Consider the following 288,358-nt stretch of genomic DNA (forward strand, 5'->3'; position numbering starts at 1 on the left):
CCTGACAAACTAACAGCGACTCACATTCCCCTGTAAAAAGCCTAAGTATTGGAATTGTGTGACACATACTTTATGGGGTCGGAAACGTATAACATTTCAGTTAAAATTTTCATTCTAGCATCAAAGCTGTAGGAGCCACAGTTTTGGGCGGCTTGTGGGCGTTAGAGTGGGCGTGGCACATTGCTGAAACAAACTTGCGCTGCGCAGGAATCTCAGGAATCTGCATGCCTAATTCCAGTATTGTAGCTCTTATAGTTTCCGAGATCTCAGCGTTCATACGGACAGACGGACAGACGGACATGGCTAGATCGACTCGGCTAGTGATCCTGATCAAGAATATACATACCTTATGGGGTCGGAAACACATAACATTTCAGTTAAAATTTGTTTTCTAGCATCAAAACTGTAGGAGCCACAGTTTTTGGCGGTTTGTGGGCGTTAGAGTGGGCGTGGCACATTGCTGAAACAAGCTTGCGCAGCGCAGGAATCTCAGGAATCTGCATGCCTAACCCCAGTATTGTAGCTCTTATAGTTTCCGAGATCTCAGCGTTCATACGGACAGACGGACAGACGCACATGGCTAGATCGACTCGGGTAGTGATCCTGATCAAGAATATACATACTTTATGGGGTCGGAAACGCATAACATTTCAGTTAAAATTTTTATTCTAGAATCAAAACTGTAGAAGCCACAGTTTTGGGCGGTTTGTGGGTGTTAAAGCAGGCGTGGCACGTTGCTGAAACAAACTTGCGCTGCGCAGGAATCTCAGGAATCTGCATGCCTAATCCCAGTGTTGTAGCTCTTGCAGTTTCCGAGATCTCAGCGTTCATACGGACAGATGGTATTTAGTATGGTACTAAAGATATTTTTGACTGAATGGCCGCGGTCACTCTAACATTCGAAGAAAAGTGAAAATGTACAAAAGTAAAACATTAACATATGTGGTTTATTATACCCGTTACTCGTAGAGTTCGTCGGAAAGTATGTAACAGGTATAAGGAAGCGTTTCCGACTCTATAAAGTATATATGTTCTTGAACAGGATCACTGGACGAGTTGATCTAGCCATGTCCGTCTGCTTATCTGTCCGTGTGTCTGTCCGTCCTGATGAACGCAAAGATCTCGGAAACTATTAGAGCTAGGCTATTGGGATGCAGATTCCTGAGCTTCTTAGGCAGCGCAAGTTTGTTTCAGCAGGGCGCCACGCCCACTCTAACGCCCACCAACCGCCCACAAACATAAAAAAATCGTCAGTATGAACGCAGATATCTCAGAAACTATCATGGATAGAGAATTGGGACGCATTACTTTTCAGCTAAAATTTTTATTCTAGAATCAAAACTCTAGGAGCCACAGTTTTGGGCGGTTTGTGGGTGTTAGAGCAGGCGTGGCACGTTGCTGAAACAAACTTGCGCTGCGCAGGAATCTGCATGCCTAATCCCAGTGTTGTAGCTCTTACAGTTTCCGAGATCTCAGCGTTCATACGGACATGGATCGGACATGGATAGATCGACTCGGCTAGTGATCCTGATCAAGAATATACATATGTCACGATCCAGTTCCGATGGGGAAGCATTGAACAGCAACTGCGTGGCAACTCCGAAGCCAGTTATAGAGTAATTGTGGATCGAGATCGACACTAGCAACGGCAGCTCCGCGAGAACGACTCATCGCAACGTACAAATTTCATAAGCCATATATATCTATTCATATTTTGTAATCCATTTGTTTATCATTAAATAAGCTATAATTAATAATACGAGTTAGTGAAATTATTCGCCGTAAGTCGAGCAACGCCTAAGTATTGGAATTGTGTGACATTCTCAGAAGTGGGATTGTGCGCAATAAGTGAAATCGAGCAAAATTTAATGGACACAACGTAAAGCGAAATTAATACACCGAAAGCCCACAACATAAGTGCAGAGAAGCGGGACTCTTGACATCGGGAAATAGCGAAGACATGCTTAAAAGATTAAACTCCCAAAACAGCGACGATGAATACATAAGTGCAGAAAACCAATCACTTCAAAAGAAGGTTGTGGAGCTAGAGAAAACGGTCCGAGAGTTTTAGGAGAGATCTTTTCACCCCTCCGTAATATCATCACCAATCGAAAAATTTGCAACAGTAAACGAAGTTCAGCCAGCCAACGGTAGCTATACAACGAGTCAGTGGCATGATAAAAAACGGCAACAACAAGAAATCGACCTACGATCCAGCGAGATGCATGTGCAAAAATTAACGAATGTCCCAAACGTAAACTTGGCAACGTCTGAATCACAGCAGAACGATAACTACCCAACGCAACCACACAACATGCTCTTTGCAACGTCACAGCGAAATGTTATCCACCCGACTCAGCCACACCGTGCACTTTTCTACGTCACAGAAATTTGCAGACTGTGCTACATCACAGCCAAACGTAAACATCGCGGTCACTTACTCAAACTTTGGAAATTTTTTAGCTTCGGGAAACGATTTTAATCAAAACAGTACTTTCCCAATACATCAACCGACATATGACGAGTATCCGTATGCTCGTGCTGGCTACTTGGATAACAGGATCCCTACTGGAAATGAAAACCTTAATCCCTCCTATGGAAACATCAGTGATATTGTCGCACTGCTTCGTAACGCTTATCGTTGGGGTGATCGTAAGGTAATATTTATAGTTCAACAAAAGATGCAGGGTGCTGCTCGTTATTGGGTAGACTCTACGGATCAAATATTTCAAATATGGCCCCGTTTACTGCAAGATTTTTAAATAACTTTCCATGTCTCAGCAATCGGCATACGTTCACCATAAGATGTCAAAAACGCATAGAGATTCCACCGAGTCACCGTCAGATTATTTCTACAAGATGCGATCTACGCGATATTCTTGCATACTCAGCACATAATATCAAAAAGCATAACGCCAGTCAAATGTCAAAGAAACGGGATCTTAACGTCAACATTCATAAGCCGAATTCATCCTTTGTTACAAAACGTCCTTGTAACGATAAAGTCGAAGTATCGGTTAAATGCTACAATTGTCAGAAGGTTAGACACTATTCTTCGAAATGTCCTGAGCCCCAGCGCAAGCCTCGTTGCACGCACTGCAATCGCACAACACACGATTCTGCCAGCTGCCCCGATAACACAAAAACAGGTCCAAAAATTAATCAAATTGACTCTGGTTCTGATTCGGAAATCTCCAAATTGATCTCGGTAAACGGCAATGAAACCGTCGCATTCGTAGATCCAGGCAGTACGCGAACGCTAATTCGTAAGTCATTCGCCGAAAACGTAGGTGTTTTACAACGATGTGCTGTTACTCTGAACGGATTTGGTGGTGGGAAATTCCTTTGCACACAGAAACTTTTCGTGAAAATTGTGATTGACGATTCTGATTACGAAGTTGAAGTTTTGGTCGTAGAAGATAAACTAATAACCGAAAATGTACTTTTGGGTAAGGATATCCTTTGTCGCGATGGAAACAATTTGATCATCTTCGGTAACGAGTGTTACGTAGAGAATATTCAAAAAAATCAAACAAGCCAGGAGCGTTCCTCAGTTGAGAACGAACTCTTAAACGGATTGATATTGGAAAACGCTTCTTGCTTTGCGGAGACAGCTAACGAGCTCGGCAAATGTTCTCTAAACAAAATGGAAATAACTTTAACATCAAACGTTCCGTGCTACACTAAGCCCTTCCGTACGCCTCGACAGTGATATCATTCGTCTTTCGGACTCTCCTTATTCATCTGGAATTTTCGTCGTTAAAAAAAAGAATGGTGCACATCGTTTTTGCGTCGACTACCGACGTCTTAACAGTATAACCGTCAAAATACCGTTTCCAATGCCAAATCTGGAGGAACAATTTGCCCAATTAGCCGGCAATGCCTAGTTTTCTCAGCTGGACTTGCGTATGGGATATTTCTGGTTCTGTATGACTTTGCAGCACATCATGAGGTACACACAGATGCTTGTGCGATCGGACTAGCAGGAGTCCTATTGCAATCTCAAGACAAAACGATTTGGCGACCTGTCTGCTATTTTAGTAGACACTGTACTGACGCTGAAAGTAGATACTATGAACTCTAGACGTTGGCCGTCGTAGAAACACTACAAAGGTTTAGGGTGTATATTCTAGGAAAACCCTTCCGATTTGTTACTGATTGTTCCGCCATCGCTAAGGTAAAACTCAATAAAGAATTAATGTCGCAAGTCGCACTTTGGTGGAATAAAATACTGGAGTACGACTGCGAATTTGTTCATCGTGATGTCAGTAAAATGGCCCATATGGATGCCATGAGCCGCGCTCCCGATTGGCCTCCTGGAAAATCCTTACAGGAAGCAGTGCGCACCATAATTACGGACGTCGATGACTTGTTGTTAATTATGCAGCTTCAGGCTGAGGCCCTTGTTCAAATATTTGCTGTATTGAAAGGACATCGTACCGGAAATCAGCTAAAGCAACTTCAAGCTGATTACGTAATCAAAAATCACCGTCTATATCGCAAGGTCGAAAAAGGAATAGCTTTCGTTGTACCAAAGAACGTGAGGTGGCGCATTGTTAAGATGTGTTATGATGATTTTGGACATTTCGGTCTTGACAAAATAATCGGACGAATTCAACAAAAATTCTGGTTCCCAAGAATGCGGAAATACGCGAAAGAACATATCTCAACATGCAATCAATGCTGCTACTACAAATCCAAAGGAGGCAAGCCCGAAAATTGCATGTATTATAATGACACCGATCCAGTACCATTTCGCAGGCTATACATTGATCATTTGGGACTGTTTGATCGATACTAACCATATCCGATCCCTTCAGAAAATATCTGATTGTAAAGGCAGTTAAAAACACAAAAACCCTTCCAGTGCTGAACATTTTAAATGAAGTTTCTAGCTACTTCGGTCTGCCAACGATAATAATATCCGATCGTGGAACAGCGTTTATCTCGAAACAATTTTAAGAGTACTGTAAGCACAACCAAATTCAACACATTAAAAACGCTGTGCGAACACCTCGTGCAAATGGTCAAGTCGAGCGAGCAAACCAAACTATTATCAACTATGTACGCGCCATGAACGACAACCCGAAGGATTGGGATCTTACTTTACACAATCTTCAGTGGAGTGTAAACTCTCAAAAGAACGAAACATCAGGATTCAGCACAATTGATTTGGTGCTTAACTTTAATCCTATTGACGTCGTCCAGAATCATCTCACGGCAGCTATGCACGCCGATTTGGGAAAAGATGAGAAGGAACCTGTCATCGACAACAAAAACCAAGCGCTTGTCAATATTGCAAGTGAGCGAGCTAAATGGATGCAACGGTAGTCGTTGAAAACGAACCAGCTGCTACAGGCGAGTCGCGAAAGCTCGAACCACGGTACCGAGGAACCCATATCGTCGTCAAGGTCCTTGGAAATGATCGTTATGTAATCGAAGACATCCCAGGTATTCAGATTACAGGATGTTAATACTGTTCTGTCTATTCCTCCGACAAAATCAAGCCGTGGTGCTCCAACATCCCTGAGATGGATGTTCCCGACGATGACGATGATCGAATCGAGGACGATCCGAATGCAGCATTGGTCGAGCTGTCACGATCCAGTTCCGAAGGGGAAGCATTGAACAGCAACTGTGTGGCAACTCCGAAGCCAGTTATCGAGTAATTGTGGAACGAGATCGACACTAGCAACGTCAGCTCCGCGTACAAATTTCTTTCCATTAGTTTACCATTAAAAAAACTATAATTAATAACACGAGCTAGAGTAATTATTCACCGTAAGTGACTCACATTCCCCTGTACAACGCCTAAGTATTGGAATTGTGTGACACATACTTTATGGGGTCGGAAACGTATAACATTTCAGTTAAAATTTTCATTCTAGCATCAAAGCTGTAGGAGCCACAGTTTTGGGCGGCTTGTGGGCGTTAGAGTGGGCATGGCACATTGCTGAAATAAACTTGCGCTGCACAGGAATCTCAGGAATCTGCATGCCTAATTCCAGTATTGTAGCTCTTATAGTTTCCGAGATCTCAGCGTTCATACGGACAGACGGACAGCCGGACATGGCTCGATCGACTCGGCTAGTGATCCTGATCAAGAATATACATACTTTATGGGGTCGGAAAATCATAACATTTCAGTTAAAATTTTTATTCTAGCATCAAAACTGTAGGAGCCACAGTTTTGGGCGGTTTGTGGGCGTTAGAGTGGGCGTGGCACTCTACTGAAACAAACTTGCGCTGCGTAAGAAGCTCAGGAATCTACATGCCAAATCCCAGTAGCCTAGCTCTTATAGTGTCCGAGATCTCAGCGTTCATACGGACAGATGGTATTTAGTATGGAACTAAAGATATTTTTGACTGAATGGCTGCGGTCACTCTAACATTCGAAGAAAAGTGAAAATGTACAAAAGTAAAACATTTACATATGTGGTCTATTATACCCGTTACTCGTGGAGTTCGTCGGAAAGTATGTAACAGGTAGAAAGTATATATGTTCTTCAACAGGATCACTGGACGAGTCGTTCTAGCCATGTCCGTCTGCCTATCTGTCCGTCTGTCTGTCGGTCCTGATGAACGCAAAGATCTCGGAAACTATAAGAGCTAGGCTATTGGGATTTGGCATGCAGATTCCTGAGTTTCTTATGCGGCGCAGTTCGTTTCAGCACAAACTTCAAAAAATCGTAAGTATGAACGCAAGTATCTCAGAAACTATCATGGATAGAGAATTGGGATTTCAGAATTAGATTTCGTAGCCTTGTACGCCCACAAGCCGCTAAAACCTATGGCATCCACAATTTTCATGCTAGATAACAACTCTTAACTGAAAATGTATTAGTCTCGTCTATACCTATCGATTGACCCAAAAAAATGTTTGATAGACCCACTCTAACGCCCTGTTCTTATACCCGATACTCGTGGAGTAAAAGAGTATACTAGATTCGTCGGAAAGTATGTATCAGGCAGAAAGAAGCGTTCCGACCCCATTAAGTATATATATTCTTGATCAGGATCACTAGCCCAGTCGATCTAGCCATGTCCGTCTGTCCGTCGGTCCGGATGAACGCTGAGATCTGGGAAACTAGGAGCTAGGCTATTGGGATTTGGAATGAAGGTTCCTGAGCTTGTGCAGCGTAAGCATGTTTCAGCAGAGTGACTCCTGTAGTTTTGATGCTAGAATAAAAATTTTAACTGAAATTTATTGTTCTCATCAATACCTATCGATTGACCAAAAAAAGTTTGCCACGCCCACTCTAACGGCCATAACGCTTAACCATTTATTGATATCGCGGGCAGGTGGCGCACTTTAATCTCGCTTTGCTGCCTGTATATCACCATTTTCCATTAGCTGAGTAACGGGTATCTGATAGTCGAGGCAACCGACTATAGCATTCTTTCTTGTTTAATATTATCTGATTAGAGCGACCAGTAACGGACGTCTTCATTTGTTGTGTTACTGTTTCAAACTGATTTCTTTACTAATATTCAACTCTTACGTATCCAACATGTGAATCTTATCTTACTCTTATCTTATGACCCTCGCAGACATACCTATTTATCTTTGGGTTTTTCAAATGCACATCTGCTTTCGCTTGTGAACCTAGGATATCTGACCCTTTGCAGGCCAACTCATTTTCGGGTCACAATTTATGACCTTATTGTAAAATACGAATATATCTATAAATCGTGTTCATGTTTGAACATTCTGCCAAGGGCCAGCAAGATTAGGTGTGTAGTTAATTTGACTTATAAATATACAAATTGATGATATGCTAGTATTTCTTTTATAAAGAATTATCCATTAATATTTTAAACATCTTGCGAACGGCCTCCAAACGTTTTGGCTTGCAGTTTCCTGCTTAAGTTACATCTTTGTGTTGCATATATTTTTAGGATTACAAAAATAAAGATACTTATAATCAAAGAGGTATGACCAGATATATGATGCACATTTAACCCTTATAATTCTATATGAATTCTTTTCAAATGTGCTTATTCCTTTGTTAGTCTATCAATTTCGGCACTATGGTTTTTAATATGATTTTCAAACGGACTCCAAACGATTTTTGGGACGTCCGTGATATCACCTATGTACATACAGAAGCTGATGATTATGTGTCTTGCCTCTCTGAATTTATAATATATTGCGCTACTAAAATCTTATCGTCAGTGCAAGCTGTACAATCCGACCTTAGTGTTAAAATTCCTTCTTCTGGCGAATTGACTAACTCCATCTTTGTATTTTGACTTTAAATTCTTACTTCCGCGTTAAAACGTATTTATAATAGCCAAGTGCTTGTTGCCTCTAATTCAACCCAATATGAACTAGAATCCAAGATCCGCTTATACACGCAATTAGCTGTTCTACCTGGTTTTAGTGGTCTTAACTCACATGCCAAATCGTTGGCATTACTCCATGGCCAGTGCCTGCCATTTTTGACACTTATTCAGAGTGGTCTCCGTCATTAAATGATATGAATCAACCTCAAAATTGTTCACATAATTCTCTGACCAGACTGGCACTGGTATTATTTTAAATAATTTTGATGGGTGTCTGCTAAATAACGGTATTTTAGCATTTATTATCAATTTTTTTCTACAAACAAACCCCTAGCTGTTAAAAGCGTATATATCTCTTTTAACTCTGTTCCAGTTCTTTTTCCTGGTAATACTAATGTCTCAGATAGATTTTCCTTGATTTTCGATATCCCGCCTTTCAGTTGGCTCGGCTTAAGAATATTAGTGTTCAGCCGTCCATGATTTATATCAATTAACAAACTAATTATACCTGCTTGTGTCTTCTCACAATCTTCAATTTAACTAGTCAACTGTTTTGTGACCAAAAATAAGTTTATAGACTCCTTATAAACGTTATAACTTTCTTGTAGTATCGCCATCATATTCTCTATACGCATATTCATGTATTTGAAATTATTATTAACTTCCTCATTTGTCTTTTTAAGGATTATAGCGGTCGAGTTCACGATAGACAGCTGCTTTTTGCCTAGATCATTTAGGCTGTGTTGGTTATCAAACAAGTTTTTCATATTTTGCTCCATTTGTACCCTATCATCAAATGTTTCGTTCTTTGGTTACTATGCGCCATTTCTTCTAAGTCAGTTAGTTGTTTTAAGGAATTGTCTAGAACAAGGTTACATTGATCTTCGAAACTATGAATTTTCTCACACACCCTTTTCATCTTGTTCACCAGAGCACTTCCTTTGCTTATCATTTCAAAATAAGCATCCATATTATAGAAAACAACCAAATTCCAAGAGGAAGGGAAAATTTATACTTCGACCATTGGATCCAAATATATAACTGACGTTTTACTTATTTTTTCAATTTTATACTTAGGCTTATATTTTTGACGGTGAGTGATGCATTTGATAGTTGACAAAACAACATTAGCATTAGCAGACTCATTATTAACCCCTGTTTGGATATCCTACATCTAACCCTAGTTATCTTTTTGGGCTGGGATTCTTCTTCACTATCTTCGACAGCCTTGATTCCTACAAGATGACAAACTTTTGTAATCGGTCGTGAAATGCATGCGTCGTGCATCTTGACTTTTAGTTCCCGAACTTTCTCGTCTTTACCCTTATGCACTTCTTGAATTTATCCTTACGGCCATCTTGATGAATGAAAATTTTCATCTTTTATTAGAACCATCTGTCTCTTTTCTATATTTGGGTTATTCCTTTTCCATTTATACCTTTGCTGTAGGGTATGTAAGTAGTCTTTTTTCCACTTTATCCAAAAATCTCTTTTAATTTTTGGATAAATATCCACCTATACATGTTCCCTATTTTTATACCCTTTACTCGTAGAGTAAAAGGGTATACTAGATTCGTCGGAAAGTATGTAACAGGCAGAAGGAAGCGTTTCCGACCCCATAAGGTATGTATATTCGTGATCAGGATCACTAGCCGAGTCGATCTAGCCTGTCCGTCTGTCCGGATGAACGCTGAGATCTCGGAAACTATAAGAGCTAGGCTATTGAGACTTGGCGTGCAGATTCCTGAGCTTCTTACGCAGCGCAAGTTTGTTTCAGCAATGTGCCGCACCCACTCTTACGCCCACAAACCGCCCAAAACTGTGGCTCCTACAGTTTTGATGCTAGAATACAAATTTTAACTGAAATGTATTGTTCTCATCAAAACCTATCAATTGACCTAAAAAGTTTGCCACGCCCACTCTAACGCCCACAAACCGCCCAAACCAGTGACGCCCACAGTTTTCATGCTAGATAAAAAATGTTAACTGAAATGTATTGGTCTCGTCAATACCTATCGATTGATCCAAAAAAAATTTGCCACGCCCACTATAACGCCCATAACGCTTAAATCTGTCTACCGCCGGTAGGTGGCGTATTTTAATCTCGCTTTGCTGCTTTCATATCTCCATTTTTTTTTGGTCCCTTTAGCTGAGTAACGGGTATCTGATAGTCAAGGTACTCGACTATATCGTTCTTCCTTGTTTTATTTTCATTGATAGGATCAATTACCTCCAATGGTGGTCGCCCTATGAGAAAGTGTCCAGGTGTAAGTACTTCATTTTCTTCTATATCATTATTTGTCGTGAGTTCAACACTCCTTTTATTTGGCATAACAGTGTTGACATCTCTTCGTATATCTAGCTTCCGTCACCAATAACCCGTTTTAGATGGTATTTCATAGATTTAACGCAGGCCTTCCAGATACCTCCAAAGTGAGGTCCTGCCGGGAGAATAAAGTGCCACTCAATCCATTCTTTTCCTAGTTGATTTGAAACCGCGGAATTTTCTTTAATTGCTTTCGCCAAAATTAATTAATTCAAGTCTGGTTACAAAAATATTGTTTCAAATTATAGGCCCATTGCAAAGATAAGTAATGTCTCAAAAATGTTTGAACGAATTGTAGCTAAGCACCTAACTTTTCTTGCTGGTCGGATCATCAGTCCTAACCAACATGGTTTTATGCCTGGACGGTCAACTACCACTAACTTCAGTTCAGTTCAGTCTTTTTTGCATCCACTCGTTTATCGGCCATCATCAAGTTGATGTGGTCTACACCGACTTCCCCCAAGCAGTTGATAAAGCAGTCTCCCATAATGCTTTATTGGCAAAACAGCAGAAATTGGGATTTCATTCATCAATACTTAATTGGATTAAATCTTAATTAGATGCCCGTATGTGGCAACTACTACCCTTCCTCAGGGAATTGCATTGGGCCCGTTTCTTCTTCATCTTCATTAATGATTTAAGCTATTGCATAAAAAATTGTGAGTTCCTGTTTGCGGACGATCTTAAAATATTAAGGTCTGTGAATTCAATCTCCGATAGTGAACTTCTTTAAAATGACCTAGTAAAAGTGGTGTTCTCGTAATAAGTTGCCTCTGAACTTGTCAAAATGTTAGGTACAGGAAACGATTAATTTATGTCCTCAGCTCGTATTCCATTAGTTCCCATATTCTATCCTTAAGAAATGAATCTTTGGACCTAGGAGTTATGTTTGATACCAAATTTACTTTCATTGATCACATAAATTACATAATTCCAAAGGAATACGCTATGTATGGGTTTGTAAAACGAAATTACACGCAATTTAAAGATCCGTACACGAAACTAAGCCTATTTTCTTCGTTCATTAGGTCCAGATTGGAATATGCTTCGTTTGTCTGGAGTGCGACTGGTATTGCACACATCAATAGTATTGAGCGTGCTCAAAAAAGAATCCTACCTTTTGCCCTTCTTTCTTTAAACTTTAATGACCCGGTCCCCTCTTACTCTGCGAAATGTCGTCTTGTGCACCTTTCTTCCCTACAAGATCGTAGAACAACTAGCGCACTAGTTTTTATTTGTGACCTGCTGTCCTCCAAAATAGACTGCCCTGCATTGCTGAGCAGCATAAGCTTTTCCGTGCCTGGTAGGTCTTTAACGTCATTCGAACCTTTTTTTATTCCGGCCTACAGAGCAAATTATACTTTTAATGAGCCTCTGTGTAGAGCCTTATTCTACTGGAACAAACTTCCATCTCACAGCTCTAGTTTCGGAATTGTTTTCTTATTTTTGATTGGATTTGCCCTACCTTTTGCTGGCTACTATTGTAATCAATCTTATTTCCAATCCAAAATTATTTCAAAAATTTATTTTTGGACTCTAGGCCCAACCCACATGATATCATTGAGGCTTTTGTTGTTACTCTTAATTTTGTAGTTAGACTTGATTCCCTAAGTACGGCTTGATGGGGTAAGTAGTATTTTCCTTCCCTTTTCGACTCAACCATATGCCCAAGATCAATATATTCTTTCATAAAAGTTTTATATGCATCTCTAAGTTTTTCATTTCGTTAACATTTTTTCTCCATGTTTATAAGTCGAGCCATTGCTTGTGGCATTGATTCCCCAAAAGATGCATCGTTAAATGGAATCCGAACAATATACCTACGGTTTGAAACAGTGGTAGTAATAATAAAATTGTTCTTCATTTTTATCTTCATTTTGTAATTCCCAAAAAAGTTATGTCTTGTACTTCGGTAGTAGTTGCCACTATCGTATAAGTACCATTTGACTTAGTGCACCCAGTGCACCAACAGAAATTATGCCTGAGTGGCAGTCACACAAGTATTGACTTTTTCACGTTTTTGAACATTATTTATTTATTTATTTACTTATCTCCAATGGATAAATCCTTATCTGGCTACATATGATTACCTTAAATCTATTATTGAAAATTAATTAAAAAATATTCCCTAAGGGTATGCCTTAGCATATCTTTCTTGGCCCCCAGCTGAATCTAATGCTAGAAGGCAATCCTAAAATTGATCCTCAAATGCGTTTATACAGTGATTGGTAAAGACAGCCAAGTTGGTCGTCGTAGATCGACCGGGCATAAAGCCATGTTGATTAGGTTCGATGTAAGACCTTATTAAGAAAGATAATTTTTTGAAAATTATTCTTTCGAATAATTTAGCTATGTTGCTAATTTGTACCAATTGGCCAATAGTTAGAAATATCAAATTTACTTCCTCCTTTATGGACCGGCGTGACTCTAGAAATTTTTCATATAATTGGGAATCTTTCTTGGGACAAGGAAGAAGAGAACATAATTTGCAGGGGTATGTAATAATACAATTCTTAAGGAAGAATGAAGAAATTCCATCAAAGTCTAGTCTTGGGGAATCATCAAAATAAATAATTGCTTCAGAAATGTCATCTTACGATATGTCCAGGCTTCCGAAGTTGCAAATTTCTGCAATTGAATTTAAGGTTTCCAGGTCAGACCAATCATCGGAAGGTTCGGATCGGAAGCAGCAACATCACCATACGACATTGTTGAAGGTATAGACAAATGTGATTTTTTTGAGTTAACAAAGCGCCAAAACGCCTTAGGGTTGGCCTTCAAACTATTCTCAACTTCACAAATGTATTGGTTATATAGAAATTTATTAAGAAACTCAAACTAATGCTTGTGCTGCCTATATCTTTCACCATTGGCCGGGTTATGTGTTTAATACATTTTTTTGTTGTATTTGTTCCTAAGGTTTTTAAATTTTTGCAGTCCCTTAGTATACCAAGGAAGCCTGTTGGAACCCCGTACCTTGGAACGGACTATGCTGTCAAGAGTATTTCTAATCGTGGAAAGAAAGGTCTTATAATTAGTTTCAATGCAAGGGTTCGATAGCAAGGCACCCCAATTTAAGGATAGCAGGCAATACTAGAGGGATCAAATATTTATCTAGGATTAGAATCATTGAATGGCAGAAAGCTGTAAAATTCGATGTTTAATTGATATCGTAAATTCAGCCAGAGTTACGTTAGATTGAACAATAGAATTAATAGAATTAAATCAAGAAGCTTATGCAAATCATTGAAAATATTATTAATTTGGGTGAGGCCCATACTAAAACAGTCATCAATGACAATTATTTCATGTGAATGATGAACATTTCCGGGCACCATAGCAGATGCTTGTGGGTCCCACGCCCAGAAAACAGAGCTGAGGTTTAAATCTCCTGCCACACATATGCCATCAGACTCCTCCAAGCTGGCATGGATGTTAGAGATGTTGTCTAAGTGAGCCTGGTAAAGCACAGAATCACTGCCAGGTGGAACATAGGAAGCCACAATCGATATCTTCCCGGATGAGCCAGACACCGTCACCGCCAATTGGTCCAGAAGGGAGCCATCATTAAGGAGTCTCTCGCACTGCATTCTGCGGAAGTCTCTATGTTTACGAAGAACTTGGAATAATTTATGATCGAAGAATTCATTCGAACTAAAGTTAGAATTTAGCAAAGTCTCAACCAGTATGATAATGTCATAGTCACTGTTGGAAGTATTCATAAAAACAGACTGCGTTTTAGTTCTCATGCCGAATATATTTTGAAAGTATATTTTCAGGCCATTATTTCCTGAATGATGGCTGTTTGAGTTTAATGCAGACAAGCCCCTAGCAGGTTTCCAGTCAGCGAATATTGTTAAAGAGGAATTCTCAATATCCAAATTAGATGTCGGCCTCGCCTGATCATAAGTACTATTAATTACCTTGCGCAACGTATCCGTACGTATGTTTATTGGCAGGTTGAGATCGTCGTTCCAAGGAATAATAGTGCAGTCGAATTGGGAATATATAAATGATTTTCTTATGGACGCATGCCTGTTCAGTGACGGCCATCCAAAGAGCGCAGAAGAAATTGCATCAATAGAAAGAGGCGGTGAAGAGCACAGTGGCGTCGAACGCTAGGGGTTTTTTTAATGGTTGACTTGATGTTGAAGTTTGTCCAGGCTCCGGTAAATGAGATAAGATTCCATCCGATACCACAATGGCCCGTTCTCTATGAATAAATCTTTTTACCTTAACTGAGTTCGGCCAGAAATCGTTTTTGAAGACTGAATCGTAAAGGTGATCGGGCATACCAAGCTTTAAATTTACGAATTTTAAGATTGTAACGTCAACATCTTTTTTTAAAAGTTTTACAACAGTGAGGGAACTAGCATCCACCTTAAGCTTGGAGGACACCAATTTTAAAACAGCATTCGGATCTGTATCAGTTGCAAACTTTCCGACATGCAAAAATTTCTTGTTAGGCAAAACATGAAGATCTTCGGCATAGGAGCCACTCCACAACATGTTTATTGGGCTTGTTGTTGTTCCTTCTCCTCTTATTTCGAACCTGTATGAAATTTCCTCTCTCAATATCCGGAGCATGATTAGAAGGGTCAACGACCGCGGAAGACGTAGCAGCAGCAGCCGCATATGACTGGGGAGCTGCAGCTACGTTGGTAGGCCTCGGTAGACGAGGTTTGGGATTTACATTTAAATTCTGAGTCAATGCATCATCTTTAGGGGGGAACGCCTTGAAGAAATTTTTATGAAGGCCCTGATATAAGCTCTTCAGGGCTTTCAATTTATCATCAAATTCGTCAATTTTAGAATTCGAACCATTCGCAACAACACAGCTATCACATTGCCACTGTATGTTTGGATTTAATAAAAGTTAGAGCTCATCGTCTTGTAGGGCTACGAAAGAAGTATGATAGGCGCGACGGCACAAAGAAGAACAGCGAACAGTATCCGAAGCACGATGCTGGGCCAATGTAACATCGGTATTGCACTCGGGACAGCGAGGAAGTAACATTGCGAGAATTTTAAGCACGTCTGAACGCAAAGAAAGCTAAATGACGACTGACGACTTATTGCTAAGCATCGTGTGATGCGATTTATTGCACAAGGAACATAAATATTCGCGTGAGCATTTTTGATTATTGGAATGTCTTAGGCATTTTGTGCATAGTTGCACTCCTTTAAGCGATTTCCATACGCTCTGCGGGATTCATCCCCCTAAATCTGCGGCATTGAGTTGCGAAATGCCCCATCATTTTGCAGATCGGACATTTTTCTGCCCAATTTGAATAACTTACTTGTTTAAAGTTAAAATGATTTGCCATATTTGACAGCAGCTTGACAGCCAATAACACATCAACTTCGTCGGTCAAATTTGTCTTCAGCTTAAGGATGTGTATTGCTTCATTTGTCGTGTCAATAAAATGTTTTATCTGCTTGAAAGAATCAATATTTAATATCGAGAAAATTTTCCGATGGTCTTCGTACCGCTTGGTTAAAAGCTCCCAAGCGGCATCACAATTTTCTGCGGAACCTAATAATAGGTGAGCGACAACTTTTCGTGCTTCACCTTTTGAAGTGGACTTCAAATAATTGATTTTTAAGGAGGTACTTAGACTTTCCCTTGTGTGTATCAATTCCACATACAATACCTGAAAGAGGTTTTAGTCTTTAGCATCACCGCTAAATGTGGGCACCTCAATTTTAGGTAGGCTCCACACAGCCTCCATTTTATTAAAATCTCTTTCTTTGATCTGCTCATTTATTTTAGCAGAAATATTTTGAACATCAAACTCCAATTCGCCAAGACTTAATTTTAGCTTTATACTACAACTATTAATTCCAGTTTTAAATCTGAGATAATTTGCCGAAGAAAATGCATCCTGCTCTTTCAAACATGTAACTTCTTCCGCTTCTCGTCCCGCATTTCTAATAAGTTTCAAGCCTCAAGCACGCCTTACCACACTTTTTTTTCGAGTATTTTCGAAATTTTTTTTAAATTAAACCAATAAAAACTTCTTTTGAATATTTATGGTTAAAATGTATTATTCTCTGTTCCTTACCGCGGGTGGGGGGTAACGAGAGATTTTTATTTCGCAACCTTAGATTTTTAAGGTGCTGGTTTATAACTCTTAGTCTCTTACCACTGGTGGGGGATGACCTTTAGAGCTCCTCGAAGGACCAAAATGATTAGGGCTACCAGAAATTAGGACGTCTTCATTTGTTGAGTTACTATTTCAAACTGATTTCTTTATTAATATTCATCTCTTACGTAGCTAAAATGAGAATCTTATTTTACTCTTATCTTATGACCCTCGCAGACATACCTGCTTATCTTTGGATTTTTCAAGTGCACATCCGCTATCGCTTGTGTATCTATGATATCTGACCCTTTTCAGGCGAACCCATGTTCGGGTTACAATTTATGACCTTATTGTAAAATACGACTATATCTATAAAACGTGTTAGTGTTTGTACATTATCTTTATGAAACGTACGACTTATGCTGTTTTTAATTAGGATTAACTGCCTGTTTTTATACCCGTTACTCGTAGAGTAAAAGGCTACACTAGATTCGTCGGAAAGTATGTAACAGGCAGAAGAAATCGTTTCCAACCCCATAAAGTATATATATTCTTGATCAGGATCACTACACCCAGAAAAACTGAGATCGAAAAAAACCGAGATCGGTTCTTCTCGGTTTTAGTATTGTGTCTTCTCACGTTTTTCTTCTCGGTTTCATGACGGAAGCGATGTCGATTTTAGTATTCCGAACTAAAATCAATCTCGGTTCTGTGGTTGTTGTCGTGAGGGGAAGACGTAGAAAAAATGAGAGTGACAGGAGAGGAGAGAGACCAAACTCCTCTCTTGAAGTTACCGTTGTCGAAGTTATTGAAGTAAGCGGCGCCTTTATGGCTGCAAATTCACTTCATTGTATTTTGTGAAACTGTGCGATTTAACAGTGTAATGAGTGACAACGAAGACGAGCAAAAATTGGAGGACCTGCTTCAAGAATTTAAACTAATAAAAGCCCTTCCGTACTTACAGCTTAAGTAAAATAATTTTATTACAATTTGTGTTAGTGTGTTAGTTTATCTCTGATATTTATTCGAACTCGGTTTTCTTACCAAAACGAAATCGGTAATGTGTTGTAATGTCTGTTTTGCATACATACATATATACACAAACATAAACGTAACGTAAACTAATAATTATTAGCTTATAAGCTAATGTGTGAAATAATGAAGTAAATTGGATGCTATTAACAAACACAGATTTCTATGAACATATTTTATTCGACTTATTGTAGTTACAAGTTTGCATGCACGCACAGACCCTGCAAGCAAAAGGGCGATATTTTTATCGCCTGTCGTCCAGGAGTCACTTCTTAGTAACTTCTGCGCGATAGAAAGATGATAGTACACATTTTACAAAAACAAAATATACGCGTAGAAGTAACTTTTAAGTCACTTCTGGACGATAGAAAGACGATAGTACACATTTTACAAAAACAAAAAGGGTCGCGATGGCGAAGAAGTAACTTCTGAGACACTTCTGCGCGATAAAACGGCAGTAGAACACATTTTACAAAAACAAAATATACATATAACGCGTAGAAGTAACTTCTAAGTCACTTCTGAACGATAGAAAGGCGATAGTACACATTTTACAAAAACAAAAAGGGTCGGGTTCGCGAAGAAGTAACTTCTGAGACACTTCTGCGCGATAGAAAGACGATAGTACACATTTTACAAAAACAAAATTAATGGAAAAAAACAAGCCATAAAAAGAGGTCGCGGTAATTTTCCGTTACCCCTTTTTTTCTGAAAATTTTTTGGTCTTCCTTTTGACCTACGCTGTTATTTTTCGCCTGAGCGTCATTTCGTTGCGCGATTTGTCTGTGTACAGTGCGGTTTTGTATACATTTTGTGCGTTTTAAAAATACTGCTTTGTTTTTTTCTAAATCTTATTAATTGCTTAACATATTTAAATATCCCCCTTAACAAAGGGTGCGAAATTAAGTGCTTATCGTGAGCTGTACGATTATTTAAAGGTATTTACGGACAAGCTAGCTGTGGACATTACTTGGCGTGTAACTGCGGATCCAACGATTCTCAACATAATTCATTGTAAAAGATAATGTCTTCTAGTTTATTTTTACTTTGACTGAACAAAAAAAAATTTTTGTTTCTGTTTCCTTTAGAAATGGTTATTAATAAATTTCTTATGTCGACGGAGCAGGACCTAAATAACATTGTTCCGTGTATACAAGCGGACAAAGCCCTTATACCAATAATAAATGCAAAATATTGAAAGTATAAAAAAATATGTTTTTATTCAAGTTTTTCCAATTGGGAAAGACTCTTCTAGATGTCTTCTACAAGCAAATGTAAAGTCACCTCGGAGAAACTTCCAGAAGTGACTACGGTGACACTTTTAGAAGTTAAGTCAATCGGATCGCGGAAGTGACTCCCGTCGGGAAGAAATGTGCCACTTCGGCGGCACTTCTATGAGTGACTTCGGCGACACTTCCAGAAGTTACTTCGGCGATATCGCATTCGGATCGCGGAAGTGACTCCCGTCGGGAAGAAATGTGCCACTTCGGCGGTACTTCTATGAGTGACTTCGGCGACACTTCCAGAAGTTACTTCGGCGATATCGCATTCGGATCGCGGAAGTGACTCCCGTCGGGAAGAAATGTGCCACTTCGGCGGCACTTCTCGGAGTCACTTCGGCGACACTTCCAGAAGTGACTTCGGCGACTCTTCCAGAAGTAACGCAGAAGTGACTTCGAGAAGTGTCGCCGAAGTGGCACATTTCTTCCCGACGGGAGTCACCTCCGCGATCCGAATGCGATATCGCGGACGATCGTTTTCATCTTCTCGAAGTCACTTAATAGTGCCTTCCGCGATAAAAAATGCTTGCAGGGTCGGCGATTGGTACAGTTGCGGCAACAAAAATAGCACCAAAGTGTGGGCAATTTTTATTTGTGTACAAAATGGTCATTTTTTGCAATATTTTTCTTCTGTGTGTAAGGGTAAGTAGGTTTACATATCGTTTAACTAAAGTAAAAATGGTTGTGGGCGTAATGCGAATGGTTTTTAAAACTTCGATAGATTTATGAAAAAAGTAGCATAATTATGCGGCAACAAAAATAGCACTATTAACGGTTTTTGGGTATAAAACTTCATTTGCTCAGATTTGTTGGCTGTTTTTCGTTTTGTTGTATTAAGAATAAGTACTACTAAGTGAATTGGTAAAATAATGCATAAAATAGTGTTCCCAATGGGTCATTTAGCGCGCTGTAATGATACAGATAGAAGGACATTTAAAAAGCTAATTTATAAAGGCAATGCAAAAGATAAGTTAAGTTGAATCGTTGAATTCTTTAAAATAATGATTAGTAGTTACCTAAAACAAGAACACAAAAGAATAGCACGCAGTACGAAAGCCGCAATGACCCCATAACTGTTAAAAAGTCATTTGCATGAATGCAAGTAGGTCCCGTTTTAGGCGCCTATCAAGTCGCTTTTTTTTTTTTAATATTTGTAAGTACATAAAAAGTTGGATATAATGTACATAAAAATCAATTATGCGCTTGACGTCCAAAAAAAAAATCTCCCTAGACTGCAGAGCATGGGTGAATTTGAAGGGCGAGTTTTAAATAAGGCCCACAATAAAAGGAACACTCTTATATGGTCTGGCGGCTGAAAATTGCTCATGTTTAGATGAAAAAGACTTTAAATTCACATCAGGTAACCTACATATCCAAAATTGAGTCCCCATTTCACATTTGCAAAGAATAATAATGGTGAAGCAAGTATAATGGTATGGGCATATTCTCGTACTATAATGTTGGTACCATATCATAATGTAAACCCATACAGGATCAACATGTTCACCTTGATAGCTCAGAAATTGTGATGCAATTTTATTCGTAATACAAAACTAATTTATTTCCGAAGCTTTACCACGGTTATAACCCAAAAAAAATCAGTCAGAAAGTCGTACAAAGTTTTAAAACCCTTAAGCTAAATGGTATAATGGGGACCTTACAAGCCCCAGAACTAAAACACATCGAAAATCTTTGCAGAAATGTTAAAAACTATGTTTTTAATGCAAAACCGAAGAAAAAAAACTGCCCTCGAGCTATTTTGAAAGAGCCAGACAACAATTTTGCCAAGGGAAGATTCTGGTGTCTAGTGACGTCAAGGTCGGTCGTTGTTGTTGTTGTTGTTGCAGCCCAAGCTTTAGAACAATATTTTTTTACCTTAAGGTGTATGAAATCATACATTTCAATCAAAAAAAATTTTCAAATCGCGTTATTTTTAAGTTTTTTAAGTTTTTTATTTAAGTGGTGCTATTTTTGTTGCCGCATAACTTTGCTACTTTTTTGATAAATGTATCGAAATTTTAAAAACCATCCGTATTGTGGGCGTAACCACTTTTATTTTAGTTAATAGATATGTAACCCTACTTACCCTTACAAACAGAATAAAAATATTGCAAAAAATTACCATTCTGTAGCACAAAGAAGAATTGCCTACACACTGGTGCTATTTTTGTTGCCGCAGCTGTATATCTCAGAGTATAAGGGATGCTTTTTTCTTCTGTCCTCTCTTGTGTCAACTTATGTCCTGCATTTTTGCAATATCATTGTTTCTCTCTGCTTGCCTTGCAAGGTAACGTTAGAACTGTTGCCTGTGCGGCGCTACAAAAAGTGTAGCACGACACACAGCTGCGTTGCAGGCTTCGTGGATTTTGTCATGTCCTTTTGAGAGGAACCGTTAAAGCGAGGCGTCAGCGTTGTGGCGCTGTCGTCGTGTGTGGTTCGCAGGAAGGAACAGGATAGGCAGTTACAAGAAACGCACTCTGCTCTAATGGAACCCGAACGTAATTCGACATGTACATATGTAATAAATGTTTATTGTTATTTGCATCTGTCTTCTAGTATAGTATTAATAAAAATCATTTCTTGTTTTAGGTGCCGGGGTTTCTTATGAGTGCCTTCAATTCATAAATGACGACGAAATTAAAGAAGCCATTCCACCGATTGGGCTCCGCGTGCTCTTCAGGGTCAGGTGGACGGAGTGGAAAAAAGCAAAGGTAAGATATATACAGTGTGCCACTAAATTCATGATACAGCAGACGATTTATACTTTAGTTAACAATAACTCCTTAATTAAAATATAAACAAAAACAAGGATGAACGATATAGTCGAGTACCTCGACTATCAGATACCCGTTACTCAGCTAAATGGACCAAAGCGAAATGGAGATATGCAAGCAGCAAAGCGAGCGCCACCTACCGGCGGTAGACAGATTTAAGCGTTATGTGGCGTTAGAGTGGGCGTGTCAAATTTTTTTTAGATCAATCGATAGGTATTGACGAGACCAATACATTTCAGTTAAAATTGTTTTTCTAGCATGAAAATTGTGGGCGTCACAGGTTTGGGCGGTTTGTGGGAGTTAAAGTGGGCATGGGAAACTTTTTTTGGGTCAATCGATAGGTATTGATGAGAACAATACATTTCAGTTGAAATTTTTATTCTAGCACCAAAACTGTAGGAGCCACAGTTTTGGGCGGTTTGTGGGCGTTAGAGTGGGCGTGGCACTCTACTGAAACAAACTTTCGCTGTGTAAGAAGCTCAGGAATCACGCCAAATGCACGCCAAATTTCAATAGCCTAGCTCTTATAGTTTCCGAGATCTCAGCGTTCATCCGGACGGACAGACAGACGGACATGGCTAGATCAACTCGGCTAGTGATCCTGATCAAGAATACATATACTTTATGGGGTCGGAAACGCTTCCTTCTGCCTGTTACATACTTTCCGACGAATCTAGTATACCCTTTTACTCTACGAGTAACGGGTATAAAAAGTAAGGATACCATGTTGTTTATTTCAGATATCTTAACAATATTACAAATTGATATAACAACTTTTTCTCTTGGTTGACCTAGAAATTAGAAAAAACTTAAAAACTTAATACATTTTGTTCCACAAAAGTGATGATACATTTAAGAGTAATCGCACTCGCATCTGTTCTGTTTTGACAATTTAGATATTTTAAGTCAAATTTTTGCCTTTAAGATAATCTTACAGTCTCAAGAGCCAAACGCAGTTCCAGTTAAGGAAAAAAAAAGTTTTTATATGAAGGCACCAATAATGTGCTGAAACAGGCAATATAATCTTACTAAATTAACTTTTTCCGAAAAGAAATTAAATAATATAAGCTAACAAAAAATTTCATATATTTCATAGAGCTTGCGTTCCTTACTGCAATCGTCAGAACTGGGCCGCGATTTACTTAACAATAAAGTGTTGACAGAAACGCAAAGGAATTTTTTAATAAATATAATCACTGAAGAGATTTTCCGCAACAACATTGTTGTTCAAACCGCAGATTTTTCAAAGTTGTTGGACGAGATTATAAGCATTTTTCCTCGCGAAGCGCAAAGCCGGGTAATACTTAAACCACAATCAAAAACCATTTTAATTTTATTTTTAAACATTCTGCTTCTATCTTAAGGACTATTATTTTATTCCTCGGGGAAAAAAACATAGTAACCTCAGTGGAAAATTATATTCTAAGTATAAGAACAGACGTCGAAAGGTTTTATCTAGCAAAGATGATGAAAATATTCCACACGATTTTGAAGACGACGACAAGGGACTATCACTGTCATTAAAATTGCTTTTAAAGAGAGACTCATCGGATTGGAGCGAAGTCTGTAGACTCTGGGAAAAACCTGTAAAATTCGCCAAGAAGATGTAAAGTCGCTAAGCAATTTAGAATTCATGCAAGAATGGCCAAAATTAGGTCATTCTAAAGTTTCTTCTTTGGTAATATTAAATACATGAGTTTATTTGATTGTCTGTGTAGTTAGGTTCCTTAGTGGTGATTGTCCCCTTGCATTCGTTTGTATTGTTGCTTTACTGTTTCTCTTTTTAAAATTATAAGAGTGATTTATGTATTGTATATTTTTCCATAGATCGAGATTGATTTTGATTTCCTTTACCGAGGAAAGACAAATCTCATGTTCGATAGGTGGAACAGCTTTAAGGACAAAATTCTGATATATTTCAAACGGCACATCCACAACGAAGACTGCAAGCGACAACTACTTGATGTAGAACGCGCCAACGTTGGTATGTTTTCTGCTTAAGCAAAAAATGTTTTCACAACTACATAATTATTATTTTTACAGATGCCCAGGATTACTTGACCCTTATTTTGCTTAATGCCGTCTTGCCGCCGACATCTCGGATCTTGAATCAAAACGGGAAAAGGAACCAAAAACCGACAATAGCGGATGCTCAACTTTCGATGGTACTATGGCTTTCAAGCTTGAATGACTATGAACGTCGTATCAACAATATAGTCAGGGAAAAGTATTTAGAGGGAACAACAATATAGCTATTTATAATTATTCACGCATCGTCTGAGCTGGAGTTCTTAGATTTCTTTGTTTACTTTGACAAGTCGCTGTTAAAGTGTGACTCCTTCCTGAAAAGCATAGATTTGTGTTTTAAGTGTTTTAATGTCTTACTCGCTGAGCTACCCGAAAGCCTCAAAGCAAGCTTGGTACGCAGTTCAAAAGATCATTTTCGAAATAGACACCGCTTATGACATAAGATCATCGAATTTACAAAATTTAGTCGATTTCATGAATAACAAGGAAGAACGCTATAGTCGAGTACCTCGACTATCAGATACCCGTTACTCAGCTAAATAGAGATATGCTAGTAGCAAAGCAAGATTAAAATGCGCCACCTACCGGCGGAATACAGATTTAAGCGTTATGGGCGTTAGAGTGGGCGTGGCAAATCGAGACCAATAAATTTCAGCAAAAATTTTTTATCTAGCATAAAATTTGTGGGCGTCACAGGTGTTCTCGGTTTGTGGGCGTTAGAGTGGGCGTGGCATATTCGCGTAACAAACTTGCGCTGCGTATAAGGCTACGGAATCTAAATCTGAAATCCCAATTCTCTATCTTTGATAGTTTCCGAGATATCCACGTTCATATTTACGATTTTTTGAAGTTTGTGGGCGGTTTATGGGCGTTAGGGTGGGCGTGGCAAACTTTTTTTTGGGTCAATCGATAGGTATTGATGATAACATTACATTTCAGTTAAAATTTTTATTCTAGCATCAAAACTGTAAGAGCCACAGTTTTGGGCGGTTTGTGGGCGTAAGAGTGGGCGTGGCACTTTACTGAAACAAACTTGCGCTGCGTTAGAAGCTCAGGAATCTGCACGCCAATAGCCTAGCTCCCATAGTTTCCGAGATCTCAGCGTTCATCCGGACAGACAGACGGACAGACGGACATGGCTAGATCGACTTGGCTAGTGATCCTGATCAAGAATATATATACTTTATGGGGTCGGAAAAGCTTCCTTCTGCCTGTTACATACTTTCCGACGAATCTAGTATACCCTTTTACTCTACGAGTAACGGGTATAAAAATTAATTTTTTCAACATGTATATCTGCTATCGCTGTCGAAAATTATTTCCAACGCCCAACAATTTAATATCCCATTTAAAGATTTAGCATCTGTTAGCAAGAACATCCTTGAGGCTGCCTTGTCAGCAGGATGGCTGCACACAAATTTGTACAAATTTCCTGAGTTTTCGGCGGCACTTAATTAGATTACATACGCAATCAATTCCAAGTCGAAGAAATTCATGTGAAGAATTGTTATTCTCTAAGTATAATCAAACCGTTGAAGAAGTTGAAGAAAAGGATGAGGAAGAACAAACAAGTTTATGTTTTGAAGCCCAAAGCATACAATCAATCATAGACGATTTAAAACAAAAATCGCCTGAATTTACTTAAGTTTATATGAACTAACTTTTATGCCGAGGAAATACGTATTGCAAATTCAAAACAATATTGTAATTTTACTTAGCTCTGTGTCTACAGCTATTGAAAAGCAAGTAAATCTGGAAACAGTGGATAGAATTAATCCGATTCTTGGTTTTTGCAAAGATCCATTTGAAGGTTGTAAGACAGAGCACACATTTTTAAAAAAATTAACCTATTCATATCTATATAGGCAGCCAAAAAAAATTTCCATTGATAATAAAACAACAGAATTAATATTGAAAGGAAATCCCACCTTGGGTCCGAAGTCAAATGACGATTTTATAATGCCTTTGGCTTTTACAGTAAAAATAATTTTCGAGATACCAAATATTTTGGAGCTAACATTAAGCAACATACAAAAAAATTTAAAAAGTAATGACTTAACAAATTTCTCATCTGGAGAAGTCTCTAAATCTATAGCAAAGCAATTTGATCCAGACATTGTTGTGCCATTTGTTTTATACTTAGATGACTTTCAAAATAACAATGCATTAGGAAGCCATACATTCTCCATATGTGGCTGCTACATTAATTTTCCTTTAATGCCAAAATATTTACTTTCTAAAGTTCAATACATATTTCATGCCGCATTGAAATGAAAATTCATTTTACCATTTAGTTGAAGAACTTAAAGTTCTTGAGAGTGGAATAATAATAAGAACTAAAAACGGCTTGCAAAAAGTGCGGTTTATATTGCCATTAATTGTTGGCGACAACTTAGCTGTTAACAGCATACTTGGTTATGTCCAATCATTTAATTCAAAGCGATATTGCCGCGTTTGTTCTAGAACGAAACACGAAATGGAAATTGATTCTTCCGAAAGTGTCGAAAGTTTACGAACTGAACAATCTTATTACGAAGACTTACAGTTGAATAATTTTCAAGAAAGTGGATTGAAGCAAAATTGCATATTCAACGAGTTATTGTCGTTTAAAGTTATAAATAATTTTTGTTTCGACATTATGCACGATATTTTCGAAGGCGTATGTAAATATGATATTTGCCACATTCTTATTTCATTAATAAATAAAATAATAATCACTTTAAATGAAATAAATAGCAGAAAATCGCTATTTCCGTACGGAGAAACAGAAGTTGGCAATTCGTCTGTAAAAAAAGAAATGAATCGACTAAAAACATGTAATTTAAAAACGTCTGCAAGCGAAACAGAATGTCTTACCCACTTCTTGCCCTCGATGATTGGAGATAGAGTTCCACACGGTAACGAAGAATGGGAATTGTTATTAACATTACTTGATATAATAGAGTTCTTATTTAAGTCAAATTATAAGAAAAAGAAATTAGAAACGCTACGAAGCTTAGTGCAAAAACATCACTCTATTTACGTTAAATTATTCGGCAAATTAAAGCCTAAACACCATTTTATGGTCTATTATGCGACAGCCATTGAAAAGTACGGATCTTTAAGATATTTGTGGTGCATGAGGTTTGAGGCGAAACACAAGGATTCCAAGATTTATTTTCACAATGTAAATTCAAGAACTAATCCTCCCCATACTTTAGCCATTAAATGTCAAATTAAGTTTGCAAAGTTTCTGACGGACCATGCCAAATCTATTGAGCCGTATTTAAGACTTACATCAAAAGAGCAAAGTATTTTAAATAATAATCTTACATTAGAAATAAACAAAAACCATGGGAGTGTAAATAGCATTAAATTTTTTTAACCAATTAGAATATAAGGGCACTACTTATAAAATTAATTATTATTTATGCTTAAATAAGAATAATTTTATGTTATTTAAAATTAAGCAATTTTTAATTCACAAAATAAATGTAAGTGAAGTTTATGTTTACTGTGAAAAAATTGAAGTAGAATACAATTGTCATTTAAGATCATACATTGTAAAAAATCCATTAGGAAACTACATTTTTAATTTAAGAGACTTTGTAACGCCTCCCCTTTATGTATATACCCTTAATAATGACTTTAAAGCCGTAAGGCTAAAATATATATAAATTTAAAAAATGTAGCATTTTTATTGGGAATGGGTTCGGAAGCGAGATCGATGCGATGTTGAAACCGAGAACGGTTCTTCTCGAAATCGAGATCGATGCGATGCTGAAACTGAGAACGATTCATACCGAAATCGAGATCTATTCGATGTTGAAACCGAGAACGGTTATTCTCGAAATCGAGATCTATTCGATGTTGAAGCCGAGAACTTTTATTCTCGAAATCGAGATCTTTTCGATGTTGAAACCGAGAACGGTTATTCTCGAAATCGAGTTCGATTCGATGTTGAAACCGAGAACGATTCATACTAAAATCAAGATCGACCATTCTCAAAGGCCCGTTCTCAAACCGAGAAGATTTCGATGACGATTTTAGTATTTTTAGTATGAGTCGTTCTTGGCTCACCTTTGAAATCGAAAATACTGAAATCGAGAACGCTGAGAACGGTTTTTTCCCTGAGTGTAGCCGAATCGATCTAACAGTCTCATAACCACTCTCTGCTGAATGCTGATTGTTTTGATCTGAGACCGATTCTATACTTTCCGCAAAATTATTTATTTTTATCCTCGACAAGGCATCTGCAACAGCATTTGTTGTTCCTGGCCTATAAATAATTTGGGTGAACACCTTTCAATGAAAGAATACCATCTCTTCAAAATTTGTGTTTTTTTTGGTTGCGTACGATTGTCCGGTTTTAGCTCGCTTGTAAAATAAAGATTGTTGGTTTTCCTTTCTGAGAAAGAACAGCACCAATAGCTAAATCAGACGCATCAGTTGTTAGAGTAAATTTGTATAGCCGTTACTCGTAGAGAAAAAGGGTATACTAGACTCGTCGGAAAGTATGTAACAGGCAGAAGGAAGCTTTTCCGACCCCATAAAGTATATATATTCTTGATCAGGATCACTAGCCGAGTAGATCTAGCCATGTCCGTCTGTCCGTCTGTCCGTCTGTCCGTCCGTCCGGATGAACGCTGAGAATTCGAAAGCTATAAGAGCTGGGTTATTGGGATTTGGCATGAAGATTCCTGAGCTTCTTGCGCAGCGCAAGTTTGTCTCAGCAGCGTGTCCCAATTTTCATGTTAGATAAAAAAATTGAACGGAAATGTATTAGTCTCATTAATACCTATCGATTGATAAAAAAAAAATTTGCAACGCCTACTCTAACGCCCATAACGCTTAAATCTGTCTATCGCCCACATAACCATATATTCAGATCGCGGGCAGGTGGCTCATTTCAGTCTCTCTTTGCTGCTTGCATATCTCCATTTCCCTTTTGTCTCTTTAGTTGAGTAACGGGTATCTGGTAGTCGAGGTACTCGACTATAGCGTACTTTCTTGTTTATTATAATCTGGTTGTACCAACTCTATTTGTTCGATTAAGTTATCATTCTTGTCTCGGTATATAACTGTTCCACTGATTTTGCTGGTTATTATTAAACCTGCCCTGATTCCAGGTGTTATTTTTGTTCTAATTAAAATTTCTATTATTATATTTGTTTTGATTATTATCTTGGTTAAACCTTAAATTAATATTATTTCTTTAGCTATAATAATTATGGTTTTGCAGTCTTGTTTTATTGTGTAAATATGTCTGACCATTTCCACTCGAATTCGGCTCGTTATATTTTCTCTGTGTAGTTGAGAAACTATGTGCAAAATGAGCCCTCATGTTGTTACTTTCTAGTTCTTAATTCATACAAAATATAGTTTCCGAAATTTGGCCGTTAAGGATATGAAAACTCTGAGGGCTGTTTCCTATGCTTTTCGTTCATTTTCGCTGTTATTGGTATATTCCTACCATAAGTCATAAGTATATAACAGGCAGAATGGAGCGTTTCCGACCCCATAAAGTCTATATATTCTTGATCAGGATCACTAGCCGAGTCAATCTAGCCATGTCCGTCTGTCCGAATGAATGCTGAAATCTCGGAAACTATAAGAGCTACGAGGGTGGTCCGATAAGTACTTAGCCTCCAAAAGAAACACGATAATTTTGGAAAAGTGGCGATTTATTTCTCAACATAATCTCCTTTTAGCTCGACTTCTAACTGACTGCTCTAACTTCTTTAACCCGTCTGAAAAATACGTTTTCTCGAGGTCCGCAAAATAGGCCTCTGTGGCGGCGACGAGCTCCTCATTCGACGCAAATTTCTGTCCAGAGAGTGACTTTTTCAAGTTTGGAAACAAAAAGAAGTCGCACGAGTGAAATCTGGAGAATATGGTGGATGGGGTAGCAGTTCGTAGCCCAATTCGGCCAATTTGGCCTTGGCGAGGGCGGCAGTGTGAGCCGGTGCGTTGTCATGATGGAAGAGCACTTTTTTTTTCGCCAAATGGGACCTTTTTTCTGCAATTCGGTGGCGAATCGGCGCAATAAATCGGCATAGTACAGCCCTTCTCCAGGTAGTCGATATAGATCACAACTTGTGAGTCCCGAAAAACGGTGCCCATCACCTTTCCGGCCGATGGGACAGTCATCGCCTTCTTCGGAGCAGGTTCGTCGGGTGAAATCCACTGTTTCGACTGTTCCTTGGTCTCTGGTGTGTACCAGTGGATCCATGTTTCGTCGACGGTCACGAAACGACGCAGAAACTCCTTCGCATTGCGGTTAAACAGCGTCAAACACTGCTCTGAAGTGGTCTCACGGTTGCGTTTGTTGTCCGGAGTGAGCAAACAGCTTTCTCAAGCCCAAAATTTCATGCAGGATATGACCCACGCGGTCCTTTGACATGCCTACTGTCTCAGCTATCTCGCGTATCTTCAATCGGCGGTATGCCAATACGAGATCGTGGATTTTGGTCACGTTATCCTCCGTGGTAGCCGTTTTCGGGGCACCTGGGCGTAGCTCATCAAAAACCGACGTGCGACCACGTTGAAACTCGTTAAACCAATTTTTGACAGTCGCCATCGAAGGATTTGATTTCGCTGCGCGATTTCCCTTCCAAAAACAAGAATCGAGTCTCAGACCCATATTGCTCTTCCTCCATTTTTCCGCGGACACGTCCGGTTCCACACGCAGTCAAAACAAAACTACGAGTCCGATTCGGCTGAAATTTCGACAGTAGCCGTCTACGAGAACGTACTACACGAAAGTAAATTTCTCTTGCGATAGTGGCGCCATCGGGCGGTGAGCCTAAGTTCTTATCGGACTGCCCTCGTACAATACTATGATTAGGCATGCAGATTCCTGAGATTCCTGCGCAGCGCAATGTGTGTTTCAGCAGTGTGCCACGCCCAATCTAACGCCCACAAGCCGCCCACAACGGTGGGTCCTACAGTTTTGATGCTAGATACAAAATTTTTACTAAAATGTATTGGTCTCGTCAATACCTATCGAGTAATCAAAAAACTAGTTTGCCACGCCCACTCTAACGCCCACAAACCGACCAAACCTGTGGCGCCCACAATTTTCATGCTAGATACAAAATTTTAACTGAAATGTATTGGTCTCTTCAATACCTCTCGATTGCATAACGCTCAAATCTGTCTACCGCCCACATAACCATATATTGAGATCACGGGTAGGTGGCGCATTTCTATCTCGCTTTGCTGCTTGCATATCTCCACTTCCCTTTGGTCCCATTAGCTAAGTAACGGGTATCTGACAGTCAAGGCACTCGACTATAGCGTTCTTCCGTGTTTTTTTGTAGTGGTCGGTACACCCTTAGATTTTTGCTGAATAAGATAGTCTAGGTGACTATAGCGTTCTTCCTTGTTTAATTTTTAATATTGGGGTCTTGCTTCAGCGGCGAGGGATTGCCCTTCAGCTTGAAGCAGTAAATTTTTAGCTACGAACGCTATTTTTGTAAATTGGGATTATTACATTTTATTTTTTTCCACCTTAATTTTTGATCAACACAAATCCTTTTTAATTTCATCGGTTGTACCAGATTTATGCCCGCACAAATTCCTTTTTCCATATTTCATTTTAAGGCCTTGTTTTAGAATTTTAATCACGCGGCACCATGTTAGGCGCCAATTTACTTTCTCCTTAGTAAATTTATTAAACAAATTAAATTTTTTTTTTGTTCGCTCGAACTTTTTGGCGCACTTCCCCACTGTCAGAACCAGTTCCAAGTATTCCTCAGACTGAAACGTTGGACGTGAGGTCAATTTGAATTTCTGACCCGTCCGCTGTTGTTACCTCCTCCATATGTGTTCTTGAGAGCCCGTCTGGGACTACATTCAGTGGCCCTTTTCTAAGCTCAATCTGTAACTCATAGGCTTGCACTTTTAGGCTCCACCTTGCTAGTCTTCCTGAAGCCTTAAAAGGCATAACTTTTACATATGGTCGGAATTTGTTAATGCTCAAAATAGTTATTTTGGTACTTTTTGATTCGATCCTTTTTCAGGCTCACGTGAAGTGGAGATGCAGTTTGATAGTTCTGAATACAACACCGGTACCATCCGGTTATTCTCAAAAATCTGCGCATTTGCCAATCGGAAATGGACTGGGAAAACTCTCGGATAGCCTGCACTTTTGACTGGTCGGTTTTTATGAAACCCCCGCCTACAATATACCCCAGGTACTTGGCTTGGGTGTAGCAGAATTTACTTTTTTTTTTATTGTCAGCTTTGCCCTCCTCAAACAATCACTGACCTGTCGTAACATATTTATATGTTCCTAACATATTTATATAAATCGTCCAGATACACAAATAAATACTCACGTAGCGCGGCGGGAATAACTTTGTCCATCGGCACATTCTTTGCGCTGCATTGCATAAGCCAAGCGGAACCACCTTGAACAGATACAACGGCCGACCTGGCACTGTGAAAGCTGTCCTTTCTCTGCTTCTTACTTCCAGTGGTATAAGTTAGAAAGCATCCTTTAAAGCGATTGCCGAAATATAGTATATCTCTTGTAGTCGACTTAACAAGCCCTCAATCTGAGGTAAAGGGTGTGCATATTTTATCGTCCGTAAATTTAGCTTGCGTGTGTCTAAACAAAGGCGGTTCTTCGTGCCTTTCTGCACCAAGGTGACTTCAGCTACTGTTACTTTCTTCGATCACTCCCAGACCTAAGATTTGGTCAAGTTCGGCAAAAACCAGCTGTTGTTTTGCTGGACAGATAATGCCTCTGCTTGACTGGTGCGTTCTCTTAAGTTACTTCTATGACATGCTCTTTTAAATCAATCTTCCCCATGCCCATGCCCATGTCCATACAGGATGGAAGGGTTGCCACTCGTTCTTTCAAAATGGTTTCCTGTTCAGAGGTGAGTTCATGCGGTTTGTATGTAGTCTCCTGCCCAAAACTCAAAATCAAATTAAAATGGTTGTTGGCACTATTAAAACTTCAGTTCTTTCGCTTTCCCTTCCCATTCTACTGGTAAAGTGATCATGCCTGGTTCTCTCGCAGTTTGACCGTTCTGACTGATTAGCTTTTGCACCTTTTGTTCTCGTCTTCGCAAAAATACCTCCCTTTCCAATGAAGTTGGCGCTTGCTCCTGTATCCAGGAGCGCTACTATCTCGTCACTGTTCACTTTTGTCTTGGCGAACAAGCTGTTGTAGTTTATTAGGCTGATTATGGAGGCCACTAATTTTCTAATTTCTAATTTTCTTCTGAATATCCGGGTGATATCCACTGCATAATGTAGGTATTGAAGCTTCTTGTCCTTCTGGTGTTGTTTCTCGTCGTCTTTGTTATCCTTTGTGTTAAAGAACCGCCTCATATTCGGTCTTCCGTTGCTGCCATGTTTTATGCGGAGAAATCGCGATTGAATGCTTTATTGTTTCCGGGATTCGTTTTTCTGACCGTGAGCCCCAGCTTCCAACTTTGGTTAGCTTCAGCACGGTGATTTGATGAAACCGCGTGAAAAATCGAATACAAGTCACAGGGGGACTGATCGCTCCTGGCCGAAACAACTGCATTGCGCAGGAATTTTTGATGGCTTCAGAGCAGGTATTTGGGAAAAAAAAAATTACAAAAAATGAAATAGATATGTAAATCTTAGGATGTGGCCCCTAGGACGGAAGTGTGTGGAAAACTTAAAAACAAATCACAGGGTCCGCCCTTGACTGGAATGACTGCATCGCGCAGGTATGGACGAAAATATAAATGTATTGCATATCAAGTGAAAAAAGAAAAAATCAAAGGCGAAAGTAAATAAATTATCAATTTTGACGCCACTGCATCGCGCAAGGGTGGTCAGAATAGAGATAGGAATAAAGTAGTAAGGATAGAGGACCAGTCAGCAACCGACGATCGATATGTTAGGAGGAATAAAGCTTTTGGCAGAGCGCACAGAAGCTTAACGAATTCATATTAAATAAGGAAGAGATTCTTTTGATGATGAGGGGAGCAGACCAGACTCCCACGGGGCTTCTAGTATTGAGGCAAATAAGAGTCAAGATTCAGGGAAAGACAGGTGATGTTTTAGTGAAATCTAACTCGCGTCTAAACTGGGACGAGATCAAACAGTTATTAATCACTCACATTGCGGACGAAAGATCAGAACAGAACTTATTGAGGGAGCTAAATTATTTAGAAAACAACAAGTTGTCGATAGAAGCATGCTACGACGACATTTCTGAAACGCACATTTTAATCAATGGAAAAGGGAAAGAAGCATTGAAACTATTTATTGACTCTGGGGCTATGAATTCGTATTTAAGCCCCGAGTTAATAAAATAAGATCGGAAAGCACAGCTTGAGAAGACCTTTATAATTAAAACACCTATAGATAGTCATGGTATAAACGAAAGCACCAAGGATGTTAATATGTTCAAGAATTTGATTATGAACCTTTTGATTTCTACTTATTAAATTTTCATTCTTATTTCGACGGACTATTGGATATGGATATACTTAGAAGAATAGGTGCTAAGTTAGATCTAGAAAATTTATTATTAGAGACAAAGAACAGAAGGATTCCAGTCCAGCTAAGACCGAATAGGGTCACAGAGGTAACCTTATTAGAATAGGCATCAAAAACAACTAATCGCTACCTGTTACAAGGGTATTTTTCTTAAACACAACGGTTATAGAAGAAAGAGTGCAGATTACTGGTGGGATCTACCAAGCCAAAATAGGACAGGCAGAACTGGAGGTGGCCAATTTTACGGACCAGAGAAAACAATACTTGGAGGCACCATTGGCAGTAGTACCATATAACAAGAACAACTTTGTAGAAATGGAAATTCTGACACCATTTGGGCATAAAAAGATATATTTCACTTAAAAAGGAAACAGTTGACGTTTACCATCGTGGTTTCTCCCTCAATTCCAACAACTGATGAAATTCCGATACATAAGAAACCCTATAGGTATGGATTTGAACAGAGAGATGAGATAAAAAACAGACACAGGAGCTATTATATGAGGAAGTTATCAGGCCCAGTCACTCACCATGGAGTGGACCATGTAAGGTTAGTACCAAAGAAGATGTATATGTCAGGAAAACAGATGTGGCGATTAGTAGAGGATTTGATGAAAGCTTAATGAGAAAACGTTGAAAGATAGATACCCCATGCCAGTAATCGGCGAAGTACTTGATTAACTAGGTAGGGCAACGTAATTTTCGGTTTTGGATTTAGCAAGTGGCTACCACCAGTTCGAAATGGAAAAGAGGGACAGCCCAAAGACGGCATTTACGACAGAAAATGGGCATTTCTAATACGTGAAAATGCCGTTTGGATTAACTAATGGCTAATGGCGAATGGCTACTTTTCAAAGGGTAATGAATAATATTCTGGGAGTTAGTTGGAAAATTCTGTTAAGTATACATGGACGATATAATAGTTTATTCACCATCATTACAGAGCAACTTGCAGGACTTGAAAACAGTATTTAAGAGACTAAATTAAGTAAGGTTCAAATTGAAAACAGACAAGTCGGAGTTTCTCAAGAAGGAGATAAAGTACCTGGGCCATGTAGTAACTCAGGAAGATTGAGGACATAAAACTTTTTCCATTACCAAAGACGGTAAAGAAATAAAACTATTCTTGGGATTGATTGGGTATTACAGAAAGTTCATAAGTGATTTTGCAAGAGTAACAAAACCCTTGGCAAAAAAAAAAAAAAAGGAAGCAACATTGTTGCCGATGACGAATATATTCGGAAGCTTGAACACTGCAAGACATTGTAATGTAATGACCCCCTCCTAAGATACCCAGATTTTAAAAAAACAATTTATATTGACGACGGATGCGAGCAATTTCGCCGTGGGTGCAGAGTTGTCCCAGGGGACAATGGGGAGTGACAGACCTATCGCATTTGGCAGCAGAACCTTGAACGACGCAGAAGTCAACTATTACACAGTGGAGAAGGAAATGTTAGCTAAAGTTTGGGGTATAAAACACTTCAGACCGTACTTGTTCGGTCACAAATTAACAATAGGCACAGACCACCATCTACTTACCTGGTTAATGGGCTTCAAGGAGACCAATTTCAAGTTGGTGGATGGAAACTGCCATTATTGGAATATGATTATGGGGTGGTTTATAAGAAGGGTTCGCAACATGTAGTATCAGACGCTCTCAGTAGAATAGAGCTACAAATTAACAATAGCGAGTTGGATTCTAATCAAGCTATGTGTGCAGATGCTAACCATACGGGTTTTGAATTTAAGTGATTCGAATGGTTTCAATATTTAATTAATAATAAATAGGACGGTATTATCACCCCTTAGGAAGAAGACTAGAAAAGTGGTAACTGAACCAAAATTCGAATGAGAACAAGTCGCAAAAATTATGAAAGAACTATTAATGCCACATAGAATGTGCGCATTTTACGCCCCTGGAATCTTTAAAGAAATAGAAAAATCTTTCGAAGCATATTTTAGGAAGAGTGGGTTATACAAAGTAGTGAGGTGCCTAACGTTCATGCAGAAAATATCGGACATTGATGAGCAGAGCAAAGAAATATAGAAGTGTCATATTTCAAGAAATCACAGACGAATAGATGAGACATTTTTGGAAATGAGACGTATAATCTATTTTCCTTAAATGAAAAATAGGATTACTCAAGTCATAAACAAATGTGAGACATGTCAGACATTAAAGTATGACAGGCACCCACCTAAAATAGTATTTCAAAAGACAGAGACCCCCATGAAACCATTGGACATCGTACATACTGACTTATATACAATTAATAATAGATTAGCAAAGCAAAGGAGAACAGATAATTTAAACAAAGAAAGAGAAGAACCACTGGATTTGCAGGAAGGAGATATCGTTTATAGGAAGAAAAATAGAAGAAATAAGATAATACCTAGGTTCACAACACATGAAATTGAGCAATACATGGGAGTTACTTGTAGGACAAAGAGGAAACAAAAAATATACAAGGAAAAGAATTCGGAAATAATAATTAGTGTTTTAATAAATTACAGGTACATTTCGACCAACGGACAGACTTTTCACATTTGAAGATTAAAAGAAGGAGAGACGATCGCAAAGTTGGATTTGGGAAGAGCGAAAGTCGTTGTAGGGTCAAAGGTATTTAACCGTGTCGTTAATCTTAAAGATTATCAGTTTAACATAGATCAGATGAAAAAGGCACTGACCGACGTAGAGAATGTACGGTTTTCCAAAAAAACAGTTCAAACAATAAAAGGAAAGTTAAGGCAAGTATGAGAAAGATTAGAAACACGTACACCAAGAAAAAGAATTAAGGGAGGTGTTCGTAACCAAGGTAACTCGGATCGATCTAGCATGGTTACGAACACGGGTCAAACGCACGCAATCTCCAACACGACGGAGTTGCAAGTGGTCAGCGAGCCGAACATATGACCAATGCAACTTATACGGAACAGCGACCAGGCGCACAGTGGCAGCACAATACAGTGCCGACGCTGCAAGTATGGGACAGCCGGTCACGACTCAGTGGGTCAGCAGTCACAAGCAGCATACCGCTGACACTGCAGCGTAGACGATAAAATGTAGGTGAACCCAATATGAGGCGTAACATGTCAGTTAATATAGGCACCCAAGTTCCGGGTCATGATAGTATTTAAGCTCTGATCGACAGCTCAATAAAGTCAGTTACAAATCTAAACACTCACAAGTCTTCTTACTTTATCACGTAAAGACTCTTGTCAACTGACCCTAACACAGCTCATCGATCGCCTGTGGTCCGGCGCCATACTACCCTAGCTATCTGTGTCGCGACGCGAATCGTCCTGTGCTCTCTAGTGTCCCCGTGCTAGCGACAGGTGTGCCATTATCCTCCTGATCCCGCGGCGTGACCTCAACACACTGTTGACCCCGGTTACACGAGTATCCGGCACCCCTACTCACACAGTCCATATCGCCTGTGGTCCGGCACCGTGATACCCATAGTCACCCGTGTCGCGACGCGATCCGACTGCAATAAACAGCGTCCCCGTGCCCGCGACGAAGTTCTATACCCCTCCTCGTCCCGCGGAGAGACCCGACCTTGTCCATCTGACTTGGGCAAGAACAAGAGCTACATACTGACGCAAGTTGTATTGGGTATGGAGCGATCCTGTTACATAAAATTGACAATAAACCTCATGTGGTAGAGTATTACAGGCCAGCCGCACAAAACTAGATTTGACACCGAGGGTGCATAGATGGTGGGCGTTTTTACAGGCGTTTGATTTCGAAATAGAGTATAGAAAAGGGGACCGGATGGCGCATGTTCATTTTCTCTCTCGAAATCAAGTGCTTGAACAACATAAATGCTCGAGTAAGGTACCTGAGTTACGAATCAATTTGACTGAGGTATCTGATAACTGGTTGGTTTCGGAACAACAGCGAGATTCCGAGATTCAAGAAATAATTTTAAAGTTAAAAAGTAATGAGTTACCAAAAAATTTAGACAAAAAATATGAATTGCGAAAGGGAATACTACATAGAAAAATACAACGAAATAGTAAGACCAAATGTTTGGCGGTAATACCAAGAGCTTTTCGATGGGCCGTCATAAATCACGTCCATGAAGCTATTATGCATCTGGGATGGGAAAAGACGCTGGACAAAGTCTATAGTTATTACTGGTTTGAAAATATGTCTAAATATGTGCGTAGGTTTGTAGAAAATTGTATCACATGTAAAGTGTCTAAGCCACCTGTGGGAAAAGTGCAGGCTGAGCTGCGTCCTATTCCTAAAATAGAAATACCGTGGCATACGATACATATTGACATCACAGGCAAATTGAGTGGTAAAAATGATTTGAAGGAATACGTCATCGTCCTTATAGATGCCCTCACCAAGTTTGATTACTTTTATCACACACTAAATATAGATTCCGAAAGCTGCATTAAGGCTGTTAAATCAGCCGTGTCCCTATTTGGCTTACCTACTCGAATTATAGCAGATCAAGGACGTAGTTTCGCAAGTAAAAGTTTTCGCGAATTTTGCTCCTCTCAAAAAATTAATCTACATTTAATTGCTACTGGTTCGAGTAGAGCAAACGGTCAGGTAGAACGGGTCAGGAGTACCCTAAAAGGTATGCTGACTGATGTCGAGGCTAGGCAAAGATCTTAGCAGATTGCATTGGCCGAAGTGCAGCTAGCAATGAATTGCACGATTAACCGTGTGACTAAGATTAGCCCATTAGAATTATTGATTGGTAAGGAAGCTCGACCTTTTGGCTTGTTACCGCTAAACGAAGATTGCAATGATGAAGTAGACAAAGAAAATTTGAGAAAAGAGGCTAAAAAGAATATGGAAACTCAAGCAAAATACAACAAAAGTAGGTTTGCTAAAAATAAAGCAAAAATAGTAAATTTCAAGGTAGGTGATCACGTATTGTTTAAAAACGAAGAACGTCATCAAACTAAACTTGATCCTAAATTTAAAGGGAAATTTGACATTATTGAAGTATTGGATGGAGATAGATATACACTAAAATCTTTAACATGTAATCGAAAGTATAAGTATTCTCATGAATGTTTAAAAGCAATACCAAATGAATAAATAATCTGTTGCCCAATAGGGAAACTGAAGACCGCACCATAGCAGAAGAGACTTGTTATGGCGGGGGTCGTATGTGTAAAAGAAACTACACAAATGATAAATTAAGTAAGTGTAAAAGGAACACAAATTTGTTTGGTTTTAAAAGATTAAAAAAAAAAAATGTGTTAAAGGAATTACACGAATGTTATGATTTATTAAATTTAGACTATGTTACGGAAATTGAATTGATCTAATTATGTTAAGAATGAAGTTGAAACTGATTTGAATTATGTAATAAATTGAATGAAAATAATTCTTTGAAATATCTAGAGAGTCTTTGAATCCTGAAGTATTGTCGCTTATGTGGTTGAGTTAAGACATCACACGAGGACGTGTATTTTGTCAGGAAGGCCGTGTCGCATAATGAACCTATTTTGACTACTGTACGTGTCTGTCACATTATGAACATAGTTTGACCACTGTGCTTGCAAGAAGTTGCTGCGCAATGAGATCCTTCCTAGAACATGTCTACGACGTAGAATTTGACTACGGCGTAAAATATGACTGGCGCCTACAAGTCGTACGAGTGAGGCGGCGGCGTTGTCGCGCTGTCGCCGAGTGTAGTCCAGCTTGCGTGTGTAAAGAAGCATAGATCGATGCGTGGGCAGAAAATGCCAGTTAGTTGCATTAAGACGATTGCGCACGCCGGTTGGAACTCGCTTCACTCGGAAAGTTTGTGTGTCAACATGGAAGACCAGCCACAAGAAAATAACAACTCTGCGACATCAGAAGTGGGATCTGCTTTGCCTACAAATATCACCGATGCATACTTGGCAGCTTACAAGTGCAAAACAACAACCTTTTGGAGATCATCAAAAATATGCAGACACCAAGGGCATCGGCAACTGACGAAAAGGGGAAACATATAACTCTGCCAAAATTTTATCCTGAGGGAGCTGGTGCAGATGCCTCAGCTTGGTGTACAACAGTGGATCTCATTTTTGCTGATGAAATGCCCGAAAGTAGCAGCCTTATGATAACTTTAAGTAAGGCGCTAGAGGGAAGTGCATCACAATGGCTGTCCCAAATATGCTTTGCTGGCATCACATGGCCACAATTTAAAGAACTCTTCATTCAACGCTTTGTTGGCATCGAAACGTCTGCTGCCACACTGATGAAAATTTTGAACGGGCGACCAAAGTCTGGAGAAAGTTACACCGAATATGGGAGCCGAATCGTCACCTTACTAATGTCAAAATTTAAATCTAATGATCTGGAGGGAATTGCGGTTTCACTAGCTCTGGCCCACATGGCACAAATTGATGACAACTTGTCGCGCTGGGTTTTTACAAACAACATTAAAACTCGGAATGAAATGCAACAACAACTACAAGCGCACACTTTTAAAAAACGGAACCTAGATGACGACGCATCTACAACAGGCCCGGAGCGTAAAAAGTCTATGTATCTCTCTCAAGTGGAATGCAACTATTGTGGAAAGTCTGGACATAAATATGCCGAATGTCGTGCTCGGCAGAGGATTTCAAGGAATTCAAGGAAAGAGCCACCACGGAAGTTCAAGGCAAGGATCAAAGGAGCGGTCAACTGTCAAATGTTTCAAATGCGACGAGCTTGGGCACTTCGCATCCGCTTGTCCAAAAGGACGATCGAGAGGAAACGACCGAGTAATCGAGAAACGTGTAGACATCTGTACTGTAGCTCCACCATCAGGAACAATAAGTAGTTCAACCGGTGAGTCCGTTCCATTTTGTTTCGACTCTGGCGCTGAATCTTCCTTAATTAAGGAAAGCGCCGCCGATAAATTAAGTGGTAAAAGAATTAATAACATTGTTAAATTAAACGGCATAAGTAATGATTCAATATGTAGCACTCAACAACTATTGTGTAATATAAATATTGATCAATGTTATTTTGAGATTTTGTTACATGTTAGTATGGACAAGTATTTGAAATATGGCGTACTAATTGGTCGTGAAATTTTTAGCCAGGGCTTTGGCATAACCATGGACGCTGACAAATTTCAAATTTACACAACCAAAAGAGTAGAATCGATAGTAATTACCAATTATGAAGATGTCATAGAATCAAATAGTGAATTTAATGATCTTGATAAGGCAGCCTTAATAAACATTTTAAAATGTTATTCAGATTGGTTTTTTTGATGGAATACCAAAGACTAGGGTTACCACAGGGCAGTTGGAAATTAGATTAATAGATCAGCAAAAGACCGTACAACGGCGGCCATATAGGCCTAGTGAAGAAGAGAAAAACAAAGTGCGGGGTAAAGTTGACGAATTACTAAAAGCCAAAATTATTCCGGCAACTTGTTCACCTTTCGCTAGTCCCATGATGCATGCTAGTTAAAAAAAAAATGGCACCGATCGACTGTGTGTGGACTATCGCATGCTTAACGAAAACACAGTGGCTGACAAGTACCCATTGCCCCTCATCTCAGACCAAATTGCTAGACTACGTGGTGCTAAATATTTTTCGTGCATAGATATGGCAAGCGACTTTTACCAAATTCCAGTTCATGAGGACTCAATCGAACGAACTGCATTTGTAACGCCAGAGGGTCAATACGAGTTCTTGACAATGCCGTTTGGTTTAAAGAACGCACCATCTGTGTTCCAGCGGGCTATAATGAAGGCCTTAGGAGCTTTAGCTTACACTTACGCAATTGTGTATATAGATGATGTTCTCATAATAGCAGAAAGCAAAGAAGATGCGCTAGTTAGATTGCAGATAGTATTGGAGACATTAAGTAAGGCTGGATTTTCATTTATTGTCATTAAGTGTTCCTTTCTCACCACAAGAATAGAGTATCTTGGATTTGAAGTAAGCAACGGTGAAGTCAGGCCAAATTCACGAAAAATTCAAGCCTTAAAAGAATTACCACCACCCCAAAATGTCTCGCAGCTAAGACAATTCATTGGTTTAGCAACATATTTTCGGCAATTTGTGTTAAATTTCTCCCAAACACTTAAACCCCTGTATCTTCTCACCTCTAAGAAAAACACTAACTTTGTTTGGTTACCAGTGCATAAACAGATACGAATAAAAATAATAACTATATTGACTCATACGCCAGTTTTAATCATATTCGATCCGCAATACCTAATAGAGCTGTTCGTAACCAAGGTAACTCGGATCGATCTAGCATGGTTACGAACACGGGTCAAACGCACGCAATCTCCAACACGACGGAGTTGCAAGTGGTCAGCGAGCCGAACATATGACCAATGCAACTTATACGGAACAGCGACCAGGCGCACAGTGGCAGCACAATACAGTGCCGACGCTGCAAGTATGGGACAGCCGGTCACGACTCAGTGGGTCAGCAGTCACAAGCAGCATACCGCTGACACTGCAGCGTAGACGATAAAATGTAGGTGAACCCAATATGAGGCGTAACATGTCAGTTAATATAGGCACCCAAGTTCCGGGTCATGATAGTATTTAAGCTCTGATCGACAGCTCAATAAAGTCAGTTACAAATCTAAACACTCACAAGTCTTCTTACTTTATCACGTAAAGACTCTTGTCAACTCACCCTAACACAGCTCATCAATCGCCTGTGGTCCAGCACCATACTACCCTAGCTATCTGTGTCGCGACGCGAATCGTCCTGTGCTCTCTAGTGTCCCCGTGCTAGCGACAGGTGTGCCATTATCCTCCTGATCCCGCGGCGTGACCTCAACACACTGTTGACCCCGGTTACACGAGTATCCGGCACCCCTACTCACACAGTCCATATCGCCTGTGGTCCGGCACCGTGATACCCATAGTCACCCGTGTCGCGACGCGATCCGACTGCAATAAACAGCGTCCCCGTGCCCGCGACGAAGTTCTATACCCCTCCTCGTCCCGCGGAGAGACCCGACCTTGTCCATCTGACTTGGGCAAGAACATTGGTGACCCCGACGTGATCCTTTACCAACAAAGGATCACACTTCAGCATCCGCCTTCCACATAGGCAACACACACGCCGGTTTGCACAGGTAAGACGTTCTTACACAAACACCTGTCAAGCCTAGCTTAAGAACCGCAGTCAGCAAAAACTTACTGAATACCTGCACTATGTCGACCTCATTCATTGAGCAGACAAACCAAACCAGAATCGATTTACACAATCGATTGTTAGACGACCAAAACGAGCTGCAAGGAAAAATACAACAGCTCTGGCAACAATTTTGTGATCTGGATGAAGAGGTCCAGAAAGCGGCACTACCCACGGGAAGTGAATACTCCTCACGACTAACAGCACTTAAGGAGCTGGTTGAAAAATATCAAAGGGTCTTCCTGGACAACATACCGACTGGAAGCGATCCACCAAAGGCCCCCAGACGAACCTCAGCGAACATCAAGATCACAACAGGAGAGCAAGTAAAGGGAAGCTCCACAATTCACACGGTAATTCGACAGTTGCAGAGAAGATGCAACGAATTGGAATCATCACTAACATTAGCCTCAAACGCTCCAACCGTCACCCCAGCCCTACAAAGGCACCTGGATCTCCATTGGGCATTACTGAGGCAAGCCCACGATGAATTGGATAGCACACCTGGGGCCGCAGCTCGGGCAGAAGCAGAGCTAGCCCAATTCCACACGTTATATGAAGAATACGAGATGAACCTGCTTCGAGAAAACGATGCGCCAATGAGCCTAAACTTGGCATTGCCGCCAATTAGCATTCCAGAATTCAATGGCGAGTATCTAGACTGGCCACGGTTCCATGACCTTTTTGTAGAGTTAGTACACAATAAACCATATTCGGCCAGCCAAAAACTACATATTCTACAAAGCTCGCTTCGTGGTGAAGCGAGGAACGTCTTGACAGACACAGCCTTCTCACAGGGTGGGTATGACGACACTTGGTTGCGCTTAAAGGCCAGGTACCAGAACGGAAAGATACTAGTATTCGCCGCCATAGCAAAAATCGTTGATTATAAACCTATAGATGGCTCTTCACGCCAGCTCAGGGCTTTACATGACACGATCAAGAATTCAATGAGTACTCTAAAAAACCTGGAAAGCTGCACAAAGAGCTGGGATCCAACTATAGGGTTCTTAGTGCGGCGGAAACTAGATCAGTATACGTTAGCCGCTCTCGAAGACTCAGCCAACTCACCGACAGAAGTCCCGTTGCTGGAAAGTGTTTTAGCCTCAACCCAAAACATTGGTATCACGAGATAACATTTGTAAAATTTACAACATAGCCACACACCGGCCCTTATCCTGCAACATGTTTCGAAGAATGAGTCCGGAAGAACGTCGGCAGGCAATGACGAAGATTGCAGGCTGTGCCAATTGTCTGTCAAACTACCATAAGACAAACAGCTGCCCGTCGCCAATGACCTGTCGCTTTTGCCGACAACGGCATCATTCCATGTTGCACAAACATCCAGAATCCACGGCGCCGGTTGTTGCCATTGCTACCATAGATCAACCATTGCAAGCGATGGATGCTTCAGATCCAAATCTGCAGACCCCAATGATCAACAAGGTGTCTGCGTTGACCCTCAGCCAACCGCCAAACCCGTACGTGTTACTCCCCACAGCCATTGTGGCAATACAAGGACAAACCGCAAGGCGAGAAAATTGTCGCGCAGTCATCGACCTTGGCTCTCAGCTTAATCTCATGTCCAGAAGGATGGCGGACCAACTTGCTCTCCCCACCTTCAGCACATCACAAGGTATCTCAGGAATTGGAGAAACGGCGCAAGGATCTTCGTCATGGGCACGCGTGCGGCTGTCATCGATAAGGTCGAACTTTCAGAAGGAGATTGTTGTGTTTATCCTACCACGACTGACGAAGAACCAACCGTCGGAATCCATAGACGAAGGACTTAGTATTCCGAGCACGGTAGTGTAAGCGGACCCCGAATTCGGCCAACCCGGAAGCATAGATTTGCTTCTGGGAGCCGAGGTGTATTCTCGATCGATAAGACCCGGACTTATCGGTTTGGGGGATGATAAGCCAACTCTACAAGAAACCACTCTTGGGTGGATTGTGTTCGGCGCAGTGAGGCGACGAGTGCCAGCAGCCATGGCAGGAAATGTCATGACAATAACACGGGAGGATCCATTACCAGCTCTGGAAAAATTTTGGAAGCTAGATACGTTTAACACGGAGGTACCAGCAATGACAGTCCAAGAGAGGCTTTGTGAAGAACATTTTCTATCAAACGTTCAAATCTGCCCGGATCAACGACTAATGGTAAGATTGCCGTTCGCAGAAAATCCAAGGGAGCTAGGAAAAACATTAGCGTTGGCTCAACGGAGATTTTCCAGCCTAGAACGTCGGTTAGAACGGGATCCAGCAATGCTAGAAGGATACGTGAGTTTTATGGATGAGTATGAACGTTTAAACCACATGACGGAGGTACAGCTTTCCAGTATACCAAGGAATCATTATTTTATTCCCCACCATTGTGTCCTAAAGCCAGACAGCTCCACCACAAAATTAAGAGTGGTCTTTGACGCTTCGGCTCCTAGCTCAACAGGAAAGAGCCTTAACAACATCCTAAGGGTCGGGCCAACAGTTCAGAGTGATTTACTATCAATTTTATTACGGTTCCGGACTCACCGATTTGTGTTCACAGCAGACGTAGAGAAAATGTATCGACAAATCTGGGTTCATCCTCAAGACAAGGGCTATCAACTCATAGTATGGCGACGAAACCCACTAGAGAAAATGCGTTACTTCCATTTGAATACGGTGACCTACGGGACTACATGTGCACCTTACTTAGCAACAAAATGTTTACAACATCTGGCACAGAGAGCGCCGACAAGCCAGCAGCTAGGCGCGGACGCCATTCAGCAAAACTTCTATGTCGACGATTGCTTATCAGGAGCCGACACGCTGGAGGAAGCAATACGGCAACGAGATCAGATTTGTGCAATTCTAGGGTCGGCAAAACTAAGATTGAGGAAGTGGTGCGCAAATCACCCAGAGTTACTTAAGGACATTTCAAGGGAAGACCAGGCGTTGGACCTCGATTTCAGCAAACTCTCGGATGAACCATAAAAACACTAGGGATAGTGTGGAATCCTAAGGAAGATAAACTCCAAGGACGCGCGACGCCATACGAACAAGGGACGGTCACAAAACGAGTTGTGTGCTCTGAATTAGCCAAAATATTTGATCCACTAGGGCTACTATGCCCCATAACGACAGCAGCAAAAATATTTATGCAGAAACTATGGCAAAAATCGTTAGACTGGGATATTGAATTGGACAAGGAAGATACAACCCATTGGCAGGCATTTCGAAATGATAGTCAGGTATTGGCTACCATTGAGCTCGCCAGGCATCCGCTTCCACAGGCAGACCCAGCAGCCATCCAACTGCATATATTTTCTGATGCGTCAGAAGTCGCTTATGGGACGGCTGCTTATCTTCGTACGATAACATCCGCCGGTCCAATAGTAAGTAAGCTGCTATGCGCGAAATCACGAGTGGCGCCCCTAGCAAAACAAACATTGCCTAGACTAGAATTATGTGCAGCGGTCCTAGGAGCTGAGCTAGCAGAAAGAATCAAAAAGGATCTACGGATAAAGATCGATGAAGTCCAATATTGGACGGATTCTACAATAGTGTTAGCATGGATAAACGCAACAGCATCATCATTTCATACGTTCGTACCAAACCGAATTGCTCGGATTCATGAACTATCAAATCCGGAGCAATGGGTGCATGTAGCATCAGAAGACAATCCAGCAGACCTTGCGTCGAGAGGATGTTCAGCAACACAGCTTAAACATAAGGAGTTGTGGTTTGATGGTCCGTCATTTCTAACAACTAACCAAGAAACCTGGAAACAACAGACTAAGCAGATGCTGAACGCGAAGGACCCAGAACAACGTACTATAACCAATCACGTCCTGAGTCTAATCAAAATCAATGATTGGACCACGGAAATCAGTCACCACGGGTCATTTGACACGCTGGTAAGAATAACAGCCTGGATGTTGCGGTTTGGAAACAATTGTCGACCAGGCAACCAGAGAGAAACAGGACAAATAACTCCGGAACAACGAGCAAGGGCATTACAACGAATAATACGACAGATACAAGGAATAGCATTCCAGCCTACCATAACGCAGTTGCAGAAGAACGGTTGTGTGGCAGTATCAGATCCTTATTGGTCATTAGACCCGTTTCTGGACAATAGCAAGGTACTGCGGGTAGGAGGACGACTCCAGAATTCAAGTCTAGCATTCGATGAAAAACATCCTATGGTGCTGCCAGCAGGTCATGAAATAACACGGCTCATATTTGAGAACAAGCATCGGCAGCTTAAGCATTGTGGCCCGCAGGCACTGTTGGCAAACACGCGACAACAATTTTGGACGATCAAGGGAAAACAACTTGCATTGACGACAGTACGACGCTGCATCACATGCTGCCGAGCTCGACCAAGGTTGTTAAATCAGATCATGAGTCCGCTACCAACCGATCGGGTACAAATTGCAAGACCGTTTAATATTAGTGGGGTGGATTACTGCGGACCATTTTTTGTGCACTACAAAATCCGAGGAAAGAAACCCCATAAGGTCTATTCAGCCATTTTTTGTTGTTTCACCACCAAAGCAGTACATTTAGAAGTGGTGTCAGATCTAACCACTCAAGCATTCTTGGCAGCACTTAAAAGATTTAATGGAAGGAGAGGAGTCGCGAAGAGCATATATTGTGACAACGTCACGAATTTTGTCGGGGCGAAGAACGAGTTACGAGAGTTAAAAACCACGATATACTCGGATGAAGCTCGAGAGACAATTACTAAAACATGCTCGCAGCTAGGAACAGAATTCCATTTTATTCCACCACGGGCACCTCATTTCGGAGGACTGTGGGAGGCGGCAGTGAAATCAGCAAAGCATTTGTTGATCCGCACGGTGTCAACGGCAGATTTAACATATGAAGAATTAGAAACAGTGATTATCGACATAGAGGCAATACTAAACTCACGGCCTCTTACTCCCATTTCTTCTATCCCACGCGACCTGTCTGCATTGACTCCAGGGCACTTCTTGATCGGAGGACCAATAACCGCATCTCCCGACATTCATAACAAGGAGGTACGATCGGGTCTAGTAACAAGATGGAAACAAATAGACAAGGTCAGACAGGACTTCTGGAAAAGATGGAGCCACGAGTACCTGCAGGAACTACAAAACCGATCAAAATGGACAAGAAAGCAAAAGACGGTTGCCGTAGGAGACCTAGTGGTAATAAAGGAAGACAACATGCCACCATTACAGTGGCCACTTGGGAGAATAGTGACGGTACACGCAGGAAAGGACGGTGCAATCCAAATCGTCAGCATCCGGACATCAGCAGGAGAATGCACGAGAGCGATTCATCGGCTGGCTGTGCTACCACTAGACAATCAAAGGGCACCCGAAGAAGTGACAAAGGGTGTCAGAAGATCCCCAAGGTTATGTTCCAATTCATAGTGCTGCTGGCTGAACTTACCGGAAGGGTAGGTCCATTACCTAACAATACGGGAACATATGTAGAATTAAGGAATAGAATAGCTCTGATGTCCGCAGAATGGACGTTCATATCACATTTTGATCTACGGCTGTTAGCGCAGGAGATCACTGCGTTTAAAAAAAATATTGAAGATTTATCAACCTGGTGCCTACGAGGCGGGTCATGTCCAACGATAATACAGGTGCTCGAACAAGAGGCCAGCGAGCTATACGATGGTCAACAGCTGTTCAATCATCAGCAACAACGGAGAAGAGCCCTGAATCTGGTAGGAAATCTCGCCAACGGGCTATTTGGAGTTTTAGACTCTCAGTATGCGCAGAACATGGAAGAGGTCATGCGAAAAATCCAAGCTAAGGAATTGCACAACACCTATTTACTCAGGAATCAGACGTCTATCTTAGACAGCACCATAAACGTGATGAGAACGAGTAATGATAAAATGGAACGCAGGATAAGACACATGGAAACACACGTCACAGACCTCGAAAATACCATACGAACTGGGAACATAGCGCAGGTGTCATCAGAACTAACATTAATAGCAGGGCATATCAAGAGGACCCAGACGGCAGTCATCAACATCGTAACCGGGTTAAAAAGGGGCATAGTCAGCCCAGCATTAATCTCCGTAAGTCAGCTGCAAAAGGAGCTTATAAACATACAGGCCCATCTCCCGAAAGGGAGGCGACTACCTGTTACACATGATATCTATCAAGTGATGGTATCAGAAGTCCAGGAATTGGACAACACCCTCATATTTTTCATACTAAAATACCATTAGTGGACGAAGAGGAGTACGACGTGTATCAATTAACGCCAATTCCAGTAGCCACCCAAGATCACATAATCACAACGGAGACAGAGACCAAATATCTAGCGATTAGTGATCATCGAGATCGACACTTCGCACTTACTGTGGAAGAGCTGAACCAATGCACGAAGATGTCAAAGGGACCAATGCTGTGCAATATAAAACAAACGACGTTGGGTCCTGCGCACGAACAGTTCCAATGCGCCCTAGCAGCCGTTCAATCTGAACAAAAATCCACCTGCAAACCCGAAAGGATTAACACGACAAGCATATGGTACCCTCTTGATGCTCCAAATGCTTGGATTTTTGCTACAACACAAGAAGTAACATTAACCTATGTGTGCGGGGAGGAACGAGGAAAAATACAAGTGCATAATAATGGAATCGTGACAATGAATGCGGACTGCATTGCAAGAAGTCCAGTGGTTACACTACAGGGACGCCCAGCGTTAAGATCGACAATAGAGAAAAAACCAGCTACAATTATTACTCATTCGTTCAAGAGTCCAATACCGGAGAGACAGCAATACACGACCATACGTAGCAATACAACGAGCAGTCTAAAGCATCTGCAGGGAGAAGTCCATCAACTTCAGGAGCAGCTAGACAGAGGGGAGTCGGAGGCAACCACGAATACGCAGGTGAACTACGTTAACCCAATCTCCATTGCGGCAGGGCTCGTAATATTACTGTTGCTAGCAGCAATTTGTCTACTCATCAGAAAAGGTAAACATACAAGAATATGTCAACAAGAGAACGGCTCGGAACAAAGCGTCACTTCCCCAATACCTATGAGTCGGGTGAAAACGCTGACGACCACAGAATGAAAAAGAAAAAAAAGAGAGACAAAAGTTCATAAGAATATACTTAGTTATCAAGTAAATCAAAAAAAAAAAAAAGGGGGGAGGCCACTACTCATGACCCGAATCACTAGCGGAGTCGTAATACATCTCGAACGGATCGGCGTCCGGCACTGGAGGACCACGCAAAGTAACGGCAAGCACAGCCAATCGAACAACAGCAAAACGATTGTTAGGAAGAAGGTGAAGGAGCCGTCGTGGACCGTCACACTCCGATTGGGAGGATAACGCAGACCATCTATAACAGGGCCACATGAGGTACGGATCGAGACCGTACGGCGTTTACGACGTACATAGAATCCTGGAATATTATCCAGCAACGACCAACAGGTGGGAATACGAGTGCAACGCAGCGAACCGTCAAGGTCCAAAACGACCTCGCAATGGTCTTCAAGCACCATTGCGACAAACTGAGACCCAATAACACAGAACACCGCAGTTTTTATAGATGGTTAACGAGACCTCAGCAAAAAAAAAATATATATATACATATGTAACAGTAGAATAAGCAATTTATTAAGTATTAAACAGTAACAAAGGCAGATCCAATATCGCATTCGACACCGGAATCCGATTCATCATACCAGGATGGCACGTCCGCACGCAAAACAGGGCTGTCACTACGATGCAAGGCCAGGACAGCACGCCGAAAAACCAAGAAAGACCCGTCGTCCAATAAGAAGAAGGACTCAGGATGAAGTTGGACCACACGACCAGCTGGATATCGCAGGTTGCGCCAAACGAAACCAATCGGACTACGGATCCACAGTTGGTTTCCTCGACGAAATATCTTGGGACCATTTGGATAAAGGAGATGCAGTCCTTGTGGGAGACGAGTAGACTCCTCCGCAGATGCGAACTGAACCACGAGATCAGTACAAGGAACGAGCAACATGTCGACAACTGACAAACAGAGGCTACCCTCCGCTTTTATTGACGAACCCGTCAATGGGGGGGAGAATTTCCGAAACCAAGGTAACTCGGATCGATCTAGCATGGTTACGAACACGGGTCAAACGCACGCAATCTCCAACACGACGGAGTTGCAAGTGGTCAGCGAGCCGAACATATGACCAATGCAACTTATACGGAACAGCGACCAGGCGCACAGTGGCAGCACAATACAGTGCCGACGCTGCAAGTATGGGACAGCCGGTCACGACTCAGTGGGTCAGCAGTCACAAGCAGCATACCGCTGACACTGCAGCGTAGACGATAAAATGTAGGTGAACCCAATATGAGGCGTAACATGTCAGTTAATATAGGCACCCAATTTCCGGGTCATGATAGTATTTAAGCTCTGGTCGACAGCTAAATAAAGTCAGTTACAAATCTAAACACTCACAAGTCTTCTTACTTTATCACGTAAAGACTCTTGTCAACTCACCCTAACACAGCTCATCGATCGCCTGTGGTCCGGCACCATACACCATTAGCTATCTGTGTCGCGACGCGAATCGTCCTGTGTTTTCTAGTGTCCCCGTGCTAGCGACAGGTGTGCCATTATCCTCCTGATCCCGCGGCGTGACCTCAACACACTGTTGACCCCGGTTTCACGAGTATCCGGCACCCCTACTCACACAGTCCATATCGCCAGTGGTCCGGCACCGTGACACCCAAAGTCACCCGTGTCGCGACGCGATCCGACTGCAATAAACAGCGTCCCCGTGCCCGCGACGAGCGTCTATACCCCTCCTCGTCCCGCGGACAGACCCGACCTTGTCCATCTGACTTGGGCAAGAACAGGAGGAATCTTTAATGGGTTAGGAAGTGTTATAAAAATAGTATCAGGAAACATGGATGCCAAGGACGCACAGAACATAGAGAACAAGCTAAACGAGCTCAGTAACGGCAGAAAGATTTTGACAGAAGAGGCAGCTGAACAAAGAAACTTTTAGAAAGAGACTCTTATTAGGTTAAAAAATATAACGATACACATAAATAAAGAGAAAAGAGATATTTAGTTATTAATAAAAAATTACAAGAATAATGTATTTAAGGAACTGTCTCAAGAACATAATGAAATTCACATGTTGCAGCACTTAAACCGAATAAGCTATAATATCGATATGATAGAAGAGCATTTAAACAACATAGCAGAAAACATGTTATTAGTAAAGCTTCAAATTATTCCGAAGTTTATTTTAACAGAAACAGAGTTGAATAAAATTGAGAAATTCTTGAGTAATCAAAATCTTGAAATCTTATCTAATGAGCACATATATGAGCTCTTAACAATGCAGACCAAAATTAATGAAACAGACATAATATTTAGTATAAGGGTACCGGTATTAGAACCAACAGAATATCAACTACATCGTGTCATACCGGTACCCATAAACAAAACACAAAAATATCTGGATCTGTTGCGGGGTATTATATGAATTTTTCACTGGAAATAAATAGAGTAATTTACAGCGATTAAATTGTGCAACAATAGAAAGAGAGGGTAAAGTTAACAACGACAATGGCAAGGGAGGTAACCTTTAATAGTTCAAGAATGGACCTGAGCCTTGAGACCCTTCACCTTGAAGATATAAAACTGAACAAAGAAACTTTTAGAAAGAGACTCTTAGTAAGTTCATAAATATAACGATACACATAAATAAAGAGAAAAGATATATTAAGTTATTAATAAAAAATTACAAGAATAATGTATTTAAGGAACTGTCTCAAGAACATAATGAAATTCACATGTTGTAGCACTTAAAGCGAATAAGCTATAATATCGATATGATAGCAGAGCATTTAAACAACAAAGCAGAAAGCATGTTATTAGTAAAGCTTTAAATTATTCCGAAATTTATTTTAACAGAAACAGAGTTGAATAAAATTGCGAAATTCTAGAGTAATCGAAATCTTGAAATCTTATCTAATGATCACATATATGAGCTCTTAACAATGCAGGCCCAAATTAATAAAACAGACATAACATTTAGTGAAGGGTAACAGTATTAGAACCAGCAGAATATCAACTACATCGTGTCATACCGGTACCCATAAACAATAACAAAAATATCTTGATCTGTTGCGGTGGATTATATGAATTGTTCACTGGAAATAAATGGAGTAATTTACAGCGATTAAAATGTAAAACAAAAGGAAGAGAGGGTGAAGTTAACAACGACAATGGCAAGGGAGGTAACCTTTAATAGTTTAAGAATGGACCTGAACCTTGAGACCCTTTACCTAGAAGATATAAAACACACCAAGAGTGTTATCTTCATTCAAAGAAATCATGAACGACATCTTTCTATCGTATACATAACGTTGTTAGTACTCTCGATAACACTTGGGGTACTTTGGAAAATCAAGAGGTCAAAGCCCACGTTTGTTCCCAGCACCATACTACACAATGTCGCTTTGGATATACCACAGATGTGGCCATCGCTCCATTCTCGGGGGTAGAAGTTACCGTATCGGTACCGCCGCCGAAGCCTCCCCAAGCTACCTCGCATCGGGATGATGACCGGTAGCTAGCCGTTCACCGCCCTACATAACATTCTGCCAGAATTGCAGCGTCAGCAATATGCAGGATGTGCAACAACACTCGCTCGAGCAGTACACAGAAAAACTACTTGATAGCATTTAAGCACTAATACTCGTACATACAACATGAGGACCAACATGAGGACCAACATGTCATAAAAAACCATTCTGATTTTGAAAACTGAAGAGAGCAGACGAGTACTTTTAATTAAGTATATACTATCTGATAATTGCTGATATCAACAGATAGTTAACTCGTGTACTTAAGAGCACTTTATATATATACATATGTAAGATTTTATTGGATATTGTTTATAAATATTATAATAAATATTATAAATATTATTTCGCGGTGCACAGATAATGAATAGAACAATTGGCTTTTATTAAACTGCTGGATAAATGCTGCTGCTTTTTGCAGACTTTTCACATACGTTCGGCTGCTTCAATTCTCTTTTGCTTACTCTGCTGTTCGGCTGCTACTTGTACTTCTTCTGCTTCTTCTGCTGTTACTCTGCTGTACGACTTCTGCTGCTGTTACTTTGCTGTTCGCCTTCTGCTGCTGTTATCCAGTGTGCCTTGAGTAGATCTGCTTGCCTACTCTTTAATACATTCGGTCATCCTGATTAGTCATCAGTCCCTGATGACCATGCCTCCTCGTTATTTACAGCAAAGCTCCATAGTTTTATGTTGTCATTGCTCGTGCTCGAATTTTTGGGTCCCTCGACGTCTGCTGCTTTTCGCACATCATAGCGTTCACCTCGTTTCACTTCTGATATTTCGTATGGACCTAAGAATTCGCTAGCCATCTTTCTCCCAGCTACGAATTGTGTTCTACGGATGGCGACGAGATCTCCAACTTTGTATCCGTACTCGCATTTTCGTTTTTAATCAAATTGCTCCTTATTTTTTTTCTGGGCCGGCTGAATATTATCTTTTGCTTCTTGTCGCATCTTCTTTTTTTCGTCATCAAAGTTATCAACCATCTCCTTTTCTATTAGTTGAAGTGTATCAATATCTGGTCTACAACGTATTTTTATCCCGATCAGCAGCTCAAATGGAGAACGCTTTGTAGATTCATAAACTGTGCCATTAATAGCCATCTGAACTCGAGGTACAAACTTATACAATCTTCCAGGTTCCTCCAACGACAACTTTGAAATAATGCTCAGGATGGATCGGTTTACACGTTCTATTTGTCCGTTGCCTCTTGGAACTCCTGTGGTGCCCCAAACGTGTTCGATGTTTTCTTCCTTCACAAATTCCTCAAAGCTAGACGACGTAAATGCTGCTCCGCGATCGCTTACTATACGAGCCGAATTACCAAACATGTCCGACCATTCCCGTAACTTCTTGAGGACTTCGTCTGCACCGGTTGTGTTTGTGGGATACATCCATACGAACTTGCTAAAGCTGTCAACCATCGCGTAGATGTACTTGTAGTGCTTTGAAGTAGCACCCATTGGTCCCAGATGGTCTACGTGTATAGTATGAAGCGGCTCTGATCCTTTGTCGATTTGGTGCAAAAATCCGTATTTTTTGCCGAGCTTTTTGTTGTAGATTATTCATTTCATACAGTTTCCTAGGATCTTCAGTACCTTCCCTTCTATATGTGGGATCCAATAACTCTGCTGTATGGCATGCATTGTTTTTTGTACGGCAAAGTGGCCTGCGTTGTGTGCCTCTGTTATTATCTCTCTCTCCAGCGATTTCGGTATTGGTAACAGATCCGTTCCCTGCACAACCTTGTACACCAGACCAGCATTTAATTTAAAGTTCTCATATGGTTTACTTTTCAGGATTTCGGAGACTGCTTTGATCATCGTATCCTCCTGCTGGGCTTTCTTGATTCTTGCTATGAGTTCCGACGATCCTATCATGACATCAATTATGTATCGACTCAGGCAATCCACGTGCTTCAGCCGCTCTCCTGGTCTGTGTTCGACCTCAAAACTGTAGTCCTGCAGGTACAGTACCCTTTGGGCTACCTTGCGCGGAACGTCCTTCTTGCTTAACGTTTGTTTAAAAGCGGCGCAATCAGTTACAAGCTTGAAGTTGGTACCGAGTATGTACTAACGGAATTTTTTGCATGCGAGAAAAATAGCTTTGGCTTCTTGTATATAGCTATGCTGTCGTGCTTCAGACTCCGAGGTTTTCTTGCTCCAGAATAAGACCGGATGCAATTGTCCTTTATGCCACTGAAACAACGTGGCTGCGAACCCATCCTTCGACGCGTCGGTGTGTATCTCAGTTTTTGCATCCCTGCGGTAGAGTCTTAGCACCGGCTCGCTCACCAATGCTTCCTTTAATATGTCGACCGCCTGCTGCTCGTCCAGACCCATTTTAAATTTAACGTATTTTCGCAGCAAATTCGTTAATGGTTTTGCGATCAGCGAATAGTTTTTTATAAACTGGCGGAAAAACCCAGTTAATCCCAAAAACGACTGCACCGCCTTGATTTTTTGCGGCATTGCAAACTTTCTGATGGCGTTGGTTTTCTCCGGTCCAGGCTTAATTTCTCCTCCTCCAACTTGACGTCCCAAAAATGTTGTTGAGGACTGCATGAATCTGCATTTCTTCCACTTCATCTTCAGCCCGTATTCAGGTGCTGCATCTAAGACCTTCTTTAGCTTTCCCAGGCATTCGTCGGCAGTTTCGGAGTGTATAACAATGTCGTCTATGTAGAAATCCAAAATGTTTTCATTTATGAGGTTTTTAAATACATGACTTATGAAGCGGATGAAGACTGCTGGCGAATTTCAAAAACCGAAAGGCGCTCGATTGAATTCAAAGAGGCCCTCCTTCGTTATGAACGCTGTATACTTATTGCTGCTTTCTTCGACTGGAACGTGGAAGAAACCATTTTCCAAGTCCATTATGGTAAAATTGTTTGCATTTTCCAGTTTTTAAAGCACATCTTCAACGGAAAATTGTTCAATCATCGATTGGACGGAATCTCTGTACTGTAGGGGGACATCTATATCAGAATTTGCTTCAACCACATTGTAGATACTTAGCTGTTTCGTGTTCACAGTTTCCTCCTCATTCAGAGGAGAAAACTGATATCCTCCCGGCGTCGATCTCATTGTGAATTTGGATATTAAGTCATATCCCAGCAGCAAATCGCCGATAGCATGATTGGCCACCACAAGAAGTTTGTGTGCCAGACATATTCCGTCGATCTCCACTTCTGCCATAAACTGACCAGCGGAGCGTGTGATGTTGTTTCCAAGTCCTCTTAAAGTTGCACAGCTTGGCTGCAAGAAGGCGCTACCCATTTTCTCAAACACGGAAATTTTTAATAGGGTAACATCTGCACCTGTGTCTATGAGCCCCTTGACTTGCACATCGTTGATTTTGAGACACTTAAGGCGTTTTTCCTCGTATGCTACGTTTACGGCAGCCGTACCAGAGCAATCTTTCGACATGTGACCACTCTGATTGCAGCGGAAGCACTTTAATGCAGCTCGGCAATCCCTGCGTAGATGTTCTTGGGATCCACAATTGTAGCAGTGCTGTTTCTTCACATAGCTGTTGTGCTCGGGCTTCCTTGCGGGCGGCTGTGATTCGTTCTTCTTTACCATCAGATTCTTATCGATCTGACGCGTTCGTTCGTAGATTTCGTATTTCTCTTTTAGCTGCTTGTAAGAACTGCATCCATACAGGGTGTACTTGTAATCCGATTTAAGCCTCAATCCGTCGACAATATACCGAATTACCGACTCCGTGTCCAATGTCCCACGAGCAGCGATGCGTTTCATCTGTAGCATGTACTCGTGAAAGCTTTCATTGCTTGCTTTCACTCGCACAGACAGCTGATTGTGAGTTTTGGCACTGCATAAACGATCGCACTCGAATTCTGTTATAAGTTGGTGACGCAGCTGGCTGTACTCGTACACTTCTGTAGACTCCAGGAAAAAAACTGCTGTACATGTCATTTTGGCACGAGCTTGTACGTATTTCTGTTTATCGTTAAGCCCATATCCTTCAGCGTTTAATTCGAAGTTATTACCCCACTGCTGCACTGACATATTTCCTCCACTGAACTCAGGAGTTATTTTCGCAAAATTTTCCACTACCAGCTTCGCATCATTTTTTTTGTCAATTTCATCGGCGCTAATTTTTAAAGTTGGAAGATTAACCAGATCTTGGAGCGTATGTGTGTTTTCTTCTAAGACGTTTGTGTCGTTTCGGCGATTGTTTCCACCTGTCCCTGATCCACTTGGGCCATCATATGTTTCCATTTTCTCATCTGGTGGTTCCTTTTCTTTTGTCATAATAATTCTGTTGCGCAATACCTTTACCGGTAGCCTGCTTAAAAATACGGTTTTCTTTTTCTGATCTTCTTTCCTCCCGGTTATTGTCTCGTTTCCTTTGCTGGCGGCTTTTTAGTTATGCGGCACCAAACCATCAGGGATGGTAAAACATTACGCTTGATGTATATTTATATAATTATATGTGTATTAGTGTATTAGGACACGGTGGGTATGCCCATGGCTACTTGCAAGCTCCATCTCAGGCAGACACTTTCCAACAACTGTTCGAACTCAATCTCAACTTGCTACAATTCTAGACTCACATGGCCAAACTACAGCTCGAAAAGAACAAAAACTCTCCTATATTGTAGCAGTGCGGGCATCTCCACTCTCCTAAATGCTCTCACGGGCCACTGTCTCATAGGGACTCATGCGCACAGGCTGGGACTCAGTAACCACGACTTCTGTTGCAGCTGCAAGCAGATAGAAGAAGGGGAGAGCATCGAACACCTCCTATGCTTCTGCCCAGCGCATAACCTAAAGCGCTTTCAAACCCTAGGTAGCTACACACTTCCGAACCTTGCGGACATTAAGGTCGTAAGCATCCAAAAGATCTTATGTTTCCTAAGAAGAACGAAATACTTCGCGAAAGCAAATAACCCATGAGCTAGGGAAAAGGATCTAATCACAGATCATGTGGTATCGCAAGGGGCCTAGGTGTGGGATTATTATCTAACCTCTAACCACTCCTACCTAACCTAACCATTAGTGCATTTTCACTTAAAAGAATATTGGTACAATTAATTAGGCATTTATCACCATTGGTTAATTGATTAGTTTTGCATTTTTCGTTTACAACACAAAGACAAATAAATAACAAGGAAGAACGCTATAGTCGCTGCTTTATTGTTCGTGCGCTAGGAACTTCAATTGTATTTGAAATAAAGGAGTCCTTCTTAAACCTATTTTCGTAAAGGATAGAAACAGTTTGAATTTATTGGAAAAAATTTGCTTCCCTGAAAACGACAAAGGTCTCATCTGAGAGTCTTTAATATCGGCGACAGGGAATTCTTGAAATGTCAGATAGGTTTGTAAACGATTAAACTTAGTAAGTACTAGTAGTCTAAATGCAATGGTATAATATACAGTGTTACTGGTTTTTCTTTTTCCTGATAACAAATATTGGCCATCTGTTGTTGTGACTGACCACTCTAGTGGCTTAATATGCTAGTTCGTTTTCAGAATCGTGCCAGCAAAAGTTCCATCTGCACAACTGACAGATGCTCCTATCACTTGCTTTCTAAAACCGAAACTTTGGCCTTTGGCCGATAATCTCCTACTATAGCTGAGAAAACTGCTTAATTTTCCTCCTGATCTGTTTCAAGAAGGTTTTTCGAAGAATTTGTGAACGGTATAATGTTACTTTTGTGGTCTCATAGGGATTATTAATATTTTCTTATCTAGCCAACAAGACAAGTTTAAAACTTAAACTTTTTTTGGAAATATACGTTAAGACCCATTTTTTCTGGTTAGTTTAAAGTCGCTGAAGATATTCGACCAAGCCCGATTTTTGGCATTTATTTTATTAAAAGTAAAAGAACTCGAAAACCGTTAGTCCAATAATTTGCCATTCACATTATTCGAAAGGAAATAGACATACCTTTCGGAATCCAGCGCATTGTGATCGGGCCGATATTAATGTAGATATACCCGCTGAAAGTACAAGCTTTTCTTCTTTTGGTTTTTTTTGTGTAGCTAGCTTTTACATCATTTAAAAAATACAAATAAACACATATAAATTATTTTGGCTATGCACATTGTGCACATTGTAGGAGATACGGCGAGTTCAGTGAAATATCCCAAATTTATTTGGGGTGGTGGCACAAAAAAAGGCCAAAACAGACCAGAACTGTTATGTGGTTTTTTTTTTACAAAATGCTAATAGTCATATTAAGTAAGTATTATCTGTAAAACGTAAAAAATGTCAATAAGCCCCCCTACCAAGTCCCCAATTATTTCCTATTCCGCTTTGTCCATTGTGACGTCGTAGCCTCCATCCCTTGCTGTCTCGCTCTCTGTCATATGGAAAACGCCAACCCGCCAATAACTGAAACATTTTTTTTTGGAAATTAACTTTCCCTTATTAAGTACCCCAATTTTTTCCTATTCCATCTTGCTATTTCGCTCTCTGTCATTTGGAAATAGCCAAGCCGTTAAGTGTGATCACATACTTACAAAATACCACTTTTACTATGAGAAGGGTATTAATGGTTGCTTTTAATTTTAATACATGTATTTAACGAAAAATTTAAAAAATCGTTTAATTGAACATTAAGTTGATCAAAAATGTGCAAATAAATCAAATCCAAGTGGAATACTATCGAATATAAGAATTCCGAAAACAAGATAAGTGTGTATACCTACATGCAGATGTAGCTGACATGGGAAATGAGTTTCTTCAAAATATTTCATTTACTTATTTTTAACAGATTTAACACATTTCCCTCAAACGGGAAAAAATGATTTCAAATTCATTTTTTTTATTCTCAAATTATTTAACAAAAAGAATATAATTTTGAACTAACACCAGTGGCAAAAACCAAAAGAAATGGTAACATTTTGATATTAGAAGATAAGGTTTAATTAAATATTTGCATTGTGGAATAGGCCTCTCGGTAGTGTGGAAATTACGAATGTTTAAAATTTAGTTTATGTAGTAAAGACATAAGCAAGTCAAAAGTATAGGATATAACGATCTATTAACTAAATTGCCTAACTAGTTAACTATAAAAAACAAAAATAAAAGTATTAAAACCATCTATCTTTGGGGACGTAACAGCCAGTCCTCGGCGCCCCATCAAAAAAATGTGATTTGCGGTGAACTTTTTTAATTAAAACAAGATAAAACGCTACAGTCGACGGCCTCGACTACCAGTTACCCCTTACTCAGCTAACAAAAAAGGGTCACCTATCGTTCAACCCCATCGGCTGTTTACGCGATTTTAGTAACATAACAAGATAACTTGTATCTCACAGTGAACGGTTGTGTTTTTGTCTTGCGCTTAGAGTTTTTGTTCTTTCTATAATAAACCATCGGGCTTTAATAAATATTTCTTCATAAATTTGTTCATTTTTATGTTCTCAACAACATCCGTTCGCTTCGCGAGTGTACAGTGATTGTTTTTGAGTTTAAATTAACAACATGTGTTTAAAACTAAAGTCTCTGTGCAGTGTTTGTTGTTATTGTTTTATTTGGAGCGCCTGGAATCTAAACGGTAGTTACCCGCTCTAACAAAAACTTATGCTCCCAATCTCCTCCGCTAACTGACTCCCGTTCACTCTCTAAAGCTCTATAACACGCTCTTATGTTTTTAGAGCTTTAATCTGTACAGTGGTCCAATATATCGCAATAATTACAGTCTGTTGTTCAATGAAAGACAAGGCGGTGATCATTGCTGGAAAACGGAGTATTCCGTGTGCTACATGCGAAAATATTTTCCATGCACCGGGACTGGTACGCGATGCAATTGACAAGAGGAGTATCTTGCGCTACTACTGTGATGATTGCGTTGCATATGAACCCCAAGCAATCTGTATAAGGCAGATCCGCAACAGCCGTAAGAATACGGATTTGCTTAATGCGCTATAGCAATAGCCGCATGCTATCTGATCCTGCTTCCTTTAAGCGCAAAAAGATCGCTGTCGATAGGCACCCCACTGTCGTCGCAAGTGAATCTCCTTCTGGGTATCCGGGGTCTACAGCATAGCAACTGATCTCAGCCACCGCACAAATGGTATTAAAGTCGAAGGCTAATAAAAATTCGGTTCCCGAATGGACAGTTCCCGAAAAATTTGAGCTTTATTATAAAACACTGAATTCAACGCCGCATATCTACTTAACGTCCGGAGTACCGACAGAAACTGGTGGTGCGGCCATTAATGCTGTAGTACGAAATCCTGTCACATGTGTTACCAAAACCTATAACCTGTGTACCGCACACTGTACTATGAATGTTACGTCCTATATCCGTAGCAAAATTCAGTTTGATGACTAAATGATTCAACAATTTAAATGTTCATATGCTAGGAATATGCCATCTTTTAAGATTGGTATTCCTCATTGCTTAATTTGTGTATGTGTGCTCGACCAAATTTTAGCCTGTAGGCATATTTCATAAAGTGTGAGAAGCTAAAAAAAGATAATTCATTGAAAGGAAGTTGGAAGTCCCTCTAATGAGCCGTCCACAGCGCCCTGTGCTTCTTCTTGTGTCCCAAGAAACTAGATTCTTTCCAACCGCTTTCCTATCAGAATACAAGAGGTTTACTAAGTAAGCTGACTGTTTTGTACACTGATAATTTTTTCCTCGTCTTCCACACGTACGCGGTTACTCTATGCGAGGAGTACATAGTAAGTCAGTACCTCAGGTGCGGATTTGTTCAAAAGGTGCCCATACAAGTTTTCATCAAAGGTGGCAAGCGTCTGTGGTGGGCACTTAACACTAAGTGGGTATTCGCTAACTTATGGGCAGGTCCTCATCTGGCAAATTTTCTTCGAGAAAGAACGACTATTGGCCATATTGCCGGACTTTATAAATGAAATGCGAGCTTGGAAGAGACGGTGCTAACTGACAAAAGCTGAGTAATACGCTACAGGACGCTAGCTATTGACATAAGACTTTCCAAATTGCGCTGCTTACGAAAATAAGGAATCGAAATCTAAAATCTCAACACTCTAGCTCTTAGATCACAGCGCTCACATACGAGTCAGTCTTTAAAAAGATACGCTACTCCCGTAGTATTTCGTTTAGCTATTGCTACCGCTTTCACTTTGACGAGAGCAAGAGCAGAGCCATAGCAGACCAACGAAAAAGGATGTGCTCTGCTCTGCTCGGAGCTTCGACGAGTGGCGAGCTATAGCTATAGCAACAGCAGAAAATGATATTCTGTGCTCTGCGAAGTCGCCAAAAATTTAGAGCGAAATGAGAACAGAGCAGAGCTCTATGTTTATCTTATTTAGCTGTAAACTAGTGTAATGGGTGAACCAACAGAGGATTTTGATACAGCTGGCTACGAATTGGGCAGTTATTTCCCTAAATTAGGGATTGGGCCCCAAGCTACGAAAAAGGAGCAAACTCGACTTTCAAAAATTTTTCCTCGAAACACATTATTTTATCAGAATCGGAGGTTTAGACACTTAATACTAGTAAAACTTAATTTGTTTAATCAACAGCGGCTTGTTGGTAACAAAAAACCCTTACAAAGGCGGAGTACGGCTTATATTTTTCAGGAAATAATGTGAGTATAATAAAACTAGTGTTCACTGATTACAATTTTATTCAGAAGAGAATGATACTCATTCTACCAGGCTTAAAACTAAAAAGGCGGAATAATTATGAATAATTATAGATATGAATAGATGAAAATTTCAACGCAAAGCGCCTTATAAGATCTTAAAAATTAGATCTTCAGCGCAAGCTTATTTCAGCAGGGTACAACGCCCTTTTCAACGCCGACAAGCGCTTATAACGCTAAAACCTGTCTGGCGCCCACATTTTCGATGATTTTGTAAAAGTTAAATGGGAGATGGACTTTATTGATGAATACCTATCTAAATGCTGAGAATCGTACCAGACTCATTGTTATTACAAAAGTTATGACTAAGCTAAACAGGCTTTGACATGCAGCAGTACCCCTACCGTCCAGTACGTGCACTTTCTAAAACTTATTTTTTCAACTTTTTATGCCCTTGCAGAGGGTATTATGATTTCAGTCAGAAGTTTGCAACGCAGTGAAGAAGACGTTTCCGACCCCATAAAGTATATATATTCTTGATCAGCATCACTAGACGAGTCGATCTAGCCGTGTCCGTCTGTCCGTCTGTCCGTATGAACGCTGAGATCTCGGAAACTATAAAAGGTACAATACTGGGATTAGGCATGAAGATTCCTGCGATTCCTGCGCACGCCCACAGGCCGCCCAAAACTGTGGCTCCTACAGTTTTGATGCTAGAGTATGAAATGTATTGTTCTCATCAATACCTATCGATTGACCCAAAAAAAGTTTGCCACCCCCACTTTAACGTCCACAAAACCGCCCACAAACACAAACTTCAAGAGATATCAAGAGATATCTCGGAAACTATCAAAGATACAGAATTGGGATCTCAGATTGTACGCAGCATATGTTTGTTACGCGAATATGCCACGCCTACTATTACGCTCACAAACCGCCCAACCTTGTGGCGCCCACAATTTGTATTCTAGATAAAAATTTTTAACTGAAATGTATTAGGCTCGTCAACACCTATCGATTGATATACAAACTTCGTCTTGCCGAAACTACCTTCCTTTCTTGTTCTTTATGGTACCTAAGGGAAATAATATTGTATAATAATTGGGTGAGAGCATGACCCTAAAAATGCATACAAAACAAGAAAGGAAGTTAACTTCGGCAAGCCGAAGTTTCTATACCCTTGCAGTTATAATTATTAAATTTAAAAATACAGAAAATGATATTCCCAATGGTATAAGATAATATGTCAAGAAACACCGAAGCTATAATTTTTTTCATATAATTTTCCCACCAATTTTCCGACCGTTCCTATGGCAGCTTTATGATATAGTCGTCCGATTTTGATAAAATTTAATTCAAAATTCAAAACTAATTAAAAAATTTTATTTCCAAGCTTAGGAGGTTTTATGATAAAAAACACCATAGATATAATTGTTTTAAATTTTTTTTCGATTATTCCTATGGGAGCTACAAGATTTAGTTGTCCGATCCGGATGGTTCCGACTTATATACTACCTGCAAAAGAAAAAAGACTTTTGGGAAAGTTTCAGCCCGATAGCTTTAAAACTAAGAGACTAGTTTGCGTAGAAACGGACGGAAAGACGGACATGGCTAGATCGACTTGTCTAGTCATGCTGATCAAGAATATATATACTTTATGGGGTCGGAAACGTCTTCTTCACTGCGTTGCAAGCTTCTGACTGAACTCAATATAACCTCTGCAAGGGTATAAAAAGTTCGCTCTAAGGTTCATAAGCAACACACTTTGAAATTAAATTTAACAAGAGAGAACGCTACACTCAATGCCATCGACTATTAGATACCCGTTACTAAGTACTAGAGGCACTCAGGGAGTTCGAGGATTTTATTAATATACAAGTAGAAATGAGCCTGTTCCCAAGAATGCACACTTTATTTTCTTTGTATAGTTGGTCATTGATAATCAAAGCAAAAACTCTTTTAAATTTTTCGAAAATAATGGGTTTTAATATAAGTGGGTTTTCGCGTATAGGCGTTTGTGGGCATTACAGTGGGCGTAGCACCCTGCTTGCGCTGCACAAGAAGCTTAAGAATCTACATGCCAAATCCCAACTTTCAGCGTTCATACGGACATTCGGACAGCTGGGCATGGCGAGATCGACTCGGCTAGTGATCCTGATCAAGAATATATATACTTTACAGGGTCAGAAACGCTTCCTTCTACCTGTTACATAGTTTTCGACGAATCTAAAATACCCTTTTACTCTACGAGAAATAGGTATCAAAATATTGATTCGAAATTTTTTTAAAATAGGAACCTTTTAGATAGGAATCTTATATAAGAAAAGTTTGTGCCACTTTGTCTTGCAAAGAAGTAGTATTTTTTGTGCTATTTACATGATTATAGCTGCACCTTGCACGCTCGTCAAATTATATAACCACTTTGTGTGCTACAGCAAATTCAATCTCAGAGGCCAAAACCAGACCCTCAACCACACTTAATTAGTAATAGCTCCTAAAAGAGCTCGAAATAGCAATGCTACAAATGTAAAGCCCCTGAAATGTTTAAGCTTAATTAGGCCGTGCCGCTAAGCGAGCGCAGGAAGAGAATTGTGAGACTTAAGATCCGACAAATACCAGAGCCTAAGTCTGAACCATCTGCCGCTTCTTCTGAGACTGTGCACTGAGTCTGGGCAGAGCAGCCAAGATCAAGATCCGCGTCAAACGAAAGTGAGCTTACGGAGAGAACGAGCGTCGCGCCGACGTCAACGCAAGCGTTTACTCATCTACCGCCACAAGCAGCGCTGCGGCATAGCTCAGTGTGATTCACTTGCTCGCATCTTCGACGGCTGACGTCGGCTGCGCAGCTTCTGCGGTGCGATGCCGTTGGCTTTGCTGGGCACATATAAAACAAACGATGGTTAAATATTCACAATCATATTCAAGTGGTTCGTTAGTGCGTTTGATTTCGCGTCCGAGAAAGAAGAATCGTGATCTTTTCTGTGTAAGGAACAAAAGTGTTGAATTTTAATATCCATGGTCAACATCTGAAAAGTCATCCGTACTTAGCCTTGTCAAGTTAAAAGTTAAAGGACATCTGCGGATACTTTCTTAGACGTGTACTGCCTGGCCTCCGGCACGCTACGTTTTTAGATGTCGCTATGCCTCCAGGGCAAATTAGCCTTAGGCTTTATTATGTGCAGCCGTAGCCTTTTGTGGTTATAAATAAAAAATTGATTTGCGGTTGATTGATTTAGGGATTGTTCCATTGATTCGGTTTCAGTTGTCGCTGCTTCGAGGTTTCCGAGTCCCTACCTTCCACTGGCAGTCAGTACAGTCATTTGATATTAATACCCGTTACTTGTAGAGTGAAATGGTGTACTAGATAAGTCGGAAAGTATATAACAGGTGGAAGGAAGAGTTTCTGACCCCATAAAGTAATATATATACTCTTTCTTTCTGGTTCAGAATCACTAGCTGAATCGATCTAGCCGTGCCCTTTTGTCCGTATGAACGCGGATATCTCGGAAACTATAAGAGATTGAGTGTTGGGACTTGGCATGCAGGGTGCCACGCCCACTCTAACACCCACAAACTACCATAACACAAAAAACCTGTCTAATATTGTGTAAAAATGCAAACGAAATTGTAAATTTGTTATAATCAACACCCATCTATATGCCAAAAAATATTGAAATCGAACCAGTCATAAAAGTTATAAGTAAATCATGATCGAGATTGCACACCACATACAGCAAATCAGCTGTTTCCATTAAGTCACTAGGGGCGCTATAGGCTAGGTTACGCTTAAGGCTGGGTGTGATAGTGAAAAAAACAGATTTGCTATATGCTGATATGCTTTAATCTCCATCCCTCTCGCACTCCCTTAAGCTGAGTAACGTGCATCTACCCTGCAAGCATTTTCTATCGCGGAAGGCACTATTAAGTGACTTCTAGAAGATAAAAATGATCGTCCGCGATATCCCATTCGGATCGCGGAAGTGACTCCCTTCGGGAAGAAGTGTGCTACTTCGGCGACACTTCTCGAAGTCACTTCTGCGATACTTCTGGAAGTGTCGCCGAAGTCACTCCTGGAAGTGTCGCCGAAGTGCCTCCGAGAAGGGCCGCCGAAGTGGTACATTTCGATATCGCCGAAGTAACTTCTGGAAGTGTCGCCGAAGTGGCACATTTCTTCCCGACGGGAGTCACTTCCGCGATCCGAATGCGATATCGCCGAAGTAACTTCTGGAGTCACTCAAAAGTGACTTTACATATATAAAGGCATTTTCCGCTTGAATACACGGTCTCTGGCATGTAGGAAATTTTGCTGAACAATGTTATTTAGGTCCAGCTCCGTCGACATAAGAAATGTATTATTTATTAATACCCATTTCTAAAAAAAACAGAAACAAAAATTGTTTTTTGTTCAGTCAAAGTAAAAATAAACTGGAAAACATTACTTTTACAATGAAATTGGTTGAGAATCGTTGGACGCTGGGTTTCTCCGCAGTTACACGCCAAGTAAAGTCCACAGCTAGCTTGTCCGTAAATAGCTTTAAATAATCGTACACCTCACGATAAGCACGTAATTTCGCACCTTTTGTTGAGAGGGACATTGAAATATGTTAAGCAATTAAAACCATTTAGAAAAAAACAAAGCTATATTTTTAAAACGCACAAATTTGATACAAAGCCGCACTGTACACAGACAAATCGCGCAACGAAATGACGCTCGGGCGAAAAATAAAAGCGTGGGTCAAAAGGAAGACCAAAAAAATTTTCAAAAAAAAAGCGGTACCGGAAAAATACCGCCACCTCTTTTTATGGCTTGTTTTTTTCCACTAGTTTAGTTCTTGTAAAATGTGTACTATCGTCTTTCTATCGTCCAGAAGTGACTTAGAAGTTACTTCTACGCGATACATGTATATTCTGATTTTGTAAGTAGTGTACTATCGTTTTTCTATCGCGATTTCAGGCGATTGAAAAATCGCCCTTTTGCTTGCAGGGTAATAGTCGAGGCCGTCGACCATAGCGTTTTCTCTAGTTGGATTTGGCTACCACTGTGCATTTTGTTTATCTTGGAGAAAATTTATTTGTTGGTTATGCGATCTGAATTTTGCTGTTTGTTGTTATACCCGTTACTCGTAGAGTAAAAGGGTATACTAGATTCGTCGGAAAGTATGTAACAGGCAGAAGGAAGCGTTTCCCACCCCATCAAGTATATATATTCTTAGTCAGGATCACTAGCCGAGTCGATCTAGCCATGTCCGTCTGTCCGTATGAACGCTGAGATCTCGGAAACTATACAAGGTACAATATTGGGATTAGGCATGCAGATTCCTGAGATTCCTGCGCAGCGCAAGTTTGTCAGCAGATTGCCACGCCCACTCTAACGCCCACAAACCGCCCAAAACTCTGACTCCTACAGTTTTGATGCTAGAATAAAAATTTTAACTGAAATGTATTGTTCTCGTCAATACCTATTGATTGACCCAACAAAAAATTTGCCACGCCCACTCTAACGCCCACAAACCGCCCAAAACTGTGGCTCCTACAGTTTTGATGCTAGAACAAAAATTTAACTGAAATGTATTGGTCTCGTCAATACCTATCGATTGATCTGAAAACAAATTTGCCACGCCGACTCTAACGCCCATAACGCTTAAATCTGTCCAGCGCCGGTAGGTGGCGCATTTCAACCTCGCTTTGCTGCTTGCATATCTCCATTTCCCTTTGGTCCCATTAGCTGAGTAACGGGTATCTGATAGTCGAGGTACTCGACTATAGCGTTCTTCCTTGTTTATTTTTTGTTTTGCTAAATTGTTATCAAATGCGGAAAGACAACAATTTTCAGAAAACTTAGGTAAGAAAGTCTTTTTTTTAATTGTAATAGAAATATATGTACTCTAACACTTAAATATTTAGAGAACTCGGGATACTATTCTAACCGCAATACAATTTTTAAGTTGTAGTATTTGTTTTTTATATATGAACGATTCGTTTTTTAAATGTCTCTTTTCCAAAAATGAGTATTTTTCAAAAGTTTAAAGGCGGAAAGTTGCTAAGCATATTACTGTAAATGTTCGGTGCTAAAATTTTAGCGGAGTTAAATACTACAGCTCTTGGCGTAAGCCAAAATTGTATGGTATGGTGACAAACTGGTAAATACACACTAAGACAAGAGAAAACGCAATAGTCGATGCCATCGACTAAAAAATACCCGTTACTCAGCCAAGAAAGAGATGGAGATATGCAGCAAAGCGACTCTTGACAAATTCACACCCCAAAGGCACATCCTTGCAGCGATTTCTTTATTTGCTGGCAACTTTTTAGTGGATGGTCCGATTCCGAACATTTTTGGGAAGAAGATATTGAAAATCAAAATAAAATTGCACCTAAACTTTTTCAAAATCTTCAAAAATTTGGGCGCTAGACAGGTTTTAGAGTGGGCGTGTGGGCGTTAGAGTGCGCGTTGCACCCTGCTGAAATAAACTTTCGCTGTCCCATAACCTCAAGAATCTGCATTTCAAGTCCCAACTAGCTTTTATACCTCCGAGATCTCTGCGTTCATAAGGACGAACAGACAGACGGACATGGCTAGATCGACTCGGCTAGTGATCCTGATCGAGCACATAAATACTTTATAGGGTCGGAAACGCTTCCTTCTGCCTGTTCACACTTTCCGAGGAATCTAGTACACCCTTTAATCTCCACTAGTAAACTATGTATGTACATACTTATATATTGATCTTGAATTTTTGTTTTTGCTTTGGATTGGTGATACTCAACTATTTTTAGCTTTGACTGACTATCGCGGAAGCGCGATTTGCGCTAAGATCGACTTTTTGATGGAACATCATGCGAATTTATCCTGTCCGTTACGGTTGTCGAATTGTGATTAAAAAATCAGTGACTCAATTCGCTACAGATTCTTTGAGCGAACATAATCAGGTAGTCACCTAAAAAGTTTTAAATTTATATAATTTTTTAGGAATCAGTAAAAAAGGCAGGAAAGTCATTACATTGCCTCAAGTTTAGGTTAGGTTAGGTTAGGGCGGCTGTCGGACTATAGTCCGACACACTTAGACCTCAATTGGTCCATTGTGATACCGCATGATCTCGTTCTTCCTTCTCTAGGGTCCCGTTTCTAGTAGTTTCAGCCTGTGTTAAGCTGATCAGCACGACTTCCACCCGGAAGATTTAATAAAGGCACTTATGCTTTTGAGATTAATCTCCGATATTTCGGTAAGATCGTCGATGAAGGGGCTTCTTAAGTGTTTCAGTCTGAGTCTGCATAGGGCTGGGCAGAAGCAGAGAAGGTGTTCTACCGTTTCCACTTCTTCCTCATCCCTACAGCTTCTGCAGAAATCATTTTGCGGGGCTTTTAGCCTGCCGGCATGTGCGCCAACAAGCCAGTGGCCTGTAAGAGGTCGGATCAACATGCCACACTCTGTGCGGCTGAGTTTGAGTAACTCCGAGGCTTTTTTGTTGTTTATCACAGGCCATGTCTGGTGAGAGATGCGACACTGTGGTGCGTTTTGCCAATGGGTGCTGGCTAGTGTGTTCAAGTGGTTTTTTATGTTTAGCTTCCAAGTAGCCATGGGCATACCGACATTTTCCTCTCCTGGTAGGAGAGGAGAGATCTGCGACAGTCTGCTATTGTACGGGAGTTGGTATTTGTCGAGTAGATCGACTTAATAGCCGCTTGGCTGTCACTATATATGTTTAGGTGTCCTCTCTGGAGGCTAAAGTTCCTTAAACAGGTTAGTGCTTCTTTTATAGCGTGGACCTCCGCCTGAAAGACGCTACAGTGGTCCGGAGCCCTGAATGACTTCCTAATATCTAATTGTTCGGAGTATACTCCTCCGCCAACGTGTCCTTCTAATTTGGAGCCATCTGTATAGAAACAGATTGCGTCCGTCGTGCCCGGTCGGTCCTGTTCCCATTCCTCTCTATCAGGAATCAGGGCCTCAAATGGTGTGTGAGTATATTCAATGGATTTGCATAGATCCGTGATCTTCGGAATCGATTTATCATGCTGGAGAATTTAAGCATGGCCATAAAATTGGGCTTTCCACTGCCCTGTGTCCCTCAGTCGAATAGCTGCCGATTTGGCCCTTTCCATGCCTGCTAAGTCCAGGCTAGGGAGGTTCAAGATCGCATTCAGCGCTTCATTCGGGGTGGTTCGAAGGGCTCCACTAATACACAAAGCCGCCATTCGCTGTACTTTGTTTAGAGGAGTCAGTATGCATTGTTTGTGCAAGGCGGTCCACCACAGAGCCATTCCGTACAGTAGGATTGGCTTGACTACCGCTGTGTATATCCATTCTTGGGGACATGCCCCATCTTAGCCCGATTGCTTTTTAACAGGAGTAAAGTGCAATGATCGCTATTTTGGTTCTCTCTTGGTTGTTTAAGCCCCATTTGAGGCGTTTATCTAGACTAACCCCAAGTACCTGGCGTACCTCTAAAAGAGAGATTACAATTATTTAAAATGGGTGGGTTAAGTTGTGGAATTTTGTACCTATTTGTAAATAGAACAAGTGTAAATAGAACAAGTTCTGTTTTCGAGGGGTTTACCCCGAGTCCGTTCGCTATCGTCCATTCCGATAGTATTTTGAGTTTAGCGGTCATAAGATCGCAAAGTGTTTGTGGATATTTTCCATTAAAGATGATGGCGACGTCGTCTGCGTATGCCACGACCTTACAACCTCCTCCCTCCAGAATCCGCAGTAGTTTATTTACTGCGATATTCCACAAGAGGGGTGATAGTACACCTCCTTGCGGGGTGCCTCTGTTCACTAGTCTAGTCTGGGTTGAGGTCCCTAGTGTGGCTGTGACCATTCTGCTTATCAGCAATTTATGGATTAGCCTCACCATTGGCGGCTCAACCCCTAGTTCTGTGAGAGATTCTGTTAAAGCAGTGGGAAGCACGTTATTGAAGGCTCCCTCTATATCCAGGAAGGCGATCAGTGTGTATTCCTTGGTGTTGAGTGATTTCTCGATGCTGCTTACCACCAAGTGTAGCGCCGATTCGGTTGACTTACCTTTGGTGTAGGCGTGTTGTGCTTCTGATATTTGTGTCGGGTCTACGGTGGCCCTTATGTGTAGGCTTATCATTCTTTCAAAGCTCTTAAGCAGGAATGATGTTAGGCTTATTGGCCTAAAATCCTTTGCTGTGGTGTGAGTGGCCTCCCCTGCCTTGGCTTATCCCACCAGCTTATTCACAGTTGGCCTCGAGAGAGGTCGTCCGCCATCCGCAACCTGCGACCCGCTCGGTTGCCCCAGCTAGGCGACTTTGAAACCATCTCACAAGTTCCTCATCTCACAAGTAAAAATTTAATAATCTAGACCATATGTGACCTAAAAATTAAGTATTTTCAAAAACATTTTATATTTGAATTAGTAAGATAAGTAAATAGTTTATCTCTCTGACAAAACAAACATTTTAATTTGAGCACGGTGGAAATCTATTCTCTAACCTCTAGTTTACGGAACACTGTTTGTAGAATTGTCATACACTGTGTTATTAGGACATATGGATTAATTTTAGGGTATTCATTGGCATAAAAACTTAATTTACTATCATCTTAAAAGTAAAATCGTAGTCCAATTTTGTTTATTTTTTGGCAACCAATTATCTAAAACTAAAATTGTAGTCCATTTAAAGTATTTAATTTATTTATTATTAAAAATTAATTTATTTTCCGTTGTTTATTTTGCTTCCAGTTTATTAGGCCCATTTCCAGAGAGTCGAGTCGCAATGACTATTTCACGGTTTCGGAAGCAGCTTGTCTTATGTTTTACACTGATTATGCTACCTTTAGTCAGTGCCGACTATCAGGGCAACATGTTCCTAAACGGCCAGTACCAAAACGGCATCAAGGTTCAAAAGGAAACACAAGATTCAGTAAACCCCTCATCGAACGTGTTTCTTAACCACGCCATCATCAGCAGGCAAGCGTCCCCATTCCAGGGACCACCCTATCTGCCACCCAAGGAGTACCTAAAGTGCGATCCCGGCCAGCAATGTGTTCGCCATGTTCAGTGCCTGAACGGATTCTTTACCCAAAAGTTTCCAAGGATACAAGTAAGTTGGTGGCTCTTAACAGATAACAGGAATACTTAAAACTCTCGAGCAGACGATGTGATACCCTAATATTAATTTGTCAATGGCATTGTTCACAAAATGGATACATTTTAAGGGAACAGTAAAAAAGTAGAAGCTTATGCCTTCCTGTCCGTTTACTCCCGACGAAGACTTTAATCGAAAATTTTAGAGCTTGTCTGCAGCGATATGGCACAAAATATTGCGGGCGTTGGTTGCTTGATCTGCATTTTCTGTATTGCGAAGCACTCGTAGTTGCCCCTAAAGAGGGTATATTGATTTCAGTCAGAAGTTTGCAACGCAGTGAAGGAGACGTTTCCGATCTCATAAAGTATATACATTTTTGATCAGCGTGACTAGACGAGTCGATCTAGCCATGTCCGTCTGTCCGTCCGTTTCTACGCAAACTAGTCTCTCAGTTTTAAAGGTATCGGGATGAAACTTTCCCAAAAGTCTTATATTTTTTTCAGGTAGTATATAAGTCGGAACCAGCCGGACTTGACAACTATACCTTATAGCTCCCATAGAAATAATCGGAAAAAAAATTTTAAAAATATATAGCTTTGGTGTTTTTATACCCGTTACTCGTAGAGTAAAAGGGTATACTAGATTCGTCGGAAAGTATGTAACAGGCAGAAGGAAGCGTTTCCGACCCCATAAAGTATATATATTCTTGATCAAGATCACTAGCCGAGTCGATCTGGCCATGTCCGTCTGTCCGTATGAACGCTGAGATCTCGGAAACTATGAGAGTTACAATACTGGGATTAGGCACGCAGATTCCTGAGATTCCTGCGCAGCGCAAGTTTGTTTCAGTAGAGTGCCACGCCCACTCTAACGCCCACAAACCGCCCAAAACTGTGGCTCCTACAGTTTTGATGCTAGAATAAAAATTTTAACTTAAATTTATTGTTCTCATCAATACCTATCGATTGACCCAAAAAAAAGTTTGCCACGCCCACTTTAACGCCTACAAACCGCGAAAACCTGTGACGCCCACAATTTTCATGCTAGATAAAAAATTTTAACTGTAATGTATTGGTCTCGTCAATACCTATCGATTGAAAAAAAAATTTGCCACGTCCACTCTAACGCTCATAACGCTTAAATCTGTATACCGCCGGTAGGTGGCGCATTTTAATCTCGCTTTGCTGCTTGCATATCTCCATTTAGCTGAGTAACGGGTATCTGATAGTCGAGGTACTCGACTATAGCGTTCTTCCTTGTTTAACATATAACCTCCTAAGCTTAGAAATAACATTTTTTAATTAGTTTTGAATTTCGAATTAAATTTTATCAAAATCGAACGACTATATCATATAGCTGCCATAGGAACGATCGAAAAATTGGTGGGAAAATAATATGAAACAAATTATAGCTTCGGTGTTTTTTAACATATAACCACCTACGCTTGGAAATAACACTTTTTAATTAGTTCCGAATTTCGGATTTAATTTGATCAAAATCGGACGACTATAACATATAGCTATAGGAAAATTGGTGGGAAAATAATATAAAACAAATTATAGCTTCGGTGTTTTTTGACATATTATCTTATACTATTGGGAATATCATTTTTGGTGTTTTTAAATTTAATAATTATAGCTGCAAGGGTATACAAGCTTCGGCTTGCCGAAGCTAACTTCCTTTCTTGTTAAGTCTTGGTATGTACATTTTTGCAAATCGGAATAACTATCTGTCCAATACTAAAGTCAATCTGTCTGATTGGCGTGCGAAAAAAAACTAAACGAAAAAATTTTCAGGGAAATATTTTGCCTGACTAATTAATTGTATATGTGAATAATTAGTTATTCGATTGAAAGATAACCAACTACGACACAAATTACAAGGAATTGTGCTAGAAGTGTTATAAATATTCCCTAGTTCCATTGCTTTTTTTATGTGCTAATCAACCTGTGCGTTAAGTTCACATGTACATATTTATGTATTCAGACTCGAACTATGCCAAATTTAGTTCCGGGGCCGTGGGTATGTTAAGGTGATTCATTTACAGTCATTTAAGCTAAGCTTGCCACAACAAAACTGGAATCATTTCAGAGATACATAAACCAGATTGGAGTACTTTCCCAAAACGAAAGAGGTGATTCAAGCATGCTATTTAATACCCATTTAGCATGTCCAACTCGCGTTCAGGCCAAAGATATTCAATAGTCAAGGTCAAGCTTCAAAATAATCTTAGAAACAATTAAAAGGTTTTAGATTTTAGCTTTTCTTGCTTGAGAAGACGTTAAAGCGGACATAAACAAGTGGAATTAGACAGTTTAATTTGTAATATTTAGAGGTAGATGATATATAAAATGCCAGTTCTGGCAACTCTGCTATCTGAACTGGTTATTTCCAATCTTCTTCATGACACGACATTCCTTTTCTGCAAGTAATACCCATCGGGAAATTTTTTGAGTTACACATGTGGTTTCTAATCTTTGGCCACAGTTACTAATATGCAAAAGTTCAGTTGCTAAATGCCAGCTGACCAATCGAAGTGAGATAATAAAATTTAGCAATATAAGCAAAGGTCCGCCAAGACTGCAGCGGAAAAGTTCAACGCATTGCAACTAGCAGTTGAGAGGTCATCTTTCTGCGTATCACTTATGAAGTGGTTAACATCGGTGAACTTTTAGCTAAGATGACTTTGTTGCTGGGTCGTGCTGGTAACTTTGTGTTGGTCAATTAAGCCCTATAATTAACCTACGCAGAGGCGAACCTGTTTTCTTGCCACTGATATTACTCAGCTTTGAAATTAAAAATTGGTGAAACTTATTTTACCTTAAAATTGGAGGACACTTGGAAAATTTGCGAATATTCGCATAAGGCACACGGCAAAAGTTCCGCCACACGAGTGGTAGTCGGTGTACAGTTTTTAACCGACAATTTTACATGCACGGATTTTTGTTCTATGTACTGGTGCTCTGCAACACTGCGTAAACGATCTTCCTTCTCTTTTTGACGCATGTGAATGCACTGCAGGTCAGTGTGAAGAGAGGAAATGCAAAGAGCGTAAAGCCTCTGTCCTGCGCCCCTACCATTACTTTTCAACTATATCATTTTATATCAGAGCAGCTGACACACGAGAACACGCTATAGTCGCTGGTCTCGACTATTAGATACCCGTTACTCAGTGCGAGAGGGAAACCAGCTCTAGGTGCAACACACCTAGCCACCTATCTTTATACCCGTTACTCGTAGAGTAAAAGGGAATACTAGATTCGTAGAAAAGTATGTAACAGGCAGAAGGAAGCGTTTCCGACTCCATAAAGTATATATATTCTTGATCAGGATCACTAGCCGAGTAGATCTAGCCATGTCCGTCTGTCCGTCTGTCTGTCTGTCCGGATGAACGCTGAGATCTCGGAAACTATAAGAGCTAGGCTATTGAGATTTGGCGTGCAGATTCCTGAGCTTCTTACGCAGCGCAAGTTTGTTTCAGCAGAGTGCCACGCCCACTCCAACGCCCACAAACCGCCCAAACTGTGGCTCCTACAGTTTTAATGCTAGAATAAAAATTTTAACTGAAGTGTATTGTTCTCATCAATACCTATCGATTGACCCCAAACAAATTTTGCCACGCCCACTTTACCGCCCACAATCCGCCCAAGCCTGTGACGCCCACAATTTTCATGCTAGATAAAAAATTTTAACTGAAATGTATTGGTCTCGTCAATACCTATCGATTGATCCAAAAATAAATTTGCCACGCCCACTCTAACGCCCATAACGCTTAAATCTGTCTACCGCCGGTAGGTGGCGCATTTTAATCTCGCTTTGCTGCTTGCATATCTCCATTTAGCTGAGTAACGGGTATCTGATAGTCGAGGTACTCGACTGTAGCGTTCTTCCTTGTTTTCTTCTATAGCGCCACTTGGCTTACAGCGCCAAGAAGCTTATGGCGCCCCTATCGGCTTGGCGTCTTATTAGTGAAAACAGCTAATTTTCTGCATGTAATGTGCAATCTCGATTGAATTCCAAAATATTGATTATTTTTGTCTAGTACAATCTTTTACTCTACGAGTAACTGGTATAACAAAAAAAAATGCTGTAGTTGATGGCCTCGACTATTAGATACCCGCCACGTATCTTCTTCTTCTATAGCTCCACTTGGCTTACAGCGCCAACTAGCCTGCCCCTAGCGGCTTGGTGGCGTGTTAGTGAAAACAGCTTATTTGCAGCATGTGGTGAGCAATCTAGATTTAATTTAAAAATATTGATTATTTTTTGGCTATAACTTTTTAAAGACTGGTCCGGTTTCAATAATTTTTTCAATTTTAAAAACATGGAAATGTTATTCTTTGAAAGGAAAAATTAATTTAAATTTTCAAACTTATTTATTTGGCTGCAAAGTGCATTTAAAATGCTTAAATCAACCGAAAAGAAATATCTCCACCAATAAGAATATTCAGGGGAACTGGGTTGGGGACAAAGAGATAATGTTGCAAAGACCAAAGCCAACTGGCGAATTGGGGTAATACGCAACGGGGTAACAAGATTACAGTAAAATGTGTCAAAGGGATACCAGGAAAAGAAGGCCAAAAATAGAGTTAGTTAATTTAGTGTTAAGTCCGCGGAATTAAAAAAAATTGTAAAATTTGTTGAAGTATTTCGACAGTCTATAATATTTCTATGGAGAGAAATGGTGTTAAAATCTCTACTACCACTTAGGCGGCGGGAAAGCTAGTAATACCCGTTACTCGTAGAGTAAAAGGGTAAACTAGATTCATCGGAAAGTATGTAACAGGTCATAAGAAGCGTTTCCGATCTCATAAAGTATATATATTCTTGATAAGGATCACTAGCCGAGTCCATATAGCCATGTCCGTCTGTCTGTCCGTCCGGATGAACACTGAGATCTCGGAAACTACAAAAGCTAGAAAGTTGGGATTTGGTATGTAGACTCCTGAGCTTCTTGCGCAGCGAAAGTTTGTTTCAGCAGGGTGTTACACCCACTCTTACACCCACAAATTTTAACTGAAATGTGTTAGTCTCGACAATACCTATCGATTGACACAAAAAAGTTGGCCACGCCCACTTTAACGCCCACAAAACTCCCAAATCTTTGGCGACCACAATATTCATGCTAGAAAGAAAGTTTTAACTGTAATGTATTGTCTTGTCAATACCTATCGATTGGTCCAGAAAAAGTTTGCCACGCCCACTCTAACGCTCGTAACGCTTAAATCTGTCTGCCGCCCACATAACCATATATTGAGATAGCGGGAAGGTGGCGCATTACAATATCGCTTTGCTGCTTGCATATCTCCATCTCCCTTTGGACCCTTTAGCTGAGTACCGGATATCTGATAGTCGAGGTACTCGACTATAGCGGTCTTCCTTGTTTCAGTATAAATAAAATCGGGCCCAACTTTGGAATTAAAAACGAGGAAGAACTCTATAGTCGAGTACCTCGACTATCAGATACCCGTTACTCAGCTAAATGGGGATATGCAAGCAGCAAAGCGAGATTAAAATGCGCCACCTACCGGCGGTATACAGATTTAAGCGTTATGGGCGTTAGAGTGGGCGTGCCAAAATTATTTTTGGATCAATCGATTGGTATTGACGAGACCAATACATTTCAGTTAAAATTTTTTATCTAGCATGAAAATTGTGGGCGTCACAGGCTTGGGCGGATTGTGGGCGGTAAAGTGAGCGTGGCAAACTTTTTTTGAGGTCAATCGATAGGTATTGATGAGAACAATACATTTCAGTTACAATTTTTATTCTAGCATACAAACTGTTGGAGCCACAGTTTTGGGCGGTTTGTGGGCGTTAGAGTGGGCGTGGCACATTGCTGAAACAAACTTGCGCTATTATAGTTTCCAAAGTCTCAGCGTTCATCCGGACAGACAGACAGACGGACAGACGGACATGGCTAGTTCGACTCGGCTAGTGATCCTGATATATATACTTTATGGGGTCGGAAACGCTTCCTTCTGTCTGCTACATACTTTCCGACGAATCTAGTATACCCTTTTACTCTACGAGTAACGGGTATAAAAATGTAAAGCTCTTGCAGATTTTACGAATTAAAATGTTTATTAAACAGTAGAAATACAAAGTGATACAAAGAGACCCTTTACTTGCCCGTAACTTTCTAACCAACTTAAAACCACAAATTTACCTTCATTGAGAGACGAACAATCGTCGATGTGTATACTTATACACTTAACATTTAAAACACTACATGCTGTTACGCCCCTGATCATGTTCTTGCTACCAAATTTGACTCATTTTACCGTATTGATTCTATGGTTGCTTTAAAATACAGTTGCCTGATCGGCAAGAACTCTTGTCCTGATTAGGATACACATGAAGTAAGAGACAACGTTTTGACTACTGAACATTTTTCACTTTAAGTGCCTTGCGGTGGACTCGATTCCAGAAACAAAGGTTACCAAAATCAAAATTATATAAGAGCGGAAACGTCGAAAAATCAAACAAGAAAGGAAGTTAACTTCGGTATCCGAAGATTGTATACCCTTGCAGTTATATTTATTATAATTAAAAATACAAAAAATGATAATCACAAAAGTAAGTAAAACACCAAAGCTATGATTTATTTCATATTATTTTCACACCAATTTTCCGATCGTTCCTATGGCAGCTATTTGATATAGTCGTCCGATTTTGATAAAATTAAATACGAATTCAGAACTAAATAAAAAATTGTTTTTCCAAGCGTAGGAGGTTACATGTTTAGAAACACCGAAGCTATAATTTTTTTCATATTATTTTGGCAGCTATATGATATAGTCGTCCGATTTTGATAAAATTAAATTCAAAATTCAGAACTATTTAAAAAATGTTATTTACAAGCGTAGGAGTTTATATGTTAAAAACACCAAAGAAATAATTATTTTAAATTTTTTTTCCGATTATTCCTGTGGGAAAAACGGACGGACAGACGGACATGGCTAGATCGACTCGTCTAGTGATGCTGATCAAGAATATACATACTTTATGGGGTCGGAAATGTCTCCTTCACTGCGTTGCAAACTTCTGACTGAAATCATAATACCCTCTGCAAGGGTATAAAAAACACCTTTTAAAGAGTTAAAAAACTAGTAACGATCGCACCTTTAACATACCAAAGTTATCTCATTTGGCACGCCGCAATACTGTGTAAGCTGTGTAAGCAAAAGCTGTATGATTTTGATGAAGCGCGCCTAATTAACAAAATATAGATGCTAATGCTTTGATAAAAATGATAAAACTAAAGTTACTTATGCAGCTGTTACGCCTGTTATCATATTAAATTTCCAGGACGATAAAACAACGTTTTGGGACAAATACAATAACAATCGACGAGTATTTTTAGCAAGAGTACAACTTTACAGACAACCTGAGGCTTTCATCAATACCAACCCCAACGGCTCCAATTTTCTAAAATTGACCTTTTACACTTTAACCGCGCTTTCTGCCAAACGTATTGAATTTCTTGTTATGCAATCCTTTTAGTTTTTGCGATACCTTTCGATTGGTGCATCACTATGATCAGACCATCACTGCACTTTATCCCGAGCCAATTGATTTTCTTGGTATGCAATCCTTTTAATTTTTGCGATACCTTCCGATTAGTGTATCACTCGTTATGGTGGCACCGTCACTGCTGAATTTCAGTCCTGCATCTATACCCTACAGTTCTGCAGTGGGACGCGGTGACATGGCTCAAGGCAAAAAGCTTTTTTGTTTTTTTGTTGTGCCTAAAACGCTGTGCCGCTGTTGACGTCAGCAGAGAAGTCGGCGCAGCGTAGAAGACTGCCTACGAAAACGATCGTGCAACAAAGAGAGGCAGATATTCGGAGCTTCCCTCTCTTTCTTTGTCTTATAATCTGCCTGCACTCGGCGCGCTCAGAGACAAATTTCGGCAGGTCCGTTATTTCTTTTGAGTCTCTCCTGTATGTTCGGCTAGCGACTAATGCGGAAAAATTTTCGTGGCACAGCGACATGTGAATGCCCTAATATTTTATATATATCGAAAAAAAAACAACTAATATTGTTTTATAAAAGTAAATTATTTGATTATAGTAAAATTAAGTAAATTGAATTTACTTTTAATGTTATGCTTACGAGCTATACATTAATATTACAATAAAATTTTTTGGTAAAGTTATAGAAATTTAGTTCGTTAAAATTTTTTTAAATATTTCAAGCATTTTAATAGTACCATTTTTAAAGAATTCATTTTGTATTTTTTTTTAGAAAGGGTATAGGTGCAGGGGCACGCGCCCACAGCGAAGAGAAATTAAAAGAAATCATGTTAAGGGGTGAGAGGAATACTGGGTTCATTCTGTTTGAGTTATTGAAAGAGAAACAAGCCATTTAAATTGTGCGCAGCAGATTTACTTCTTTCGTTTTTTAAAGTGAAAATAATAAAGTCAGGCAAGTGTTACATTAAGTTGAAGATGTTGTGCACTGATCTTAGTTTAAAGTATTAAGGTATTCAATGGGTTGCGTAAGCCGAAAGTGGATGATGAAATGTTTTGCGCCAATAAAATTCCTGCAAAGAGTGAAACACAGCTTTAAATGGTAAATATGCAAATAAACAAATAAAACAAATTTTTTTAACATATGTATGCCCATAAATTTTTTCAGGAGCAAAGGTTTAATGATGTAATGTAATGTAAAAAGGAAATAAACTTAACATTAAACTAGGCTTACTAACAATAATTGTCCTTTAACAGAAAACCTAAATAACACTATTTAATTAAAATGAATTTAAAAGTAAATAAAATGTATGTATTTTAAATTCTATTTCATAAGTGAAAACTGATTGAAAAATTCAGATTTTCACAAGTGATTTCACTTGGGACGTGTCACCGGCACGTGACAGGCCATACGAAAAATGAGTATAAGAAACAAGTGAAATCCCGTGGGACTTCGAAAAATTTTCATTTGAATTTTCACTTGTGAAAATGCGGACATCCCATACAATTTTCTATATGGAGCGTCACTGCCCTTCAGTTCTGCAGTAGGGACGCGGTGACATGGCTCAAGGCAAAAAGCTTTTTGATTTTTTTTTGTGCCTAAAACGCTGTGCCGCTGTTGACGTCAGCAGAGAAGTCGGCGCAGTATAGAAGACTGCCTACGAAAACGAGCGTGCAACAAAGAAAGGCAGATATTCGGAGCTTCCCTCTCTTTCTTTGTCTTATAATCTGCCTGCACTCGGCGCTCTCAGAGACAAATTTCGGCAGGTCCGTTATTTCTTTTGAGTCTCTCCTGTATGTTCGGCTAGCGACTAATGCGGAAAAATTTTCGTGTCGCAGCGACATGTGAGTGCCCTAATATTTTAGGAGCATTATTGTATATCGAAAAAAAAAACAAATATTGTTTTATAAAAGTAAATTATTTGATTATAGTAAAATTAAGTAAATTGAATTTATTTTTAATGTTATGCTTACGTATTATACATTAATATTATAATATAATTTTTTAATTAAGTTATAGAAATTTAGTTCGTTAAAATTTATTTAAATATTTAAAACATTTTAATCGTACCATTTTTAAAGAATTCCTTTTTATATTTATTACTCAAAAAAGTAAAAGTTATGTTGTCGGATATTTTTCGCTTTAGAAAGGGTATACATAGGTGCAGTGGCACGCGCCAACTGCGAGAGAGAAAACAAAAGAAATCATTCATTCCGTTTGAGTTACTGAAAGGGAAGCAAGCCATTTAAATTGTGCGCAGCAGATTTACTTCTTTCGTTTTTTAAAGTGAAAATAATAAAGTCAGGTAAAATTTCTGATTTTCACAAGTGATTTTACTTGGGACGTGTCACTTGCAAGTGATTTCATAAGTGAAAACTCATGAAAAAAAATTTATTTTCACAAGTGATTTCACTTAAGACGTGTCACCGGCACGTGATAGGCCATACGAAAAATGAGTATAAGGAACAAGTGAAATCCCATGGCACTTCGAAAAATTTTCATTTGAATTTTCACTTGTGAAAATGCGGACATCCCATACAATTTTCTATATGGAGCGTCACTTGTTCTTCACTTATGCAAGAGGACATGTCCTGGTGTGGTTCGTCACTACCTGAACTTCCGTCCACAGTGATAGAATTACAAGAATTGTAAATTATAATTCAGGGACATGATATAATATATAAAATAAGCTTAAATCTGTCTACCACCTTTATTACCATATATGGAAATCGCGTGTAGGTGGCACTGTACAATTTCGTTTTGCTGCTTGTATATCTCCATCTCCCTTGCGCTCTCTTTAGCCGAGTAACGGGTATCTGACTATGGCGTTCCTTCTTGTTTTTGGCACTGTACAATTTCGCTTTGCTGCTTGTATATCTCCATCTCCCTTGCTCTCTCTTTAGCCGAGTAACGGGTATCTGACTATGGCGTTCCTTCTTGTTTTACTTTATACAATAAGATCAAATTGACCACACCTCGTTCATTCTTTGACCAAATTCTCTTTCTATTCTCAGAACTGTCAGCCGGAAACCAATATCTGCTGCACCTACCAGGCGCCGCCACCCATTTCTACAATAAATACTCCCGTGCCGTTTGCATCCTGTCCCCGTGACTCGGACTGTGTAGCCTCGGAAAACTGTCGCAACGGAGAAATAAGTGCCATACACTACGTTAAGAAGCAAGAAGTAAGTGCTTACTTGTGACTGCCGAGGGTTTTACTATTCAACTGGCTTGTACAGCATAATTTAACTACCAATCTAGCCGAGCTATTTGAATTTTTTACCATCGATGAGACGAACATGCCAAACAAAGCGACTCCAGCAGATGATTCTGGCTTTGCCGGAATCAGACTAGAGTGCAGCTCATTTCACAATTCCGATGGTACTTATGTATGTACACAGTTGTCACGCGAAAACCATGACTAAGAAACATAGCTCAGCAGCCTACACCTTATTAGCACACAATTAGTTTTAAAGGCTGCTCCGCTTTTCAACCTCGGATTCTGTGTATGTAATAAAAGTCAAAAAAATTATAAAGAGCTTAGCAGGGCGATGACTTGCACCATTTTTGAGCGTCCCATTCGGCATTGTTTATGCCTCGGGGCAAAGATTTTAAAAACTCTGGCAGCGGGAGCGAAGCTGACGCCACCACAAGCAGTAATCAAACTGGAATGCGGTTGAGCATACATACAAATGTACAAGCATTTTCGCGGGTTTAAAAAATACGCAGGGCATTTATACATATGTATTTATGTATGTTTACAATGTATGTGTATACATTGTACATACATATGTTAAGATATAAGAAGAGGGTAGGGTAGATCGGTTTAACGGCTCGGTGCCGCGTGCGATGAGAGAGGACAAGAAAGACGCGACGAGGCATGCGGCTAAGAGAGATCTCAGATTTTCACCAGGCCAGGGTAATTGCATAATTTTTTTATCTGCATTGGCCGGAAAAACGGGTCAGTTGGGCTCGGTGCTGCCGTAATGCAATGTCTGCCACAAGTAAAGTACGTTGTCGTGCATTATCATGGTTTCATTATTTAAACACGGGGATCATAAGTGCTATTGTTATTATTGTTAGATTTGTTTTTCTCATTATACCTGCTATCACTTATCACTTTTTTTAAACTTGAGCTCATTTTTGCAGTTTAGTGAAACTCTAATGGCGTAAATAAATGTTTTAAATTTGCCTTCCCCAAGATCGTTGCCCGTTTCCAGATCGGGTCATTACACACAATTTGATTATCTTTATGTTATGAATTCATTTAAGTCAGTTAAGTAACACAGAGCAAAATACAAAAGGTACCATTCAGTTCTAAAAATCAGTCTTTACCCGTGAATCACCTGGTGAATTATAGGGTACGCAAGACACTCCATGTAGACATTTGTAAGGGATGTCCGCTTTTTCACTCGTGATAGCTTATATGAAAATTTTTCGAAGTTAGTCCGTGCCTTGTACTTTTTTGTCGTATGTCGTAACATGACACTTGTGATATCATGTGTAACAAAATATAAAGTGTCATCGATATAAATGGTAAAAAAGCAGTTAAAATATAATTCATTTTTTATTTGGTTGCATTTTTTTTTTTAAATTTTTGTTGCGGTATTTAATTTGTTTATTTTTTTTTGCACTTTTTTATTTTGAATTTATTTGATCGCTTTGCGAAAACATTTCTTAGGGTCTTTCTGGCCGTCGATTTATATTACTTAAACTAAATATAAGTTTTAATACATTTTAGTTATATATTACTTTTTTTGTCAGGCAGCGCTGCGGTAAAGTGCGGAACAATAAATACTGTAAATAAACCATTTACATAATTTAAATAATTAATTATAATTATAATTATTGTTATAGTATATCTTACCTGGGTTATAAACTTATAAACGCATATGTAAACGTCGGTTAACACCGAAAAAACAAGAAAGGAAATTAACTTCGACAAGCCGAAGTTTGTATACTCTTTCAGTTATAATTATTAAATTTAAATAGAAATTCTTAAAAATACAAAAAGTTATATTCCCAAAAGTATAAGATAATATGTCAAGAAAGACCGAAACTATAATTTGGATCATATTATTTCCTCACCAATTTACCGATCGTTCCTATGGCAGCTATATAATAAGTCGTCCGATTTTGTAAAAATAAATTCTAAGTTCAGACCTAATTAAAAATGTTATTTCCAAGCGTAAGAGCTTATATGTTAAAAAACACCAAGGATATAATTTTATACCCGTTACTCGCAGAGTAAAAGGGTATACTAGATTCGTCGGAAAGTAAGTAACAGACAGAAGAAAGCGTTTCCGACCACATAAAGTAAATATATTCTTGATCAGGATCACTAGCCGAGTAGATCTAGCCATGTCCGTCTGTCCGTCTGTCTGTCCGTCCGGATGAACGCAGAGATCTCGGACACTATAAGAGCTAGGCTATTGGGATTTGGCATGCAGATTCCTGAGCTTCTTACGCAGCGCAAGTTTGTTTCAGCAGAGTGCCACGCCCACTCTAACGCCCACAAACCGCCCAAAACTTTAGCTCCTACAGTTTTGATGCTAGAATAAAAATTTTAAAAGAAATGTATTGTTCTCATCAATACCTATCGATTGCCCCAAAAAAAGTTTACCACGCCCACTTTGACGCCAACAAACCGCTCGCAAGCTTCAAAAAATTGCAAATATGAAGGCGGATATCTCGGAAACTATCAAAAATAGAGAATTGGGATTCCAGGCTTAGATTCTGTAGCCTTGTTCAAGTTTGTGGGTAGGTGGCGCATTTCAATCTCGCTTTGCTGCTTGCATATCTCCATTTCCCTTTCGTCCCTTTAGCTGAGTAACGGATATCTAATAGTCGAGGTACGCGACTATAGCGTTCTTCCTTGTTTTTATTTTAGCATCCAAACTTTAGGATCTACAGTTTTGGGAGGTTTGTGGGCGTTATAGTGGGTATGGCACGCAGCTAAAACAAACTTGCGCTGTGTAAAAAGCTCAGGAATCTGCATGCGAAATCCCAATAGCTTAGCTCTTATAGCTTCCGGGATCTCAGCGTTCATTCGGACGGACAGACAGACGGACAGACGGACATTGCTAGTTCGACTCGGCTAGTGACCCTGATCAAGAATATATATACTTTATGGGGTCGGAAACCATTCATTCAGCCTGTTACATACTTTCCGACGAATCTAGTATACCCTTTTACTCTTTTTAAGCGTTATGGGCGTTAGGGTGGGCGTGTCCAACTTTTTTCTGGATCAGTCGACAGGTGTTGACGAGACTAGTACATTTCAGTTAACATTTCTTATCTAGCATGAAAATTGTGGATGCCACGGGTGTAGTCGGTTTGTGGGCGTTAGAATAGGCGTGGCATATTCGCGTGACAAACTTGCGCTGCGTACAAGGCTACGTAATTTAAATCTGAAATCCCAATTCTCTATCTTTGATAGTTTCCGAGATATACGCGTTCATAATTGCGATTTTTGGAAGTTTGTCGGCGTCAAAGTGGGCGTGGCAAACTTTTTTTTGGTCAATCGATAGGTATTAATAAAAACAATACATTTCAGTTAGACATTTTTATTTAGCATGAATATTGTGGGCGCCACGGAAGTAGGCGGTTTGTGGGCGTTATAGTGGGCGTGGCATATTCGCGTGACAAACTTGCGATGCGCATTAGGTAAAGGTATTGATGCAAACAATACATTTCAGTTAAAGTATTTATTCTAGCACCCAAACTGTGGGAGTCACAGTTTTTAGCGGTTTGTGGCCGTTACAGTGGGCGTGGCATATTCGCGTGACAAGCTTGCGCTGCGTACAGGGCTACGGAATTTAAATCTAAAATCCCAATTTTCTTTCTTTTATAGTTTCCGAGATATCCGCGTTCATACTTGCGACTTTTTGAAGTTTGTGGGCGTCAAAGCGGTCATGGCAAACTTTTTTTTATCAATCGATAAATATTGATGAGAACAATAAATTTCAGTTAACATTTTTTATCTAGCATGAAAATTGTGGGCGCCACGGAAGTAGGCGGTTTGTGGGCGTTAGAGTGGGCGTGGCATATTCGCGTGACAAACTTGAAAAACTTCGGATACGCTTCCTTCTGCCCCCATAAAGTATATATATTCTAGTCAAGTCGATCTAGCCGATATATATACTTTATGGGGTCGGAAACCCTTCCTTCTACCTGTTACATACTTTCCGACGAATGTAGTATACCCTTTTACTCTACACCCAAAAAAAATCTTTGAGTGTCAATTTTCTAAGTGTGGGTGGAAATGACACTAACCCTAGGATCAAATTATTGGGATCAATTTGATCCTAAATAAGTATCTAAGGTATACTTCATTGTATGAAATATCATATTTGACCCTAAATAGTGTCATTTTGACAACAACCGTGGATACTTTGATACCGATAAAAGCTTTTTTAGTTTGTTCGAGTTTCGAGCTGCGCTCATGTATCGGTTATCATAGGATTTGAACTAAGCACCCGCGGGAAAAGTTGTGAGATAGGTCAATGGGTAAGATGTCTGTCTCTAATGCTAAATGTCCCCGGTTCAAGTACGCGCCGATGCAGAGTACTCTGTAATATTTTTAAGAATAATATCTAACATTTCCTTAATAATAAAGTTGTATTTAAATAGTTTTCAGATTTCAAATAAAAAAGAAAAATTAGTTTGTCACGAGCGGGACTCGAACTACTAACCCTCAGGCCCGTGCATCAAAAACAATGCGCTAGCACTCTGACCAACGCCTACCTTTTTTATCCGGCAGCAAAATGATCTTTTGTGACAAAAAAGCTTTATTGTAGAAAGCTTTTTTTCAAGTGGCAAAGTGATCCAATATAAGGAACAATATGATGCTCTTCGTATCAAAAATTTTTTACACTCAATACTATCACGTTGACACCTAAATACGATGACGATTTTTTAGGGTGTACGAGTAACGTGTATAAAAGAAACTCAACAAGAAAGATCTGTACAGTCGAGTAAATCGACTATCAGATGTAAAGCGTTATAGGCGTTAAAGTGGGCGTGGCACACTTTTTTCTGGATCAATCGAAAGGTATTGACGAGACTAATACATTTCAGTTAACATTTTTTATCTAGCATGAAAATTGTGGGCGCCACGAAAGTAGGCGGTTTGTGGCTGTTAGAGTGGGCTGGCATATTCCCGTGAAAAACTTGAAAAACTTTGGAACCCCTTCATTCTACCTGTTACATACTTTCCGACGAATCTAATATACCCTTTTACACGAGTAACGGGTATAAAAAATAAAACTCAACAAGGAAGAACGGTATAGTCGAGTAGGTACTCGACGACGATGTAAAGCGCTACCTACCTGCGATCTCAATATTTGGTTATGGGGTCGGCAGACAGATTTAAGCGTTATTGGTGTTAGCGTGGTATTGACGAGACTAATACATTTCAGTTCATATTTTTTATTTACTACTACTCTACGAGTAACGGGTATAAAAAATAAAGCTCATCAAGGAAGAACGGTATAGTCGAGTACCTCGATGTAAAGCGTTCATATGTACGATTTCTTGAAGTTTGCGGGTGGTTTTTGGGTGGATTGTGGGCGTCAAAGTGGGCTTGGCAAACTTTTTTTGGGTCAATCGATAAGTATTGATGAGAACAATATATTTCATTCTAGCATTAAAACTGTAGGAGCCACAGTTTTGGGCGGCTTGTGGGCGTTAGAGTGGGAAGCTCAGGAATCTGCATGCCAAATCGGGTATAAAAACCAAATCACTTTGCAGTTCTCCGAACATCTCGTCCAGGGAATGAAAATTTTCAATTCAACCACCTGCAACAAACAGACGTCTACAGCTGGCAGCGCAAAGAATATTGGGAGCACTGAGTCGTTTTTCCCCACCAAGGGGTTGGCTCAAATTGCCAGTTTTTTAACATACCCCCACAAATCGCCAGATTGCCAAAGCCAACTTCACAGATTTGAATTGCCACACAGACATAAAACGGCCCGGCTGACGCAGCACCAGCGTCGTCTGAAAAGGCGATCGCATTTAGTCTTAAGCAAAAATTAGGAAAAAAATCCTATATTTTTTGTAAAATGTTAGTATTGATTTTCTCTTTTCTTTATTATACTCGTTACTCGTAGAGGAAAAGGGTATACTAGATCCGTCGGAAAGTATGTAACAGGCAGAATGAAGGGTTTCCGACCCCATAAAGTATATATATTCTTGGTCAGGGTCACTAGCCGAGTCGATCTAGCAATGTCCGTCTGTCCGTCCGTCATCTGTACATACCTAGCAATTAGCCCCAAAAAAGTTGGCCACGCTCACTCTAACGCCCATAACGCTTGAATCAGTCGACCGCCCACATATTGAGATCGCGGGTAGGTGGCGCATTTCAATCTCGCTTTGCTGCTTACATATCTCACTTTCCCTTTATTTTCCTTTAGATGAGTAACGGGTATCTTTTTTAGTCGTCAATACCTATCGATTGATCTTTTCTCATATTTTCAATCAAAGTAATTATATTTTAATAAGTAGTTTTAAAATTAATTACATATAATTAATTACATTAATTACATATAATTACATATAACTAATTAAATTTTTAAATGAGTTTCTATAAACCCAATTAGGATTTCAAATGACTTTCTATAAAAATCATGAATAATTTTTTTTTATTTAATTAAAAATGTTATTTTGTCTACTGAAAAAGCATATCCAAACAATCATGTTATAAGTGAAGTGCGGTCTATAAAGGACACATAATTGATGTCACAATGCTGTACCGTGATGGCACCGTGATTTCAGTTACGGCCATGAACGATCATGGCCATCCACGGTCCCCCACCATCTTAATGCATTAAATAACACTCCAACAATTTGTATCTTTATATTTATTCAAATAATTTCAATGAAAACTTCTCCGAACCACCATTGAGGTAATGTTCCAGGCTCGTTTTTTTATAGTGGTGTCCCCCATAGGCCTAGTCCACGCTGTAGACCCGAATATATGACAAAGAGTGTGCTTATTAACAACTGAGGCGACATCGGAGGTATTCATCATATGACTTGCTCTTTGGCCTGAACCTTCTCCGGCAGATCCACATTATCTTTCCATCATCCTAAATTATTTTTCATTGGGCTCAACAGGTTGGACAGTCCCGCTTGTCCAGAACAACCCCGTGGTCTTAAAGGAAGCGGAAATGAGCTTTCCCATCCATGCCGAGAAAATCTCCAAACGTTAGAAAGCAGGATTTGCACGTCATGTTGAACAGAATGAATCAATAAACAACAATATTTGACACAAATTTCAAAATTACATAAAATTGAAAGACAATTCGATTTTTTTTCTCAGCACACTCGGTTTTTATAGCAAATCCGGGAACTATGAAATTCAATTACAAGAGAACCTACCTACCGCCAAGTTCCTTTTGCACGTAAATTCTTAAGAAATCGCGGTATTACCAAAACATTTAATATCAAACAAAAACACCTCCTAGCGAGGTAAAGATCTAGTGGTGATCGCAACTTCAACAAACAAAATTTCTGATATCAACTTTTAAATGAAAGAAAATGTATTATAGGACCTACCTACTACTACTACTACATTTTTTGAATTCGGCACGCTGCAATTCAAAGTGCCTGTGCCTGATAAGCGGGCCGGCTGAGAAAAAATGTAGAATGTTTATTTATATATTCCATTACCTACTGCTTCCGCGTTATAGCTAAGAATTCAAATAACCGATGTTTTTGAATTTTTGAATTTTTTGAATTATGTGGCTTATATAATTGGTCCTATCTTACTTTTTTTGCATAAACACACTCTAAATACAAGACGGTGTCATAAAAATTAAGTCCCATCTTGAACTATGGCCCGCGTTTTCGGAATTCGTCGTCAAAGCTTAAACTCATAAGTTTTCCATAATTTCTTTGATTCAAAGACGCCCCTAAAAAATAAATCTGAAATGGTAATCATTTTTATATTTCTTGGTCCTTGTTGTCCATTGCATGTTTTAATTTCGGCTCAAAGAAAGTTAATGAGAATATTTTATTGAATTTGTTATAGCAATAAAACCGTTTAATTTGTGATGACTTTATTTTAAATTTAACAACATATAGGAGCAGATCCTCAAACTAAAAATCGGTTTTATTGAAATCGCATTGAACCGAAATTAAAGCATACAATAAACAATACATTCCAAGAGAAATAGAAATTACTTCCATTTAAGAATTGTTTTTTTGGGGTGGTTTTCCATCAGAGAAGTTGTAAATAAATTAAGGAATTCTAGTTTTTTCGTCAAATTCTAAAGGCAGTGGAACTGGTTCAAGATAGGGACTTATTTGGCAATGCACTTATGTATTTAGAGTGTGCTTCAGCGAAAATATTTAAGATTGGTCGAATTATGTAGGCCACAAGTGCAAACTTCTGTTTTTTTAATTTTTAGCTATATCGCAGAACTTGTAGGTGATGGCACAAAAGTTTGTATGAGACTTTTACTCAGAAGGACGAAATTATCAAGGAAAAGTAGAAATGTTTTCTGAAAATTTCACGAAGTTTAATTTTGTGTTCCTGTGTAATAAACGGCCATTATTATCAGTGGAAAAAGTTTTGGGATAATCAAAACACAATGTCAAGAAAAGATCAAGAAATGTTAATCTTTTACAAATAATTTACGGATAATTAACGGAAAATTGTCAGTGAAAAAAGTTTTGGAATAATCAAAGATTAGAGGGGGTGGAGAGCGGCACATTTTTGTTTACGAAAAATTTGCGGAAAATGATAAATATAATTTTTTTTAAATCTAAAGTTGCACTGCTCTTCTATGGACATTTTGTTGTGTTGGCACCCATAACAAACCATTCGATTAACTACATATACTCGTTTTTTTTAAGCACATACACTGCCCTGCTCCCAATGTTTGCTGTCGCATGCCTTCGACAACGCTGACCGAAGATGGATATATCTTTAACCTGCCAAACAAAACCTTCCCTCTGCCGACGAATCCAACGATATCGGTCGTACGCACCACACCGCCGCCGTATCGATCGCAGCTCACGGTGGTGATACCAGCCCCCCGGCCTAATTATCTGCCACCTTCGACCACCCTGCATCCTGTACAGACAACCCGACGACCCGACCACCAGTCGCCTCCCACTACCCAAAGGCCGCCGCTACGTCCAAAGCCGACTCGCAGGCCCACAAACGAGTACCTACCACCTATGTCCGCCAACGAAATCACGCCGTTCGAACCTGACCGCGTTCCGCAGCCCTCGAACGAGAAGCCGATCTACCGTGGCGAGGATCAACTGTCTCCCCAGATCTTTCCCATACCCCAGACAGCTGAGAGGCCGAAACACTTTTCCAAGTGCGCCTCCGCCCTCGTGTGCACCTCCGAGAACTTCTGCAACGCCATCGGAGTGGTCTCTGAGTCCGCCGTGGAGTTGACCCCTCTGGAAGCAGTATTTCGAGTACCTCTCACCGACTGCCTGCAGGACGAAAATGGTGCACCCGGCAAGTGTTGCCGTGACCCGAACTATGTGGACCCCTGGCCTGTTAACTTGGCTGGAGTTTGCGCGACAAGGAACAAGCGGTAGGGAGGCACTTTCGATTTCTTGAGCAGCGAACAAAAATATTACATTCGTTTCCAGGACAAAACCCACAGGAGTCAAGGAACTGGACGCGAGCTTTGCCGAGATCTCCTGGCAGGCCATGATCTTGCGCGAGTCGAGCAAGACACTTATCTGCGGCGGAGCTATTATCGGAGACGAGTTCGTCCTGACCTCTGCCGGTTGCGTAAATGGGTAAGTGACCACATTACTTAAAAGATAAAGAGATTATGAATCATTGCTTTTTTTGGCACAAAAACCATATGTAATCCCTTTACTTAACGCATAATAACACCAATAACACCCTAGACTGCCAGTGACCGACATTCGCGTTAAGGCCGGAGAGTGGGAGCTGGGCAGCACAAACGAGCCACTTCCGTTCCAGCTGACTGGCGTCAAAACTATCGACGTGCACCCCGCATACGATCACTCGACCAACGCTCACGATATTGCCATTATCCGACTCGAGAGACGCTTGGAGTTTGCCTCCCACATCCAGCCTATTTGCATTAGCGACGAGGACCCAAAGGCTTCTGAACAATGCATAACCTCCGGCTGGGGAAAGCAAGCGTTATTGAGTAAGTACTATCACAGAAAAAGTTGACTTTAAGCAATATCGATTTAAAAACTCAAAATCTACTGTAAATTTTGACAAGGGGCTGAGCCAAGGTATTTTAAGGGGTTGAACCCCTTGAACCCCTCCGGTAAATATGCAATATTTACCAATGCCATTGCATTGGTATTCTGCCATGCTCAGGAATCTGCATGCTAAATCCCAATAGCCTAGCTCTTATGTTTCCGAGATCTCAGCATTCATACGGTCAGACAGACAGACGGACATGGCTAGATCGACTTGGCTAGTGATCCTAATCAAGAATACATATACATTATGGGGTCTGTTGTAAGCGAAAATGAATTGGTTTTACAGCAGCCCACACTACCAAATTGAAGGCACAGACGGATAGCGGTAAACTACGTTTTTGATATAAACTTTATTTAAATTTTAGCTTCCGAATCAATATGTATTACATTTGGCGTTGCGGTGCACGCTTAAAAACTTTGTCTTTTTCCTTATCTTCTTTCGCTTCTCCCGGTTCTAGGGATGGTTCTTCAAAAGATAAATGAGGTCGATATTTCTTATATCGGTACCTCGAAAACATAAGAAATTAAAAATTAAATTTAAATTATGGCGGCAACATTCCCCCTCCTGTAATTGATCCTAGGGGGTCAGTTACCATCTTCTAAGCCGACATCTAAGACCGCAATCTTGGTGGCTGGTCGATCGAGGACTCCAGTGAGTGTTGGTCACGCGGCCCTTAAGCCATAAATTTCTAGGCAAGTTTTCGTCGACGATTATGACGACGCTTCCGACTGATATAGGGGAACATCTTTCGAACCATTTTGTCCGTCTAGTAAGTACCGGTGCAAACTCCTTCACCCAGCGTTGCCAAAAGCGATCTCCAAAAAGTTTTATCTCGTTCCAATGACGTCTTAAATTCATCTTCTCTTCCTTTATTGGTTTGTACCCATTTGATTAACCCATTAGCAGGTGGTTTGGAGTCAGCGCGGAGTCGTCCTCGGAGTCCAGGCTGACGAAAGTTAACCGACGTGAGTTTATAATGAACTGTGCTTCCATTAGAGCACACCTCAGGCTTTCGTCGTTAAATGAGTAATTCGGGCAGAAGCTTTTTAGGACTGTTTTGGTTGTGCGGACTAATCTTTCCCAAGCACCGCCCTTGTGAGGGGCTCCTGGAGGGTTAAATTGCCATTTAATGCCGTCGAACTTGATGGCAATTTTATCGAAGTCGATCTTGATCAGCTCCTCTCGTAATGACTTCTCCGTGGCCTTGAAATTAGTGCCATTATCGGAATAAATTTATCTTGGAGTCCCAAGAAGTGCCATGAAATTCGTGAAACACATCACACAGGAGCGTGTATCGAGGCTGTGAGCGATCTCGAAGTGGACTGCACGCAGGGTAAACAGCGCAGCCCATCTCTTCTCTTTGCGTCTTCCAACGTTGACTAGGATAGGCCCAAAATAATCAACGCCGGTGCACGTGAATGGTTTTTCGAAACTGGTCAACCTAGTTTTTGGAACCGTGGCCAATTGTGGAGGCTGTGGCATTGCGCAATGAATTTTACATATCTGGCAGGCTTTTCTTACGAACTTGTGCAGTACTCTTAGGTGCAGAATATAAAATTTGGATTTTATATCATTTATCACGGTTTCGTGAGCGAGGTGATGATATTTTTCGTGATAGAACCGGACTAATAAGAATGTAACTCGGCTCTCTGGTGGCAATATTATTGCGTCCATAGTATATCCGACTGCGTTCACTCGTCCTTTAGTGCGAAGGATTCCGTTATCGTCCAGATATGCGTTTAATCCAGTCAATATGCTTTTTGCGGTATTGGTTTTTTTACTCATCAACGAATGGATTTCATCCGTGAACTCGAGCCTCTGTGCTTCTTTGTATAGTAGAGTCTGCGCTTCTTTGACGTAAAATTCGATCTCTGCTGACGGCATGTCAGTCCTTTGGCATTTAGCTTGAAATCGCTGGATATATAGAGACATGTTTGCGACGGCTCTGTATAGGCGCCGCCAATCGGAAAAACTACGAGTTGTGAAGACGTATTTGCGTAGTTCGGTCGTATCGATCTCCGTTGTTCGTGATGGAACTGTTATCCACTTACTGAGTTCGCTTTTCAAAAACTCTGGTCCGTAAAGCCATGTGTCCACACAAGGGTTTTTGATCACCTTCGTTGCCCCGTCTGCGACGTTGAGCTTTGATGGGATCCATCGCCATTGATCCACCCGAGTGGTCTCCAGGACTTCGTCGATTCTGTGCATCACGAATTATTGAAAGTTGCGAGGATCCATCGCCAGCCATTGTAGAACGGTTCGTGAATCCGACCAGAACGTAAGATCGTCGACTCGTAGGTTACGTACGTTGATAATTTTATTTGCTAAGCGTGAGCCCATCACGGCGGCTTGAAGCTCCATGCGCGGAATAGATAGTGGCTTTAGTGGCGCCACTTTGGTTTTCGCGGCTAATAGCATAACGTCCACTTCGTCTTTTTGTGACACTCGCAGGTAGCAAGCAGCGGAATAAGCATGGCGTCAACGAACGTGTGCAGGCCGATTCGGGTTCCAACAGACATCCTTTGGGAGTAGCATCTCGGAATATTAAATGTTGCCACTTGAGGCAGCAACAGCTTCCATTGATTCCAGTCCTCCAATAGTGATTCTGGCAGCTCTTGGTCCCAGCTGATGTTTGCTCGGCAGATTTTCTGCAGAAGGATTTTTAATCCGATCGTATGACACGACAGTAGGCCCAAGGGGTCGAAAATCGACATGAGAACCTGGAGGACTTCTCTTTTCGTTGGGACTGCAGGATCGGTAAGGACGTCTCGCTTAAGTCTTGAGAATCTGCAAACAAACTTAAATACGTCTTTATGTGGGTCCCAATACATACCCAAAACCTTTTCTGTAGCGCCGAACTGCACTGGCTCCTGTTTTTGGGCGTCTTCATCGTTCTTAAGATACGAAAGAACTGTACTGGAATTTAACGCCCAGTTTCGAATTTCGAATCCGCCTCTGAAATGGACCTCTCTTTTTTGGCTGGATATTTCAATGGCTTTCTGTTCATCACTTATACTGCCGATGAAGTCGTCGACATAGTGCGCACGCTGAATCGCATCCAAGGCTAACGGGAATTGCTGCTGGTGGACTTCCGCATTTGTGTCGCGAACGTAGTGGGCTATGAATGGTGCACAATTGATACCAAAGGTCATGGCACGAATGACGTAAGTGTTTATCTTATTTCGGTTGACATCATACCAAAGAAAGCGCTGAGAATGCATGTCTTCGTGGCGAATGTTGATCCTGTGAAACATTTCGGCGATGTCGCCGCTTACGGGGACTTTTCCGACTCTGAAGGCTAGGAGAACGTCGATGAGTGGGTTTAAGCAGTCCGGTCCGCTTAACAGAATGTCTTTGAGGCATACTCCGTTTGTTTTTGCCGCCGGATCCCAAACCAGCCTTATCTTTCCAGGCTTATTCGGATTTAGGGCTATAAATATGGGTAAGTACCAAGTGCGAGTTTCTTCTTTCTTCGCCTCCTCGTCAGATAGTTGATTGGCGTATCCTTTGGCAAGAAGATTTTTGATTTGGTCGTCGATTTTTGTAAACAGATCCGGTTCGCTCAGAATTCTGGTTCTTATGCATTGTAAGCGCTTTAGAGCTGTAGTGCGACTCTCGGGAAGTTTTTGAAAATCATTTCACCAAAGAAGCCCAACTTCGTATTTGCCACATTTGTTTTGGCAAGTCTGCTCTAGGATTTCGACTGCTCGTTTGTCCTCGCTTGAAAGCAGTTTTTTAGGCAAAATTGACTCGAGGTTGAATTGTTTTTTGACTTCATCGTGAAGCTCTCGCCAGTTGCAATCGCAGTGGTGCATAGATACGTGACGGTTTGAGTTTGCTGATCCCTGGATAGTCCACCCTAACATGCACTTTGACGCTATTGGGTCGTTCCATTTGCCTTCGCGGATCCTGCGAGGAACGGCTATTTTCCAATTGTTTGTTCCAATTAATAACATTGGCTGTGTGAAGTAGGTCTCTAATGGCAAGTCCTTTAGATAGCTGTACTTACTGCGCAACGGTTTGCTTTGGGAGTGCAATATTTTTGAAAGTCTGAACGTTGTTGAGCTAGTAACGTTTTTCTGAGCTAACGCCTGAGGTTTGGATTGATGCTCGCACGGAAGTATTTTCAAACCGAGTTGTTTCTCCAGTCCATTGTAAACAAATCGGTAAAGGTGTACCTTTTATACCGAGCTTGTAAAAATTGATGCGTCTATTAGGGTCACAGATGATCCTTCATCCAGGAAGGCGAAAACTTCGATTTTTTGTCATCACAGTGTAGGGTTACGGGTACGATTCGGAAGAACTGGTTTCCTTCTACATCGCCTTGGTGTGTGCTTACATGTCTTTGATTTCCCGTTTCGTTGGCTAAATTGGAAACATTTTCCGCGTGGAGTAAAGGGTGATGCTTTCTTGTACAACCGTTTACTCCGCAATCCTTTGGTCGACAATTGTTTCGATGAAGCTTCAAGCATCGAAAGCAGGCCTTTCCGGCTTTAGCGACTTGCCATCTCTGTTCTACGGCGCTGGATTTAAATTGTTCGCATTGTGTTACCCAAGGATTTGTGGATTCGCATGCAATGCATTTTGGATTAGTCTGTTGCTGGGATTATTCTGTACCTGCCTCGAACTGGCTGCTCATCTATCATGGGTATTCACAGAACTTGTCCTGTGAGTAAACGGTGTCACGACAGTCGACGCCGTCTGCGCTATTTTGTAGAGCCAGTCACTGAAAGCTTTAATGGGAGGGACCGATTCGTCGCGGGTGTTTGTGGTTACTTGGAAATTTGTCTACAGCTCCTTGACTAACATTGGGTTGTTTAAGTGCGTTGTTAGGCTGCATGCTTCGATCGTTGCGCAAATGTTGAGTACAGCGAGCGCGTACTCTTTTATGGATTCCAATTTTTCTTTGGGCGGCGCAAGCTTCCTCACCTTGTCGATCATCCTCTCCAGGATGTGCTCGGGTCTGCCGAAGAACATTTTTAGCGTGCTCATTACTTCCGGTAGTAGGTTAGAAAGTAGAAGCGTATCCTTCACCATTTCTCGTGCCCTACCTTTTAGGCACTTTTGTAGACGGTGCATGTTTTCAACATTGGAGAACCCTGCTGCGGAAGTACTGTGCTCGAATGTTCTGATAAACATTGGCCACTCCTCAGGATCCCCGAAGGAACGAAGGAAGCTCCTTGGGTATAGCTTGTCTGGCGGCGATTTGGGAACTGAACGGTGATGCGGGCGTCGCCTGAAACAGCCCGTCTGTCGATACGTTTAGCGTATTCGTTTGCAGTAAAATTTTATAATTCTCCTCGATAAATCTCTGTTCGGAAGCTCTTTTTTCTTCCAGCATATCGAGCATTAGCTTGTTTTTGTTCGCGGTAGAATTATCGTCAGGAACAATGTGTTCGTCGCTGGTTTTGTCCATATCGATGAGGTCGTCCACTAGCTGCTCGACCTTATTTTGGCTTGGTAATATGTTATCCTTCCAGGTGGGTTTTTGGAGCTATCTCCAGCAAGGCACGGATCGCAATTCCAATCGTTGTTCTCGACGTCGTCGTCGACGCCTGCGCAGCGAAAGTGGTACCAACTGTCACAACTTTCGCATTGGACCCAACTTTCTTCAGTTCCTGTCGCTTTCTTCTTGCATATTCTACACACTTCTTTGCTCATCTCTGTTCACTTTTAAGGCTATGTAAGCTTGGCGTGTGGCAGAATCGTAGTTGTGTGCTTATATTCTGGGGTTTTGTTGGTTCCGTTTACATATTACGTTTTTCTCACCTAATGTTCAAGAAAAGGATGCGATCGCTATTTCACAATATTATGGCTAATTGGAAATACGTCGCTTCGTAATTGTACAGTTAGAACGACAACCACGCGTGTACAAAGTTTTTAAGAATGTTGAGAGCGAAAATAAATTGGTTTTACAGCAGCCCACACTACGAAATTGAAGGCACAGACGGATAGCGGTAAACTACGTTTTTCAAATAAACTTTATTTAAATTTTAGCTTCCGAATCAATGTGTATTACATTTGGCATTGCGAAGCACGCTTAAAAACTTTGTCTTTTTCCTTATCTTCTTTCGCTTCTCCCGGTTCTAGGGATGGTTCTTCAAAAGATAAATGAGGTCGATATTTCTTATATCGGCACCTCGAGAATTATCGAGTGCTTATACATAACATAAGAAATTAAAAATTAAATTTAAATTATGGCGGCAACAGGGTCGGAAACGCTTCCTTCTGCCTGTTACATACTTTCCGACGAATCTAGTATAGCTTTTTACTCTACGAGTAACGGGTATAAAAATCGGAGGCCTTACTTTTTTATGGGTAACAAATGTAGTCTGTATTAAAAACGATTTATTTGATATCCAAGGAAATAGCACACGTATCGTAGAGAAGAATATGCATTTATAACGCCTTGCACGGGTGGGCGTCAGTCCGTCTGTCCGTTTGTACGCATACGTCCTTCAGCTTTACCTCTTAATGAAAAGACAGTAAAATAAAAAGCAAGAAAGGAAGTTAACTTCGGCAAGCCGAAGTTTGTATACCGTTGCAGCTATAATTATTAAATTAAAAAATACAAAAATGAAATTCCTAACAATATAAGATAATATGTCAAGAAACACCGAAGCTATAATTTGTTTCATATTATTTTCCCACCAATTTTTCGATCGTTCCTAAGGCAGCTAAATGATATAGTCGTCCGATTTTGATGAAATTAAATTCGAAATTCACAACTAATTAAAAAATGTTATTTCCAAGCGTAGGAGGTTATATGTTAAAAAACATTGAAGCTTTAATTTGTTTCATGTTATTTTCTCACCAATTTTCCGATCTTGTCTATGGCAGCAATATGATACAATCGTCCGCTTTTGATAAAATTAAAATTGAAATTCAGAACTAATTAAAAAATGTTACTTCCAAGCGTAGGAGGTTATCTGTTAAAAAACACCGAAGCTATAATTTGTTTCATATTATTTTCCCACCACTTTTCCGATCGCTCCTATGGCAGCTATATGATATAGTCGTTCGATTTTGATAAAATTAAATTCGAAACTCAGAACTAATTAAAAAATATTATTTCCAAGCGTAGGAGGTTATATGTTAAAAAACATCGAAGCTATAATTTGTTTCATATTATTTTCCCACCAATTTTCCGATCGCTCCTATAGCAGCTATATGACATAGTCGTCCGATTTTGATACAATTCAATTCGAAATTCAAAACGAATTAAAAAATGTTATTTCCAAGCTTAGGAGGTTATATGTTAAGAAACACCAAAAATATAATTAAAAACAATTTTTTTTTCGATTATTCATAAAGGAGCCATAAGGTACAGTGGTCCGATCCGGCTGGTTCCGACATTTATACTACCTGCAAAAAAATAAGACTTTTGGGAAAGTTTCAGCCCAATAGCTTTAAAACTGAAAGAACTAGTTTGCGTAGAAACGGACGGACAGACGGACATCGACTCGACTAGTCATGCTGATCAAGAATATATATACTTTAAGGGTTCGGAAACATCTCCTTCACTGCGTTACAAACTTCTGACTGAAGTCATTATACCCTCTGCAAGGGTATAAAAACTAATTAAACCCGTTACTCGTAGAAAAAAGATTTTAACAACAAATTTTTAACGCCAATGTGCCACACCCACTCTAACGCCCACAAACCGTCCCAAACTGTAGGTCCTAAAATATTAGTGCTGGAAAAAGAATATTAACTGAAATATATATGTATTATATATTGTTTACGTCAATACCTATCGATTGACCAAAAAAAGGTTTTCCACGTCCACTCGAACGCCTACAAACCGCCCACAAATGTGGCTCCCACACTTTTCATGTTTTAATTAAAATTTTAAGCTGAAATGTATTCATCTTGTCAATGTCTATCCATTAACTTATAAAAAGTTTTCACGCCCACTCTAACGCCCACAATCGCCCATAACGCCTAGAACTCTATGCCGCTCACATTACCATATATTGAAATCGCTTGTAGGTGGCGCTTTATAATCTCGCTTTGCTGCTTGAATATCTCCATCTCCCTTTTGCTTCCTTTAAGTGAGATACCTGTTATCTAATAGTCGAGGAACTACACTAGTTTTTGATGCAAAAAGTTTCAAAAAATCATAAAAAATATAAGAAAATAGATTTTTGAAAAATTCTTTTTGCAGTTACTATTATTTTTGTTTGAAGAAACTTTTTGCATCAAAAAGTTTAAGTTTTCAAGTCGAGAAAAAAGTTTAAAAAGTAGATTTAAAAGTAGATTTAAACAAATTCGTCCTTTTCAATAAATACTGAATGGGTTAAGAAATGTATTGTACCATTCAAACGGCATTTAATTTACCTTTCCATTTCAAGTAAGTTCAAATTATGAGTATATTCAACTTTTGTTTTGTCAAAATACTTATGCCGACCAGTGTAGCTTGATGCGCATCGGCTGTTTTAGGCACCCGCTGGCCGCCGGTTCCGGCAACACGAGCCACGAGTCCCTCGCTCTGCGGAGATCATATGGCTCGATCCGTGACGACCCTAGGACAACTAAGGCCGCTTTCAACAGTACAGGCCCCAGGTGTATTACGACGACATTCTCATCCAGACCGACCGAGAGCGATATCGGTATCCCGAATGGTTGGATAGCATCTGTTCGCCGCCTCGGCGTGAAGTTGTCCAGTTGTGACGGCGCAGCCGCTCAGTGACACCTGCCGCAGCTGAACCGCGATACAGACTACTTATTCCTCCGTAGACTCGCTCCGAGCCGTGAGTGGGACGGCCAAATATCACGACCACCGCGTGCGAGAGTCGCACCGCCATTCTTAAAAAGATATCGGTCGAGCCCAAGTTCAAGAATCCATCCCGACGCGAGCCATTCTACTAATCTTAAATTCCGAGCATTAGTTGGTTCCGTGGAGTCAAATTTGCGTAGATCGATGTGCCTCCCAACAGCGTCAACCGGCCTGCTGACATCGATGGACGTGGGGTAAAGCAGGAAGTACGGCACAGTCGAATGGGTATAAGACCCTTTTGTACAGACCGACTTTATCAATAAGCCAACTAAAACTCCCACGAATTTAGGCATATAATAAGTTCGCCAAGACTTGGCTCCACGCACTCGAAAGCAAGGAAGAAATAGGATCCTTGTAAGTTAGAGAAAAATGGCCCTCTATTTTTATACCCGTTACTCGTAGAGTAAAAGTGTATACTACACTCATAGAAATTTTACTGTAAAATCGCCCTAAAAAACAAGGAAAATCGGCCTAAAACGGGGGTCAATGGCGATTGGGTAACAAAATAAGAGCAACATTTTCTAAAAATAGGCATGTATTGGTCTTACATTTAGGGCGATTTTTCTTAAACCTAGTGTTAATTTTCTTAAATCTTAGGCGATTTTTCTGATTTCAAAGGAAAATACCCTTAACATATGAAAACAAATTTTAAGCATCCACGGCGGTATTTCTTGAAATTATGGTGAAGCGCCTTAAAAACAAGAGCAAGTGCCCTAAATATTAAAACTCATTTTTATAAAAAAAACGTGTTTGGACATGTTTGCTGATTCTCAGCAAACATTATCTGCGGTACTTTTTCCAGGAATTTTGACTTAGTGTCCTTTTTTTACTATAATTTGAGAGGGTGAGAAGGGCAAGGTTATTATTTGGCCACTCCAAGCACGTTGGTAAACTGCTAATTAGAGTCATACGAACTGAAAGTAGTCATTAAACAGAATCAGGGAAATAAGATAAATATAAAACAACTTACTTATTGAGAAAAATCTTCGTGGTCGCAGCGAGAATCGAACTCACGACCGCTGGGTTCGGAGTCGAGAGCACTACCGCTGCACCAAAGACGCATCGCGTTAGGCGACGCGCAAAAAGGTTCCATGTCTCAATTTATTCTAAGAACAAATTCTCAATTTAATTCTAAGAAATATTCTCACTAATGACAACTAATTATGATTTATATTACACATTTAGACTTAATCATTAAAAACTATTATTTTAATGTAATATACATTTTTTTTGTTATTTTGACGTGTTCAAATATTTGTTTTGCCTCTGCACATAAAATTGTTCAAGAATTCAATTCTAACAAGGAAGAACGCTATAGTCGAGTACCTCGACTATCAGATACCCGTTACTCAAAGGGAAATGGAGATTTGCAAGCAGCAAAGCGAGATTAAAATGCGCCACCTACCGGCGGTAGACAGATTTAAGCGTTATGGGCGTTAGAGTGGGCGTGGAAAATTTATTTTTGGATCAATCGATAGGTATTGACGACACCAATACATTTCAGTTAAAATTTCTTATCTAGCATGCAAATTGTGGGCGTCACAGGTTTTCGCGGTTTGTGGGCGTTTAAGTGGGCGTGGCAAACTTTTTTTTAGGTCAATCGATAGGTATTGTTGAGAACAATACATTTCAGTTAAAATTTTCTATCTAGCATCAAAACTGTAGGAGTTACAGTTTTGGGCGGTTTGTGGGCGTTAGAGTGGGCGTGGCAGTCTACTGAAACAAACTTGCGCTGCGTAAGAAGCTCAGGAATCTGTACGCCAAATCTCAATAGCTTAGCTCTCATAGTTTCCGAGATCTCAGCGTTCATCCGGACAGACAGACGGACAGACGGACAGACGGTCAGACGGACAGACGGACAGACGGACAGACGGACATGGCTAGATCGACTCGGCTAGTGATCCTGATCAAGAATATATATACTTTATGGGGTCGGAAACGCTTCCTTCTGCCTGTTACATACTTTCCGACGAATCTAGTATACCCTTTTACTCTACGAGTAACGGGTATAAAAACTTGCACAAAAAAGAAAAATACATGTTGACTCTTCGTGGGCTCGATCTCACGACATTTAGACGAGTTTGAACGTTCAACGCATTAGACCGCTAGGCCACCGATTTTCAAATTTCAAGGGCGATTTTCTAGTTTCAAGGGCGATTTTGGGTGATTTTTTGTTATACGAATTAAGGCAATTTGCCCTAAATATGAGAAAATATTAAAAGCATATGCTCGGAAAAATTCGCACTAAATAATAGAAATTTTAAAAAAATTAACCCTGAAACATATTTTCTATGGCGATTTTTCCTATATTTAGGGCAATTTTTCTTAATGTTAGGGCGATTTCATGTTTAGGGCAATTTTTCTAGTATTTAGAAAAATAATTTTATGAGTGTAGTTTCTGAAATATCCGCGTTCATATGTACGAATTTTTGAAGTTTGTGGGCGTTAAAGTAGGCGTGGTTTGGGTTAATCGATAAGTATTGATACGGACACAACTTTTCAGTTAAAATTTTTATTATAGCATCAAAACTGTAGGAGCCACCGTTTTGGGCGAATTGTGGGCGTTAGAGTGGGCGTGGCACATTTCTTAAACCAACTTCCGCTGCGTAAGAAGCTCAGGAATCTGCTTGCCAAATCTCAATAGCCTAGCTCTTGTAGTTTCCGAAATCTCAACGTTCATCCTAACGGACGGACAGACGGATATGGCTAGATCGACTCGGCAAGTGATCCTGATAAAAAAAAAATATATATACTTTATGTGGTCGGAAACTCTTTCTTCTGCCCCTTACATACTTTCCGACGAATCTCGGCATTGCCCACCCTCCTGGTGCGCTTCGTCACTACGTGGACTGCCGACCACAGGGGTTCTTATTGGTTATTCCTCCACTCCTCAGCTTACACTCGAAATATTTTAATGATGAGTCTGTTATCCTAAAAAATTAAGATAAGCGTAGTCCTTTTGATATTCTTGGTCGGCTTGATTTATGGCCTCGGAATATTCTGCTAGAGTTTCATGCTATTCGGTTTGTAGTTCGTCTTGTTTTTTTAATGTTTGTTAAAATTCTGGTTGGGATGGTGTTCTTTTTTTTTAATTTCGAAGGACAGTCAGCGGCTGTTTGAATACTACAATTTCTAGATTACCTTGCAGCCTATTTTAAGTGCATTGGAGGTCAGGCGAAAATCTAAATGGTTGATGAGATGCCGTGAGGCAAGCCAGTACATATTGTACGACAGGTAAGGACTGCACAGAGAAAGAAACGGAACAATACACGTTTGATATTGTCTCCTCAATTTTCACATATCACCTTTTACATATCAAATTGATACGAGTTCATATCAATATGATACGGATTCATATCAACATTTCTAATTGATATGATTTTGCATCATTTTAATATAAATGCGTATTAATTTGATATGTTTTTCATATCAAACGTAACATCGATAAGTCTTCGAAAAACAAGTATGACTGTGCTTTCGTATTTTTTGTGTATTAATGGCATATAGTATGGTACTAAAGATATTTTTTTGACTGAATTGGCGCGGTCACTCTAACATTCGACGAAAAATGAAAGTGTACAAAAGTGAAACATTTACCTATGTTGTTTATTTTTATTTGCAAATGGTAAGTATCTTATTTTCAATTGTAATTACTTGACGTTTGTCTAATTCTAATATATTTATTTCTTAGACACTGTAACGATGCACGATGTAACGAGGTAAGTTGGCGTCCACCACTGCGTTGGGAAACTTCTGTCGAGGACAGAAGAAGGACTTCCTGGCGCTGATGCAAAGCTACAGGAGGCATATTGCTAAATCCTGAAATTATTTTTATAATTGATCAGAAATATATAAAAAATAAATATTTACAGCGATCTTATGGGTTTTCAATATTTATTTGTTTATAAGATGCAATAAACTAAAAACAAAACTTATTAATATTGATATTACAAACTTATTAATATTGATATAAAGGTATATCAGTTTGATATGAAAGCATATCAGATTGATATGAAAGCATATCAGTTTGAAACAAGGAAGAACGCTATAGTCGAGTACCTCGACTATCAGATATCCGTTACTCAAAGGGAAATGGAGATATGCAAGCAGCAAAGCGAAATTAAAATGCGCCACCTACCGGCGGTAGACAGATTTAAGCATTATGGGCGTTAGAGTGGGCGTGGCAAATTTATTTTTGGATCAGTCGATAGGTATTGACGACACCAATACATTTTTATCTAGCATGCAAATTGTGGGCGTCACAGGTTTTCGCGTTAGGCGACGCGCAAAAAGGTTCCATGTCTCAATTTATTCTAAGAACAAATTCTCAATTTAATTCTAAGAAATATTCTCACTAATGACAACTAATTATGATTTATATTACACATTTAGACTTAATCATTAAAAACTATTATTTTAATGTAATATACATTTTTTTTGTTATTTTGACGTGTTCAAATATTTGTTTTGCCTCTGCACATAAAATTGTTCAAGAATTCAATTCTAACAAGGAAGAACGCTATAGTCGAGTACCTCGACTATCAGATACCCGTTACTCAAAGGGAAATGGAGATTTGCAAGCAGCAAAGCGAGATTAAAATGCGCCACCTACCGGCGGTAGACAGATTTAAGCGTTATGGGCGTTAGAGTGGGCGTGGAAAATTTATTTTTGGATCAATCGATAGGTATTGACGACACCAATACATTTCAGTTAAAATTTCTTATCTAGCATGCAAATTGTGGGCGTCACAGGTTTTCGCGGTTTGTGGGCGTTTAAGTGGGCGTGGCAAACTTTTTTTTAGGTCAATCGATAGGTATTGTTGAGAACAATACATTTCAGTTAAAATTTTCTATCTAGCATCAAAACTGTAGGAGTTACAGTTTTGGGCGGTTTGTGGGCGTTAGAGTGGGCGTGGCAGTCTACTGAAACAAACTTGCGCTGCGTAAGAAGCTCAGGAATCTGTACGCCAAATCTCAATAGCTTAGCTCTCATAGTTTCCGAGATCTCAGCGTTCATCCGGACAGACAGACGGACAGACGGACAGACGGTCAGACGGACAGACGGACAGACGGACAGACGGACATGGCTAGATCGACTCGGCTAGTGATCCTGATCAAGAATATATATACTTTATGGGGTCGGAAACGCTTCCTTCTGCCTGTTACATACTTTCCGACGAATCTAGTATACCCTTTTACTCTACGAGTAACGGGTATAAAAACTTGCACAAAAAAGAAAAATACATGTTGACTCTTCGTGGGCTCGATCTCACGACATTTAGACGAGTTTGAACGTTCAACGCATTAGACCGCTAGGCCACCGATTTTCAAATTTCAAGGGCGATTTTCTAGTTTCAAGGGCGATTTTGGGTGATTTTTTGTTATACGAATTAAGGCAATTTGCCCTAAATATGAGAAAATATTAAAAGCATATGCTCGGAAAAATTCGCACTAAATAATAGAAATTTTAAAAAAATTAACCCTGAAACATATTTTCTATGGCGATTTTTCCTATATTTAGGGCAATTTTTCTTAATGTTAGGGCGATTTCATGTTTAGGGCAATTTTTCTAGTATTTAGAAAAATAATTTTATGAGTGTAGTTTCTGAAATATCCGCGTTCATATGTACGAATTTTTGAAGTTTGTGGGCGTTAAAGTAGGCGTGGTTTGGGTTAATCGATAAGTATTGATACGGACACAACTTTTCAGTTAAAATTTTTATTATAGCATCAAAACTGTAGGAGCCACCGTTTTGGGCGAATTGTGGGCGTTAGAGTGGGCGTGGCACATTTCTTAAACCAACTTCCGCTGCGTAAGAAGCTCAGGAATCTGCTTGCCAAATCTCAATAGCCTAGCTCTTGTAGTTTCCGAAATCTCAACGTTCATCCTAACGGACGGACAGACGGATATGGCTAGATCGACTCGGCAAGTGATCCTGATAAAAAAAAAATATATATACTTTATGTGGTCGGAAACTCTTTCTTCTGCCCCTTACATACTTTCCGACGAATCTCGGCATTGCCCACCCTCCTGGTGCGCTTCGTCACTACGTGGACTGCCGACCACAGGGGTTCTTATTGGTTATTCCTCCACTCCTCAGCTTACACTCGAAATATTTTAATGATGAGTCTGTTATCCTAAAAAATTAAGATAAGCGTAGTCCTTTTGATATTCTTGGTCGGCTTGATTTATGGCCTCGGAATATTCTGCTAGAGTTTCATGCTATTCGGTTTGTAGTTCGTCTTGTTTTTTTAATGTTTGTTAAAATTCTGGTTGGGATGGTGTTCTTTTTTTTTAATTTCGAAGGACAGTCAGCGGCTGTTTGAATACTACAATTTCTAGATTACCTTGCAGCCTATTTTAAGTGCATTGGAGGTCAGGCGAAAATCTAAATGGTTGATGAGATGCCGTGAGGCAAGCCAGTACATATTGTACGACAGGTAAGGACTGCACAGAGAAAGAAACGGAACAATACACGTTTGATATTGTCTCCTCAATTTTCACATATCACCTTTTACATATCAAATTGATACGAGTTCATATCAATATGATACGGATTCATATCAACATTTCTAATTGATATGATTTTGCATCATTTTAATATAAATGCGTATTAATTTGATATGTTTTTCATATCAAACGTAACATCGATAAGTCTTCGAAAAACAAGTATGACTGTGCTTTCGTATTTTTTGTGTATTAATGGCATATAGTATGGTACTAAAGATATTTTTTTGACTGAATTGGCGCGGTCACTCTAACATTCGACGAAAAATGAAAGTGTACAAAAGTGAAACATTTACCTATGTTGTTTATTTTTATTTGCAAATGGTAAGTATCTTATTTTCAATTGTAATTACTTGACGTTTGTCTAATTCTAATATATTTATTTCTTAGACACTGTAACGATGCACGATGTAACGAGGTAAGTTGGCGTCCACCACTGCGTTGGGAAACTTCTGTCGAGGACAGAAGAAGGACTTCCTGGCGCTGATGCAAAGCTACAGGAGGCATATTGCTAAATCCTGAAATTATTTTTATAATTGATCAGAAATATATAAAAAATAAATATTTACAGCGATCTTATGGGTTTTCAATATTTATTTGTTTATAAGATGCAATAAACTAAAAACAAAACTTATTAATATTGATATTACAAACTTATTAATATTGATATAAAGGTATATCAGTTTGATATGAAAGCATATCAGATTGATATGAAAGCATATCAGTTTGAAACAAGGAAGAACGCTATAGTCGAGTACCTCGACTATCAGATATCCGTTACTCAAAGGGAAATGGAGATATGCAAGCAGCAAAGCGAAATTAAAATGCGCCACCTACCGGCGGTAGACAGATTTAAGCATTATGGGCGTTAGAGTGGGCGTGGCAAATTTATTTTTGGATCAGTCGATAGGTATTGACGACACCAATACATTTTTATCTAGCATGCAAATTGTGGGCGTCACAGGTTTTCGCGGTTTGTGGGCGTTTAAGTGGGCGTGGCAAACTTTTTTTTAGGTCAATTGATAGGTATTGATGAGAACAATACATTTCAGTTAAAACTTTCTATCTAGCATCAAAACTGTAGGAGTTACAGTTTTGGGCGGTTTGTGGGCGTTAGAGTGGGCGTGGCATTCTAGGTATAGGTATAAAGAATTAGATACATTTTTTATAAGGAACCAATAGATTTGCCATCAGCACTACAACTTTGCTTAAAGTTAGAAATCCATGAATTCCGTGCTAATCATGCACTATAAAGGGCAGCAATCTATTCAACAAAACAAATGAAATATGCTATATTTCCACTTTATTGTGAAAATATGGCCATTTGTTTTTTGAAATACGCAAAAAATACGATGAATTTGAAGATTTTTTTGTTTTGGTCCTGTTTGACAATTTGGCGGATTTGCCCATATGTTATCTTCTATTTTTTATTTTAACTTACAATTTTTATTTTAAGTTTTTATTTTAAAACTTAAAATTATAACTGATTGGCTTAAAATGTATTTCATTTTGTTGGATGCGTTCACTTATTCACTATCTTACGTAACTTATCTTGATGTGGCTACTCCTCCTGGTAGTCCGGATGTCTTCCTGCTTATTTCCTACTGTAGATCCTGCGATTCACACACAATAGAGGTTGTCCTACGGGCGTACTAGACAGTACTGGTAGTCCACCGATGGATAAGTAAAATTTAATTCACCGGCCGGTTGCCGTCCTCAGCTCCTTAAAGATGAGCCAGCGGGTTATTTATTTGCACGGATCGAACTTAATCAGATTTCCTCACTTGGAGTTCAACCAATATATTTTTGCACTTAATCGGATGTCCTCGAGCTGGTCCCTGTTCGGGCGCCAGTTAACTTCCAAGATATTAAAAAACCGAAGTGTATGTTTAACGTTGTATTTTATTTGAGTTTCAAATCGGGACTGATTTTGCTATACTTAACAATACACTGATTTAAGCTGTCGGTTGTGGCAGCGCCGTTGCTGGTGGCACTAGCATTTATGGATTTGCGTTGTGGTACCTGGATGGAGATATGCGAGCAGCAAAGCGAGATTGAAGTGCGCCACCTACCCGCGATCTCAATATATGGTTATGTGGGCGGTAGAAAGATATAAGCGTTATAGGCGTTAGAGTGAGCGTGGCAACCTTTTTTTGGTTCAATCGATAGGTATTGACGAGAGTAATACATTTAAGTTAAAGTTATGTTTCTAGCATGAAAATTGTGGGCGCCACAGGTTTGGGAGGTTTGTGGGGGTAAGAGTGGCCGTGGCATATACGCGTAACAAACTTGCGCTGCGTACAAGGCTACCGAATCTAAGTCTGAAATCCCAAATCTCTATCTTTGATTGTTTCCGAAATATCAGCGTTCAAACTAACGATTTTTTAAAGTTTTTTTTCGGCTTGTGGGCGTTGAAGTGGGCGTGGAAAACTATTTTTTAGGTCAATCGAGGTGTTCATGAGAAAAATACATTTAAGTTAAAATTTGTATTCTAGCATTAAAACTGTAGAAGCCACAGTTCTGGGCGCCTTGTCGGCGTTAGAGTGGACGTGGCACACTGAAGAAACAAACGGACAAACAGACGGACATGGCTAGATCAACTCGACTAGTTATCCTGAACAAGAGTATACAGTGGCGTGCAAGTCTGAGTACATGTTTGCAACTATTGACTTTGGGCCCGCACAAAATAGAGTATTAGTAAAGTAAATAAAGCCAATTTTTTTGTGTTTATTCTTTAAATATTTATTAACAAATTCTTATACAAAATATAACAAAATAAACTAATTGGTCTCATTAAGAAATAAAAGCCAAATAAACTCACATATACTGTTATGCTCAATTTGAACTTTTCAACAAAAGATGCACAGCTGATTCAATTGAAAGCTTAATTACAGAATTTTACCGTTTGTTTTTGAGAAGCTTCTGTTTTGAAGTGCTTTATGAATTATTATACCCGTTACTCGTAGAGTAAAAGGGTATACTAGATTCGTCGGAAAGTATGTAACAGGTAGAAGGAAGCGATTCCGACCCCATAAAGTATATATATTCTTGATCATGATCACTAGCCGAGTCGATCTAGCCATGTCCGTCTGTCTGTCCGGATGAACGCTGAGATCTCGGAAACTATGAGAGCTAGGCTATTGAGATTTGGCGTACAGATTCCTCAGCTTCTTACGCAGCGCAAGTTTGTTTCAGTAGACTGCCACGCCCACTCTAACGCCCACAAACCGCCCAAAAACTGTAACTCCTACAGTTTTGATGCTAGAATACAAATTTTAACTGAAATGTATTGTTCTCATCAAAACCTATCGATTGACCTAAAAAGTTTGCCACGCCCACTCTAACGCCCACAAACCGCCCAAACCAGTGACGCCCACAATTTGCCTGCTAGATATAAAAATTTTAACTGAAATGTATTGGTGTCGTCAATACCTATCGATTGATCCAAAAATAAATTTGCCACGCCCACTCTAACGCCCATAACACTTAAATCTGTCTACCGCCGGTAGGTGGCGCATTTTAATCTCGCTTTGCTGCTTGCATATCTCCATTTCCCTTTGAGTAACGGGTATCTGATAGTCGAGGTACTCGACTATAGCGTTCTTCCTTGTTTTAACTAAAAACGTACGAAATCTCACGTGTATTTGCTCTTTTGTATTTAAAACAAAAAAATGAAGAAATTGTCAAGAGACGTTGAAGATTCAGAAGTAAACCTAACTGAAAATGGATGTTCGACACGAATAATATCTAAAAAGTTAAAAATCAGGCAATCAGCAGTCATTCGTGGGCAAAAAAGGAGCAACGCGGTACAAAGAAGTGGTCCACGTCGAATTTTGCCTGATGCAGATGCAAGGCTTATGATGCAAAAAATTAAAAATGAGAAAAATTGTAAGTTCAAGGGTGCATCCGCAGCCATAGGGAAGCTCGTCAGCCAGTGGACAGCTCAGGAATCTGCATGCCAAATCTCAATAGCCCAGTTCTTGTAGTTTCCGAGATCTCAGCGTTCATCCGGACAGACAGACAGACGGACAGACGGACATGGCTAGATCAACTCGGCTAGTGATCCTGATCATGAATATATATACTTTATGTGGTCGGAAATGCTTCCTTCTACCTGTTACATACTTACCGACAAATCTAGGTATACTGGACTTTTTCTACGAGTAACGGGTATATAAAGATGTGACTAGAGATCAAAATAAGTTAGATTTTTGGAAATTAAGGTCTTTAGAAGGAGGAGTACTGATATGATTGCATTGTTTACATTGGTTACCCTATAACTTATTATATCGTTGGACATAGAACCGTCTGTGTAGGGTAATTTGTGTTTGGGGAGGGTGTTTTTCAATGATTGAACAAGTTGTTAATATATTGTGGGAGAAGGGCTTGTTTCCTATGGCAGCTAAACTCGAAATTCAGAACTAATTAAAAAATGGTATTTCCAAGAGTAGAAGTTTACACGTTAAAGAACACCAAAGAAATAATTTTTATACCCCTTACTCGTAGAGTAAAAGGGTATACTAGATTCCTCGGAAAGTATGTAACAGGCAGAAGGAAGTGTTTCCGACCCCATAAAGTATATATATTCTTGATCAGGATCACTAGCCGAGTCGATCTAGTCATGTCCGTCTGTCCGTTTGAACGCTGAGATCTCGGAAACTATGAGAGTTACAATACTGGGATAAGGCACGCAGATTCCTGAGATTCTTGCGCAGCGCAAGTTTGTTTCAGTAGAGTGCCGCGCCCACTCTAACGCCCACAAACCACCCAAAACTGAAATGTATTGGTCTCGACAATACCTATCGGTTGGTCCAAAAAAAAATTCGCCACGCCCACTCTAACGCCCATAACGCTTAAATCTGTATACCGCCGGTAGGTGGCGCATTTTAATCTCGCTTTGCTGCTTGCATATCTCCATTTAGCTGAGTAACGGGTATCTGATAGTCGAGGTACTTGACTATAGCGTTCTTCCTTGTTTCTAATGTTTTATTCCGATTATTCATATGAGAGCTATAAGATATAGTTGTCTGATCCGGCTGGTTCCGACTTATATACTACCAGCAAGAGAAATAATACTTTTGGGAAAGTTTCAGCCCGATACCTTTAAAACTGAGAGACTAGTTTGCGTAGAAACGGACGGACAGACGAACAGACGGACAGAAGGACATGGCTAGATCGACTTGTCTATTAATGCTGATCAAGAATATATATACTTTATGGGGTCGGAAACGTCTCCTCCACTGCGTTGCAAACTTCTGACTTCTATAACAAGAAAGGAAGTTAGCTTCAGCAAGCCAAAGTTTGTATATCCTTGCAATTATAATTATTACATTTAATTCGAAATTCTTGAAAATGCACATAATAATATTCCCAATAGTATAAGATAATATGTCATAAAACACCAAAGCTATAATTTGCTTCATATTATTTTCCTACCAATTTTCCGATTGTTCCTATGGCAACTAATTGATATAGTCGACCGATTTTGATAAAATTAAATTCAAAATTCAGAACTAATTAAAAAATTTTATTTCCAAGCGTAGGAAATTATATGTTAAAAACACCAAGTATATAATATAATATAATGTAATATAAGGGCATGGCTAGATCGACTCGTCTAGTCATGCTGATCAAGAATATATATACTTTATGGGGTCGGAAACGTCTCCTTCACTGCGTTGCAAACTTCTGACTGAAATCATTATATCCTCAGCAAGGGTATAAAAACTATTTCTTTCAAATGTCTTCTCTTTATTAAAGATTGGGTGATCAAATTTTAACACAACCTAGATTATTATAAAAGAAGATTTCTGCGTCGTTTATTTTTTTCTTCTTATAACTGTTGCCGAGTCATGACCAATTGTATAAGGGGAATCTTTCTTTTAAAAACGCAGAGGGTCCAAACGGGACACTGTCTTGGAAATTTGTATGAGAATGGTGTTTTAACTAAATTTTTCCAAGCTTATACTCCAGTTTTAAAACTCTTTTTATTCAACAGTTCACGAAGAGGGCGCTCTGATGCACGTAACCGACACCTCTGCGCTAGGCCGCAGTGAGTGTGGTGCCGATTCCAGCAGCGTGTGCAGTGCCACCAAATTTGATGCCTGCCAGTTCGACGTGGGCAGTGCTCTGGCCTGCGGGAGCGGTTCAAACATCCGCCTTAAAGGAATCTTCGCCGGCGAGAATTCCTGCGGGGACGGCCAGACAGTCCGCTTTGCCAAGCCGGACATAAAGTGGATCAACAAGGCCTTCGCCGACAAGAATAAGCCGCTCCTTCTGAAGCGATTTTAAGAAATATATGTATGAAGATGAGGAGGCAGTTCAATAGCCGGAGTAAATACGACAGAACCTTATTTCTTCCTTTACGTTTTATTCAAATACATATGTGCATGTATGTGCATTGGGCGAACTTTTTTTTTGCAATTTTTAAGGCCATACTCTCACCCTATTATTTATTACTTTTTGGTGCCCCTAATGCATAACTTAAAGAAAACAATCAGTTTAAGACGGTGTGCAAAGGTTCTTAACATTCTTAAGCCAATATGTCTATATGCTAAAGATTTCATTTTTTACATCGTCAGTTTCAAGCTCTGAAGTCGTTCGTAAAATTGGAACCCCTGGAAACCAAATAATACTTAAATATAATAGTGAATACAGTGATAACCTAAAATAACATTTAAAATCTTATAAATTGTATTTGTGAATTTCTTTATGCTAACATTGCCCTTAATCTTTAAAATTAAAAAATGCGTTCGGTATTTCAATGTGAATCCCACAAAATTCTTTACAGGCATAGCTTTAAAAAAGTAGCCAAAATAAAATTTTTATTGCTGGGGGACCAAACACGGTCATTTTCGTCCAGAGACAAGTTTTACGAACTATGTGAGTCATTTTTACTGATAGTTTGAGTCCATTATTATGAAAAATTATTGTTTTCGCATAATTTAATTTGTACATACAACTACCATTTTAGATAGTGAGCTCATTTGACCTCAAAAAAGTCCACCTTAATGTACATACATACATATGTATGTAGAACGAATTCAGATTTGTAGTTAATACGCAATGCGAGATGTAAAATATTTAATTACTTATAAAATATATATATACATTCCATAAATAATTTTGATTCATTCAATTTAAATTAAACCAACCACTTTTATGTATTGAACTATTAATTAGTTTTAAGATGCTCACTTTACTGGCATATATATGTACTTGGGTAATATGGTAACCCTACACTTGTCAACCGCACCTATAACTCTACTGCAACAACTACAGTGCTGAACTAAACTGTTGGCACACTAAGCATCCTAAAACTTCAACTGCGACTTTCTTCCTCTAATAAATGTATTATAAAAACAAGAAAGAACGAGTACCTCGACTATCAGATACCCGTTACTCAGCTAAAGGGACTAAAGGGAAATGGAGATCTGCAAGCAACAAAGCGAGATTGAAATGCGCCACCTACCGGCGGTAGACAGATTTAAGCGTTATGGGCGTTAGAGTGGGCGTGGCAATTTTTTTTCATTTCAGTTAAAATTTGTATCTAGCACGAAAATTGTGGGCGCCACAGGCTTGGGCTGCTTGTGGGCGTTAGAGTGGGCGTGGCATATTCGCGTAACAAACTTGAGCTGCGTACAAGGCTACGGAATCTAAATCTGAGATCCCAATTCTCTATCTTTGATAGTTTCCGAGATATCAACGATAGTCTCTGATTAGCATTCGTTGTAGTCAGACGTGTTTTCTTTTCGCTATGAATTCTTATTCGTGCTCCGAGTGCAATGCTGAAGTTACAGCAGCGCAGCTTCGCGGTTTTGATGGGGTTCGTTGCTCATCGCTTTGTCGTCGTACTTTTCACACTGCATGTGTTGATCTCCCGGAGGATGCTATTAGATTATTAACTATTATGCCGAATCTACTCTGGCAGTGTGATCGCTCTGTTGTGAGTAATGATTCATACTCCAAAATCGATAAAGTAATGGAAGAACTTCATGACCTGAAGAGTCTATACATGGATTTAAATTCAAAGTTTCTGAAGGCTTTTCCCAATTCTACCACTGACAATAGCAATGTCAGTCAGCGTAAAAAAGTGGTGAAACCATTGGCTCCACCTTCTTCAATTGGTCGTCAAGCCAACCTTGCAGACCTGATACCCCCCGCACCAGTTTCTACTGCCGCCAGGAACCATGCAAAGAATAACAGGAACAAGAGGCAAATAGTTGGTCAAGCTCCTAATTGTGAACTTCTCGAAGTTGTGCCGAGCAATAAATTCCTTCATATTGGTAGATTCAGAGCGCACGTAAAATCTGATTCTGTGTGTGAATATGTTACAAATAAGCTAGGTGTGGATACCGCCACCATAATTTGCAAGCCCTTAGTCAAAACTGGTGTAGATGTTGCTACACTGGAATTCGTCAATTTTAAATTAGGAATACCTGAGCAGCACTTTCAGACTGTGTTTAGTGATGCGTTCTGGCCCAATCCAATCAAGATCAGTCCACAGGGATAGGCCGATTGTTGATGGGAACGTTCTGGATTTGCACAATCATCATACATCGGAATCAAAAAACCCTCAATAATCGGCGCCTATGGTGTCGATTTGACTACGGCAAATTTTTATGATCCTCTTCCTCATCTTCATGCTACTTATTCGCAATGTCAACGTCCGCTGGTTTCGATATCGCTAACTGCTACCATTACTCTCTCATACGCCGCTCCCAGTGCACTGTTAAGTATTGGGCGCCCGTCACTCACAAATCAAAAACATTATCTGCTGGATTTTTCCTTTCTTGTTCCGTCTAACGTTCATCAAACGCTCACTGGAGAGGCGTTGTCACCAGATTCCGTTAAGATTCCCGCTCTAAGCGCTCTCTTCGGAGATGTGCACTCATCACAATCAAAGTAACATCGGCATCAGCTGGATTTGTCGTTGCCTATTTCGCGCGACGTTTGTCAAACGCTCTCTGGAGAGCTGCTCTCATCATATTTCATCAAGATTCCCGCTCTAAGCGCGCTCTTCGGAGTTGTGCGCTCATCACCGTCAAACAAACAACAACGTCAGCTGGAGTTTTCGTTGTCTGTTTTTCGCGACATTCGTCAGACGTTGATCGATGAGGCGCTCTCATCATATTCAATCACTCATCTCCCTCTAAGCGCGCTCTCTGGGGATGTGCATGCATCACTATCAAAGCAACAACAACATCAGCTTGAGCTGTCGTTTTCTGTTTCGGACGACGATCGTCAAACGCTCTTTGGAGAGCCGACCTCATCATACTTCATCAAGATTCCTGCTCTAAGCGCGCTCGTCGGAGTTGTGCGCTTATCACAATTGAACCAACAACAACGTCAGCTGGAGTTGTCGTTGTCTGAATTGTGTTACGTTCGTCTAATGCTCACAAAAACTCAACGGCTGGAGCTTTCAAATTTTGCTCTGAGTGATACTCGTGATCACAGTATCATTTCCTTATTACCGCGCTCCTCTCTGACGCTACGAAATTGCTTGAATTTCTCATCGACTGCTTTGTGTGGCTCTTCCCGATGGCAGCATCAACAACAACTTTGTCCATCTCTCCCCAACTTGGATAGATATGCTCTGTTAACGGCGACATTGCCATCGCTGTTAAGTACTAGTTGCTCTTTACTAAAAGTATCTAGCAAACTTAGGGAATGCATCGATCCTAGTCTGCATGAAAAAATTTGTATTAAAAACACTACATTACTGAAGGCGATCTGCGGGCCTACAACATTGGGAACGCATGAACAAATACTTCCTAGGGCATTGGACTATGATGCCTTAAATGCGAATCCGGAAATTGTTGATCGTGCTATTGTGAGTACGGCCCCACTAAAAATTTATTTTCAAAACATCTCCGGAATGCGGACAAAGGCGGAGCAAGTATACCTTGCCACATCCCAATGCGAGTTTGATGTTATAGTTTTAGTTGAAACATGGCTCAACATAAACTTTTACTCAAATGAATTCTTCGACTCCAATTTGTACCATGTGTTCCGCAAAGACAGAGATAGCCCGAAAACCCACTGTGCTAGAGGGGGTGGTGTAATTGTTGCTGTTCGCTGCAATTTGCGCTGCTTGTCAATTGGACTTCTCATTGAAGATACCCTTCTTGATCAAGTTGCGGTGTCGATAATTGGAGAATCGGAATCGCTGCAAATTGTGGTGTCATACATACCACCGAATGGTTCATATAAACTTTACAAGGCTCATCTGGAAAACATTACCATCAACATATCTGTGTGATTGGAGACTTTAATCTATCATCCCTCGTTTGGTCTCAGGATCCGGAGCATCATTCTTCACTGCCAAGCAACATACATCAACCACACGAGATTCTTTTCATCGATGATATTTTCAGTATGGGCTTAATACAAGTCAATAATATATTCAACAACTTACATAAAATTTTAGACTTAGTATTCCTTAGCGCTGATATTAACTTTTCTTTAGTCCAATGTAGTTCACCTATAAGCAATTGTGATATCCATCATAGACCATTGCTACTAGGTATAAACTTTTACAGTTTTGCGCCTTTAGCTGAATATACACCTAGATTTATTTTCAATGAAACCAGCCTTTGTGCCATCAGAAATGAGATCTCTGCCATTAACTGGGAGTCAGTTTTATCACATGTCAGTTTGGAGTAGTGTTATGACACATTTTTAGTTGTTATTTTAAATATCATTAAGAACAATGCTCGAGAAAGGGTCCACAATTCGTTAAAGTTGCCATGGTATACGAAAGGTTTGAAAAAGCTTAAAAATCTTCGAAATAAATTCTATAAAAGGGTTTTAGTTACACAGGATCCTGGTGATTGGAATAGACACTTGCAGCACAAACGAGAATTTGAATTTCTAAATAAATTTCTTTACAATCAGTATATAGCGAGTGTTGAGAACGGCCTAAAAAGTAATCCCAACTCTTTTTGGCGATTCATCAATTCAAAGAAAAGTGCTTCTTCAGTTCCATCTGCTATGTTCCTAGGGAATTTATCTTCCAATTCAAATACAGAAATTGCAATTCTCTTTGCCTCTTATTTTAAAGCTAATTTTGAGCCAACAGCAGCCTGGAATGATTCTCAAACCTTAAATGCAATCACTCCTCTATTGAATTTAGGTAGTTTAACCGTGCTAGAAGAGAATATTCATAGGGCTGTGGAAGACGTGGATGAATTGTACACTCCGGACTGTGATGGGATTCCGGCCTACTTTCTGAAACATTGTATGGAGGTGCTATGCGTTCCACTAAAAATTCTGTTTGATAAATCACTTTCTAGTGAACACTTTGCGGATAGATGGAAGGTCGCATCCGTGACTCCAATTTTAAAATCAGGGCCGAAGAATAACATTGCCAGTTACCTATAGCAAAGATCAGTAATATCGCTAAACTCTTCGAACGCATTGTTGCCCATAAATTATCATTTCTTGGAAAAACATATACAAGCACTTCTCAGCATGGTTTTGTTGCAGGTCGGTCAACTACGACTAATCTTGCCGTTTTCAGCAACTATTGCATTCATGCCTTTAATATGCGATATCAGGTTGATGATATTTACACCGATTTTGCGAAAGCCTTTGACAAAGTTAGCCACAGTGCCCTACTGGCAAAACTGGCCCGCTTGGGTATACATTCGGCACTACTAAATTGGATAAAATCATATTTACACCATCGACTTTATAGAGTTAATATTAATGGAAAATTCTCGGATTCCTATTTGGCAACCTCTGGCCTCCCTCAGGGGAGTGCTATGGGACCTCTGCTTTTCATCATTTTCATTAATGATGTGAGGTTCTGTCTATCTTCAGAGTGTCTCCTGTATGCAGATGATTTAAAAATTTTTAAGTCTATTAAATTAGCGACAGACTCACAATTGGTTCAACATGACTTAGTTTCCTTGAGCTCTTGGTGTAGCCGAAAATCGCTTCCTCTTAACATAAGCAACTGCTTCTATGTCACTTACAGTAAATCCGCATACGATATCGTCACATCTTATAATATCAATGGTCAACCTCTACAACTGCGGCAGGAATCCTTGGATCTAGGAGTGTTGTTTGACTCAAAATTTAATTTTGCAGCACACTTCGATTACATCATGCCCAGGGCCTATGCTATGTTTGGATTTGTGAAACGGAACGCATCGCTATTCACGGATCCCTACACCAAACTTGCGCTTTATTTTGCATTTGTCCGATCTAAACTAGAATATGCGTCTCTTATTTGGAATCCCTTCACTACCACTCATGGAAACAGAATAGAACGTTTACAGAAACAGTTTTTGAAATTCGCGTTGTTGCCGCTAAGGTTTTTAGACCCTACCCCTTCATACCACCAGCAATGTAGGCTTGTTCACCTACCATCCCTTGAGCATCGTAGAAGTATCCTCGCCATTTGCTTCATCTCTGATTTGTTGGATAGTAATATTGACTGTCCAGAACTGCTATCGAAAGTTGGTTTTCACACCCCGCCTAGGAAACTTCGGAATTTTGATCCCTTTTTCCTCGAGCTGCGGCGGACAAATTATTCCAAAAACGAGCCCCTCTTGTGAGGATGCGTGAAACACGCCCTCCACATTTCGCCATTTCTATTCTTTTCGCCACGAAGGCATACAATTGGAGATTACGCCACGAAGGCCATTTATTTATAAGTTATAATATATAATATAATTATAATATAAGTCGTTACGCCACGAAGGCAATTTATTTAAGTTCAAACTAGAAGCTAAGCTTATCCGATTTAAATATTGCCCGCACCAGGGCTGGAAAACCACCCAGTGTTGGTCGACCGAGGGCCAACAGCTGATAGTGCCGATAGCGATAGGCGGGAGGTTCGATAAGAAACTGTGTTGGGAAACGAAGAAACCCGGCAAGCCGGGCTTACATGCGGCCGCAAGGTCGGAAGCTCGCTCTCATTCTCGAATGGCAGCCAAGGCGATCAGACCTAGGAGCGGACTTCAACCCGGAGTGGTACAGCGGCACGAGCGTCGGCACGCCGTATCCAAGGAGTAAGTGGGACAGACAAAAGCGATCAGACTGAGTGCGAGTAGGGGTAGTAGTAGTAGTACTAGCGAATAATAAAGACAAGAGAGAATGAAGAAGTATGTGTCCGTGTGAATTTGTGCATTTTTCGGGAACCCACGTGCAGTGATTTGTGCCGGTCGGGAATCGTGATTTGTGTCGGTCGGGAATCGTGTTGCGCCAGAGCTGCTTACTCAGTGCAAACGACCACCCGATCGCCCACAAGGAGCATAGGAAAGGATCGCCTCTGGCCACCCTCTCCTGGGAACCCCGCCCCAAATACGGTTTAGGTAGTCGCGAGCCACGTGCAGTGATCTGTGCCAGTCGGGAATCGTGTTGCACCGGAGAAGCTTACTCAGTGCAAACGACCACTCGATCGACCACAGGGAGCACAGGGAAGGGTCGCCTCCGGCCATCCTCCCCTCGGATCCCTACCCCCCTACCCCAGTAGCTTGTGAGTCGCACATCCAGGGGGAACGGCCACGCCGTCCAGTTTTGTTGGTATTTTCTCAGGGATCGGCTACGCCGCTCGTTTCGTTAGTATTTTTGCCGGGAGCAGCCCCGCCCTCCACTATACCTTTCGGGTACCGTGTTGCGCTAGAGCTGCTTACTCGGTGCAACGCGGATACTCTGGCCTCCTTTCCCCACAAATCCCCGCGGCAACTCCCCGTCCAGTTTCGTCCCAACACTTTTCTACAAATTTAACTGTAGAGGACCCTGGCCGGACTGAGTTTTATCCCAGCCATTGAAAAAGTTCCTTACACTCTATAGGGCCTTATATGAGTCTAACGCACTTCCAATTGATATGCAATTGGACTACTTCTCAAGTAAATCAAATCTGAAGCATAGGTTAGTCAATTATTTTGTAAATTTTAGTACGTAAGATAAGTTGTTGAAATGTTCAAGTAGCCAGTAAAGAAATTCCGTTGGCGAAATGAAATAAATAAATAAATATTTACGATTTTTTCGTTTCAGTTAAAATTTTTATACTAGCATCAAAACTGTATAAGCCAGTTTTGGGCGGTTTGTGGGCGTTACAGTGGGCGCGCTGCTGAAACAAACATGCGCTGCGTAAGCAGCTCAGGAATCTGCACGCCAATTCTCAATAGCCTAGCTCTTATACTTTCCGAGATCTCAGCGTTCATCCGGACGGACAGACAGACGGACATGGCTAGATCGACTCGGCTAGTGATCCTGATCAAGAATATATATACCTTATGGGGTCGGAAACGCTTCCTTCTGCCTGTTACATACTTTCCGACGAATCTAGTATACCCTTTTACTCTACGAGTAACGGGTATAACAAGGAAGAACGCTGTAGTAGATTAGCTCGACCATCAGATACCCGTTACTCAGCCAAAAGGAAGCAAACGGAGATGAAGATATACGAGCAGCAAAGCGAGATTGGAATGCGCCACCTACCCGCGATCTCAATACATGGCCACGTGGGCGGTATAAAGATTTAAGCGTTATGGGCGTTGGAGTGAGCGTGGTCAGTAGTAGGAAAACGCGGATTCTGGGACAATTAGCATATTAATGGCCCCCGCCCCCCCTCCCCCCTCATTTACGTATGCGGGTTCTGGGACAATTAGCATAATCCAATATATTAACTGATTTTAATGGGCTTTGAAGTCATAAAAATGTCACGATCATGTCTATAAAGAGTAAAATAAATTTGGGGTCAATCCCCACATCCCCATGTGACAATATTGATAATGTATCCTTCCCCTCATTATGTGTAATTAATAGTCAGGTGAGAAAGGTGCACGTGAGAAAGGTCGCACAACCAGGGTTTACAAAGGTTGTTATCTTAGAGGAACATATCCGATCATGTTGGGGAAAGGTGTGATCACGTACCCTTTTGCCTCATTATCACAGGTGTTGCTGTGCACGTGTGAAAGGTCGCACACCCAAAGTATTCAAAGATGGTTATCTTAGAGGAACATGTCCGATCATGTTGGGGAATAATGTTTCCTATGATTATAAAACTAATTTAGAAATCAAAAGAACCCCAATAAAATAAATCTCACAAGTTAATGATTCTCAGATGTGGAATATTTTCAAATACACATTTTTGTTTCCGCCCCAGAATGTTTAACTGGTAAATTGTCTAAGATTCTCTCCTTTCCACAAATCGGTCATAAACATGTCATAAAAGGGATTCAAGCTAGAGCTACCCGAACATGCGCACCTGTCAATTACCTGACCGCAATAAAAGGGACACCTGCACAACCCAGAAGGCGCACGCTCATTGACAAGATCATGGGCCTCACGCCAACGACCTCATACGACGTTCCCATAATAGGGGTTGAAATCACGACCGCGCAACAACTCGCAAGTAGCCGACATATCTCAGTCAAGGAAATATTTTCCATTTTCCGTACCTGTAATTTTAACTCGAAATAAAAAGTCAGAAGTTTATTTTGTAGCATAATAATACATTTATTCATTTATTTTGGTATTGCGAACATGTTTTATTATGTTATTTTATCATTTTCATTCTTTTTTCTAGATTATAGTATATATTCATAATGTTGAGTGCTTCCTTTTTGTAATCAGAAATTCGATGGCATACACAAGTATCAACTCAGTGGCTGCATCATTGCTCCACACGCAGGTGTCCATATGATTTCCATGAATAGATGTTTTCATGTTACCTCGTTCACATTCAAAGAGTTTGGATTGTATGAACTGGAGCCGTACATAGTGTGCATTGAACAGAATTCCGTCAAATACATTCAGAATGTTATTTATTTTAACTGAATGCATGTTGTCTATCTAAGTCAACAATCTCGTCTTACCCTTTTAAATATGCTAACACAATTTATAAGAAAATTTTATACAGGTTTTCATCTTCTTCTTTTACCCAAAAATATGCATTCTCGAAATTCAACAAATGAAAATCTTTGATTTTTCCTCTTCTTTTACCCAAAAATGTGGGTTCTCGAAATTCAACAAATGAAAATCTTTGTTTTTTCCAAACTGTCCCCAATTGGCTACCTAAGTATGATGGTGTGTATAAAAAATGACCTTTCCTTTCCCACCTGCAGCAAAGTATGTGCGACCTCTTCTAACCAACACTCTCCTTAATTTTATGATTCTGTGTCTCCTTTATCGATTTGATGGTGTCCTATTGGTTACACATGTATCAAATATTTTTCAAAATCAATACTTCTCATCTCTTCTAACCAATGAATAGTCGAACCTACTAGAATTACCTTAGTTTTTGAATTTAAGAAAATCTTAAGTATGCACCTCTCATCTTCAATATTATCGTTCACGCCCACTTCAAACACTATAAATGATCGAGGACAATAGTTAGTCTACCAAAAATAGTCTTGAAGTGGCTATGTCAAACACAACTTAAGTAAAAGTGAAAAAGTGATCGTGAAAAAAGAATTAAACCAAAACGAATAAAATAAAATGAATAACCAAAATCAGTTTTGTCAATCCTGCAAGTGTTTCTTGCTAAAGAATAAGTGGGCAAATCATGTGCGTTCGGAGTTGCATAAGCGAAATGCAATTCAACCCCTTGACGGAAGAGTCAAACAAATTTCTGAGGGATTCAAGGGAAGAATACTACATTACATGTATGTAAACGATGGATCGGACTTGATCTTACCAGAGAGTTTCTTGAGTGAAGCTGGATTGTCCCTGCTACCTCATCTCAGCATTCTGTTAGAAAGTTATACTTCAGCAAAAGTAAACTTTGAACTGTTTGCAGAGTATATACTTTTTAAAGAAGAATCTGAAGAAATTGATATGAAAAGTTTTCAAAGTAAAATGACGATCATGAATAAAGATTCTGACTTAGAAAATATCTTCCATGAACATACCATGGAAATAATTTCAAAAACACAAGAATTTCAAGAGAGAGATAGTGGATGGTCTCTTATAAAATTGATTCGCTTGGAAATGAATGTGAATCATTATACACCGATGGCTGGTTCATCTTTCATACCACTACCTCGTTTCCTTTTAACGAAAAAAGCAATAGTTAACGTTTGTAACGAAAATGATCATTATTGTTTTAAATGGGCTTTGATTTCTGCCTTAATAATTCGGCATATAATATTGATATATCGCTGGAGATAATTCGTATAAGTGATGAAATAATATTAGATTTCACAGGGTTGACTTTCCCCCTTGAAATAAAATGTATAAAAAAATTTTTAAAGAAGAATACTCATATGAGTTTAAACGTATTCGGATATGATGAAGAGACGAGGGAAATAATTGGACCGCTTTTTCAATCGGAAGTGGAAAAGCCTCTTCATATCAATATGATGTTTTTGGAAGAAGGTGGAAATGGACATTACATGTACATTAAAAATATTTCAAGGTAAATTCTTTTATACATTTTTATCTCTTTTAAGCAATTAACTAATTTGTATATATTTCTCTTTCAAAGACTAATGACTGCTCAAAGAGGAAATCAGAGGAGGGCGCAATTTTTCTGCAATGTGTGTTTGAATTTTTCCGGAACCCAGGAAGCTGCATTAAAACACAAGACGCTCTGCAGTAGGAAGGTTTCAAAGATGCCGCATCCCCAGAACAACACACTGGAATTTACCCAAGTTCAACATCAGCTTCAAGTTCCATTTGTTGTCTACGCGGATTTTGAATGCATTCTGGAACCAAAAAATTTTGAAGTGAGCCCAAATTATTTAATATTAATGAACATATTCCAATATCATATGCGTATTATATAAAGTGTGCTTTTGATTCTAGACTAGATAAATTTGTTTTAGAAACAGGAAAAAATTCGGGAGTAAGTTTTGTAGATTCATTGATAAAAAATTTAACTAAATTGAGTGATGACTACTTAAATAAAATAGTTCCTATGAGAATGACTTTGGATGACCAGCAAATATTTGATAATTCATTGAATTGTTCTATTTGTCAGAAAGATTTAGGGACTGATAGGGTTAGAGATCATTGTCATTTCACAGGTCGCTTTAGAGGTGCAGCCCACTCTAAGTGTAATTTGGATTATAAAGTTAACAAACTCATACCAGTATTTTTTCATAATTTTTCGAAATACGACTGTCATTTATTTATTCAAAAGTTGCGAAAGATTCCCGGTGAAATTTCCGTAATACCAATAAATAAGGACAACTATATTTCTGTCTCAAAGAAAATAAAAAGTTTAAGTGGAAATAGTTTTGAAATTCGTTTTCTCGATACATATAGATTTATGCCATCAAGTTTAGATACCCTAGCTTCTAATTTAGTTGATGATCAATTGAACACTGTAAAATCGTTTTTCAGTAATGATATAGAATTTCGACTAATGCGTAAGAAGGGTATATTTCCCTATGAATATTTAGATTCCGCTAGTAGACTCGAGGAAACTTCCCTCCCACCAAGGGAAGCATTCTATAGTAATTTAACGGATAGGGAATGCTCTCAGGAAGATTATGATCAAGCTCTTAAAGTTTGGTCGCATTTCTCTTGTTCCACTCTTAAAGATTATTTAGAATTATATTTAAAAACTGATGTATTTCTTTTAACCGACATTTTTGAAAGCTTCCGAAAAATTTGTATGCGAATTTATTCACTTGACCCAGCTCAGTATTTTACGACCCCTGGTCTATCTTGGGAGGCAATGTTGAAATCTACAAATATTCAACTTGAATTGCTGACAGATATAGATATGTATAGATTTATTCAAAGTAGCATTCGAGGTGGTTTAGTTCAATGTTGTCATAGATATACAAAAGCAAATAACAAATATTTGTCAGATTATGATTCCTCGAAGGAGTCTTCATTTTTAATGTATGTGGATGCGAATAACTTGTATGGTTGGGCAATGTCACAACCTTTATTTTTTATTTATTTATTTATTTATTTATTTGTTTATTTATATCCTAGCACTACAAGTGCACACTTATAATTATCGCGCTAGTCACATTGAGTTGATATTTTATATTATAATTATTTTTAAGTTATTAAAATAATTTCTCTCGCTCTTAATTAATATTAATGACTAACATCAAATTTTCGTAGTTTCTTAGTTACAATTATTATTGTTTTTAAAATATATATATTTTTATTTTTTTTATTTTTGTTTTGTTTTATTTCATTTTATTTAATTTTTATACTTATGTGTACTGGTATTTTAAAAGATCTTTTACTTTATTGTAAAATTGAGTTGCGCTCCTAATTGTTTTGTATTGGTGCGGTAGATTGTTCCATAGCCGGATACCATTTATGAAAAATTGCCTTCTCGAACACAGTGTTTGTATTCGAGGGCATATGTAATTTTTGGTTCTTACAGATGTGGCTGGGGTAAGTTTATTGAAAAGATATTTTGGTTCTCCACTCGTCACTATTTTGTGAAAGAAGATTAAAATTCTGAGATCGATCCAGGAGGTCAAGTTAAGGTCAAGTATTTTATATGTCAGTTCTGATACATGGTCAAAACGTCTTAAGTTAAACACATAACGGACAACTGAATTAAAAGCTACAGTTAATGTACGCAAATCCCGCGAATCACAATTTCCAAAAATTTCTATGCCGTAAAAGAGAGTGGGCAGGAGGATAACTTTGGCGATTAATAGTCTAACTTCCTCAGTTAAGAACGATTTGGAGAATGAAAATTTTCTCAGCAGAGCATATGTACGCCCTGTCGCTTTGGCTATATGGTTGCTCCATGATAAAGTATTGTTAAATGTTATGCCTAGATTAACTGCATTCACTTCATAGCTTATCGGCGTATGTTTTATGTATAATTTTTGGAGTGAAAGTGTTGAAAGTTGCTTTTTACCAATTACCAAGCACTTAGATTTTTTAGGATTTATACCCAAGCCATTTTCCTTTGCCCATTTTTCAATTAGCCACAACATTTTATTACTTATACGGACACAGTCATGTATTTCAGTTACGGGTCTACTAACATATATTTGGACATCATCAGCATATAAATGTACTTCACACTCAGACAGGATACTAGGGAGATCATTGACATATATAGAAAACAATAAAGGGCCTAGCACAGATCCCTGTGGCACTCCCCTGGATAAGTTCCGGAGAGAAGAAACTTGCGTTCCAGAGACGAATGCTTGAAACCTGTTCGTTAAGTACGACCTAATAAGCTTCGTCGCATTAGTTGAGAAATTAAACATATTCCTAAGCTTGGTACAGAGAATGTTATGATTCACAGAATCAAAAGCCTTGCTGTGGTCAAGGAGCGTCAAAAACGTTACCCAGTTAATGTCCAGTTCTTGTCTTATATCCTCTACAATATTTGTGATTGCAGTAATACAACTCCTTTTCTTACGGAATCCTGATTGTTTTTCATCAAGTAGAGAATTATTAGCTAAGTATAGTTGAATCTGTGAGGACATAAGGTTTTCAAAGACTTTTGATAGAAAAGGTAATATTAAAATAGGTCTATAGTCATTGTTTGGCTTAGGAATTGGGAAGATTTTGGCGTTTTTCCATATTAACGGAAATGAAGACGTTGTAATAGCCGTGTTAAAAATATATGTAATATGGGGCAACATTAAGGGGAGCAAAAGCTTAACAAATTTTGGACTCATATTATCGAGACCAACAGCATCAGACTTGACATGCAGAATACTAGCTAGGACATCACTTTGGTTTATACATATAAAGCTAAAACTATTATCACAGATGGGTTGAGTATTCAGGTACGGTTTGCATGTTGCTTCAGGTACATCTATTTCCAAAAACTTTTTGTTTATTAATTCGACATCCACCTCAGACTCTGTCTGTTGCTTACACTTTCCAATACCTAACCGTTTTAGTTTGTTCCATCTGTTTTTTGAGTTAACACAGTTATTAAATTGTATGTTATAATGCTCCTTCTTTGCTGATTTTATCTTTTTGTTTACTTTTACCCTAGCCTCTTTGTATTGTTTTCGAAATTCATCAGTTTTGTATCGCTTCCACCGGAGGTAAGCTACATCTCGCTGACGGGTTAGGTTTTTAATTTCACTACTGAACCATGGATTTTGCATTGGCTTAATCACCTTGGTCCTTAGGGGCACAAACTTGTTGAACAAATACTGGACGTTGTTGGTTAAAACCTCTAATTGACAATCTACATGGCGAAGATGGTAAATACATGACCAGTCACAACACAAAAATTCCGTTTTTAATTCATTATAGTTTATATTTTTGTAATCTCTATACGTAAAAGAATTGATTTTGCTGTCAAAGGTCAAGTCGTATGTTAAAAATATTAGGTCATGTCTGGAGAAGGCTGGTACAGAAACTTGGTCATAATGTATGATTTTGCTAGGGTCATTGATAAGAAATAAGTCAAGTAATGTATCACAGTGGCTGCTATAGTGCGTGGGAATCGTTTCGTTTACGGAAAACAAACCTAGGGTTTTAAAGTTATCTACGAGATGGCTTTCTGACAATAGGTTGCTATTAAAATCACCTGCCAATATGATGTCAGTGTACTCCAACGAAATGTCTGAAACAACATTAAGTAATGACCCGTAATCAATTGTCCGATTCGGTCCATATATGCAACCTAGAAGGGTTCTTCCATGGGATTTATTGGGAAGTTCTAATAGAATGTACTCGATAGTACTGTCACTTGGCTGTTTAAGTACCACTTTGCATTTCAGCTTCACATTCACGTATATAGCAACACCTCCTGCATGACCAGTACGGTCGGACCGATAAACATTAAAGCCTTCACAATCAATCATCAATCTTCTTTAGCAAACTTTGTGCATTTAAGTGAACAATTTTTAGACCAATTTTATAACTACTTATAGTTTTTATCATGGCACTAGCTATGGAACAAACTTCCTCATCCTGCATTGTTGTTATCAATGATTATTAGGGGCGCAATCTCAATATTCAATGTGTATCTTATACATTTCTTAACGTAAACTAGTTTTTAGCCTATCTTAATTAAGAGGATACGATTTATACGCTTAAGAACGAAAGCTATCAGCTTCAGGTCCAGCCGAAGCGTTAGTGAGAGATGTAGAATGTGGATCAGGCGAAAGATTAATGGACGAAAGTTCATCCATACTGTTAATGCAACAGACACCCTCTCTTCGAGTGCAGCGTACGTGCACAAGGCCGCGTCGTGTAAAGACAGCCGTAAGCATTTTATGTTTTTTCATGCGCATAGCCTCTTTAAAGATGAGATAATGCTCTTTTAACAATTGCTCATTTATATAAATTAACGCTTCTGAATTGAAACCCAGAAACTGCAAGCTAAGTTGTTTCTTGTGCTCGCGCCTGTACATTCCGACTTGACCAAGCAGCTTGATCTTTTCGCGTGGGTTTAGCATTTTAATTATTATCACCGGATCCACATGTGTTTGCTGTGATTTCCTTGCTCGGAAGATATCGCAGACTCTTGGTGGTGGAGTCAGCTGGAGATTAAAGCATAGCTTGTGATAGAGCGCTCTGAGATCTTCACCTTCGACATAGGGAACTCCATGAACCCTCAGATCACACGAGCTAGTTTCCCTGCATTGCGTTGCCGTCCTGACCTCCAGTGCACCCAACCTCTGACCTGCTGCTTGTAGATTTTCTACCTCCCGGTTCAGCGTCTCAACCCGCTCACCCATTCGGTCCCTCATGGAGCGAAGATCGGCAACCTCGCGCTCCAACGTCAGGACACGAGCATCCATTTGTTTTACTTCCCCGGCGATTTTGTCCAAGCGATCCATAAGGCTTCTGAGCATTCGCTGTTCAGCTTCCCGAACGGCCGACTCAATTTTCTCGGTTTGTTCCTCGAACCGAGTCTTTAGGAGCTCCAGAAGCTGAGGCGAATTTACATCCGAGATGCGTTCGCTGGCAGTTCCAGCATTGTTGCGGGTACGTTTAGTGGGTGGAGCAGAAGAACCCATGACTTTTTAAAGTGTATTTATTGTTTGATTTGGTTAAGGTTAGGTCGGTTGTGTTTGTATTGTATCTTTCGGATTTAATCTTTAAGTTTAAGTTGTAGCTTAGCTTGCAACCACTCACTGCTTTACCGACAAACTGCCTTACCGACAATAGTGAATATCGGCGATAGCGTAGCTGATGGGGCAACCTTTTTCTCTCTTGCACTCCGAAGATGCTGCCGCACCGATTGTCTCTTACTGAAGGTGCACGCACAACCGCACTTGTTGATCAGCAAGAATTTATTTTCTGATTTATAGAGTCAACTTTGTTTATTAGCACTATGTTGTGTTGTTCGCGGATAGGGCTAGTGGTATATTAGGCGGTTATAGACTTTCTTTACCATATAAAGATTTTAAGTGGATGTCTACCACAGATATAGACAATTTTGATATTAATAATATTCCAATCGATAGCAAATACGGTTTTTTTAAATTAATGAATAATTCTGTTTACGGAAAAACAATGGAAGATCCCGAGCGCAGGGTCGATATTAAGCTTGTTAGTACATGGGAAGCTCCGGATAGCTCGAAGACTGGATGAAAAGCACATTGTGCCACAACTTTAATTTCAAAATCCAATTTTCATAGTGCAACTAAAATAAATGATAATTTCTATGCAATTCAAATGAAAAGATTGTCCGTTCTATTTAATAAGCCAAAGTATTTAGGATTTGCAGTATTAGACTTATCGAAATGGAAAATGTATGATTTTCACTATCAATATATGAAGCCAAAGTTTCAGGAAAAATTACTCTCAAATTATATGGATACTGATTCATTTATCTATACATTAAAAACTGAAGATTTTTATAAAGATATTCGTAATGATCTTGAAGCAAAATTTGATACATCGGACTATTCAGATGAAAGAATTAATCTATATAACTTTAAAAGAGTTAACAAAAAAAGTTTAGGGTTTTTTAAAGATGAGCTTAACGGTAAACTCATGACAGAATTTGTAGGCCTGTGCTCAAAGGTTTATTGTTATAAAATAGATCAAGTTGAATCTTCACATAATAAAGCAAAGGGAGTGAGTTCACGAAATCTTACAATTGAGGACTATAAAAATGTTTTATTAACTGGGGCCTCACTATATGGTAATAGAACAATGTTTAGATCAAAAGCACATAAAATAACTACAGTTAAAGTAAATAAAAAAATTCTTTGTGGCAAAGATAACAAAAGAAAACGTAATGTTAATGGAACACAATTTTTAGAGTTAAGAAATGAAGACCATGGTACGACATCAATAAAACATCAGAGATTAATTGAAAAAGATATTTTAGAAAATGTTGAATGGCTAGAATCAAATTCATTTTGCTTGGGTGAGATGATAATTTTAGTTTTAAACATTGTACAAAAATGTTAATATTAAACTTATTATAAGATAAAATAAATATATAAATAAAAATTAATATACAAATAAAAATTAATTAAATAAATCATTTATTATACTACGAAATGTCTTCCTTGTTTATCCAGCTAGTCTTTGAAAACCCGAGCCACTTAACCAAAACTTTATTTCCTTTTCGCCTTACAACTTTTTCAACTAGGTATGTGTGGGGAAATCGTGTTTTTTTCAGTTCTTCTTTATAGAATCCGCCCTGAATCGGGCTACCGTCTAAATCTTCAAGTAAGTATGTTTTAGGGTACGTGTTCTTCACCTTTCTAATTTTAAAGATTTCTGTTGTATAGTTTGGTATATACCCTTTCTCAAAGACATGTTTATATTTACTGATACGAACGTGGTCCCCCTTACGGAATTTACTTGCAACAAATATTTTCAGGTAATCACCTGATGTTTGTAATATTTGTTTTTCATTGGAAGAATTGACTATACTTGGACTCATTTTTATTGTTCTATGCTCTCTATTATTATATTTATTAATTAATTGTTTATACATATCTATCCACTTATATTTTCCATTGAAACTAAACTCACGCCACATTAATTCTTTAAGAGTTATATTGAAACGTTCAACTATTGATGCTTTTAGAGTAGTGAAGGTTGAATAATGATTTAACCTATAAATTTTCATTAATACCTTAAATTTGCAATTAAAGAATTCAGTGCCATCATCAGTTTGCAGGTTTCTTGGTGTTCCATGACCCGATTTAAATATTCTCTCCATGGCTTGGGAAACATCATTTGCATTTTTTGATTTTAATGCCTCACCCCAAGCATATTTCGAAAATGTGTCTATAACAGTCAACAAGTATCGGTACCCATCATTAGATTTTGAAAAGGCTCCCATTTCAACCAAATCTGCTTGCCACAGATCGTTTATACCCCTTGTAATCACTTGTCTTGAAAGTTTTTTTGAGATGGTCCGTGCACCTCATTTACGATTTGTCGCTTAATCATATTCTTCTAATAGGCTGAAAAGCGACACCTTCTAACTCAATTGTGGTTTTTTTCGGTAATAATATCGGTTTTGTTACATATTTAAATTTATAGTCCTCAATGGTTTTAATCTTTTCCAGAACTTTGGCAAAAATTTGGTCAGCGCTGTCTGCCCTCTTATTATTCAATTCAATTTTATTTTCTAAGCTTGAAATTTTTGTGAGTCGACGATTAACATTTTGAGTTATAGTTTTTCTTAAATCTTCTCCCAACTTTCCGAGGATCTCATCAGTATATTGTTTCGTTGCTAGATCATTGTTGTCTAAAGGCTTAGATCCGTTTTTGATACGTTTATTTTGAGCATTTAGATTACCGTCCTCATCGATGAATAATCCCTCAGTAGAATTAACACGTCTTTTCAAATTTTCTGATCGTTCCTTATCAACAGAAAAATGTCCAAACTTGTCGACAGACATGATGTTTATAAATGTAAAACATATTTGTCCTTGCTATTTATACTCATTAATATATAATCCTTTCTTCACGCAATTCCTCTAATATTGAAAAAATGTCGTTATTGTGGCTGGTGTTATCCGCTCCTTTTGATGCTACTAAAATTTCCAATCGTTCGACTAACTCATTTACATCACTCCAATATACATAGTTTGGATTTGATTTCTGAAGAGTCATGTAACCAAAGCCTGTTTTTGAGCGAAGAGGAGTAGACGTTGTAGGACTGAAATCTTTGTCTATCAACTTCTTAATAATATGGCTATATTTGTATGCTCGTGTACCCTTGATTCTTTTATTAGGTTTAAAGCCTACTCTATGTATATTCGTTTCTAAAATAATTTTTGTATACATTTTCAAGTCTTGATCATCATACAATAGTTTTCAGGTTTACTAAGAAAAATTAGAGAGTACAGACCAGGAGTCAGATCACAACTCATTCCACTAGAAAATGTTATTTTATTATCTTTAATTTTTAATTCTTTATCTCCTAAAGTTAATGAATTGTTTGCGCTTTTTTTAGGTCCATAACCCTTATCCAACACATTTCCTCTGGTCAAATTACTGATATTAAAATCATAATTATAACTAGTGTTATTATCTTCTAGCTCTGCATCCACACCCATATCGGCCTCTCCTGTATACATTGGTAAAGGTGTTGTCCCTTCTTCTTCACTCTTTTCCGTCTCCTTTTTCTTTTCTTCTATATCTTCCTCTATATTCGTTTGTGAAAAGAATTGATTATAGGAATCACTATCATCGAAAGACCTTGGTGGAGTTATGTTTCGATTAGACTGCGGATCTTTCTCATTAGTTGTAAAGTAGAAATCATCAAGCTCTCTCTCATCATCATCGTATTTTTTAATTTGCTTCATTTCACGCTTTACTTTTATACTATCTTTTACATTAGAAATCTTTTGTTTTTTATTTTCCTTAACAAGTTCATGTAAGGGTTCAGTAATAGGTTTAAAAGTTTCCTCCAATTGTAAATTCGTATGATTTTTGATTTGTTTGAGATCATCGAATTTTCGCTTCAAAGCAAATATAGCTTTGGTTAACTGTGACAAAATATTTTTGTTCAAACTTTATATGTGAAAGATTTAAAATTTCCGAAATTCCTGTAGTCACTCCTCAGTTACTAAACAAATACTGTTTAGGGAACGCCAAGATCTGTAATATTTATATACCATTTCCGAATAAAAAAAGCTTCGATACATTTTCTTCATTATATTTTAAAAAGTGTATTTATTGTTATATTTTTAAAATCTCAATCTTTTTAATGATTACTGACTTATTTCTAAATACAAATTGTCATTACTTTTATAAATATTAAATTTTCCATCAACCATTTCATTGATGATATCATCTTGAAGAGAGGTTTACCTTTCCGGCATGTACAGAATGTGCTCCTCCAACTCGAGAGCAATAGATTCTCCAACCTTTGTTGTTTTGCGCTCCGCCTTGAGGATCGGGAATCTTACATTTTCAGGCATCCTTGTCTTCGATAGCAGTGTCTTTTTATTAAATTTATTGAACTCTTTAACTACAATGTTCATCTGGTTTTCCTGATTCATGTTGGTTGTTGAGTTTTTTGGACTTGGTACAGTTGTTCCACGTCGTTTTTAGCTGTATTTTGATGTTTACTACCTGTTTAGCAGTTGTTCAACACCGCAGTAAGCCTGGAGCTGCAGAGTGGCTCTATAAGGGTTCTATCGGCCTATTTGGCCTTTGAGAAGGAAAACCCCCCAGATGCGCTGGTCAGAGGACTAGCAGAGGAATGCGAAAAGCTCAAGAGCGGATTGGTAATAGGCTGTGACGCCAACGCCCATCACACCCAGTGTGGTTGCCCAAACAACAACGACAGAGGTGAGTCTCTTTTTGATTTTATTCTAAATTCGAACCTATTCTTATGCATAACTAAAGCTTGCCAAACGATCATAGATCTAACTTTGGTATCAGATTCACTCGTAGGCGCAGTCAAAAACTGGGCAGTCTCTGACGAGCACTCCTTTTCGGACCATAGATTCATAGAAACCGTATTGTCCCTTGATTCGCCCTTGCCGGTCAGCTTCGCCAACCCCAGACGAGCGGACTGGCACAGGTACAAAGAAGTTCTGACAAATATCCTCCCCATGGAACCGTCAGAAAGCATCACAAACCCACATGAGCTGGACGAAACAGTATACAAATTCAAAGTGGCATGCCCCACAGAGAAACCAAGAGGAAGGGAAAAACCCCCCTGGTGGACCCAACAACTATCTATGCTCAGAACCAACTGCAGATGCCTGTTTAACAGAGCAAAGGCGGGAAATGAGGACACCAATTGGCTGAACTACAAGTTTGAACTAGCCTCCTACAAAAAGGCCATTAGAAGAGCAAAACGAACGGCATGGCAGACCTTCTGCTCTGACATAGAAAAAACAACTGATGCCGCAAGGCTCAGGAAAATACTCTCTAAGACAGCCGCGCCTTTGGGCTATCTTCAAAAAGCAGATGGATCATGGTCAGACTCCAGTAAAGAGTCTTTGGACCTGCTCCTAGACGCTCACTTCCCGGGGAGCCAACAAGCAGGTCATCCACCTGAAAGAGGAGCAGGAGAGGGAATCGAAATAGATCCACTCCTATCAGACCGCAACATGAAATGGTCCATTCATAGTTTCAAACCATACAAATCGCCGGGACCGGACGGAATAACACCGGCTCACATCCAGCAAGCAGGACAAATAGCCATAAACTGGTTGAAAAAAATCTTCCAATCCATCCTGGCGGTAGGAGAACTACCAACAGCATGGCAAGAAACAAAGGTGGTTTTCATTCCCAAGGCAGGGAAGGCCACTCACACCACAGCAAAGGATTTTAGGCCAATAAGCCTTACATCATTCCTGCTTAAGAGCTTTGAAAGAATGATAAGCCTACACATAAGGGCCACCGAAGACCCGACACAAATATCAGAAGCACAACACGCTTACACCAAAGGTAAGTCAACCGAATCGGCGCTACACTTGGTGGTAAACAGCATCGAGAAATCACTCAACATCAAGGAATACACACTGATCGCCTTCCTGGATATAGAGGGAGCCTTCAATAACGTGCTTCCCACCGCTATAACAGAATCTCTCACAGAACTAGGGGTTGAGCCGCCAATGGTGAGGCTAATCCATAAATTGCTGATAAGCAGAATGGTCACAGCCACACTAGGGACCTCAACCCAGACTAGACTAGTGAACAGAGGCACCCCGCGAGGAGGTGAACTATCACCTCTTGTGGAATATCGCAGTAAATAAACTACTGCGGATTCTGGAGGGAGGAGGTTGTAAGGTCGTGGCATACGCAGACGACGTCGCCATCATCTTTAATGGAAAATATCCACAAACACTTTGCGATCTTATGACCGCTAAACTTAAAATGCTATCGGAATGGACGATAGCGAACGGACTCGGGGTAAATCCCTCGAAAACAGAACTTGTTCTATTTACAAATAGGTACAAAATTCCACAACTTAACCCACCCATTTTAAACAATTGTAATCTCTCCTTTAGCGATCACGCCAGGTACTTGGGGTTAGTACTAGATAAACGCCTCAAATGGGGCTTAAACAACCAAGAGAGAACCAAAACAGCAACCATTGCACTTTACTCCTGTAAAAAAGCAATCGGGCTAAGATGGGGCATGTCCCCAAGAATAGTTAACTGGATATACACAGCGGTAGTCAAGCCAATCCTACTGTACGGAGTGGCTCTGTGGTGGACCGCCTTACACAAACAATGCATACTGACTCCTCTAAACAAAGTACAGAGAATGGCGGCTTTGTGTATTAGTGGAGCCCTTCGAACCACCCCGTATGAAGCGCAGAATGCGATCTCGAACCTCCCTAGCCTGGACTTAGCAGGCATGGAAAGGGCCAAATCGGCAGCTATTCGACTGAGGACACAGGGCAATGGAAAGCCCAATTATATGGCCATGCTAAAATTCTCCAGCATGATAAATCGATTCCGAAAATCACGGATCTATGCAAATCTATTGAATATAGTCACACACCCTTTGAGGCCCTGATTCCTGATAGAGAGGAATGGGAACACGGCCGACCGGGCACGACGGACGCAATCTGTTTCTATACAGATGGCTCCAAATTAGAAGGACACGTCGGCGGAGGTGTATACTCCGAACAATTAGATATCAGGAAGTCATTCAGGCTCCCGGACCACTGTAGCGTCTTTCAGGCGGAGGTCCACGCTATAAAAGAAGCACTAACCTGTTTAAGGAACCTTAGCCTCCAAAGAGGACACCTAAACATATATAGTGACAGCCAAGCGGCTATTAAGTCGATCTACTCGACAAACACCAACTCTCGTACAATAGCAGACTGTCGCAGATCTCTCCACGAGATGGCAAATCAGTTTACTATCAGCCTTATATGGGTTCCGGGTCACCGGGACGTCGTAGGCAACTGCATAGCGGACGAATTAGCCAGGCAGGGCACCACCAAGCCTCTCCTACCAGGAGAGGAAAATGTCGGTATGCCCATGGCTACTTGCAAGCTAAACATAAAAAATCACTTCAACACACTAGCCAACACCCATTGGCAAAACGCACCACAGTGTCGCATCTCTCACCAGACATGGCCTGTGATAAACAACAAAAAAACCTCGGAGTTACTCAAGCTCAGCCGCACAGAGTGTGGCATGCTGATCCGAGCTCTTACAGGCCACTGGCTTGTTGGCGCGCATGCCGGCAGGTTAAAAGCCCCGCAAAATGATTTCTGCAGAAGCTGTAGGGATGAGGAAGAAGTGGAAACGGTAGAACACCTTCTCTGCTTCTGCCCAGCCCTATGCAGACTCAGACTGAAACACTTAGGAAGCCCCTTCATCGACGATCTTACCGAAATATCGGAGATTAATCTCAAAAGCATAAGTGCCTTTATTAAATCTTCCGGGTGGAAGACATGCTGATCAGCTTAATACAGGCTGAAACTACTAGAAACGGGACCCTAAAGAAGGAAGAAACGAGATCATGCGGTAACACAACGGACCCATTGAGGTCTAAGTGTGTCGGACTATAGTCCGACAGCCGCCCTAACCTAACCTAACCTAGCAGTTGTTCAGTACTTGTTTTGTAGTTGCTTACTACTTGTTTTAGCTGGTTAATAGCTGTTATTAGATGGTTATTACCTGTTTAGTAGCTGTTAACTAGTTGTTTACTAGTTGTTATATGCTGGTCACCAGCTGTTTTGAGCTGTTATGAGCAGTTATAGGTTTTTTTTGTTAAGAATGATCAAAAATTCTTGTCGTCTAGATGACGTTAGATGTGAAGTAGAAACTTAGACTGTGAATTTGAACGCGAGCAGGTCCACTTTTTATACTATACAGAGTTCACACATACACGTACCCATACATTGATTTTCAACCCCCCAAATGTAAATTAACCATTTAATTATACCGGTTTTGACTCCATATTTTCTACGAAAGAAAGTAGAAAAGTGAGGCACAGGTGTCCACAGTTGTATGTATCAAAGTCTTGAACTCTATTCTATGTCCCAAGTATTTCACAACTTCTCTAGGTGACTGAAGATTTCCAAAACTGTCGAAATAATGTATATTATTTTTATACCCGTTACTCGTAGAGTAAAAGGGTATACTAGATTCGTCGGAAAGTATGTAACAGGCAGAAGGAAGCGTTTCCGACCCCATAAAGTATATATATTCTTGATCAGGATCACTAGCCGAGTCGATCTAGCCATGTCCGTCTGTCCGTCTGTCCGTCTGTCTGTCCGGATGAACGCTGAGATCTCGCTATTGAGATTTGGCGTACAGATTCCTGAGCTTCTTACGCAGCGCCAGTTTGTTTCAGTAGACTGCCACGCCCACTCTAACGCCCACAAACCTGTAACTCTTACAGTTTTGATGCTAGATAGAAAATTTTAACTGAAATGTATTGTTCTCATCAATACCTATCGATTGACCTAAAAAAAAGTTTGCCACGCCCACTTAAACGCCCACAAACCGCGAAAACCTGTGACGCCCACAATTTGCATGCTAGATTAAAAAGTTTAACTGAAATGTATTGGTGTCGTCAATACCTATCGATTGATCCAAAAATAAATTTGCACGCCCACTCTAACGCCCATAACGCTTAAATCTGTCTACTGCCGGTAAGTGGCGCATTTTAATCTCGCTTTGCTGCTTGCATATCTCCATTTCCCTTTGAGTAACGGGTATCTGATAGTCGAGGTACTCGACTATAGCGTTCTTCCTTGTTATTTTTATTATATGCAACCCAATGTGTACCACTTGATCGTGAATTATCTAAGTTTACTATACCACACTCCCTACTTTTTGGTGCTCTGGGAGTAGATCTCTCATAAACACCCCTCTAAAATGTGGGATATATTTCTTAGCAAAATGTATAATGTCGATATTTGATAGTGGTCTATTGGGTAGCAGAGAAATTAGTTTTTTCGCTTCTTAATTCCTTTCCCCTTACTATAGGGCTTAAGAAAGAAACCATAACCCTTTCTATAGGGCTTGAGATATAATCCTTCTCCTACAGCAACACTTTCAATTTTCCTATTGTGACGTTTTTTCTCCTCCATATCTTCCTTAGCCATTCTCGCATTGTTGATTGTTTTTGCAATTGCTGCACTACCACTTGCTAAACTACCAAGAGCGCTGAGGGCTGTCAAGATCGGCACGATTGGTAGAAAACCTCCAATTTTGGGTACATTAATAACACGAGGTACTTTAACATTTTTCTTAGAACCCATTGATTGATGAATTGATTTACATGCAACTTTAATTACACTCATAATGTCTAATGGTTTTTGTTTTTTTTAATGTCTTAGTAGCAGCATTAATAACAGTCGAAAGGTTTGTCTTCTTCATTTTATTCTTCAATATCTTTTTCCTTCCTTTCTTTTCCGTTTTATTCAATCCCATGCCAAATTTTTTCTTGGCTTTCATTATATTTGTAACAAAGTATGCTCCTGCTCTTTCACCAAGACTGCTATCTGGTGCCTTGACACGCGACCAGGCTTTGTCAATTAACATGGAGTCTTCCCTATGTCGTTCACTCAATGCCTTGTTTTGAGAATATGCAATATCGTGCTCTTTGCAAGCTTCATCCAATCTGTTTATTCCTTGATCACAACGTTCCAACCGTTTCTGTAACTTTGTACCCGGTCCACAAAAATTATATCCCGGAATATGGGCTTCAAACGGTAATGTATTAATTAGCTTATCGACAAGACCACCACCGTGTTTACAATTAAAAATACGACTAATGCGATTATAAAAACGTTTCCCCATTTTATTGATGTTTAATCATCAAAGATTTCTCATTGAATGAGGTACATAAGGTTAAAAGATGCGTTTAATAAGTCAGAAACAAAAAATTGTAGTTAGAAATATTAACGATGAAAACGAGAAAAATCTACCGCCACGACATAGTGCTCTCTTACCGAACACAATAAGGGCTCTAATTGTTGGGCCTTCGAATTGTGGTAAAACTAATATTATGTTAAGTTTAATAGAGAGTCCTAATGGATTAAAATTCGAAAATGTTTATATATTTTCAAAAAGTTTATATCAACCTAAATATGAGTACTTGGAGAAATTAATCAACCCGATTAAAGGAATGGGATATCATACATTCTCCCATAATGAGGGTGTACTAGACCCCAGTGAAGCTAAAAACAATTCCATTATGATATTCGATGACGTAGCTTGAGAAAAACAAGATAACATAAGATCTTATTTTTGTATGGGTCGACATAAAAATATCGACTCTTTTTATTTATGTCAAACGTATAGTCATATACCTAAACATCTGATTCGTGAAGATGATTTAAATATGCGACATATATATCGGGACCATATTAACACTGATATGAATTATGAAACATTTGTGAAAATTTGTCAAAAATGTTGGGAGGACAAGCACGGATTCCTATTAATTAGCAAGGATAACGATATGGATAACGGAAGATACAGAAAAGGATTTGATCAATTTATTATGATTTAAGGAGTAATTTCAATATAAAGCTTGGTTAGATACTTACAATCCCACAGTTTATCAAGAGATTTCAATATGTCTAGATCACTTGCATTATCCTTGAATGGAAATAGTTCCATTATAAATACAAACTTTTTTCCACCTATCGAATTGAATGGTCGATGTGAGTGCGCTCTTATCGATTTTAATATGTATAATTCGATTCCAAATATTGATGAAAAAAATAACCTCTTCCACATCGGTGATAAGGTTATTACAATTCCAACTGGATCATATGAATTGAATGCTATCACCGATTTTATTTACAATAAACTAAAAGACTATAACCTGGAAAATACATTTAAAATTCAAAGTAATAATAATACACTTCAAGTTGAAATAACTACCATGCGAGAGTCAGTTTACTTTAATAAGGAAAGATCGGTTGGACAGCTGTTTGGTTTCCATCAAAAAGTACTAGAACCACATCCTACAAAAACCTATCGATCAGATCAGACCGTGAACATATTAAAAATTAATACAATTCGTTTGGAATGTAATATAATCAGCGGTTCATATGTAGATAATACACCGAATCATACATTACATGAGTTTGGCATTAATGTTCCGCCTGGGTATAAAATGACAGTGACACCACATAACCTAATTTATTTACCAATCAACTGTGACGAAATAAGCACACTATCTATACGCATAGTTGATCAAAACGGTGATTTGGTGAATTTACGTGGTGAAAACGTTTCGATTCGCATGCACATTCGGTTAATAGAATGATTATTTATAATAAAAGACGTAGCTTAAGTCCTCAGCCAAGCATTACTAATTGTAAAGCTATAGAAAGAGGATCAAAAGTAAAAAGAAGCTCACTTTCTTTGAAAAATAAACTATTTTTAAAGTCGTTAGGCTTGAAGCTTCGAGTATAATATAAAAGGTGGAAAGGAAAACAATGAACGAAATTTTAAATGTTCGAGAAAAGGTTTACTCAGATGAGAGTATTTCGAAGAAAGAGTTTCATACTTATTCATCGTATAATCAAACATTTAAGCCAATCGATGAAATTCGAATTACTATTCTAAATCAAGACTTGTACGTGCTTCCTCACGAAAGTTACCTTAATTTTCAAGGAATTATTAGAAAAGATTCACCGAATGGACCTACAACTGATAATGTTACCACTTTTTTTTTTAAAATAATTGTATGGCTTACTTTTTGGATGAAATTAAGTACGAAATAAATGGATGTGAGATTGATAAAACGCGTTTTGTCGGTATGACTACAACCCTAAAAAATTATATATCTCTGGATAATCTTCAAAGTCAAAATCTATTACATTCCGGGTGGAGCAGTGGAGACGAAATATCTACGGGACCCCACTTTAACTTTTCTGTACCATTAAAAAATTTATTGGGATTGGCTGAGGATTATAAAAAAGTTTTGTTAAATTGTAAACACGAACTAGTGTTGATGCTAACTATGAATCTTGGTGATGTGTTTGAACAAACCAGAAATGAACAAACTTTTAAGTTGGAAATAACTCCGAGCGACTTTGCAAAAATTAAGATGTACGATATTATTAAAAGTTGTGTAAACCTACTAATCGCATTCCGGAGTTGGGATTCATATGTTAACCCCAAATTGGGGTATGGAAGTCAACACAGCTGGAATGTGAAATTTTCGGCTAACCGCTAAAAACTAACTTATCAAACTTGAAAGTTCACTTGAATTCTGAGTCATATCCATATGATAATCTCAATGTTGATTTTAGTAAGAATCAGTATACTCACCTATATGAAATGTATACAAGATTTCAATCTAGTTATTATAATCGTGAGTCACAACCATTTTTGACCCCAAATGAATTTAAATTGAAGGCCCCTCTATTGTGGTTGATCTTTCATATCAAAACGAATCAGTGAAAACTGGTCCTATTGATGTGAGAATTTCAATAGAACTGAAGACACCAAGTCATGAAAATACCCAAGCTTACTGTCTCCTCATACATGACCGTTTAGTTGAATATAACCCATTAAACGGACTAGTACACCGAGTCGTTTAGCATTAGAAAAATGTTGAAAGACACTGTTTCGATTGATGTTCAAGGTTTCTTTGATAATAATAATAATTTTATTCTAAAAGAAATTGGAATTGTATTCGAAAAAGATCCAAACTTTAATAATAGTTTTTTAATAGAACCACCATATGAATTTACTTTGCTAAATACAAAATCTCGAAAGACTGCAATTTGGTTAACTAATACACATCACAAAATTTTTTGGAACGATGGAGAGAACAGTTTTCCACAAACTCGAAAGTATCTAAGGACAATTACAAGCGGAAAACAAATTATTTGTAAAGGTGTGGAAAAGAAACGATTTCTACAGAAGTTTTTTGGGAGTCGTAAGCTCATTAATATCGAGAAAATGGGCTGTCCGTCATTAAACAGGTTTAAAGGAAACCGGTTTCCCTATTGTGAAACACACCTTAAGGGCGGGGTTAGTGGTCTAAACAATGCATACATTATTTTGACATTTTTTAAAAGTAGCTCCAAAACAATAAAATAATTGTTATACATCATTTTAAAGTTGAGACTAGACGTGTAAAGACTTACAAGAAAATAAAATTAACAAAATGAAATTTCATGAGGAAATCTATGCAAATCGCCGGAATCAAAGCAGAAAATTAATTTCTATATATAACAAAAATGTTCGCAATACCAAAATAAATGTATAAATGTATTATTATGCTACAAAATAAACTTCTGACTTTTTATTTCGAGTTAAAATTACAGGTACGGAGAATGGAAAATATTTCCTTGGCTGAGATATGTCGGCTACTTGCGAGTTGTTGCGCGGTCGTGATTTCAACCCCTATTATGGGAACGTCGTATGAGGTCGTATGAGGTCGTTGGCGTGAGGCCCATGATCTTGGCAATGAGTCAGGTAATTGACAGGTGCGCATGTTCGGGTAGCTCTTGCTCGAATCCCTTTTATGACATGTTTATGACCGATTTGTGGAAAGGAGAGAATCTTAGACAATTTACCAGTTAAACATTCTGGGGCGGAAACAAAAATGTGTATTTGAAAATATTCCACACCTGAGAATCATTAACTTGTGAGATTTATTTTATTGGGGTTCTTTTGATTTCTTATAGTTTTATAATCATAGGAAACATTATTCCCCAACATGATCGGACATGTTCCTCTAAGATAACCATCTTTGAATACTTTGGGTGTGCGACCTTTCACACGTGCACAGCAACACCTGTGATAATGAGGCAAAAGGGTACGTGATCACACCTTTCCCCAACATGATCGGATATGTTCCTCTAAGATAACAACCTTTGGATACTATGGTTGTGCGACCTTTCTCACGTGCACCTTTCTCACCTGACTATTAATTACACATAATGAGGGGAAGGATACATTATCAATATTGTCACATGGGGATGTGGGGATTGACCCCAAATTAATTTTACTCTTTATAGACATGACACATTGTGCCCAATTTAATAATAAAAAATTACTAACTGAGTCGCCTAAACGTAAAAAAACCAGCTTAGCGGCAGTTAATACGGTCACGGTATCCACCCCAAATCCGAACTTGGTGGCTGCAGCAGTCTCTGTTGACACTGTGGTAAGTGAACCTACTGCGCCTATGGATACAGTTGTCTTAGGTGAAGTCACTGCTTCTCGAAGTCGGGTGGTAAAAAAACCTTCAGTGCCGGCTACGGTGCCGACCGTACCTATAGGTACAGAAGTTACCGTTTCTGGCTCTCAGCTTAGTGAGGGACAATCTGCTGCTGGGGGACGTAAGAAAGTATCAGTTGTTCCACATAGAAAACAATTATTTGTTTCGAGATTCACCCCAGATACCACATCTGAGGATGTTTTGGAATTTATTCGTGAAAAATTCCCATCCGAGAATATTTCAGTGGAACAATTTAGATTTTCATATGCTCGTAGTATATCGTCGTTTAAAATATTTGCTCCGCCTGATGTGTTTAAGGTACTACTTTCTGAAAGCTTTTGGCTTAATGATGATTTAGTAATAAAAGAATTTGTTCCCAATAAACCGAGAACAAATAACACCCCTTACACTGCGCCAAAACACTAAAAAGTTTAATTTTTGGCTTATCAAAATGTTAGGGGACTAAATATGAAGCTACCCAAGCTTTATGCGGACTCCTCTGCATTTACTGCTGATATTTTGGCTTTTACGGAAACTTGGCTGAAACCAGAGATATCTGACAATGAAGTTCTGTCAAACAATTTTAATGCCTATAGGACCGATCGCCCCTCACGTAGGGGAGGCGGTGTGCTGATTGCCGTTAGCACTAGCCTAACATCCGAGAGAATTCACTCCTAATGAAATTTAATTTGTTAGTGTGAAAGTTTCCTTGCAATCATTCTCAATATTTGTTACATGTTCCTATATTCCACCTGGCTCTGATTTAATAATTTATGAGCACCACCTGTCTGCGATAAAATCTGTTCTATCCCTTCTTTCTAACAGTGACCTTTTGATTGTTTTGGGTGACTTTAATCTCCCTGATACTTCTTGGTCTCCTCCTACTGACTCACTAGTCGCTATACCTCTATCCGCCCATGATTTTGTAGATGGTCTTCTAGAATTATCGTTACAGCAAGTAAGCTTTATACGGAATTCATTAAATAGACAACTAGATCTTGTGTTTGTTTCAGACCCGTCTGAAGTCACGGTATCTAGAATTGACGCTCTTGTTGTATCATCCAACAATGGAATTGACAATCTGCCTCCCATGCGTTGATACCCTCTCTCCTTTAGTTTCTCAAACTAAAGTGAGATGTTTCCGAAAATGTAACTATAAAAAACTTAACGACATGATTTCTCAATATAATTGGACAGAATTGTACAATTGTATGGATATTGAAAGTGCCACTGAACACTTCTATATAGTGTTAAATACCTTTTTTAATGAATGCGTTTCTGATAGGTTTCCTTCAAAGACAAACAGGCCACCTTGGTTTACCAATGCGCTTCAAAGACTTAAAAACCTTACGACAAACACTTATAAAAAGTATAAGAAATCGGGTAAGCCATCTGATTTTTCGAAATATGTGGTGGCTCGATCGGATTTTAATGTTCTTAATAGTCATTGCTATTCTATGTATTTAAGTCGATGTAAATTTGAATTTTCAAATGATCCGAAGCAGTTTTATAACTTTGTCAATGCCAGCGTAAGTCGTCAGCATTGCCTTCATCGGTACATTTTAACTCAATGGAGGCATCGACGGATTCTGAAATTGCTGATTTATTTGCCGAGTTTTTCCAAACTACTTATAGTTCGGCTGCTTGGTCAAATTCTAACTACCCTAATCCCTTAAATAAGGCAAATTGCATCTTTACCCCTGAAATTACGGAAATTTCTCTCGTAAGAGACTTAGAAAAAACAACGCCAACTTATTCTCCCGGTCCTGATGGACTCCCCGGGTGTGTGCTTAAGTTTTGTGCGGCAACCATATGTAAACCGATTCTTAAACTTTTTAATTTGTCTATTTCATCGTCAGTTTTTCCTAGTATCTGGAAGGACTCTTTTATCATTCCACTTCACAAAAGGGGTGCGAAGGCGGATGCCCAGAATTACAGAGGTATTTCTAAATTGTCGGCAATTCCTAAAGCATTTGAACGTATTATTACTTCTCATTTGCAACATTTATGTTCCTCGCTAATATCACCGTGTCAGCATGGTTTTGTTAAGCGAAGATCGACCACCACCAACCTTCTGGAATTGTCATCTATTGTAATAAATGGATTTAAGAATAAAATGCAGACTGACGTTATATACACAGATTTTAGTAAGGCCTTTGACTCTGTCAACCACTCTCTTCTCTTATTCAAATTAAATCAGCTTGGGTTTCCATGTAATCTATTAACTTGGATTTCAAGTTATTTGAATGGTAGGACTCAGAGGGTCATATTCAAGAACGCTGCCTCAAAACTGATCTATGTGACATCTGGAGTGCCTCAGGGTAGTCATTTGGGCCCTTTGCTGTTTACTTTGTTTATTAACGATCTTCCCTCTATCATAACACACTCTCGTGTACTAATGTATGCTGATGATGTTAAGCTTTGTTTATCACATAATGATATATCGTCGTGTTTCAACTTACAGTTAGATATTGATTGTTTTCAGGGATGGTGTGAGTATAACCTTTTAAATTTGAACTGCCTTAAATGCAACGTTATGACTCTTCATAGGGGTACTCCTACTTTTGTTAGTTACTCTCTTCAAAATACGCCACTCGATCGTATATATTCAGTTAATGACTTAGACGTTCTTCTGGACCCAAAACTTAAATTTGACTGCCACATAATGTCCACTGTCAGCAAGGCCATGAGTGTTCTTGGGTTTATAAAGCGTTAGTCAAAAGAATTTGATGACCCTTATACAACCAAATTATTATTTACCTCCCTTGTCCGTCCTATTTTGGAATATTGTTCTTCGGTTTGGAGTCCACAATATCAAGTGCATATTGACCGTATTGAGTCGGTACAAAACGAATTTCTTCTTTTTGCCCTTCGTAGTTTGAACTGGGATCAAAACATAAGGCTACCTTCCTATCAGAGTAGGTTACTATTGCTTAATTTACCTACCCTTGCAAATCGTAGAACAATGCTTGGTACTATTTTTATGCAAAATCTTATAAGAGGTGATATTGATTCTGTAGAACTTGTAAACCGCCTAACTTTCAATGTTCCTGTTAGACTAACACGAAATTATTATCCCCTAAATTTGCCACGATGTACATCTAATTTTTGTCTGCACGAGCCCTTCCGCGTTTTATGTAATAATTATAACAACCTTTATCATTTAATTTGCACTTCAACTTCTATCCCGGTATTAAAAACTAATATTTTAACTCATTTGCTTCATTCTTAGATGCTTCTTTTATTTTAATTTGTGTCCCGTCTCTATTTGTTATTTGTATCTTCCTCGCGAACTCGTATTTTTTGCCCAAATTGATAAAAGGGACCCGCGCGTAACAAGCACGTGCTTGGTGTCGTTGGGCCACTTGTTTGTACTGCTCGTAGTGCATCAACGTCCATCATATATGATCGTGACATTTTTATGACTCAAAGCCCATTAAAATCAGTTAATTTATTGGATTATGCTAATTGTCCCAGAACCCGCATACGTTAATGAGGGGGGAGGGGGGGCGGGGGCCATTAATATGCTAATTGTCCCAGAATCCGCGTTTCCCTACTACTGTGGTCAATCGATAGGTATTGGTGAGACTAATACATTCAAGTTAAAATAATGTTTCTGGCATGAAAATTGTGGACGTCACAGGCTTGGGAGGTTTGTGGGTGTGGCAAACTTTTTTCGATAGGTATTGACGAGACTAACATATTTCAGTTAAATATCGGTTCATATTTTTTTGCTAGCATTAAAACTGTAGGAGCCACAGTTCTGGGCGGTTTGTGGGTGTTAGAGTGGGCGTGGCATACTGACGAAACAAACTTGCGCTGCGCAAGAAGCTCAGGAATCTGCTTACCAAACTTTCTAGCTTTTGTAGTTTCCGAAATCTCAGCTTTCATCCGCACGGGCAGATAGACGGACAGACGGACATGGCTAGATCGACTCTGCAAGTCATCCTTATTAAGAATATAAGTTAGCATGGAATGCAATTCTTCAAATCAGCAGTCTAAAAGAAGGAAATCCAAAACCCGAGTCGCGCAGTGGTTGGGAAAAAGAGGCGCTAAGTCAGCGGACCCACGCTATCGCCGTCGACCAAGACGGCCAAGTTATGCAGCGGGCTATGCAGCGGATGCGAAGTACAAGGTCAGCATTCTGCCCATAGCCCTGCCGTCAATTCTTACCATCGCTGCCGACGTCAGGCCTTCTGCCTGGCTTTCTTATAGAATACTTAATTTAGCTTTAATTAGTTCTTAACAGACTCGCAAAGAATCCAAACGGATTCCGGGATAAATTCCAACAATAATAATTTATAGTTATCCAAACGGATTTCTAAATAAAAAATATAATAAATTTAAAAAGAAACTAACTATAGTTATCCAAACGGATTTTTAAAAGAATAATGATTATAAATTTAAGCGGAAAATAGTCCTGTCTTCACTGGCGCCCAACAGAGTTTACGCGAGCCCGTAATAAAAGAAACAAATAACAAAAAAAATCTACAAAAAAACAAGAAATTAAATTAACGAAAGCTCGTTATTATTTTATGTGAACACAACATTTATTTAAAAACAACAATTCTGGAGTCTTACTGCTGGACGCGGCCGCCAAATAAAAAATAAATTTATGAAAAATCTTAAAGAAAAATAATTTCAAAAATATTTCATAATAAAAAAAAATGATGAAAAAAAAAGTTATTTTACATCTACAATTCCGGAAAAAGCTGCAGAAACTGCCCTTGAAAAAAATCCAATCTGTGAAAACCTTAACCGAAAAATTGACGAGAATTAAAAAAAAAAACAAGAAAGGAAGTTAACTTCGGCCAGCTGAAGTTTGTATACCCTTGCAGTTATAAGAAATAATCAATGTTAGTGACATGGTAATTTCTGTAATCTAAAATACGAAAAACGGGTATACATACGAAGCTTACCTTAAAATATGAACACCTGTACACCGGTTCCATTCAGCCAAATATTATAGTCGTCAGATTTTTGTGTAAAATTAATTTCATAATTCTGAAAAGTTAAAATATTCTATATCCCAGAGTAAAAGAAAATAAGATCAAAATCAACAAAGCAACATTTTTTTAAAAATATTTATTGCATTATTTCTCTGACCGTTTCTTTGATAGCTATATGTTAGAGCCCTCCGATTTTTATTAAATTTAATTCGAAATTCTAAAAAATACAAAAAATTATATTCCTAGTAGTATAAGATAATATGTCAAAAAACACCAAAGATATAATTTATTTTATATTATTTTCCTACCAATTTTCCGATCGTTCCTATGGCAGCTGAGAAAATTAAATACGAAATTCAGAACTAATTAAAAAATGTTATCTCCAAGCGTAGGAGGTTATATGTTTAAAAACACCAAGGATACAATTTTTTATAATTTTGTGTTCCGATTATTCCAATAGGAACCTTTTTAGTAGACTTTTGGGAAAGTAAAAGCCCGATAGCTTTAAGACTCAGAGACTAGTTTGCGTAGAAACGGACGGACAGACGAGCAGACGGACAAAAGGATATGGCTAGATCGACTCGTCTATTAATGTTGATCAAGCATATATATACCTTATGGGGTCGGAAACGTCTCCTCCACTGCGTTGCAAACTTCTGACTGAAATCATAATACCCTCTGCAAGGGTATAACAAGAATGGAAGTTAGCTTCGGCAAGCCAAAGTTTGTATATACTTGCAATTATAATTATTACATTTAATTCGAAATTCTTCAAAATACAAGTAATGTATAATAGTATAAGATAATATGTCAAAACACCAAAGCTACAATTTGTTTCATATTATTTTCCTACCAATTTTCCGATTGTTCCTATGGCAGCTAATTGAAAAAGTCGACCGATTTTTATAAAATTAAATTCGAAACTCAGAACTAATTAAAAAATGTTATTTCCAAGCGTAGGAAATTATATGTTAAAAACACCAAGAATATAATATAATATAATATAAGTACATGGCTTGATCGACTCGTCTAGTCATGCTGATCAAGAATATATATACTTTATGGGGTCGGAAACGTCTCCTTCACTGCGTTGCAAACTTTTGACTGAAATCAATATACCCTCTGCAAGGGTATAACAAGAAAGGAAGTTAGCTTCGGCAAGCCGAAGTTTGTATACCCTTGTAGTTATAAATATTAAATTTAATTCGAAATTCTTAAAAATACAAATAATGATATTCCCAACAGTACAAGATAATATGTCAAAAAACACCAAAGCTATAATTGGTTTCTTATTATTTATCCACCAATTTTCCGATTGTTCCTATGGCAGCTATATGACATAGTCGTCCGGTTTTGATAAAATTAAATTTAAAATTCAGAACTAATAAAAAAATGTTATTTCCAGGCGTAGGAGGTTATATGTTAAAAAACACTGAAGCTATAATTTGTTTCATTTTATTTTCCCACCAATTTTCCGATCGTTCCTATGGCAGCTATATGATTTAGTCGTCCAATTTTAATAAAATTAAACTCGAAGTTCTGAACTAATTAAAAAATGTTATTTCCAAGAGTAGGAGGTTATATGTTAAGAAACACCAAAAATATAATTTAAAAAAATTTGTTTTCCGATTATTCCTATGGGAGCTATAAGATATAGTTGTCCGATCCGGCTGGTTCCGACTTATATACTACCTGCAAGAGAAATATGACTTTTGGGAAAGTTTCAGCCCGATTCCTTTAGAACTGAGAGACTAGTTTGCGTAGAAACGGACGGACAGACGGACAGAAGGACATGGCTAGATCGACTCGTCTATTAATGCTGATCAAGAATATATACTTATTGGGTCTTTATGGGGTCGGAAACGTCTCCTCCACTGAGTTGCAAACTTCTGACTGAAATCATAATACCCTCTGCAATGGTATAACAAGAAAGGAAGTTAACTTCGGCAAGCCGAAGTTTGCATACCCTTGTAATTATAATTATTACATTTAATTCGAAATTCTTAAAAATACAAATAATGATATTCCCAATAGTAGCTACACCGAAGCTATAATTTTATTCATATTATTTATCCACCAATTTTGCGATTGTTCCTATGGCAGCTATATATATATATTTTTTTTTTAATGCTTTGCTATATATTTATTGAATCTTCTCCCTTTGGATACTAACAATAAGTGAATCAAATCTTAAACTAATTTATCTAACTAACAGTCATATGACTGATATTATGCTAAAGGGGGCCCGAAAGTTATTGCTGGCTTGGCAGGTCGTTGCGTTGTTGACGTGATCGGCTGGAAACCCAAGGGTGCACAGACAGTTTTTCATTGTAGGACGCTTTTTGTTGGTCTATTTCATCTTTTACGGTAAGGATGCCTAGGTCCCTGTGAATGTTTTGGTTGCGAATATACCATGTTGCCCCTGTGATAGTTCGCAGGATTTTCGATTGAACGCGCTGTATAATGTCTATGTTGCTGCTGCTGGCGTTACCCCATAGCTGGGTGTCATAAGTCCAGATGGGCTTTAGAGTGGAGTTGTAGAGCAAGGGCGAATGAGCGTTAAGAATCCAGTGGAAGCTGCTGGCTTTTAGTTTTAGACGTACTTTCTTGCGTTCGATGTGTCTTCTCCAGGTTAGTCGTCTGTCAAGGTGGACGCCGAGATACGTTACATCGTTGACTTGGGGAATCTGAGTATTATTCAATGATAGTGGAGGGCATGTTTGCCTGTTGAGAGTTAACGTTATGTGTTTACATTTTTGTTCATTTATTTTAATCCGCCAATCAGATAGCCACCTCTCTACTACGGAGAGGCCAGATTGATGAGCAGGGATTACATTGTGTGCTCCTAGATATGGTATTAAGCGAGTTAGAAGGCATTTTTCGAACAACTTAGGCACGATAATAAACTAATTGGTCTGTAGGATGACGGAATTGTGTGGTTTTTTCCAGGCTTTGGTATCATAATGATAATGGATTTTTTCCATTTTTTCGGATAGTAGCTTACAAATAACCTCAATAGCAGAGTTTGGAAGTTCAATTAACATTTTTGGGGTTATTTGGTCACCGCCAGGGGCCTTTTTCGGTTTCAGTTCCCCAATGACTTTTGCCATCTCCTTTGATTGAAACAATGGTAGTAGAAAAATAGGTTCTAATTCGATTTGTGGAAGGACAAATGAACCAGTGGCAGGGTTCGGCTGGATGACGTCTCTGAGATGTAAAGCAAAAGTTTCGGCTCTATCTTCGTCGCTGCAGACCCAGCTGCCAGATGAATTTCTTATCGGAGTGACTGTTTTGATTGGTAAGCTCAGATTTGGGTGAGCCCTCCACAGAGGATGTTTTGTACTGGTTGGCGAAAGTTTTTTAATGTACCGCAGCTGTACATTTTCTGTTTCTTGCTTTAGAGCTCGATTTAGTGTCCTTAAGACGTTGTTTTGATGACGGCGATCTGTTGGTTTGGCAGGCACGTCGCAGGCGCCTCTTTTTTAGGACTAGCCGTTCAATTGCCTGCCTTGTGGTGTTGAGATAGTGGCTTCCTCCACGAATACTTCTTCAAGAGTATCGGTAGAGCAGTCGATGTCCGCTTCGATGTTGAAGTGTGGGGTTAATTTGATGTGTGAGCTCACATACTTTTTATACCCGTTACTCGTAGAGTAAAAGGGTATACTAGATTCGTCGGAAAGTAAGTAACAGGCAGAAGGAAGCGTTTCCGACCCCATAAAGTATATATATTCTTGATCAGGATCACTAGCCGAGTCGATCTAGCCATGTCCGTCTGTCCATCCGTCTGTCCGTCCGGATGAACGCTGAGATCTCGGAAACTATAAGAGCTAGGCAATTGAGATTTGGCATGCAGATTCCTGAGCTTCTTAAGCAGCGCAAGTTTGTTGTGCAATGTGCCACGCCCACTCTAACGCCCACAAACCGCCCAAAACTGTGGTACCTACAGTTTTGGTACTAGAATAAAAATTTTAACTGAAATGTATTCTCCTCATACGATTAACCAAAAAAAAAAGTTTGCCACGCCCACTTTAACGCCCACAAGCCGCCCACAAACTTCAAAAAATCGTAAATGTGAGCGCGGATATCTCAGAAATTATAAAAGATAGAGAATTGGGATTTCAGATTTAGATCCCGTAGCCTTGTACGCAGTTCAAGCTTGTTACGCAAAGATTCCTACACCTACTTTACCGCCCACAAACCGCCTAAATCTGTGGTGCCCACAATTTTATTGCTTGATAAAAAATATTAGCTGAAATGTAATTATCTTGTTAATACCTTTCGATTGATCCAAAAATCCACGCCCACTCTAACGCCCACAAACCGCATAAGCCTGTGGCGCCCACAATTTTCATGCTAGAAAAAAATGTTAACTTAAATGTATAAGTCTCGTCAATACCTATCGATTGACCTCAAAAAAAGTTTGCCACGCCCACTCTAACGTCCATAACGCCTAAATCTGTCTACCGCCCACATAACCATTTATTAAGATCGCGGGTAGGTGGCGCATTTCAGTCTCGCTTCACTGGGTACATATCTCCATTTCCCTTTGGTCCCTTTAGCTGAGTATCGGGTATCTGATAGTCGAGGTACTCGATTATAGCGTTCTCCCTTGTTATACTTTAGCCAGTTGGTTCTGTGCGAAGTCAGCCTGAGGGTGTGATCTGTAGTTTTTGTGCTTTGAAGAAGAGTTATTAGCACTGGCGAATGGTCTGACGACAAGTCCGAAAGCTCTTTGCCGCTTATTATATTGCAGGAAATGTTTTTTGTCACGCAAAGTCTATTAGGTCTGGAACTTTCCTGGGGTCTGTTGGCCAGTATGTAAGGCAGCTATATGACATAGTCGTCCGATTTTGATAAAATTAAATTCGAAATTCAGAACTAATTAAAAATGGTATTTCCAAAATAAACACCGAAGCTATAATTTGTTTCATATTATTTTCCCACCAATTTTCCGATCGTTCCTATGGCAGCTATATGATTTAGTCGTCCAATTTTAATAAAATTAAACTCGAAATTCAGAACTAACTAAAAAATGTTATTTCCAAGAATAGGAGTTTATCCGTTAAAAAACACCACAGAAATAATTTTTTCAAATTTTTTATTCCGATTATTCCTATGGGAGCTTTAATATAAAGTTGTCCGATCCGGCTGGTTCCGACTTATATTCTACCAGCAATTGAAAGATGACTTTTGGGAAAGTTTCAGCGACTAGTTTGCGTAGAAACGGACGGACAGACGGACATGGCTAGATCGATTTGTCTAATGATGCTGATCAAGAATATATATACTTTATGGGGTCGGAAACGTCTTCTTCACTGCGTTGCAAACTTCTGACTGAAATCATAATACCCTCTGCAAGGGTATAAAAAGAACAAGTAAACATGATTACCCAAATAAGCATTATTTATCCAAGAATACTGGAAAATACTATTAATCCTTTTTTAATAATAAATATTCGCATATTCATTATTAGGTCAGAAATATATGTAGCAACTTCCGTATTCAGTGCTGCTTCCGGGAATAATAGGCCTTACGATTGTTGTGCCACATGATAATCTTTAGGTGACTTCCCCAGTTTTGCCCGAATTTTGTCCTGCAAGCGAAGAAGGTTTTACTCGCCTTTCTAACTTTCTCGGTAATGTTTTGTTTCCATGAAAGCTTTGGGTCTAGTATCATTCCTAGATACTTGGCTCTCTCTGGTGTTTGTAATCTAATTCCTTCAAGTCTTGGTTTCTTAAAGGCAGGGATTTTTGTCCTCCTCTTGGAAAGCATAAGCTCCATTTTGATTGAGTTATTTCCTAGTTCGGATGGCCTAGCCCATTTCTTTAATTTTCCTAGTGCTTTTTTCATTATTTTGCATTCAAAATGTCGTTTATGTTGATAGGCTAGAGTAGTGGGGACATAACTTCTTTTTGTGGTGTGACTCTGCAAGCAAAAGGGCGATAATTCTATCGCCTGTCGTCCAGGAGTCACTTCTTAGTAATTTCTGCGCGATAGAAAGATGATAGTACACATTTTACAAAAACAAAATATACACGTGTCGCGTAGAAGTAACTTTTAAGTCACTTCTGGACGATAGGAAGACGATAGTACACATTTTACAAAAACAAAAAGGGTCGCGATGGCGAAGAAGTAACTTCTGAGACACTTCTGCGCGATAAAACGGCGGTAGAACACATTTTACAAAAACAAAATATACATATAACGCGTAGAAGTAACTTCTAAGTCACTTCTGAACGATAGAAAGGCGATAGTACACATTTTACAAAAACAAAAAGGGTCGGGTTCGCGAAGAAGTAACTTCTGAGACACTTCTGCGCGATAGAAAGACGATAGTACACATTTTACAAAAACAAAATTAATGGAAAAAAATTTTCCGTTACCCCTTTTTTTCTGAAAATTTTTTGGTCTTCCTTTTGACCTACGCTGTTATACAAGGAAGAACGCTATAGTCGAGTGCCTCGACTATCAGATACCCGTTACTCAGCTAAAGGGGTCAAAGGGAATTGGAGATATGCAAGCAGCAAAGCGAGATTAAAATACGCCACCTACCGGCGGTAGATAGATTTAAGCGTTATGGGCGTTAGAGTGGGCGTGTCAAATAACCAATTAGACCAATACATTTCAGTTAAAATTTTTTATCTAGCATGAAAACTGTGGGCGTCACAGGTTTGGGCGGTTTGTGGGCGTTAGAGTGTGCGTGGCAAACTTTTTTTTAGGTCAATCGATAGGTATTGAAGAGAACAATATATTTCATTTAAAATTTGTATTCTAGCATCAAAACTGTAGGAGCCACAGTTTTTTGGCGGTTTGTGGGCGTAAGAGTGGGCGTGACACATTGCTGAAACAAACTTGCGCTGCGTAAGAAGCTCAGGAATCTGCACGCCAAATCTAAATAGCCTAGCTCCTATAGTTTCCGAGATCTCAGCGTTCATCCGGACGGACAGACAGACGGACATGGCTAGATCGACTCGGCTAGTGATCCTGATCAAGAATATATATACTTTGTGGGGTCGGAAACGCTTCCTTCTGCCTGTTACATACTTTCCGACGAATCTAGTATACCCTTTTACTCTACTAGTAACGGGTATAACAACCGTAGTGGAAACAATACTGGCAAAAACACCAATAACAACAGCAACAAAAAGAAATCAATATAACTTTTTTCAAGCAACTTCGCTATACCGCATCATTATCATATAGTAGCATAAAATTTTCCTATTCCTTGTGATGGAATTATAGGCATAGATTTTATGAAAAAATACAATTGTCAAATAGATTTAAAACCAGAAAATGATTGGCTCATACTGAGACCAGATATCCTCTCTCTATCCCATTATTTTTCCAATAAACCATACACTCGAAAATAAATTAGACAATTCTATCAGCAAGATCCGCAGTAGTCCGAAAAATTGCTATAAATTCAGCAACCAGGTATATTTTAATACCAAACCAAGAAATCCAAAATGGAATATTCATTTGAAATTTCATTGCAGATTCTAAAAACACTTTTGTCCGAATTTTGATTACAACAAATAAAACTGCAATCACTCAACTAAATACACTAAAAGTTAAACCATTGGATGATTATGACATAATTAAATCTAACAAAAATGCAAACCAAGAAGAAATCTTAGACAAACTAAACAAAAACTTTTCACCTAAGTTCAAAGAAATACTTAAAGAATTATGCACCAAACACACAGATATATTCGAAATAGAATCCGAATCGAAATCAACAAATAATTTTTAAAAACAAAAAATTTGAATGAATGATGATGAACCGGTATACATAAAGAATTATATAAATCCACACAGTCAAAAAGAAGAAGTAGAAAAACAACACAAATTAATTAATGACAAAATAGAGGAACCTTTAGTTTCTGAATACAACATTATTAATTGTCCTGAAAAAATCATTACCAAATCGCGATACACTCTATTGAGGCATCTACAGATCCCGAAATTGCAGATTTATTTGCTGAATTGAACGCTGAGATCTCGGAAACTATAAGAGCTAGGCTATTGAGATTTGGCGTGCAGATTTCTGAGCTCCTCCTGCAGCGCAAGTTTGTTTCAGCAGAGTGCCACGCCCACTATTACGCCCACAAACCGCCCAAAACTGTGGCTCCTACAGTTTTGATGCTAGAATAAAAATTGTAACTGAAATGTATTGGTCTCGTCAATACCTATCGATTGATCCAAATTGCCACGCCCACTCTAACGCCCATAACGCTTAAATCTTTCTACCGCCATTTAGCTAAGTAACGGGTATCTGATAGTCGAGGTACTCGACTATAGCGTTCTTCCTTGTTTCTCCTGTAATCACCGAAAGTTCTCTGTTAAGTGATTTAGAAATTATAACGCCAACCTATTCTCCGGGGCCAGATGGACTCCCTGGGTGTGTTTTTAAGTTTTGTGCCCGAACTATTTGTAAACCCATTCTTAAACTTTTTCATTAGTCAATCTCACCATCTGTTTTTCTTACTATCTGGAAAGAATCTTTTATTATTCCACTCCACAAAAAGGGTGCGAAGGTTAATGTTCAGAACTATAAGGGAATCTCCGAATTGTCTGCAATTCCTAAAACATTTGAACGCATTATTACCTCTCAGCTGCAACATTTGTGCTCCTCTTTAATATCGCCGTGTCAACACGTACCACTAACCTGCTCGAATTGACATCTTTTGTATTTAATGGATTTAACAAAAAATTGCAGACAGACTAAACAGATTTTAGTAAAGCCTTTGACTCTGTAAACCACTTTCTTCTTTCAAGTTATTTGAATGCTAATTTTAAGAGGGTTTTATTTAAAAATGCTGTTTCCAAGATGATCAACGTGACATCTGGAGTGCCTCAGGGCAGTCATTTAGGCCCTTTGCTGTTAACTCTGTTAATAAATGATCTTTCCTCTATCGTAACTCACTCTCGTGTACTAATGTATGCTGATGATGTTAAGCTTTGTTTTTTATATAAGAATATTGAGTCTGGTTTCTGATTGCAGTCAGACATTAATAGATTCCAGGAATGGTGTCAGTACAACCTTTTGAATTTAAACTATTTTAAATGCAACGTTATGACTTTTTATAGGGGTACGCCAACGTTCATGAGTTACTCTCTTCAGAACTTGTCCCTGGACCGAATATACTCAGTAAACGATTTAGGTGTTCTCCAAGATCCTTAATTTAAATTTGACTCCCACATAACCTCTACTGTAAATAAAGCTATGATTGTTCTTATAAAGCGTTGGTTTATAAAGCGTTGGTCTAAAGAATTTGATGATCCATACACTACCAAATTATTATTTACCTCCACAAGTGCACATTGACCGATTATAACGACCGACCGAATTATAGAGTCCGTACAGAAACAATTTCTTCTTTTTGCCTTACGTGGTTTGAACTGGGATCAAAACGTCAGGTTGCCTTCTTACTCCAGTAGATTGCTATTAATTAATTTGCCTAGTCTAGTAAACCCTAGAACTATGCTTGGTACTATTGTTATAAATAATCTTATCAGAGGCGATATTGATTCTGTAGATTTGGTAAGCCGCCTAACTTACAATGTTCCTGTTAGACTAATGCGAAACTACTATCCTATCAACTTGCCACGATGTTCATCTAATTTTAGTCAGCATGAGCCCTTTCGCGTTCTTTCTAATAATTCTAACAACCTATATCATTTAATTTGTTCTTCAACTTCTATCCCTGTATTAAAAACTAAAATCTTAGCTCATTTCCTTTAGTCTTGTTGATCTATGTTTTGTCCTGTCTTTATTTGTTCTATGTACCTTCCTCGCGAACCGTATTTGCCCGAAATAAAAATGGGCCCGCGCGTAACAAGCACGTGCTTGGTGTCGTTTGGGCCACTTGTTTGTACTACTCTTAGTGCATCAACGTTGAACAACAACAACAACAACAATACTTAAAGATGGCGTTCAGTAATTGATTACCGCCAAATTAACAAAAAAAATGTATCAGATCAATTTTCACTACCAAGAATAGACGATATTCTTGACCAATTAGGTAGAGCTAAATACTTTTCATGTCTAGATCTATTGTCAGGATTTCATCAAATAGAACTCGAAGAAACGTCTAGAAATATAACGTCCTTTTCCACCAGCAATGGCTCCTATCACTTCACGCGATTACCTTATGGTTTAAAAATAGCGCCAAATTATTTCCAAAGAATGATGCCAACTGTATTTTCGGTTATCGAACCTTCCCAGGCATTCTTGTATATGGATGACCTAATTGTCATCGGTTTTTTGCCAGACAGTAAGAAATACGATGTAATAAAAAAATACCCAGTCCCAACGGACGCAGACAGCGCTAGAAGATTCGTTGCATTTTGAAATTACTACAGTCGTTCTATTAAACATTCTCTGATTACTCACGTCACATAACTAGATTATGTAAAAAGAATGTTAAGCTTGAATCCACAGATAAATATCAAAACGCATTCGAATACCTTAAAATGATTGATGAAACCCACACTACTGCAATATACAGATTTTAATAAAGAATTTTGTACAACAACAGATGAAAGCAAACAAGCGTGTGAAGCCGCTCTTACCTAAGATTACAATATCACCCAGCTACTAGTACCCTATGCATCAAGATCATTTACAAAAGGAGAAAGCAACAAAAATACAACTGAACAAGAGTTAGCAGCTATCCACTGGGCGATAAATTATTTTCGACCATATATTTATGGAAGACATATCACAGTCAAAACAGACCATAGGCCATTAACTTACTTATTTTCAATGACAAGCCCGAGCTCAAAATATTTAAACGAATAATAAAATTCTGAGAGTCACTACCAGAAACCAAAGTAAACAGAAAAATTCCTGCGCAGGAAAAGAAAAGAAAAAAAAGGTATGCCTAGGCAAACTCCAAATAAAGCTTATCAGCCCAACGTATGCAAAGTCATTGTAAGTGACGAGGTACGTAAAGTAGTGACCTTGCGAATAACAGATTCACTATGCTTACTAAAGCATGGGAAAAAAATTATAGCAAGAATTTATGTTAGCGATATATAGACCAATGGAATTCTCGACTTTTTTCAAAGGATTGAAAAAGAAGCCGGTATACTAAGTATCAGCCAGCTCATAGTGGCACCGAGCGAAAAGATCTTTGACCATCTCAATGGAATCATTTGAAATAATGTGCAATAAAAAATTACAATCCTTAAGCGTAGCGCTACTCAAGCCGGAGACCCTATTATCAAATAATAATAAAAGAAAGAAGCATTAATGTTTACAATCGGTCCCTTACAAGGAGGTCATACAGGCATAGCTAGAACATTAGCAAAAATAAAAAGGCATTATTATTGGAAAAATATGACCCGAGATATAACAAATAATATAAGAAAATGCCCAAAATGCTAAAGATCAAAAACGACCAAACATACAAAGACACCGTAGACTATTACTGAAACGGCTTCTGACAGGGTAATTGTGGATACGATCGGTCCACTACCTTAATCCGAACAAGGAAATGAATATGCAGTAACATCTGCGATTTTACTAAATACCTTGTGGCAATACCAATTCAAAACAAAAGTGGAAAAACCGTAGCAAAAGCTATATTCGAAGATTTTATTAAAAACAGATTGGGATATAAGGCTCCAATACTTCGTATATTGTTTCAACACAACCCCCTTTACGGCTCATGACTATTGTTCATATGAGTTAATTTTTGGTAAAACTTCAAATTTACCAAAACATTTTAATAGTATAGACAAAATAAAACCACTATATAATATAGATGACTACGCTATGGAATATAAGTTTAGACTAGAACAAGCATTTAAAAGAGCTAGATTAATGTTATAATCTCATAAGCAGGAACAAAAAAATTCCAATTAAAAAAATAATTACCTATGATTTAAGAACAGGAGATCAGGGATTTTGAAACAGGGCATAAGCTAAACTTTAAATATACTGGACCCTACAAGAATGAAAGTATAGAAGAAAAAGATAACATAATAATTTCAAATAATGACTTGCAGCTATAATTATTAAATTTAAAACAAGGAAGAACGCTATAGTCGAGTACCTCGACTATCAGATACCCGTTACTCAGCTATATGGAGATATGCAAGCAGCAAAGCGAGATTAAAATGCGCCACCTACCGGAGGTATACAGATTTAAGCGTTATGGGCGTTAGAGTGGGCGTGGCAAATTTTTTTTGGATCAATAGATAGGTATCGACGAGACCAATACATTTCAGTTAAAATTTTTTATCTAGCATGAAAATTGTGGCCGTCACAGGTTTTCGCGGTTTGTGGGCGTTATTGTATTGGTGAGAACAATACATTTCAGTTAAAATTTTTATTCTAGCATCAAAACTGTAGGAGCCACAGTTTTGGGCGGTTTGTGGGCGTTAGAGTGGGCGTGGCACTGTGCTGAAACAAACTTGCGCTGCGTAAGAAGCTCAGGAATCTGCACGCCAAATCTCAATAGCCTAGCTCCCATAGTTTCCGAGATCTCAGCGTTCATCTGGACGGACAGACAGACGGACAGACGGACATGGCTAGATCGACTCGGCTAGTGATCCTGATCAAGAATATAAATACTTTGTGGGGTCGGAAACGCTTCCTTCTGCCTGTTACATACTTTCCGACGAATCTCGTACACCCTTTTACTCTACGAGTAACGGGTATAATAATCAAAAAATTGTATTCCCAATAGTATAAGATAATATGTCAAAAAACACCGAAGCTATAATTTGGCTAGATCGACTCGTCTAGTCATGCTGATCAAGAATATATATACTTTATGGGGACGGAAACGTCTCCTTCACTGCGTTGCAAACTTCTGACTGAAATCAATATACCCTCTGCAAGGGTATAAAAACAAGGAAGAACGATATAGTCGAGTACCTCGACTATCAGATACCCGCTTAAGGGTCAAAATGGAAATGGAGATATGCAAGCAGCAAAGCGAGACTGAAATGCGACACCTACCCCTGATCTCAATATATGGTTATGTGGGCGGTAGACAGATTTAAGCGTTATGGGCGTTAGAGTGGGTGTGGCAATCTGGGCCAATAGATAGGTATTGACGAAACTAATACATTTCAGTTATAATTTTTTGACAATCATGAAAATTGTGAGCGCCACAGGCTTGGGCGGCTTGTGGGCGTTAGAGAGGGCTTGGCATATTCGCGTAACAAACTTGCGCTGCGCTCAAGGATACGGAATCTAAATCTGAAGTCCCAATTCTCTATCTTTGATATTTTCCGATATATCCGCGTTCATAGTTACAATTTTTGTGGGCGGTTTGTGGGCGTTAAATTGGGCGTGGGACGCTGCTGGAACAAACTTGCGCTGCGTAAGAAGCTTAGGAATCTGCATGCCAAATCTCAATAGCCTAGCTTTAATAGTTTCCGGGATCTCAGCGTTCATCCGGACGGACAGACAGACGGACATGGCTAGATCTTGATCTATATCAAGAATATACAGTGGCTCGCAGCTTATTGCGTGCAGTTACCTAAAACAAAGTTCTAGTCGTTATTCCTGCTAAACTGAAAAGGATATCAGAAAAATTTAAATACAGTACATTAATAGGGAATATTAGCATGTTTATTGAACGAAAGCGATTTTCTTAATCATAAAAACAAAAAAGTAATTTAATAAAAACAAAATGTACAGGCTTTTTCCATGCCGCAGCTTATTTCGTGCAGTATGTTTAAAGTAAAAAAATTGAACATGTATCCTAAAAATCGCAGATTTTATTATTTGTTCGTACCCAAAGGTACTCAACATGACAACACCCAACAAATCAAGCAGTAGCCAAGTTGGGAACAGTACCAGGCGCACAGTAGCACCCACTGCATAAGAGAATTGCTGATCAGCATGTTATATGTCTCACAAACTCACCGTTTCACCGACTCAACGGCACACTGACCGGCCAATGCAGTCAGCACAATTTGCAGCGTCTGCCGAGCCAACTACACAAACTGCTACCATAATCAAAACTCCCTGACCTACCTACCTACTTTAGAATATAGCGTACTTTACTAATCATTACACTAAACTTCCGTCTTCCAAGAAGTATATAAACATGTACCAAATGAAGAATAAATCAGTTATCAACGCATCTCATAAATCCGCGGTTCTACTTCCTACCTCTGGGAATAGGGCTCGTAATACACTATCTCCACTAGCAGCTAACCTACGTTAGTTCAACCTCAACGCAGTTCCGCATCGTCTGTGGTCCGGCAACGCAGTAACCATCGTTACCATTGCCGCGACGCGATCGTTCTGCCAGCAAAGCGTCCCCGTGCCAGCGACAAATGCTCATTACCCCTTTGTCCCGCGGTGTGACCCGGAAGTTTCATTCATTGAGGAAACAAGTCACACAAGAATCGATTTACACAATCGATTACTAGACACACAAAACGACCTGCAAGGGAAAATCCAACAGCTCATTAAGAATTATGGCAAGGATTCTGCCGACCGACGCCACGGAGACGGCTATTATTCCGGTAAGCTAAATCAGTTAAACGATCTCTGGCGGAAGTTTTGCGACCTAGACGAAGAAGTCCAGCAAGCGGCACTACCCACTGGAAGTGAGTACTCTTCACATAGTAGCACTTAAAGAGCTGGTCGAAAAATATCAGAATATCTTTCTGGACAACATGCCGACTGGAAGCGGGCTTCCGAAGGCCCCCAGACGAACTTCGGCCAACATCAAGTTCACAACAAAAGATCAAGTCAAAGGAGATTCCGCAATTGACACGGTGATCAGGGAAGATGCAACGAATTGGAGTCATCATAAACATTAGCCTCGAACGCCCCAACTGTCACCCCAGCCTTACAAAGGCACCTGCATCTTCATTGGGCGTTACTGAGGCAAGCCCACGACGAATTGGATAGCACACCTGGGGCCGCAGCTCTGGCAGAAGCAGAGCTAGCCCAATTCCACACATTATACGAGGAATACGAAATGAACCTGCTACGAGAAAACGACGCGCCAATGAGCCTAAACTTGCCACTTCCGCCAATTAGCATTCCAGAGTTCAACGGCGAGTGTCTAGACTGGCCACGGTTCCATGATGCCTAGGTATGCCTAGGCAAAATCCAAATAAAGCTTATCAGCCCAACGTATGCAAAGTCATTGTAAGTGACGAGGTACGTAAAGTAGTGACCTTGCGAATAACAGATTCACTATGCTTACTAAAGCATGGGAAAAAAGTTATAGCAAGAATTTATGTTAGCGATATATAGACCAATGGAATTCTCGACTTCTTTCAAAGGATTGAAAAAGAAGCCGGTATACTAAGTATCAGCCAGCTCATAGTGGCACCGAGCGAAAAGATCTTTGACCATCTCAATGGAATCATTTGAAATAATGTGCAATAAAAAATTACAATCCTTAAGCGTAGCGCTACTCAAGCCGGAGACCCTATTATCAAATAATGATAAAAGAAAGAAGCATTAATGTTTACAATCGATCCCTTACAAGGAGGTCATACAGGCATAGGTAGAACATTAGCAAAAATAAAAAGGCATTATTATTGGAAAAATATGACCCGAGATATAACAAATGATATAAGAAAATGGCCAAAATGCTAAAGATCAAAAACGACCAAACATACAAAGACACCGTAGACTATTACTGAAACGGCTTCTGACAGGGTAATTGTGGATACGATCGGTCCACTACCTTAATCCGAACAAGGAAATGAATATGCAGTAACATCTGCGATTTTACTAAATACCTTGTGGCAATACCAATTCAAAACAAAAGTGGAAAAACCGTAGCAAAAGCTATATTCGAAGATTTTATTAAAAACAGATTGGGATATAAGGCTCCAATACTTCGTATATTGTTTCAACACAACCCCCTTTACGGCTCATGACTATTGTTCATATGAGTTAATTTTTGGTAAAACTTCAAATTTACCAAAACATTTTAATAGTATAGACAAAATAAAACCACTATATAATATAGATGACTACGCTATGGAATATAAGTTTAGACTAGAACAAGCATTTAAAAGAGCTAGATTAATGTTATAATCTCATAAGCAGGAACAAAAAAATTCCAATTAAAAAAATAATTACCTATGATTTAAGAACAGGAGATCAGGGATTTTGAAACAGGGCAGAAGCTAAACTTTAAATATACTGGACCCTACAAGAATGAAAGTATAGAAGAAAAAGATAACATAATAATTTCAAATAATAACTTGCAGCTATAATTATTAAATTTAAAAAAACAAAAAATTGTATTCCCAATAGTATAAGATAATATGTCAAAAAACACCGAAGCTATAATTTGGCTAGATCGACTCGTCTAGTCATGCTGATCAAGAATATATATACTTTATGGGGTCGGAAACGTCTCCTTCACTGCGTTGCAAACTTCTGACTGAAATCAATACACCCTCTGCAAGGGTATAAAAACATGGAAGAACGATATAGTCGAGTACCTCGACTATCAGATACCCGCTAAAGGGTCAAAATGGAAATGGAGATATGCAAGCAGCAAAGCGAGACTGAAATGCGACACCTACCCCTGATCTCAATATATGGTTATGTGGGCGGTAGACAGATTTAAGCGTTATGGGCGTTAGAGTGGGTGTGGCAATCTGGGCCAATAGATAGGTACTGACGAAACTAATACATTTCAGTTATAATTTTTTAACAATCATGAAAATTGTGAGCGCCACAGGCTTGGGCGGCTTGTGGGCGTTAGAGAGGGCTTGGCATATTCGCGTAACAAACTTGCGCTGCGCTCAAGGATACGGAATCTAAATCTGAAGTCCCAATTCTCTATCTTTGATATTTTCCGATATATCCGCGTTCATGTTACAATTTTTGTGGGCGGTTTGTGGGCGTTAAATTGGGCGTGGGACGCTGCTGGAACAAACTTGCGCTGCGTAAGAAGCTTAGGAATCTGCATGCCAAATCTCAATAGCCTAGCTTTAATAGTTTCCGGGATCTCAGCGTTCATCCGGACGGACAGACAGACGGACAGACGGACATGGCTAGATCTTGATCTATATCAAGAATATACAGTGGCTCGCAGCTTATTGCGTGCAGTTACCTAAAACAAAGTTCTAGTCGTTATTCCTGCTAAACTGAAAAGGATATCAGAAAAATTTAAATACAGTACATTAATAGGGAATATTAACATGTTTATTGAACGAAAGCGATTTTCTTAATCATAAAAACAAAAAAGTAATTTAATAAAAACAAAATGTACAGGCTTTTTCCATGCCGCAGCTTATTTCGTGCAGTATGTTTAAAGTAAAAAAATTTAACATTTATCCTAAAAATCGCAGATTTTATTATTTGTTCGTACCCAAAGGTACTCAACATGACCACACCCAACAAATCAAGCAGTAGCCAAGTTGGGAACAGTACCAGGCGCACAGTAGCACCCACTGCATAAGAGAATTTCTGATCAGCATGTTATATGTCTCACTAACTCACCGTCTCACCGACTCAACGGCACACTGACCGGCCAATGCAGTCAGCACAATTTGCAGCGTCTGCCGAGCCAACTACACAAACTGCTACCATAATCAAAACTCCCTGACCTACCTACCTACTTTAGAATATAGCGTACTTCACTAATCATTACACTAAGCTTCCGTCTTCCAAGAAGTATATAAACATGTACCAAATGAAGAATAAATCAGTTATCAACGCATCTCATAACTCTGCGGTTCTACTTCCTAACTCTGGGAATAGGGCTCGTAGTACACTATCTCCACTAGCAGCTAACCTACGTTAGCTCAACCTCAACGCAGTTCCGCATCGCCTGTGTTCCGGCAACGCAGTAACCATCGTTACCATTGCCGCGACGCGATCGTTCTGCCAGCAAAGCGTCCCCGTGCCAGCGACAAATGCTCATTACCCCTTTGTCCCGCGGTGTGACCCGGAAGTTTCATTCATTGAGGAAACAAGTCACACAAGAATCGATTTACACAATCGATTACTAGACACACAAAACGACCTGCAAGGGAATATCCAACAGCTCATTAAGAATTAGGGCAAGGATTCTGCCGACCGACGCCACGGAGACGGCTATTATTCCGGTAAGCTAAATCAGTTAAACGATCTCTGGCGGAAGTTTTGCGACCTAGACGAAGAAGTCCAGCAAGCGGCACTACCCACTGGAAGTGAGTACTCTTCACATAGTAGCACTTAAAGAGCTGGTCGAAAAATATCAGAATATCTTTCTGGACAACATGCCGACTGGAAGCGGGCTTCCGAAGGCCCCCAGACGAACTTCGGCCAACATCAAGTTCACAACAAAAGATCAAGTCAAAGGAGATTCCGCAATTGACACGGTGATCAGGGAAGATGCAACGAATTGGAGTCATCATCAACATTAGCCTCGAACGCCCCAACTGTCACCCCAGCCTTACAAAGGCACCTGCATCTTCATTGGGCGTTACTGAGGCAAGCCCACGACGAATTGGATAGCACACCTGGGGCCGCAGCTCTGGCAGAAGCAGAGCTAGCCCAATTCCACACATTATACGAGGAATACGAAATGAACCTGCTACGAGAAAACGACGCGCCAATGAGCCTAAACTTGCCACTTCCGCCAATTAGCATTCCAGAGTTCAACGGCGAGTATCTGGACTGGCCACGGTTCCATGATCTCTTTGTGGAATTGGTACATAACAAACCATATTCGGCCAGTCAAAAACTACATATTCTACAGAGTTCGCTTCGTGGTGAAGCGAGGAACGTCTTGACAGACACAGCCTTCTCACAGGGTGGCTATGACGACACCTGGTTGCGGTTGAAGGCCAGGTACCAGAACGGGAAAATACTAGTATTCGCCGCCATAGCAAAAATTATTGACCATAGACGTATAGACGGCTCATCGCGCCAACTAAGGGTCTTACATGACTCTATCAAAAACTCAATGAGTACTCTCCAAAACCTCGATGTCACCAAAAAATCCTAGGATCCAATCCTGTGTTTTATTATCAGAAGAAAACTAGACCAGCAGTCTCTAGCTGCTCTGAAGAATTCAGCGGATGCACCAACGGAAATTCCAACGTAATGGAGTGTACTGACGTTTATTGAGCGGCGCTCTTGCATGCTGGAGACGATAAGCGCTCAACCTACAGCAACACTCCGCCATCAGTCAGTTCACAACGAAGAAAGCTGTAAGATTTGTCACCTAGGACAACATAATCTTAGAGCATGTAGCCGTATCCAGGAAATGGACAACAAAGCACGGCGTCAAGCCATTATTCAAGTAGGAGCATGCACAAATTGTTTGTCTACAGCTCATAAGGTTGAAAACTGTGGATCACCGACCACTTGTCGAGTCTGCCAGCAACGGCATCATTCACTGTTACACCAAGGACCGACTAGCAATCCAGTGGCCGGCGCAGTAACCATTGCAGGCTACGACGACGTAGGAGGATATACTCTGCTCGCGACCGCCAAGGTCTCATAACAAGGGCCAAACGGTCAATTACAAACATGTCGCGCTGTAATAGATGGTGGATCACAGGTGAATCTTTTCTCAAGAAGAATGGCAGAATTGCTATCTCTTAAGGAAAGGTCACCGATTGAAATATCTGGAATCGGAGGAAAGATATCAACAGCAATTAGATCAACACTAAAGCTCTCATCATGTACATCAGGGTTTGAAAAACTATTAGAGGTATATATTATGCCCACAGTCATTACAGACCAACCGACAGTACCGATTACAACCGATCTTAATATTCCCGAGGGACTGCCGTTAGCAGATCCTGACTTTCGGCAACCAGGACCCATTGACCTAACTTTAGGGGTTGAAGTATTTTCTCGTGTAATTACCGGTGAACGTCTTGAACTAGGACCTAATAAACCTTTGGCACAAGGCACTAGGCTTGGTTATGTAATCACAGGTTATCTCAATAAAGAAGCCTCATCTGCTACGGAAATCAACCCTATTCTGGTAGAAGGCAGAGGTGATTTTGCAGGACCGAACGCTGCTTATGAGCCAACGAAAGATAAAAGTCCGATGAATATAGAACCGACTTCTCATCAATTTAAAACCTACAAGAAGGCTGACTTTGGTTCAACATTTCTAAACTTAACCAAGAAATATCTTAGTTTTGTTGCAGAACGTCCACATACCATAGACGTGCCAAATGATCAAGTTCTACGAGGGCACAATTTCAGTCCCCACGGTAATGTCAATTTTATCGCAAAGGGGAGTGTTAAGCAGCATCAAGAAGATGTGAAGGGCCTCAATCACAAACATGAACCGCACTTGAAAGAAAAATCCACCTTGGTCAATGATTTGTTAGGTGCTTCCTATACAATTCGGTCAAGGGCTGAGCGACATCACGACTTAATTGAGGGTACCCCTCAATGGTGGGGAGAATGTTCGTACCCAAAGGTACTCAACATGACCACACCCAACAAATCAAGCAGTAGCCAAGTTGGGAACAGTACCAGGCGCACAGTAGCACTCACTGCATAAGAGAATTGCTGATCAGCATGTTATATGTCTCACTAAATCACCGTCTCACCGACCCAACGGCACTCTGACCGGCCAATGCAGTCAGCACAATTTATAGTCAGCCAACTACACAAACTGCTACCATAATCAAAACTCCCTGACCTACCTACCTACTTTAAAATATAGCGTACTTCACTAATCATTACACTAAACTTCCGTCTTCCAAGTAGTATATAAACATGTACCAAATGAAGAATAAATCAGTTATCAACGCATCTCATAACTCCGCGGGTCTACTTCCTACCTCTGGGAATAGGGCTCGTAATACACTATCTCCACTAGCAGCTAACCTACGTTAGCTCAACTTCAACGCAGTTCCGCATCGCCTGTGGTCCGGCAACGCAGTAACCATCGTTACCATTGCCGCGACGCGATCGTTCTGCCAGCAAAGCGTCCCCGTGCCAGCGACAAGTGCTCATTATCCCCTTGTCCCGCGGTGTGACCAGGAAGTGTCTACTTCGGTTAGGCACAAACATTATTATTTGATCATTTAAACTACTAACAAATACATATTTTATGAGGTTCAGTGCTGGGTCATTCTAATATAAAGAGATACAGGGGAGTTACCGAAATGGCACCACGCCCAACCATTGAGCAGCGAGAACTTGTGCTTAAACACTTTAAAAGTGGAAAAAGTCAGCGGATCATTGCAGAAATGGTATCCCTAAGCCCCAGTACAGTACAGTACATCATCCAAAGGTTTGTCCGAGAGAACCGCATTGCAGATAAAGGCCGAAAAGCTCCAAATAAAATTTTTAATGATCATGAATTGTCATCGTATTGTCCGGAAAATTAAGGAAAACTTCAAGCTATCGGTTCCAAAAATAGCTGCAGAGGTCGAGGACGAAATGGGGAAGAAGTGTAGTCCTGATACGGTGCGTCGTGTGCTTCACGATAATAACTTCAATAGTTGAGTAGCACGAAAGAAGCCATTTACTAGTAAGACAAATATTGCTGCTCGGCTAAAGTTTACAAAGGAGCACATACTTTTACCAATTTCGTTCTGGGTTGACGTTATCTTTGCTGAGGAGTTAAAATTTAACATTGGTTCAGATGGACGACAATTTGTGTGGCGGCGACCAAGTACAAAGTTGGAGAACAAGCACCTGAAACCTACGGTCAAACATGGCGGGGGTCACGTCATGGTTTCGACCTGTATGGCAGCCTCTGGCGTGAACAACCTCATTTTCATTGATGGCATCATGGACACCAACATGTACCTCAACATTTTAAAGGAGAATTTACTGCAATCTGCTGAAAACTTAAGAAAATCGCTTTCGTTCAATAAACATGTTAATATTCCCTGTTAATATACTGCACTTAAATTTTTCTGATATCTTTCTTAGTTTAGCAGAAATAACGACTATAACTTTTTTTAGGTAGCTGCAAGAAATAAGCTGCGAGCCACTGTATATACTTTATGGAGTCGGAAACGCTTCCCTCTGCCTGTTACATAGTTTCCGACTAATCAAGTATAACCTTTTACTTTACGACTAACGGTATGTATATATCACGTATGGCCATACATAAAATAAGAACCATAACTATAATAGACAGAATATATATATATAAAAAAAAGAATACATTCTGAATCAAAAAAAAAAATAATATAAAAAAAAAAAAATAAAAAAATATGTTCCTTTATCCTTTATATACATATTCTGAGAAAATAAATTCATAGAACTACGTTATTTTTTAAAAGGAGGGAGATGTAGTATGATCACATATCGAGTGCACACTGTACTCAGTGTTATGCATTTATATAGGTTCAAACACATTGTAGCACTTGGCCACAATACTTACATTCAAATCTGCGACCCAAGCAGTTCCTCAAGTGCTCGGTAATATGACCAACGTTGAGTGCACTTGGACTGGACATTGCAGAGTTAGCATAATTGCCATGCGCGATCGCTCTGTCTCCAAGTGAACATAGTACCCCTCTCTTCCGCGGCGACCCTCCGTCAGCCTTACATATATATAAACATTTATCCATAAGCGTCGACCGCCGCCCTGCCGACGTCTCTGCCGACATAGTTGAGCGATCGTTAGCCTATTCCTTAAAAATGCGTTAATGGAGCTCAAATGCATTACATTCTCAAAAAAATCCGGAAACGCTAAGTATAAAAATCGCCTAACACTGGAAATCTGAATCGATTTGCCTGTACGGTCCCACTTTCCGCAGCAGCGAGTTAAACTGACTTTTTCCCTTCTCTTTTCTACACGTGTATATCTTATGGAGAAAAATATAAGGGCCTTATAATCCTTGTCAAAATGTCAGTGCTTCCTCTCCCGTTTCTCTTTCACAAGACGCACACCACATTAGTTCACAGCATCTTCAGTGCGATCGCCAACTTGTAATAATAAAATAATTTTTTGTTTAAAAAAATAAAAATTAAAATTCGAGGATTTAAAATGTCATAGTCGGATAAGTTTCGCGTTAAAAAGGGTATAGGGGCATAGGCACGAGCCAACAGCGAAAATAAAACAAATTTAATCAAGTTTACTTTGAAAGGGAAGCAGACAATTTAAATTGTACGCACCGAAACCTATTAATTTTGTTATAAAAACTGAAATATATTGACCAAATCAAAGTCAGGTAAGTTCTATCTAGAGTTAAATTTTAAATGTGTTTTTTGGTTTTCACAAAATAGTAGGTCTAACCTAACCTTGGTATATTTTGGTATTTTTTCTACAATCAGAAGTTTAAGTAAAGGCAAAATAATCTCTATCGGGGTCTATAATACATACTTGGTATTTTTTCCACCTCAAGTTATTTCAAATCAAAAATAATACCAGCAAAAATACCAAACTCGGTCCAAGTTATACCACAGTACAATATATACCAAAATTTTCCAATGGTGATATGCAAACTCTTATTGCCGTTTCTAATCCGAATTAAAATTAAATAAAAGTATCCAAATCGGTCCGTGCTCTAATTTCTATTCGTTCTAATCCACGGTTTTTTTCTTGTCGACACCTCGATCCGCCGTTCTAGAAATGGGCCAGGTTTCCTATTTTCGACATAAATAAAAGCAAGCATTTTGTAAACAAAAAAAGGTCAATTTTTGGCATTTCCGTTGGAAGTGATAACAACATGTTGTCTATTCCACCTGCAGTAGTCCCAGGTAAATCCATAGATCCGCCCACACCCGAAGTAAACGCCAAGTCTTCGTCGCCCCGAAACAAATTACAAAAGATCTGGTGCTCAGATTGTGGATATGATAGCCCTGCGTTGGTCGACCTTTAGGGATCTGTTTACGGCCTTTTATATAAATAACCTAAGGCTGACGACGGTCGAAAAACTGTAACACGTGAATGGAAAAACAAGTGGCGATTCACACAACATAGTTTCGAGCTTCCCCTTACCAACGATGGCTTTCGCTCAGCCTGCGCTAACCTAATTGAGCGTTTCGAAAACAAGCGATTGTTAGTAAATAATCAATTAAAAAGTCTTTTCAATGTGCAGTCTGTTAATCAGGAATCTAGGTCAGTTAGCCGTGAACTTCAAATCGCTATCCAGGGTTGCCTTACGGCGTTAAAAATGTCCGAAATTCACCCAAGCCCGAAGGATGTGACCTTTGTAAGAAGGAAAACCGTCCTGTCCGCACGTGTGCACGATTTCTACTGATGACGGTCGACGAGAAGTCGGCATATATAAAGAGAAAGCAGCTGTGTCTGATCTGGTTCGCATGAGGGCATCAACTGCGTGGTTGCTAAATCACTCATAGTTGCTTTACGCCATCACACCCTACAACACATAGGCAACTTCTCCTCATCGCCTTCAAATCCTTCTCCGAGACCCAGATCAAGACCAAATACATCTGCCACTTGGGGTTTGAGTTTTAAAGCTCGTGCCCTGTTAGATTCAGGATCGGAGGCAACTTTTATATCTGAGCGGCTGTTCAAATTAATTAAGTTGCCTCACCAACTAATCCGAGCCCAAGTAAAAAGCTGAAAGGCTCCAAGGCCAAACCAGATTTCCGCCTCTCCCCGGCACGAAACAAGTATAAAAAACTCGAGCACACGCAAAAATTCACTTCCCGCTTAAAATAAAAAATTGTACCTGTACTAAATTATTTTTTTTTTATCCTAAATAGAATCTGCACTTTGTAAGTGACCGACTCAACACACGAAGAACGTAACTGGAACACAAAATATAATCACACGAATCACGGGTAAGTGAGGCTTTTTCAGCGAATGTATTAAATAACAAGGAAGAACGCTATAGTCGAGTACCTCGACTATCAGATACCCGTTACTCAGCTATATGGAGATATGCAAGCAGCAAAGCGAGATTAAAATGCGCCACCTACCGGCGGTATACAGATTTAAGCGTTACGGGCGTTAGAGTGGGCGTGGCAAATTTTTTTTTGGATCAATCGATAGGTATCGACGAGACCAATACATTTCAGTTAAAATTTTTTATCTAGCATGAAAATTGTGGGCGTCACAGGTTTTCGCGGTTTGTGGGCGTTAATGTGGGCGTGGCAAACTTTTTTTTGGGTCAATCGATAGGTATTGATGAGAACAATACATTTCAGTTAAAATTTTTATTCTAGCATCAAAACTGTAGGAGCCACAGTTTAGGGCGGTTTGTGGGCGTTAGAGTGGGCGTGGCACTGTGCCGAAACAAACTTGCGCTGCGTAAGAGGCTCAGGAATCTGCACGCCAAATCTCAATAGCCTAGCTCCCATAGTTTCCGAGATCTCAGCGTTCATCCGGACGGACAGACAGACGGACAGACGGACAGACGGACATGGCTAGATCGACTCGGCTAGTGATCCTGATCAAGAATATATATACTTTGTGGGGTCGGAAACGCTTCCTTCTGCCTGTTACATACTTTCCGACGAATCTAGTATACCCTTTTACTCTACGAGTAACGGGTATAAAAACTTATCCAATTAAAATCTTAACCGTCACCCCGTTGTTACTTAAAAACCCCAAAACCTTGAATCGATTTTTTAACATGGAGGAAATGAAGGCAGCTCTTACTAAATTTGAGGCAACCTTGGCCTTGTTGCTTGGCCAGATGGTCGATGTTAGTGAGGATGTAAAAAAAGTTAGTGACAAGGTAGTGAGCCTAGAGGAGGCTCGAGAAAAGGTTAACGAATTTGCTCCCCAATCAAAGACCTTGACTCCCGCCCGTACGGAGTACGAGTTAAAAGAGATAGCTAGATTGCCAGATTGTGTAAAAGAATTGCAGGTGTTCCAGGGCGAAGCTGGTGGCTACGACCCTTGGATGGGTAGAGCGGAGGCCATTCTGAACGATTACGAAATATTCAAAGAAAGACCTCTCTATCGCTCTATAGTCGTTAGCATTAGGCAAAAGATTAGGGGTAATGCCGAGACGACCCTTTTGTCATACAACGTGGCAGAAGACGACTGGCCCGAGACGAAACGCGTCCTAATGCTCCATTACGCCGATAAGCGGGATCTGCGCACACTGGAATACCAGATGGGGCAAATGACTCAGGGGACGAAGACTATGGAAGCATTTTACTCGGGAATAAATGCTCATATTGCCCTGATAACACGCTGCCTTAAAAACGGTAACCAGAACCCGGAAATTCTTTGTGCGCTCGTCGAAACCTATAGGGACAAAGCCTTGGATGTTTTTATCAGAGGTCTGAGCGGTGACCTCTCTAAGCTACTAGTAATTCGCGGCCCAAAGAGTTTTCCAGAGGCCTACGCAATCTGTTCAGAGTTACAGAATCTGACCTCAATGAATCATGTCACATACCCTAGTAAGTTTTCGTCCCCTCAGCCTTACCGCCAAAAGTACTCTTGGCCCCAACCTAACTACTCTTCTTATAATAACCAATACCAGTATCAGGACGCAGGCAGGAATTATCAGCCCCCGCACAGATATTCAAATCCCCGAGCAATCAAAATGAAGCCCCACCAGTCCGGCCACTCCTATCGCTCAAACCAGGGTAACGATAATCCGAGCGTTAAGCGCAGCCCCAGCACCTCATCTAACCTTCACCCTTTCCGGAAATCCCAAAGATTGTATCAGTTAAATGCTGCCCCATCCTCGGGTGAGGCCGTTTTGAGCCAGCATGAAGAAAAATCCGTCAGTGAGGCTTACTACGATGAAGCCTTACCCGACAATCAGGCAGGCCACCAACCTCTGGCTGGTAGTACCGGGGCGGTAAATTTTATGGCCGACGCCTCTCTAGCGTTCCATACATAGATTATGGCGTGAATGATGGGGCTGAGCTGCAGTTTCTGATAGACACTGGCGCGAATAAGAACTTCATTAGCCCCCAGATAGCCGAGGGATGCAAGCCCTTGTCGAAACCCTTCCCGGTTTAATCCGCTGCAGGGGAGATTAAAATAACGCATCAACTGACCGGACCATTCTTCAGACCCATAGGTAATAACTCGCCGTTCACCTTCTTTGTTCTCCCAGGTTTAACTGCCTTCCATGGCATTATTGGGGACGACACCTTAAAGTCCCTTAAAGCAGGTATTGATAGGAAAAATGATTCTTTAACAATAACACCAGGAGTAAAAATTCCGCTACTTGCCATGCCTTCCTTAGGTGTCCATTCCCTAATCGACAGTGAACACCCAGTAGAAGTGAAGGAATGCCTCGGATCCCTGATTTCCGAATTCTCTACGATTTTTGATCCACTCTCGCCAGGCGAGGCCGTGGACACAAGTGTTCGGGCTGAAATACGAACAAGTACCCAGGAACCCATATATTCAAAAAGCTACCCTTACCCCGCGAACATGAGGGGGGAAGTGGAAAACCAGGTCGACGAGCTCCTGCGCGAGGGAATAATTAGACCCTCCAAAAGCCCCTACAATAGACCGATATGGGTAGTCCCAAAAAAACCAAAGCCAAACGGAGAAAAACAATACCGAATGGTGATAGATTTCAAGCGTCTCAACGCAGACACCATCTCCGACACCTACCCAATCCCTGATGTAACATCTACCTTGTCCAGTCTGGGGGAGCAAAACTATTCACCACTCTTGACCTAACGTCCGGGTTCCACCAAATTCACATGAAGGAATCCGACATACCTAAAACGGCATGTTCTACCCTGAACGGGAAATATGAGTTTCTGCGCCTGCCATTCGGGTTGAAAAACGCCCCGGCCGTTTTCCAAAGAATGATCGACGACGTATTACGAGAGCACATCGGTAAAATTTGCTACGTATACATCGACGATATTTTTGTCTTTAGTAAAGACTACGAGTCCCACTGGCGTAACCTTCGCGCCGTATTTGAAAAATTGAGGCAGGCCAAGTTACAAGTGAATTTGGAAAAGACACAGTTTTTGCGCACCCAAGTTGAATTTCTGGGTTATGTGGTAACGGCGGATAGGATCCGCGCAGATGGAAAGAAGGTCAGAGCCATAAAAGAAATGCCTCCACCCACGAATTTGAAGGAACTTAAAAGTTTCCTAGGAATGACCTCTTATTATAGGAAATTTATCTGCGACTACGCTAAAGTCGCGAAACCTCTGACGAACCTCACGAGGGGAGAACATGCCCAGTTCAAGGCATCTCAATCCAAGAATATTTCAATTTCACTTGACGAAGAAGGCGAGAAAGCCATCGACGACTTGAAAACCATCCTTGCCTCTTCAGAAGTTTTGGCATTCCCAGACTTTAGTAAGCCTTTCCATTTGACATCCGATGCTTTCAATTATGCCATAGGAGCCGTTCTTTCTCAAAGCGACGACGGGAAAGACCGCCCAATCGCCTATATTTCGCGGTCTCTGAACAATACAGAGGAGAGCTACGCAGTAAACGAGAAAGAAATGCTAGCGATAGTATGGGCCCTTGATAATTTAAGATCCTAACTCTATGGCGCCGCGTCAATTAAAGTTTATACCGACCACCAACCCCTAACCTTTTCATTGGGCAATCGGAACTATTATGCTAAGCTGAAACGCTGGAAAGCGCGCATAGAAGAATACAACTGCGGGCTTATTTACAAACTGGGCAAATCCAATGTGGTTGCTGACGCTCTTTCCCGCATCACCTCGAACGTAAATTAGCTCAATGCCGACACAGCTGGGAGAACCTCCCGGGGTACAAACTTCGCATTACGCAAAGGTTGGTAACGTATGTAGCGGGCGAAGAAGAGACGATTAGAATAATAAATGCGGAGCATACTAGAGCCCACAGAAATCCGTAAGAGATGAAGTTATAGATCTTGGAAAAATTTTATTTCCCCAGAATGGCCAGCCGCATTAGGTCGTTGGTCTCTTCCTGCCGGGCCTGTAAAATGTTTAAATATGATAGACACCCGGCCAAGCCGGAACTGCAATTAACCCCTATCCCTAATTACCCATGCGAAATCCTGCACATTGGCCTTTTTACGATCGAGAGTCTCAAATTCCTGAGTTGCATCGATAAATTCTCAAAATTTGCCAAACTTTTCCCGATTGAATCAAAGTCCGTAGTCCATCTCCGCGAGAAGTTAACCGAAGTCCTGCACTATTTCACAGCACCAGAAACAATAGTCTCAGACAACGAAAGGGGTCTACTCTGCCCCACAGTGCTCAATTACTTACAATCCCTCAGAATAACCGTTTATTACACACCCTCTCAGAAGAGTGAAGTGAACGGCCAGGTTGAAAGATTCCACTCAACCTTCCTTGAAATATACCGGTGTCTGAAAAACGACAACCGTAACCTGAAGGTAACCGAGTTGGTTTTTATTGCCGTAGACAGATATAACAACTCTATCCATTCGGTGACGAACCGCAAACCAGTCGATATCTTCCTCAATAGAATAAAGAACAGACGCAGGAAGACATAAGGGGGTTACTCCTAGATAAACAAAAAATGTCAACCGATAGGCTCAATAAAGCAGATCAAGAGTAAGGATAAAAATCGATTCAAACCAGAGGAGGTAGAAAGTAGGGTCACGGTCAAAACTAGATCAGGAAAAATCTTCCCCATATCAAAAGTAAAAGACCGCTTCGCTGAAAATGTTTTACAAATCCTTATAAGAACAAATAAAGGAAAAAATTAAAAAAAATACAATAATCAAAAATAAATAACAAAATTAGTAACAGCCAAACCAAAATATATAAAAGGCAAAAATCCTATACTTAGATTAAAAACAGAAAAACATAAAACTAAAAATATTTAGTTAAGTAATAACAACTAACAAAAATATAAAATACTACACTAAGATTAAATACTAAAGAAACAAAATTGGGCAACTGCTCTTCACATCTTTAAATATGATACGCCGGTCGTCCCCACTTCAACAAGGTGTGGAATGGCGCGTTAATGGAATGTTCAAACTCGCCCATGTAATTGACCTAAAACAGATACAAAATATAATTGACAAGACCACCGAAGAAACATCAGTGGTCACCGACACCAGAGTCGCTTCGCTGATATGCCACTACCTGGAAAAAGCTAGTAATGGCATTACAAGAATGACGTCGGCACACCGCGCGCCTCGGTCCATAGACTGGCTGGGGTCAGCATGGAAATGGGTTGCCGGGTCACCCGACGCATCAGATTGGAATAGCATCCTCCAGTCTCAAAGCAACGTAGTCCAAAATAGTAACCAACAGATACAAATTGTGAGGAGTTGAATAACTCCCCACAAATAAAAGCAGTAGCAGGTGGCCGGCCGCTTACCAGATACGCGGCGAATTCGCGTAGTAACGGCGCGGTGAGGAGATCGAGAGAGTTTGGAGACCAACGAAGGAGAGCGAGAGAGTTTGGAGACCAATAAAGGAGATCGAGAGAGTTTGGAGACCAACGAAGGAGAGCGAGAGAGTTTGGAGACCAATGAAGGAGAGCGAGAGAGTTTGGAGACCAACGAAGGAGAGCGAGAGAGATTGGAGACCAAGGATGGAGATTGAGAGAGAATGGAGACTTCGCGGGCAGAGCAAGAGTGCCGTATGCAAAAGGGGATAACGGAACTCCACCGGACTTTGGACTCTCCCGTGAACTTTGGACCGGGAGAGGAAGTGCCACATCTCGGCAGTGGAGCGGCACACAGGCGTGCCACAAGCGGCCCGGGAATCAGCGGGACTGCAGCAGTGGGCGGAGCATCGATTGGAAGCGGTACGTGGTGGAGAAGTGGGTCATCCAGGAGGCACGGACTTTGGACCCAGAGTGGAGAGATCCAGCGGGCCGTGCGCAAAAGGGAAATAACGGTGCCTGGAGGCCCTATATAAGGCCGCAGAGCGCTGGCAGCTGGATCAGTCGATCACGAGGAGTCAAGCCTTCAAGATCAGTCAAAGTACCAAGTGAGCTATCAGTCAAGCAAGTAATCTACGAGGGAGCTACAACCAAGCGAGTCGTCGGAAGCAGCGCCGTGGGAAGCATACGAGGAGCAAGATCGCCACGTCGAGACGTTCGGGATTAGGACATCAGGAATCTCCGAATTGAGACACAGGTGGCTGAGTTCTGAAAGGCATCACGCGGCTAAGTCAAGGCGTTTGTTTTCTAACTTTGTCACGACCACACCCTGGCGAGTCGCCCGGCGGGTCTGTCAGAGATGAGCAAAAGAGTCCTACGACGAAGAGCCGTCAGCTTGGGGAGGAAAGTTGTCTGCGACCCAGCGTACCTTGCCCGACCAAGCAGGACCTGGCGTGACGGACGAGCGGTAGATCGATTTGCGGTTTCAAGAGGCGGCAGCCTGGAGAGCCCTGCGATTTCCGGCGAAGTTCCCGAGCAGCGACCACCCAGCTTCCCGAGCGCCAGAACAACGAGATACTGGTCAGAAGACAGCGCAGAGGACATCGACAGCGACGCCAGCAGACATTTCCGGCAGCCACGTTACCATCGCCGCGCGGAGCTCGTTGGGGAGCGCAGGAGCGTCGCGGACGTCACGCATTAGGGTGAAGCCGGGTGGAACGTTCGTCTGCGCTAGGAGTAAAGCGAAGTGAACCGCTAGACAGCCTCCGGGCGGCAGCCTTGACTGTCAGCGCGAACTGAGCAAGAACCTAGCGGGACCGTCCGGGACAGAGCAAGGGACAGGTATTGCCTCGAAAGGCGTCAGCCTGGAGAGCAAGGCTTGTTCACCCTAGTCTGAGAACGGTGACGCTTCCCTAAGCCCACAAGGCCGAACTCTCTGCGGGTCTAAGGCGCAACAAGCGACCCCGAGGCAACGCGTCGGCAAGCAAGCAGAGGCGGCCACTACGAGCGTCCCGAGACCCAGGATCCAGAGGAAGCCGAGTCAACGCGTCGAGGAGCCAGAAAGAGGAGCGCCAGCAGCCGGCGGAACCAGAGCCAAGAGATACCGAAGCCAGCCCAGCCACACACCCGCTGTACTAATACCACGAGAATAAATCCCACTGTTACCATTTGAACACTTTGTTTTCTCACTGATCTACGGGCAATCACGTCATATAAATTTGGTGGGACGAACGCACAATCTTCTGAGCTAGCCGCACGAATCTCGTAGCGAGCAGACACACAAAATCAGTTTGTTACATCTGGCGCCCAACGTGATTGTCCCAACAGTGAGAACAGCACAGTAAAAATGGGAAAGAAGTGGATTTACCGCCTCAAGAAGGAAGACTTCGCCCATGTCGCACAGAGGCTCAACGTCGCCCTGGAGGGCAGGCTAGACGACATGAGGAAGGCACTATCGGAATACTACTCCGAAACAGAGAACGATCCACAACTCGTCGACATCTGGGCCGAGCTAGAGGCGACATACTACGACAGAGCCGGCCCAAGCATTACGTTAACGAACGCTGAAGGGGACAACCTGGTGGCAAGCCTGAGCGTTGACAACATACAGAAAGAGGCCCACAGGAGAGAATCAAGCCAAGAAAAGAAAGCAGCAGCGCTGATCCCGAGACCAAGCCAGTCGGACTATGCAAAGGTCGCTAAGCAGGTCCGCGAATGGTCGTTCAGGTTCGACGGGGCGGAAAAACCATTCGAGTTCCTGGAGCAGGTAGAATGGTCCGCCAACACGTACGGTTTGGAGCTTGATATGATCCCTCGAGCGATGCCGGAGTTGCTAAAAGGAAGGGCCTTGAAATGGTTCATCGCCAACAATAAGCAATGGAGAACATGGGCAGAATTCATTGAAAGCTTCCACACATATTTTCTGCCAAGAGACTTCTTCACCAGGCTGGCGGACCAGGTCCGGCAAAGGAAGCAAGGCTTCAGCGAGTCGTTCAAGGACTACATGATCGACATGCAGACGATGGTGAGGCCACTTAGCTATTCTACGAAAGAGACGTTAAGGGTCATTAAAGAGAACTGCACCCCAAGCCTACGAATGTTCTTAAGAGCATACAAAGTGTCGGACCTGGACACGCTAATGATCCTAGCCGATGAGTACGAAGAACTTGAAAAGGAAAGGGAAGTCTTCGCACAGGAGAACAAGTTCTCAAAGACAAAGTCGGCGTCACCAACACAGGTGACATGCAGGAGATGTGAGGAGGAAGATAACCAGGACACACGAGGAAACGACCAATGGTCACCACCACACCAAGCCAGACGACAGCAGGCAACAGACGCACCACGCGGAGGCCATTGGGCACCACCCCCACAGCAACAGAGACAGCCAAACAATACCTTGTGGAGGCCACCAAGCAACACACAGAGGCCACAAGATGCCACCCATATCACAGACCCGCAGGAGGCCTGTCGGAAATGCGGTGGGAACGGACACTGGGCTAGAGGATGTCGTAACCAGCGGCTGCTGTTTTGCTGGATATGCGGCAAGGTGGGTGTTAGGAGCGTCGATTGCTGCCAACGATCGGGAAATGGCCAGCGATCTCAGCCGCAGAGAGGCGAGCGGGGATCGCACAATGCCACCTCTCCAAACTAACAAAGGTCTGTTTCAGTGGAGGGTAATGCCGTTCGGACTTCACTCGGCGTCGGCAACGTTTCAGCGAGTCTTGGACCAAGTAATCGGCCCCGAGATGTCACCTCACGCATTCGCTTACCAGGATGACATAATAGTGATCGGTCGCACGCTGGAAGAACACCAAAGAAACCTGAAGGAAGTGTTCCGGCGTCTAAAGGAGGCAAATCTGAGGCTGAATCCAGAAAAATGCCAATTCTTCAAAAAGGAGCTGCTGTACCTGGGTCATCGAGTGACTAGCGAGGGAATAGGAACAGATCCAGAAAAAGTAGCCGCCATCGCCGAACTAGAACCGCCATCGACTGTCAAAAAGCTCCGGCAATACCTAGGAGTAGCGTCGTGGTACCGCCGGTTTGTACCAGATTTTTCCAGAATCGTCAAACCCCTGAACGACCTGCTGCGCAAAGGCAGTAAGTGGGAGTGGACACCAGAGCACCAGATGGCGTTTGAGGAGGTTAAGGCAAGACTCGTGGCAGATCCAGTGCTAGCATGCCCGGACTTCAGTAGAACTTTCATCCTGCAAACAGACGCCAGCGACTACGGCATCGGAGCGATACTGACCCAGGACACCGAAAAGGGCGAAAGAGTAATCTCCTACTCGAGCCGAACACTGAACGGCGCGGAAAAGAACTACTCGACAACGGAGAAGGAATGCTTGGCGATCGTCTGGGCGATCCGGAAGCTCAGGCCATATCTGGAAGGTTACCACTTTAAGGTAGTAACCGACCACATGGCCCTGAAGTGGCTCAACAGCATCGAAAGCCCTTCAGGAAGGATCGCCAGATGGGCCCTGGAGCTACAACAGTACGACTTTGAGATAGCGTACAGAAAGGGTCAGCTAAACGTGGTGGCCGACGCATTATCAAGACAACCACTACCGGAAACACTACGAGGTTTAAAGGAGGCATCGGCAACTACAGCTTCAGGAGGGTGCAGCTGGATCAAGGACATGGGCGAAAAGATAAGGACCCAACCGCAGAAGTACCCGGACTATGTTATGGATGGTGAGACACTGTACAGAAACATACCTCACCGAGCAGGCAGTGAAGACGTCGCGTCATGGAAGATGTGCGTCCCGAAGTCGCTACGAGAAACAGTGTTGAGGGAAAACCACGACGCACCGTCCGTGGGACACGTAGGAAGCCGAAGGACAATTGCACGGTTGGCAGCCCGATACTACTGGCCAGGCATGCATAGAGACGCCCGAGCCCACGTACGAAAATGCGAGATTTGCATGTGGTTTAAGCCCAATCAGATGCAGGCGGCTGGGAAGATGTTGACCCAAGTGCCGGAGGAACCATGGGCCACGGTATGTGCAGACTTCGTTGGACCCCTACCAAGATCTAAGCACGGGAACCAAATGCTGCTGGTCATGATAGACAGGTTTTCGAAATGGACGGAACTGGTGCCCCTACGCAGTGCGACGGCAGAGTCGCTCAAGAAGGCATTTAGGGAGCGCATAATCGCAAGGTACGGGGTCCCGAAGGTGGTCATAACGGACAATGGAGTACAGTTTGCAAGCCGCATATTTAAAAATTTCCTGGCTGAGATGGGTATCAGTCAACAATTCACCGCGCCATACACACCACAAGAGAATCCAACCGAACGAGCAAACAGAACGGTCAAGACCATGATTGCCCAGTTCGCAGGGCAGGACCAGAGAAACTGGGACGAGAAGTGGCCGGAGATTATGCTAGCAGTGAACACGAGCACATCGGAATCCACTGGCCATACACCGGCGTTTCTTATCCAGGGAAGGGAACCACGTCTACCCAGCAGCCTATATGATAAGGAAACCCTAGGCACTGGACGAGCTAAGGAGACCCCTGAGGAAAATGCCAACAAACTAAAAGAGGTATTCGAGATCGTGCGGCGAAATATGGAAAAGGCGTCCCAGGACCAAGCCAGACACTACAATCTGAGAAGGAGGCAATGGTCACCAGCGGTGGGCGACATTGTGTGGGCCAAGGAACATCACCTGTCCAAAGCGGCCGAAGGATTCGCTGCAAAACTAGCCCCGAGGTACGATGGCCCTTACCAGGTTGTAGATTTCGTCTCTCCAGTGATCTGCAAAATTCGCCACACACAGTCAAAGAAAGAAAAGACAGTTCACGTTGGCGAGCTCAAGCAACAAGTAAACGAGCAGACAGCAGAAACATCAGATGTCTAACAACGGATACGAGGCGGCAGGATTAGGCGTCAGGCCGAAGCGAGAGTCATCCATACGCCACACGGAAAGGACAATCAGGATAGAACAAGGACATGGATAAGGATCACACGTTGATCCAGACTGCGATGCCACAGGATTAGGCGTCAGGCCGAAGCGAGAGTCATCCACACGCCACGCAGAAAGGTCAACCATAAGGGTAGGGCACAAGGACGTGGATAGGGATGGATGGTGATCCCGACCGCAAGGCAACAGGATTCAGCGTCGGGCAGTTGCCAGAGTCATCCGCGATAACGCCAGGCGGAAGGGACACTTACAAAACGGCACAAGGATACGGGTAACGTGGAGTCAGATGCTGCCAACAGAAGACGAGTGAAGGGCGAGAGAGGACGAAAGGATGAGATGAAAAGGAGTGAAGGAAATGCAAAAGAAACTTACCTATGAATTTCATAGTATGAAAGTTGCAAAATCACCACGAGCCAGGGAAGGGGGCACCTCGATAGGCGATCGATTGGCACTGGACGATAGTTCGATCGATGGGCACACGACAATGGAAATATCGGCCAAGGTGGAAATATCGCAAACGAGCAGGTGGCAACGCCGCACCGTCGGTATCGATATGCGAATAAATATCGATCACGCACGAATGGTGTGACCAGGCGGAGGAAACATGGAAAGGAGTGAGACGCAGCAATGAGCAGCGAGCTGGGGATCGATAGCCCAGGAGTATCGATGTCCCAGTGGGAACACAGGAAATATCGGCGCGGGAGATTTAAAGTTGCTACGAGGAGGATGACCCCCGCTGTAGAAACTCAAGGGAGTTAAGAGCGTCGAGGGAGCATCGAGGGAGCAACGAGGGAGCGCCGCGGGAATCACAAGGACTCAAAGGCTAGGATAAGCAAGGAAACGCCGGAGAGTAGGAACCAGTCTTAAATGTTTCCCAAAGTAAGGGGGGAATGTGAGGAGTTGAATAACTCCCCACAAATAAAAGCAGCAGCAGATGGCCGGCCGCTTACCAGATACGCGGCGAATTCGCGTAGTAACGGCGCGGCGAGGAGATCGAGAGAGTTTGGAGACCAACGAAGGAGAGCGAGAGAGTTTGGAGACCAATGAAGGAGATCGAGAGAGTTTGGAGACCAACGAAGGAGAGCGAGAGAGTTTGGAGACCAATGAACGAGAGCGAGAGAGCTTGGAGACCAATGAAGGAGATCGAGAGAGTTTGGAGACCAACGAAGGAGAGCGAGAGAGATTGGAGACCAAGGATGGAGATTGAGAGAGAATGGAGACTTCGCGGGCAGAGCAAGAGTGCCGTATGTAAAAGGGGATAACGGAACTCCACCGGACTTTGGACTCTCCCGTGAACTTTGGACCGGGAGAGGAAGTGCCACATCTCGGCAGTGGAGCGGCACACAGGCGTGCCACAAGCGGCCCGGGAATCAGCGGGACTGCAGCAGTGGGCGGAGCATCGATTGGAAGCGGTACGTGGAGGAGAAGTGGGTCATCCAGGAGGCACGGACCTTGCCCGACCAAGCAGGACCTGGCGTGACGGACGAGCGGTAGATCGATTTGCGGTTTCAAGAGGCGGCAGCCTGGAGAGCCCTGCGAGCAGCGACCACCCAGCTTCCCGAGCGCCAGAACAACGAGATACTGGTCAGAAGACAGCGCAGAGGACATCGACAGCGACGCCAGCAGACATTTCCGGCAGCCACGTTACCATCGCCGCGCGGAGCTCGTTGGGGAGCGCAGGAGCGTCGCGGACGTCACGCATTAGGGTGAAGCCGGGTGGAACGTTCGTCTGCGCTAGGCGTAAAGCGAAGTGAACCGCTGGACAGCCTCCGGGCGGAAGCCTTGACTGTCAGCGCGAACTGAGCAAGAACCTAGCGGGACCGTCCGGGACAGAGCAAGGGACAGGTATTGCCTCGAAAGGCGTCAGCCTGGAGAGCAAGGCTTGTTCACCCTAGTCTGAGAACGGTGACGCTTCCCTAAGCTCACAAGGCCGAACTCTCTGCGGGTCTAAGGCGCAACAAGCGACCCCGAGGCAACGCGTCGGCAAGCAAGCAGAGGCGGCCACTACGAGCGTCCCGAGACCCAGGATCCAGAGGAAGCCGAGTCAACGCGTCGAGGAGCCAGAAAGAGGAGCGCCAGCAGCCGGCCGAACCAGAGCCAAGAGATACCGAAGCCAGCCCAGCGACACACCCGCTGTACTAATACCACGAGAATAAATCCCACTGTTACCATTTGAACACTTTGTTTTCTCACTGATCTACGGGCAATCACGTCATATAAATTTGGTGGGACGAACGCACAATCTTCTGAGCTAGCCGCACGAATCTCGTAGCGAGCAGACACACAAAATCAGTTCGTTACAAAATTAATACGAGGCTGTTTGACGCTACGCACGACTCACTACAGAAGCTCGACGTTATGATGGCAAGGGTGAACTCCATTGACGGAGAGGTCCATTTGGCCACAATTTTAATGCACAAGGCAATGATAATGCTGAAGCAAGTCGACGAAATTACACGAGCCTGTCAACTGGCAAAGGCGTCCGTAGTAAACACGAATCTCTTGGGCCAAAAAGAGGTGGAAACCCTTCTAGCAGAAACCCGCAGCCTGCCATATCAAAATGTGGTGGAAGCGGTGGAGTTCGCGGAACCATCGATCCTAACTAACGGAACCTGCCTGTTATACGTGCTGGCATTACGCAAGGTCGTGGACACCAAGTACAAGCTCATGCTACTTTATACCACGATTACGGAGGGTAAACAAGTAGTGCTGGAATACAACAGGATGGCGATGGACCCCCAGGAAACCTATGCAGTATTGGGAAACTGCCTCTCCATCGGAAATACGACTGTTTGTCAGAAAAAAAAACTTAGGGAAACTAGACGAGGCGAGCTGTATCCCCAGGCTCCTAAAAGAAGGACACGCCTTCTGCGATCACCTGAGAAACGACCAAGAGATATTGGAGTTGGTTGACGACGGCACTCTGTTCCTGACGAACTTCAACGGAACGGTCGTAGCGGACTCAGGGAAACGCCATCTACTGGGATCGTTTATAGTTCAGTACGATAACGAGACCGTCCACATCGGGAACATGTCTTACAGCAGCTACTCGACAACGCATGTGATGGCCATGCCGGCCGTACTGAGCAAAGTATCCGCCCCTGGATACTAGGTTAGGTTAGGTTAGGTAGGAGTGGTTGGAGACTAAATATTAGTCCCCTCACTTAGGCCACAATGGGCCCCTTGTGATACCACATGATCTCTGAAAAGATCCGTTTCCCTAGCTCATGGGTTATCTGCTTTCGCGAAGTATTCTGTTTTTCTTAAGAAACATAGTAGTTTTTGAATGCTGACGTCCTGAATGGCCGCAAGGTTCGGAAGTGTGTAGCTACCTAGGGTTTGAAAGCGCTTTAGGTTATGCGCTGGGCAGAAGCATAGGAGGTGTTCGATGCTCTCCTCTTCGTCTATCTGTTTGCAGCTGCGGCAGAAGTCGTGGTTACTTAGACCCAGCCTTATCGCATGAGTCCCTATAAGACAGTGGCCCGTGAGGGCATTTAGGAGAGTGGAGATGTTCTCCCTGCTACATTGTAGGAGAGTTTTTGTTCTTTTCGTGTTGTAGTTTGGCCATGTGAGTCTAGAATTGTGGCATGTTGAGATTGAGTTCCAACGGTTGTTGGAAAGAGTGTACAATCTCTGCCTTAGATGGAGCTTGCAGGTAGCCATGGGCATCCCTACCGTGTCCTTATCACGAAGGATATCGGCGGTTGTCCCCTGTCTTGCTAGCTCGTCTGCTATGCAGTTGCCCTCAATGTTGCGGTGTCCAGGCACCCAGATGAGGTTGATACTCAGATGAGTGGCCATCTCGTTAAGAGATTTGCGGCATTCAGAGATTGTTTTTGAGCTCGTTGTGTAGGAGTCGAGGGCCCTGAGGGCAGCTTGACTATCCGAGAAGATGAAGATATCTATGTCTTGATGTACAGACGTGTTCAGGTGGGTAGTAGCTTCCTGAATTGCAATCACTTCCGCTTGGAAAACACTACAGTGGTCTGGTAGGCGGAAAGAGACTTTTAAGTCTAGTTCGGGAGAAAAGACTCCCCCACCTGATTGGGAGTTAAGCTTGGATCCGTCAGTGTATATGTTGACGGCGTTTACGAATTGATGTGGGAGGTTGTCCCAGTCTGAACGGGTGGGTATATAAATTTTGTATCTTCTTTCGAAGTCGACTATGGGTGGGACGTAGTCTGTATAACGTGGTAGGGGTGAAAGCTTTGATAGGATATTGGAGTGACCCGTGGAGCCTGTTGTCCATGCCGCTGCTTCACGGAGCCTCAGCGCTGTGGCTGATGCCCAGCTTTTGGCAAGTAGGTCCAGGGGTTGGAGATCGAGAATTGTATTTAGTGCCTCAGTGGCGGCAGTGCGCAGCGCCCCACTGATGCAGAGCTCTGCGCTTCTTTGGATCTTGTGAAGGATCCGGAGGTTGCAGTTCTTATCTAGAGAAGGCCACCAAACGATGTTTCCGTAGAGGAGAATGGGCCTGACTATTGCAGTATATAGCCAGTGAACTATCATGGGGGAGAAACCCCACTTCCTCCCTATGGCTTTTTTACAAGCGAAGAGGGCTATGGCCGCTTTGCGTGTGCGATCTAGGATGTTATCAGTCCAGAGGAGCTTTTTGTCAAGGATGACACCTAGGTACTTTGCTTGGTTGCTAAAGGTTAGGCGCGTTTGGTGTAGTTTTGGGGGAACTAGAATTGGTACCTTGTACTTCCTTGTAAAGAGAACTAGTTCGGTCTTTTCCGGGTTAACTCCCAGTCCACAGCCAGCCGTCCACCGGGAAAGGGTGGATAGGGCTGTCTCCATTAGATTGCAAAGGGTTTGCGGGAATTTACCTTGCAGTAGGATAACCACGTCATCCGCGTAGGCTACCACTTTTGTGCCCGCCTCTTCTAGGAGTGAAAGCAGTTTGTTGACCACTAAAACCCATAGAAGAGGTGAGAGTACGCCCCCTTGTGGGGTTCCTCTACTGACCTTCCTGGTCGAGTAAGCCGGTCCCATAGTGGAGTGCACTACCCTGCTGGTTAGCATGGTGTGTATGAGTCCCACTATGGGCCGCTCAATGCCCAGTTTAGTCAGAGCACAAGTAATCGCCGTTGGGGTGACGTTGTTAAAGGCGCCTTCTATGTCTAGAAACGCTGCAAGAGAGTATTCCTTATTGCGGAAACCTCGTTCTATACTGTACACTAGAGAGTGGAGGGCGGTATCGGTTGACCTACCCTTACGGTACGCATGCTGTGCGTCAGAGAGTAGGCTATGGTCGATGGTTAGTCTGATGTGGGTGTCGATTAGCCTTTCCAGGGTCTTCAACAAGAAGGAAGAGAGACTGATCGGGCGGAAGTCCTTTGGGTTGGTGTGGGAGGGCTTGCCGGCTTTCGGTATAAAAATTACCTTAACGTCCAGCCACCTTGTTGGAATATGGTTTAGAGCAAGGCAGCCGTGGAAGATGGCTGTCAGCCAGGGAAGGGACATATCTAGTGTCCGTTGTAATTGGGCCGGGAAGAACCCATCTGAGCCAGGTGATTTGAAGGGCTTGAAAGAGTTGACAGCCCACTGAATGCGGCCAGGGTTTGAAATGTTGTCAATACTCTGGTCGTCTAAATTCTCCTCTATGTGGAGGTCCTCCACTACATGGGTGTTCTTAGGGAAGTGGGTGTCTAACAGTAGTTCAAGGGTTTCCTGACTGTTTTCCGTCCAGCTGTCAGCATTGGTTTTAAGATAGCCAATGGTCGCTGGAGCTTTATATACTACTGCAGAAGTTAGCCCAGGCTCTTCGTTTTGATATTCTAATTTCCTTTTTGTATAGGCTTAGTTTTGTATGATATAAATTCCAGGAGGATTCGCTATTGTTGTATTTAGCTTTATTGAAGTAATTTCTACACTCTCTTTTAAGGTTCGATAGGGTTGGGTTCCACCATGGGGGTTTGTGCTGTGTTTTGACTGTTCTATTTGGGCAAGCCCTTTTTAAGGCCTCACCGCAGATATCAGTAAAAGTGTTAACTAGGCTATCTAATTCTTGACGGTTGCGTATGTGTGTCGGAGGAGCGGGTAGGTTTCTGTTGAGGAGATTTTTATAGTATCCCCAGTTGGTTAATCTTAGATTAGTTATGTTCTCGGCGGGAGGATGTTCTAGACTTATTGTAAATTCTATGTATCGGTGGTCCGAGAATGAGTGTTCGATCCCCACCTTCCACGCGTCTAGCTGGTTAAGTAAGGGATCAGATATTAGAGTAATGTCTAGTACTTCCCTCCTATTTCTAGTGATGAAAGTTGGGTCATTACCTTTGTTGCAGATGAATAGATTTGATTGAAGGAGATAGTCGTAGAGTAACTCACCCCTTTCGTTGGTGTTTGTACTTCCCCATTGTGTGTGGTGTGAGTTAGCGTCCCCACCCAGGATGAGTTCCTTAGATGAGTGAGGGCGTATGAGTTCTTGTGTAGTGGTGTTTGGTAGTGGCCCTTCGTAGTCGTGAGCCAGATAGAATGATGCTATGGTGTGATGGGTGTGTTCGTTTAGCTCCAGTCTGACCGTGGTAAGGTCGCCTTCGCTAAACTGTGGAATAAGAAATGTGTTAAAGTGTGTTTTTGTAAGAATGCAGGTTCTGGTTTTACCCTTGTCCTTGGTGTAAAATAGCTTGTATAGGGGGGTTGATAGGCCACAGATGTTGTTACCAACAATCCATGGCTCTTGAATGAGGACTACGTCTATGTTGCCTGTTGCCAGGCGGGTGAGGAGGGCAGCGGATGCTGCCTTGCTGTGGTGCAGATTAATTTGCAGAAACTGCACCATCTTTGGGACTGGGGTCGGGCTGGGTACCCTCCGCTTCCTCCGCTATGTCCTGGAGGACAGAGCGCCCTGGTCGGGTTGTGTCCTGGGTGCACAGCTGTTTCAGGCTCTCCGTCAGCTCCGAGTCGGTTGACACGTAGCCGGTGAGGGTGGCCTCCTCGTGATCTGGTTCGTCGTCGCTCGGGGGTTCGTACGACGCACAGGCAGCCAGGTTGTCTGCCGCTATTTTATCGGTGTCATAAATACGAAGCTGCACCTTGTCGAACCCGTAGTTCACTCTGTGCTGTTGGGCTGCGAGGGGTTCCAAGCAGGCCTGGTTTAGGAGGATAACCACGCTCATGGTGACTCGCTCGGTTTTCTCCACCTTGACCACCTTCCAACCGTCTGTTGGAAGTTTTGGGTTGAACCTGGTCAGCAGGCTGAGTATAGCCTCTGGTTCCGATGGTTCCGACGGCAGCCACACCCTCGCTCTCGGTCGAGACGGGATGTCTGCAGCCTCACAAGCTGCCAGCTTGGCCCCGGGGTAGACCTAGCCGACTTTGTCAATTGCAGTCTTGTAGAGTGCTGCCGATCTCTCGTCTTCGCAGGCGATCAACTTTACGTTGCCCTGGTACCACCCTGCATCTGTGCAATCGGGTGGCGGTCCTGGGTTTTCGTCCAGCACTTTCAAGGCCACTGTCGCAAGGGCCCGTCTAACCAGACCCCAATGGTTTCTTGGGATCCTTCCGCCTTCATCGCTCTGGTCGATGACTCCAATGATCTTCCGATCCTTTACCACTTCCGCAAAGGATCTCGACCATGTGCCGCGGTTGGTTACTTTGGCCTTCTTGCTCGCTGGTTGAGCTGACTCCATCGACCTCTCTCGCTTGTTGCTGTGGCTGGTGGTCATAGCGATGTCGAAGTCTGGGATAATTGCCTTTGCCCAGGCTATGCCCTCTTGGATTTTTTGGTAATCCAATTTCGATGTCTGATCCTCCCGTATCGGATTGGTGGCCAGCCGTTTGAGGATCCTAGAAGCCTTCCTTCTTTCAAGAGGTCCTGCCTGGTTAGGTGGTACCCTCTTAAACTCCTTTGCCCTGGTACTCACCACGAGACCGGCCTTAGTTATTTTTTTGAGTTATTTGATGACTCGGGCTCCCATCCAGATTGACTCTCGGCACGGTACGAGTGACACCTTAGTCCAGCCCGGGGTGAGATGAGTTGTGTGGGTAGGGAAGAGGTAGGTACAGAGCGTGTGGGTAGGGGTGTGTGTGAGCTATTTGTCGGAGGCGGCAGCACAAGCGCGACGTCGGTACTGCTACGGCGCAGATACCCGCTGACTGTCTGGGGCTACTTATTTGCGCTTCGTGTTGGGGGCTTGGTGGTAACCGGGCCGTGTCCAACTTCCACGCTTGTTTGTAGCTACCCTGGAGAACCAGGGCGCTCGCTATCCGCAACCTGCGACCCGTTCGGTAGCCTTCAGCTCGGCGCCCTCAGAGCCATCCCACTAGCTCCTTAGCCGAACCCCTGGATACTAGCTCTCACTAAAATATGTTCATGATTTTAGCCTGCAGAATTTAAGAAAGCTGTCGACAGTATCTAACAATTTTCTATTCTCAATCCTAACAGAAGCAGCGATGACCCTCGTTGTCGCCTTATTACTATACATCGTGTGGAGAAAAATAACCACACCACCGGTGCGGCCCCCGCGAAGAGTTGCTGATCTGCGGGACGTAGATTTTCGGAGGGGGAAGAGTTAACAACAGAGGGCTGGCAGCCCGTCTAATAAATAGGAGAGGGCTGACCGGCCGACTTCACCTTCCCCCCGCCGCGATGCCGACTCAGCACGGCAACATGCGGCGTCCGGGCACCGACCTATCTGCCCCCCGCACCCCGTGCCGATTCAGTACAGCGACATCCGCCGGCCTGCACGGGACCGCTCACTGTGCAAGTGGAGCACGGTGAGAACTGCAAGGTCGGCAAAACTTCAGCCGGCCGCTGACGCTGACGCCGACGTCGACGCCGGGACGGTCACTCACAGAGCTCTGGCGGGTGTCGGAGCAGCGATCGGAAGACAGAACTAATTGGACCGGCAAGCAGACTTAACTGGATAGCTTAATATTATTAAAGAAAGACAATTATAACGCAGGTATTTTTCTCAAGAACAACGCTGCTTGAGTCAGAAGCGTTCTGTGCCCGCGGCAAGTTCGATTCTCTCCCTGAACACCTTCCTAGACCAAAATGGCTAATTAGTGCATGCTGCCACGTAACGGCCTCCGAAAGTTTGCTTTATATGAACGACATCCTATGATCCTACCGTATTAAATTTCACTCCCGCAACTTCTGATAAAGTTTACGGTGGTAACCAGTTAGTGGTAGGTTTCACTCACTCCAGATATTGGATTCCGAGAATAAAGAACTTGGTGAGGCCGGTGACTAACTCCTGCAGGGTTTGCGTTATCCAAAAAAAAAAATAGCAAGTCATTTACGTACACAGGGACGGACTACGCGGGTCCTTTTGATATAATAAATTACACCGGAATAGCTTGTCCTTTCACAAAGGGGTATGTGTTGGTATTCGTCTGTTTTTCTACAAAGGCCATCCATCTAAAGCCTACATCCGACTTAACGCGTGAAAAATTTTTTCCGGTGTCCTCGCCAAGTCCAGTCCGACAATGGAAAGACCTTCGTCGGCGCTTTAGCCTTTCTTTCCCGAGACTTTCTGCAAGCCGTTAAGGAGTCTGTAACTGATGCGTATAGTCATCAGCAGCTCAACTGGCAATTTATTGCGCCTGGGGCACCCCATATGGGAACCCTGTGGGAAGCTGGTGTCAAGAGCTTCAAGACTTTGTTCTACAAGTCCCCAGCTACGAGAATGTATACTTTTAGTAGCAAAAACCGAGGCTTGTCTGGCTGCTAGCGTTGATACCAGGTCACTTTCTTGTCGGCGGACCCTTCTGTCCATTGTGGAACCCGAAGTAAAGGGAGAATCCAAATCTATTATAAACCGGTAGCAACACTTAAAGGCCCTCCATCACCAATTCCGTACTTGATGGAAGAACGAGTACCTTAACGAGCTCCACAAGCGCAACCAAATAACAACAAAAAAAGAAGAAGTTCCCACAGAAAATTGACGTTTCGGTGATATCCATCGTCATAATTCATCCTTGCCGACAACCAACGTGGGAGATGAGAGCGACAATTTGGTCGGAGGTCGACGAGGCGATCAAGCTGGAGGTGGTCCTTAAGATCAAGCCAAACGGACGGATCCGCACTCCTATCCGTGCGCTCAGTGAGAGCGGTTTCATCGGCCAGCAACCATCTCCCTGATCCTTGGCATTGACGTCTACCCTAAGGTTATGCAGCCGGGCTTCCACATGGACGGTGTTTGTGTGGATCCTCTCCGGAGTCTGTACGCAAACATGAGGCGTAGACGACTGGCCAGATCTCCGTCCCTTTTTGCAACGCTAGCGATTGCAAGGGGGGCGGAATGTTCAATCCCACCGAATCTGGACCACGGCACCGCTATCGCATTGCACCGCTCTCCCGCTCTGTTCCCATCACCCCGTCGTGAAGTCTCCACTGCGACGTTAGCAGAGAAGTCCGCGCAGTGTTGAAGACTGCCGACGGTCGCACAACAAGAGAGACATATATTCGGGGGTTCTCTCTCTCTCTCTGTCTTATAATGTGCCTGCAATCTGCGCTCTCAGAGACAAATTTCGGCCGATCCATTTTTTTTTGCGTCTCTCCGCTATGTTTGGCTTGCGATCAAAATTTTAGCGGAAAACGTTTTGTGGCGCAGCCACATGTAAATGCCCTAATATTTTATGAGCAATATTGTGTTTCGAAAAAAAAAAATATTGTTTTATAAAATTTAATTGTTTGAATTTACTTATAATGTTATGTTTATGTGTTAAACAGTACTCTTACAACGTAATGTTTTAGTTTGTTACAGAAATGTAGTCCGTTATATATATTTAAATATTTAAAACATTTTAATATTAACATTTTTAAAAAATTAATGTTGTGTTTTGACTTAAGAATTAAAAATATTTTAGTCGGATATGTTTCGCTTTATAAAGGGTATAGGGGCAGGGGCAAGCGACAACAGCGAAAATAAAACAAGTTCAATCAAGCAGACAATTTTAATTAGTTTTGTGATAAGAACTTATATTTATTGACCAAAACAAAGTTAGATAAGTGCTACCTTAAGTTTAACATGTTTTGCATTGATTTAACTTTAAAGTACGTAAATTTTAAAAGTTTTTTTTTTAGGTTTCACAAAATAACCTAGATCTAACATAACCTTGGTATATTTTGGTATTTTTTTCAATCAGAAGCTTTACTAAAGGCAAAACAATACTACTAATCCATCGGGGTCTATAACATTAATAATAAATAATGGGTATTTTTTCCCCTTAAATTATTTCAAAAGCAAAAAAAAAACAGTATTCAAAAATACCGAACTCGGTCCAAATTATACATATACATACATATACCAAAAAGGATAAGTACCAATGTTTTTTTCAAGGGTGATATACAAACTCTTTTATCACCGTACCTTATCCGTATTAAAATTAATTACCCAAATAGGTCCACTTTATGGCATGTGCGTTGGAAGTGATAACAACAAGTTGTCTATTGCACCTGCAGTAGTCCCAGGCATATTCGTTGATCCGCCCACACCCGAACTAAACGCTAAGGCTTTGTCGCCCCGAAAAAAGGGTCACCCGTGCAAACGTCAAAATGGCACTAACAGCTTCCCAAATTGCTCTAAGCTAATTACAAAAGATCTGGTGCTGAGATCACGGATATGATTGCCCAAGCTCCCCAAGTTACTACACAGACCTACATTTCCTCTGGCTGTCGGCTGCCTCCGTGCGATACCGAGGTTTTCATCGGAGATTATCTGCGTTGGTCATCCTATCTGATCCACCTCATGCCCTTTTAAAACCTGAGGTCCTGGATTTGGTGAGGCTTAAAAGGGCGTTGCGTCGCAGATTTATGCGTTCTCGAGACCCTGCTGACAAAAGAGAATATCGTCGTGCTGAGGACGATCTTAAAAAACTTTTGCTTAGAACGAAGAGTGAAAACTTTGCTGATATGCTCCGCAATGCCGATCCCACAAAGCCGTATGGATTCAATCTCTGGAAATTAACAAAAAAAAATGTATCAGATCAATTTTCACTACCAAGAATAGACGATATTCTTGACCAATTAGGTAGAGCTAAATACTTTTCATGTCTAGATCTATTGTCAGGATTTCATCAAATAGAACTCGAAGAAACGTCTAGAAATATAACGTCCTTTTCCACCAGCAATGGCTCCTATCACTTCACGCGATTACCTTATGGTTTAAAAATAGCGCCAAATTATTTCCAAAGAATGATGCCAACTGTATTTTCGGTTATCGAACCTTCCCAGGCATTCTTGTATATGGATGACCTAATTGTCATCGGTTGTTCAGAAGAACACATTATTAAAAATCATACTAAGGTATTTTGCCAGACAGTGAGAAATACGATGTAATAAAAAAATACCCAGTCCCAATGGACGCAGACAGCGCTAGAAGATTCTTTGCATTTTGAAATTACTACAGTCGTTTTATTAAACATTCTCTGATTACTCACGTCACATAACTAGATTATGTAAAAAGAATGTTAAGCTTGAATCCACAGATAAATATCAAAACGCATTCGAATACCTTAAAATGATTGATGAAACCCACACTACTGCAATATACAGATTTTAATAAAGAATTTTGTATAACAACAGATGAAAGCAAACAAGCGTGTGAAGCCGCTCTTACCTAAGATTACAATATCACCCAGCATATCACCCTATGCATCAAGATCATTTACAAAAGGAGAAAGCAACAAAAATACAACTGAACAAGAGTTAGCAGCTATCCACTGGGCGATAAATTATTTTCGACCATATATTTATGGAAGACATATCACAGTCAAAACAGACCATAGGCCATTAACTTACTTATTTTCAATGACAAGCCCGAGCTCAAAATATTTAAACGAATAATAAAATTCTGAGAGTCACTACCAGAAACCAAAGTAAACAGAAAAATTCCTGCGCAGGAAAAGAAAAGAAAAAAAAGGTATGCCTAGGCAAACTCCAAATAAAGCTTATCAGCCCAACGTATGCAAAGTCATTGTAAGTGACGAGGTACGTAAAGTAGTGACCTTGCGAATAACAGATTCACTATGCTTACTAAAGCATGGGAAAAAAATTATAGCAAGAATTTATGTTAGCGATATATAGACCAATGGAATTCTCGACTTCTTTCAAAGGATTGAAAAAGAAGCCGGTATACTAAGTATCAGCCAGCTCATAGTGGCACCGAGCGAAAAGATCTTTGACCATCTCAATGGAATCATTTGAAATAATGTGCAATAAAAACTTACAATCCTTAAGCGTAGCGCTACTCAAGCCGGAGACCCTATTATCAAATAATAATAAAAGAAAGAAGCATTAATGTTTACAATCGGTCCCTTACAAGGAGGTCATACAGGCATAGCTAGAACATTAGCAAAAATAAAAAGGCATTATTATTGGAAAAATATGACCGGAGATATAACAAATAATATAAGAAAATGCCCAAAATGCTAAAGATCAAAAACGACCAAACATACAAAGACACCGTAGACTATTACTGAAACGGCTTCTGACAGGGTAATTGTGGATACGATCGGTCCACTACCTTAATCCGAACAAGGAAATGAATATGCAGTAACATCTGCGATTTTACTAAATACTTTGTGGCAATACCAATTCAAAACAAAAGTGGAAAAACCGTAGCAAAAGCTATATTCGAAGATTTTATTAAAAACAGATTGGGATATAAGGCTCCAATACTTTGTATATTGTTTCAACACAACCCCCTTTACGGCTCATGACTATTGTTCATATGAGTTAATTTTTGGTAAAACTTCAAATTTACCAAAACATTTTAATAGTATAGACAAAATAAAACCACTATATAATATAGATGACTACGCTATGGAATATAAGTTTAGACTAGAACAAGCATTTAAAAGAGCTAGATTAATGTTATAATCTCATAAGCAGGAACAAAAAAATTCCAATTAAAAAAATAATTACCTATGATTTAAGAACAGGAGATCAGGGATTTTGAAACAGGGCATAAGCTAAACTTTAAATATACTGGACCCTACAAGAATGAAAGTATAGAAGAAAAAGATAACATAATAATTTCAAATAATGACTTGCAGCTATAATTATTAAATTTAAAACAAGGAAGAACGCTATAGTCGAGTACCTCGACTATCAGATACCCGTTACTCAGCTATATGGAGATATGCAAGCAGCAAAGCGAGATTAAAATGCGCCACCTACCGGAGGTATACAGATTTAAGCGTTATGGGCGTTAGAGTGGGCGTGGCAAATTTTTTTTTGATCAATCGATAGGTATCGACGAGACCAATACATTTCAGTTAAAATTTTTTATCTAGCATGAAAATTGTGGCCGTCACAGGTTTTCGCGGTTTGTGGGCGTTATTGTATTGGTGAGAACAATACATTTCAGTTAAAATTTTTATTCTAGCATCAAAACTGTAGGAGCCACAGTTTTGGGTGGTTTGTGGGCGTTAGAGTGGGCGTGGCACTGTGCTGAAACAAACTTGCGCTGCGTAAGAAGCTCAGGAATCTGCACGCCAAATCTCAATAGCCTAGCTCCCATAGTTTCCGAGATCTCAGCGTTCATCTGGACGGACAGACAGACGGACAGACGGACAGACGGACATGGCTAGATCGACTCGGCTAGTGATCCTGATCAAGAATATATATACTTTGTGGGGTCGGAAACGCTTCCTTCTGCCTGTTACATACTTTCCGACGAATCTCGTATACCCTTTTACTCTACGAGTAACGGGTATAAAAAACAAAAAATTGTATTCCCAATAGTATAAGATAATATGTCAAAAAACACCGAAGCTATAATTTGGCTAGATCGACTCGTCTAGTCATGCTGATCAAGAATATATATACTTTATGGGGTCGGAAACGTCTCCTTCACTGCGTTGCAAACTTCTGACTGAAATCAATATACCCTCTGCAAGGGTATAAAAACAAGGAAGAACGATATAGTCGAGTACCTCGACTATCAGATACCCGCTAAAGGGTCAAAATGGAAATGGAGATATGCAAGCAGCAAAGCGAGACTGAAATGCGACACCTACCCCTGATCTCAATATATGGTTATGTGGGCGGTAGACAGATTTAAGCGTTATGGGCGTTAGAGTGGGTGTGGCAATCTGGGCCAATAGATAGGTATTGACGAAACTAATACATTTCAGTTATAATTTTTTGACAATCATGAAAATTGTGAGCGCCACAGGCTTGGGCGGCTTGTGGGCGTTAGAGAGGGCTTGGCATATTCGCGTAACAAACTTGCGCTGCGCTCAAGGATACGGAATCTAAATCTGAAGTCCCAATTCTCTATCTTTGATATTTTCCGATATATCCGCGTTCATAGTTACAATTTTTGTGGGCGGTTTGTGGGCGTTAAATTGGGCGTGGGACGCTGCTGGAACAAACTTGCGCTGCGTAAGAAGCTTAGGAATCTGCATGCCAAATCTCAATAGCCTAGCTTTAATAGTTTCCGGGATCTCGGGGTTCATCCGGACGGACAGACAGACGGACATGGCTAGATCTTGATCTATATCAAGAATATACAGTGGCTCGCAGCTTATTGCGTGCAGTTACCTAAAACAAAGTTCTAGTCGTTATTCCTGCTAAACTGAAAAGGATATCAGAAAAATTTAAATACAGTACATTAATAGGGAATATTAGCATGTTTATTGAACGAAAGCGATTTTCTTAATCATAAAAACAAAAAAGTAATTTAATAAAAACAAAATGTACAGGCTTTTTCCATGCCGCAGCTTATTTCGTGCAGTATGTTTAAAGTAAAAAAATTGAACATGTATCCTAAAAATCGCAGATTTTATTATTTGTTCGTACCCAAAGGTACTCAACATGACAACACCCAACAAATCAAGCAGTAGCCAAGTTGGGAACAGTACCAGGCGCACAGTAGCACCCACTGCATAAGAGAATTGCTGATCAGCATGTTATATGTCTCACTAACTCACCGTTTCACCGACTCAACGGCACACTGACCGGCCAATGCAGTCAGCACAATTTGCAGCGTCTGCCGAGCCAACTACACAAACTGCTACCATAATCAAAACTCCCTGACCTACCTACCTACTTTAGAATATAGCGTACTTCACTAATCATTACACTAAGCTTCCGTCTTCCAAGAAGTATATAAACATGTACCAAATGAAGAATAAATCAGTTATCAACGCATCTCATAACTCTGCGGTTCTACTTCCTAACTCTGGGAATAGGGCTCGTAGTACACTATCTCCACTAGCAGCTAACCTACGTTAGCTCAACCTCAACGCAGTTCCGCATCGCCTGTGGTCCGGCAACGCAGTAACCATCGTTACCATTGCCGCGACGCGATCGTTCTGCCAGCAAAGCGTCCCCGTGCCAGCGACAAATGCTCATTACCCCTTTGTCCCGCGGTGTGACCCGGAAGTTTCATTCATTGAGGAAACAAGTCACACAAGAATCGATTTACACAATCGATTACTAGACACACAAAACGACCTGCAAGGGAAAATCCAACAGCTCATTAAGAATTATGGCAAGGATTCTGCCGACCGACGCCACGGAGACGGCTATTATTCCGGTAAGCTAAATCAGTTAAACGATCTCTGGCGGAAGTTTTGCGACCTAGACGAAGAAGTCCAGCAAGCGGCACTACCCACTGGAAGTGAGTACTCTTCACATAGTAGCACTTAAAGAGCTGGTCGAAAAATATCAGAATATCTTTCTGGACAACATGCCGACTGGAAGCGGGCTTCCGAAGGCCCCCAGACGAACTTCGGCCAACATCAAGTTCACAACAAAAGATCAAGTCAAAGGAGATTCCGCAATTGACACGGTGATCAGGGAAGATGCAACGAATTGGAGTCATCATCAACATTAGCCTCGAACGCCCCAACTGTCACCCCAGCCTTACAAAGGCACCTGCATCTTCATTGGGCGTTACTGAGGCAAGCCCACGACGAATTGGATAGCACACCTGGGGCCGCAGCTCTGGCAGAAGCAGAGCTAGCCCAATTCCACACATTATACGAGGAATACGAAATGAACCTGCTACGAGAAAACGACGCGCCAATGAGCCTAAACTTGGCACTTCCGCCAATTAGCATTCCAGAGTTCAACGGCGAGTATCTAGACTGGCCACGGTTCCATGATCTCTTTGTGGAATTGGTACATAACAAACCATATTCGGCCAGTCAAAAACTACATATTCTACAGAGTTCGCTTCGTGGTGAAGCGAGGAACGTCTTGACAGACACAGCCTTCTCACAGGGTGGCTATGACGACACCTGGTTGCGGTTGAAGGCCAGGTACCAGAACGGGAAAATACTAGTATTCGCCGCCATAGCAAAAATTATTGACCATAGACGTATAGACGGCTCATCGCGCCAACTAAGGGTCTTACATGACTCTATCAAAAACTCAATGAGTATTCTCCAAAACCTCGATGTCACCAAAAAATCCTAGGATCCAATCCTGTGTTTTATTATCAGAAGAAAACTAGACCAGCAGTCTCTAGCTGCTCTGAAGAATTCAGCGGATGCACCAACGGAAATTCCAACGTAATGGAGTGTACTGACGTTTATTGAGCGGCGCTCTTGCATGCTGGAGACGATAAGCGCTCAACCTACAGCAACACTCCGCCATCAGTCAGTTCACAACGAAGAAAGCTGTAAGATTTGTCACCTAGGACAACATAATCTTAGAGCATGTAGCCGTATCCAGGAAATGGACCCCAAAGCACGGCGTCAAGCCATTATTCAAGTAGGAGCATGCACAAATTGTTTGTCTACAGCTCATAAGGTTGAAAACTGTGGATCACCGACCACTTGTCGAGTCTGCCAGCAACGGCATCATTCACTGTTACACCAAGGACCGACTAGCAATCCAGTGGCCGGCGCAGTAACCATTGCAGGCTACGACGACGTAGGAGGATATACTCTGCTCGCGACCGCCAAGGTCTCATAACAAGGGCCAAACGGTCAATTACAAACATGTCGCGCTGTAATAGATGGTGGATCACAGGTGAATCTTATCTCAAGAAGAATGGCAGATCTGCTATCTCTTAAGGAAAGGTCACCGATTGAAATATCTGGAATCGGAGGAAAGATATCAACAGCAATTAGATCAACACTAAAGCTCTCATCATGTACATCAGGGTTTGAAAAACTATTAGAGGTATTTATTATGCCCACAGTCATTACAGACCAACCGTCAGTACCGATTACAACCGATCTTAATATTCCCGAGGGACTGCCGTTAGCAGATCCTGACTTTCGGCAACCAGGACCCATTGACCTAACTTTAGGGGTTAAAGTATTTTCTCGTGTAATTACCGGTGAACGTCTTGAACTAGGACCTAATAAACCTTTGGCACAAGGCACTAGGCTTGGTTATGTAATCACAGGTTATCTCAATAAAGAAGCCTCATCTGGTACGGAAATCAAGCCTATTCTGGTAGAAGGCAGAGGGGATTTTGCAGGAGCCAACGAAAGATAAAAGTCCGATGAATATAGAACCGACTTCTCATCAATTTAAAACCTACAAGAAGGCTGACTTTGGTTCAACATTTCTAAACTTAACCAAGAAATATCTTAGTTTTGTTGCAGAACGTCCACATACCATAGACGTGCCAAATGATCAAGTTCTACGAGGGCACAATTTCAGTCCCCACGGTAATGTCAATTTTATCGCAAAGGGGAGTGTTAAGCAGCATCAAGAAGATGTGAAGGGCCTCAATCACAAACATAAACCGCAGTTGAAAGAAAAATCCACCTTGGTCAATGATTTGTTAGGTGCTTCCTATACAGTTCGGTCAGGGGCTGAGCGACATCACGACTTAATTGAGGGTACCCATCAATGGGGGGGAGAATGTTCGTACCCAAAGGTACTCAACATGACCACACCCAACAAATCAAGCAGTAGCCAAGTTGGGAACAGTACCAGGCGCACAGTAGCACCCACTGCATAAGAGAATTGCTGATCAGCATGTTATATGTTTCACTAAATCACCGTCTCACCGACCCAACGGCACTCTGACCGGCCAATGCAGTCAGCACAATTTGCAGCGTCTGCCGAGCCAACTACACAAACTGCTACCATAATCAAAACTCCCTGACCTACCTACCTACTTTAGAATATAGCGTACTTCACTAATCATTACACTAAACTTCCGTCTTCCAAGTAGTATATAAACATGTACCAAATGAAGAATAAATCAGTTATCAACGCATCTCATAACTCCGCGGGTCTACTTCCTACCTCTGGGAATAGGGCTCGTAATACACTATCTCCACTAGCAGCTAACCTTCGTTAGCTCAACCTCAACGCAGTTCCGCATCACCTGTGGTCCGGCAACGCAGTAACCATCGTTACCATTGCCCTAAGCCCCAGTACAGTACAGTACATCATCCAAAGGTTTGTCCGAGAGAACCGCATTGTAGATAAAGGCCGAAAAGGTCCAAATAAAATTTTTAATGATCATGAATTGTCATCGTATTGTCCGGAAAATTAAGGAAAACTTCAAGCTATCGGCTCCAAAAATAGCTGCAGAGGTCGAGGACGAAATGGGGAAGAAGTGTAGTCCTGATACGGTGCGTCGTGTGCTTCACGATAATAACTTCAATAGTTGAGTAGCACGAAAGAAGCCATTTACTAGTAAGACAAATATTGCTGCTCGGCTAAAGTTTACAAAGGAGCACATACTTTTACCAATTTCGTTCTGGGTTGACGTTATCTTTGCTGAGGAGTTAAAATTTAACATTGGTTCAGATGGACGACAATTTGTGTGGCGGCGACCAAGTACAAAGTTGGAGAACATGCACCTGAAACCTACGGTCAAACATGGCGGGGGTCACGTCATGGTTTCGACCTGTATGGCAGCCTCTGGCGTGAACAACCTCATTTTCATTGATGGCATCATGGACACCAACATGTACCTCAACATTTTAAAGGAGAATTTACTGCAATCTGCTGAAAACTTAAGAAAATCGCTTTCATTCAATAAACATGTTAATATTCCCTGTTAATATACTGCACTTAAATTTTTCTGATATCTTTCTTAGTTTAGCAGAGATAACGACTATAACTTTTTTTAGGTAGCTGCACGAAATAAGCTGCGAGCCACTGTATATACTTTATGGAGTCGGAAACGCTTCCCTCTGCCTGTTACATAGTTTCCGACTAATCAAGTATAACCTTTTACTTTACGACTAACGGTATGTATATATCACGTATGGCCATACATAAAATAAGAACCATAACTATAATAGACAGAATATATATATATAAAAAAAAAGGATACATTCTGAATCAAAAAAAAAAATAATATAAAAAAAAAAAAAAAAAATATGTTCCTTTATCCTTTATATACATATTCTGAGAAAATAAATTCATAGAATTACGTTATTTTTTAAAAGGAGGGAGATATAGTATGATCACATATCGAGTGCACACTGTACTCAGTGTTATGCATTTATATAGGTTCAAACACATTGTAGCACTTGGCCACAATACTTACATTCAAATCTGCGACCCAAGCAGTTCCTCAAGTGCTAGGTAATATGACCGCTGTTGAGTGCACTTGGACTGGATATTGCAGAGTTAGCATAATTGCCATGCGCGATCGCTCTGTCTCCAAGTGAACATAGTACCCCTCTCTTCCGCGGCGACCCTCCGTCAGCCTTACATATATATAAACATTTATCCATAAGCGTCGACCGCCGCTCTGCCGACGTCTCTGCCGACATAGTTGAGCGATCGTTAGCCTATTCCTTAAAAATGCGTTAATGGAGCTCAAATGCATTACATTCTCAAAAAAATCCGGAAACGCTAAGTATAAAAATCGACTAACACTGGAAATCTGAATCGATTTGCCTGTACGGTCCCACTTTCCGCAGCAGCGAGTTAAACTGACTTTTTCCCTTCTCTTTTCTACACGTGTATATCTTATGGAGAAAAATATAAGGGCCTTACAATCCTTGTCAAAATTTCAGTGCTTCCTCTCCCGTTTCTCTTTCACAAGACGCACACCACATTAATCACAGCATCTTCAGTGCGATCGCCAATTTGTAATAATAAAATAATTTTTTGTTTAAAAAAATAAAAATTAAAATTCGAGGATTCGAAAATATTTAATTTGCGGTCCAACCGATGCCTTAAGGATTTAAAATGTCATAGTCGGATAAGTTTCGCGTTAAAAAGGGTATAGGGGCATAGGCACGAGCCAACAGCGAAAATAAAACAAATTTAATCAAGTTTACTTTGAAAGGGAAGCAGACAATTTAAATTGTACGCACCGAAACCTATTAATTTTGTTATAAAAACTGAAATATATTGACCAAATCAAAGTCAGGTAAGTTCTATCTAGAGTTAAATTTTAAATGTGTTTTTTGGTTTTCACAAAATAGTAGGTCTAACCTAACCTTGGTATATTTTGGTATTTTTTCTACAATCAGAAGTTTAAGTAAAGGCAAAATAATCTCTGTCGGGGTCTATAATACATACTTGGTATTTTTTCCACCTCAAGTTATTTCAAATCAAAAATAATACCAGCACTCAAAAATACCAAACTCGGTCCAAGTTATACCACAGTACACTATACACAAAAATTTTCCAATGGTGATATGCAAACTCTTATTGCCGTTTCTAATCCGAATTAAAATTAAATAAAAGTATCCAAATCGGTCCGTGCTCTAATTTCTATTCGTTCTAAGGTCAATTTTTGGCATTTCCGTTGGAAGTGATAACAACATGTTGTCTATTCCACCTGCAGTAGTCCCAGGTAAATCCATAGATCCGCCCACACCCGAAGTAAACGCCAAGTCTTCGTCGCCCCGAAAATGGGTCACCCGAGCAAACTTCAAAATGACACTAGCAGCTTCCCAAACTGCTCTAAACAAATTACAAAAGATCTGGTGCTCAGATTGTGGATATGATAGCCCTGCGTTGGTCGACCTTTAGGGATCTGTTTACGGCCTTTTATATAAATAACCTAAGGCTGACGACGGTCGAAAAACTGTAACACGTGAATGGAAAAACAAGTGGCGATGCACACAACATAGTTTCGAGCTTCCCCTTACCAACGATGGCTTTCGCTCAGCCTGCGCTAACCTAATTGAGCGTTTCGAAAACAAGCGATTGTTAGTAAATAATCAGTTAAAAAGTCTTTTCAATGTGCAGTCTGTTAATCAGGAATCTGGGTCAGTTAGCCGTGAACTTCAAATCGCTATCCAGGGTTGCCTTACGGCGTTAAAAATGTCCGAAATTCACCCAAGCCCGAAGGATGTGACCTTTGTAAGAAGGAAAACCGTCCTGTCCGCACGTGTGCACGATTTCTACAGATGACGGTCGACGAGAAGTCGGCATGTATAAAGAGAAAGCAGCTGTGTCTGATCTGGTTCGCATGAGGGCATCAACTGCGTGGTTGCTAAATCACTCATAGTTGCTTTACGCCATCACACCCTACAACACATAGGCAACTTCTCCTCATCGCCTTCAAATCCTTCTCCGAGACCCAGATCAAGACCAAATACATCTGCCACTTGGGGTTTGAGTTTTAAAGCTCGTGCCCTGTTAGATTCAGGATCGGAGGCAACTTTTATATCTGAGCGGCTGTTCAAATTAATTAAGTTGCCTCACCAACTAATCCGAGCCCAAGTAAAAAGCTGAAAGGCTCCAAGGCCAAACCAGATTTCCGCCTTACGAATTTATTAAATAAAAACTTATCCAATTAAAATCTTAACCGTCACCCCGTTGTTACTTAAAAACCCCAAAACCTTGAATCGATTTTTTAACATGGAGGAAATGAAGGCAGCTCTTACTAAATTTGAGGCAACCTTGGCCTTGTTGCTTGGCCAGATGGTCGATGTTAGTGAGGATGTGAAAAAAGTTAGTGACAAGGTAGTGAGCCTAGAGGAGGCTCGAGAAAAGGTTAACGAAGTTGCTCCCCAATCAAAGCCCTTGACTGCCGCCCGTACGGAGTACGAGTTAAAAGAGATAGCTAGATTGCCAGATTGTGTAAAAGAATTGCAGGTGTTCCAGGGCGAAGCTGGTGGCTACGACCTTTGGATGGGTAGAGCGGAGGCCATTCTGAACGATTACGAAATATTCAAAGAAAGACCTCTCTATCGCTCTATAGTCGTTAGCATTAGGCAAAAGATTAGGGGTAATGCCGAGACGACCCTTTTGTCATACAACGTGGCAGAAGACGACTGGCCCGAGACGAAACGCGTCCTAATGCTCCATTACGCCGATAAGCGGGATCTGCGCACACTGGAATGGATGGGGCAAATGACTCAGGGGACGAAGACTATGGAAGCATTTTACTCGGGAATAAATGCTCATCAAAACGGTAACCAGAACCCGGAAATTCTTTGTGCGCTCGTCGAAACCTATAGGGACAGAGCCTTGGATGTTTTTATCAGAGGTCTGAGCGGTGACCTCTCTAAGCTACTAGTAATTCGCGGCCCAAAGAGTTTGCCAGAGGCCTACGCAAGCTGTTTAGAGTTACAGAATCTGACCTCAATGAATCATGTCACATACCCTAGTAAGTTTTCATCCCCTCAGCCTTACCGCCAAAAGTACTCTTGGCCCCAACCTAACTACTCTTCTTATAATAACCAATACCAGTATCAGGACGCAGGCAGGAATTATCAGCCCCCGCACAGATATTCAAATCCCCGAGCAATCAAAATGAAGCCCCACCAGTCCGGCCACTCCTATCGCTCAAACCAGGGTAACGATAATCCGAGCGTTAAGCGCAGCCCCAGCACCTCATCTAACCTTTACCCTTTCCGGAAATCCCAAAGATTGTATCAGTTAAATGCTGCCCCATCCTCGGGTGAGGCCGTTTTGAGCCAGCATGAAGAAAAATCCGTCAGTGAGTCTTACTACGATGAAGCCTTACCCGACAATCAGGCAGGCCACCAACCTCACACGGAGGCTGGTAGTACCGGGGCGGTAAATTTTATGGCCGACGCCTCTCTAGCGTTCCATACATAGATTATGGCGTGAATGATGGGGCTGAGCTGCAGTTTCTGATAGACACTGGCGCGAATAAGAACTTCATTAGCCCCCAGATAGCCGAGGGATGCAAGCCCTTGTCGAAACCCTTCCCGGTTCAATCCGCTGGAGGGGAGATTAAAATAACGCATCAACTGACCGGACCATTCTTCAGACCCATAGGTAATAACTCGCCGTTCACCTTCTTTGTTCTCCCAGGTTTAACTGCCTTCCATGGCATTATTGGGGACGACACCTTAAAGTCCCTTAAAGCAGGTATTGATAGGAAAAATGATTCTTTAACAATAACACCAGGAGTAAAAATTCCGCTACTTGCCATGCCTTCCTTAGGTGTCCATTCCCTAATCGACAGTGAACACCCAGTAGAAGTGAAGGAATGCCTCGGATCCCTGATTTCCGAATTCTCTACGATTTTTGATCCACTCTCGCCAGGCGAGGCCGTGGACACAAGTGTTCGGGCTGAAATACGAACAAGTACCCAGGAACCCATATATTCAAAAAGCTACCCTTACCCCGCGAACATGATGGGGGAAGTGGAAAACCCGGTCGACGAGCTCCTGCGCGAGGGAATAATTAGACCCTCCAAAAGCCCCTACAATAGACCGATATGGGTAGTCCCAAAAAAACCAAAGCCAAACGGAGAAAAACAATACCGAATGGTGATAGATTTCAAACGTCTCAACGCAGACACCATCTCCGACACCTACCCAATCCCTGATATAACATCTACCTTGTCCAGTCTGGGGGAGGCAAAACTATTCACCACTCTTGACTTAACGTCCGGGTTCCACCAAATTCACATGAAGGAATCCGACATACCTAAAACGGCATTTTCTACCCTGAACGGGAAACATGAGTTTCTGCGCCTGCCATTCGGGTTGAAAAACGCCCCGGCCATTTTCCAAAGAATGATCGAGGACGTATTACGAGAGCACATCGGTAAAATTTGCTACGTATACATCGACGATATTATTGTCTTTAGTAAAGACTACGAGTCCCACTGGCGTAACCTTCGCGCCGTATTTGAAAAATTGAGGCAGGCCAAGTTACAAGTGAATTTGGAAAAGACACAGTTTTTGCGCACCCAGGTTGAATTTCTGGGTTATGTGGTAACGGCTAGGATCCGCGCAGATGAAAAGAAGGTCAGAGCCATAAAAGAAATGCCTTCACCCACGAATTTGAAGGAACTTAAAAGTTTCCTAGGAATGACCTCTTATTATAGGAAATTTATCTGCGACTACGCTAAAGTCGCGAAACCTCTGACGAACCTCACGAGGGGAGAACATGCCCAGTTCAAGGCATCTCAATCCAAGAATATTTCAATTTCACTTGACGAAGAAGGCGAGAAAGCCATCGACGACTTGAAAACCATCCTTGCCTCTTCAGAAGTTTTGGCATTCCCAGACTTTAGTAAGCCTTTCCATTTGACAACCGATGCTTTTAATTATGCCATAGGAGCCGTTCTTTCTCAAAGCGACGACGGGAAAGACCGCCCAATCGCCTATATTTCGCGGTCTCTGAACAATACAGAGGAGAGCTACGCAGTAAACGAGAAAGAAATGCTAGCGATAGTATGGGCCCTTGATAATTTAAGATCCTAACTCTATGGCGCCACGTCAATTAAAATTTATACCGACCACCAACCCCTAACCTTTTTATTAGGCAATCGGAACTATTATGCTAAGCTGAAACGCTGGAAAGCGCGCATAGAAGAATACAACTGCGGGCTTATTTACAAACTGGGCAAATCCAATGTGGTTGCTGACGCTCTTTCCCGCATCACCTCGAACGTAAATTAGCTCAATGCCGACACAGCTGGGAGAACCTCCCGGGGTACAAACTTCGCATTACGCAAAGGTTGGTAACCGATGTAGCGGGCGAAGAAGAGACGATTAGAATAATAAATACGGAGCATACTAGAGCCCACAGAAATCCGTAAGAGATGAAGTTATAGATCTTGGAAAAATTTTATTTCCCCAGAATGGCCAGCCGCATTAGGTCGTTGGTCTCTTCCTGCCGGGCCTGTAAAATGTTTAAATATGATAGACACCCGGCCAAGCCGGAACTGCAATTAACCCCTATCCTTAATTACCCATGCGAAATCCTGCACATTGGCCTTTTTACGATCGAGAGTCTCAAATTCCTGAGTTACATCGATAAATTCTCAAAATTTGCCAAACTTTTCCCGATTGAATCAAAGTCCGTAGTCCATCTCCGCGAGAAGCTAACCGAAGTCCTGCACTATTTCACAGCACCAGAAACAATAGTCTCAGACAACGAAAGGGGTCTACTCTGCCCCACAGTGCTCAATTACTTACAATCCCTCAGAATAACCGTTTATTACACACCCTCTCAGAAGAGTGAAGTGAACGGCCAGGTTGAAAGATTCCACTCAACCTTCCTTGAAATATACCGGTGTCTGAAAAACGACAACCGTAACCTGAAGGTAACCGAGTTGGTTTTTATTGACGTAGACAGATATAACAACTCTATCCATTCGGTGACGAACCGCAAACCAGTCGATATCTTCCTCAATAGAATAAAGAACAGACGCAGGAAGACATAAGGGGGTTACTCCTAGATAAACAAAAAATGTCAACCGATAGGCTCAATAAAGCAGATGAAGAGTTAGGAGAAAAATCGATTCAAACCAGAGGAGGTAGAAAGTAGGGTCACGGTCAAAACTAGATCAGGAAAAATCTTTCCCATATCAAAAGTAAAAGAAAATGTTTTACAAATCCTTAAAGGAACAAATAAAGGAAAAAATTAAAAAAATACAATAATCAAAAATAAATAACAAAATTAGTAACAGCCAAACCAAAATATATAAAAGGCAAAAATCCTATACTTAGATTAAAAACAGAAAAACATAAAACTAAAAATATTTAGTTAAGTAATAACAACTAACAAAAATATAAAATACTACACTAAGATTAAATACTAAAGAAACAAAAATGGGTAACGTCTCTCTCCCAAGTATGGCGATTGTTCAAGTCGCAACTGCTCTTCACATCTTCAAATATGATACGCCGGTCGTCCCCACTTCAACAAGGTGTGGAATGGCGCGTTAATGGAATGTTCAAACTCGCCCATGTAATTGACCTAAAGCAGATACAAAATATAATTGACAAGACCACCGAAGAAACATCAGTGGTCACCGACACCAGAGTCGCTTCGCTGATATGCCACTACCTGGAAAAAGCTACCAATGGCATTACAAGAATGACGTCGGCACACCGACGAGCCTGTCAACTGGCAAAGGCGTCCGTAGTAAACACGAATCTCTTGGGCCAAAAAGAGGTGGAAACCCTTCTAGCAGAAACCCGCAGCCTGCCATATCAAAATGTGGTGGAAGCGGTGGAGTTCGCGGAACCATCGATCCTAACTAACGGAACCTGCCTGTTATACGTGCTGGCATTACCCAAGGTCGTGGACACCAAGTACAAGCTCATGCTACTTTATCCCACGATTACGGAGAGTAAACAAGTAGTGCTGGAATATAACAGGATGGCGATGGACCCCCAGGAAACCTATGCAGTATTGGGAAACTGCCTCTCCATCGGAAATACGACTGTTTGTCAGAAAAAAAAACTTAGGGAAACTAGACGAGGCGAGCTGTATCCCCAGGCTCCTAAAAGGAGGACACGCCTTCTGCGATCACCTGAGAAACGACCAAGAGATATTGGAGTTGGTTGACGACGGCACTCTGTTCCTGACGAACTTCAACGGAACGGTCGTAGCGGACTCAGGGAAACGCCATCTACTGGGATCGTTTATAGTTCAGTACGATAACGAGACCGTCCACATCGGGAACATGTCTTACAGCAGCTACTCGACAACGCATGTGATGGCCATGCCGGCCGTACTGAGCAAAGTATCCGCCCCTGGATACTAGCTGTCACTAAAATATGTTCATGATTTTAGCCTGCAGAATTTAAGAAAGCTGTCGACAGTATCTAACAATTTTCTATTCTCAATCCTAACAGAAGCAGTGATGACCCTCGTTGTCGCCTTATTACTATACATCGTGTGGAGAAAAATAACCACACCACCGGTGCGGCCCCCGCGAAGAGTTGCTGATCTGCGGGACGCAGATCTTCGGAGGGGGAAGAGTTAACAACAGAGGGCTGGCAGCCCGTCTAATAAATAGGAGAGGGCTGACCGGCCGACTTCACCTTCCCCCCGCCGCGATGCCGACTCAGCACGGCAACATGCGCCGGCCGGGCACCGACCTATCTGCCCCCCGCACCCCGTGCCGATTCAGTACAGCGACATCCGCCGGCCTGCACGGGACCGCTCACTGTGCAAGTGGAGCACGGTGAGAACTGCAAGGTCGGCAAAACTTCAGCCGGCCGCTGACGCTGACGCCGACGTCGACGCCGGGACGGTCACTCACAGAGCTCTGGCGGGTGTCGGAGCAGCGATCGGAAGACAGAACTAATTGGACCGGCAAGCAGACTTAACTGGATAGCTTAATATTATTAAAGAAAGACAATTATAACGCAGGTATTTTTCTCAAGAACAACGCTGCTTGAGTCAGAAGCGTTCTGTGCCCGCGGCAAGTTCGATTCTCTCCCTGAACACCTTCCTAGACCAAAATGGCTAATTAGTGCATGCTGCCACGTAACGGCCTCCGAAAGTTTGCTTTATATGAACGACATCCCATGATCCTACCATATTAAATTTCACTCCCGCAACTTCTGATAAAGTTTACGCATCTTATTAAATTACATGGTGGTAACCAGTTAGTGGTAGGTTTCACTCACTCCAGATATTGGATTCCGAGAATAAAGAACTTGGTGAGGCCGGTGACTAACTCCTGCAGGGTTTGCGTTATCCAAAAAAAAAATAGCAAGTCCAGATGATGGAAAGTTTTTTGAAAGAGCTGCTGCCTTTTTCCCGTTCATTTACGTACACAGGGACGGACTACGCGGGTCCTTTTGATATAATAAATTACACCGGAATAGCTTGTCCTTTCACAAAGGGGTATGTGTTGGTATTCGTCTGTTTTTCTACAAAGGCCATCCATCTAAAGCCTACATCCGACTTAACGCGTGAAAAATTTTTTCCGGTGTCCTCGCCAAGTCCAGTCCGACAATGGAAAGACCTTCGTCGGCGCTTTAGCCTTTCTTTCCCGAGACTTTCTGCAAGCCGTTAAGGAGTCTGTAACTGATGCGTATAGTCATCAGCAGCTCAACTGGCAATTTATTGCGCCTGGGGCACCCCATATGGGAACCCTGTGGGAAGCTGGTGTCAAGAGCTTCAAGACTTTGTTCTACAAGTCCCCAGCTACGAGAATGTATACTTTTAGTAGCAAAAACCGAGGCTTGTCTGGCTGCTAGCGTTGATACCAGGTCACTTTCTTGTCGGCGGACCCTTCTGTCCATTGTGGAACCCGAAGTAAAGGGAGAATCCAAATCTATTATAAACCGGTAGCAACACTTAAAGGCCCTCCATCACCAATTCCGTACTTGATGGAAGAACGAGTACCTTAACGAGCTCCACAAGCGCAACCAAATAACAACAAAAAAAGAAGAAGTTCCCACAGAAAATTGACGTTTCGGTGATATCCATCGTCATAATTCATCCTTGCCGACAACCAACGTGGGAGATGAGAGCGACAATTTGGTCGGAGGTCGACGAGGCGATCAAGCTGGAGGTGGTCCTTAAGATCAAGCCAAACGGACGGATCCGCACTCCTATCCGTGCGCTCAGTGAGAGCGGTTTCATCGGCCAGCAACCATCTCCCTGATCCTTGGCATTGACGTCTACCCTAAGGTTATGCAGCCGGGCTTCCACATGGACGGTGTTTGTGTGGATCCTCTCCGGAGTCTGTACGCAAACATGAGGCGTAGACGACTGGCCAGATCTCCGTCCCTTTTTGCAACGCTAGCGATTGCAAGGGGGGCGGAATGTTCAATCCCACCGAATCTGGACCACGGCACCGCTATCCCATTGCACCGCTCTCCCGCTCTGTTCCCATCACCCCGTCGACGGTCGCACAACAAGAGAGACATATATTCGGGGGTTCTCTCTCTCTCTGTCTTATAATGTGCCTGCAATCTGCGCTCTCAGAGACAAATTTCGGCCGATCCATTTTTTTTTGCGTCTCTCCGCTATGTTTGGCTTGCGATCAAAATTTTAGCGGAAAACGTTTTGTGGCGCAGCCACATGTAAATGCCCTAATATTTTATGAGCAATATTGTGTTTCGAAAAAAAAAAAATATTGTTTTATAAAATTTAATTATTTGAATTTACTTATAATGTTATGTTTATGTGTTAAACAGTACTCTTACAATGTAATGTTTTAGTTTGTTACAGAAATGTAGTCCGTTATATATATTTAAATATTTAAAACATTTTAATATTAACATTTTAAAAAAATTAATGTTGTGTTTTGACTTAAGGATTAAAAATATTTTAGTCGGATATGTTTCGCTTTATAAAGTGTATAGGGGCAGGGGCAAGCGCCAACAGCGAAAATAAAACAAGTTCAATCAAGCAGACAATTTTAATTAGTTTTGTGATAAGAACTTATATTTATTGACCAAAACAAAGTCAGATAAGTGCTACCTTAAGTTTAACATGTTTTGCATTGATTTAACTTTAAAGTACGTAAATTTTAAAAGTTTTTTTTTTAGGTTTCACAAAATAACCTAGATCTAACATAACCTTGGTATATTTTGGTATTTTTTTCAATCAGAAGCTTTACTAAAGGCAAAACAATACTACTAATCCATCGGGGTCTATAACATTAATAATAAATAATGGGTATTTTTTCCCCTCAAATTATTTCAAAAGCAAAAAAAACCAGTATTCAAAAATACCGAACTCGGTCCAAATTATACATATACATACATATACCAAAAAGGATAAGTACCAATGTTTTTTTCAAGGGTGATATACAAACTCCTTTATCACCGTACCTTATCCGTATTAAAATTAATTACCCAAATAGGTCCACTTTATGGCATGTGCGTTGGAAGTGATAACAACAAGTTGTCTATTGCACCTGCAGTAGTCCCAGGCATATTCGTTGATCCGCCCACACCCGAACTAAACGCTAAGGCTTCGTCGCCCCGAAAAAAGGGTCACCCGTGCAAACGTCAAAATGGCACTAACAGCTTCCCAAATTGCTCTAAGCTAATTACAAAAGATCTGGTGCTGAGATCACGGATATGATTGCCCAAGCTCCCCAAGTTACTACACAGACCTACATTTCCTCTGGCTGTCGGCTGCCTCCGTGCGATACCGAGGTTTTCATCGGAGATTATCTGCGTTGGTCATCCTATCTGATCCACCTCATGCCCTTTTAAAACCTGAGGTCCTGGATTTGGTGAGGCTTAAAAGGGCGTTGCGTCGCAGATTTATGCGTTCTCGAGACCCTGCTGACAAAAGAGAATATCGTCGTGCTGAGGACGATCTTAAAAAACTTTTGCTTAGAACGAAGAGTGAAAACTTTGCTGATATGCTCCGCAATGCCGATCCCACAAAGCCGTATGGATTCAATCTCTGGAAATTAACAAAAAAAAATGTATCAGATCAATTTTCACTACCAAGAATAGACGATATTCTTGACCAATTAGGTAGAGCTAAATACTTTTCATGTCTAGATCTATTGTCAGGATTTCATCAAATAGAACTCGAAGAAACGTCTAGAAATATAACGTCCTTTTCCACCAGCAATGGCTCCTATCACTTCACGCGATTACCTTATGGTTTAAAAATAGCGCCAAATTATTTCCAAAGAATGATGCCAACTGTATTTTCGGTTATCGAACCTTCCCAGGCATTCTTGTATATGGATGACCTAATTGTCATCGGTTGTTCAGAAGAACACATTATTAACAAGGAAGAACGCTATAGTCGAGTACCTCGACTATCAGATACCCGTTACTCAAAGGGAAATGGAGATATGCAAGCAGCAAAGCGAAATTAAAATGCGCCACCTACCGGCGGTAGACAGATTTAAGCGTTATGGGCGTTAGAGTGGGCGTGGCAAATTTATTTTTGGATCAATCGATAGGTATTGACGACACCAATACATTTCAGTTAAAATTTTTCATCTAGCATCCAAATTGTGGGCGTCACAGGTTTTCGCGGTTTGTGGGCGTTAAAGTGGGCGTGGCAAACTTTTTTTTAGGTCAATCAATAGGTATTGATGAGAACAATACATTTCAGTTAAAATTTTCTATCTAGCATCAAAACTGTAGGAGTTTCAGTTTTGGGCGGTTTGTGGGCGTTAGAGTGGGCGTGGCAGTCTACTGAAACAAACTTGCGCTGCGTAAGAAGCTCAGGAACCTGTACGCCAAATCTCAATAGCCTAACTCTCATAGTTTCCGAGATCTCAGCGTTCATCCGGACAGACAGACGGACAGACGGACAGACGGTCAGACGGACAGACGGACAGACGGACAGACGGACAGACGGACAGACGGACAGACGGACAGACGGACATGGCTAGATCGACTCGGCTAGTGATCCTGATCAAGAATATATATACTTTATGGGGTCGGAAACGCTTCCTTCTGCCTGTTACATACTTTCCGACGAATCTAGTATACCCTTTTACTCTACGAGTAACGGGTATAAAAATCTTACTAAGGTATTTTGCCAGACAGTGAGAAATACGATGTAATAAAAAAATACCCAGTCCCAACGGACGCAGACAGCGCTAGAAGATTCTTTGCATTTTGAAATTACTACAGTCGTTTTATTAAACATTCTCTGATTACTCACGTCACATAACTAGATTATGTAAAAAGAATGTTAAGCTTGAATCCACAGATAAATATCAAAACGCATTCGAATACCTTAAAATGATTGATGAAACCCACACTACTGCAATATACAGATTTTAATAAAGAATTTTGTATAACAACAGATGAAAGCAAACAAGCGTGTAAAGCCGCTCTTACCTAAGATTACAATATCACCCAGCTACTAGTACCCTATGCATCAAGATCATTTACAAAAGGAGAAAGCAACAAAAATACAACTGAACAAGAGTTAGCAGCTATCCACTGGGCGATAAATTATTTTCGACCATATATTTATGGAAGACATATCACAGTCAAAACAGACCATAGGCCATTAACTTACTTATTTTCAATGACAAGCCCGAGCTCAAAATATTTAAACGAATAATAAAATTCTGAGAGTCACTACCAGAAACCAAAGTAAACAGAAAAATTCCTGCGCAGGAAAAGAAAAGAAAAAAAAGGTATGCCTAGGCAAACTCCAAATAAAGCTTATCAGCCCAACGTATGCAAAGTCATTGTAAGTGACGAGGTACGTAAAGTAGTGACCTTGCGAATAACAGATTCACTATGCTTACTAAAGCATGGGAAAAAAATTATAGCAAGAATTTATGTTAGCGATATATAGACCAATGGAATTCTCGACTTCTTTCAAAGGATTGAAAAAGAAGCCGGTATACTAAGTATCAGCCAGCTCATAGTGGCACCGAGCGAAAAGATCTTTGACCATCTCAATGGAATCATTTGAAATAATGTGCAATAAAAACTTACAATCCTTAAGCGTAGCGCTACTCAAGCCGGAGACCCTATTATCAAATAATAATAAAAGAAAGAAGCATTAATGTTTACAATCGGTCCCTTACAAGGAGGTCATACAGGCATAGCTAGAACATTAGCAAAAATAAAAAGGCATTATTATTGGAAAAATATGACCCGAGATATAACAAATAATATAAGAAAATGCCCAAAATGCTAAAGATCAAAAACGACCAAACATACAAAGACACCGTAGACTATTACTGAAACGGCTTCTGACAGGGTAATTGTGGATACGATCGGTCCACTACCTTAATCCGAACAAGGAAATGAATATGCAGTAACATCTGCGATTTTACTAAATACCTTGTGGCAATACCAATTCAAAACAAAAGTGGAAAAACCGTAGCAAAAGCTATATTCGAAGATTTTATTAAAAACAGATTGGGATATAAGGCTCCAATACTTTGTATATTGTTTCAACACAACCCCCTTTACGGCTCATGACTATTGTTCATATGAGTTAATTTTTGGTAAAACTTCAAATTTACCAAAACATTTTAATAGTATAGACAAAATAAAACCACTATATAATATAGATGACTACGCTATGGAATATAAGTTTAGACTAGAACAAGCATTTAAAAGAGCTAGATTAATGTTATAATCTCATAAGCAGGAACAAAAAAATTCCAATTAAAAAAATAATTACCTATGATTTAAGAACAGGAGATCAGGGATTTTGAAACAGGGCAGAAGCTAAACTTTAAATATACTGGACCCTACAAGAATGAAAGTATAGAAGAAAAAGATAACATAATAATTTCAAATAATAACTTGCAGCTATAATTATTAAATTTAAAAAAACAAAAAATTGTATTCCCAATAGTATAAGATAATATGTCAAAAAACACCGAAGCTATAATTTGGCTAGATCGACTCGTCTAGTCATGCTGATCAAGAATATATATACTTTATGGGGTCGGAAACGTCTCCTTCACTGCGTTGCAAACTTCTGACTGAAATCAATACACCCTCTGCAAGGGTATAAAAACATGGAAGAACGATATAGTCGAGTACCTCGACTATCAGATACCCGCTAAAGGGTCAAAATGGAAATGGAGATATGCAAGCAGCAAAGCGAGACTGAAATGCGACACCTACCCCTGATCTCAATATATGGTTATGTGGGCGGTAGACAGATTTAAGCGCTATGGGCGTTAGAGTGGGTGTGGCAATCTGGGCCAATAGATAGGTATTGACGAAACTAATACATTTCAGTTATAATTTTTTAACAATCATGAAAATTGTGAGCGCCACAGGCTTGGGCGGCTTGTGGGCGTTAGAGAGGGCTTGGCATATTCGCGTAACAAACTTGCGCTGCGCTCAAGGATACGGAATCTAAATCTGAAGTCCCAATTCTCTATCTTTGATATTTTCCGATATATCCGCGTTCATGTTACAATTTTTGTGGGCGGTTTGTGGGCGTTAAATTGGGCGTGGGACGCTGCTGGAACAAACTTGCGCTGCGTAAGAAGCTTAGGAATCTGCATGCCAAATCTCAATAGCCTAGCTTTAATAGTTTCCGGGATCTCAGCGTTCATCCGGACGGACAGACAGACGGACAGACGGACATGGCTAGATCTTGATCTATATCAAGAATATACAGTGGCTCGCAGCTTATTGCGTGCAGTTACCTAAAACAAAGTTCTAGTCGTTATTCCTGCTAAACTGAAAAGGATATCAGAAAAATTTAAATACAGTACATTAATAGGGAATATTAACATGTTTATTGAACGAAAGCGATTTTCTTAATCATAAAAACAAAAAAGTAATTTAATAAAAACAAAATGTATAGGCTTTTTCCATGCCGCAGCTTATTTCGTGCAGTATGTTTAAAGTAAAAAAATTTAACATTTATCCTAAAAATCGCAGATTTTATTATTTGTTCGTACCCAAAGGTACTCAACATGACCACACCCAACAAATCAAGCAGTAGCCAAGTTGGGAACAGTACCAGGCGCACAGTAGCACCCACTGCATAAGAGAATTTCTGATCAGCATGTTATATGTCTCACTAACTCACCGTCTCACCGACTCAACGGCACACTGACCGGCCAATGCAGTCAGCACAATTTGCAGCGTCTGCCGAGCCAACTACACAAACTGCTACCATAATCAAAACTCCCTGACCTACCTACCTACTTTAGAATATAGCGTACTTCACTAATCATTACACTAAGCTTCCGTCTTCCAAGAAGTATATAAACATGTACCAAATGAAGAATAAATCAGTTATCAACGCATCTCATAACTCTGCGGTTCTACTTCCTAACTCTGGGAATAGGGCTCGTAGTACACTATCTCCACTAGCAGCTAACCTACGTTAGCTCAACCTCAACGCAGTTCCGCATCGCCTGTGGTCCGGCAACGCAGTAACCATCGTTACCATTGCCGCGACGCGATCGTTCTGCCAGCAAAGCGTCCCCGTGCCAGCGACAAATGCTCATTACCCCTTTGTCCCGCGGTGTGACCCGGAAGTTTCATTCATTGAGGAAACAAGTCACACAAGAATCGATTTACACAATCGATTACTAGACACACAAAACGACCTGCAAGGGAAAATCCAACAGCTCATTAAGAATTATGGCAAGGATTCTGCCGACCGACGCCACGGAGACGGCTATTATTCCGGTAAGCTAAATCAGTTAAACGATCTCTGGCGGAAGTTTTGCGACCTAGACGAAGAAGTCCAGCAAGCGGCACTACCCACTGGAAGTGAGTACTCTTCACATAGTAGCACTTAAAGAGCTGGTCGAAAAATATCAGAATATCTTTCTGGACAACATGCCGACTGGAAGCGGGCTTCCGAAGGCCCCCAGACGAACTTCGGCCAACATCAAGTTCACAACAAAAGATCAAGTCAAAGGAGATTCCGCAATTGACACGGTGATCAGGGAAGATGCAACGAATTGGAGTCATCATCAACATTAGCCTCGAACGCCCCAACTGTCACCCCAGCCTTACAAAGGCACCTGCATCTTCATTGGGCGTTACTGAGGCAAGCCCACGACGAATTGGATAGCACACCTGGGGCCGCAGCTCTGGCAGAAGCAGAGCTAGCCCAATTCCACACATTATACGAGGAATACGAAATGAACCTGCTACGAGAAAACGACGCGCCAATCAGCCTAAACTTGGCACTTCCGCCAATTAGCATTCCAGAGTTCAACGGCGAGTATCTAGACTGGCCACGGTTCCATGATCTCTTTGTGGAATTGGTACATAACAAACCATATTCGGCCAGTCAAAAACTACATATTCTACAGAGTTCGCTTCGTGGTGAAGCGAGGAACGTCTTGACAGACACAGCCTTCTCACAGGGTGGCTATGACGACACCTGGTTGCGGTTGAAGGCCAGGTACCAGAACGGGAAAATACTAGTATTCGCCGCCATAGCAAAAATTATTGACCATAGACGTATAGACGGCTCATCGCGCCAACTAAGGGTCTTACATGACTCTATCAAAAACTCAATGAGTATTCTCCAAAACCTCGATGTCACCAAAAAATCCTAGGATCCAATCCTGTGTTTTATTATCAGAAGAAAACTAGACCAGCAGTCTCTAGCTGCTCTGAAGAATTCAGCGGATGCACCAACGGAAATTCCAACGTAATGGAGTGTACTGACGTTTATTGAGCGGCGCTCTTGCATGCTGGAGACGATAAGCGCTCAACCTACAGCAACACTCCGCCATCAGTCAGTTCACAACGAAGAAAGCTGTAAGATTTGTCACCTAGGACAACATAATCTTAGAGCATGTAGCCGTATCCAGGAAATGGACCCCAAAGCACGGCGTCAAGCCATTATTCAAGTAGGAGCATGCACAAATTGTTTGTCTACAGCTCATAAGGTTGAAAACTGTGGATCACCGACCACTTGTCGAGTCTGCCAGCAACGGCATCATTCACTGTTACACCAAGGACCGACTAGCAATCCAGTGGCCGGCGCAGTAACCATTGCAGGCTACGACGACGTAGGAGGATATACTCTGCTCGCGACCGCCAAGGTCTCATAACAAGGGCCAAACGGTCAATTACAAACATGTCGCGCTGTAATAGATGGTGGATCACAGGTGAATCTTATCTCAAGAAGAATGGCAGATCTGCTATGTCTTAAGGAAAGGTCACCGATTGAAATATCTTGAATCGGAGGAAAGATATCAACAGCAATTAGATCAACACTAAAGCTCTCATCATGTACATCAGGGTTTGAAAAACTATTAGAGGTATTTATTATGCCCACAGTCATTACAGACCAACCGTCAGTACCGATTACAACCGATCTTAATATTCCCGAGGGACTGCCGTTAGCAGATCCTGACTTTCGGCAACCAGGACCCATTGACCTAACTTTAGGGGTTAAAGTATTTTCTCGTGTAATTACCGGTGAACGTCTTGAACTAGGACCTAATAAACCTTTGGCACAAGGCACTAGGCTTGGTTATGTAATCACAGGTTATCTCAATAAAGAAGCCTCATCTGGTACGGAAATCAAGCCTATTCTGGTAGAAGGCAGAGGGGATTTTGCAGGAGCCAACGAAAGATAAAAGTCCGATGAATATAGAACCGACTTCTCATCAATTTAAAACCTACAAGAAGGCTGACTTTGGTTCAACATTTCTAAACTTAACCAAGAAATATCTTAGTTTTGTTGCAGAACGTCCAAGTACCATAGACGTGCCAAATGATCAAGTTCTACGAGGGCACAATTTCAGTCCCCACGGTAATGTCAATTTTATCGCAAAGGGGAGTGTTAAGCAGCATCAAGAAGATGTGAAGGGCCTCAATCACAAACATAAACCGCAGTTGAAAGAAAAATCCACCTTGGTCAATGATTTGTTAGGTGCTTCCTATACAGTTCGGTCAGGGGCTGAGCGACATCACGACTTAATTGAGGGTACCCATCAATGGGGGGGAGAATGCTCGTACCCAAAGGTACTCAACATGACCACACCCAACAAATCAAGCAGTAGCCAAGTTGGGAACAGTACCAGGCGCACAGTAGCACCCACTGCATAAGAGAATTGCTGATCAGCATGTTATATGTTTCACTAAATCACCGTCTCACCGACCCAACGGCACTCTGACCGGCCAATGCAGTCAGCACAATTTGCAGCGTCTGCCGAGCCAACTACACAAACTGCTACCATAATCAAAACTCCCTGACCTACCTACCTACTTTAGAATATAGCGTACTTCACTAATCATTACACTAAACTTCCGTCTTCGAAGTAGTATATAAACATGTACCAAATGAAGAATAAATCAGTTATCAACGCATCTCATAACTCCGCGGGTCTACTTCCTACCTCTGGGAATAGGGCTCGTAATACACTATCTCCACTAGCAGCTAACCTTCGTTAGCTCAACCTCAACGCAGTTCCGCATCGCCTGTGGTCCGGCAACGCAGTAACCATCGTTACCATTGCCGCGACGCGATCGTTCTGCCAGCAAAGCGTCCCCGTGCCAGCGACAAGTGCTCATTATCCCCTTGTCCCGCGGTGTGACCAGGAAGTGTCTACTTCGGTTAGGCACAAACATTATTATTTGATCATTTAAACTACTAACAAATACATATTTTATGAGTTTCAGAGCTGGGTCATTCTAATATAAAGAGATACAGGGGAGTTACCGAAATGGCACCACGCCCAACCATTGAGCAGCGAGAACTTGTGCTTAAACACTTTAAAAGTGGAAAAAGTCAGCGGATCATTGCAGAAATGGTATCCCTAAGCCCCAGTACAGTACAGTACATCATCCAAAGGTTTGTCCGAGAGAACCGCATTGTAGATAAAGGCCGAAAAGGTCCAAATAAAATTTTTAATGATCATGAATTGTCATCGTATTGTCCGGAAAATTAAGGAAAACTTCAAGCTATCGGCTCCAAAAATAGCTGCAGAGGTCGAGGACGAAATGGGGAAGAAGTGTAGTCCTGATACGGTGCGTCGTGTGCTTCACGATAATAACTTCAATAGTTGAGTAGCACGAAAGAAGCCATTTACTAGTAAGACAAATATTGCTGCTCGGCTAAAGTTTACAAAGGAGCACATACTTTTACCAATTTCGTTCTGGGTTGACGTTATCTTTGCTGAGGAGTTAAAATTTAACATTGGTTCAGATGGACGACAATTTGTGTGGCGGCGACCAAGTACAAAGTTGGAGAACAAGCACCTGAAACCTACGGTCAAACATGGCGGGGGTCACGTCATGGTTTCGACCTGTATGGCAGCCTCTGGCGTGAACAACCTCATTTTCATTGATGGCATCATGGACACCAACATGTACCTCAACATTTTAAAGGAGAATTTACTGCAATCTGCTGAAAACTTAAGAAAATCGCTTTCGTTCAATAAACATGTTAATATTCCCTGTTAATATACTGCACTTAAATTTTTCTGATATCTTTCTTAGTTTAGCAGAAATAACGACTATAACTTTTTTTAGGTAGCTGCAAGAAATAAGCTGCGAGCCACTGTATATACTTTATGGAGTCGGAAACGCTTCCCTCTGCCTGTTACATAGTTTCCGACTAATCAAGTATAACCTTTTACTTTACGACTAACGGTATGTATATATCACGTATGGCCATACATAAAATAAGAACCATAACTATAATAGACAGAATATATATATATAAAAAAAAGAATACATTCTGAATCAAAAAAAAAATTAATATAAAAAAAAAAAAATAAAAAAATATGTTCCTTTATCCTTTATATACATATTCTGAGAAAATAAATTCATAGAACTACGTTATTTTTTAAAAGGAGGGAGATGTAGTATGATCACATATCGAGTGCACACTGTACTCAGTGTTATGCATTTATATAGGTTCAAACACATTGTAGCACTTGGCCACAATACTTACATTCAAATCTGCGACCCAAGCAGTTCCTCAAGTGCTCGGTAATATGACCAACGTTGAGTGCACTTGGACTGGACATTGCAGAGTTAGCATAATTGCCATGCGCGATCGCTCTGTCTCCAAGTGAACATAGTACCCCTCTCTTCCGCGGCGACCCTCCGTCAGCCTTACATATATATAAACATTTATCCATAAGCGTCGACCGCCGCTCTGCCGACGTCTCTGCCGACATAGTTGAGCGATCGTTAGCCTATTCCTTAAAAATGCGTTAATGGAGCTCAAATGCATTACATTCTCAAAAAAATCCGGAAACGCTAAGTATAAAAATCGCCTAACACTGGAAATCTGAATCGATTTGCCTGTACGGTCCCACTTTCCGCAGCAGCGAGTTAAACTGACTTCTTCCCTTCTCTTTTCTACACGTGTATATCTTATGGAGAAAAATATAAGGGCCTTATAATCCTTGTCAAAATGTCAGTGCTTCCTCTCCCGTTTCTCTTTCACAAGACGCACACCACATTAGTTCACAGCATCTTCAGTGCGATCGCCAACTTGTAATAATAAAATAATTTTTTGTTTAAAAAAATAAAAATTAAAATTCGAGGATTTAAAATGTCATAGTCGGATAAGTTTCGCGTTAAAAAGGGTATAGGGGCATAGGCACGAGCCAACAGCGAAAATAAAACAAATTTAATCAAGTTTACTTTGAAAGGGAAGCAGACAATTTAAATTGTACGCACCGAAACCTATTAATTTTGTTATAAAAACTGAAATATATTGACCAAATCAAAGTCAGGTAAGTTCTATCTAGAGTTAAATTTTAAATGTGTTTTTTGGTTTTCACAAAATAGTAGGTCTAACCTAACCTTGGTATATTTTGGTATTTTTTCTACAATCAGAAGTTTAAGTAAAGGCAAAATAATCTCTATCGGGGTCTATAATACATACTTGGTATTTTTTCCACCTCAAGTTATTTCAAATCAAAAATAATACCAGCAAAAATACCAAACTCGGTCCAAGTTATACCACAGTACAATATATACCAAAATTTTCCAATGGTGATATGCAAACTCTTATTGCCGTTTCTAATCCGAATTAAAATTAAATAAAAGTATCCAAATCGGTCCGTGCTCTAATTTCTATTCGTTCTAATCCACGGTTTTTTTCTTGTCGACACCTCGATCCGCCGTTCTAGAAATGGGCCAGGTTTCCTATTTTCGACATAAATAAAAGCAAGCATTTTGTAAACAAAAAAAGGTCAATTTTTGGCATTTCCGTTGGAAGTGATAACAACATGTTGTCTATTCCACCTGCAGTAGTCCCAGGTAAATCCATAGATCCGCCCACACCCGAAGTAAACGCCAAGTCTTCGTCGCCCCGAAAATGGGTCACCCGAGCAAACTTCAAAATGACACTAGCAGCTTCCCAAACTGCTCTAAACAAATTACAAAAGATCTGGTGCTCAGATTGTGGATATGATAGCCCTGCGTTGGTCGACCTTTAGGGATCTGTTTACGGCCTTTTATATAAATAACCTAAGGCTGACGACGGTCGAAAAACTGTAACACGTGAATGGAAAAACAAGTGGCGATTCACACAACATAGTTTCGAGCTTCCCCTTACCAACGATGGCTTTCGCTCAGCCTGCGCTAACCTAATTGAGCGTTTCGAAAACAAGCGATTGTTAGTAAATAATCAATTAAAAAGTCTTTTCAATGTGCAGTCTGTTAATCAGGAATCTGGGTCAGTTAGCCGTGAACTTCAAATCGCTATCCAGGGTTGCCTTACGGCGTTAAAAATGTCCGAAATTCACCCAAGCCCGAAGGATGTGACCTTTGTAAGAAGGAAAACCGTCCTGTCCGCACGTGTGCACGATTTCTACAGATGACGGTCGACGAGAAGTCGGCATGTATAAAGAGAAAGCAGCTGTGTCTGATCTGGTTCGCATGAGGGCATCAACTGCGTGGTTGCTAAATCACTCATAGTTGCTTTACGCCATCACACCCTACAACACATAGGCAACTTCTCCTCATCGCCTTCAAATCCTTCTCCGAGACCCAGATCAAGACCAAATACATCTGCCACTTGGGGTTTGAGTTTTAAAGCTCGTGCCCTGTTAGATTCAGGATCGGAGGCAACTTTTATATCTGAGCGGCTGTTCAAATTAATTAAGTTGCCTCACCAACTAATCCGAGCCCAAGTAAAAAGCTGAAAGGCTCCAAGGCCAAACCAGATTTCCGCCTCACCCCGGCACGAAACAAGTATAAAAAACTCGAGCACACGCAAAAATTCACTTCCCGCTTAAAATAAAAAATTGTACCTGTACTAAATTAGTTTTTTTTATCCTAAATAGAATCTGCACTTTGTAAGTGACCGACTCAACACACGAAGAACGTAACTGGAACACAAAATATAATCACACGAATCACGGGTAAGTGAGGCTTTTTTCAGCGAATTTATTAAATAAAAACTTATCCAATTAAAATCTTAACCGTCACCCCGTTGTTACTTAAAAACCCCAAAACCTTGAATCGATTTTTTAACATGGAGGAAATGAAGGCAGCTCTTACTAAATTTGAGGCAACCTTGGCCTTGTTGCTTGGCCAGATGGTCGATGTTAGTGAGGATGTGAAAAAAGTTAGTGACAAGGTAGTGAGCCTAGAGGAGGCTCGAGAAAAGGTTAACGAAGTTGCTCCCCAATCAAAGCCCTTGACTGCCGCCCGTACGGAGTACGAGTTAAAAGAGATAGCTAGATTGCCAGATTGTGTAAAAGAATTGCAGGTGTTCCAGGGCGAAGCTGGTGGCTACGACCTTTGGATGGGTAGAGCGGAGGCCATTCTGAACGATTACGAAATATTCAAAGAAAGACCTCTCTATCGCTCTATAGTCGTTAGCATTAGGCAAAAGATTAGGGGTAATGCCGAGACGACCCTTTTGTCATACAACGTGGCAGAAGACGACTGGCCCGAGACGAAACGCGTCCTAATGCTCCATTACGCCGATAAGCGGGATCTGCGCACACTGGAATGGATGGGGCAAATGACTCAGGGGACGAAGACTATGGAAGCATTTTACTCGGGAATAAATGCTCATCAAAACGGTAACCAGAACCCGGAAATTCTTTGTGCGCTCGTCGAAACCTATAGGGACAGAGCCTTGGATGTTTTTATCAGAGGTCTGAGCGGTGACCTCTCTAAGCTACTAGTAATTCGCGGCCCAAAGAGTTTGCCAGAGGCCTACGCAAGCTGTTTAGAGTTACAGAATCTGACCTCAATGAATCATGTCACATACCCTAGTAAGTTTTCATCCCCTCAGCCTTACCGCCAAAAGTACTCTTGGCCCCAACCTAACTACTCTTCTTATAATAACCAATACCAGTATCAGGACGCAGGCAGGAATTATCAGCCCCCGCACAGATATTCAAATCCCCGAGCAATCAAAATGAAGCCCCACCAGTCCGGCCACTCCTATCGCTCAAACCAGGGTAACGATAATCCGAGCGTTAAGCGCAGCCCCAGCACCTCATCTAACCTTTACCCTTTCCGGAAATCCCAAAGATTGTATCAGTTAAATGCTGCCCCACCCTCGGGTGAGGCCGTTTTGAGCCAGCATGAAGAAAAATCCGTCAGTGAGGCTTACTACGATGAAGCCTTACCCGACAATCAGGCAGGCCACCAACCTCACACGGAGGCTGGTAGTACCGGGGCGGTAAATTTTATGGCCGACGCCTCTCTAGCGTTCCATACATAGATTATGGCGTGAATGATGGGGCTGAGCTGCAGTTTCTGATAGAAACTGGCGCGAATAAGAACTTCATTAGCCCCCAGATAGCCGAGGGATGCAAGCCCTTGTCGAAACCCTTCCCGGTTCAATCCGCTGGAGGGGAGATTAAAATAACGCATCAACTGACCGGACCATTCTTCAGACCCATAGGTAATAACTCGCCGTTCACCTTCTTTGTTCTCCCAGGTTTAACTGCCTTCCATGGCATTATTGGGGACGACACCTTAAAGTCCCTTAAAGCAGGTATTGATAGGAAAAATGATTCTTTAACAATAACACCAGGAGTAAAAATTCCGCTACTTGCCATGCCTTCCTTAGGTGTCCATTCCCTAATCGACAGTGAACACCCAGTAGAAGTGAAGGAATGCCTCGGATCCCTGATTTCCGAATTCTCTACGATTTTTGATCCACTCTCGCCAGGCGAGGCCGTGGACACAAGTGTTCGGGCTGAAATACGAACAAGTACCCAGGAACCCATATATTCAAAAAGCTACCCTTACCCCGCGAACATGAGGGGGGAAGTGGAAAACCCGGTCGACGAGCTCCTGCGCGAGGGAATAATTAGACCCTCCAAAAGCCCCTACAATAGACCGATATGGGTAGTCCCAAAAAAACCAAAGCCAAACGGAGAAAAACAATACCGAATGGTGATAGATTTCAAGCGTCTCAACGCAGACACCATCTCCGACACCTACCCAATCCCTGATATAACATCTACCTTGTCCAGTCTGGGGGAGGCAAAACTATTCACCACTCTTGACTTAACGTCCGGGTTCCACCAAATTCACATGAAGGAATCCGACATACCTAAAACGGCATTTTCTACCCTGAACGGGAAACATGAGTTTCTGCGCCTGCCATTCGGGTTGAAAAACGCCCCGGCCATTTTCCAAAGAATGATCGAGGACGTATTACGAGAGCACATCGGTAAAATTTGCTACGTATACATCGACGATATTATTGTCTTTAGTAAAGACTACGAGTCCCACTGGCGTAACCTTCGCGCCGTATTTGAAAAATTGAGGCAGGCCAAGTTACAAGTGAATTTGGAAAAGACACAGTTTTTGCGCACCCAGGTTGAATTTCTGGGTTATGTGGTAACGGCTAGGATCCGCGCAGATGAAAAGAAGGTCAGAGCCATAAAAGAAATGCCTTCACCCACGAATTTGAAGGAACTTAAAAGTTTCCTAGGAATGACCTCTTATTATAGGAAATTTATCTGCGACTACGCTAAAGTCGCGAAACCTCTGACGAACCTCACGAGGGGAGAACATGCCCAGTTCAAGGCATCTCAATCCAAGAATATTTCAATTTCACTTGACGAAGAAGGCGAGAAAGCCATCGACGACTTGAAAACCATCCTTGCCTCTTCAGAAGTTTTGGCATTCCCAGACTTTAGTAAGCCTTTCCATTTGACAACCGATGCTTTTAATTATGCCATAGGAGCCGTTCTTTCTCAAAGCGACGACGGGAAAGACCGCCCAATCGCCTATATTTCGCGGTCTCTGAACAATACAGAGGAGAGCTACGCAGTAAACGAGAAAGAAATGCTAGCGATAGTATGGGCCCTTGATAATTTAAGATCCTAACTCTATGGCGCCACGTCAATTAAAATTTATACCGACCACCAACCCCTAACCTTTTTATTAGGCAATCGGAACTATTATGCTAAGCTGAAACGCTGGAAAGCGCGCATAGAAGAATACAACTGCGGGCTTATTTACAAACTGGGCAAATCCAATGTGGTTGCTGACGCTCTTTCCCGCATCACCTCGAACGTAAATTAGCTCAATGCCGACACAGCTGGGAGAACCTCCCGGGGTACAAACTTCGCATTACGCAAAGGTTGGTAACCGATGTAGCGGGCGAAGAAGAGACGATTAGAATAATAAATACGGAGCATACTAGAGCCCACAGAAATCCGTAAGAGATGAAGTTATAGATCTTGGAAAAATTTTATTTCCCCAGAATGGCCAGCCGCATTAGGTCGTTGGTCTCTTCCTGCCGGGCCTGTAAAATGTTTAAATATGATAGACACCCGGCCAAGCCGGAACTGCAATTAACCCCTATCCTTAATTACCCATGCGAAATCCTGCACATTGGCCTTTTTACGATCGAGAGTCTCAAATTCCGGAGTTACATCGATAAATTCTCAAAATTTGCCAAACTTTTCCCGATTGAATCAAAGTCCGTAGTCCATCTCCGCGAGAAGCTAACCGAAGTCCTGCACTATTTCACAGCACCAGAAACAATAGTCTCAGACAACGAAAGGGGTCTACTCTGCCCCACAGTGCTCAATTACTTACAATCCCTCAGAATAACCGTTTATTACACACCCTCTCAGAAGAGTGAAGTGAACGGCCAGGTTGAAAGATTCCACTCAACCTTCCTTGAAATATACCGGTGTCTGAAAAACGACAACCGTAACCTGAAGGTAACCGAGTTGGTTTTTATTGCCGTAGACAGATATAACAACTCTATCCATTCGGTGACGAACCGCAAACCAGTCGATATCTTCCTCAATAGAATAAAGAACAGACGCAGGAAGACATAAGGGGGTTACTCCTAGATAAACAAAAAATGTCAACCGATAGGCTCAATAAAGCAGATGAAGAGTTAGGAGAAAAATCGATTCAAACCAGAGGAGGTAGAAAGTAGGGTCACGGTCAAAACTAGATCAGGAAAAATCTTCCCCATATGAAAAGTAAAAGAAAATGTTTTACAAATCCTTAAAGGAACAAATAAAGGAAAAAATTAAAAAAATACAATAATCAAAAATAAATAACAAAATTAGTAACAGCCAAACCAAAATATATAAAAGGCAAAAATCCTATACTTAGATTAAAAACAGAAAAACATAAAACTAAAAATATTTAGTTAAGTAATAACAACTAACAAAAATATAAAATACTACACTAAGATTAAATACTAAAGAAACAAAAATGGGTAACGTCTCTCTCCCAAGTATGGCGATTGTTCAAGTCGCAACTGCTCTTCACATCTTCAAATATGATACGCCGGTCGTCCCCACTTCAACAAGGTGTGGAATGGCGCGTTAATGGAATGTTCAAACTCGCCCATGTAATTGACCTAAAGCAGATACAAAATATAATTGACAAGACCACCGAAGAAACATCAGTGGTCACCGACACCAGAGTCGCTTCGCTGATATGCCACTACCTGGAAAAAGCTACCAATGGCATTACAAGAATGACGTCGGCACACCGACGAGCCTGTCAACTGGCAAAGGCGTCCGTAGTAAACACGAATCTCTTGGGCCAAAAAGAGGTGGAAACCCTTCTAGCAGAAACCCGCAGCCTGCCATATCAAAATGTGGTGGAAGCGGTGGAGTTCGCGGAACCATCGATCCTAACTAACGGAACCTGCCTGTTATACGTGCTGGCATTACCCAAGGTCGTGGACACCAAGTACAAGCTCATGCTACTTTATCCCACGATTACGGAGAGTAAACAAGTAGTGCTGGAATATAACAGGATGGCGATGGACCCCCAGGAAACCTATGCAGTATTGGGAAACTGCCTCTCCATCGGAAATACGACTGTTTGTCAGAAAAAAAAACTTAGGGAAACTAGACGAGGCGAGCTGTATCCCCAGGCTCCTAAAAGGAGGACACGCCTTCTGCGATCACCTGAGAAACGACCAAGAGATATTGGAGTTGGTTGACGACGGCACTCTGTTCCTGACGAACTTCAACGGAACGGTCGTAGCGGACTCAGGGAAACGCCATCTACTGGGATCGTTTATAGTTCAGTACGATAACGAGACCGTCCACATCGGGAACATGTCTTACAGCAGCTACTCGACAACGCATGTGATGGCCATGCCGGCCGTACTGAGCAAAGTATCCGCCCCTGGATACTAGCTGTCACTAAAATATGTTCATGATTTTAGCCTGCAGAATTTAAGAAAGCTGTCGACAGTATCTAACAATTTTCTATTCTCAATCCTAACAGAAGCAGTGATGACCCTCGTTGTCGCCTTATTACTATACATCGTGTGGAGAAAAATAACCACACCACCGGTGCGGCCCCCGCGAAGAGTTGCTGATCTGCGGGACGCAGATCTTCGGAGGGGGAAGAGTTAACAACAGAGGGCTGGCAGCCCGTCTAATAAATAGGAGAGGGCTGACCGGCCGACTTCACCTTCCCCCCGCCGCGATGCCGACTCAGCACGGCAACATGCGCCGGCCGGGCACCGACCTATCTGCCCCCCGCACCCCGTGCCGATTCAGTACAGCGACATCCGCCGGCCTGCACGGGACCGCTCACTGTGCAAGTGGAGCACGGTGAGAACTGCAAGGTCGGCAAAACTTCAGCCGGCCGCTGACGCTGACGCCGACGTCGACGCCGGGACGGTCACTCACAGAGCTCTGGCGGGTGTCGGAGCAGCGATCGGAAGACAGAACTAATTGGACCGGCAAGCAGACTTAACTGGATAGCTTAATATTATTAAAGAAAGACAATTATAACGCAGGTATTTTTCTCAAGAACAACGCTGCTTGAGTCAGAAGCGTTCTGTGCCCGCGGCAAGTTCGATTCTCTCCCTGAACACCTTCCTAGACCAAAATGGCTAATTAGTGCATGCTGCCACGTAACGGCCTCCGAAAGTTTGCTTTATATGAACGACATCCTATGATCCTACCATATTAAATTTCACTCCCGCAACTTCTGATAAAGTTTACGCATCTTATTAAATTACATGGTGGTAACCAGTTAGTGGTAGGTTTCACTCACTCCAGATATTGGATTCCGAGAATAAAGAACTTGGTGAGGCCGGTGACTAACTCCTGCAGGGTTTGCGTTATCCAAAAAAAGAGATTGCAAGTCCAGATGATGGAAAGTTTTTCGAAAGAGCTGCTACCTTTTTCCCGTTCATTTACGTACACAGGGACGGACTACGCGGGTCCTTTTGATATAATAAATTACACCGGAATAGCTTGTCCTTTCACAAAAGGGTATGTGTTGGTATTCGTCTGTTTTTCTACAAAGGCCATCCATCTAAAGCCTACAACCGACTTAACGCGTGAAAAATTTTTTCCGGTGTCCTCGCCAAGTCCAGTCCGACAATGGAAAGACCTTCGTCGGCGCTTTAGCCTTTCTTTCCCGAGACTTTCTGCAAGCCGTTAAGGAGTCTGTAACTAATGCGTATAGTCATCAGCAGCTCAACTGGCAATTTATTCCGCCTGGGGCACCCCATATGGGAACCCTGTGGGAAGCTGGTGTCAAGAGCTTCAAGACTTCGTTCTACAAGTCCCCAGCTACGAGAATGTATACTTTTAGTAGCAAAAATCGAGGCTTGTCTGGCTGCTAGCGTTGATACCAGGTCACTTTCTTGTCAACGGACCCTTCTGTCCATTGTGGAACCCGAAGTAAAGGGAGAATCCAAATCTATTATAAACCGGTAGCAACACTTAAAGGCCCTCCATCACCAATTCCGAACTTGATGGAAGAACGAGTACCTTAACGAGCTCCACAAGCGCAACCAAACAACAACAAAAAAAGAAGAAGTTCCCACAGAAAATTGACGTTTCGGTGATATCCATCGTCATAATTCATCCTTGCCGACAACCAACGTGGGAGATGAGAGCGACAATTTGGTCGGAGGTCGACGAGGCGATCAAGCTGGAGGTGGTCCTTAAGATCAAGCCAAACGGACGGATCCGCACTCCTATCCGTGCGCTCAGTGAGAGCGGTTTCATCGGCCAGCAACCATCTCCCTGATCCTTGGCATTGACGTCTACCCTAAGGTTATGCAGCCGGGCTTCCACATGGACGGTGTTTGTGTGGATCCTCTCCGGAGTCTGTACGCAAACATGAGGCGTAGACGACTGGCCAGATCTCCGTCCCTTTTTGCAACGCTAGCGATTGCAAGGGGGGCGGAATGTTCAATCCCACCGAATCTGGACCACGGCACCGCTATCCCATTGCACCGCTCTCCCGCTCTGTTCCCATCACCCCGTCGTGAAGTCTCCACTGCGACGTTAGCAGAGAAGTCCGCGCAGTGTTGAAGACTGCCGACGGTCGCACAACAAGAGAGACATATATTCGGGGGTTCTCTCTCTCTCTCTGTCTTATAATGTGCCTGCAATCTGCGCTCTCAGAGACAAATTTCGGCCGATCCATTTTTTTTTGCGTCTCTCCGCTATGTTTGGCTTGCGATCAAAATTTTAGCGGAAAACGTTTTGTGGCGCAGCCACATGTAAATGCCCTAATATTTTATGAGCAATATTGTGTTTCGAAAAAAAAAAAAATATTGTTTTATAAAATTTAATTATTTGAATTTACTTATAATGTTATGTTTATGTGTTAAACAGTACTCTTACAACGTAATGTTTTAGTTTGTTACAGAAATGTAGTCCGTTATATATATTTAAATATTTAAAACATTTTAATATTAACATTTTTAAAAAATTAATGTTGTGTTTTGACTTAAGAATTAAAAATATTTTAGTCGGATATGTTTCGCTTTATAAAGGGTATAGGGGCAGGGGCAAGCGACAACAGCGAAAATAAAACAAGTTCAATCAAGCAGACAATTTTAATTAGTTTTGTGATAAGAACTTATATTTATTGACCAAAACAAAGTCAGATAAGTGCTACCTTAAGTTTAACATGTTTTGCATTGATTTAACTTTAAAGTACGTAAATTTTAAAAGTTTTTTTTTTAGGTTTCACAAAATAACCTAGATCTAACATAACCTTGGTATATTTTGGTATTTTTTTCAATCAGAAGCTTTACTAAAGGCAAAACAATACTACTAATCCATCGGGGTCTATAACATTAATAATAAATAATGGGTATTTTTTCCCCTCAAATTATTTCAAAAGCAAAAAAAACCAGTATTCAAAAATACCGAACTCGGTCCAAATTATACATATACATACATATACCAAAAAGGATAAGTACCAATGTTTTTTTCAAGGGTGATATACAAACTCTTTTATCACCGTACCTTATTCGTATTAAAATTAATTACCCAAATAGGTCCACTTTATGGCATGTGCGTTGGAAGTGATAACAACAAGTTGTCTATTGCACCTGCAGTAGTCCCAGGCATATTCGTTGATCCGCCCACACCCGAACTAAACGCTAAGGCTTCGTCGCCCCGAAAAAAGGGTCACCCGTGCAAACGTCAAAATGGCACTAACAGCTTCCCAAATTTCTCTAAGCAAATTACAAAAGATCTGGTGCTCAGATCACGGATATGATTGCCCAAGCTCCCCAAGTTACTACACAGACCTACATTTCCTCTGGCTGTCGGCTGCCTCCGTGCGATACCGAGGTTTTCATCGGAGATTATCTGCGTTGGTCATCCTATCTGATCCACCTCATGCCCTTTTAAAACCTGAGGTCCTGGATTTGGTGAGGCCTGAAAGGGCGTTGCGTCGCAGATTTATGCGTTCTCGAGACCCTGCTGACAAAAGAGAATATCGTCATGCTGAGGAAGATCTTAAAAAACTTTTGCTTAGAACGAAGAGTGAAAACTTTGCTGATATGCTCCGCAATGCCGATCCCACAAAGCTGTATGGATTCAATCTCTGGAGGGCAACAAGGAATATAAAACGACAGCCCCCTCGCCGAATTCCAATAAGGGCACTTTCAGCCATTCAATTTTGCTAGACCTGAAGACGTGGATAATACCCTAGCATTTTTAAATGCCCCCGCCTCGGCGATCGAGGCCTTCAAATTCGCAAGCTCCCGGTTTCGACGGGATCGACAGCAGAATTGCCAAGGCGTTACCTAGGAAGGGTATACTATTTCTAGTTCTCCTTTTCAACTCCATGCTACGGATCCACCATTTTCCCACACAGTGGAGGTGTGCTGTGATACCGATGAAACCCAAACCAGGAAAACCGGAAAACCTTGTTGCATCCTACCGACCAATAAGTCTACTGCCCACCTTCTCTAAAATATTCGAGCCATAGAAGCCATAATGACGTACGACCGTCAGGTTCGAGTCAGTCTCAACCGAAAGCACTCGCCACCAGTGCAGCGTCTCGAAGAATAAATTCTTACGAGACAAGAGTAGCACCCAAGCCCAAAGGATGTGACCTTTGTTAGAAAGAAAACCATCCTGTCCGCACATGTGCAAGTTATCCAGCTCATGATCCCAGCCTCTTTACCCAATTTATAAACAAACTCTTATATACAATTCTTAGCTGAGAACGCCTTCCAGCTTTGTATATCAGATATCGCCCCTTGGCCAGGCAGTCCGTTTTTGCATCCGAGAAGATCGGTTCAATAGAAAATATTGTGAACAGTAGAATAAAATTCGGTATTAAGGAAAAGTTGTAAAGTTGTAACTTAGTGAATAAAAAATAAAAATTAATTTTTTTAAATTATTCGCAAATGAAATAATTAATTGGCGCCCAACGTGGGGTCACGCTTAAATTGTTCTAATTAAAAGCTTTAAAATAAATAACTAAAGGTTTTAAAGTAAAAAGGAACTTGCCTGGTCAAATAAAAACCTAACCAACCGACAAAAAGTTCGCGTTGAAAACAAAGGAGGAAATCAATAAATGAAATAATCCCCTTTGCTTACAACAATCCGCTAATTAATAATCGGCATAATAAACCTGCTGTTTAACAAAAAAAACCAAACGGTCTCAAAAAACATTTCACAAAATTAAACAAAAATTGTAAAACTGTGAAAGTGAAAGTTGATACAAAAAATATCAACTGAGAAACAAAAGCCAAATACAATTAAAAATCTAACAAGGAAGAACGCTATAGTCGGGTACCTCGACTATCAGATACCCGTTACTCAGCTAATGGGACCAAAGGGAAATAGAGATATGCAAGCAGCAAAGCGAGATTGAAATGCGCCACCTATCGGCGATAGACAAATTTAAGCGTTAGAGTGGGCGTGGCAAATTTTTTTTGGATCAATCGATAGGTATTGACGAGACAAATACATTTCAGTTAAAATTTTTTATCTAGCATGAAAATTGTGGGCACCACAGGCTTGGGCGGTTTGTGGGCGTTAGAGTGGGCGTGGTAAACTTTTTTTGGATCAATCGATAGGTATTGACGAGACCAATACATTTCAGCTAAAATTTTTTATCTAGCATGAAAATTGTGGGCGCCACAGGCTTGGGCGGTTTGTGTGTGTTAGAGTGGGCGTGGCAATCTTTTTTTTAGGGTCAATCGATAGGTATTGACGAGAAGAATACATTTCAGTTAACATTTTTATTCTAGCATCAAAACTGTAGGAGCCACAGTTTTGGGCGGTTTGTGGGCGTTAGAGTGGGCGTGGCACTCAGCTGACACAAACTTGCGCTGCGCAGGAATTTCAGGAATCTGCATGCCTAATCTCAGTATTGTAGCTTGTATAGTTTCAGAGATCTCAGCGTTCATACGGACAGACGGACAGACGGACATGGCTAGATCGACTCGGCTAGTGATCCTGATCAAGAATATATATACTTTATGGGGTCGGAAACGCTTCCTTCTGCGTGTTACATACTTTCCGACGAATCTAGTATACCCTTTTACTCTACGAGTAACGGGTATTAAAATACAAGTCAACAAGAAGGAAGAGCTGAGGGCAATCCCTCGCTAAATAGTGACGATCAGAAAACAAACCGAAGGAAGAGCTGAGGGTAATCCCTCGCAAAAAATTAACAACTGACAAAAATAAATTGAAGGAAGAGCTGAGGGCCATCCCTCGCTAAAAACAACCAAGAAGGACGACCCCAGCAGGATCATCAAGGAAACCAGAAGACCTCATATTAAACCCAGGAAGAAAAGAAAACAATTAGTGAGCGTATACTGTTTATTTTTTCAAACAAGGTGGAAGGTCTGATTAACGATTTTGAAAGAATTCTCACAATGCCTTCCCAACCTGCAATGGCCTCTAGCAGCCAAGCTAATAACCAAGTGAGCGATTGCACATATTGTAAATAATGAGTTGAATCCTTTAAGAAATGAGATCGTGAGTTTAAAAGCACAACTAAATCAGAATATAAAAAAGGTTGAAGATTTTCAAGTAGAAGTCATTGACCCGAATATTAAATGTGAAACTTCATTCGAAATTATCAAATCAGTCAGGGAATTTAAAGGAGAAGAAGACAAATATGTGAGTTGAAGGGAATCAGCAGAAATAGCCATGGGGCAATATGCTAGAGGTAGCGAAAGATTCTTTTCTGCATTGTCAATCATGAGAAACAAAATAACTGGTACAGCAAACGATGCCCTAACACACAATTGGACAGTATTAAATTTTGACGCCATAATGGCAAGATTGGACTTTGTTTTTAGCGACAAACGTCCAATCCATATAATTGAACAAGACTTAGAAGTGCTAAGTCAAGGGAAACTGTCCATAATGGAATATTATGGGTTAGTTAATAAAAAATTAAATCTTCTAATAAATAAAACCATTATGACTTACGCCAGAAATAAACCATTAACTGCTGAAATGAACAAAAAACACAAAAAGACACCACTAAGGGTATTCATAACTGGCCTCAAAGGCCATATCTCAGACGTAATATTTTCTATGAATCCACCAGACTTGCCGAACGCTATGGTAATAGTACAAGAACTAGAAAGCAATAATTTGGGACCAATTCGCACACAATTTTACATCATCACAGCGCAAGAATTATGAGTCATATTTATTCGGGTACCAAAACTCAAACAAAAACCACAGGCAAGGTAACCATAATAACTATAATAGCAATCAGAGGAATACTAACAACTTGAGGTTTAACCAACCCGATAGCCAAAAAAGAAAAAATTATAATCAGAATACAAATCATAATTGGAATCAGGGCAGACAGTATAATCAGTATAATCAGGCATCTCAATATAATTTCCATAACCAATGGAATTCCAATAAAGCTCAACAAAACAAGCCAGAAGTAGATGAATCTTTACAGATTCAGAACAGGCCAAAGTACAATCAGTGTTATAACAGTTATAGCAACAACAACTATAACCAGAATAAATGGAATCAAAATAAAAAGCAGGAGACACAAACAACTCCGCAAAATAAACCGCAGAACAAAAGGGAACCAACAGGAACGGTTAACCAACCGGCAAACAAAACTATGCGATTAAATAATAACGAAGAGGACCATTTTTAGGCCAGAATCCGGACCTACTACTATTTAACAAGATATGATAGCAAGATAAATGAAAAACTTAAAATTTTAATTGACACAGGAGCAACCTCCTGTTATATTAAAACAGGGATTTATAAAAACAAAGATGAGCTTCCTATATATAATAGAGTATCTACGGTTAATGGATATTCTATAATTAAATATTATCACATGGTAACGATCTTCGATACGCGTTACACATTTTATGAAATAGATGGGTTAAAATCAGACTTTCTAATAGGTTACAACCTATTGAAAAAAAATAGGAGCTGTAATAGACACAGAAAAAGGAGTAATAAGATATGGGGGCAAAGAGGAAATATTGATAATGACAGTTATTTTAACCAACTTTCCTTATCTGAAGAAAAAACAATTTTCCATTAAATGAATTTATTATACAAAAATATTTTGATGAAAAGGCCAAAATCAGAACTGAGTCTGAAGAAGCAAATCAAAGCAAAACAAGTTTGGGATTAATAAATCCTGAACACGCCGTCGTTGAAGTATCCAGCAAAACTAAAAGTTTATGATTTAAATATCCTGAACACGCCGTTGTTGAAGTATCCGACAAAACTACAAGTTTGGGATTCAAAAATCCTGAGCGCGCCGTCGTTGAAGTATCCGACAACATTTCAAGTTTGGGATTTAATGCAAGATCCTTCGGTGATTTTGTCAAACCTTGGAAAAACAAAATACTTTTCCACGATCGACTTGGAGTCTGGGTTTCACCAGATTCTCATGCAAGGGACAGACATTGAAAAAACTTCGTTTTCTATAAATAACGGAAAATAGGAATTCTTGAGAATGCCATTTGGGCTAACGAACGCTCCCAGAATATTCTAACGTGCAATGAATGACATTTTAAGAGAACAAGTAGGTAAAACATGTCATGTTTATATGAATGAAATTATTATATTTTCTAAAACAATAGAACAACACTACAAAGACCTAATCGCCATAATTAATATTTTGCTGAACGCAAATATGAAAATTTCAATTTACAAATCCTAGCTCTTCAAATTACAAACCACATTTCTGGGTTACGTTGTTTCTCACAATGTAATCAAAACAGACCCCGAAAAAATATGTACAATTTTAAAATATCCAATTCCAAAAAACATTCGAGAGCTTGGAAGCTTCCTAGGCCTTACCGGCTATTACAGAAAATTGGCGCAAAACTACGCAAAAATTGCAAAACCTCTGACAAAATATTTGACCTTTCAAAATGATAAAGTATCCAAAAAAATGTCCCGTAAAACTTCCATACAATTAGATGATTCAGCTGTAAGAGCTTTTAACGAGCTCAAAGATAATTTAATTGCACACATCAAGCTACGCAAAAATTGCAAAACCTCTGACAAAATTTTTAACGATTTAGCGTCGCTTGTGAACGGTTGTGTTTACTCTTGTGCTCTGAATTTTTGTCTATTCTGTGATTTTTTGCGAGTGTTTTGTGTTTGTTTATTAACAAAGCTTAGTCTAACCGCTGGGTTAGTGTGTTTAGTGTTTTTTACTAGATCTCCCAGTGATTATAGTTATTTTAACATTTATATTAGATTTGTTTAATCTCCTAGCTTTGTTAGTGTAATTCTTATACTCACTAAACTTGCTAAAACTCTTCGATTCTCACTCTCTCTCCCGCTCTATATTACAACTGTAACTTAAACTCTCTCTGATCCTGCCAAATTTCTGGTAGACTTTTAGTGTGCTATTCTCTTCTCTCTCTCTCTCTCTCTCTCTCTCTCTTGCTTGCTTTACATTGTAACTGTTCCTGCGTAAAGTTGTCAGTGTCCCACAAGCAACGCTCAATCGATAGAAGATTTTTTCTCTCGTGCTCTCTTACATTTAAATTATTACGCGATCTCGCGCTCTTATTTTTTTTCGTGTTTTGTGCCTTTGTGGTTTTGGAATTTGATCCCAGTGCCAAATTTACACGAGGTATTTTTCATATAATATTTTATTTTATTTAATCTCCTTAAAATGGCTCTTGTCTGCTCTAAGAAAAATTGTACTCTTTCGTCTTCAACTAAAGCCCTTTTATTTTCTGCTGGCTCTGCGAGTCGATAATGCACGTTAAATGCGCTGGATTTACTGGTAGAGTCAAAGACTTCATTGATCAGAATTCTGGACTCATGTGGTCATGTGGATCCTGCAAGGAAATGGTTGTTGAGATGAGCGGCTTTATGAAGCAGACTCGAGACAGCCTTTTGAATCTCTCTGGTGCTTTTAAACAGCTCAATGAGGGGTTCAATTCCGTTTGTGCCCAATTTAATAATAAAAAATTACTAACTGAGTCGCCTAAACGTAAAAAAACAAGCTCAGCGGCAGTTAATACGGTCACGGTATCCACCCCAAATCCGAACTTGGTGGCTGCAGCAGTCTCTGTTAACACTGTGGTAAGTGAACCTACTGCGCCTATGGATACAGCTGTTTTAGGTGAAGTCACTGCTTCTCGAAGTCGGGTGGTAAAAAAACCTTCAGTGCCGGCTACGGTGCCGACCGTACCTATAGGTACAGAAGTTACCGTTTCTGGCTCTCAGCTTAGTGAGGTGCAATCTGCTGCTGGGGGACGTAAGAAATTATCAGTTGTTCCACATAGAAAACAATTATTTGTTTCGAGATTCACCCTAGATACCACATCTGAGGATGTTTTGGAATTTATTCGTGAAAAATTCCCATCCGAGAATATTTCAGTGGAACAATTTAGATTTTCATATGCTCGTAGTATATCGTCGTTTAAAATATGTGCTCCGCCTGATGTGTTTAAGGTAATACTTTCTGAAAGCTTTTGGCTTAATGATGATTTAGTAATAAAAGAATTTGTTCCCAATAAACCGAGAACAAATAACAGACCTTTCACTGCGCCAAAAAACTAAGAAGTTTATTTTTGGCTTACCAAAATGTTAGGGGACTAAATATGAAGCTACCCAAGCTTTATGCTGACTCCTCTGCATTTACTGCTGATATCTTGGCTTTTACGAAACTTGGCTGAAACCAGAGATATCTGACAATGAAGTTCTGTCAAACAATTTTAATGCCTATAGGACCGATCGCCCCTCACGTAGGGGAGGCGGTGTGCTGATTGCCGTTAGCACTAGCCTAACATCCGAGAGAATTCACTCTGATACTCCTAATGAAATTGAATTTGTTAGTGTGAAAGTTTCCTTGCAATCATTCTCAATATTTGTTACATGTTCCTATATTCCACCTGGCTCTGATTTAATAATTTATGAGCACCACCTGTCTGCGATAAAATCTGTTCTATCCCTTCTTTCTAACAGTGACCTTTTGATTGTTTTGGGTGACTTTAATCTCCCTGATATTTCTTGGTCTCCTCCTACTGACTCACTAGTCGCTATACCTCTATCCGCCCATGATTTTGTAGATGGTCTTCTAGAATTATCGTTACAGCAAGTAAGCTTTATACGGAATTCATTAAATAGACAACTAGATCTTGTGTTTGTTTCAGACCCGTCTGAAGTCACGGTATCTAGAATTGACGCTCTTGTTGTATCATCCAACAATGGAATTGACAATCTGCCTCCCATGCGTTGATACCCTCTCTCCTTTAGTTTCTCAAACTAAAGTGAGATGTTTCCGAAAATGTAACTATAAAAAACTTAACGACATGATTTCTCAATATAATTGGACAGAATTGTACAATTGTATGGATATTGAAAGTGCCACTGAACACTTCTATATAGTGTTAAATACCTTTTTTAATGAATGCGTTTCTGATAGGTTTCCTTCAAAGACAAACAGGCCACCTTGGTTTACCAATGCGCTTCAAAGACTTAAAAACCTTACGACAAACACTTATAAAAAGTATAAGAAATCGGGTAAGCCATCTGATTTTTCGAAATATGTGGTGGCTCGATCGGATTTTAATGTTCTTAATAGTCATTGCTATTCTATGTATTTAAGTCGATGTAAATTTGAATTTTCAAATGATCCGAAGCAGTTTTATAACTTTGTCAATGCCAGCGTAAGTCGTCAGCATTGCCTTCATCGGTACGTTTTAACTCAATGGAGGCATCGACGGATTCTGAAATTGCTGATTTTTTTGCCGAGTTTTTCCAAACTACTTATAGTTCGGCTGCTTGGTCAAATTCTAACTACCCTAATCCCTTAAATAAGGCAAATTGCATCTTTACCCCTGAAATTACGGAAATTTCTCTTGTAAGAGACTTAGAAAAAACAACGCCAACTTATACTCCCGGTCCTGATGGACTCCCCGGGTGTGTGCTTAAGTTTTGTGCGTCAACCATATGTAAACCGAATTTTAAACTTTTTAATTTGTCTATTTCATCGTCAGTTTTTCCTACTATCTGGAAGGACTCTTTTATCATTCCACTTCACAAAAAGGGTGCGAAGGCGGATGCCCAGAATTACAGAGGTATTTCTAAATTGTCGGCAATTCCTAAAGCATTTGAACGTATTATTACTTCTCATTTGCAACATTTATGTTCCTCGCTAATATCACCGTGTCAGCATGGTTTTGTTAAGCGAAGATCGACCACCACCAACCTTCTGGAATTGTCATCTATTGTAATAAATGGATTTAAGAATAAAATGCAGACTGACGTTATATACACTGATTTTAGTAAGGCCTTTGACTCTGTCAACCACTCTCTTCTCTTATTCAAATTAAATCAGCTTGGGTTTCCATGTAATCTATTAACTTGGATTTCAAGTTATTTGAATGGTAGGACTCAGAGGGTTATATTCAAGAACGCTGCCTCAAAAGTGATCTATGTGACATCTGGAGTGCCTCAGGGTAGTCATTTGGGCCCTTTGCTGTTTACTTTGTTTATTAACGATCTTCCCTCTATCATAACACGCTCTCGTGTACTAATGTATGCTGATGATGTTAAGCTTTGTTTATCACATAATGATATAGCGTCGGGTTTCTACTTACAGTCAGATATTGATTGTTTTCAGGGATGGTGTGAGTATAACCTTTTAAATTTGAACTGCCTTAAATGCAACGTTATGACTTTTCATAAGGGTACTCCTACTTTTGTTAGTTACTCTCTTCAAAATACGCCACTCGACCGTATAAATTCAGTTAATGACTTAGGCGTTCTTCTGGACCCAAAACTTAAATTTGACTGCCACATAATGTCCACTGTCAGCAAGGCCATGAGTGTTCTTGGGTTTATAAAGCGTTGGTCAAAAGAATTTGATGACCCTTATACAACCAAATTATTATTTACCTCCCTTGTCCGTCCTATTTTGGAATATTGTTCTTCGGTTTGGAGTCCACAATATCAAGTGCATATTGACCGTATTGAGTCGGTACAAAAAAAATTTCTTCTTTTTGCCCTTCGTAGTTTGAACTGGGATCAAAACATAAGGCCACCTTCCTATCAGAGTAGATTACTATTGCTTAATTTACCTACCCTTGCAAATCGTAGAACAATGCTTGGTACTATTTTTATGCAAAATCTTATAAGAGGTGATATTGATTCTATAGACTAACACGAAATTATGATCCCCTAAATTTGCCAAGATGTACATCTAATTTTTGTCTGTACGAGCCCTTTCGCGTTCTATGTAATAATTATAACCTTTATTATTTAATTTGCACTTCAACTTCTATCCCGGTATTAAAAACTAATATTTTAACTCATTTGCTTCATTCTTAGATGCTTCCTTTATTTTCATTTGTGTCCCGTCTCTATTTGTTTTTTGTATCTTCCTCGCGAACTCGTATGTTTTGCCCAAATTGATAAAAAGGCCCCGCGCGTAACAAGCACGTGCTTGGTGTCGTTGGGCCACTTGTTTGTACTGCTCGTAGTGCATCAACGTCCATCATAACAAAAAAAAAATAAAAAAAAAAATATTTGGAAGGTCAAAATGGTAAAGTATCCAAAAAAATGTCCCGTAAAACTTCCATACAATTAGATGATTCAGCTGTAAGAGCTTTTAAGGAGCTCAAAGATAATTTAATTGCACAAATCAAACTGGTACAACCAGATTATAATATAAAATTCACTTTAACGACCGATGAGTCCGATCTAGCTATTGGTGCTGTTCTTTCTCAGGAAGGAAAACCAATAACCTTTATTTCAAAAACTCTAAGTAAAGCCGAACAAATATATGCAACCAATAAGAATTAACTTTTAGCAATAGTTTTGGCATTTAAAAATTTGCGAAACTATTTATACGGCGTAAACAACATAGAAATCTATACACATCATCAAACACTGTCTTTCTCGATCTCTCAAAAAAATTCAAACATCGAAATGAAAAGATGGTACTCATTCATTGAAAGTTACTCTCCCAAAATAATTTATGAGCCAGGATCTACCAATGTAGTCGCTGACGCCTTATCAAGAATTCAAATTAACAACCTAACGGACAGTAACGAGACGGTCTCACATCAAAACACTCAGCATTCAGCAGAGAGTAGTTTTGAGAATGTTATACAAGAAACCCGAAAACCTTTAAGCCAGTGTAAGCAACAATTGCTAATAGCAACGGGAAGGTATACAATACATGAGATGATCAATATATTCGGAAATACAAGACATATAATAGAATTTGATACCCGGGAAAATTTGGTATCAATCTTAAGGGAATATATTCCTCCTAATATAACTATAGGTGTTCACTGTACTTTAAAAAACTTATACAAGATTCAAAATCCTCTTAAAGAAAATTTCACAAATAAATTCCTATATACAAAATTATTCGTCCAAGATGTAGAAAAGCCTGAAGGCAGAGCATCAATAATCGAAGAATCTCATTGTAGAGCACACATGGGACTGGACGAAATTTACAAACAAATTAACAGAATATACTTTTAGCCAAATTTGAACAAAAAACTCCAGGAGTACATAACGAATTGTACCATTTGTAAGAGCAACAAATATAATAGACACCCTTTACTAATTCCTCTTGGTCAAGCACCCATCCCAAATAAAGAAGGAGAAAATCTGCATATTGACATTTTTTACGCTCAGAATTTAATGTTCATTAATTGTATTGATTCATATTCAAAACACTTAGTTGTAAAGAAGATCCAAAATAAACTCAACATAGAAACCAAAATTGCAGAAATATTGCAACAATTTCCACTTGCCAAAACTTTAATGGTGGATAACGAGCATGGTTTTTCTTCAACACAATTTAAATCCTTCGCACAAAGATGCGGTATTAATTTATATTTCGCGGATCCTCGCCATAGTACGTCCAATGGACAAATAGAAAGGGCTCATTCTACCCTTACAGAAATTGCTCGTTGCATCAAAGATAAACTTAATTTAGTTGATTGTTCTGAAATTATAATTAAAGCAGCTCAGAAATACAACATGACTATACATTCCATTACCAACCAACGAGCATACGATATATTATACAATAAAATTGAAGATGATACTATTCCACAGTTATTAAAACAGGCACAAGAGAAAATGTTAAATTCTCACAACAAGGGTAGAAAGGAAAAGGACTTTCTCGTAGGGGAAGTCATTTATGAGAAAAAACACGGGGAAAGAAATAAGCTTAACTGTTTATATCTACAACAAGTAGTTAAGGAGAATTTACAAAATAAGGTTATCATAAAGAATAGAAATCGTACGATTCATAAAGATAACATCAAATCTTAAACTCAGTTTGTCTTAAATTACAGAAAATGATTTCAATAATATTTGTATTATTAATAGTAGCAGCCATTAATTCCGATATAATGGATTACACGAACCATGATTTTTATACCCGTTACTCGTAGAGTAAAAGGGTATACTAGATTCGTCGGAAAGTATGTAACAGGCAGAAGGAAGCGTTTCCGACCCCACAAAGTATATATATTCTTGATCAGGATCACTAGCCGAGTCGATCTAGCCATGTCCGTCTGTCCGTCTGTCTGTCCGTCCGGATGAACGCTGAGATCTCGGAAACTATGAGAGCTAGGCTATTGAGATTTGGCATGCAGATTCCTGAGCTTCTTACGCAGCGCAAGTATGATTCGGCACAGTGCCACGCCCACTCTAACGCCCACAAACCGCCCAAAACTGTGGCTCCTACAGTTTTGATGCTAGAATAAAAATTTTAACTGAAATGTATTGTTCTCATCAATACCTATCGATTGACCCAAAAAAAAGTTTGCCACGCCCACTTTAACGCCCACAAACCGCGAAAACCTGTGACGCCCACAATTTTCATGCTAGATAAAAAATTTGCCACGCCCACTCTAACGCCCATAACGCTTAAATCTGTATACCGCCGGTAGGTGGCGCATTTTAATCTCGCTTTGCTGCTTGCATATCTCCATATAGCTGAGTAACGGGTATCTGATAGTCGAGGTACTCGACTATAGCGTTCTTCCTTGTTTCATCTACAAGGATACAAAGACATTCTTATTTATGATTCATACGCTGGTCTATTTCATATAACTAATTTAAGTTTATATAAAGACGTAATCAAACTCGAATCAGCACACATAAACAAAAAAAATCACTTACAGTGGGAAATTTCTTATGATTTAGATATTATTAAAATGCTTCTCTCACAAATTTTACCAAGTAGGGCAAAAAGAGGAATCAATGAAATACGAACCCTTTTGAAATGGATAGCAGGGACTCCCGGTCATGATGATTTGATAACTGTCCAAAATAAAATTGACGACTTAATCCAAAATAATATCAATAAATTTGTTATAAATTCTAAATTATTTATAGAAATAAAAACCCTATCTGAGAATCATGAAACAGTCCTTTCAAACCAAGAATTTCCATTCAGAAAACACCGCCTTCGCTTACTCACTTACGATCTGATGAATTTAATGGATACAAAAACATTAGCAAAAATAGATGTTTTCAACACTAAAATTCTAAACGCTGAAGAAATCCAAGAAATATATAAAAACGAACAGAAACCTGTATTAATTACTTACATATTAGATACATCAAAATTTATTTATTTATTTACAAAGAGCTAACAAATAATTAAAATTATGAGCTAGGAATGATATTGAGCAATGGCGACGTGGGCCTTCAGCTCGAATTGTACATAATATTATTTTATTATTATTAATATTATTAATATTATTTTTTAGGGATTTTTATAGGTACTTATTTCTATTGTTAAGCTTAGATAGAGTCATCCTATATGCGGTGGTATAAATTTGTGTTTTTTAGAAACTGTATAATTTTTGATATGTTTGGTGGTGTGGGATTGGACAGTGCTTCTAGTGGGTTGGTGTTATTAAATATTTGTTTTCTTTGGATGTTTAGCGCGTTGCAAGTGGAGAGTAAGTGTCTTATTGATACAATGTCGTTGCAGAATGGGCAGGTATTGCTATGGTTTGGATCGATGTAGTGTGTGTGGGTTATTTTGGTGTGTCCAAGTCTGAGTCTTGTTATTTTTATCTGGTCTAAACGTGAGATGGATAAGTGGTTATCCTTTGTGATGTGTTAGCTATTGAGTTGGAGTTGGTAAATTGAGTGGTACCAGGCTGATGTCTTCGTTATGTATGATAGTGTTTTGGCTTGGTGTGTGTTTTTTATTTATTTATTTATTTTGTGTTAAGATTTTCAATAGTTATAAGTGGTTGTTTAATTGCGTCTTTTGCTAGGGTGTCCGCCAGTTCATCTGCTGGTATTCCTACGTGGCCGGTTATCCAAAGTAGTTTGAATTTGTTAGGGAATTTTTGTAGCACGTTGCGGGCGTGTGAAGTGTAATGTTCAATATTGTTTGTGTTTTTTATTGCGTCGATGGCAGAGAGAGAGTCAGAGCATATGCAAAACTTGCCTCTTTTGTTCTTTAATATCTCGAGTCCCTCTACTATTGCTAGTAGCTCAGCGGAAAACACTGACGAGTAGTGTGGTAGAAGGCCTATTTTTATGCAGTGTGTTTTGTTTGTGATTGCGAGGCTGGTAATTGTGTTTTTGTGTGCGATCCATCTGTGTAAATGTAGGTGAATTTCTGACTGTCTTTTGTCTTAATTTCTGTGAATAGTTTCCAAAAAATTTGTGGTGTTGTGTTTTTTTTTGTTGTATGTACTTAGCGTTGTGTCGATTTTTAACATATCAGTGTTCCAGGGCGGTGTAGTCTGTGCACGTTGAGTAGCTTGTTTGAGGGGGAGGTCGTGGGCTTTGGAGTTTTCTATTATGCGGTCTATTGTTGATTTCTATTGTGGTCGTTTTGGTGGTCGGTATGATCTACGAATTTTTATTATTGGGGAGTTTTTGGCGTTAATCAAAGATTTTATAACTTTTGTTGTTAGGAGGTCACGTCTATCTTCTAGTGGGTCTGCGCGTGCTTCGTAAAGTATGCTGTCGATAGGTGTCGTCCTGAATGCCCCAAGAGCAGTTCTGAAGGCAGTGTTTATTGGTGATTTTAATTTTCGTAATGTTGTTTGTGGGCAATATCCATAGATTGGGAGGCCGTAGTCTGCTTGGGCGATGATGGTTGCTTTTGTGACGTTTAGAAGTGTAGACGTATTGCAGTTGAATTTTGGGCTTGAGAGGCATTTTATTATGTTAATTGATTGCTTGAGGCTGTGTGCGAGTAGTTCTGTGTACGTATTCCACCTGTATTTGTTATTGAAATGTACGCCAAGTATTTTTAGTGATGTTTCGTTTTGTATTTGTATGTTACCCGTGGATAAAGTGCAGTTGCAGTTGTGCTTCCTGCAAACGTGCAGGTGTTTACATTTTGTGGTCGAGAGCTTGGCACCAGAGTATTCGGCCCAGTCTAAAATGGTGGATATGATGGGGTTAAGGTTTATGTTGATATTTTTTCTGTTTTTTAGTTTTAGTATCAAGTTAAAGTCGTCCGCATATGCGCTTAGGCTAATGTTGGGATGAAGAGTGAGTTTTTCTGTTAGTTGGTTGTATGCTATCACAAAGAGGATCACGGAAAGTGGAGAGCCTTGAGGTATGCCGTTTTGGATGGGCTGAAAGGGGGAGAGGTCGGAGTTGATGCGAACCAGTATTTTTCTGTTTGTCATATAATTTTTTATGTAGTTTGTTATTTTCGGACCTGTTTTCCAAATGGCGAGTTGATTGAGTATGGAGTGGATTCCAATTCTGTCGAAAGCTTTTGCGAAATCTAGGGATATGATGGATGCGTGGTTTCTTCTTGAGATAGCTCTTGCTAATAGATGGTCAACTAGCAGTAGACTGTCCATAGCTGATTTACCTTTTCTGAAACCAGTTTGGCTGTTTTGGATAAGTTTGCCGCTTAGTACAAACCACCACAGTCGTTTTGCTATAATTTTATCCAGAATTTTTGATAGGCATGAGTTTAGTGAGATTGGCCGGTATGAATTTAGGTTGGTTTTGTCAGTGTTTGGTTTTATTATTGGTATTATCAGACTATTTTTGTAGGCTTGTGGGATGTAGTTATTTAGTATTGAGTTTTGCAGGTTTATTATTCTATTTTTTGTTGTTTTATCTATGTTTTTTATCATTGTATAGTTAATTCTGTCCAGTCCGGGTGTGTTTCCTTTTAGTGTGTTTAGTGCTGCTGAGAATTCTATTGATGTTATGGGCTTTTCTATTTCTATTGCTCTTTTGCTGGGAATGTATGACAGGGTGTGTGTGTTTTTAAGTGATGTTTGCTTTTGATGTATGAATGTAGTGGTAAAAGTTGTATCGGATGAAATTTCTGAAAAATTTTTGCAAAATAAGTCTGCGATTTCTGGTTTGTGGGTGGTGTTTTGATTTGTGGTTGGGTTAAATATGCAGAGTATGTTTTTTGAGGGTTGAGTCCGCAAAATCGTCGGATGTTGCTCCAGATTGTTTTTGGGGGCGTCTCGGGTGAGATTTGGGAAGTGAAGTTGTTTATACTTTGGTTTTTATCTTGTTTTAGTGTCTGAATAGTGCATTTGCTTTTTTGTACTTCAGGATGTTTTCTGTAGTTATGTTTCTTTTTAGATCGTTCCATTTCTTCATTTTGTCTACTCTCAATTGGCTAAGGTTATTGTTCCACCATGGTACATTTTGGGTCTTTCTTATCGGGTGTGTTTGGGGTATTGCCTTGTGGGCGCTGGAGAGGATGATTTTATGAATTGTTGCAGCTTCCTTGTTTATGTTTGTGCTTGGTTGTCTTTGTGCGGAGTATTCTTCAGTTAGCTTGCAAAATTCTAGCCAGTTTGCTTTGTCGGTTAAAAATGTAGGCTTACGTGGAGTGACTTGGCGGTTCGATGTGTTGGAGGTAAAGAGGGTAATTATTATGGGGAAGTGGTCGCTGCCAAACAGATTATCTTCTGTTCGCCATGTGCTGTCGATTTGTAGCATTGGGCTGCTGAAAGTTAGATCAACGTTTGTGAGTGTGTTGTGTGTGCTAAAGTGAGTAGGAGACATGTCGTTTAATAAGATATAGTTTGATTGGGTTATAAATTTCTCTAATATTTTTCCCCTTGAGTTGTTTTGATTTGAGCCCCAGTTTTTGTGCCAACCGTTAAAGTCGCCAGTGATCAAGGTGGGTATGTGTGAGGTGTCTAGTACGGCCTGAAGGTTTTGCAGTGAGAAAGATTTGTTAGGTGCGATGTAGGCTGAGATAATTCTGAATTTAAGTTTTGTTTAAGTTTTTAGGAGACCTACGCCACCGTAAGAAGATGAGGTGTTTTTTGAAATAAGTATATAGTTAATGGGTATGGGAATGTGACTGGTAAATTTTATATGTGTTTCTTGTAAAGATATTATAAGTGGTGAGTGCTTTTTAATGATTGTTTGAAGTTCGCAGTAGTTGTTGATATATCCATTCATATTCCATTGTATAATCTTTATAGTCATTTTAAGGGCCAGTTGTTTGTTGTTGATAGAGGATTAGTTGATTAAGTACCTGTTTTTTACTAACTGCTGTCAAAAGTGTCACATACTTTCTGAGTCGCTTATGTTAATGTGCTTGTTTTTGCTTAGGTTTTTTGGTTGGTTAGTTTTATTGGGTTTTAAGTTGGTTGTTAGTGTCTGTTTTTGTCCTTGGAGAAAATGCGTAGTTTCAGATCTTGGGTCCTTTCGCTTGCCATGTTGTCTTTTGAGGTAGTAGATGGATCGAGAGCCATGCTGATAACATCAGTTGTTTGGTGAGCGGGTGAAGCTTGTGGGGGTGGTGTGGTATTTGTAAATTGAGTTGGTGTGGGGGTATTTGTTGAGAGGTCTTGGTATGATATTAGTTTTCTTTTTTGATGTTCGTGTGTTGCTTGCGTGTCATTGTTTTGTTTTGTCTGCTGGGGTGTGGGTGTTGTTTTTGTGTTTGTTGTTGTTTTGTTGGTCTGTTGTTTAGTTAGGACAGATGCGAAGCTGTTGCTAAGATGTTGGTTGCGACGAGTGTAGTATAGTTTTAGTGCAGTTTTGTGATCCACTTTTTGTGTACTTTTTAATGTGATCAGTTCTTTTTGTTTTATAAATGTTGGGCAACTGCAGTCTAGTGGGCTGTGTTTTGCGTCTGTTTCGAAAATGTGTTTGCAGTTAATGCAGCATTTTTGCATTTCTCATTTTCTTCTGTGTGGACTTTCCCGGAGCAGTTCTTGCAAAGATCTTCGGGGCTTTTGCAGGTTGGAGTCGGGTGTCCAAATCGTAAGCATTAATGGGAGTGGGATGTATGCACGTACGCGAATCTTTTCGTATCCAATGTTCAGGGAGTCTGGGAGAATAAGGGTTTGGAATGTTATTATAAATAAGCCAGTTTCTGTTAAAGATTGATCTTGTTTTTTTAGGATTTTTCGCACTTCAGTGACTTTTTGAGGTTTAAGTTCGTTTAGTATTTCGGTTTCGTCTATGTTGCGTAATTCGTTGCAGTATATGACCCCCTTAGAAAAGTTCAAAGTTTTGTGTTCGGTGGCTTTTACTTCAATGTCTGCCATGTTTGTAAATCTAAGTAACTTATTTGCCTGTACATTGTTCTTAGTTTTAACCAATAAGTAGCCCGATCGAGTGTTTTTGCATGACTCCACTTCTCCTTTGCATGCGAAATCGATGGTTTTTATACCCGTTACTCGTAGAGTAAAAGGGTATACTAGATTCGTCGGAAAGTATGTAACAGGCAGAAGGAAGCGTTTCCGACCCCATAAAGTATATATATTCTTGATCAGGATCACTAGCCGAGTAGATCTAGCCATGTCCGTCTGTCCGTCTGTCTGTCCGTCCGGATGAACGCTGAGATCTCGGAAACTATGGGAGCTAGGCTATTGAGATTTGGCGTGCAGATTTCTGAGCTTCTTACGCAGCGCAAGTTTGTTTCAGCAATGTGCCACGCCCACTCCAACGCCCACAAACCGCCCAAAACTTTGGCTCCTACAGTTTTAATGCTAGAATAAAAATTTTAACTAAAATGTATTGTTCTCATCAATACCTATCGATTGACTCAAAAAAAAGTTTGCCACGCCCACTTTAACGCCCACAAACCGCAAAAACCTGTGACGCCCACAATTTTCATGCTAGATAAAAAATTTTAACTGAAATGTATTGGTCTCGTCGATACCTATCGACACGCCCACTCTAACGCCCATAACGCTTAAATCTGTATACCGCCGGTAGGTGGCGCATTTTAATCTCGCTTTGCTGCTTGCATATCTCCATTTAGGTGAGTAACGGGTATCTGATAGTCGAGGTACTCGACTATAGCGTTCTTCCTTGTTTTTAATTAGAAAGGGTGATACATTTTCAAAAGACTTATTGTCGGTTCTGTTGATTACAATGTATTTTGGTTCGCCTAGGTGTTTGTTGTATATTGATGTTCTGCCTATGTCAGGCGGTTTATCCATTGTTGTTGAGAAATAATTAATTTGCACGATTTCTCCAGATGACGGTCGACGAGCGGTCGGCAAGCACCTGTGTCTGATCTGCTTCGCACTAGGGCATCAGCTGCGTGATTGCTAAAGCTCGAATTTTTAAGCTCGTGCCCTGATAGATTCAGGATCGAAAACAACTTTATTTCCGAGCGGCTGTTCAAGTTAATTAAGTTGCCTTACAAAGTAATCCGAGCCCAAGTATCATGCTGAAACCCCACAGTATCCGCTGAATCCAAAAGGCTCTGTCAGTTTACCATCCGTTCTCCGAACAGGCCTAGTTTGCAAATAAACACGCCCGCCTATGTAACGCAATTTGCTGAAAGCCTCCCATCTTGTCCGATTCCGCAAGGGTTTCTACGGGATCTTCCCGAACTGCCACTAGCGGAAACAAAGTTTTTCGAGAGCGCACAGATTGATATTCTGGTTGGGGCCGATGTACTGCCATCCATTCTCCTAACCGGCTCCCGGACGAACATTTGTGGCTCCTCGGTCAAGAAACCATTTTCGGGTGGATCATAACAGGACCCGTGCCTGCTCTAAGGCCAAATCAGATTTCCGCCTCTCCCCGGCAAATTTTCCACACGTTTGACACATCCCTGGCCACACTGCTCACCAAATTGTAGGAGGTGGGAGAACTTCCAGTAAGTGGCAAAATAATCCGCTGTGACTTGTGGAAAAGTTTCGCAGTTCCTAAGAACCTAGCAACTCCCTAAAAGGGACAGTCGTCTGAAAACCAAATATGACTCCGTAATTCAAGAGTATCTCGGTTTCAACCACATGAGAGAGGTCCCTTTTACCCATGATTCGCCAGTTACTACCTTCCGCATCATGCCGTGCTCAAGCCGGAAAGTACGACCACCAAGCTGCGGTATTCACTGCCTCTAGCCCTTCAGAGAATGGGGTCAGTTTAAATAATCTCCTTCATGCTGGCCCAGTCTTACAGTCCGATCTCACTATCCAGATCCTGAAGTGGTGATATTTCCGATAAGTCTATTTTGCCGATATCGAGAGAATGTATCAACCGGTATGGGTTGATCCGAAGCATACCCCGTTCCAACGCATCTTATTCCGCAACAGCGAGGGGCACATTCCTGAATTACAGACGGTAAACTTTGGAGTCAATTGAGCACCATCCCTGGCAATTCGAGTCCTGCAACAGCTGGCAACTGACGCGAAGCTCAGCCATCCAAGAACGAGCAATGTCATTCGCAATCTCATGTATGTAGACGACGTCCTTTCGGTAGCTGACTCCGTAGAGGACGGCAAGCTCATTATTCCCGAGCTACAAAGTGCTCTTTATTCCGCGGTATTTTCATTGAAAAAATGAAATCTTAGCTCATGTTCAAAGCGATCATCTTCTGACCACAGACTTCCTCGAAATCGACACTGAAAGCACAGCCAAAACTCTCGGCGTACGTTGGAAAGCGACGTCCGATGAGTTTTTCTTCGCCCCACCAGATTTTCGCCAGGTCCTTTCCCAAATTGCAAAGCTGTTTGACCCAGGATGGCTCGCTCCATTTGTTGTGTGTTCCAAAATTTGTATGCAAGAGATCTGGCTTCAGGATCAAGGTTGGGACAATAAACTTCTAACTAAGCTGTGCGAAAGGTGGAACAGCTTTCTTCTGAGCTATTCGATCCTAGGCCAGGTCAAAATTTTAGAATTCTTTCGTCCAGAGTTGCGCGTAGAGCGGCACGAATTCTGTGACACCTTGCATATGGAGCTGCGATCTTTGTGCGCGTAGAGATGGGCCATACGAACATGGTGCATTTGCTCACGGCCAAGACGCGTGTGGCGCCAGTCAAAACGGTGTCACTTCCTAGGCTGGAGCTGTGTAGAGCTCTACCGTTGTCTGAGATGGCCAAAAACATCCTTCACAATATGTCGAGGCTGACCTCAAAATTCCATTGTTGGACCGATAGCCTAACCAGAGTGTCATTGGACAACGTTCGTTGACAACAGGGTGACGAAGATTACCGAGTCCACAGAGGCAGCCAATTGGTCGCACGTTCAATCCGAGCACAATCCAGCTGATTTGGCTAGTCGAGGAGTTCCCCGTCAGGAGCTGGTGGATAACCTGCTTTGATGGCATGGACCCACTTGGCTGCAACGGCCACGCAATCAATGGCCTAGCCAAGGAACCGACTGTCGGTTACCGGTGTAGAAACGCGTGCCTTCGAAGCCCATGTGGGGTCTATGCCGACAGAAGATTTCCTGGATCTTTTTTCCAAATTAGATAAAGCATTGCGGGTCCTCGCGTATGTCCATCTATGCCGAAAACAATCACCGCTTTCAGGGGTCCGTCTAGAGGCCCAGGATGTTGCCGCCGCTGAACGGCTCATGACCATTTGTACTCAGCGCAGGTATTTTTCTGAATAATACCGCTGCTTGAGTCAAAAGCGTCCTGTGCCCGCGGCAAGTTCGATTCTATCCCTGAACTCCTTCCTAGACCAGAAAGGGCTTATCAGGGCATGCTGCCGCGTAACGGCCCCCGAAAGTTTGCCTTATTATAAACGACAACCTTTAATCCTACCGAACAACGTGTTGGTATTCGTCTGATTTTCTACAAAGGCCATCCATCTAGAGCCTACATCCGACTTAACGACTGAGAAATTTCTTCCGCCTTCCCTCGTTTCGTATCCAGAAGAGGGTGTGGTCGCCAAGTTTAGTCCGACAATGGAAAGACCTTCGTCGGCGCTTCCACCTCTCTGCAAGCGGCTCAACTGGCAATTTATTCCGCATGGGGCACCCCATATGGGAACCCTTGTAAGAAGCTGGTGTCAAGAGCTTCAAGACTTTGTTCTACTTATCCCCAGCTACAAAAATCTATACTTTTAAAGAGGTTTCGACCCTCATAGCAAATATTGAGGATTGTCTGGCTGCTAGCGTTGACACAAGCGCAACATGTGGCAAGTTCCCACAGAAAATATGCATGTTGGCGACATGGACGTCATTGAGGACGACAATAGAATAGACTCCGTTTTTCCGGGAACCGATGGCAATGTCGGCGTAGTCGACATTCGTACGGCACGCTCGGAAGTGTCAGAGATTCCTAAAGCTGAGCGCAGAGGAGCGGCTGCGAGCAGTCCTTATCAACAAGTACTGCGCAAACTGCCTCGCACACGAGCACACCACTGAGAGCTGCCGTAGCGGTGACCGGTGACAAACGTGCGACCGGAACCATCATAAGCTGCTTCACATGCATGAACACGCTTCCCGGAAAAGGTCAGGCTCCCAGCAACAGGCCGCTCCTCCGCAGCGTTCGCGCCGGCAAGATCCGCCAATTCACCGAACGCTTGGCCCTCCACCGCGCTCAGCATCCTCGACACCAGCTTCGTCGCTCGCGCCACTTCTCCAGCGCCACAGCGTCGACGTCCTCCCAACTGCCTTGGTGATCATCGAGACCGGGGAGAAGACGTTCGTCACCGCCGCACTCATCGACCCGTGCAACCCGACGCTCAGTGAGAGCGTGGTCAAGAAGCTTCGGGAGCTACCGCTCGCAGATGAGCGGTTCCTTCGGCCAGCAACCATCTCCCTGATCCTTGGCGCGGACGTCTACCCAAAGGTTAACCAGCCGGGCTTCCACATCCTCTCCGGCGCCTGTACGCAAGCTTACGACTGGCCGGCTAGCGATTGCGAGGGTGGCGGAATAAAAAATGTAAATTTTTGATCACAGTAAAATTAAGTAAATTGAATTTACTTTTAATGTTATGTTTTTGTATAATACATTACTCTTACAATGTACATTTTTAGTTTTGTTACCGAAACCTATAAGTTTTGTGATAAGAATTGATATTTATCGACGAAAACAAAGTCAGGTAAGTGCTACCTTAAGTTTAACATGTTTTGCATTGATCTAGCTCTCTTTGTCTTATAATGTGCCTGCACTCTACGCTCTCAGAGACAAATTTCGGCCGGTTCATTTTTTTCTGCGTCTCTCCGCTATGTTTGGCTTGCGACCAAAATTTTAGCGGAAAAAGTTTTGTGGCGGAGCTACATGTAAATGCCCTAATATTTTATGAGCATTATTGTATTTCGAAAAAAAAACAAATATTGTTTTAAAAAATGTAATTATTTGATCCCAGTAAAATTAAGTAAATTGAATTTTCTTTTAATGTTATGTTTATGTATTACAATGTACATTTTTAGTTTTGTTACAGAAATGTAGACCATAATATTTATTTAAATATTTAAAACATTTTAATATTAACATTTTTAACATACTAATGTTGTGCTTTGACTCAAGGACTAAAAATATTATAGTCGGATATGTTTTGCTTTAGAAAAGGTATAGGGGCAGGAGCACGCGCCAACAGCGAAAATAGAACAAATTAAATCCAGTTTAGTTTTGAGCTATTGAAGGGGAAGTAGACAATTTAAATTGCGCGTACCGAAACCTATTAGTTTTGTGATAAGAATTGATATTTATTGACATGTTTTGCATTGATCTAGCTTTAAAGTACGTCAATTTGACACGCCCACTCTAACGCCCATAACGCTTAAATCTGTATACCGCCGGTAGGTGGCGCATTTTAATCTCGCTTTGCTGCTTGCATATCTCCATTTAGGTGAGTAACGGGTATCTGATAGTCGAGGTACTCGACTATAGCGTTCTTCCTTGTTTTTAATTAGAAAGGGTGATACATTTTCAAAAGACTTATTGTCGGTTCTGTTGATTACAATGTATTTTGGTTCGCCTAGGTGTTTGTTGTATATTGATGTTCTGCCTATGTCAGGCGGTTTATCCATTGTTGTTGAGAAATAATTAATTTGCACGATTTCTCCAGATGACGGTCGACGAGCGGTCGGCAAGCACCTGTGTCTGATCTGCTTCGCACTAGGGCATCAGCTGCGTGATTGCTAAAGCTCGAATTTTTAAGCTCGTGCCCTGATAGATTCAGGATCGAAAACAACTTTATTTCCGAGCGGCTGTTCAAGTTAATTAAGTTGCCTTACAAAGTAATCCGAGCCCAAGTATCATGCTGAAACCCCACAGTATCCGCTGAATCCAAAAGGCTCTGTCAGTTTACCATCCGTTCTCCGAACAGGCCTAGTTTGCAAATAAACACGCCCGCCTATGTAACGCAATTTGCTGAAAGCCTCCCATCTTGTCCGATTCCGCAAGGGTTTCTACGGGATCTTCCCGAACTGCCACTAGCGGAAACAAAGTTTTTCGAGAGCGCACAGATTGATATTCTGGTTGGGGCCGATGTACTGCCATCCATTCTCCTAACCGGCTCCCGGACGAACATTTGTGGCTCCTCGGTCAAGAAACCATTTTCGGGTGGATCATAACAGGACCCGTGCCTGCTCTAAGGCCAAATCAGATTTCCGCCTCTCCCCGGCAAATTTTCCACACGTTTGACACATCCCTGGCCACACTGCTCACCAAATTGTAGGAGGTGGGAGAACTTCCAGTAAGTGGCAAAATAATCCGCTGTGACTTGTGGAAAAGTTTCGCAGTTCCTAAGAACCTAGCAACTCCCTAAAAAGGACAGTCGTCTGAAAACCAAATATGACTCCGTAATTCAAGAGTATCTCGGTTTCAACCACATGAGAGAGGTCCCTTTTACCCATGATTCGCCAGTTACTACCTTCCGCATCATGCCGTGCTCAAGCCGGAAAGTACGACCACCAAGCTGCGGTATTCACTGCCTCTAGCCCTTCAGAGAATGGGGTCAGTTTAAATAATCTCCTTCATGCTGGCCCAGTCTTACAGTCCGATCTCACTATCCAGATCCTGAAGTGGTGATATTTCCGATAAGTCTATTTTGCCGATATCGAGAGAATGTATCAACCGGTATGTGTTGATCCGAAGCATACCCCGTTCCAACGCATCTTATTCCGCAACAGCGAGGGGCACATTCCTGAATTACAGACGGTAAACTTTGGAGTCAATTGAGCACCATCCCTGGCAATTCGAGTCCTGCAACAGCTGGCAACTGACGCGAAGCTCAGCCATCCAAGAGCGAGCAATGTCATTCGCAATCTCATGTATGTAGACGACGTCCTTTCGGTAGCTGACTCCGTAGAGGACGGCAAGCTCATTATTCCCGAGCTACAAAGTGCTCTTTATTCCGCGGTATTTTCATTGAAAAAATGAAATCTTAGCTCATGTTCAAAGCGATCATCTTCTGACCACAGACTTCCTCGAAATCGACACTGAAAGCACAGCCAAAACTCTCGGCGTACGTTGGAAAGCGACGTCCGATGAGTTTTTCTTCGCCCCACCAGATTTTCGCCAGGTCCTTTCCCAAATTGCAAAGCTGTTTGACCCAGGATGGCTCGCTCCATTTGTTGTGTGTTCCAAAATTTGTATGCAAGAGATCTGGCTTCAGGATCAAGGTTGGGACAATAAACTTCTAACTAAGCTGTGCGAAAGGTGGAACAGCTTTCTTCTGAGCTATTCGATCCTAGGCCAGGTCAAAATTTTAGAATTCTTTCGTCCAGAGTTCCGCGTAGAGCGGCACGGATTCTGTGACGCCTTGCATATGGAGCTGCGATCTTTGTGCGCGTAGAGATGGGCCATACGAACATGGTGCATTTGCTCACGGCCAAGACGCGTGTGGCGCCAGTCAAAACGGTGTCACTTCCTAGGCTGGAGCTGTGTAGAGCTCTACCGTTGTCTGAGATGGCCAAAAACATCCTTCACAATATGTCGAGGCTGACCTCAAAATTCCATTGTTGGACCGATAGCCTAACCAGAGTGTCATTGGACAACGTTCGTTGACAACAGGGTGACGAAGATTACCGAGTCCACAGAGGCAGCCAATTGGTCGCACGTTCAATCCGAGCACAATCCAGCTGATTTGGCTAGTCGAGGAGTTCCCCGTCAGGAGCTGGTGGATAACCTGCTTTGATGGCATGGACCCACTTGGCTGCAACGGCCACGCAATCAATGGCCTAGCCAAGGAACCGACTGTCGGTTACCGGTGTAGAAACGCGTGCCTTCGAAGCCCATGTGGGGTCTATGCCGACAGAAGATTTCCTGGATCTTTTTTCCAAATTAGATAAAGCATTGCGGGTCCTCGCGTATGTCCATCTATGCCGAAAACAATCACCGCTTTCAGGGGTCCGTCTAGAGGCCCAGGATGTTGCCGCCGCTGAACGGCTCATGCGCAGGTATTTTTCTGAATAATACCGCTGCTTGAGTCAAAAGCGTCCTGTGCCCGCGGCAAGTTCGATTCTATCCCTGAACTCCTTCCTAGACCAGAAAGGGCTTATCAGGGCATGCTGCCGCGTAACGGCCCCCGAAAGTTTGCCTTATTATAAACGACAACCTTTAATCCTACCGAACAACGTGTTGGTATTCGTCTGATTTTCTACAAAGGCCATCCATCTAGAGCCTACATCCGACTTAACGACTGAGAAATTTCTTCCGCCTTCCCTCGTTTCGTATCCAGAAGAGGGTGTGGTCGCCAAGTTTAGTCCGACAATGGAAAGACCTTCGTCGGCGCTTCCACCTCTCTGCAAGCGGCTCAACTGGCAATTTATTCCGCATGGGGCACCCCATATGGGAACCCTTGTAAGAAGCTGGTGTCAAGAGCTTCAAGACTTTGTTCTACTTATCCCCAGCTACAAAAATTTATACTTTTAAAGAGGTTTCGACCCTCATAGCAAATATTGAGGATTGTCTGGCTGCTAGCGTTGACACATGCTCAACATGTGGCAAGTTCCCACAGAAAATATGCATGTTGGCGACATGGACGTCATTGAGGACGACAATAGAATAGACTCCGTTTTTCCGGGAACCGATGGCAATGTCGGCGTAGTCGACATTCGTACGGCACGCTCGGAAGTGTCAGAGATTCCTAAAGCTGAGCGCAGAGGAGCGGCTGCGGGCAGTCCTTATCAACAAGTACTGCGCAAACTGCCTCGCACACGAGCACACCACTGAGAGCTGCCGTAGCGGTGACCGGTGACAAACGTGCGACCGGAACCATCATAAACTGCTTCACATGCATGAACACGCTTCCCGGAAAAGGTCAGGCTCCCAGCAACAGGCCGCTCCTCCGCAGCGTTCGCGCCGGCAAGATCCGCCAATTCACCGAACGCTTGGCCGTCCACCGCGCTCAGCATCCTCGACACCAGCTTCGTCGCTCGCGCCACTTCTCCAGCGCCACAGCGTCGACGTCCTCCCAACTGCCTTGGTGATCATCGAGACCGGGGAGAAGACGTTCGTCACCGCCGCACTCATCGACCCGTGCAACCCGACGCTCAGTGAGAGCGTGGTCAAGAAGCTTCGGGAGCTACCGCTCGCAGATGAGCGGTTCCTTCGGCCAGCAACCATCTCCCTGATCCTTGGCGCGGACGTCTACCCAAAGGTTAACCAGCCGGGCTTCCACATCCTCTCCGGCGCCTGTACGCAAGCTTACGACTGGCCGGCTAGCGATTGCGAGGGTGGCGGAATAAAAAATTTGATCACAGTAAAATTAAATAAATTGAATTTACTTTTAATGTTATGTTTTTGTATAATACAATGTACATTTTTAGTTTTGTTACCGAAACCTATAAGTTTTGTGATAAGAATTGATATTTATTGACGAAAACAAAGTCAGGTAAGTGCTACCTTAAGTTTAACATGTTTTGCATTGATCTAGCTCTCTTTGTCTTATAATGTGCCTGCACTCTACGCTCTCAGAGACAAATTTCAGCCGGTTCATTTTTTTCTGCGTCTCTCCGCTATGTTTGGCTTGCGACCAAAATTTTAGCGGAAAAAGTTTTGTGGCGGAGCTACATGTAAATGCCCTAATATTTAATGAGCATTATTGTATTTCGAAAAAAAAACAAATATTGTTTTAAAAAATGTAATTATTTGATCACAGTAAAATTAAGTAAATTGAATTTTCTTTTAATGTTATGTTTATGTATAATACATTACTCTTACAACGTACATTTTTAGTTTGGTTACAGAAATGTAGACCATAATATTTATTTAAATATTTAAAACATTTTAATATTAACATTTTTAACATACTAATGTTGTGCTTTGACTCAAGGACTAAAAATATTATAGTCGGATATGTTTTGCTTTAGAAAAGGTATAGGGGCAGGAGCACGCGCCAACAGCGAAAATAGAACAAATTAAATCCAGTTTAGTTTTGAACTATTGAAGGGAAGGTAGACAATTTAAATTGCGCGTACCGAAACCTATTAGTTTTGTGATAAGAATTGATATTTATTGACATGTTTTGCATTGATCTAGCTTTAAAGTACGTCAATTTGACACGCCCACTCTAACGCCCATAACGCTTAAATCTGTATACCGCCGGTAGGTGGCGCATTTTAATCTCGCTTTGCTGCTTGCATATCTCCATTTAGGTGAGTAACGGGTATCTGATAGTCGAGGTACTCGACTATAGCGTTCTTCCTTGTTTTTAATTAGAAAGGGTGATACATTTTCAAAAGACTTATTGTCGGTTCTGTTGATTACAATGTATTTTGGTTCGCCTAGGTGTTTGTTGTATATTGATGTTCTGCCTATGTCAGGCGGTTTATCCATTGTTGTTGAGAAATAATTAATTTGCACGATTTCTCCAGATGACGGTCGACGAGCGGTCGGCAAGCACCTGTGTCTGATCTGCTTCGCACTAGGGCATCAGCTGCGTGATTGCTAAAGCTCGAATTTTTAAGCTCGTGCCCTGATAGATTCAGGATCGAAAACAACTTTATTTCCGAGCGGCTGTTCAAGTTAATTAAGTTGCCTTACAAAGTAATCCGAGCCCAAGTATCATGCTGAAACCCCACAGTATCCGCTGAATCCAAAAGGCTCTGTCAGTTTACCATCCGTTCTCCGAACAGGCCTAGTTTGCAAATAAACACGCCCGCCTATGTAACGCAATTTGCTGAAAGCCTCCCATCTTGTCCGATTCCGCAAGGGTTTCTACGGGATCTTCCCGAACTGCCACTAGCGGAAACAAAGTTTTTCGAGAGCGCACAGATTGATATTCTGGTTGGGGCCGATGTACTGCCATCCATTCTCCTAACCGGCTCCCGGACGAACATTTGTGGCTCCTCGGTCAAGAAACCATTTTCGGGTGGATCATAACAGGACCCGTGCCTGCTCTAAGGCCAAATCAGATTTCCGCCTCTCCCCGGCAAATTTTCCACACGTTTGACACATCCCTGGCCACACTGCTCACCAAATTGTAGGAGGTGGGAGAACTTCCAGTAAGTGGCAAAATAATCCGCTGTGACTTGTGGAAAAGTTTCGCAGTTCCTAAGAACCTAGCAACTCCCTAAAAAGGACAGTCGTCTGAAAACCAAATATGACTCCGTAATTCAAGAGTATCTCGGTTTCAACCACATGAGAGAGGTCCCTTTTACCCATGATTCGCCAGTTACTACCTTCCGCATCATGCCGTGCTCAAGCCGGAAAGTACGACCACCAAGCTGCGGTATTCACTGCCTCTAGCCCTTCAGAGAATGGGGTCAGTTTAAATAATCTCCTTCATGCTGGCCCAGTCTTACAGTCCGATCTCACTATCCAGATCCTGAAGTGGTGATATTTCCGATAAGTCTATTTTGCCGATATCGAGAGAATGTATCAACCGGTATGTGTTGATCCGAAGCATACCCCGTTCCAACGCATCTTATTCCGCAACAGCGAGGGGCACATTCCTGAATTACAGACGGTAAACTTTGGAGTCAATTGAGCACCATCCCTGGCAATTCGAGTCCTGCAACAGCTGGCAACTGACGCGAAGCTCAGCCATCCAAGAGCGAGCAATGTCATTCGCAATCTCATGTATGTAGACGACGTCCTTTCGGTAGCTGACTCCGTAGAGGACGGCAAGCTCATTATTCCCGAGCTACAAAGTGCTCTTTATTCCGCGGTATTTTCATTGAAAAAATGAAATCTTAGCTCATGTTCAAAGCGATCATCTTCTGACCACAGACTTCCTCGAAATCGACACTGAAAGCACAGCCAAAACTCTCGGCGTACGTTGGAAAGCGACGTCCGATGAGTTTTTCTTCGCCCCACCAGATTTTCGCCAGGTCCTTTCCCAAATTGCAAAGCTGTTTGACCCAGGATGGCTCGCTCCATTTGTTGTGTGTTCCAAAATTTGTATGCAAGAGATCTGGCTTCAGGATCAAGGTTGGGACAATAAACTTCTAACTAAGCTGTGCGAAAGGTGGAACAGCTTTCTTCTGAGCTATTCGATCCTAGGCCAGGTCAAAATTTTAGAATTCTTTCGTCCAGAGTTCCGCGTAGAGCGGCACGGATTCTGTGACGCCTTGCATATGGAGCTGCGATCTTTGTGCGCGTAGAGATGGGCCATACGAACATGGTGCATTTGCTCACGGCCAAGACGCGTGTGGCGCCAGTCAAAACGGTGTCACTTCCTAGGCTGGAGCTGTGTAGAGCTCTACCGTTGTCTGAGATGGCCAAAAACATCCTTCACAATATGTCGAGGCTGACCTCAAAATTCCATTGTTGGACCGATAGCCTAACCAGAGTGTCATTGGACAACGTTCGTTGACAACAGGGTGACGAAGATTACCGAGTCCACAGAGGCAGCCAATTGGTCGCACGTTCAATCCGAGCACAATCCAGCTGATTTGGCTAGTCGAGGAGTTCCCCGTCAGGAGCTGGTGGATAACCTGCTTTGATGGCATGGACCCACTTGGCTGCAACGGCCACGCAATCAATGGCCTAGCCAAGGAACCGACTGTCGGTTACCGGTGTAGAAACGCGTGCCTTCGAAGCCCATGTGGGGTCTATGCCGACAGAAGATTTCCTGGATCTTTTTTCCAAATTAGATAAAGCATTGCGGGTCCTCGCGTATGTCCATCTATGCCGAAAACAATCACCGCTTTCAGGGGTCCGTCTAGAGGCCCAGGATGTTGCCGCCGCTGAACGGCTCATGCGCAGGTATTTTTCTGAATAATACCGCTGCTTGAGTCAAAAGCGTCCTGTGCCCGCGGCAAGTTCGATTCTATCCCTGAACTCCTTCCTAGACCAGAAAGGGCTTATCAGGGCATGCTGCCGCGTAACGGCCCCCGAAAGTTTGCCTTATTATAAACGACAACCTTTAATCCTACCGAACAACGTGTTGGTATTCGTCTGATTTTCTACAAAGGCCATCCATCTAGAGCCTACATCCGACTTAACGACTGAGAAATTTCTTCCGCCTTCCCTCGTTTCGTATCCAGAAGAGGGTGTGGTCGCCAAGTTTAGTCCGACAATGGAAAGACCTTCGTCGGCGCTTCCACCTCTCTGCAAGCGGCTCAACTGGCAATTTATTCCGCATGGGGCACCCCATATGGGAACCCTTGTAAGAAGCTGGTGTCAAGAGCTTCAAGACTTTGTTCTACTTATCCCCAGCTACAAAAATTTATACTTTTAAAGAGGTTTCGACCCTCATAGCAAATATTGAGGATTGTCTGGCTGCTAGCGTTGACACATGCTCAACATGTGGCAAGTTCCCACAGAAAATATGCATGTTGGCGACATGGACGTCATTGAGGACGACAATAGAATAGACTCCGTTTTTCCGGGAACCGATGGCAATGTCGGCGTAGTCGACATTCGTACGGCACGCTCGGAAGTGTCAGAGATTCCTAAAGCTGAGCGCAGAGGAGCGGCTGCGGGCAGTCCTTATCAACAAGTACTGCGCAAACTGCCTCGCACACGAGCACACCACTGAGAGCTGCCGTAGCGGTGACCGGTGACAAACGTGCGACCGGAACCATCATAAACTGCTTCACATGCATGAACACGCTTCCCGGAAAAGGTCAGGCTCCCAGCAACAGGCCGCTCCTCCGCAGCGTTCGCGCCGGCAAGATCCGCCAATTCACCGAACGCTTGGCCGTCCACCGCGCTCAGCATCCTCGACACCAGCTTCGTCGCTCGCGCCACTTCTCCAGCGCCACAGCGTCGACGTCCTCCCAACTGCCTTGGTGATCATCGAGACCGGGGAGAAGACGTTCGTCACCGCCGCACTCATCGACCCGTGCAACCCGACGCTCAGTGAGAGCGTGGTCAAGAAGCTTCGGGAGCTACCGCTCGCAGATGAGCGGTTCCTTCGGCCAGCAACCATCTCCCTGATCCTTGGCGCGGACGTCTACCCAAAGGTTAACCAGCCGGGCTTCCACATCCTCTCCGGCGCCTGTACGCAAGCTTACGACTGGCCGGCTAGCGATTGCGAGGGTGGCGGAATAAAAAATTTGATCACAGTAAAATTAAATAAATTGAATTTACTTTTAATGTTATGTTTTTGTATAATACAATGTACATTTTTAGTTTTGTTACCGAAACCTATAAGTTTTGTGATAAGAATTGATATTTATTGACGAAAACAAAGTCAGGTAAGTGCTACCTTAAGTTTAACATGTTTTGCATTGATCTAGCTCTCTTTGTCTTATAATGTGCCTGCACTCTACGCTCTCAGAGACAAATTTCAGCCGGTTCATTTTTTTCTGCGTCTCTCCGCTATGTTTGGCTTGCGACCAAAATTTTAGCGGAAAAAGTTTTGTGGCGGAGCTACATGTAAATGCCCTAATATTTAATGAGCATTATTGTATTTCGAAAAAAAAACAAATATTGTTTTAAAAAATGTAATTATTTGATCACAGTAAAATTAAGTAAATTGAATTTTCTTTTAATGTTATGTTTATGTATAATACATTACTCTTACAACGTACATTTTTAGTTTGGTTACAGAAATGTAGACCATAATATTTATTTAAATATTTAAAACATTTTAATATTAACATTTTTAACATACTAATGTTGTGCTTTGACTCAAGGACTAAAAATATTATAGTCGGATATGTTTTGCTTTAGAAAAGGTATAGGGGCAGGAGCACGCGCCAACAGCGAAAATAGAACAAATTAAATCCAGTTTAGTTTTGAACTATTGAAGGGAAGGTAGACAATTTAAATTGCGCGTACCGAAACCTATTAGTTTTGTGATAAGAATTGATATTTATTGACATGTTTTGCATTGATCTAGCTTTAAAGTACGTCAATTTTTAAAGGGTTTTTTGGATTTCACAAAATAGCCTAGACTTTACCTAACCTTGGTATAATTTGGTATTTTTTATTTAATCAGAAGCTTAAGTAAAGGAAAAATAATACTATTAATCCATCGGACTCTTAAACATTAATACTACATACTTCGTATTTTTCCCCATCAAATTATTTCAAATCAAAAATAATTCCAGCATTCAAAAATACCAATCTCGATCCCAATTATGCCACACTACAATATACATATACCAAAAAGGATAAGTACCGTAGTTTTTTCCGCGGGTGATATACAAAATCATTTATCACCGTTCCTAATCCGTATTAAAATTAAATACAAGTGACTAGATCGGTCCGTGCTCTAATTTCTATTTGTTCCATTCCACGACTTTTTTTCTTGCCCACACCTCGTTTCACCGTTCCAGAAGTGGGCCAGCATTCCTATTTTCGACATAAATGAAAGGTCCAGTTTATGGTATGTGCGTTGAAAGTGATAATAACAAGTTGTCTATTCCACCTGCAGTAGTCCCAGGCATATCCGTTGATCCGCCCACACCCGAACTAAACGCTAAGTCTTCGTCGCCCCGAAAAAAGGTCACCCATGCAAACGTCAAAATGGCACTAACAGCTTCCCAAATTGTTCTAAACAAATTACAAAAGATCTGTTGCTCAGATCACGGATATGATTGCCCAAACTCCCCAAATTACTACACAGACCTACATTTCCTCTGGCTGTCGGCTGCCTCCGTGCGATACCGAGGTTTTTATGGGAGATTATCTGCGTTGATCATCCCATCTGATTTACCTCATGCCCTTTTAAAACCTGAGGTCCTGGATTTGGTGGGGCCTTAAAGGACGTTGCGTCGAGGATTTATGCGTTCTCGAGACCCTGCTGACAAAAGAGAACGAGGACGATCTTAAAAACTTTTGCTTAGAACGAAGAGTGAAAACTTTGCTGATATGCTCCGCAATGCTGATCCCACAAAGCCATATGGATTCAATCTCTGGAGGGCAACAAGGAATATTAAACGATAACCCCCTCGCCAAATTCCAATAAAGCGTGCCGACAACACGTGGTGCAGATCAGACAGCGAAATTTCGATGGCCTTTGCTGAGGAATTGAAAGGGCACTTTCAGCCATTCAATTTTGCTAGACCTGAGGACGTGGATAATACCCTAGCATTTTTAAATGCCCCCTCCTCGGCGATCGAGGCCTTCAAATTCGCAAGCTCCCGGTTTCGACGGGATCGACAGCAAAATTGCCAAGGCGTTACCTAGGAAGGGTATACTATTTCTTGTTCTCCTTTTCAACTCCATGCTACGGATCCACCATTTTCCCACACAATGGAGGTGTGCTGTGATACCGATGATACCCAAACCAGGAAAACCGGAAAACCTTGTTGCATCCTACCGAACAATAAGTCTACTGCCCACCTTCTCTACGACCGTCAGGTTCGAGTCAGTCTCAACCGAAAGCACTCGCCACCAGTGCAGCGTCTCGAAGAATAAATTCTTACGAGACAAGAGTAGCACCCAAGCCCAAAGGATGTGACCTTTGTTACAAAGAAAACCATCCCGTCCGCACATGTGCAAGTTATCCAGCTCATGATCCCAGCCTCTTTACCCAATTTATAAACAAACCCTTCATATACAATTCTTAGCTGAGAACGCCTTCCAGCTCGAGCGCCCAGCCGCCTTACCCAAGTCGTAAACAATTTCTTATAAACAATTCTTAGCTGGGATCCCCTTACTTAGCGTTCCCACAGAATCCCAATTAGCTCCCCCACTTCAATCAAAGTTCATTATTAAGATTCAATTGCGCCGCAGTCCTCCTAACATAAACTAAGCTGGGTCCAGCTAATGTAAACACAAGCATCCGGTCAACACGCGGCGAGCCCCAAAACTGCAGCGTAATCCGTTTAGCAAGCGAGCAGGGAATTTGATCATCCGATTTCCCGACTCTCTTGAGTCCAACCCTTGTCCAACTCTTAATGAGTTCCCCAATTCTCTTAAACCGAGGTTTGTTTATCAGATATCGCCCCTTGGCCAGGCAGTCCGTTTTTGCATCCGAGAAGATCGGTTCAATAGAAAATATTGTGAACAGTAGAATAAAAGTCGGTATTAAGGAAAAGTTGTAAAGTTGTAACTTAGTGAATAAAAAATAAAAATTAATTTTTTTAAATTATTCGCAAGTGAAATAATTAATTGGCGCCCCACGTGTGGTCACGCTTAAATTGTTCTAATTAAAAGCTTTAAAATAAATAACTAAAGGTTTTAAAGTAAAAAGGAACTTGCCTGGTGAAATAAAAACCTAACCAACCGACAAAAAGTTCGCGTTGAAAACAAAGGAGGAAATCAATAAATGAAATAATCCCCTTTGCTTACAACAATCCGCTAATTAATAATCGGCATAATAAACCTGCTGTTTAACAAAAAAAACCAAACGGTCTCAAAAAATATTTCACAAAATTAAACAAAAATTGTAAAACTGTGAAAGTGAAAGTTGATACAAAAAATATGAACTGAGAAACAAAAGCCAAATACAATTAAAAATCTAACAAGGAAGAACGCTATAGTCGGGTACCTCGACTATCAGATACCCGTTACTCAGCTAATGGGACCAAAGGGAAATGGAGATATGCAAGCAGCAAAGCGAGATTGAAATGCGCCACCTACCGGCGATAGACAGATTTAAGCGTTAGAGTGGGCGTGGCAAATTTTTTTGGATCAATCGATAGGTATTGACGAGAAAAATACATTTCAGTTAAAATTTTTTATCTAGCATAAAAATTGTGGGCACCACAGGCTTGGGCGGTTTGTGGGCGTTAGAGTGGCCGTGGTAAACTTTTTTTGGATCAATCGATAGGTATTGACGAGACCACAACATTTCAGTTAAAATTTTTTATCTAGCATGAAAATTGTGGGCGCCACAGGCTTGGGCGGTTTGTGTGTGTTAGAGTGGGCGTGGCAATCTTTTTTTAGGGTCAATCGATAGGTATTGACGAGAAGAATACATTTCAGTTAACATTTTTATTCTAGCATCAAAACTGTAGGAGCCACAGTTTTGGGCGGTTTGTGGGCGTTAGAGTGGGCGTGGCACTCTGCTGACACAAACTTGCGCTGCGCAGGAATCTCAGGAATCCGCATGCCTAATCTCAGTATTGTAGCTTGTATAGTTTCAGAGATCTCAGCGTTCATACGGACAGACGGACAGACGGACATGGCTAGATCGACTCGGCTAGTGATCCTGATCAAGAATATATATACTTTATGGGGTCGGAAACGCTTCCTTCTGCCTGTTACATACTTTCCGACGAATCTAGTATACCCTTTTACTCTACGAGTAACGGGTATAAAAATACAAGTCAACAAGAAGGAAGAGCTGAGGGCAATCCCTCGCTAAATAGTGACGATCAGAAAACAAACCGAAGGAAGAGCTGAGGGTAATCCCTCGCAAAAAATTAACAACTGACAAAAATAAATTGAAGGAAGAGCTGAGGGCCATCCCTCGCTAAAAACAACCAAGAAGGACGACCCCAGCAGGATCATCAAGGAAACCAGAAGACCTCATATTAAACCCAGGAAGAAAAGAAAACAATTAGTGAGCGTATACTGTTTATTTTTTCAAACAAGGTGGAAGGTCTGATTAACGATTTTGAAAGAATTCTCACAATGCCTTCCCAACCTGCAATGGCCTCTAGCAGCCAAGCTAATAACCAAGTGAGCGATTGCACATATTGTAAATAATGAGTTGAATCCTTTAAGAAATGAGATCGTGAGTTTAAAAGCACAACTAAATCAGAATATAAAAAAGGTTGAAGATTTTCAAGTAGAAGTCATTGACCCGAATATTAAATGTGAAACTTCATTCGAAATTATCAAATCAGTCAGGGAATTTAAAGGAGAAGAAGACAAATATGTGAGTTGAAGGGAATCAGCAGAAATAGCCATGGGGCAATATGCTAGAGGTAGCGAAAGATTCTTTTCTGCATTGTCAATCATGAGAAACAAAATAACTGGTACAGCAAACGATGCCCTAACACACAATTGGACAGTATTAAATTTTGACGCCATAATGGCAAGATTGGACTTTGTTTTTAGCGACAAACGTCCAATCCATATAATTGAACAAGACTTAGAAGTGCTAAGTCAAGGGAAACTGTCCATAATGGAATATTATGGGTTAGTTAATAAAAAATTAAATCTTCTAATAAATAAAACCATTATGACTTACGCCAGAAATAAACCATTAACTGCTGAAATGAACAAAAAACACAAAAAGACACCACTAAGGGTATTCATAACTGGCCTCAAAGGCCATATCTCAGACGTAATATTTTCTATGAATCCACCAGACTTGCCGAACGCTATGGTAATAGTACAAGAACTAGAAAGCAATAATTTGGGACCAATTCGCACACAATTTTACATCATCACAGCGCAAGAATTATGAGTCATATTTATTCGGGTACCAAAACTCAAAGAAAAACCACAGGCAAGGTAACCATAATAACTATAATAGCAATCAGAGGAATACTAACAACTTGAGGTTTAACCAACCCGATAGCCAAAAAAGAAAAAATCATAATCAGAATACAAATCATAATTGGAATCAGGGCAGACAGTATAATCAGTATAATCAGGCATCTCAATATAATTTCCATAACCAATGGAATTCCAATAAAGCTCAACAAAACAAGCCAGAACCGATGGAAGTAGATGAATCTTTACAGATTCAGAACAGGCCAAAGTACAATCAGTGTTATAACAGTTATAGCAACAACAACTATAACCAGAATAAATGGAATCAAAATAAAAAGCAGGAGACACAAAGAACTCCGCAAAATAATCCGCAGAACAAAAGGGAACCAACAGGAACGGTTAACCAACCGGCAAACAAAACTATGCGATTAAATAATAACGAAGAGGACCATTTTTAAATTTTAATTGACACAGGAGCAACCTCCTGTTATATAAAAACAGGGATTTATAAAAACAACAAGGAAGAACGCTATAGTCGAGTACCTCGGCTATCAGATACCCGTTACTCAGCTATATGGAGATATGCAAGCAGCAAAGCGAGATTAAAATGCGCCACCTGCCGTCGGTATACAGATTTAAGCGTTATGGGCGTTAGAGTGGGCGTGGCAAATTTTTGTTTTAAAGTAAAAAGGAACTTGCCTGGTGAAATAAAAACCTAACCAACCGACAAAAAGTTCGCGTTGAAAACAAAGGAGGAAATCAATAAATGAAATAATCCCCTTTGCTTACAACAATCCGCTAATTAATAATCGGCATAATAAACCTGCTGTTTAACAAAAAAAACCAAACGGTCTCAAAAAATATTTCACAAAATTAAACAAAAATCAGTCGATAGGTATCGACGAGACCAATACATTTCAGTTAAAATTTTTTATCTAGCATGAAAATTGTAGGAGCCACAGTTTTGGGCGGTTTGTGGGCGTTAGAGTGGGCGTGGCACTGTGCTGAAACAAACTTGCGCTGCGTAAGAAGCTCAGGAATCTTCACGCGAAATCTCAATAGCCTAGCTCCCATAGTTTCCGAGATCTCAGCGTTCATCCGGACGGACAGACAGACGGACAGACGGACAGACAGACGGACAGACGGACAGACGGACATGGCTAGATCGACTCGGCTAGTGATCCTGATCAAGAATATATATACTTTGTGGGGTCGGAAACGCTTCCTTCTGCCTGTTACATACTTTCTGACGAATCTAGTATACTCTTTTACTCTACGAGTAACGGGTATAAAAATGAGCTTCCTATATATAATAGAGTATCTACGGTTAATGGATATTCTATAATTAAATATTATCACATGGTAACGATCTTCGATACGCGTTACACATTTTATGAAATAGATGGGTTAAATCATACTTTCTAATAGGTTACAACCTATTGAAAAAAATAGGAGCTGTAATAGACACAGAAAAAGGAGTAAAAATATATGGGGAAAAAGACGAAATATTGATTTATGATAATGACAGTTATTTTAACCAACTTTCTTCATCTGAAGAAAAAACAATTCTTCCATTAAAGGAATTTATTATACAAAAATACTTTAATGAAAAGGCCAAAATCAGAACTGAGTCTGAAGAAGCAAATCAAAGCAAAACAAGTTTGGGATTAATAAATCCTGAACACGCCGTCGTTGAAGTATTCGGCAAAACTAAAAGTTTATGATTTAAATATCCTGAACCGTTGAAGTATCCGACAAAACTACAAGTTTGGGATTCAAAAATCCTGAGCGCGCCGTCGTTGAAGTATCCGACAAAATTTCAAGTTTGGGATTAAAAAATCCTGAACAAGCCGTCGTTGAATTATCCGACACCAATCAAATAAGCAATATGAATGAATCAATTCCAAACCAAAGAATGGATTAGGAAAATGAGATAATAAATATTATCAATAAAGAGCTCTCGAAGATAAATATGCAAGTCCCTTTCAGGACTGATATTCGCGGTGAAATAAACACCGAAAACGACAGAGCTATTTATAGCAAACAGTATCCGTATGCTCTATCGGCTTCAGATTTCGTAAACTCTGAAGTTATCGCATGTTCAAAGAAGGAATTATAAGACCAAGCAAAAGCCCTTATAATTCTCCAGTTTTAGTAGTACCAAAAAAAGGGTTTTAATGAAGATGGTACTGCAAAGCTCAGATAAGTTATAGACTATAAAAAACTAAATGAAAACACCATTCCGGACAGATATCCAATGCAAGATCCTTCGGTGATTTTGTCAAACCTTGGAAAAGCAAAATACTTTTCCACGATCGACTTGGAGTCTGGGTTTCACCAGATTCTCATGAAAGGGACAGACATTCAAAAAACTTCGTTTTCTATAAATAACGGAAAATATGAATTCTTGAGAATGCCATTTGGGCTAACGAACGCTCCCAGAATAACTAACGTGCAATGAATGACATTTTAAGAGAACAAGTAGGTAAAACATGTCATGTTTATATGTCATCGCCATAATTAATATTTTGCTGAACGCAAATATGAAAATTTCAATTTACAAATCCTAGTTCTTCAAATTACAAACCACATTTCTGGGTTACGTTGTTTCTCACAATGTAATCAAAACAGACCCCGAAAAAATATGTACAATTTTAAAATATCCAATTCCAAGAAACATTCGAGAGCTTAGAAGCTTCCTAGGCCTTACCGGCTATTACAGAAAATTGGCGCAAAACTACGCAAAAATTGCAAAACCTCTGACAAAATACTTGACCTTCCAAAATGGTAAAGTATCCAAAAAAATGTCCCGTAAAACTTCCATACAATTAGATGATTCAGCTGTAAGAGCTTTTAACGAGCTCAAAGATAATTTAATTGCACAAATCAAACTACGCAAAAATTGCAAAACCTCTGACAAAATATTTGGAAGGTCAAAATGGTAAAGTATCCAAAAAAATGTCCCGTAAAACTTCCATACAATTAGATGATTCAGCTGTAAGAGCTTTTAACGAGCTCAAAGATAATTTAATTGCACAAATCAAACTGGTACAACCAGATTATAATATAAAATTCACTTTAACGACCGTTGAGTCCGATCTAGCTATTGGTGCTGTTCTTTCTCAGGAAGGAAAGCCAATAACCTTTATTTCAAAAACTCTAACTAAAGCCGAACAAATATATGCAACCAATAAGAATTAGCTTTTAGCAATAGTTTTGGCATTTAAAAATTTGCGAAACTATTTATACGGCGTAAACAACATAGAAATCTATACACATCATCAAACACTGTCTTTCTCGATCTCTCAAAAAAATTCAAACATCGAAATGAAAAGAAGGTACTCATTCATTGAAAGTTACTCTCCCAAAATAATTTATAAGCCAGGATCTACCAATGTAGTCGCTGCACCTTATCAAGAATTCAAATTAACAACCTAACGGACAGTAACGAGACGGTCTCAGATCAAAACACTCAGCATTCAGCAGAGAGTAGTTTTGAGAATGTTATACAAGAAACCCGAAAACCTTTAAGCCAGTGTAAGCAACAATTGCTAATAGCAACGGGAAGGTATACAATACATGAGATGGTCATTATATTCGGAAATACAAGACATATAATAGAATTTGATACCCGGGAAAATTTGGTATCAACCTTAAGGGAATATATTCCTCCTAATATAACTATAGGTGTTCACTGTACTTTAAAAGACTTATACAAAATTCAAAATCCTCTTAAAGAAAATTTCACAAATAAATTCCTATGTACAAAATTATTCGTCCAAGATGTAGAAAAGCCTGAAGGCAGAGCATCAATACTGGACGAAATTTACAAACAAATTAACAGAATATACTTTTAGCCAAATTTGAACAAAAAACTCCAGGAGTACATAACGAATTGTACCATTTGTAAGAGCAACAAATATAATAGACACCCTTTACTAATTCCTCTTGGTCAAGCCCCCATCCCAAATAAAGAAGGAGAAAATCTGCATATTGACATTTTTTACGCTCAGAATTTAATGTTCATTAATTGTATTGATTCATATTCAAAACACTTAGTTGTAAAGGAGATCGAAAATAAACTCAACATAGAAACCAAAATTGCAGAAATATTGCAACAATTTCCACTTGCCAAAACTTTAATGATGGATAACGAGCCTGGTTTTTCTTCAACACAATTTAAATCCTTCGCACAAAGATGCGGTATTAATTTATATTTCGCGGATCCTCGCCATAGTACGTCCAATGGACAAATAGAAAGGGCTCATTCTACCCTTACAGAAATTGCTCGTTGCATCAAAGATGAACTTAATTTAGTTGATTATTATACCCGTTACTCGTAGAGTATAAGGGTATACTAGATTCGTCGGAAAGTATGTAACAGGCAGAAGGAAGCGTTTCCGACCCCACAAAGTATATATATTCTTGATCAGGATCACTAGCCGAGTCGATCTAGCCATGTCCGTCTGTCCGTCTGTCTGTCCGTCCGGATGAACGCTGAGATCTCGGAAACTATGGGAGCTAGGCTATTGAGATTTGGCGTGCAGATTCCTGAGCTTCTTACGCAGCGCAAGTTTGTTTCAGCACAGTGCCACGCCCACTCTAACGCCCACAAACCGCCCAAAACTGTGGCTCCTACAGTTTTGATGCTAGAATAAAAATTTTAACTGAAATGTATTGTTCTCACCAATACCTATCGATTGACCCAAAAAAAAGTTTGCCACGCCCACTTTAACGCCCACAAACCGCGAAAACCTGTGACGGCCACAATTTTCATGCTGGATAAAAAATTGTAACTGAAATGTATTGGTCTCGTCGATACCTATCGATTGATCCAAAAAAAATTTGCCACGCCCACTCTAACGCCCATATCGCTTAAATCTGTATACCTCCGGTAGGTGGCGCATTTTAATCTCGCTTTGCTGCTTGCATATCTCCATATAGCTGAGTAACGGGTATCTGATAGTCGAGGTACTCGACTATAGCGTTCTTCCTTGTTCTGAAATTATAATTAAAGCAGCTCAGAAATACAACATGACAATACATTCCATTACCAACCAACGAGCATACGAAATATTATACAATAAAATTGAACATGATACTATTCCACAGTTATTAAAACAGGCGCAAGAGAAAATGTTAAATTCTCACAACAAAGGCAGAAAGGAAAAGGACTTTCTCGTAGGGGAAGTTATTTATGAGAAAAAACACGGGGAAAGAAATAAGCTTAACTGTTTATATCTACAACAAGTAGTTAAGGAGAATTTACAAAATAAGGTTATCATAAACAATAGAAATCGTACGATTCATAAAGATAACATCAAATCTTAAACTCAGTTTGTCTTAAATTACAGAAAATGATTTCAATAATATTTGTATTATTAATAGTAGCAGGCACCAATTCCGATATAATGGATTACACGAACCATGATTTTTTTCCTCTACAAGGACAAGGAAGACATTCTTATTTATGATTCATACGCTGATCTATTTCATTTAACTAATTTAAGTTTATATAAAGACATAATCAAACTCGAATCAGCACACATAAACAAAAAAAATCACTTACAGTGGGAAATTTCTTATGATTTAGATATTATTAAAATGCTTCTCTCACAAATTTTACCAAGTAGGGCAAAAAGAGGAATCAATGAAATACGCGCCCTTTGGAAATGGATAGCAGGGACTCCCGATCATGATGATTTGATAACTGTCCAAAATAAAATAGACGACTTAATCCAAAATAATAACAATAAATTTGTTATTAATTCTAAATTATTTATAGAAATAAAAACCCTATCTGAGAATCATGAAACAGTCCTTTCAAACCGAGAATTTCCATTCAGAAAACACCGCCTTCGCTTACTCACTTACGATCTGATGAATTTAATGGATACAATTACATTAGCAAAACAAGGAAGAACGCTATAGTCGAGTACCTCGACTATCAGATACCCGTTACTCAGCTATATGGAGATATGCAAGCAGCAAAGCGAGATTAAAATGCGCCACCTACCGGCGGTAGACAGATTTAAGCGTTATGGGCGTTAGAGTGGGCGTGGCAAATTTATTTTTGGATCAATCGATAGGTATTGACGACACCAATACATTTCAGTTAAAATTTTTTATCTAGCATGCAAATTGTGGGCGTCACAGGTTTTCGCGGTTTGTGGGCGTTTAAGTGGGCGTGGCAAACATTTTTTAGATCAATCGATAGGTATTGATGAGAACAATACATTTCAGTTAAAATTTTTTATCTAGCATGAAAATTGTGGGCGTCACAGGTTTTCGCGGTTTGTGGGCGTTAAAGTGGGCGTGGCAAACTTTTTTTTGGGTCAATCGATAGGTATTGATGAGAACAATACATTTCAGCTAAAATTTTTATTCTAGCATCAAAACTGTAGGAGCCACAGTTTTGGGCGGTTTGTGGGCGTTAGAGTGGGCGTGGCACTGTGCCGAAACAAACTTGCGCTGCGTAAGAAGCTCAGGAATCTGCACGCCAAATCTCAATAGCCTAGCTCCCATAGTTTCCGAGATCTCAGCGTTCATCCGGACGGACAGACAGACGGACAGACGGACAGACGGACATGGCTAGATCGACTCGGCTAGTGATCCTGATCAAGAATATATATACTTTGTGGGGTCGGAAACGCTTCCTTCTGCCTGTTACATACTTTCCGACGAATCTAGTATACCCTCTTACTCTACGAGTAACGGGTATAAAAATAGATGTTTTCAACACTAAAATTCTAAACGCTGAAGAAATCCAAGAAATATATAAAAACGAACAGAAACCTGTATTAATTACTGACATATTAGATATATCAAAATTATTATAAGAATTATTTGTAATATATATAAAATACCCCATCATAACAAACCGTTGCGAAGTCTATAACGCAAGATCCATCTCACACAATGATGGAAAACTGTTAATTGATAATCATGTCGCTAAATGTAACAATAGATATTATGTAATTTCTAATTTTAAGACAGATATATTTAATAACTATGGCACTTTAAGCCCAGAAAATACTTTTTTTACTAGGCTACTAAATGCAGAAAAATCCCTTTGTAATAAAATCAGGGAATATAATAAAAAAATTTATGTAATCCAAGAAGGAGCCATTTTTATTAATGGTTATAATACTGTTAATGATACTCATTGAAATTCGTCATTTTTAATTACTTTTAATAGTACTAATAAATAATATACCCTACTCTAATCTGGACCATAACATAATAGAATATATCACTGCTAAACAGTATAATGATTTTTTAGTATCCGAATATCTTATGTCAAATGATTCGGAACTTTCATTCGATAACATTAACATATTAAAACTATTTATTCAAATTAAACAAACACAAATTTCAATAACGTTAATACTGATCATATTAACTTTAATATATGTAATTATCACGCTTGAATTTAAATTCAAAAAAATGTCTAATATTGAAACCACGGCAAATACATATTGAAATAAACCCCGAAAATAAAAATACCACTGAGGATGAAATTATAGTCGAATTGACTAATCATCTAAATTCAGTTTACCCGACACTTCCAATGAATCGAGACGATTCATATACAATTATTAGCTGATAACGCCTTTTAGCTCGAGCGCTGAAACAACAACAAAAAATTTTTTATAAACAATTCTTAGCTGGGATCCCCTTACTCAGCGTTCACACAGAATCCCAATTAGCTCTCCCACTTCAATCGAAGTTCATTATTAAGATTCAATTGCGCCGCTAACATCCTAACATAAACTAAGCTGGGTCCAGCTAATGTAAACACAAGCATCCGGTCAACACCCGGCGAGCCCGAAAACAGCAGCGTAATCCGTTTAGCAATCGAGCAGAGAATTTGATCATCCGATTTCCCGACTCTCTTGAGTCCAACCCTTGTCCAACTCTTAACGAGTTCCCCAATTCTCTTAAACCGAGGTTTGTTTATCAGATAATCGGCCCTTGGCCAGGCAGTCCGTTTTTGCATCCGAGAAGATCGGTTCAATAGAAAATATTGTGAACAGTAGAATAAAAGTCGCTATTAAGGAAAAGTTGTAAAGTTGCAACTTAGTGAACAAAAAATATAAATACATTTTTTTAAATTGTTCTCAAGAGAAATAATTAATTTGCACGATTTCTCCAGATGACGGTCGACGAGAGGTCGGCAAGCACCTGTGTCTGATCTGGTTCGCACTAGGGCATCAGCTGCGTGATTGCTAAAGCTCGCATTTTTAAGCTCGTGCCCTGATAGATTCAGGATCGAAAACAACTTTATTTCCGAGCGGCTGTTCAAGTTAATTAAGTTGCCTTACAAAGTAATCCGAGCCCAAGTATCATGCTGAAACCCCACAGTATCCGCTGAATCCAAAAGGCTCTGTCAGTTTACCATCCGTTCTCCGAACAGGCCTAGTTTGCAAATAAACACGCCCGCCTATGTATCGCAATTCGCTGAAAGCATCCCATCTTGCCCGTTCCGCAAGGGTTTCTACGGGATCTTCCCGAACTGCCACTAGCGGAAACAAAGTTTTTCGAGAGCGCACAGATTGATATTCTGGTTGGGGCCAATGTACTGCCATCCATTCTCCTAACCGGCTCCCGGACGAACATTTGTGGCTCCTCGGTCAAGAAACCATTTTCGGGTGGATCCTAACAGGACCCGTGCCTGCTCTAAGGCCAAGTCAGATTTCCGCCTCTCCCCGGCAAATTTTCCACACGTTTGACACATCCCTGGCCACACTGCTCACCAAATTTTAGGAGGTGGGAGAACTTCCAGTAAGTGGCAAAATAATCCGCTGTGACTTGTGAGGAAAAGTTTCGCAGTTCCTAAGAACCGAGCAACGCCGAAAAAGGGAAAGTCGGCTGAAAACCAAATATGACTCCGTGATTCAAGAGTATCTCGATTTCAACCACATAAGAGAGGTCCCTTCTACCCATGATTCGCCAGATACTACCTTCCGCATCATACCTCATGCTCAAGCCGGAAAGTACGACCACCAAGTGCCACCACCAGTGCCGATATCAAGAGAATGTATCGGCAGATATGGGTATATCCGAAGCATACCCCGTTCCAACGCATCTTATTCCTCAACAGCGAGGGGCACATTCGTGATTTTGAATTACAGACGGTAACTTTTGGAGTCAATTGCGCACCATTCCTGGCCATTAGAGTCGTGCAACAGCTGGCAACTGACGTGCAGCTCAGCCATCCAAGAGCGAGCAACGTCATTCGCAATCTCATGTATTCAGACAATGTCTTTTCGGGAGCTGACTCCGCAGAGGACGCTAAGCTCATTGTTCGCGAGCTACAAAGTGCTCTATACTCCCCGGGCTTTTCATTGAGAAAATAATATCTTAGCTCATATCCACAGCGATCATCTTCTGACCACTGACTTCCTCGAGATCGAGAAAGCACAGCCAAAACGATGAGTTTCTCTTCGTCCCAACAGATTAAGCAACTTAAATCTCCCACACGAAACGCCAGGTCCTTCCCCAAATTGCCAAGATGTTTGACCCAGCAGGCTGGCTCGCTCCATTTGATGTGTGTTCCAAAATCTTTATGCAAGAGATTTGGCTTCAGGATCTAGGTTGGGACGATAAACTTCCAACTTAGCTGTGCCAAAGGTGGAACAGCTTTCTTCTGAGCTATTCGATCCTACCCAGGTCAGAATTCCAAGATGGATTTTCTTCCGTCCGCCACTCAAAACGGTGTCACTTCCTAGGCTGGAGCTGTGTGGAGCTCTACCGTTGTCTCAGATGGCCGAAGCCGTTCTTCCTAATATGCCGAGGCTGACCTCAAAACTCCATTTTTGGACCGATTCATCGACTGTGCAATATGGCTAGCCAAACCAGCGACAACGTTCGTTGCCAACAGGGTGACGAAGATCACCGAGTCCACAAAGGCAGCCAACTGGTCGCACGTTCAATCCGAACACAATCCAGCTGACTTGGCTAGTCGAGGAGTTCCCCTTCAGGAGCTAGTGGATATCCCGCTTTGGTGGCATGGACCCACTTGGCTGCAAGGGCCACGCAATCAATGACCTAGCCAAGGAATCGACTTGCCGGTGACCGAGGTAGAGGAGCGTGCCTTCAAACCAATGTGGCGTCTATGCCGACAGAAGATTTCCTGGATCGCTTTTCCAAGTTAGATAGAGCCTTGCGGGTCCTCGTGTATGTCCATCGATTTGTCCAGCGATGTCGAAAACAACCACCGCTTTCAGGGGTCCGTCAAGAGGCCCAGGACTTTGCCGCCGCTGAACGCAGGTATTTTTCTGAAGAATACCGCTGCTTGAGTCAGAAGCGTCCTGTGCTCGCGGCAAGTTCGATTCTCTCGCTGAACCCCATTCTAGACCAGAAAGGGCTAATTAGGACATTCTGCCGCGTAACGGCCTCCGAAAGTTTGCGTTATGATAAACGACAACCTATAATCCTACCATACGAACGTTCACTCTCGCAGCTTCTGGTAAAATTTACGCATTTTATTAAATTACATGGTGGTAACCAGTTAGTGGTACGTTTCACGTTTGAATAAAGAACTTGGCGAGGCCAGTGATTAACTCCTGCATGGTATGAGCTATCCACAAAAAGAGATTGCAAGTCCAGATGATGGGATGTTTTTTGAAAAATCTAGAGTCTGATTCCCGTCCGTTCACGTACACAGGGATGGACTACGCCGGCCCTTTTGATATAAAAACAGGATGAACGCTATAGTCGAGTACTTCGACACTCAGATACCCGTTACACAGCTAAAGGGACCAAAGGGAAATGGAGATATGCAAGCAGTAAAGCGAGATTGAAATGCGCCACCTCCCAACGCTCTCAATATATGGTTATGTGGGCGGTAGAAAAATTTAGGCGTTATGGGCGTTAGGGTGGGTGTGGCAAACTTTTTTTGGGGTCCAGCGATAGGTATAAACAAGACTAATACATTTCAATTAAAATTTTGTATCTAGCATGAACATTGTGGGCGCCACAGGCTTAGGCGGTTAGAGTGGGCGTGGCACCCTGCTGAAACAATCTTGCACTGCGTAGGAAGCTCAGGAATCTGCATGCCAAATCCCAATAGCCTATTTCTTACAGTTTCCGGCTTTTATACGGACGGACAGACGGAATATATATACTTTATGGGGTCGGAAACACTTCCTTCTGCCTGTTACATACTTTTCGATGAATCCAGTATACCCTTTTACTCTACGTGTAACGGGTATAAGTACACAGAAAGAGCTTGTCTCATCACAAAGGGATATGTGTTGGTATTCGTCTGTTTTTCTACAAAGACCATCCATCTAGAGCCTACATCCGACTTATCGACTGAGAAATTTCTTCGTTTCGTATCCAGAAGAGGGTGTCCTCGCCAAGTCCAGTCCGACAATGGAAAGACCCTCGTCGGCGCTTCCACCTTGCTTTCCCGAGACTTTCTGCAAGCCGTTAAGGAGTCTGTAACTGATGCGTATAGTCATCAGCAGCTCAACTTGCAATTTATTCCGCCTGGGGCACGCCATATTGGAGGCCAGTGGGAAGCTATTATAAATCTATCTATTATAAACCGGTAGCAACACTTAAAGGCCCTCCATCACCAATTCCGTGCTCGAGGGAAGGACGAAAATCTGCACGTCAGATACATGGTCGTCATTAAGGACGACAATAGAATATACTCCGTTTTACCGGGAGCCGATGGCGTAGTCGACATTCGTACGGCACGCTCGGAAGTGTCAGAGGTTCCTAAAGCTGAGCGCAGAGAAGCGGCTGTCCTTATCAACAAGTACTGCGCGAACTGCCTCGCACACGAGGACTCCACTGGCAGCTGCCGTAGCGGTGACCGGTGCAAAACGTGCGACCGAAACCATCATACGCTGCTTCACATGCACGAACACGCTTCCCGGAAAAAGTCAGGCTCCCAGCAACAGGCCGCTTCTCTCGCCAAACGATTGGCTTTCCACCGCGCTCAGCATCCTCCTTCAACTTCATCACACCTGCCTTGGTGATCGTCGAGACCGGGGAGAAGACGTTTGTCACCGCCGCACTCATCATCATTCATCCTTGGCCTCCGCGTTTCGATTGCCGACAACCAACGTGGGAAATGAGAGCTTCTGCACGGCGACAATTCAGTCGACCAGTGGAGGTGGTCCTTAAGATCGAGCCAAACGGACGGGTCCGCACTCCTATCCGTGCGCTTAGTGAGAGAGTGCTCCCTGGTCCTAGGCGCGGACGTCTACCCTAAGGTTATCCAGCCGGGCTTCCAAATGGTCGACGAAGTACTGTCAGTGGCTCAGAAGACGGTGACCGGGTGGATCCT

General features: G+C 41.0%; 2 protein-coding genes and 1 long non-coding RNA gene across 12 annotated transcripts; all 3 read left to right on the forward strand.

Moving 5' to 3' along the window:
- The first annotated feature begins 23,604 nt into the window (after window positions 1–23,604).
- Window positions 23,605–24,495, forward strand: LOC139354865 (uncharacterized). Its single transcript, XM_070999086.1, has 2 exons — window positions 23,605–23,768; window positions 23,828–24,495. The coding sequence occupies exons 1-2, from the start codon at window positions 23,657–23,659 to the stop codon at window positions 24,034–24,036; spliced, it is 321 nt and encodes a 106-aa protein (XP_070855187.1). The 5' UTR covers window positions 23,605–23,656; the 3' UTR covers window positions 24,037–24,495.
- A 41,891-nt stretch (window positions 24,496–66,386) lies between these two features.
- On the forward strand, window positions 66,387–123,698 carry scaf (inactive serine protease scarface). Of its 9 annotated transcripts, none has more exons than XR_011605741.1 (8): window positions 66,387–66,546; window positions 73,272–73,632; window positions 84,108–84,278; window positions 92,953–93,650; window positions 93,709–93,861; window positions 93,976–94,244; window positions 96,761–109,920; window positions 109,987–111,482. XR_011605741.1 is itself a non-coding variant. In XM_065868536.2 (7 exons), exons 2-7 carry the CDS (start codon window positions 73,306–73,308, stop codon window positions 96,907–96,909), a joined length of 1,767 nt encoding a protein of 588 aa, XP_065724608.1. In that variant the 5' UTR covers window positions 66,387–66,546; window positions 73,272–73,305; the 3' UTR covers window positions 96,910–111,482. The 9 variants fall into 9 exon arrangements, 5 of the variants coding, with proteins under 5 accessions (XP_065724608.1, XP_065724610.2, XP_016926051.2 ...); XR_011605740.1 differs by having other exon boundaries at window positions 96,761–107,353; window positions 107,841–111,482; XR_011605742.1 differs by having other exon boundaries at window positions 96,761–106,713; window positions 106,780–111,482.
- A 12,983-nt stretch (window positions 123,699–136,681) lies between these two features.
- Window positions 136,682–198,287, forward strand: LOC139354885 (uncharacterized). Of its 2 annotated transcripts, XR_011605726.1 has the most exons (4): window positions 136,682–137,235; window positions 173,896–174,015; window positions 176,614–176,691; window positions 195,959–198,287. It is a non-coding gene; the product is annotated as an uncharacterized lncRNA (long non-coding RNA). The 2 variants fall into 2 exon arrangements; XR_011605725.1 differs by lacking the exon at window positions 136,682–137,235 and having other exon boundaries at window positions 166,114–174,015.
- Window positions 198,288–288,358: the final 90,071 nt, after the last annotated feature.

Source organism: Drosophila suzukii, unplaced genomic scaffold (assembly GCF_043229965.1).
Source record: "Drosophila suzukii unplaced genomic scaffold, CBGP_Dsuzu_IsoJpt1.0 scf_4, whole genome shotgun sequence".
In the NCBI taxonomy this organism is placed as follows: Eukaryota; Metazoa; Arthropoda; class Insecta; order Diptera; family Drosophilidae; genus Drosophila; species Drosophila suzukii.

Coding starts and splice junctions, on each gene's coding strand:
- LOC139354865 (XM_070999086.1), top strand. CDS start 23,657: ATGTTCGATAGGTGGAACAGCTTTAAGGACAAAATTCTGATATATTTC. Junction 23,769..23,827: donor TGTAGAACGCGCCAACGTTG/GTATGTTTTCTG, acceptor TTATTTTTACAG/ATGCCCAGGATTACTTGACC.
- scaf (XM_017070562.4), top strand. CDS start 73,306: ATGACTATTTCACGGTTTCGGAAGCAGCTTGTCTTATGTTTTACACTG. Junction 73,633..84,107: donor AAAAGTTTCCAAGGATACAA/GTAAGTTGGTGG, acceptor TTCTATTCTCAG/AACTGTCAGCCGGAAACCAA. Junction 94,245..115,594: donor GGGAAAGCAAGCGTTATTGA/GTAAGTACTATC, acceptor TTTATTCAACAG/TTCACGAAGAGGGCGCTCTG.